This window comes from Tasmannia lanceolata, unplaced genomic scaffold (assembly GCF_043159265.1).
Source record: "Tasmannia lanceolata isolate RefF3 unplaced genomic scaffold, GAP_Taslan_0.1 ptg000005l, whole genome shotgun sequence".
Taxonomy (NCBI): domain Eukaryota; kingdom Viridiplantae; phylum Streptophyta; class Magnoliopsida; order Canellales; family Winteraceae; genus Tasmannia; species Tasmannia lanceolata.
The window spans coordinates 12,423,934-12,681,863 of record NW_027518682.1 but is presented as its reverse complement, the minus strand read 5'-3'; the positions used below and the strand labels follow the sequence as shown (position 1 = coordinate 12,681,863).

At 39.5% G+C, this 257,930-nt stretch overlaps 16 protein-coding genes and 1 pseudogene across 42 annotated transcripts; 8 read left to right on the top strand and 9 right to left on the bottom strand.

The window, feature by feature from the left end:
- Positions 1 to 9,123: 9,123 nt before the first annotated feature.
- Positions 9,124 to 10,280, bottom strand: LOC143877534 (uncharacterized). Its single transcript, XM_077379640.1, has one exon. The coding sequence runs from the start codon at positions 10,220 to 10,222 to the stop codon at positions 9,350 to 9,352; it is 873 nt and encodes a 290-aa protein (XP_077235755.1). The 5' UTR covers positions 10,223 to 10,280; the 3' UTR covers positions 9,124 to 9,349.
- Positions 10,281 to 41,088: 30,808 nt separating this feature from the next.
- LOC143876662 (uncharacterized) lies at positions 41,089 to 42,375 on the bottom strand. Its single transcript, XM_077378349.1, has one exon. The coding sequence runs from the start codon at positions 42,310 to 42,312 to the stop codon at positions 41,389 to 41,391; it is 924 nt and encodes a 307-aa protein (XP_077234464.1). The 5' UTR covers positions 42,313 to 42,375; the 3' UTR covers positions 41,089 to 41,388.
- Positions 42,376 to 52,379: 10,004 nt separating this feature from the next.
- Positions 52,380 to 54,364, top strand: LOC143876661 (Glutaredoxin family protein). Its single transcript, XM_077378348.1, has one exon. The coding sequence runs from the start codon at positions 52,449 to 52,451 to the stop codon at positions 53,781 to 53,783; it is 1,335 nt and encodes a 444-aa protein (XP_077234463.1). The 5' UTR covers positions 52,380 to 52,448; the 3' UTR covers positions 53,784 to 54,364.
- Positions 54,365 to 80,799: 26,435 nt separating this feature from the next.
- Positions 80,800 to 90,465, top strand: NF-YB11 (nuclear factor Y, subunit B11). Its single transcript, XM_077378347.1, has 3 exons — positions 80,800 to 81,079; positions 84,776 to 84,894; positions 90,026 to 90,465. Exons 1-3 carry the CDS (start codon positions 80,910 to 80,912, stop codon positions 90,220 to 90,222), a joined length of 486 nt encoding a protein of 161 aa, XP_077234462.1. The 5' UTR covers positions 80,800 to 80,909; the 3' UTR covers positions 90,223 to 90,465.
- Positions 90,466 to 93,998: 3,533 nt separating this feature from the next.
- LOC143877533 (heterogeneous nuclear ribonucleoprotein Q-like) lies at positions 93,999 to 103,811 on the bottom strand. 2 transcript variants are annotated; one of them, XM_077379638.1, is made up of 9 exons: positions 103,655 to 103,811; positions 96,714 to 97,215; positions 96,513 to 96,629; positions 95,676 to 95,816; positions 95,332 to 95,505; positions 95,048 to 95,255; positions 94,781 to 94,941; positions 94,441 to 94,529; positions 93,999 to 94,273 (listed from the first exon to the last, which is right to left on the bottom strand). In XM_077379638.1, the coding sequence occupies exons 2-9, from the start codon at positions 97,182 to 97,184 to the stop codon at positions 94,162 to 94,164; spliced, it is 1,473 nt and encodes a 490-aa protein (XP_077235753.1). In that variant the 5' UTR covers positions 97,185 to 97,215; positions 103,655 to 103,811; the 3' UTR covers positions 93,999 to 94,161. The 2 variants fall into 2 exon arrangements, with proteins under 2 accessions (XP_077235753.1, XP_077235754.1); XM_077379639.1 differs by lacking the exon at positions 103,655 to 103,811 and having other exon boundaries at positions 96,714 to 97,231.
- Positions 103,812 to 107,759: 3,948 nt separating this feature from the next.
- LOC143877532 (sec23/sec24 transport family protein) lies at positions 107,760 to 130,480 on the top strand. The gene is made up of 14 exons (XM_077379637.1): positions 107,760 to 108,206; positions 108,304 to 108,369; positions 110,802 to 110,855; positions 110,948 to 111,120; positions 111,285 to 111,471; positions 111,868 to 112,013; positions 112,094 to 112,248; positions 114,854 to 114,935; positions 115,107 to 115,222; positions 118,342 to 118,437; positions 124,974 to 125,097; positions 127,105 to 127,379; positions 129,003 to 129,217; positions 129,619 to 130,480. The coding sequence occupies exons 1-14, from the start codon at positions 107,879 to 107,881 to the stop codon at positions 129,828 to 129,830; spliced, it is 2,229 nt and encodes a 742-aa protein (XP_077235752.1). The 5' UTR covers positions 107,760 to 107,878; the 3' UTR covers positions 129,831 to 130,480.
- A 1,163-nt stretch (positions 130,481 to 131,643) lies between these two features.
- On the bottom strand, positions 131,644 to 139,798 carry ABCB29 (ABC2 homolog 12). The gene is made up of 10 exons (XM_077379636.1): positions 139,145 to 139,798; positions 137,534 to 137,620; positions 137,314 to 137,421; positions 136,911 to 137,177; positions 135,956 to 136,039; positions 133,535 to 133,751; positions 133,229 to 133,314; positions 132,639 to 132,826; positions 132,299 to 132,428; positions 131,644 to 132,066 (listed from the first exon to the last, which is right to left on the bottom strand). Exons 1-10 carry the CDS (start codon positions 139,772 to 139,774, stop codon positions 131,914 to 131,916), a joined length of 1,950 nt encoding a protein of 649 aa, XP_077235751.1. The 5' UTR covers positions 139,775 to 139,798; the 3' UTR covers positions 131,644 to 131,913.
- Positions 139,799 to 140,847: 1,049 nt separating this feature from the next.
- Positions 140,848 to 142,962, top strand: LOC143876364 (putative pentatricopeptide repeat-containing protein At3g49142 pseudogene; annotated as a pseudogene).
- An 859-nt stretch (positions 142,963 to 143,821) lies between these two features.
- LOC143877530 (small ribosomal subunit protein eS25y-like) lies at positions 143,822 to 148,264 on the bottom strand. Its single transcript, XM_077379635.1, has 4 exons — positions 148,092 to 148,264; positions 147,850 to 147,927; positions 147,513 to 147,647; positions 143,822 to 144,110 (listed from the first exon to the last, which is right to left on the bottom strand). The coding sequence occupies exons 1-4, from the start codon at positions 148,092 to 148,094 to the stop codon at positions 143,997 to 143,999; spliced, it is 330 nt and encodes a 109-aa protein (XP_077235750.1). The 5' UTR covers positions 148,095 to 148,264; the 3' UTR covers positions 143,822 to 143,996.
- A 2,455-nt stretch (positions 148,265 to 150,719) lies between these two features.
- LOC143877529 (uncharacterized) lies at positions 150,720 to 152,570 on the bottom strand. The gene is made up of 2 exons (XM_077379634.1): positions 152,354 to 152,570; positions 150,720 to 151,046 (listed from the first exon to the last, which is right to left on the bottom strand). Exons 1-2 carry the CDS (start codon positions 152,489 to 152,491, stop codon positions 150,891 to 150,893), a joined length of 294 nt encoding a protein of 97 aa, XP_077235749.1. The 5' UTR covers positions 152,492 to 152,570; the 3' UTR covers positions 150,720 to 150,890.
- A 1,128-nt stretch (positions 152,571 to 153,698) lies between these two features.
- Positions 153,699 to 166,042, bottom strand: CPSRP54 (chloroplast signal recognition particle 54 kDa subunit). Of its 3 annotated transcripts, none has more exons than XR_013250662.1 (16): positions 165,775 to 166,042; positions 165,458 to 165,590; positions 161,248 to 161,315; positions 161,057 to 161,158; positions 160,068 to 160,220; positions 159,888 to 159,965; positions 159,057 to 159,182; positions 158,528 to 158,630; positions 158,011 to 158,111; positions 157,027 to 157,164; positions 156,800 to 156,943; positions 156,466 to 156,541; positions 155,498 to 155,583; positions 155,227 to 155,352; positions 154,083 to 154,243; positions 153,699 to 153,837 (listed from the first exon to the last, which is right to left on the bottom strand). XR_013250662.1 is itself a non-coding variant. In XM_077379632.1 (15 exons), the coding sequence occupies exons 1-15, from the start codon at positions 165,949 to 165,951 to the stop codon at positions 154,136 to 154,138; spliced, it is 1,719 nt and encodes a 572-aa protein (XP_077235747.1). In that variant the 5' UTR covers positions 165,952 to 166,042; the 3' UTR covers positions 153,866 to 154,135. The 3 variants fall into 3 exon arrangements, 1 of the variants encoding a protein (XP_077235747.1); XR_013250661.1 differs by lacking the exon at positions 153,699 to 153,837 and adding an exon at positions 153,866 to 153,962; XM_077379632.1 differs by lacking the exon at positions 153,699 to 153,837 and having other exon boundaries at positions 153,866 to 154,243.
- A 2,540-nt stretch (positions 166,043 to 168,582) lies between these two features.
- On the top strand, positions 168,583 to 178,947 carry LOC143877526 (uncharacterized). Of its 4 annotated transcripts, none has more exons than XM_077379629.1 (4): positions 168,583 to 168,909; positions 169,040 to 169,120; positions 176,194 to 176,263; positions 178,323 to 178,947. In XM_077379629.1, exons 1-4 carry the CDS (start codon positions 168,769 to 168,771, stop codon positions 178,358 to 178,360), a joined length of 330 nt encoding a protein of 109 aa, XP_077235744.1. In that variant the 5' UTR covers positions 168,583 to 168,768; the 3' UTR covers positions 178,361 to 178,947. The 4 variants fall into 4 exon arrangements, with proteins under 4 accessions (XP_077235744.1, XP_077235745.1, XP_077235743.1 ...); XM_077379630.1 differs by having other exon boundaries at positions 168,584 to 168,909; positions 178,326 to 178,947; XM_077379628.1 differs by lacking the exon at positions 178,323 to 178,947 and adding an exon at positions 176,620 to 176,865 and having other exon boundaries at positions 168,584 to 168,909.
- Positions 178,948 to 180,019: 1,072 nt separating this feature from the next.
- LOC143877524 (F-box/kelch-repeat protein At1g57790-like) lies at positions 180,020 to 207,778 on the bottom strand. 17 transcript variants are annotated; one of them, XM_077379612.1, is made up of 9 exons: positions 207,719 to 207,771; positions 207,278 to 207,473; positions 201,728 to 201,768; positions 196,880 to 196,995; positions 196,126 to 196,219; positions 193,419 to 193,478; positions 193,166 to 193,273; positions 182,037 to 182,975; positions 180,020 to 180,439 (listed from the first exon to the last, which is right to left on the bottom strand). In XM_077379612.1, the coding sequence occupies exons 4-8, from the start codon at positions 196,972 to 196,974 to the stop codon at positions 182,154 to 182,156; spliced, it is 1,179 nt and encodes a 392-aa protein (XP_077235727.1). In that variant the 5' UTR covers positions 196,975 to 196,995; positions 201,728 to 201,768; positions 207,278 to 207,473; positions 207,719 to 207,771; the 3' UTR covers positions 180,020 to 180,439; positions 182,037 to 182,153. The 17 variants fall into 17 exon arrangements, 16 of the variants coding, with proteins under 16 accessions (XP_077235727.1, XP_077235728.1, XP_077235732.1 ...); XM_077379613.1 differs by lacking the exon at positions 207,719 to 207,771 and adding an exon at positions 206,367 to 206,463 and having other exon boundaries at positions 207,278 to 207,533; XM_077379617.1 differs by lacking the exon at positions 207,719 to 207,771 and adding an exon at positions 180,563 to 181,934 and having other exon boundaries at positions 207,278 to 207,533.
- Positions 207,779 to 211,295: 3,517 nt separating this feature from the next.
- Positions 211,296 to 221,018, top strand: LOC143876659 (leukocyte immunoglobulin-like receptor family A protein). Its single transcript, XM_077378345.1, has 4 exons — positions 211,296 to 211,470; positions 212,146 to 212,235; positions 216,294 to 216,573; positions 220,627 to 221,018. Exons 1-4 carry the CDS (start codon positions 211,428 to 211,430, stop codon positions 220,880 to 220,882), a joined length of 669 nt encoding a protein of 222 aa, XP_077234460.1. The 5' UTR covers positions 211,296 to 211,427; the 3' UTR covers positions 220,883 to 221,018.
- A 9,411-nt stretch (positions 221,019 to 230,429) lies between these two features.
- VAMP727 (vesicle-associated membrane protein 727) lies at positions 230,430 to 236,824 on the top strand. Of its 3 annotated transcripts, none has more exons than XM_077379607.1 (6): positions 230,430 to 230,581; positions 231,731 to 231,992; positions 232,088 to 232,283; positions 232,384 to 232,504; positions 236,344 to 236,406; positions 236,501 to 236,824. In XM_077379607.1, the coding sequence occupies exons 2-6, from the start codon at positions 231,803 to 231,805 to the stop codon at positions 236,645 to 236,647; spliced, it is 717 nt and encodes a 238-aa protein (XP_077235722.1). In that variant the 5' UTR covers positions 230,430 to 230,581; positions 231,731 to 231,802; the 3' UTR covers positions 236,648 to 236,824. The 3 variants fall into 3 exon arrangements, with proteins under 3 accessions (XP_077235722.1, XP_077235723.1, XP_077235724.1); XM_077379608.1 differs by having other exon boundaries at positions 230,449 to 230,581; positions 231,740 to 231,992; XM_077379609.1 differs by having other exon boundaries at positions 230,496 to 230,581; positions 231,753 to 231,992.
- Positions 236,825 to 237,786: 962 nt separating this feature from the next.
- LOC143877522 (CASP-like protein 2A1) lies at positions 237,787 to 242,718 on the bottom strand. The gene is made up of 3 exons (XM_077379606.1): positions 242,491 to 242,718; positions 242,268 to 242,391; positions 237,787 to 238,273 (listed from the first exon to the last, which is right to left on the bottom strand). The coding sequence occupies exons 1-3, from the start codon at positions 242,658 to 242,660 to the stop codon at positions 238,001 to 238,003; spliced, it is 567 nt and encodes a 188-aa protein (XP_077235721.1). The 5' UTR covers positions 242,661 to 242,718; the 3' UTR covers positions 237,787 to 238,000.
- Positions 242,719 to 245,174: 2,456 nt separating this feature from the next.
- On the top strand, positions 245,175 to 255,660 carry LOC143877521 (GABA transporter 1-like). 3 transcript variants are annotated; one of them, XM_077379605.1, is made up of 7 exons: positions 245,175 to 245,631; positions 250,986 to 251,216; positions 252,306 to 252,343; positions 252,842 to 253,028; positions 253,104 to 253,234; positions 254,532 to 254,765; positions 255,173 to 255,660. In XM_077379605.1, the coding sequence occupies exons 1-7, from the start codon at positions 245,502 to 245,504 to the stop codon at positions 255,551 to 255,553; spliced, it is 1,332 nt and encodes a 443-aa protein (XP_077235720.1). In that variant the 5' UTR covers positions 245,175 to 245,501; the 3' UTR covers positions 255,554 to 255,660. The 3 variants fall into 3 exon arrangements, with proteins under 3 accessions (XP_077235720.1, XP_077235718.1, XP_077235717.1); XM_077379603.1 differs by having other exon boundaries at positions 252,273 to 252,343; XM_077379602.1 differs by having other exon boundaries at positions 245,177 to 245,631; positions 252,246 to 252,343.
- The last annotated feature ends 2,270 nt before the right edge of the window (positions 255,661 to 257,930 follow it).

Here is a 257,930-nt window from a genome sequence, read left to right as displayed (position 1 = left end):
ATAGTACTGCACAGTCCACACCATAGGATGATCCAAACCGCCCATTTGATGGGTCACAATGTAAATAGGTTATGCCCAAAACTCCATTATCATAGGATGATATCCATAGAGGAGCTGCATATTATGGAAACCTTAATAGATCGGAGGTTTGGAATCCTCATATGGAGATTTTTAGGGCATAACCTACTTACTTCGTGGCCCATCAAATGGACGGTTTGGATCATCCTATGGTGAGGGCATTAGAGTACTTTTTTAAAAATACTTGACAATACGGCCTTACACCTTATAAAAAATCCTATATTCACTCACAGGTAGAAGATTAAATGGCTTTTAATCGGAATTAGAGCTAATTATGACTCTTAGGGACTTGATTAGTGGGGCCTATCCACTTGTAGGTTTGCTAGTTGTGACGGGTCATTAAATGCTAATCCAGTTAAGTCAGCCTAATGTCGACCCGAGCCGAGCCGGGAATGTGGAGTGTGTAGGGCCAAGACAAGACTCAAGAGAGCCAAGTTAAAACACGCGACGTCTGCAATTCGACGCCATACTAAAAGCGAAGCCGCCGCCGAATAGAGATAGTCACTGGCAGATAAGAATCTGTCCTACCAAACTTCGAGAACTTTTTTGTGAATTTCTTAGAAGAACAAAACCACGTCGGCGCACCTCACCCTCGTCAGTTGGATTTTAATACGAGTCCAACTACGTAGGCGATGACTCTTTAGATTAATTCTAACTATCAACACTGGTTGTTTACATACTAAAAAATTCAATGTCTTTAGTTTTTACTTCTCTTGACAGAACCCTGTTTGGATTGTAAGAATTTTCTAGAAAAAGTAATGAAAGAAAAACTTTCTAAAATTACATAATTTAAATTGAACCAATCTTATACAATTTACACTTAGAGGACCTTCAATTTATTATAAGGAATTTGCTAGCGTCCATCGCAGAAGGCATTTCAGAGTTGGTCTGTTGCATCTGACAGCATCCATCTCGTGAATGAAGACAAAATCTGATGAAATGTGAGAGCCTCTGTGGCTGTTGTCAATTGAACACAAGTACATAAGACAAAATCTGCTAAAAACTAGGGCTGCAACTCGGGTCGGGTCGGGTTTTTTCACGTTAACGCAATTTTTTAAGGAAAATTCTTGTTTGACAAGGCAACTCAACTCATAGAAGCAGAAATTACACTCACATTACACTTGAATCAAATAATGATGTAATTACACTCACATTACACTTGAATCAAACAATGCTGTAATCAAACAATGTTGTAATACAATCAAACAATGTTGAATCAAACACTTGAATCAATTCAACTCATAGAAGCATAAATTACACTCACATACAATAACAGTGGATGCGTGGGTTTTCACTTTTAACTTTTAACTAACAATAGAAAAAAATGTACATACTATACTATAACTTATGTAACTCGGGTCGGGTCGGGTCGGGCCCCTTCAAACCCGGCTCGACCCGAGATTCATGCGGGCTTTTGAATGCTCAACCCGGCTCGACCCGAAACCCATGAAACCTGAACCCAACCCAGGCTATTTTCGGGTCGGGTCGATGCAGGTCGGGTGTAACCCGGCTCGAGTTGCAGCCCTACTAAAAACACTACATAAGTTATGTACATAAGATAACTTGAACCAATCTTATTCAATTTATATTTAGAGGGACCTCCAATTTATTATAATACCCCTCTTCATGGAAAGAAAAAAAAATTTCCATAGGAAATATTTTTCTTGTGGTTGAAATCATGTGATCAAGGTGGAGCCAACGACAATGGGTAGGATTCGTGTTTGCCAACCAAATCAACGGCCTTGATGATGTCTACAGACTCTACATGGCATCTGTGGGGACCAAAAGTGATTCTTAAGAACACATCCCAACCCTCTAAGAAGATTAGAGGCGTGGTCATTTGCAGTGGTGTTTTGGTAAATGAGGTAAAACAGAGGAGAAATGACCCCTCATTATCTTCTTATATGTTGCAAGTTTCTAGAAGGCAAGTACACGTTTATATCCATATCATAGTAATACAACTAAAATTGTATAAGATATGGTTTTCTTTGTGACATGGAAAGGTCGAACTTTCTCGGACTTTCAACAAGTTTAGTCAGATGCTGCTGATGCCAAGAAATAATGTTTTTAATGGAAACACTAGAGACATTAAGTTTAGGTCATGTTTAACAGCCAGGAAAGCTTTTTCCCGTGAAATATTAAGCTATGAAGGGGCGGGAAAGGGGCCAGCAGGGTAGGAGAGGAAGAGAATTGAGAGGACGTGAGTAATGAGAGGGTAAGAAGAAGTGACTGAAAAATAACGATAAGAAAAACTCTATTCAGAATTAAGTTATTGTTTTCCTTATTTCTCTGCTAGTTCGAATTATCTCCTCACCCATGCCCTCTCATTACTCCCCCTCTTCTTTCCTCTGTCTCAGCACTTGGCACACTAATATTCCGTGGGAAATAAATTTATTGTTGCCAAATATACGGCCTTAGTCACATGGATTCTGTGTGCCCAAAAAATCAGCTCCATATGATCATTCCAACCCTTTGATTTGTGGAGGTAAAAATGGATGGGTATAAATGTTCACAAATCTGTCCATTTTTTTGCATTCACAATTCGAAGGGTTGGAATGATCCTATGAAGCTGTTTTTTTTTTGGCACACCCTATCTATGTGAGGGCCATCAAATGAATGCTTCAGATCACCCAAACAATGTGCCCTCACACTGTACTTTAAGCCTAGGGTGTAGATAACTTGTCTACACCAGGGTGTAAAAACTATTTTCTCTTCTACTTAAAGGAGGAATGATAGATACATGGGAGCCCTTGCATAAAGAGCCAAAAAAGGGCTCTTGAATGGATCCATGTCATCAAATGGTACTGATCTTACTTTTTCAACCAATTTAAAAATGTAACTGAAAATGACGTGGATCCAATGAAGAGCCCTTTTGCGGCTCTTTATGCAAGGGCTCCCTTGCATCTATCATTGCTCCTAATTATAGATATACAATATATAAGTAGTAAAAAGTAATTAGTCATTTATCAATGATTAATTAAGTATGTATTCGGGCCTCATGCTCCTGTGGGCCCAACGTAGGGCAGAGGTTCAACCCATGCTCACCAACCAAATTCTATCAATATTATTTATGATCAGAACCTTACAAAGTTCCCTCATATTAAGGAAAAGTCAAGTTTTCATTAGCTTATTGGATTTGATTTGCTTGTGCAAAATTGGAACACGACATGGAGGCATTTGATATTGATGACACACAATATTATTTATGTATACTTTCGGGGTTTTTTGGTTTTTTTGTGACACAGCTATCGATTATTATTTATTATTTAAAACAGGTAAAGATGGCATGGATTAAATTAATATCCTTAAATAAGGTTCAAGAAGATGTGATTTATATCGATAATTCATCTCTAATGCAAGATTATTTATGTATTTTAAATCAAACGATCTATTACTGTACTTGAAATGGATTTTTAGATGTATGTATTAGTCATCCATAAGCAAGAATTGGTCCAATAGTTTAACTTCTAAAAATGATCATACTAAGGCCTTATTTGGATTGTAGGAAATTTTTTGGAAAAGTTTGGAAAGGAAGAATATTTCTAAATTTTCCTTTTTTGCAAATAACAATGGATACCTTGAACCAACTCTCTTCATTTTTTACTTAGGGAGCTTCAATTTATGATAGTTGTTGAAGTATAAAATTTTAAATAACGCCAACTCAACACCCTAATATTTTGGATGATCTGATGGGGTCCGCCTAACCCCAGCTTTTTAATCTTTATTTAACTAAATATAATGCAGAACTTACCTCCGGCCATGACGATTAGAATTGAAGATCACGAATCCCTCTAGCTTTTGACAAACACGATCGTTGTTGCACTACGAACAAGAGAAGAGAGATCTTCTAACCTGTAGAAGACCTTATGACTCGATCGATGGAATCGCAGGCACAATTTTCCTCTCAGATTATGAATCCTCTTTATGATGGAACTTTAGCTATAACGTATGGGCTAGTTTGCATCAAACGACACCCATACTTATAGATTTCGGTACACACAAATTTGTGTCCTTCCACACTTCAAACACTCACGTGTTTTAGAATTTCAAAACATTTGGAATTTATCCCTAAGACTCCTTTTGTGAATAGAAAAGCCAAAGTTTTTCTCAAGTGGGTCCCGCCAATGTGGGCCATACGAAAAACGCCAACACAGCTTGTCTACCAAAAAAAGCCTAAGATTTTGTAGTAATTAGGTGTTTCACATGGTATCAGAGTTGTTGCCTCACTCCTTAATGATAAAAATCCATGTGTAAGAACAACCCAAGACAGGGACGACACTTGAGGGGCGAGTGTTGAAGTATAAATAAATAAATAACAGCAACTCTTAACATCGTAAGCTTTTGGAGTAATTGGTTGTTTCACAATAATATCCCTTTAAATTGAGCATAATCGTATCATTTCCCTCCAAATCGTGGAAAGAAAAATATTACAGTAGAAATTTTTTATGTCGGAAATGTTTTTTTCTTGCAATCCAAACAAGGCCCGGGAATAATAGGGAAATCATATATTTGCCCTATGTCAACTTTTTTGACATTTGTGTAAGTCTGATAGCATGAATCCATAAATGCTATGACCCAGGGATGGAATGAACATATCACTTCCATTCCACCAAGTCCATAAATGCTACTTATGTCAACTATTTTGACATTTGTGTAAATCTGATAGCACGAGTGGCTTGTCTGAATTTTCTTGTTTTTGTATTTATGCTGCAATCAATTTATTTTTTTTAATACAAGAAACGCCTGGGCTAAATGTTTTAGAGCAGAAAAATCATGATTTTAAAAATGTATTCTAAGGACAATTTCATATATAAAAAAAGTACCTTTTATCATTTGGGGAGTTTTGAAAATATTTTTCAAAAGGTTAGAATTTTTTATCATTTCATAATTTTCAATGACTAGTTGTGTTGAGATTTGTCAGATCATACCAAATCATGATGAGATCTCACCGTTGATCTTGGTGGCAAATGAGGGAAGTTGGTTTAGATTAGGATGTGGTAGATTAGGGAAGTTGGTTTAGATTAGGATGATCTTCTTATCTTTATCTCTCATGTTTGTCTTCAAGTGGTTATTTAAGCACTAGTCATTGTTATTTGTAAATAATCAGAGATAAATAGAAAAATCCTCAGAATTTAGCAAGGTATCATAGCAAAAAAATTCGACCTATTATTGACTACGATAAAAAGAGAGCGTTGTTCTCCGGCGGACGGCTGACCGGTCCCAATCCATTGTCATCCATGTTACTTTGAGTGTGTGTTGCTCTCTCCACAAACCCAAACAGAATCCCCTCTGCCCGGTCTTCTTCTCATATAGATCCCCTTCTCTATATACTCTGGTTTCCTTCCAAAGAGGCAAACTATATGCCGTGCTTTTCGTAGCATTTTCCAAAGATGAGTGATGACAGTTGAAATCCTTCAACAGAAGATGGGGCCTTATGGCATACTTCATTTTTCATTTGTTCAAGGGTCCCTCTGGTAATGGGGATAATGTGATTTCTCTGATATGAAGTTATATGTCATCATGTGCCAAGCATCTGTCAAAGAGTTCAGACAAGTGTGCAACAAGAAGCATCCCTCAAAGAGGAAGCAAATGTGAGAAAGGTGAAAATAGCACCCCCCTTATTTCATTCTCCAAAACACTCTATTCCTCGTCTTTTATCATTCTCTTTTGTTCAGATTGATAAAGGCACCACCGCTTTTCAAAGCATTTCTTTTTATCCAAAATCAAAATCCAATGCTTCATTTATGGCTCGGTGCTTTGGTTAGACTGAAAGCTTCTATCACCTTCTCATTTCACAAGCACGGTTGTGCTCTTTCAGATGTCTTTTGAAAATATCCACCAAATTTGATATTTGCACCCCCTTTTTATTGTACACACTATCCCAAGTTTTGTTTGACCTTTGTTGTTTTCCAATAATTGTTGTCCTTAAGCCGCTACTTGTCGTTGGTCTCTATCTTCTTTTTCTTCCAAATCGTTCTTTTTCTAATCTATTTTAGTTGAGGTGCCTCCGTTGAGGTGTGTGCCCGAAATAGAAATGTTTGCTCATCTTAGTTGAGGTGCTTCGGTCCCTCGGACCCTTGAAGTGCATGCTTGAGAGAGTTGTCTTGCCCATCGAGGCTTAATCTCGCCAATTTTAGCATTGGTCAATGGTGACTCATTTCATGTAGGCTCGCTGCATCAAGGCCTTGAGTCTATCTTCGCTGCTCATCTCGCAAGCGACTTCATTTTGACAATCGGAATCTGTGGAGATTTGGCAAGAAGCATCAGTCAGCAAATTGACCTTCTTCATCAACGTGATGTGCATTACACTAGAAGATTCAGCAGTATGGTGCTAAGTGTGTTGGGACATTTTATTGTAATCAATTTAGGAATTTTCATTGTAAGCAAATGTATATAGATTTTCAATCAATATACGTTTGAGGGGGCGTGTTGAGATTTGTCAAATCATACCGGATCATGATAAGATCTCACCGTTGATCTTGGTGGCAGATGAGGGAAGTTGGTTTAGATTAGGATGTGGTAGATTAGGGAAGTTGGTTTAGATTATGATGATCTTCTTATCTTTATCTCGTCTCTTATGTTTATCTTTATCTGTAATTGCTTATTTAAGCAATCTCTATTATTAATGAAAACACATATGGGATTAGAGAAAATCACAGAATTTAACAAGTTGGGAAATATTTTGCGGATTCGGGAATTCATAGGCCAAAATCCCTTGTAAAGAAGAAATGAAATTTACCGTATGTCTTATTGTGAGCGAGTACTAAAAGAGAGATGATATGCCCGCTCGCTTGTTTTTAAATACCTACAATCCCTTGTTTTGTTATTGTAATATACTTTAAGGGCCTCTGTGCACAGCCTTATCTACAAAAATTTTTGTTTTCATATAGTCTCATTTGCATGCAAATAATTTATGCTATATGTAAAGAGAAAATTTGGGTGATTCCTTAGGTTATTTAAAACCTTATAATTGTTTATTTTTTATATTTATTAAATATCTTAAATAAATAAATTTCTCATAACAATTAAATACCTTGTAGATATACATTTTTATAGATATTTAATAAAAAAAATTCTATCTGGTAGAAGTGCCTATTTTTTCTTGTGGTTATAATAGTTTTGCAGTTAATCTCATTAAAATCGTTCAGGGAAGGAGAGTGCAAACGTCTTTCATTGTCACAATGTGAGTGCCAAAATCAAAAGAAAAGTGCCGAAAGTCGTCACAAGTGGGACCATATTGGAATTGATAAGGTGTGCAGTCCAAAAATCTAGAAAGTGGTTGTCCTTAGACCACATTCCACCACATTCCACCACATGTCTAAGTTTTCTTCTTTTCTATTGGTCCATTTGCTTTTACCTTCTTATATATATATATATATATATGTACTGCACGATTTCATTTGAGAAGAGTGGCATGACTCTAATTTTCAAGGTGGCAATACCGACCACTAAACTAAGGGGCCACACATGGATTTTATAGTCCAGGAGTTTAAACTCCTAGATTTTACAAGCTAAAACCTGAATTTCAGTAGGGAACTGTTGGGGCAAGAACCTGGAGCTAGAAATCTAGTTTTTGGAGACTACTCAGAGCAAACAATGACAAATAGCCTCTAGCAACCGACAAAATTAGCTCAAACGAGTATATGCAACAATACAAGTTTGTAGTGAAATAAAGAAAGCAAAACCAGAGAACAAGAGACACAAGAAATTTATGCAGTTCGGCACTTGGCCTACTTCATGGGCCATCCGACAAGTAGAAATTCATTATGAACAACGGAAAATTACAAACAAGGGTTAAAAAACCCTATCTTTACTTCTCCAACAATGGTGATCCCCACCAACACCCTCTTCCTCCAACCGAAGCAAAACCCAATACCTTATTCCCAACTTCACAACCCCGAAAATACCATAAAAGAAACCCAATAACCTTTGATCAAAGCTCTTGCAAGAGTAGAAGAAGAAGAAGAAGCCATTGGAGATTTCTTGTAGAGAAAAGCTCTTAACCTCCCTTAAGAAACAAGTCCCCCCTCACCCACTTGCAAGAGTTAAGCCCTATTTAGTGGTCTTATAAAAAATTCCAAGAATACCCTTTTTAATGAGATTAATTCCAAGTGATTTTATATCACTAGTCCAGCAGGAGCAAAGAAGATTGAGAACTCCTAGGAATTGATTTTCTAACTACACTTCTACCTTATTTTACAAAACACTTCTCTAAATACCTCTAATTGGTCTTTATTGGCAAGTATATCTCCTAAAAGCTATAAACAGCCAATCAAAATGTGTCTTATAAAACGAAGTGTGTCATTATCAAAACAAATGATGCTCTCTCTCTCTCTCTCTCTCTCTCTAAACCACTTAGATCAGAAACTAACGACGCCCCTTGTTACAGACAGTAAAACCGGCCACGCCCAAAGTTTCTAGTAAAAGGGTGAAATAGTAAAAGCTTGTAAGACTCTACTATCTCTAAAGCCGGCACTTAGACTGAGACGTGTTAGAAGTTAAAACTTCCAAATTCCTCGTCTAATCCACAGTGGGCCCCACAAGAGCAACACTCTCGTGTAGATGTCACAGCACAGCACAATCAGCATCTGGGAACGATGGGACCCACATATGTTCAGTTGAAAATCCATGCAATATCCGAGTGGGTCCCATCATTTCCACAGACATGTTGGTATATTGTATTTGGAACCCAACTGGTGGGACCCACTACTATTGATGGGTCACAGTTTAAAAATTGTACCGACCGGACAATCATGATCGTTAAATCAAAGGTCTCCCACTCATTGAATCCCATCCATTGAAAATTTCTAATTTAACCATTTGTCCATGTCGGCAATTGGATGGCTAGGATTTTCACATCCAAAGTGAACCCCGCAGGATTACAGATTCTAGAGACAAAATGCCACGTGTACAGTGAAGATTGTGGCGGACAATCAAATTTGGTTGACAAGGAGGGACTACCACGGGACTGTCTCCCTAATCTTACAGTCTAAAGGGCACTATCGTCATTTGATAAAACAAAGAGAAACAAAATCGTTAACAGAATAACGCAAAACAGGTTTTGAAGCCTTTCAGTTCTTTGGAGAAAATACATAATTTCAAGAATTTGGTCCAAAACACCCCCTGTGAAATTTAAAAATTATTATAGTATTGGACATGATTCAGGGTTGTCGACGAGGAGTCTCTCAGCCCTTTGTTTGATCTACTGCTTCATTGCCCTTTACCTAAACGAGGAATCTGATTTTCAACACCTGCCACGTGTCCGCCTCATTCAACAAGAAGCGGGCCCCACAAACTTCCGGCTGCGACCGCAATCCAACTCTCTGGGACGGCCGATCGCACGGCGGCGCCAGATACCATTCCGATCCAACGTATCAGAATCCTCCACGTGGAAACCCACGTCACCCCACGACTCCGCTCGCCTCCCGGACGCGAACCGCTTCAACCCGGCCAAACAGGGCGGGTCAGACTCCGGCTCCGGCTCTTTCGCCTGGATCTTTGCGACAGCCACCGGGATTTTATTACTATTCGAACATCCCGCCGGAGATTCGTCATCGCATTCGACGGCACCTCTGTGCCGGCAGCCGAGCCGGAAAACCGCCAGGAAACTCGCCCAAAACCTCTTCTTTTCCGGTGCCGGTTTTTCTTCCGTCGCCTTTTTCTGATCTTTCCTTCGTCTTCCTTTCTTCTTCTCTTTAGGTCTGACCCTACCAATACATGAGACTTTGGGAGATGCAGGCTCCATTTCCGTCACCGCCGATTTCCCCGATTGTTTCGATAAGGATCGAATACTCGGCGGCCGGTAACTCCGCCGGAGATGTTTACATAATTGGCCGGAATCTGGAAGCTTTGGCAGACCGAAGATCGAGGCTTTGGACTTCAAATGAGAATAAAATCGCTGAGAGGCCGAACCCGAATTCGGATGAGAATTGGCATTAGAATTAGAATTACTACCCTTTGTTGATTGTTTCCGCTCAAAGACGGCGTTTCGATCTACCCAATCGATTTCTTCGTCTTTCCTTAGACGGAAAGACTCTGCCGGTAAATCGGGATTTTCCGGCAGTGGATGGCCTTCGATCATTGTTTCGCAGACGATTTTACGGTCGCCACCGCACATTAGGGTTTCGAGATCGACGTGTGGCATCGACTTTGTATCTTAGTGCGTTGGTTGGTGAAAGAGGAAGAGAGATATGAAGAGAGGGTGATATTAGATGGAGTTTTATAGGTTGGAGAAAATAAAATAAAATGGGTTTTGAGAAAATGATATATTGCGTCATTTTTCTTCCTTGGGCCCACCCCTCTTAAAACACTGTTTCACACTCTGGCAGTCTGGCTTGCGTTGCCACTGCTTTCACACGGTTTTATTTGATGGGGCGTGTGTGTGTGAGTAAGAGAGAGAGAGTGAGAGAAAGATGAAATGACGGAAAGGAAACCTTCGAGAAAGAAAGAGAGGACAAAAAGGAAAGCACGAGAGAAGGAATAGTCGATTAGAAGACCGCTTAGCATTAGACACGAGAAATCATCTCTCAGTCTCACTTATTTCTGGGCCCCACTTATTTTTTGCAAGTTTAATATTTTCCAAATTACAATCTTAGTCTTCAAAATAGTGTGTACTTTTTCTTTAGGGAAATGTTATCAGCACTACTGTATTTTGATGAGAACACTCCTCACTTTATCAAAAGTACGGTATGACCCCCACCATATGATGATCCAAACTGTCCATTAGATGGGCCACAGCCTAAATAGGTTGCGCCCCAAAAATCATTTCCATAGGTTGATCCTAACCCTCTATAGATCGGAGGGTTAGGATCAACCTATGGAAATAATTTTTGTGGCACAACCTACTTAGGCTTTGGCCCATCTAATGGACGGTTTGGATCAACTTAGGTGCGGGCCATACCATACTTTTAATAAAGTGAGAGTGCCCTCATCAAAATACAGTAGTGCTGATAACATTTCCCTTTCTTTATGCTTCATTTGTGATTAATGACCTTCCAAAATTTCAGATGCGCATAGAGAATTAGTTAATTTTAATAATGGAGAACTCATCATCTTTGTTTTTCTTCTTGTAATAATGGAGATTAAGAGAAGCAACAAGAGCATAAGCGATCGCTTTGTCTACCTAAATACAGCTAAAGCCACCTTCGCTGGAAGAAATGCTACTCATTATTATTGCTTTAATAGTTTAGGTAAACTTTGGTTTCGTGGTGCTTGGTTCTCACATGGGGTGATCCCCACCCCACCTGCTATGCACCAACTTTGGACGCAAAATCTTGACCGTTCAACAGGTGGACCCCGGGGTGACTATGACCTATTTTGAATCTGTTAAATTTCAAGATTCCACTAATTTCAAGATGTATCTTCGTTGAAGATTAAAGGGTGCTTAAATAAGCACTTACGTAAAAGGAGATAAACATGAGAGATAAAGATAAGAAGATCATCATAATCTAAACCAACTTCCCTAATCTACCACATCCTAATCTAAACCAACTTCCCACATCTTCATCCAAGATCAACAGTCAGATCTTATCATGATCCAATATGATTTGACAAATCTCAACATGCCCCCTCAAACGTATATTGATTGAAAATCTATATAAGTTTGCATACAATGAAAATTCCCAAATTGATTACAATAAAAATCCCCAAACAATTACAGTAATAACACCCCCAACACTCAAACGGAATATTGCCGAATCTTCTAGTGTAATACACACCGAGTTGATGAAGGTCTATTAACGCTGACTGATGCTTCTTGCCGATGTCCATAGATTCCGGTTGTCGAAATGAAGTCGGTTGCAAGACGAGCAACGAAGATAGACTCAAGGCCTTGATGAACGAGTCTACATGAAATGGGTTACCATGGACTAGCAAGAAAACTCTCTCAGGCACGCACCCCAAGGGTCCGAGGCATACACCTCAATGGATTGAAGCACCTCAACTGATTAGAGTAGCTACTATTTCAGGCACGCACCCCAAGGGTCCGAGGCATATACCTCAACGGACTGAAGCACCTCAACTGAAATAGTTTGAAAAAAAAATGGAAGAAAAAGAAGATAAAGAAGAACGACAACTAGCGGCTTAAGGACAACAATTAATGGCAAACATCAAAGGTCAAATGGAACTTTTTCAAAAGAAATTAGACATTGTGTACACAAAGAGGGCTACAAATATCAATAGTGGGGGATTAGAATATCGAACTGACAAATGAATGAGGTGTGTTAATAAGGTTGGGGAAGAACTTTGGGTAAAAGCAAAGGCTGTATATTAATAAGGATAAGAGATCAAAAGGCAGAATGAAATTTATTTTTTGAAGATAGAATGGAGAAGGGTGTTGAACTGTTGATATCAAATCTAGGTCTATGGAAATTACAAAGGACAAAGACCAGTTGCAAGAATCAAAGTAAAGGGGAGCTAATTCTTCCTTCTTTCACACACTAACCTTTCTAACAGCAAGCAACCAACAAGTACTTGATAAGGTGAACCAACCAAATGTGGGTTTGACGCTACAGAGATAAGGAGGTGGCCGAGATTTATGAAGGGAGAGGAGTTTTCTACCACAAAGGTTGAGCAATCAACAGGTCCGACAAAGAGGTCGTGGGCCATATTGTTGACTGAGTTATGAAGAAAGGTTCTCCACGGGACAAAAGAGAGTAGTTGAACTCCCAAGCTCAAATGGAAGCTCCCAAGCCTTGATTCCACCAAACACATGCAGTAGACGATGGCCCGGCGGACGGCAGTTCTAGCAGAATAACCATCTGCCGAAGAACAGCATTTTATGTGTTGTGCTCAATGCTGGGTGGGATCTACCCGCTCTGATACCATGTTAAATTTCAAGATTCCACTAATTTCAGGATGTATCTTCATTGAAGATTAAAGGGTGCTTAAATAAGCACTTACATAAAAGGAGATAAACATGAGAGATAAAGATAAGAAGATCATCATAATCTAAACCAACTTCCCTAATCTACCACATCCTAATCTAAACCAACTTCCAACATCTTCATCCAAGATCAACGGGCAAATCTTATCATGATCCAATATGATTTGACAAATCTCAACAGAATCAGACTCTAATTACCCAATCCATGCATGTAAATGTTTTTTTTTTTTTTTTTTTCTATAATAGGGCCAAGAATGGTTAAAAATTCTTACATGCCTCAGTACTATGTTCACCAGTTTTATACGGTGCAAGCCCGTATAGTCCAGTACTTTCCAAAAAAGTAGTGTACGCCGACACGATAGGATGATCCAAACCATTTGACGGGCCACAATGTAAATTTGTTGTGCCCAAAATTATTTCCATAAGATGCCCGTAGCCCTCTGATCCATAGAGAAACTGCACACTACGAAACCTCTACAGATTGGAGGGTTGGGAACATTCTTTGGAAATCATTTTTGGGGCATAACCTATTTACGTCGCTGGCCATCAATGGATACTTTGGATCAACCTATGGTGTGGGCATTACAGTACTTTTTGAAAAATACTAGACTGCACAGGCATACCCTTTATAAGAACTCCTATTTTCACACACAGGGAGAAGATTAAAGAGCGCTTAATTGGAGTTAGAGCTAACTATGACCTCGTGGGACTTGATTAGTGGGCCTATCCACTTCTAGGTTGCCAGTTGTGACAGGTCATTTAATGCCACATGTCAACTAAGAACATTCGCCATGTGTCATCCTGAAGAAGGATGACGAAAAGAAATACATACCTCATCCAGTTACAGACAGGTTTTAAATTCGACCGAAATTTTGGGTTTTGGTCGGAACCGAAATAAAAAGTACTCGAAACGTTAATTTATTTCAACCGAAATCTCAGTCCAAAATTTCGTTTACCCCTAAATTTCGGCCAAAAAAGTAGATATTTGATAATTATTTAATATTATACCGAAATTTTAGCAATTTCAGTCGAAATTAAAACGGAGAAAAAATAGCCGTTCTTTTGATTTCATTTAGGGCCCGGTTGGATACCTCATTCATTTGTATTTTGATTTAGATTTGAGTTTTGGATACAAAACGCATCAGTCATCTCCATGATCATGTTTTAAGAGAGAGAAAAAGAGAGGGAGGGAGGGATGTCTAGCTACTGCCGGAGCTACATTGAAGAGCAACGATGGTGAAAGAAATTGCCACAAATATTGATTTCCAAATAATGTCTCGCATAAAAGATTTGAAAATCGGAATTTTTTGAAGTACTGTTGTAGTTGATTTGGAAATTTAAGGATCTGAATATCTAATCCAGTTCAAAATATCAACTAATTACAAATCTAAATCTTGTTAGTATCCAAACGTTGCCTTAATTTCGATTGAAATTTAAGCAAAAACTTCGGTTCGGTTTCGGTGAGGACCGAAAGAGTTTCCTAAACCGAAATTTAAAACCTCAGGCTAGTCAGCTAATGGCGAGCGTTCGACTCTAGCTTCATCCATCGAGCCGAGCTGAAATGAGCCGAGCCGGGAATGGGGAGTGTAGGGCCAAGGGAAGAGAGCCAAGTCAAAGCACGCAACGTCTGCACTCCGACTCCATACTAAAAGCGAAGCCCGCCGCGCCGAATTGGAGGGAATCTGTCCTACCAAAGCTTCGAGAACTTTTTTGGGAATTTCCACGTAGGACAAAACCTCGTCGGCGCATCTTACCATCGTCGGTGGGATTTTAATATGAGTCCAACTGTCCAACTACGTAGAAGAGGACTATCAGGATAATTCTAATTATCAACATTGGTTGATTATATGCTTGAAAAAAAAAAATTAATGTCTTCACTTCTCTTGACAGAACCCTAATGCCTGTTTGGATTGCATGAATTTTCTAGAAAAGTTTTCAAAGGAAAAATAGTTTAAAATAATTTTCTGAAACAATCTTATTCAGTTTTTCTTTAGAGAGAACTTCATTTTTTTCGCTTGGGATGAATTTAATGAATAAGACAAAATCTGTTGAGAAGGGAGCCTATGTGGCAGCTCTCTCATGCAACAGTCGTTCCGTGAAATGCCTTATGCAATGGTCCCTAGCAAATCCCTTTATTGTAAGGAATTTCCCTCTTCATGGAAAGAAAAGATTTCTCAAGAAAATTTGTTTCCCTTGATGAGAAATATTTTTCTTGCAATTCAAATAAATATGGCAGAATGGATCAAGTGGTTGAAGTCATCTGATCAATGTGGGACCGATGACAATGGGTAGGACATGTGTTTACCATCCAAATTGGCCGCCTTGATGATTCCTACATGGCATCTGTGGGGCCCAAAAGTGATTATTAATAAAGCGAAGTGATTTCTGCGCCCAAGTGTTTTGATAAACATGCGCTTCACTTGTGTAGTATTTAAAGCGATATCAGGGGATATTACCGTTCTCAAAAAGCTCTTAAAAAATCCTTTAAATACTAGACGACAAATAAGTGAGCTCATGTTTATCAAAACAGTCGAGCGCTGAAATCATTTCCCTTAATAAAGCATCCTATCCATCTTAATGGTTATTTGTAGTGGTGTTGTGGTGAATGCGATGAAACAGGGGAGAAATGACATTTTTTTGTTTCTTTATGTATAGTAAGGTTTCTGGAAGGCAAGTGCGCGTTTATATTCATGTCAAATTAATACAACAACAATTATATATTATATGGTTTTCTTTGTGACAAGGAAAGGTCCAACTTTATCAGACTTTCAACAAGTTTTGTCAGATGCTCATGCCTAAAAATAATGTTTTTTAAAGGAAAAACACGAGATATTAAGTTTAGGCAGGGATTTAAATTTCGGTTTCGATACCAATTTCGGACCCAACCAAAATTTGAAATTTCAGATTTTAGTTCGAAATTTCGGCTGAAATATTGTAACAATTTTTTTTTAAATAAAATGACATTAAATCGAAATTTGTAACAATTTTTTTTAACATAAAATGACATTAAATCATACCGAAATTACCGAAATTTCAGAATTTCAGTCCGAAATTTGGTTAAGGGTGAAACCGAAATTTTGCCAAATTTCGGTTTCGGTCCCCACTGAAATTTCGGATTTCGGCAGAAATTTAAAACCATGACTTTAGGACACATTTGCCAGCCAGGAAAGTGTTTTCCGGAAAATATTGAATTGAGAGGACATGAGTGAGTGACGAGAGGGTGAGAAATGGCTGAAAAATAGAAATTAAAGATTATTCTTCCTTGATTTTCTGCTACTTCCGATCATCTCCTCACCCCCTCTCAATTCTCCCACTCTCCGTACCTTTGTCTCACCACTTGCTATGCTAATATTCCATGGAATTTTTTTTAAGGTTGGCAAACATGGGCTTAGTCACATATCGTAATTTCCAAACAAGATTCCCTCGTATTAAGGAAAAAGACAATTTTATTAGCTCATTGGCTTTGTTTTGCATGTGCAATCCGTGACGCGCCCTGGCAGCATTTGATAGTATGGACCCGTACACGTCATTGGAACCGAGCCCCACAGTTTAGCATCCTGTTTTCTTTGGAATTATGGTTTCGTATGACATAAGGATCATAACTTTAAATTAGTTAGATAATAAACCAACATTCCGTTTAGCAAAAACTACCAACAATAAACCATGTAACCATTGGGTCACCAACTCTACCCAATAGCCTACCCCATGATTATATTATTAGTAATTCTTACTAATAGGAATGTAAAAGCATACATGCATAAGATGTAAACATGGTCCAAAACAGTCATACAGACACATTCTACCTCTTATTAACAATCCATTTACAAAATGTGCACGAAATGGAGCGGTAGAAAATAATCATATATATCAGAATCATAAATTATAATGTGATCACAATAGTGTATCTCAATACCAAATGCGGACTCCCACTATCATAGGTGTAACGACCCGATTTCCGACGAGTCGATACGAGCAAAAGAAAGCAAAAATCATGTAACTATTTTTTTTTTTTATACAAGCATCAACCACGATAGAATCTTATTACAACTGAACGATGTCTTATCATAACAAAGTATTGATAGACATGGTAAATGACGCAAGGCGTCAAAATGTAAAAACTCAGGAACAAACTCTCTGATCACACAGTCCCTTATCCCATGGTTCCTTCATTTGCAAATGCTCCGCCATCTAATGCCTCAACCCCTGTGGTGGAGGAATCAACGTCAGAGCAGGGTCATCCAGAGACCGAGCAAAGTAAAAGAGACAATAATAACAGTGCATACAATATAATCCACATCCTCAATAATGTCTAGAAACAATATAATAAAGATTACAATGCCCATGGCAATATAAATAAAAGGAATGACAATAATTTCAATGTATGCTATGCATGCAATAATTATGAGACAGCACATTCCCCAGGTACATCCGGCTTTTCCCCCATTTATTTTTCTGTCAGTTCTTTTCTGACTTTTTCATTTTATTTTATTTTTTTCTGCCGGTGTCCTTGCCGCACGGCTACCCACTACCCCTGTCTGAAGGTAGTGACGTTATGGACTTGGATTACGGTCTCGCATTTGCCGAGCCGGGGATACTATCCCTCGGGGATACTTTCCCTTTTTGGTTGGTTTGCCAACGAAAGGCAGTACACGCTTCTCGCGTTGGCCTTTGGACCTTAGGTCCCAGGATGATTCCACCACACCCTTAAGTTCCCCTTCACTTTCCCCATGTATGCAACATGTATGCAATTACTTACCTTTGCCTTTCTTCCTGCATTCATTTCAATTCATTTGATTCCAGGCAAGCGAGTATAAATTCACTAAGCAGGTATTTATCAGGCAATTTATAAGCAGAGCTACATTGCATAGACAATTATATTGAATACCATTACAAGACAAGGTCTAGCTGTCACCTGCCTTTTTCATTTCTGAGTGAAGATAGTAACCGAAAAGTCCCAACAAGAATAGGAATGATTATCCTGTAAATAATTCTAAGTTTTATCAAATTCATGTCCTTTCTGTCCAGTATGCACTATTTATGTGGGCCCCGCATATTACTATGCATGTGGGCCTCGCATGTTACTATTCATGTGGGCCCCGTATATTACTATTCATGTGGGCCCCGCATGTTACTCCTTCATGTGGGCCACCATTCTTTGGCTACTATGCTCAGCAGTTCGCCTTTTTTCGCCTTTCTTTCCTTACAGTTTACTTTACGGTTACTATGCGAGCATTTCACCGTTCAAATATGATGATAAAGTTTGCATAATCGATAGCGAGTTATCGCCTCATATGCACGCTTTATCCATAGGTGGTAGAACCAACCATATCACCGATATTTCACTGTTTAAATAAATAACTATTGACCTTCGCCTTTCTTTCTTTACAGTTTACTTTACGGTTACTATGCGAGCATTTCACCGTTCAAATATGATGATAAAGTTTGCATAATCGATAGCGAGTTATCGCCTCATATGCACGCTTTATCCATAGGTGGTAGAACCAACCATATCACCGATATTTCACTGTGTAAATAAATAACTATTGACAGACTTACCTTCTCCTCTCTCAGATTTCCTTTTCCTTCTCCTCTCTCAGATTTCCTTTTCCTTCTTCTCTCTGATTTCCTTTTCCTTCTTCTCTCTCAGATTTCCTTTTTCTTTTTCTTCTTCTTCTCTTCCTCTCTCTTTCTCTTTTTTTTTTCCTCGTCTGCGAGCCTCTATTTATAGCCTTAACCTGAATTATTATATTATTATTTTATTTATTATTTTATTTGCATGAATAGTAACTTGAATTATTATATTATTAGTTTATTTGCTTGAATAGTAACTTGAATTATTGTGTGGGACTTACTTGTTGTGGGACCTACTTGTGTGGGGCCCGCTGATGTGGGGCCCGCTGATGTGGGACCTGCGGGTGTGGGGCCCGCTGATGTGGGACCTACTGATGGTGGGACCCGTTTGTAAATAGTACTCGGTGGGTCCTACTGTGAATAATACTTTTAAATAGTGTATCTCAATAGTGAACTTGCATAGTATTTCTGCATAGTAATCTCGCATAGTGACTATTGTGAATAGTGACTATTGGAAATTTTTAACATATATATATATCTATTCCGTTTTTGTTGACATCTGGGGCGGTGGCTTAGTGGTAGGAAGCCGTTCAATCTTAGCTTAGACTTGGGTTCGAATCGTGTACGCCCCATTATGCCAGATGTCCTCATGCCCGATTAACTTGGGGAAAATGAGTAATGGCCGATGATTACCCACCTATGAGGCCATTTTTATATTTATATATATATATATATATATATATCTATTTTACCGGTTCTTACATTCTACCCCCCTTAAAAAAATTTCGTCCCCGAAATTCCTCTCTATCCTATGAGGCCATTTTTATATTTATATATATATATATATATATATATATATCTATTTTACCGGTTCTTACAATAGGCTATCAAAAGTGTCAACCAATCCCATGCGCGCTACATGCTCTCTGAAGAGCTTTGGTGACAAGCCTTTAGTGAAGGGATCCGCCAACATAAGTGCGGTGCTTATGTATTCCACAGATACATGCTGATTCTGAACTCTTTCCCTCAGAACAAGATACTTTAGATCTATATGCTTCGAGCCGTCTCCAGACTTATTGTTCTTGGAAAAGAAAACCGCAGCGGAATTATCACAGAGAAGTTTCAGCGGCCTCTCAATAGAATCAATCAAATTAAGCCCTGAAAGAAAATTTCGCAGCCATAAGGCATGAGCCGAAGCCTCCGAACATGAAATAAACTCTGCCTCCATAGTGGATGAAGCCGTCATTCTCTGCTTGACGCTTCTCCAAGAAATAGGTCCTCCTGAAAGCATAAAAATATAACCAGAAGTGGACCGATGGGTGTCCCGACAACCAGCGAAGTCGGAATCAGAATAGCCAATCACCTCAAGGCTATCCGATCTCCTAAATGTGAGCATGTAATCTGAAGTCCCTCACAGGTAACGCATAACCTTTTTGGCTGCCTTCCAGTGATCCAGACCTGGGTCACTTTGGTATCTACCAAGCATGCCAACTGCAAATGAAATATCTGGACGGGTACAGACCTGAGCATACATGAGACTACCAACAGCGGAAGCATAAGGAATATGTCTCATCTCATCCCGTTCCAGTGCGTTCCTGGGACATTGTAACTGACTGAATACATCACCCTTAACTATAGGGGCAAGACTAGGGGAGCACTTCTCCATGCTGAATCTCTTAAGGACTTTTTCTATATAGGTCTTCTGAGACAATCCCAGCAATCCTCGAGTCCTATCTCGATGAATCTCTATTCCTATAACATAGGAAGCTTCACCAAGATCTTTCATATCAAAATTCCTTGAGAGGAATTGTTTTGTTTCTTTCAGCATGCCTAGGTTACTACTGGCAAGTAGTATATCATCAACATATAACACTAGGATGATGAATCGACTCCCACTAACCTTAAGATATATGCATTGATCTGCAGCATTTTCCTTGAACCCAAAACTAGACACTACCTCATGAAATTTCAGATACCACTGCCTAGAAGCCTGCTTAAGTCCGTAAATGGACTTTTTAAGCCTACAGCTTAGGTGTTCTTCGCTCTCAGCCTTAAAACCTTCAGGCTGAATCATATAGACATCTTCATGAAGATCACCATTTAAAAAAGCAGTCTTCACATCCATCTGGTGTAACTCTAAGTTATAATGAGTTACCAAAGCCATGACTATCCTCAAAGAGTCTTTCCTTGATACTGGAGAGAAAGTCTCTTTGAAGTCTATTCCCTCTTTCTGAGTGAACCCCTTAGCGACTAGTCTGGCCTTATATCTTTCAATACCGCCCTTAGAGTCTCTTTTGGTCTTGAAGACCCATTTACAGCCTACAGGCTTGACCCCTTTAGGTAACTCGGTGAGTTCCCAGACACGGTTCTTTTCCATCGAGAGCAACTCATCATTCATGGCTTCAAGCCACTGAGCTGATCGGTCGCTATTTATGGCCTGACCAAATGAAAGTGGATCATCATCCATTTCACCGTCGTAGTCACACTCGTTTAGATAGACAACATAGTCATCAGAGATGGTTGACCTCCTCTCTCTCTGTGACCTACGCACAGATTGCTCAGCGACAATCGTTGCTGGAGCATCAGGAATGTGGGGCGAAACCTCCAATGTGCCATCTGGTGCATCAATATCCTCAGGTGGAGGAATCGACACTATTCTTTCTTGGATTACCGGTATTGGAACAAATATCCGGTTCTCCTCAAAAGTAAGTGACCTAGGCACATAACTCCCACTGAGATCACCATCCTCTAAGAATACAGCGTATCTAGTCTCTACAATCCGGGTGCTATGAGTAGAACTATAGAACCTATAACCCTTAGACCGTTCAGGGTAACCTATGAAGTAACAAGAGATGGTCCTAGCGTCTAACTTTCTCAACTGTGGGTTATATATTTTGGCTTCAGCCATACAGCCCCAAACATGCAAATATCCTAGCTTAGGCTTTTTACCGGCCCATAACTCATAAGGGGTCTTAGCCACAGCTTTACTCGGTACACGGTTTAGGATATGAACGGCTGTTTTCAATGCTTCTCCCCACAAGGACTCAGGCAATGGTGAATTGCAAATCATGCTCCTCACCATATCCATAAGAGTACGGTTTCGTCTCTCAGCAACACCATTTTGCTCAGGTGTACCTGGCATCGTGTACTGAGCGACAATACCGTTCTCCTGTAGGTAAAGTGCGAACGCACCTGGACTGCGGCCCGTATCGGAATATCTGCCATAGTACTCCCCACCTCTATCGGACCTCACAACCTTAATCTTCCGGTCAAGTTGTAACTCAATCTCAGCCTTATAGATCTTAAAGGTATCCAGTGCTTCCGACTTTTCTTTGATGAGATAGACGTAGCTAAAACGAGAAAAGTCATCGATAAAGGTAATGAAATATCTCTCGCCACTTAGGGCAGGAGTAGGAAATGGCCCACAGATATCAGTGTGAATAACTTTTAACAGGCCGGTACTCCTAGTGGCGCCCTTCTTACTAGTTTTGGTTTGTTTACCCTTATGACACTGCCTACAAATCCCGAAATCAGAAAAGTCAAGAGGAGGAAGAACTCTATCCTTCACCAGTCTTTCCATACGACTAATGGAAATGTGGCCTAAACGCTTATGCCACAAACTGGAAGAGTTTTCATTAACTCGACCCCGTTTATTGCCACGGTAACTGATTTCCTCATTCACATGCATGGACAACAGAGAATGTGCAAACGAGCTATCTAAATTAATCATATATAGATTGCCCACAAGAGGACCAGAACCAACAACATTGGAATCATGGAGTAATGTAAAACCTTTATTCCCAAACTTAAATTCAAATCCAGAGGAATCAAGTCTGGATACAGATATAAGGTTTCTGCTCATGGCAGGTACATAAAATGTGTCTTCCAAATACATAATGAAGCCACTATCTAATACAAGACGAAAAGTGCCAATAGCCTTGACGTCTGCTTCTACTCCATTTCCCATCTTAATGGTTCGCTCCCCTTTCCTAAGTCTCCGTCTCTCTTGAAATCCCTGCAAGGAATTCGAGATGTGAATAGTAGAACCTGTATCTATCCACCAGGTATTTCTAGGTGCATCTACAAGGAAAGATTCATGACAAACAAAAATTGAATTATTACATTTCTTATGCAGCCACTCTTCATACTTGGAGCACTCTTTCTTTATGTGACCAAGTTTCTTACAGAAATGGCACCTAATGTGACTTTTCACCTCACCGGTCAAGCCCTGCTGAGCTGAACCACCTGCTACCTTCTTCTTGCCTTTCCCAAAGCCCTTTCCTTTGGTTTTCTTCTTGAAGTGACCCTTCGACGTTCCATCTGTGATGTAATGAGCACTTTCAGGTTGCTCGGTCTTCAACCTCTCTTCTTCTTGAACACACATGGCTATGAGTTCACTCATTTCCCACTTCTCTTTCTGCGTATTGTAATTAATTTTAAATGGAGTAAACTGCGCAGGAAGAGATGTCATGATGAAATGAACAAGGAAACCCTCAGAGATCTCCATGTTCATTTTCTTTAGCTGGGAGGCCATGTCATTCATTCGCATAATGTGCTCTCTCACACCACTACTACCATTGTACTTCATAGTGATCATCTTCATCATCAGTGTACTGGCAAGAGCCTTAGACGATCCCTTAAACTGATCCTCTACTGCCTGTAGGTACTCGCTAGCAGTAAATTCCTCATTTTCCACTGAGTCGGGAATGCCTCCTCGGATAGAGGTAGAGATCGTGCTTTTCATAATCATAAGGCTCATGCGGTTTGACCGTTCCCATTTTTCATAGGTAGCCAAATCCGCAGCAGTACTTTCATTAGAAGGCACTTCAGGTTTGTCATTCTTAAGTGCATAATCTAGGTCCAAACACCCTAAGACTATGTGAATATGATCCTTCCATTTTCCGAAATTAGTCCCACTCAAAACCTCGATCCCGGACAAATAACTAGAGATAGAACTAGGGTTCAATGCTGTAGACGAAAAAGACAGACAGTTACAATTTTGCTCACTATCTAAGACACCATTTAAATCCACCAAAGGAGTTTATTCAGTAAAATCCACGATTTAATGTAATCCAACTTTAAAATAAATGACTAAAGTAAACAGAAACACAAAATACATAAGTGTGTTCTTGATGGAACACCCGGTGTGTCACCGTGGGATGTCCGTTGGGCCATGCCACGATACACATTTGGTTCCATTTTTAAGTCAATTTATCTTTAGGGAAGTCAGTTGGATTGCCTAGAATCACAGAAACACATAAATGTGATTCTAGGGAGACACCAGCGTATCATCATGGGTCGTCCGTTGGGCCGTGCCACGACACACATTTGGCTCTCATCCATGAGACTAACTAGGGCCAAATAACTCTATACTTAAGGTACACATCACCGTTGGGCAGAAGCGTAACCCCAAATCAAGTTATCCAGACCTAGCCCTCTCACACCGCCTATTTGTGCAAAACAACAGTCATCCGTTGGGCTGAGTATTGCTCTTGGACAAATAGACGCAACTTAAAGTGGTTTTGTAGTTCATAATGTGTCACTATATGCGACACTGTTCTTTATTTAAACCACTAATCCTAAGCGATTCCGTTTCCCAGTGGGAATCACAATTCTTTGTTCATTCACAACTAAAATAATGAACAAAGTGTACAAACATGTGTACATAAAACCCGTTTTCAAGTTCCATGAAAAACAGACATCAAATTTGGGTTCAGAGGGGTGGCAATCCCCTAAATCCGGATTTACCCGGCCCAAAACTCAAAAAAAAAATTTGATTAAAATCAAACAAATAAAACCAAATTTTGTTGAATTTACACTGTAACCATATAATACAGTGCTCAAATGAAAAAACTGACTCCAAAAATGGGTTCAGGAGGGTTCCAAACCCCTAGAACCAATATTAGCCAGACCCAAAAACCCAAAAAATGGCAGAAATGGCCAAAAAATTGTCCCTGGGCCGGTTTGGGTTGGGTCTGCTGGGCCCAGACAGGTTTTATGGGCCTTATCTGTTAACTGGGCCTTTCAGAAATTCGCGGATCCTTGATGGATCCTTAACGGGCCTGCGCGGCCCATCGGCCCATCACTATTCATCATCTTCTCCAACAGCAGTTATAATTTCCAGAAAATCCCAAAAAAAACAACAAATTTCAATTTCAATTTCTGGGTTCGTTTGACATCGGATTTAGGCACCGTTTGTTGCATTGGACTCGTCTCTCGACGAAATTCACATCCATGCCGGAAAATCACCGGTCGGAGCAACCGTTTTCCGGCGGAATTCCGTTTTCCGGCGATGTCAAAAAAAATTCCCAAAAAAATAAATTTTCTCGCCGTTTTCTCGCTAAAACCGTGGCTCTGATACCACATGTAAGAGGCAACAGATCTTGGCGATTCAACATTGAGAAAATTACAGAACAATAGGGATTGAATTGAAATGAAAAATAAAACATACCGGAAGCCATGAATTGGGTTTTTCTTTCTCTCTGAGTTTCTCTTCGCTACACAACCGTCAGTGATGGGAACCGGTTTCTTTCTCTTCAAGCGTGGATTCTCAAAGATTAAAAACGAATTTATTGTGTGCAAATAGGACCCAAGAGTTCCTTTTTTATAAGCGTTTGTGGGAAGAGATGCGACTCCTCATCACGCCCATCCCTCTCCCCAAACGTCTCTTTACGTTCATACCTTTTCACATAAAGTCTTTTCATTAATGACTTTTCACAAAACCAATTAACTAACCAAATGATCTTGACCATCGATCTTGCAAAAGCCACATCCACCGTTAGGATTATTTCCTAACAAAAGCCACTGCTGATTATTTAAATAGATTATTTTAACCTTTTTGTGAAGGGTTGAGATATAGAAAACATGTTTTATATCGAGAATAATCTCAGCCGTTCACATAAATGTGAAAGGCGGATTTTTGGGCTCGTGCCAGAGTTGAAACAAGCCACTTCTTTAAAACAGGTAAAGATGGCATGGATTAAATTAATTTTCATAAATAAGGTTCCAGACATGGAGGGGGGGGGGGGGGGGGGGCGCAATTACCCCTCTAAAGTTCAGGAATTTTCCTGTTTTTCGTATAGTTGCCCACTGAGTTTCTGATTTTTCGTTATATCTCTGTCTCTGTCTCTCCTCATACGCCTAAAATTCAGGGTTTCTTTCCTTAATTATCGGTTTAGTTGTCTTAAAAGTTACCCCAGATTTATTTATTTTCACGTAAAATCACTCTCATCGAAATTCGAAATCGGGATTGTTCTCTCTCTCTCTCTCTCTCTCTCTCTCTCTCTCTCTCTCTCTCTCTCTCTCTCTCTCTCTCTCTCTACCAAACACCCAAAAAAAATCTAGATAAGAGGCCTTAGCTAAGTAATTGTTACTTGTGAGATTCTATATGGTGTGTGCACCAACTCCCAAGAGTCCAGCAACATTCAAAAGGTATTGCTCGCCACTTCATAGGATGATCCAAACCATTCATTTGTTGGGCCACAACATAAATGGGCTGCACCACAGTGAAAATCATCTCCATCGGATGATCTTAATCCTCCGATCAACAATGGGATTAACTGTTATAGAATACTCTATGGATCGGAGGGTTAGGATCATCCTATGGAAACCATTTACGTGTTGTAGCCTATTTACGTTGTGGCCCAACAAATGAATGGTTTGGATAATCCAATGAAGTGGACCACATGGTATTTTCTTGAAAAATATTAGACTTCACACGTACACAACATATAAAATCTCGGTTAAATCCATAACATTCTTGGGCCATGCTATGCATGGGTGTAAACATGGTTTGAAATTTCGCTTTCGGCATATATTACGGTCCTAGCCAAAACTGAAATTTCGACCGAAATTAGGTAAAGACCCTCGAAATGTCATTTTTTTGGGCCAAAATTTCAGTAATTTCGGCTGAAATTTTGTAAAGGAATAAAAAATTCATATTTTTTTTATGAAATTTCGGATTTCAGTCGAAATTTCAAATGATGGGTGTAAAATAGTAGGCTTCACCCATCAAAAGATGAGTTGCAAATAGTGAGCCCCGCTACATCAAAATATGAGATGTAAATTATCGGTTCACCTATCAAAAGATTTATAAAATGGTGAGCTCCGACATGCTATAAAAACCATTTTCTGCCCCCCCTTAGAACAAATTCCTGGCGCCGCCCCTGGTTCCAGATGATGTGATTTATTTGGTAATGAATAAGACAAGTCATTTACATTATTCTTATATTCTATATTGAAGCAATAGTGGCACTAATTACATTTTAAATAAAAAGGCTTTATTATTTTAACTACAATTTTTTTGAGAAACTCTTATTTTGAAAAATGGATTTTTATATATAAATTACAAGGGAATTGCTAGCTTTTGTCCCCATTCTTGAGGTGGCTGGTCTCACATGCGACAGACTGGTCGCGAAATGCCTTTTGCGATGGACCCTAGCAAATGCTAAATTAGAAACATAACAGTGCCTATTTTTCATTAATAATATGGGATAAATACATTTACACCCCCTCTAGTTTCTGACACTACCAAACGCTTTGGATTCAGGTATGGGCCCATATTATTTGGATGATCCAAACCGTTCATTTGATGGGTCCCGACATAGATAGGGTGTGCCCAAAAAATCAGCTCCATCGGATCATCCTAACCCTTCAATCTATGGACGAACCTTCAGCTGAGGGGGCAAACCTTAAACAAATTGAAACTACAGGGGTGTATTTGTTAATTTTTAATCTGTGGACGAACCTTCAGCTGAGGGGGCAAACCTTAAACAAATTGAAACTACAGGGGTGTATTTGTCAATTTTTAAACTATAGGGGTCGAAGTGGATGTGTCAGAAACTAGAGGGGGTGTAAATGTATTTATCCCTAATAATATTTGTGGCTATAAAAGTTTTGCAAATAAGAACAGAGACCCTATACGTCTCTCATTTGAAATGGAATAGGTGAGGAGAGTGATTACTGATTCGGTGAGGAGAGTGCCAACGTCTTTAGTTGTCAATGAAATCAATTAGCCAATGCGAGTGTCAATATGAAAACAAGAGTGCTGAAAGTCGTCACATGTGGGATCACACTGAAATTGATCATCTGTGGAGTCTACCACTTTGGAAAGCTATTATCCTCAATATGCATTAGACCTCAGGTCTAAGTTTGCGGTTCTCCAACCAAACACAACAAATTAATGAGATAAGAATAGAAGGGAGCTGCTTAGTGCGTACACATTTCCAAACATCAACGACTATGTTATTAGATTCATTTTTACCTTCTTAGGTGCAACACTATTTGGGAAAGGTTGTAAGCCTCTAATTTTCACAATGAGGGTGGCAATACCAACCAGTCACCACCATAAACTAAATATAATTTTGTTACAATCCTAAGTGGGGGCCCGCCTAGGTATGGGACTGGGTGGGATCAAGCCTTGTATGAGACAGGTTTAAAGGGCCTTGCCTAACGTGTTCCATCAGCTCTAGAGCTTTTGGCGTATCAGTAAGGTATCTAACATTTGGTATCATAGCAACTAACACGTCCCGTGTTCTAGTCACTGAAGGGGCGACCTGTGGAGAGGACTACCTAGTAAGGGCTACCTAGTAAAAAGAAAAGCTAGAGTGAAAGCCACCAGAGTGAAGTTGCCACAGAGCGGGCGACCTGTGGAAATGGCTACCTGGAAAAAATGCCAAAGTGAAAGTCGTCACAGAGTGGCATGGTGGTATGTTACGGTCTTAAGTGGGGGCCCGCCTAGGTATGGGACTGGGTGGGACCCAGCCTGGTATGGGACAGGTTTAAAGGGCCTTGCCTAACGCGTTCCATCAACTCTGGAGCTGTTGGCGTATTGGTAAGGTACCTAAAATTGTCACGTATGGAGTCCAAAATCTCCCAAGACGAAGCCATGGTGCAGGATCGACTGCTTTGATACCAATTGATACATGTGTAATTTTCCAAAGATCAAATATTGGATGAAGTGGCTAAATTCGAGGATAGCCTTGCCTCTTTTTGGCTAAATTCGAGGATAGCCTTGCCTCTTTTTGGCTAAATTCAAGGATAGCCTTGCCTCAACATTCCTTTTGGGATTAAACTTCTTGGATTGGCCATCCAGGATATCACTTCCATTTAAATACTTAAAATGTAGTTGCAAGTTACAATAACCACCCTCCTTTCAACTACACAAGACAGACACATCACATAGTAGTTATTCTCTACAATAACTACTAACTTTTAAACCATACACATAAAACAACTACTTACAATGACACAACATATAACTAATTAATTAACCATGTATCTAATACAATAATAACATTAACTGCCATGCCATGTTTGTCCCACACATGCACGTATCAAATTTTCTTTGCAGCGTTGAGATACGGTAAAATGTGAATTGTTTGATTTTCCAACTTGGCTTTTGCTTAAGTTTCCCATTTCTCTGACCACTTCATCCCATATCATTTGTATCCGAGAATGGGGAGTGTGTAGAGCCAAGTCAAAGCACGCAACCTCTGCGCTCCGGCTCCATTCTAAAAGTGAAGCCGCCGTCGAATAAGCCGGAATCTGTCTTACCAAGCTTCGAGAACTTTTCTGGGAATTTCCACGTAGGACAAAACTACGTCGGCGCACCTTACCCTCGTCAGTTGCATTGAGTCCAACTACGTAGACGATGATTACATACTAAAATATTCATGGTCTTTAGTCTTTACTTCTCTGGACACTACCCTCTTTGGATTGCAAGAATTTTCTAGAAAAAGTATCGAAAGGAAAATATTTCTAAAATTTCTTACAAAACACTGCATAAGATAACTTGAACCAATCTTATTCAATTCATGTTTAGAGGGATCTTCAATTTATTATAATATCCCTCTTCATGCAAAGAAAAAAAAAATTTCCTCGGAAATATTTTTCTTGTGGTTGAAATCATGTGATCAAGGTGGGGCCAATGACAATGGGTAGGACTCGTGTTTGCCAACCAAATCAACGGCCTTGATGATGTCTACAGACTCTACATTGCATCTGTGGGGACCAAAAGTGATTCTTAAGAACACATCCCAACCCTCTAAGAACATTAGAGGGGTGGTCATTTGCAGGGGTGTTCTGGTAAATGAGGTAAAACAGAGGAGAAATGACCCCTACTTATCTTTCTTTATGTTGCAAGGTTTCTAGAAGGCAAGTACACGTTTATATCCATGTTAAAGTAATACAACTAAAATTGTATATTATATGGTTTTCTTTGTGACATGGAAAGGACGAACTTCCTCGGACTTTCAACAAGTTTAGTCAGATGCTGATGCCAAAAAATAATACTTTTTAATGGAAACACTAGACATTAAGTTTAGGTCAAGTTTAGCAGCCAGGAAAGCCCATGAAATATTAAGTTATCAAGGGGCTGGAAAGGGACCAGCAGGGTAGGAGAGGAAGAGAATTGAGAGGACATGAGTAATGTGAGGGTAAGAAGAAGTGACTGAAAATTAACGATAAGAAAAACTTTATTCAGAATAAAGTTTGGGAAGTGATAACTCGACTCCCAAATATCTTAAATCGACCCCACATGTGTCTCTCTCTCTCCTGTTTCTCTTTCTAAGAGGAGAGTTAGAGAGAAAGACACATGGGGAGTTGATTTAAGATATATGGGGGTCGATTTATCACCGCCTAAAGTTTTTGTTTTCCTATTTCTCTGCTAGTTCGAATTATCTCCTCAACCATGCCCTCTTACCTCTGTCCCAGCACTTGGCACACTGATATAGCCTGGAAAATAATTTATTGTTGCCAAACATATGGCCTTATTCACGTATCCTAATGTTCCAAATTTTATTTTTAATAAAAAATAAAGATATTACCCCCCCCCCCCCACCCCCCCTGAAATCAGGCGTAGCATGCATTCTAATTAGAGAAAAGAGTTTCTACACCCTATATAATTTATCTACACCCTACGCTTAAAATACAGTAGGGGCCACATTGTTTAGGTGATCCAAACCATTCATTTGATAGGCCCTCACATAGATAGTGTGTGCCCAAAAAATCAGCTCCATATGATCATTTCAACCCTTTGATTTGTGGAGGTAAAAATGGACGGTATATACGTTCACAAATCTGTCCATTTTTTTGCCTCCACAGTTCGAAGGGTTAGAATGATCCTATGGAATTGATTTTTTGGGCACACCCTATCTATTTGAGGGCCCATCAAATGAATGCTTTGGACCACTCAAACAATCCGCCCCACTGTATTTTAAGCCTAGGGTGTAGATAAGTTATCTAGACCAGGGTGTAAAAACTCTTTTCTCTTCTAATTATAGACATACAATACATAAGTAGTAAAAAGTAATTATTCATTTATCAATGGTTAATTAAGTATATGTTCGGGTCACATGCTCCTGTGGTCCCAACGTAGAGCAGAGGTTCAACCCATGCTCACCAACCAAATTCTATCAATATTATTTATGATCAGAACCTTACAAAGTTCCCTCATATTAAGGAAAAGTCAAGTTTTCATTAGCTCATTGGATTTGATTTGCTTGTGCAATTTGAACACGACATGGAGGCATTTGATAGTGATGACACGCAAATGTGGTAGGGGCCCAGGTATACTGTGTCATCCTGTTTCTCGGGGTTTATGGTTTTGTGTGACACAGAAGACAAGGGCCAAATTAATATCCTTAAATAAGGTTCAAGAAGAAGTGATTTATATCGATAATAGAAAATAAGTTATCTCTAAGACAAGATCATTTATGTATTTTTAAGTCAAACGATCTATTACTCTACTTGATGTACAATTTATTCGAGAACCGAAATGGCTTTTTAGATGCATATATTAGCCATCCATAAGCAAGAGTTAGTACAATAATTTAACTTCTAAAAATTATCATACTAAGGCCCTATTTGGATTGCAGGAAATTATTTGGAAGAGTTTGGATTGGAAGAATATTTCTAAATTTTCCTTTTTTTGCAAATAACCAGGGATAACTTGAACCAACTCTATTCAATTTTTACTTTGAAAGGTTCAATTTATTATAATTGTTGGAGTGTAATTTTTAAAAAAATCCAAATTTAACACCCTAATATTTTGGATGAACTGATGGGGGTCTGCCTAACCCCAATTTGTTACTCTTTATTTAACTAAATTTAATACGGAACTTACCTCCGGCCATGACAATTAGAGTTGAAGATCATGAAGCCCTTGAGCTTTGGCGAATCACGAACACAAACACAATCTCCACTGCACTACGAACAAGAGAAGAGAGATCTTTTAATCTGTAGAAGGCCTTAGGGCTCGATCAATGGAATCGCAGGCACAATTTTCCTCTTAGGTTATGGACCATCTTTATGATGGAACGTTAGCTATAATGTATGGGCTTGTTTCCATCGAACGACACCCATATTTATAGATTTTGGTACACACGAATTTGTGTCCTTCCTCACTTCAACCAGTCACGTGTTTTAGAATTTCAAAACACTTGGGATTTATCCCTAGGACTCCCTTTGTGAATAGAAAACAAAGTGAAGTAAAATAAAGCCAACGTTTTTCTCTTAAAGTGGGTCCGACCAATGTGGGCCACACTGAAAACGCCAACACAGTGCCTACCAAAAAAAGCCTAAGATTTTGTAGTAATTAGTTGTTTCACATGGTATCACAGCTATTGCCCCAGTCCTTGATGATAAAAATCCATGTGTAAGAACAACCCAAGAGAGGCATGACACGTGAGGGTAGGGCTGGCAATTTCACCCGGAAAAGCAGGGATCTGCCCCGCTCCGCCCCGCTTGGGGAGGGGATTCCCCGATTTGAGTGGGGAAGGGGAAGGGGATTTAAAAAATTCTCCGGTGCGGGGAAGGGGAGGAAAAGGGGATGGAGTTGGCCTCGCCCCGCCCCGCTCCGCCCCGCCCCGCATTAATGCCATTTTTTTCTTGTATTTTTTTAAGTGTTTCTTTTTTTTTTGGGAAAACTACTAGAAACCCCTTGGATCAAAACATATCTACAAGATTCTCCCAAAATTTTCATAATTTCCATTAGTACAGTTTTGTCTCTGAAATAGCTTTTTATGTTTTCTTTTACCCATAATCCATTGGGCATTGTCCCTCATTATATTAGTATATTACCCTTAGAAATTCCTAAAATCTCTCCATCGAACCATCACTGTAAGGCAACATTAAATTCTTTGAAAATCTCCCTCCCCCAAATAAAGGTAACTTATCTCTGATGAGTGATGAGAATTTATATGGTGTGCGCTCGTATAGTCCATTATTTTTTAAAAAGTAACGTATGGGCTACACCATAGGATGATCCAAACCGTCCATTTGATAGGCTACAATTTAAAAGTACTTTACAGGCCACACCATAGATCATCCAAACCGTCCATTTGATGGGCCACAACGTAAATAGATTGTGGCCCAAAAATCATTTCCATAGGATGATTGCAACCCTCTGATCTATAGAAGGTACCATAATATGCAATTCCTCTATAGATCAGAGGGTTGGGATTATCCTATGGAAATGATTTTCGGGCCACAACCTATTTACGTTGTGGCCCATCAAATGGACAGTTTGGATTATCCTACAATGTGCCCATCAAGTGGAAGGTTTGGATCATCCTATGCCTATGGTAGTATGGTGTGCCCATGAAATGGACGGTTTGGATCTTCCTATGGTGTGGCACGTACAGTACTTTTTGGCAAGTGGGATTGGGAATTAGGGATCTGCTAGGGACTATTGATCAATTAAATGAATCTGAGAGCAACCACCTTTGTCCCCATGTTAATAAAATGAATAAGACAAAATCTTAGCCTATGTGGGTTGTGTGGCTACTCTCACATGCAACAGCCAAGCTGCGACATGCCTGAAGTGATTGTCCCTAGCAAATCTTTAGTTTTAAACCTAACATTTAGCAAAGTAAAGTGAGTGTCCCCGAAGGGTGCGGGGCGGGAAAGGGGAGGGGATGGGGATTAGATATTCCCCGTGGGAGGGGAGGGGGAGGGGGAAAATTCCCCGCAGAGGGGAAGGAGTAGGGGAGCCCAACATCCGGCCCTGACCCGCCCCGTTGCCAGCCCTACCTGAGGGGCGAGTGTTGAAGTATAAATGAATAAATAACAGCAACTCTAACATCATAAGCTTTTGGAGAAATTGGTTGTTTCACAATAATATCCCTCTAAATTAAGCATAATCCTAACATTTCCCTCCAAATCCTGGAAATTAAGAAAAAAAATTGAAGTACAAAATTTTTATGTCGGAAATGTTTTTTTCTTGCAATCCAAACAAAGCCCTTGGGGAAATAGTGAAATCATATATTTGCCCTATTTTCTTCCCTATGCCCCAGGGAAGGAATGAATATATCAATTCACTTCCACTAAGTTGATACTTATGTCAACTTTTTTGACATTTGTGTAAGTCTAACAGCATGACTGTTTTAGAGCAGAAAAATCATGATTTTAAAAGTGATATTCTAAGGACAATTTCATATAAAAAAGTTACCTTTTATCATTTGGGGACTTTTGAAAATATTTTTCAAAAGGTTAGACTTTTTGACCATTTCATAAATTTTCAATGACTAGTTGGGAAATATTTTGCGGATTCGGGAATTCTTAGGCCAAAATCCCTTGTAAAGAAGAAATGAAATTTAGTGTGTCTCTATGCGAGCTAGTACTAAAAGAGAGATGATATACCCACATGCTTGTTTTTTAATTTACTGTGCACAGCCTTTAACTACAAAAAAAATTGTATGCATACAGTCTCATTTGCATGCAAATAATTTATGCTACACGTAAAGGGAAAATTTGGGTGACTCCTTAGATTATTTAAAACCTTATAATTGTTTATTTAAATAAATAAATTTCTCATAACAATTAAATACCTTGTAGATATACATTTTTATAGCTATTTAATAATTAAAAAACAATTTCTTTCTCATAAAATTATAATCGTAGCAGTGCCTTTTTTCTTCCATGAATAACGTGGTGTGCTGTTTTCTTGTGGCTATGAAAGTTTTGCAATTAATCTCATTTAAATCGTTTAGGTGAGGACAGTTCTAACGTCTTTCATTGTCATTGAAAATCAATTAGGCAATGTGAGTGTCAATATATAAGAAAAGAGCGCTGAAAGTCGCCGCATGTGGGATCATATTGGAATTGATCAGGTGTGGAGTCCAAAAATCTTGAAAGTGGTTGTCCTCACTCCATATTCCACCACATGTCTAAGTTTTCTTCTTTTCTACAAACATGGTTATGGGATTAGAAAGGAAAGCAGCTATTTACGCATCTCTAAACATCTAAGATTATGTTGGTCTATTCGATTTTACCTTCTTATATACTGAACGATTTTATTTGAGAAGAGTAGCATGCCTCTAATTTTCCAGGTGCAACACCTACCACTGAACTAAATGGCCATTTGAATACATTGATTCTATAGTCCAGGATTTTAAAATCCTAGATTTTACAAGCTAAAACCTGAATTTTAGAAAGGAACTGTTGCAGCAAGAACCTGATGCTAGAAATCCAGGACACCACTCAAAGCAAACAATGACAAGTAGCCTCCGGCAGCCCACGGATTAACCCAAACGAGTGTATGCAACAACACAAGTATGTGGTGAAAGAAAGAATGAAACAAGAGACACAAGAGATTTATATGGTTCGGCACTTGGCCTACTCCGTGGGCAATCCGACAAGTAGAAATTCACTATGAACAGTGAAAAATTACAAACAAGGGTAAAAAAAAAACCCCAACAACACTCTCTTCCTTCCAACCTTAAGAAACAAGCCCCCCCCAACCTAAAGATAAAAGTCATCTTTTGTGATCTTATAAAACACATTCCAAGAATGACCCAACACTTCTACCTTAGTTTATGAAACATTTCTCTAATTGTTCTTTACTGGCAAGTATATCTTCAAAAATGTGTCTTATAAAACGAAGCGTCTCACAATGTAGCTATCAAAACAAATGATGCTCTCTCACTCTTAATTCTCAATCTATTTATAAACCACTTAAGACCAGAAACTAACGAGGCCCCTTGTTGGAAATAGCAAAACCGGCCGCTCCCAAAATTTCTAGCAAAAAGGGACACACAGTAAAAGCTTGTCAAACTCTACTATACGATATATCTAAAGCCAGCACTTAGACTGAGACGTGTTAAAACTTAAAACTTCCAAATTCCTCGTCTAATCCACAGTGGACTCCACAAGAGCAACACTCCCGTGTAGATGTCACAGCACAGCACACCTTCAATCAACATCTGGGAACGATGGGACCCACATATGTTCAGTTGAAAATCCATGCAATATCCGAGTAGGTCCCATCATTTCCACACACATGTTGGTACATTCTATTTGGAACCCAACTGGTGGGACCCACTACTATTGATGGGTCACATTCTAAAAATTGTCCCAACCGGACAATCATGATAGTTAAATCAAAGGTCTCCCACTCATTGAAAATTTCTAATTTAACCATTTATCCATGTCGGCAATTGGATGGCTAGGATTTTCACATCCAAAGTGAACCCCGCAGGATTACAGATTCCAGAGACAAAATGCCACGTGTACAGATTCAAGATATGACATACGGCCTTAGTCACAATCTGCGCCACTGTATTTTAAGCATAGGGTGTAGATAAGTTATCTAGACCAGGGTGTAAAAAGTAAAAACTCTTTTCTCTTCTAATTATAGATATACAATACATAAGTAGTAAATAGTAATTAGTCATTTATCAATGATTAATTAAGTATATGTTCGGGTCACATGCTCCTGTGGTCCCAACGTAGGGCACAGGTTCAACCCATGCTCACCAACCAAATTCTATCAATATTGTTTATGATCAGAACCTTACGAAGTTCCCTCAAGTCTTCATTAGCTTATTGGATTTGATTTGCTTGTGCAATTTGAACACGACATGGAGGCATTTGATAGTGATGACACACAGATGTCGTAGGGCTCACGTATACTGTGTCATCCTGTTTCTCTGGGTTTATGGTTTTGTGTGACACACCTATCGCTTAATATTTATTATGAGAAAACAGTTCCTACACATATGTGTAGAGAGTTCTCTACACACTAGCTTAAAATACAGTGGGGGCCCACATTGTTTGGGTGATCCAAGTCATCCATTTTAAATGCCCTCACATAGATAGGATGTCTACAAAAAATCAGATCCATAGGATCATCCCAACCCTACGATTTGTGGAGGTAAAATGGATGTTTTTAAACCTTCACAAATTAGTCCATTTTTTGCCTCCACAGTTCGAATGGTTAGGATGATCCTATGGATCTGATTTTTTGTGGACACCCTATCTATGTGAGGGCCTTAAAAATGAATGGTTTGGATCACCCAAATAATGTGGCCCCCACTGTATTTTAAGCTAGTGTGTAGATAACTTATCTACACATATGTGTAGGAACCGTTTTCTCATTTATTATTTAAAACAAGTAAAGATGGCATGGATTAAATTAATGTCCTTAAATAAGGTTCAAGAAGATGTGATTTATATCGATAATAGAAAATAATTTATCTCTAAGACAAGATCATTTATGTAATTCGTCAGTGAGGCAATAGTGGTGTTAATTGCATTCTAAGTCAAAACGATCTATTACTGTACTTGATCTACGATTTATTCGAGAACCGAAATGGCTTTTTAGATGCATTTATTAGTCATCCACAAGCAAGAATTGGTACAATAATTTAACTTCTAAAAATTATCATACTAAGGCCCTATTTGGATTGCAGGAAATTATTTGGAAGAGTTTGGAAAGGAAGAATATTTCTAAATTTTCCTTTTTTGCAAATAACTAGGGATAACTTGAACCAACTCTATTCAATTTTTACTTTGAAAGGTTCAATTTATGATAATTGTTGGAGTGTAATTTTTAAATAAATCCAAATTTAACACCCTAATATTATGGATGAACTGATGGGGGTCTGCTTAACCCCAATTTGTTACTCTTTATTTAACTAAATTTAATACGGAACTTACCCCCGGCCATGACAATTAGAGTTGAAGATCACGAATCCCTCGAGCTTTGGCGAACCACGAACACAAACACAATCTCCACTGCACTACGAACAAGAGAAGAGAGATCTTTTAATCTGTAGAAGGCCTTAGGGCTCGATCAATGGAATCGCAGGCACAATTTTCCTCTTAGGTTATGGACCCTCTTTATGATGGAACTTTAGCTATAATGTATGGGCTTGTTTCCATCGAACGACACCCATATTTATAGATTTTGGTACACACGAATTTATGTCCTTCCTCACTTCAACCAGTCACGTGTTTTAGAATTTCAAAGCACTTGGGATTTATCCCTAGGACTCCCTTTGTGAATAGAAAACAAAGTGAAATAAAAAAAAAAGCCAACGTTTTTCTCTTAGACTTTTGACCATTTCATAAATTTTCAATGACTAGTTGGGAAATATTTTGCGGATTTGGGAATTCATAGGCCAAAATCCCCTGTAAAGAAGAAATGAAATTTACCGTATGTCTTAATGTGAGCGAGTACTAAAAGAGAGATGATATGCCCGCTCGCTTGTTTTTAAATACCTACAATACCCTGTAGATATACATTTTTATAGCTATTTAATAATTACAAAACAATTTCTTTCTCATAAAATTATAATTGTAGAAGTGCCCTTTTTTTTCATGAATAACGTGGTGTGCTGTTTTCTTGTGGCTATGAAAGTTTTGCAATTAATCTCATTTAAATCGTTTAGGTGAGGACAGTTCTAACGTCTTTCATTGTCATTGAAAATCGATTAGGCAATGTGAGTGCCAATATTTTAAAAAAAGGGCGCTGAAATTCGTCGCATGTGGGATCATACTGGAATTGATCAGGTGTGGAGTCCAAAACTCTAGAAAGTGATTGTCCTTAATGCTCTGTTTGGTTGCTGGTAGATGTTGGGAGGATTTGGAGAAGAAGAAGTCAAAGGGAGATTAAAAGCAAATCAAAAGGCAATTAGTTAACGGGGAGATTGTGAGTAAATCTAAAAAATGGTGTTTGGTTTGGCAAAGATTTGCCACTACCTAATAAAACTAGACCTGGCAAAAAGTGACCCGGACCCGCGGTCTACCCGGCCCGCCCGTAAATTATGGGTCTGGGTCACCAATCCGTGACCCGTTTGAAATTGACCCGCGGGTTCACTCGGCCCGTTTGAAATTGTCATAATTTTGTAATTTTCTTTGCAGTTTTTTCGGTAATTGTTATATGTTTGTACATCCTTTTGGTGTTTTTTCATAATTTTCCTACTTTGCTTCTATTTTTCTGTAATTTTTCATTTAAAACTTAGTACTTCTACCACAAATCCGTATTGATTACTATTTTTTGCTATTATGTTTTTGCTAGCCACCTTTGCACCCATGTTACTTCTGTCAATCTTTGCATCAAAAGATGGACCACAAGCCGACAAGTGGCCTCGGCGAAGGTGGCTAGCAAATTCCTATACAAAAAAAAAAGATTTGCCCAAGAATTTCTCCCATTTTTTCTTCATTTTGGAGAAATGTCTTGAGGGAGTTTAGAGGGTTCCACGTCAGCAGACAAAGGCCCGACAACCCCAGTGGTCAAACTCCCCATTTTTGCTAAATTACAAACCAAATAGCTTTAAGCAAATCAGTAAAATAACATTCCCTAATATTTGTCTCAAAAAAAGGAAACCAAACAGAGCATAAGGGTGTCAATTTTGGCTTTGGCTCAGAAGCTCGCTCGAGCTCGGCTCGAATCCTTAACGAGCCGAGCCCGAGCTAGGCCTGGCTTGGCTTGTTAAGAATTTAATACACACACACACACACACACACACACACACACACACACACACACACACACTAAAAGGGTTGTCCAGGGAGTGAAAAGGAGAGGCAAAATATGTCACTTCTTTTTTGGAACCCCATTTGTTACTTGGACCACCCCTCGTAGTGTAAAAAGAGTAGTCCAATTACATTAGATAGGACTGTCTAGGGAAGATGAGGGGTGTGAACTTAATATAACCCAAGGTCGATAAGGCATGTGAGCCTGGCCGAGCCCGAGCCGAGTTTTTGAGCTTAACGAGCCGAGCCAAGCCTGGCCAATCTTGGCTCGGCTCGGCTCGGCTCGTTTACACCCCTAGTTGTCCTCAGTCCATATTCCACCACATGTCTAAGTTTTCTTCTTTTCTACAAACACGATTATGGGATTAGAAAGGAAAGCAGTTATTTACGCATCTCTAAACATCTAAGATCATGTTGGTCTATTCGATGTTACCTCCTTATATACTGCACGATTTCATTTGAGAAGAGTGGCATGCCTCTAATTTTCCAGGTGCAGCATCGATCACTAAACTAGATGACCATTTGAATACATTGATTTTATAGTCCAGGATTTTAAAATCCTAGATTTTACAAGCTAAAACCTGAATTTTAGAAACGAATTGTTGCAGCAAAAACCTGATGCTAGAAATCCATGACACTACTCAAAGCAGACAATGGCAAGTACCCTCCGACGGCCCACGGAATTAGCCCAAACAAGTGTATGCAACAACAGAAGTATGTGGTGAAATAAAGAAAGAAACAAGAGACATAAGAGATTCATATGGCTCGGCACTTGGCCTACTCCGTGGGCAATCCGACAAGTAGAAATTCACTATGAACAATAGAAAATTATAGACAAGGGTAAAAAATCTTCTTCCTTCAACCCAAGCAAGAACAAAAACCTTCTTCCCAAGGTCTTCACAACCCCCAAAACACCATAAAAGAAGCCTAATAACCTTGGATCAAAGCCCTAGCAAGATTAGAAGAAGAAAAAACCCTTGGAGAGAGAACGACCTAACACTTCTACCTTATTTTACTAAGCATTTCTCTAATTGTTCTTTACTGGCAAGTATATCTTCTAAAAAGCTATAACAGCCAATCAAAAATGTGTCTTATAAAACGAAGCGTGTCACAATGTCGCTATCAAAACAAATGATGCTCTCTCTCGCTCTCAAATCTCAATCTATTTATAAACCACTTAAGAGCAGAAGCTAACGAAGCCCCTTGTTGCAAATAGTAAAACCGGCCGCGCCCAAAATTTCTAGCAAAAAGGGACACATAGTAAAAGCCTGTAAAACTCTACTATATGATATATCTAAAGCCAGCACTTAGACTGAGACGTGTTAAAACGTAACACTTCCAAATTCCTCGTCTAATCCACAGTGGGCCCCACAAGAGCAACACTCCTGTGTAGATGTCACAGCACAGCACACCTTAAATCAACATCTAGGAACGATGGGACCCACATATGTTCAGTTGAAAATCCATGCAATATCCGAGTGGGTCCCATCATTTCCACACACATGTGGGTATATTGTATTTGGAACCCCACCTGGTGGGACCCACTACTATTGATGGGTCACAGTTTAAAAATTGTACCAACCGGACAATCATGATCGTTAAATCAGAGGTCTCCCACCCACTCATTGAATCCCATCCATTGAAAATTTCTAATTAACCATTTGTCCATGTCGGCAATTGGATGGCTAGGATTTTCACATCCAAAGGATTACATATTCCAGAGACAAAATGCCACGTGTACAGTGAAGATTGTGGCGGACAATCAAATTTTGGTTGACAAGGTGGGACTACCACGGGACTGCAGTCTAAAGGGCACTATCGTCATTTGATAAAACAAAGAGAAACAAAATCGTTAACTGCACCGAGTCCAAGTTCTTGAAGAAGATGGAATAACCCATAACAGGTTTTGAAGCCTTTCAGTTCTTTGGAGAATATACATAATTTTGTAGAACCTGATTCAAGTATTTGGTCCAAAACACCCCCCATGAATTTTAAAAATTATATTGTTGTACATGATTCAGGGTTCTCGACGAGGGTCTCAGCCCTTTAGCTGCTAGACGAGGAATCCGATATTAAACCCAGCCACGTGTCCACCGAATTCAACAAGAAGCGGGCCCCACAAACTCCCGGCCGCGATCGCAATCCAACTCTCTGGGACGGCTGATGGCACGGGGGCTCCAGATCCCATTCCGATCCAACGTATCAGAATCCTCCACGTGGAAATCCCTCTCGAATTCCACGTCATCAGAACTACGCCACGACCCCGCTCGCCTACCGGACGCGAACCGCTTCAACCCGGTCAAACCGGGCGGGTCAGACTGCGGTTCCGGTTCTTTCACCAGGATCTTTGCCCCAACCACTGGGATTTTATTACTGTTCGAATATCCCGCCGGAGATTCGTCATCACATTCCACGGCACCTCTGTGGCGGCAACCGAGCCGGAAAACCGCCAGGAAACTCGCCCAAAACGTCTTCTTTTCCGGCACCGGTTTTTCTTCCGTCGCCTTTTTCTGATCTTTCCTTCGCCTTCCTTTCTTCTTCTCCTTGGGCCTGACCCTACCAATACATGACACTTTGGGGGAGGCAGGCTCCATTTCCGTCACCACCGATTTCCCCGACTGTTTCGGGAAGATTCGAATACTCGCCGGCAGGTAACTCCGCCGGAGATGTTGACATAGTTGGCCGGAATCTGGAAGCTTCGGCAGACCGAGGATAGAGGCTTTGGACTTCGAATGAGAATAAAATCTCTGAGAGGCTGAACCCGAATTCGGACCCAAATTCGAATTCGAAATAGAATTAGAATTAGAATTCCCCCTTGTTGATTGTTTCCGCTCAAAGACGGCATTTCGATCTACCCAATCGATTTCTTCGTCTTTCCGTAGACGGAAAGACTCTGCCGGAAGGTCGGGAGCTTTGGCCGGAAAATCTGGATTTTCCGGCAGTGGCTCACCGTCGATTAGGGTTTCGCAGACGATTTTGCGGTCACCACCGCACATTAGGGTTTCGAGATCGACGTGTGGCATCGACTTTGTGTCTCAGTGCGTTCGTTGGTGAGAGAGGGAGAAAGATACGAAGAGAGGCCGATATTAGATGGCCTTTTATAGGCTGGAGAAAATAAAATAAAGTGGGTTTTGAGAATTTGGTGAAGGGAAATGATATATTCGGCCCTTTTTCTTCCTTGAGCTCACCCCCTTGCAGTGTAAAGGGCAGTCATAAATAGACTACAGGGGGCTGGCTGGGGAAGAAAAGGGGGCGCACGACCCTTTTTTGAAACACTGTTTGGCACTGACTTGCGTTGGTTTCACACGGTTTTATTTGATGGGGCGTGTGTGTGAAAATGACGGAAAGGAAACCTTCGAGAAAGAAAGAAAGGTGTGGGAAAAAAAGGACAAAAAGGAAAGCACTAGAGAAGGAATAGTCGAATGGAAGACCGCTTAGCATGAGACACGAGAAATCACCTCTCAGTCTCACTTATTTCTGGGCCCCACTTATTTTGATGTGAATGGTCAGGATTAGTCATCTAATGCTCCCTACATTTGGTTAACCAATGCTCCAAATGGGATTTTTGGTTAACCAATGCCCCAATTATTAGCAACGAGATATTCTTACGATGTCAATGCTATTTTGGCAACCAAACAAGGGGTTTAGCTGATATGGTACTCAAATCCCAAGCAAAACACCTAAGCCATCCCGAATTTTGCACAACCAAACAGACCCACCCATGTTTAGGATTCTACTTGAACGGAAACATGTCCCTGCACTTACAGCTTTAATGATTTTGGGACAAAGAGAGAGAGTTTTTTAATGGGTAATTTGAGAATGTAAAGTATCACAGAGCATGAAAAATGAGGGAAGTGAAATTGGGTAGAAAAAGTAGGGAGCATGACATAATTTAGGTGTTTTATCAGGGGTGTCATTGAAAAACCCCTTTACCAAATTAAGATTTAATTCATCAAAATTATGATTTTATGTTTGAAAATCTATACTTCAATTTGTATTTTTTGCAAGTTTAATACTTTCCAAATTACTATCTTAGTTTTCAAAATAGTGTGGACTTTTTCTTTATGCCAAAATTTTTAGATGCTCATGGAGATTAATTTATATTTAATAATGGAGAAGTCATAATCTGTGTTTTTCTTCTTGTAATAATGAAGATTAAGAAAAGCAACAAGATCACAAGCTATGGCTTTGTCTACCTAAATAAAGCTAAAGCCACCTTCGCTGGAAGAAATGCTATTTATTTATTATGGAATTGCTAGCCACCATCACAAAATGCATTTCGCGGCTGGTCTGTCGCATGTCAGACCAGCCACCCGTGAATTGAATGGAACTTTTGTCTCCATTCACGGGTGGCTGGTCTGACATGCGACAGACCAGCGGCGAAATGCATTTTCTATAGATCCATATTAGGGAATTGCTTTAGTAGTTTAGGTAAGCTGTGGTTTCGCCGTGCTTGCTTCTCACATGGGGTGATCCCACTCCACCTGCTGTGCACCAACTAACGATGCAAGATCTTGACCGTTCAACAAGTGGGCCCGGACTTGCTATGACCTATTTTGAATCAGACTCTAATTACCCCATCAATGCATGTAAATGTGAACCATCTGTTTTTTCTGTCTTGGATTATCCGTTGATATATGATACTTTTTTGTCTATAATGGGACCCACAAGAAGAATGGTTAAGAATTCTTACATGCGCCAGTACTATATCCACTAGTTTTATGTTGTGTAAGCCCGTCTGGTCCAGTATTTTCCAAAAAAAATAATGGAGGGCACACACCATAGGATGATTCAAACCGTCCATTTGATGGGCCACAATGTAAATTGGTTGTGCCCAAAAATCGTTTCCATAAGATGCTCATAGCCCTCCGATCCATAGAGGAACTTCATATTTGGGAAACCCCTACAGATCGGAGGGTCGGGATCATGCTTATGGAAATCATTTTTGGAGCATAACCTATTTATGTTGCAGCCCATCAAATGGACGGTTTGAATCATCCTATGGTGTGGGCAATACAGTACTTGTTGAGAAGGGAGCCTGTGTGGCTGCTCTCTCATGCAACACTCGTTCCGTGAAATCCCTTATGCAGTGGTCCCTAGCAAATTCCTCTATTATAAGGAATTCCCCTCTTCATGGAAAGAAAAGATTTCTCAAGAAATTTTGTTTCCCTTGATCAGAAATATAGGGCAGTGATATCCCCCCCCCCCCCCCCCCCCTCCCTAACAGATACTGTTAGGATATATGAAGGAGGGGGGGAGATGCAACCGTTAACTCCAAATGCTTTAAAAGTTAACAATTTCTGTTAAAGGAGGGGAAAATATCCATTAGAGAGGGGAAAATATCATTGCCCTAAATATAATTCTTGCAATTCAAATAGATAGGGCAGAATGGATCAAGTGGTTGAAGTCATCTGATCAATGTGGGACCGATGACAATGGGTAGGACATGTGTTTGCCATCCAAATTGGCTGCCTTGATGATGCCTGCATGGCATCTGTGGGGCCCAAAAATGACTGTTAATAAAGCATCCTATCCATCTCAATGGTTATTTGCAGTGGTGTTGTGGTGATTGAGATAAAACATGGGAGAAATGACACTTTTTTGTTTCTTTATGTACAGTAAGGTTTCTAGAAGGCAAGTACGCATTTATATTCATGTCAAATTAATACAACTACAATTATATATTATATGGTTTTCTTTGTGACAAGGAAAGGTCCAACTTTATCAGACTTTCAACTATTTTTACTCTGATGCTCATGCCTAAAAATAGTGTTTTTAAGGGAAAACAATAGATATTAAGTTCAGGACATATGATATGTGCCAGCCACAAAAGCTTTTTTCCCGAAAATATTAGTTTATCAAATGGTGGGAAAGGGGCGACGAGGGTTTGAGAGGACATAAGTGTGACGAGATGGTGAGAAGTGGCTGAAAAAATAAAGAAATTAAAGAAAAACTCTATTCAAAAATAGAGTTTTTATATTCCTTAATTTTCTGCCACTTTCAATCATCTCCTCACCCATGCTTTCTCAATTCTCCCCATCTCCCTACCTTTGTCTCAACACTTGGTATGCTAATATTCCATGGAAATTTTTTTTAAGGCCGGCAAACATGGCCTTAGCCACATATCCTAATAAAAATTCAATATATTACTCACCTCTGAAATCCAGTATGGTATCCTTTATACATATGAGGAAAATGATTGTGAGCTTGAAGCTCATATAGTTTATATGAGCTTGATGGCTCAAACACATGTGGGCCCACATTGTTAGGATGATCCAAAGCAATCATTTGAAAGGCCCTTACATAGATAGGGTGTGTGCAAAGAATCAACTCCATAGGATCATCTTAACCCATCCAAAAGTGAAGGGCAAAATCGACAGACACCATTCGCCACAAATCTGCCCATTTTTGCCCTTTGCTTTTGGAGGGGTTTGGATGATCCAATGGAGCTGATTTTTGGTAAACACCCTATCTGTGATGGAGCCTTACAAATGAATGGTTTGGATCACCACAAAAAATGTGGGACCCATGTGTTTGGCTCTCAAGCTCATATAAGCTATATGAGCTTCAAGCTCACAATAATTTTCCTCCCTCTCTCTCTCTCTCTCTCTCTCTCTCTCTATATATATATATATATATATATATATATATATATATATATATATATATAGAGAGAGAGAGAGAGAGAGGAAAGTGTTGGTGAGCTTAAGCTCACCAAACTTATGGTGAGCTTAAGCGCCAAATCACATTGGGGCTTACTTTGTTAGGATAATCCAAAGCATTCATTTGAAAGGCCCTTACATAGATGGGGTATATACCAAAAATCGGCTCCATAGGATTATCCTAACCCATCCATTTGTGAAGGTCAAAATGGACAGACATTATTTGTCCACAAATCTGCCCATTTTTGTCCTCCACAAATGAAGGGATTAGGATGATCCTATGAAGCTAATTTTTGGTACACACCCTATCTATGATAGGGCCTTGCAAATGAATGGTTTGGATCACCACAGAAAATATGGGACCCATATGATTGGTGAGCTTAACACTTTCCTTATATATATATATATATATATATAATAAATGATGAATTAAGTATAAGTTCGAGTCTCATGCTCCGTTGAGGGCACAGGTTCAACCCATACCAAACGAATTCTATCAATATTATTTAAGATAAGAAGCTTACAAAATTCCCTCGTAAAAGACAATTTTTATTAGCTCATTGGTTTTGTTTTGCATATGCAATCCGTGACGCACCCTGGCAGCATTTGATAGTGTGGACACGAACACATCATTGGAACCGCGAGCCCCACAGTTTAGCATCCTGTTTTCTTTGGAATTATGGTTTCGTATGACAAAGCCATTGCTGATTATTTAAATAGATTATTTTAACCTTTTTGTGAAGGGTTGAGATATAAAAAACATGTTTTATATGGAGAATAATCTCAGCCGTTCACATAAATGTGAAAGGCTGATTTTTGGGCTCGTGCCAGAGGTGAAACAAGCCTCTTCTTTAAAACAGGTGAAGATGTCATGCATTAAATTAATTTCCCTAAATAAGGTTCCAGATGATGTGATTTACGTGGATAGTGGAAAAATAATAAGGCAACTCATTTACATTATTATTATAGTCTATATCGAAGCGATAGTGGCACTAATTACATTTTAAATCAAAAGGCTTTATTATTTTAACTACAATTTTTTTTTTAGAAACTCTTATTTCGAAAAATGGATTATATATATAAATTAGAGACATAAAAGTGCCTATTGTTAATGAATATTATTGTGGCTATAAAAGTTTTGCAAATAAGAACAGAGACCCTATACGTCTCTCATTGAATTCGAATCAGTGAGGAGAGTGCCAATGTCTTTCATTGTCGATGAAATCAATTAGCCAATGTGAGTATCAATATCAAAACAAGAGTGCTGAAAGTCATCACATGTGGGATCACATTGAAATTGATCATCTCCGGAGTCTACCGCTCTAGAAAAAGTTATAGTCTTCAGTTTGCATTCGACCTCAGGTCTAAGTTTGATGTTCACCGACCAAACCGAACAAATTAATGAGATAAGAATAGAGGGAGCTACTTGGTTACGCATTTCTAAACATTTAAGTGTATGTTATTAGTTTTAATTTTACCATCTTACATAGAACACGATTTGGGAAGGGTGTCGAGCCTCTAATTTTCAGGGTGGCAATACCGACCACCATAAACTAAATATAATTTTCTTTGCATAGTTGAGATATGGTAAAATGTAAATTATTTGATTTTGCAAATCCCCTTTTGTTTAAGTTTCCCAATTCTTTTACCACTTCATCCCATATCCATTATAGGCTGTGCTTAGATTTCCGGAATCAGAAATCGGGATCAGGATCATACTCCGATCGCAGATCTGATTCTTCAGTAAAAGGCTGAAAAAAATTAAAATAAATATGATTTAAAATTGAGGAAGTCTAAACTGAAGGGAGCCCCTGCAAAAAAGAGGTGAAAGGGCTCTCCTATTGGCTACACATCACCATCATGCATTAATAACTGCTGAAAAGTCAAAATGATGGTGATGTGCAGCCAATGGGAGAGCCCCTTCACCTCTTTTTTGCAAGGGCTCCCTTCAGTCTAGAATTCCACTTTAAAATTTAATAGAAAAATTATTCCGACCAGGGCAGAATCAAAATGCCACCACGGTGTCAATTCCATCCTATAATCCTATTTTTGTAAGTCAAACAATGAAATCAAACAGGATCTAAATACTATAATCCTATTTTTGTAAGTCAAACATTGAAATCAAGCAGGATCTAAATAAGATTCTGATTGTGATGATTCTATTTGCAAACTTTGTTGCGTAGGTAAGCTGGGATTGAACCTTTGACCCCAAGGTTGAGATATAAAGCTTGGACCACCAAGCTACGTGCCCAACCCAACTCTATTGGCAAATTGTCAAACTAGAAGACTATTTTTCCAATTAATGCAAATTAGAGTACTTCTTTTGCAAAAACCCTAATATTTACTTACAAACCTCGTAGACCAGATATCATGAACTTTACTCTAAACCAGCAACGCCCGAATTTTCTTGTAACCAACTCTGCCATAGGGAAGCATCAAAACTTCCAACCTTGTTCATATAACTCAAGACTTTCCCCTTTCACTTTCTTCACCGTACTTTGCTTATCCCATGTGCCTTAATTGGTGACCCATTCATTTGAATGGTCCTCACAAAGATAGGGTGTCCACAAAAAATGGAGGCAAAAAATGGACTAATTTGTGAAGGTTTATACACGTCCATTTTACCTCCACTAATCGTAGGGTTGGGATGATCCTATGGATTTGATTTTTTGTGGACACCCTATCTCTGTGAGGACCATTCAAATGAATGGTTTGGATCACCCAAACAATGTGGGCCCCCACTGTATTTTAAGCTTGTGTGTAGGTAACTTATCTACACAAGTGTGTAGGAAATGTTTTCTCATATATATATATATATATATATATATATATATATATATATATATATATAGAGAGAGAGAGAGAGAGAGAGAGAGAGAGAGAATTTTTACGATAATGATGAGACATGCTCGTATTCATCATTCTGCCCTTGATATTTGATCCAACAATAAAAACTGTGCTGTTGTTGGATCAAATATCAAAGGGGCAGTACTTCCATCATACGGTGAAGACGAGCTGAATAATAGGATGTCCGCTTGTTCTTCATATAATTGAGAAAGAGAGAGGTCCCAACAGTAGGGGTGCAAGTTTGGCCCTGTCAGCCCTGACCCGCGCTGAGCCCGAACCAGGGCTGGATTTTCCAACCCTGAGGGCGGGTTAGGGTTCATTTTTTTAGACCTGACTCAGGTCAGGTCGGGTCGGGTTCTAGGTTAATGCCTCGGGTACCTTGACCCGCCCTGACCCTAAGTTTTCTATTATAGAATTGAACCATCTTTGCATGTTTCTTTTGCTAATGTTTTCTATTATCTTGGATTGATGTTTCTTTAGATTATTATTATTAATTGTCTCTGTTGCCCGTCATGTTGTTGAATTCATTTTGTCTTATTTTGTTCCCTTTCTCTGTTTATTGATCATTTTGTTCTATATGATAAGTGGTTGCTTTATTTTTGGCACTCTTAACAGGTATTTGCACTAGGGTCAATTAGGGCTGGTCCTGCCCAATCAGGATGGGACAGGGCCATCACTGAGCCTTGTAGAGCGGGCAATGGGTTGAGGTTTTTGGGCAGGGTCAGGGCCGAGATAATGGGATCCAGGGTTGGGCTAGGGTTTTGAAAAACCCAACCCTACCCAACCCGACCCTGTTGCAGCCCTACCCAACAGTCATGAGCCCAATTTCTGGCCGCCCACTAGATCAACGGTCACATACACATGTTACATGTAGGGCACACTCAGATACTTAGAAGATTATCTTAACAGTGGGGCCCAAAAGAGCAATACTCCCGTGGCCACATGGGCCCCACCCCTCCAATATAGAGATATTGCAGCACACCTGCGTTCGACATTTAGTGAGAACGATGGACCCACATATGCTCAATTGGAAAGTGGAAACATATGCAATGTACAAGCTGATCCCATCATTTTCATCAAACGTGTGGCGATTATATTGTAAGTGAAAAACACGTGGTGGGACCCACTTCTATTGATGCCGTCCGCTGCTAAAAAATATTGTACCAAGGGCACAATCATGATCATTAAATCAAGGGAAATGTTTTCAGCACTTCTATATTTTGATGATGGCACTTAGACCTGGCAAAAAGTGACCCGGACCCGCGGGTCCACCCGGCCCGCACGTAAATTTACGGGTCCGGGTCACCTGTTGGTGACCCGTTAGAAATTGACCCGCGGGTCCACCCGGCCCGTCAAAAGTGGGCCGGGTCGGGTGGACCCGCGGGTGCCCGTAAAAAAGTGCAAAAGACGGTTTTTTTACTTTTTTCCGTAGTTTTCTCGGTAATTGTCATATTTTATATGTAATTTTTTTACTTTTGACCTTTTTACGGTAATTTTTCATTTCAAACTTAGAAATTCTGAGAATATTTCAAAAATCCGTAATGATTACTTCTCTTTATTCTTTTGTTGCTAGCAACCTTTGCCCCAGACCGTACTTCACCCAATCTTTGCAGCAAAGGAGGGGCTACAAGCCGAAAAATAGCCCAGGAGAAGGTGGCTAGCAAATCCCTAAATAAAAAAAAAACTCTTAAAAAATACGTCAAAAATCCGGGTGACCCGCGGGTCGACCCGGCCCGTACGGGCCGGGTGCGGGTCCAATGTCAATGACCCGTAGAATTTTCCGGGTCACTTTGACCCGGCCCGTTTGACCCGGACCCGTACGGGCCGGGTCAAATCCGGCCCGGCCCGCCCGTTTGCCAGGTCTAATGGCACTCCGAACTTTATTAAAAGCACGGTATGGCCCGCACCATAGGATGATCCAAACCGTCCAAAAATCATTTCCACAGGCTGATCCTAACCCTCTGATATGAATGTTAGAGCGTTGATCCTAACCCTCTATAGATCGGAGGGATAGGATCAACCTATGGAAATAATTTTTGGGGCACAGCCTATTTAGGGTGTGTTTGGCGTACCGTTTGAAATAGCGTTTAAAACGCCGTTTTGCAAAACGGTGTTTTGGTTCAAAACGGTGTTTTGCCAAACGGCGTTTTCATGTTTGATTGGCCAGATCAAAACGGCATATTAAACGGCAAACGGAGGTATTGTGTGTTTGGTTGCAAATGCCACAAAACAGAGTTTTAGTGGTAAAATGACCAAAAGGGCATTGTTTAGTTGGCCTCAATGTAACTCAACTACTCTCTCATTAGGCCCAATATTAAAAGGTCATTAGGATCTCATTCAAACACTACTAAAATTAAACATCATTGCCAAAAAAATACAAAACAAAAGGTATAGGATATGCTAAAGAGGAGGTGGGGAATCATTTTCAATTCAGGAAAAAACAGACAAGTTTTCTCTTATTTCTCTTTCTTAATACCCTCTTATTTTTTTTATAAGCACACATTTTCTCTCTATTTTAAGCTTCTTTGATTGGAATTTGCAACTCATTGGGTGGTAAAATCCAATTAAAGAACTACGGTCATGTTTGTATGGCAAGAATTTTGTGGAAAAGTTAGGGAAGGAAAAATATTTCTAAAATTTCTTACTTTTTTTAGGCTTGAATAAAAGATAATCGGAACAAACCCAATTCAAATTTTGTTTAGAGAGACTTACAAGTTATGATAATATCCTTCCAAATTAACCATAATCAGAGATTTTGTATGGTGTAATGTAAGCTCTTCCAAAAAAACAAAGGTGTAAAAATGGGTTTGGTGAGGGTAAACATGTAAAAACCCAATACCCAAAAACTCCGTTCAAAACGGCATTTTGCAAACGGACCTCCCCCCCTCCGTTTGCAAAACGCCGTTTTGAGGGTTCAAAACGGTGTTTCAAACGGCGTTTCAAACGGTGGCTGCGCACCCAAACACTCCCAAACGGCCGTTTGGCCCCAAAACGGTGTTTCAAACGCCAAACGGTGTTTTAAACGGTACCCCAAACACGCACTTAGGCTCATAGGCTGTGGCCCGTCTAATGGACAGTTTGGTTCATCCTATGGTGCGGGCCATACCGTACTTTTAATAAAGTGAGGAGTGCCATCATCAAAAGACAGTAGTGCTGATAACATTTCCCTGAATGAAAGCTCCGTTATTCATTGAATCTAATCTAATTTAATCATGTAAAATGATAAATGCTCCATGTCGGACGGTTAGGATTTTGAGCCCCACAATATTAAAGATTCCAATAGAACCAAGGGGAAATGCCACGTATACAGTAAAGATTGTGGCGGACAAGCAGATTTGGCTGAAAAGGACTACCACGGGCCCTGTCTCAATTCTTACAATGTGAAGGGCACTATCGTCATCTGATATAATTGTAAGAAGGGCACTATCGGCATTTGTTAAAACAAGAGAAACAGCATCGTTAATTGGACCGAGTGCGCGCGTTAATCAAGTCTAATTCCGACCGTTGGGCCCGTATATGACCGTTGTGGATCACAATCCCTCCACAGACAACCCAAACAACCGTTTTCATATTCAAAACCTCTATAACAGACGTTTTTAAAAGATATCACAGAAAGAAAAAACAGAGGAATAATACACAACCACATATCCATGGGCTGCATTTCATCCAAAGTCACAAGAAGAGATTTCAAACAAGAAATTCTATTGGGCTGCAATGATGATTATTCCAATCACATTGTCTCCCTCACTTCAAGCACTTACGGAGTTCTGAAACTCGATGGAGAACCCATCAAAGAATCAATGAGATCTCCCCCTTATTTTCTCCTCCCTAAATCACAAAACAGGGTTTTAGTAGAACCAGAGATCATCAATGCATGGGAGTTGATGGAAGATCTTGATGATGAAATACCCAATTTCTCACCGGCGATTATTGATGGAACGAATTGCTCCAATTTCTTGAACAAGATGGAATCTCCAAATAAGTATAAGAAATTTGTGGCCAAAGAGAATAAGCATAGGAAAGGCGAGTCTAACGTCAGGAGAAGTTTGGATTACTCAAATCCCAGACAGGTTTTGATGCCTTTCAGTTCTTTGGAGAATATACATAATTTTATAGTACCTCATTCAAAAATTTGGTCCAAAACCCCTCCTGTCAATTTGAAAGATTATAGTGTTGGACATAATTCAGGGTTCTCGACGAGGAGTCTCAGCCCTTTGTTTGATCCAGAGCTTCTTGCATTTTTCGAAAGGGAACTCTATGAAGATGGTGAACAGATCAAGAAGATGCTTTCTCCAAAACGCAGAAGCCAAAAGTCCCGAAAATTGGATCAAGAAAATGCATTCTTTAAAACCCAGAAGTTCCCAATGTCGACAAGGAGTCTTAGCCCTTTGTTTGATCCAGAACTTCTTGCATTTTTTGAAAGAGAACTCTCCGATGAGGGAGAACAGATCAAGAAGATGCTTTCTCCGAAACCAAAAAGCCAAAAGTCTGAAAATTCGGATTTAATCATTGATTCGTTCGAAAAGAAGTGCCCACCTGGCGGGGAAAATGTGGTTATCCTCTATACGACGACATTGAGGGGGATCAGGAAGACATTCGAGGACTGCAATAACGTCCGTTCCACTATAGAATCATACAATGTTCGGGTGATCGAGAGAGATGTTTCAATGGATTCGGGTTTTAGGGAGGAATTGAGGGTGTTGATGGGGCAAAAGGAGGCGAGGGTTCCTCTAGTTTTTGTGAAGGGAAGGTTGATTGGTGGTGTTGATTTGGTTTTGAAGTTGGAAGAGGAGAGAAAATTGGGGGTGTTGTTTGAGGGGATTCCGCAAGCGATAGCCTGGTGCGAGGGGTGTGGAGGGTTGAGGTTTGTAATGTGTATGGATTGTAGTGGAAGTTGCAAGATTTTAGATGAAGAGAAGAAGAAGATGGTGAGATGTGTAGAATGCAATGAGAATGGATTGATTCAGTGTCCTATCTGTTGTTGATGAATTGCAGAGTTTTTTTGTCAACCCCTCCCTCCCCACCAGAAGAAATTTGAGGATTTCTTCTCTTTCGGATGATGGATTTTGTTCAGGCTTCTAGCTTTCTTGTTTGCCATTTTTGCTTAACATATATGTACCCCACGTCCGTTTATTTATTCGCCCACGCCGTTTATTTATTCGCCCACGTTTTTTAAATCTTTTCAGTAGGATTATAATGGGTGGGGAGTTCAATGAAAAATAGGTTGATTGATTCTGTCCTCTCCTCCATTCTTGATCAATTGAGTTTAATGATCTCTCCTCTGTTCTTGTGTAACCTGGATGCAGGCTTGTTAGGGATCCTGGTTCTTGTTTTTATTGCATTTTAGATTTGATATGTGGACCCTTACAACACTCATCATTTCCCCTTTTTTTTTTCTTCAACATAGGATAGGAAGATGCAAGGTTTTGAATGAAGAACTGAATGAGATGGGAGATATGGAGTGCAATGAGAATGGATTTCATTCTGTGTCTTGTCTGTTTTTGAAGATTTCTCCTCGAATGTTGGATTTTGGCGTATGAAATGTGTCGATTGATTCGCTGTCCTCCTCTCTCCTCTGTTTTTAATCAATTGGATTTGTGTTTGCTAGGGGGGGGGGGGGGGGGGGGGTGTTCTATCTTTCGATTTTTTTTTTTCTATTTATTAGGATGGGGTTGGGTGATGCAGGATTTTAAATGAAGAGCTAAAGAAATTAATTTTGAACCAGGGCATTCTGTTTCTGATGGAATGGGGAAGATCCACCAAATAGGTTTGAACATTTATATGTTTGAGCATGCACTTTTAGTGTAAAAAGATCCACCAAATAGGTTTGAACATTTATACGTTTGACTGAGCATGCACTTTTAGTGTAAAAGGGTCCACCAAATAGGATGGGGGGGGGGGGCGGGGGGGGGGGTTGTATCTTTCGATTATTTTTTTTCTATTTATTAGGATGGGGTTGGGTGATGCAGGATTTTAAATGAAGAGCTAAAGAAATTAATTTTGAACCAGGGCATTCTGTTTCTGATGGAATGGGGAAGATCCACCAAATATGTTTGAGCATGCACTTTTAGTGTAAAATGATCCACCAAATAGGTTTGAACATTTATACATTTGACTGAGCATGCACTTTTAGTGTAAAAGGATCCACCAAATAGGTTTGAACATGCACTTTTAGCGCAAAAAAGGTTGTCATAAACACACTGGAGGAATGGCATAGGGAAGAAAAGGGCATTCTGATGCAGGATTTTAAATGAAGAGCTAAAGAAATTAATTTTGAACCAGGGCATTCTGTTTCTGATGGAATGGGGAAGATCCACCAAATAGGTTTGAACATTTATATGTTTGAGCATGCGCTTTTAGTGTAAAAAGATCCACCAAATAGGTTTGAACATTTATATGTTTGAGCATGCACTTTTAGTGTAAAAGGATCCACCAAATAGGCTTGAACATGCACTTTTAGCACAAAAAAGGTTGTCATAAACACACTGGAGGGATGGTATTGGGAAGAAAAGGGCATTCTGATGCAGGATTTTAAATGAAGAGCTAAAGAAATTAATTTTGAACCAGGGCATTCTGTTTCTGATGGAATGGGGAAGATCCACCAAATAGGTTTGAACCAAGGTTGCCAGAGCGGGAATCGAAAGCGGGAATCAAAACGGGAATCGAAAGCGGGAATCGAAGCGGGAATTGAAGGCTCCCAGGGAAGAATCCTGCTTCCATGGTTTGAACATTTATATGTTTGAGCATGCGCTTTTAGTGTAAAAAGATCCACCAAATAGGTTTGAACATTTATATGTTTGAGCATGCACTTTAAGTGTCAAAGGATCCACCAAATAGGTTTGAACATGCACTTTTAGTGCAAAAAAGATTGTCATAAACACACTGGAGGGATGGCATAGGGAAGAAAAGGGCATTCTTATGTAGGATTTTAATGACGAGCTAAAGAAATTAATTTTGAACCAGGGCATTCTGTTTCTGATGGAAAGGGGAAGATCCACCAAATAGGTTTGAACATTTATATGTTTGAGCATGCGCTTTAAGTGTAAAAAGATCCACCAAATAGGTTTGAACATTTATATGTTTGAGCATGCACTTTTAGTGTAAAAGGATCCACCAAATAGGTTTGAACATGCACTTTTAGCGCAAAAAAGGTTGTCATAAACACACTGGAGGGATGGCATAGGGAAGAAAAGGGCAGATGCAGGATTTTAAATGAAGAGCTAAAGAAATTAATTTTGAACCAGGGCATTCTGTTTCTAATGGAATGGGGAAGATCCACCAAATAGGTTTGAACATTTATATGTTTGAGCATGCGCTTTTAGTGTTAAAAGATCCACCAAATAGGTTTGAACATTTATATGTTTGAGCATGCACTTTTATTGTAAAAGGATCCACCAAATAGGTTTGAACATGCACTTGTAGCGCAAAAAAGGTTGTCATAAAAACACTGGAGGGATGGCATAGGGAAGAAAAGGGCATTCTGATGCAGGATTTTAAATGAAGAGCTAAAGAAATTAATTTTGAACCAGGGCATTCTGTTTCTGATGGAATGGGGAAGATCCACCAAATAGGTTTGAACATTTATATGTTTGAGCATGCGCTCTTAGTGTAAAAAGATCCACCAAATAGGTTTGAACATTTATATGTTTGAGCATGCACTTTTAGTGTAAAAGGATCCACCAAATAGGTTTGAACATGCACTTTTAGCACAAAAAAGGTTGTCATAAACACACTGGAGGAATGGCATAGGGAAGAAAAGGGGGCAAATATATCACTTTGCTTGAAGAATTGGAGCTAGAAAATGTGGCATAGTTACATAACTCAGTGGTAGATGATTTGACTGCAGACCAAGAGGTCACCAATTTGAACCTGGTTGGGCCCATCTATTGTTGAACCCGGTTGATCCCTTAAATCTATTGTGGTTGAATCTCTCTTTTTGTTGCGGGTTGTCGGTTCGATTCCTCATGGTCTTAGTCCCATGACAAAAGGACCTCTCATGCCTAAGATAAACAACCATAAAAATCAATAATTTAGCATCTGTTTGCAACCCTTACAGTGGCTTGATGGATGGACCTAAAGATCATACAGTCAAGATGTTCTCAACGGGATTTACGTGGACTTGTAATCACTGGTGGGACCAACAGAACCGATCACAAAGACATGGCACGAGTGGGGCACAGCAAGTGTCTGTTAGGCTCCAATTCTTTCATAAAATGGGCATAAAACAAATTTTACACAAAGCTTTCACTTAAATGCGCATAAAATTTGTTTTACACCCACTTTAGAAGGAAAGAAACACAGGCATAGCCTTTTTTCTTTGCTAGTGAGTGGGCACATGCAATGCACTAGGAGGAAATATGGTTTCGAGGGCTTGAGCCTCTAGCTCAATTGGTTCAACCTTCAGGACGGAGATTCAATCACGACTTACCTATAACAAAAGGAAAAAAAATATGGTTGTGTCATTGTAAGGAGCTCTACCTCCAGTTTGGATTACAGGATTTTTTATCTTTTTTTTTCTTTGGGAAAAGTTTGAGCTCCACAGGCTTCCCACCCATTTTCCCTCTCCCACTTCCTGGCCCTTCATCTGTAGGCTCCATCCCATCGAAAATCCCTACACATACAGACCTTTTTTCCGGGCATGGAACACTTTAATGCACGAATCCAGATTCTATCCGAAATAGCAAGAGAGGGCTCTCCTTCAAGCTTGCCATACTCACTAACAAAGACAGAGAAGAACCTACAACTCCTAGCACTAACCCAGATAGAGCACAACCCCCCAAAGAGCCTAAAAGCTCCCATCAGAAACAAAGATCCAGGGTTGTAACCCGTTCAGGAAGAACTGCTGGATACTTCTCCCCATGATCAGTGGTCTAATTGGGAATGTGTGGGGAATCAGGAACAGCCCCTCCGGAAAGAGACTAAAAGCAATCTCCAAGATGTAGACTATGCTTCATTGTTTTCATGGAACCATTCCTTAACAATTAAGAAATTCAATGGGTAGCCAAGATGCTCAATTTCAAAAATACCATGACAAACCTCAATGACTACTCCAAGATCCAAGATATGACTACTATGGAGTAATGTGCCCACTATAAGACAAATATCTACCAACTTGTGAGCAATGACTGTGAAAGTAACTCATCCCTAATCCGGCATTGAAACTTTCCTCTCCCTTATCCATGCCAGCTGCTCCCTCATTGCTTGGAGAGTTCATTGGCCTATCTTTATGACTGCAGCCAAAGCTTTCCCAAACCTTGGATGGTTAGGGGGGGGTGATTTTAACACTCTTCTTAAAACATAGGAGAAGCTAGGAGGCAGGCCACCTAACCCACCTCCTGTAGAGACTTCCAACGGGCTATCAATGACGCCAGGTTAATCGACGCAAGATTCATTGGCAGCAGATTTACTAGGTGCAAGTGTGCAACAACCAAAGGAGTGGCAGTTGTGTTTTGACTAGACTTGAGAGTATCCTTCTAAATGCCAATTGGATGTTAGAATTCCACTCAACAACAATCACTCATCTGCCCAGAACCAATTCAGACCACTGTCCCCTTCTGATAAACCTTATCCTTCAAGATACACCTTTGATCAAGCCTTTCAAATTCCAAGCCATGTGGATCAAGACACCTGCAATTCCATTTTATTGTAAAAGAGGCCTGGTCTCTAGATGTTGTTGGCCTCCCGCTGGAAGCTCTCCCTCAAACTGAAAATCACTAAAAGACTCCTGAAATTTTGAATCAAAGAGTCATATGGGGATGCCTACCAGAACATCAAAAGAAAGAGGATGAGGTTCTAACAGCAGAAAATGCCCATCAATCGAACTCGGATGAAGCCAACACAGAGGCTCTTTCCAAGGCTAGGCTCAAACTGAGCGAAGCAATCCTGTATGAGGAGAGCTTTTTACTGCAGAAATCCCAAGAGAAATGGCTTAAGGGTCACCAAAATAAAGCACGAAGGCTCTTGGATTACCGACAGGAACAGAAATCAAAGATCAAGCCGAGACACTATTAAACCAGATGGAGTGGCAGCCTCCAAAGCATTCTTCGAGGGACATAAACTATCCTTGAAAGTGAGGCTTGAAGGTGGGACTACGAGCCCTCTTCTTTTCTGCCCTTGGTTGGTAAGACTTGTAAGGTTGTTTTGGTCATTTACCACATTATTATTGAAATAGTCCCACATCGCTTCATCAAAAGGAGACATGAGCGTTTCAAAATAGTGGGGAAATAGCATTTGCATGAGTCACTGAGACGAAGCGGGTTGGTCGCGTCTGACGCTAGCAATCAGGCAGTCCAAGGAAAGTCCCCGGGCAATAAGTCTGCAGAGATGCAGCCTCCTTACGGAGTGATGTTGTGCTTCGTGTTTCGTTGGCTGAGACACGTGTGGAGCCTTCTACGAAATACGTGCCAACAGACTTGGCCAACCTTGCAAATAATATCGAGTTGGATTGACCCAATCACCAAGAAAATGTGTCTTGTGTGCACTAAAATATGGTCATTTTTGTTCACCAAAACGAGATCGTCTAGGTCTGTGCAGAGCTATGGTCATTTTTGCATGGTAATCATCTTCATTTATTTACTTATCTAGAGGCAGCTCTAAATGTGAAAAAAATCTGTTGGCAGTAGGAAACTCATGGTTGGAATGCTCTCGATGGGCTAACTGTTAGCGAAGGATTAATCAAACTCTGGACAGATTTGTGGATGGGCAGCATCTCTCTGATTTTCCTTGCAGAAAACAGGGAATGTATTGATATAAACCTCAGCATAGAAGAAATGCAACTCCCATATCCTCCAAAGACGTCTTGAGTTGGTGACTTGGTGTCCTATTTCTTTAGGAAAATTCAACACCGACTCTGCATGGAACCACATCAGAACAAAAAGCCAAGAACAAAATCGGGCCAAAGCAATCTGGGAACTTATCTCAAGAACATGGACACCAGCTCTTTTCCACTAAAGGAACCCAATATGCTTGAACTTTTAGCACTTTCTCATCTCAATATCAATCCCCACCATCTGAGCTCTCAGAAGGAAAGTTGGATTATGTGGAAAAGAACCCTGAAAGGGGTGCTCAAACTCAACATCGACTGACCAACAAAAGGCAACCCCGGAGAAGTAGGTCGAGGAAGAGTTATCCATAATGAAAAGGCTAAAATTCTATTAGCCTTCTCTATGCACTACGAAGCAGTGTTTAAAAATGCGGATGTGATGCGGAATGCGGCCAAGAAAAATCGTGCGGATACGGCCAAGAACGCGGTTGACGCAGTCGTAACTAGGGAGAGTCAAAGGAATTAATTGACTCTGTAGGAGAAAACGCGGAATGCGGATGTGGTGCAACGCGGAACGCGGCCAAGCCAAAAAGGAGTCTATTCGGGCGAGTTCCTTGTCGAGTCAAGAAGTTTTTAAGCACGGCTACGAAGAGGACACAAACATTGTGGCTGAAACCCGCACCCTACGGTTTATGATGCCGCTCATCCTTCTGGTTGTAGAACCTCATAGTGGAATAGGGCAGTAGAGTACTCATCGGAAAGGGCCAATCCCTCAAGTTATCCAATAAATCTAGAAGGAGATTTCTCTCCATGCTTTCGCCCACATGCACTTCACATGCACACATCAATACAGAAAAGTTAACACATGATAAAGGGCAGGGCTCATTGCACGAGGCTCCCGTCATTGCGAGGTCTGGCGAGGGCTAGATGTACACGACCTTACACCCGCTTTGCAGAGAGGCTGTTTCCATAACTCAAACCCGTGACTACCAGGTCATCACATCAGAAAAGGTAACACATGATGCTCTTGCTAATATCCGCTGCGGTCCAAGAGCTACGACTCAGAGGCTAGGTGGCAGTTTGCCTCCAGGCTCTTCCAATTTCCTCGTTAAAAAAAGTCAGGGGTTGGGGGTTGTGCAATAAGTCATAGAAATGTATCCCCTACACAAAAATTCATTTGAGCCCAAATATGAAGGAAGCAAATACATTTGAGCCCATATATGATGGAAGCATGATCTTGACCTTTCATTCGGTGAGACATATATTTGAGAAGCAATGGTGTATAAAAATTGAGCTAATGTGATAAATCGACCCCCATATGTCTTAAATCGACCACCTATGTGTCTCTCTCTTGTCTTTCTCTCTCTAACCCAGAGGAGAGACAAAAACACATACGGGTTCGATTTAAGATATTTGGGGGTCGATTTATCAATGCCCTAATTATATTGTGTTTAATCTATTCAGTTGATGGGAGTGCAACGAGAGATTAGAATCAAGAAAACAAAACCCAACAGGAGAAGTATGCAGCCACAAGAACAAGGCCCAAAAAATCAAGCTCTTTTGCAGGTTTAAATCATTCAATCCGCTGAATTTGTAATGGGCTCCACTGCTATGTGAAAAACCCCCAAAATCGTTTCAAACCTCAACTTGGAAAGAGGGTTTGAAGTCGGTTCTCTTTTTTATTTTTTTTATTCTTTGTGGGAAGAAAGAGATATACATGTCTGTTTAGTGTATATACCTTGGAGAATGTGATTCCAATAGAACTCCAAAATTTGCTGGGTTACCCGCGGGTTTACCCGTACCTGCCCGGGTGGGGTCTGGGTACATGAAATGGCTGCTCGCAGAATCACGGGTATTTTTTACATGTACCCGCTGGGTCCGTACCCGCGCAGGTTACCCGTTTGCCAGGTCTAGTTGACGGCCTATAATAGAAAGTGATTAAAGGGAGGAGATTCACAGTCAATGGTGTGGATATCATTTTCTTTGGCTATAAAATAATTAAATAATCCCTGGAGAGCCCTACTGATTAACGTTCTAAATGGTTTGGCAAGGGTATTTTTGTCATGAAATGAAAATGATAGGGGTATTTTGGTAGAGGTGCTTTAGGAGTGGGAAATGTGCATGCGCTAGGGCCACTTAAAACCATCCTTGACATCATTTGAAATTACAGTCAGTGTTAAGAGAATTAGGGTTTCAGAGAGAGAGTTAGGGTTTCAGATAGAGAGAATTAGGGTTTCAGAGAGAGCGAGAGAGAGAGAGAGAGAGAGAGAGAGAGAGAGAGAGAGAGAGAGAGAGAGAGAGAGAGATGGCGAAAGCAGGAGCGGAGGTGGAAGATCTGCCACGGACTATGGAGGGATGTCTTAGGGAAGAAAAGGGCATTCTTATGTAGGATTTTAATGACGAGCTAAAGAAATTAATTTTGAACCAGGGCATTCTGTTTCTGATGGAATGGGGAAGATCCACCAAATAGGTTTGAACATTTATATGTTTGAGCATGCGCTTTTAGTGTAAAAAGATCCACCAAATAGGTTTGAACATTTATATGTTTGAGCATGCACTTTTAGTGTAAAAGGATCCACCAAATAGGTTTGAACATGCACTTTTAGCGCAAAAGAGGTTGTCATAAACACACTGGAGGGATGGCATAGGGAAGAAAAGGGCAGATGCAGGATTTTAAATGAAGAGCTAAAGAAATTAATTTTGAACCAGGGCATTCTGTTTCTAATGGAATGGGGAAGATCCACCAAATAGGTTTGAACATTTATATGTTTGAGCATGCGCTTTTAGTGTTAAAAGATCCACCAAATAGGTTTGAACATTTATATGTTCGAGCATGCACTTTTATTGTAAAAGGATCCACCAAATAGGTTTGTACATGCACTTGTAGCGCAAAAAAGGTTGTCATAAAAACACTGGAGGGATGGCATAGGGAAGAAAAGGGCATTCTGATGCAGGATTTTAAATGAAGAGCTAAAGAAATTAATTTTGAACCAGGGCATTCTGTTTCTGATGGAATGGGGAAGATCCACCAAATAGGTTTGAACATTTATATGTTTGAGCATGCGCTCTTAGTGCAAAAAGATCCACCAAATAGGTTTGAACATTTATATGTTTGAGCATGCACTTTTAGTGTAAAAGGATCCACCAAATAGGTTTGAACATGCACTTTTAGCACAAAAAAGGTTGTCATAAACACACTGGAGGAATGGCATAGGGAAGAAAAGGGGGCAAATATATCACTTTGCTTGAAGAATTGGAGCTAGAAAATGTGGCATAGTTACATAACTCAGTGGTAGATGATTTGACTGCAGACCAAGAGGTCACCAATTTGAACCTGGTTGGGCCCATCTATTGTTGAACCCGGTTGATCTCTTAAATCTATTGTGGTTAAATCTCTCTTTTTGTTGCGGGTTGTAGGTTCGATTCCTCATGGTCTTAGTCCCATGACAAAAGGACCTCTCATGCCTAAGATAAACAACCATAAAAATCAATAATTTAGCATCTGTTTGCAACCCTTACAGTGGCTTGATGGATGGACCTAAAGATCATACAGTCAAGATGTTCTCAACGGGATTTACGTGGACTTGTAATCACTAGTGGGACCAACAGAACTGATCACAAAGACATGGCACGAGTGGGGCACAGCAAGTGTCTGTTAAGCTCCAATTCTTTCATAAAATGGGCATAAAACAAATTTTACACAAAGCTTTCACTTAAATGCGCATAAAATTTGTTTTACACCCACTTTAGAAGGAAAGAAACACAGGCATAGCCTTTTTTCTTTGCTAGTGAGTGGGCACATGCAATGCACTAGGAGGAAATATGGTTTCGAGGGCTTGAGCCTCTACCTCAATTGGTTCAACCTTCAGGTCGGAGATTCAATCACGACTTACCTATAACAAAAGGAAAAAAAATATGGTTGTGTCATTGTAAGGAGCTCTACCTCCAGTTTGGATTACAGGATTTTTTATCTTTTTTTTTCTTTGGGAAAAGTTTGAGCTCCACAGGCTTCCCACCCATTTTCCCTCTCCCACTTCCTGGCCCTTCATCTGTAGGCTCCATCCCATCGAAAATCCCTACACCTACAGACCTTTTTTCCGGGCATGGAACACTTTAATGCACGAATCCATATTCTATCCGAAATAGCAAGAGAGGGCTCTCCTTCAAGCTTGCCATACTCACTAACAAAGACAGAGAAGAACCTACAACTCCTAGCACTAACCCAGATAGAGCACAACCCCCCAAAGAGCCTAAAAGCTCCCATCAGAAACAAAGATCCAGGGTTGTAACCCGTTCAGGAAGAACTGCTGGATACTTCTCCCCATGATCAGTGGTCTAATTGGGAATGTGTGGGGAATCAGGAACAGCCCCTCCGGAAAGAGACTAAAAGCAATCTCCAAGATGTAGATTGTGCTTCATTGTTTTCATGGAACCATTCCTTAACAATTAAGAAATTCAATGGGTAGCCAAGATGCTCAATTTCAAAAATACCATGACAAACCTCAATGACTACTCCAAGATCCAAGATATGACTACTATGGAGTAATGTGCCCACTATAAGACAAATATCTACCAACTTGTGAGCAATGACTGAAAGTAACTCATCCCTAATCCGGCATTGAAACTTTCCTCTCCCTTATCCATGCCAGCTGCTCCCTCATTGCTTGGAGAGTTCATTGGCCTATCTTTATGACTGCAGCCAAAGCTTTCCCAAACCTTGGATGGTTAGGGGGGTGATTTTAACACTCTTCTTAAAACATAGGAGAAGCTAGGAGGCAGGCCACCTAACCCACCTCCTGTAGAGACTTCCAACGGGCTATCAATGACGCCAGGTTAATCGACGCAAGATTCATTGGCAGCAGATTTACTAGGTGCAAGTGTGCAACAACCAAAGGAGTGGCAGTTGTGTTTTGACTAGACTTGAGAGTATCCTTCTAAATGCCAATTGGATGTTAGAATTCCACTCAACAACAATCACTCATCTGCCCAGAACCAATTCAGACCACTGTCCCCTTCTGATAAACCTTATCCCTCAAGATACACCTTTGATCAAGCCTTTCAAATTCCAAGCCATGTGGATCAAGACACCTGCAATTCCATTTTATTGTAAAAGAGGCCTGGTCTCTAGATGTTGTTGGCCTCCCGCTGGAAGCTCTCCCTCAAACTGAAAATCACTAAAAGACTCCTGAAATTTTGAATCAAAGAGTCATATGGGGATGCCTACCAGAACATCAAAAGAAAGAGGATGAGGTTCTAACAGCAGAAAATGCCCATCAATCGAACTCGGATGAAGCCAACACAGAGGCTCTTTCCAAGGCTAGGCTCAAACTGAGCGAAGCAATCCTGTATGAGCAGAGCTTTTTACTGCAGAAATCCAAAGAGAAATGGCTTAAGGGTCACCAAAATAAAGCACGAAGGCTCTTGGATTACCGACAGGAACAGAAATCAAAGATCAAGCCGAGACACTATTAAACCAGATGGAGTGGCAGCCTCCAAAGCATTCTTCGAGGGACATAAACTATCCTTGAAAGTGAGGCTTGAAGGTGGGACTACGAGCCCTCTTCTTTTCTGCCCTTGGTTGGTAAGACTTGTAAGGTTGTTTTGGTCATTTACCACATTATTATTGAAATAGTCCCACATCGCTTCATCAAAAGGAGACATGAGCGTTTCAAAATAGTGGGGAAATAGCATTTGCAGGAGTCACTGAGACGAAGCGGGTTGGTCGCGTTTGACGCTAGCAATCAGGCAGTCCAAGGAAAGTCCCCGGGCCATAAGTCTGCAGAGATGCAGCCTCCTTACGGAGTGATGTTGTGCTTCGTGTTTCGTTGGCTGAGACACGTGTGGAGCCTTCTACGAAATACGCGCCAACAGACTTGGCCGATACTTACAGTCATCCGCTTGATCCTGTGGATGAACAGAATGGGGCTTACGATCTCATGGCTCACCTTTTTTCGTTCAAATCTGGCCCCATCTCATCCGATGATCTAGAGGCTGACCTTTTTTGGCTCAAATCCTTTCACTTACCCTTGGCCCCATCTCTCATCAGATTATTCTAGTCCCTTGAATCAAGCATGATGAATAAACGAGCTTTAGAAAGTTTTCGAGCCCGTTGATTTTACATGGGCAACCTTGCAAATAATATCGAGTTGGATTGACCCAATCACCAAGAAAATGTGTCTTGTGTGCACTAAAATATGGTCATTTTTGTTCACCAAAACGAGATCGTCTAGGTCTGTGCAGAGCTATGGTCATTTTTGCATGGTAATCATCTTCATTTATTTACTTATCTAGAGGCAGCTCTAAATGTGAAAAAAATCTGTTGGCAGTAGGAAACTCATGGTTGGAATGCTCTCGATGGGCTAACTGTTAGCGAAGGATTAATCAAATTCTGGACAGATTTGTGGATGGGCAGCATCTCTCTGATTTTCCTTGCAGAAAACAGGGAATGTATTGATATAAACCTCAGCATAGAAGAAATGCAACTCCCATATCCTCCAAAGACGTCTTGAGTTGGTGACTTGGTGTCCTATTTCTTTAGGAAAATTCAACACCGACTCTGCATGGAACCACATCAGAACAAAAAGCCAAAAACAAAATCGGGCCAAAGCAATCTGGGAACTTATCTCAAGAACATGGACACCAGCTCTTTTCCACTAAAGGAACCCAATATGCTTGAACTTTTAGCACTTTCTCATCTCAATATCAATCCCCACAATCTGAGCTCTCAGAAGGAAAGTTGGATTATGTGGAAAAGAACCCTGAAAGGGGTACTCAAACTCAACATCGACTGACCAACAAAAGGCAACCCCGGAGAAGTAGGTCGAGGAAGAGTTATCCATAATGAAAAGGCTAAAATCCTATTAGCCTTCTCTATGCACTACGAAGCAGTGTTTAAAAATGCGGATGTGATGCGGAATGCGGCCAAGAAAAATCGTGCGGATACGGCCAAGAACGCGGTTGACGCAGTCGTAACTAGGGAGAGTCAAAGGAATTAATTGACTCTGTAGGGGAAAACGCGGAATGCGGATGTGGTGCAATGCGGAACGCGGCCAAGCCAAAAAGGAGTCTATTCGGGCGAGTTCCTTGTCGAGTCAAGAAGTTTTTAAGCACGGCTACGAAGAGGACACAAACATTGTGGCTGAAACCCGCATCCTACGGTTTATGATGCTGCTCATCCTTCTGGTTGTAGAACCTCATAGTGGAATAGGGCAGTAGAGTACTCATCGGAAAGGGCCAATCCCTCAAGTTATCCAATAAATCTAGAAGGAGATTTCTCTCCATGCTTTCGCCCACATGCACTTCACATGCACACATCAATACAGAAAAGTTAACACATGATAAAGGGCAGGGCTCATTGCACGAGTCTCCCGTCATTGCGAGGTCTGGCGAGGGCTAGATGTACACGACCTTACACCCGCTTTGCAGAGAGGCTGTTTCCATAACTCAAACCCGTGACTACCAGGTCATCACATCAGAAAAGGTAACACATGATGCTCTTGCTAATATCCGCTGCGGTCCAAGAGCTACGTGTGGACTCCGATCCGAGGACGTAGAGGCGAGGGAACGGGTCCCCACACCATCCTCTGGATCATCCACGTGTGAAGGAGAGCTCTACCAAGGAACTCTCAAAACGGATGCCACCCTCATAGCATAGCACGAGTGGCGATATAAAAAAAAGAGATATGTCTCGATCCGGAACCGAGGTTCGAAACCGAGACATACCTGAAATAAACTCAGAGTCGCCATCCATGGATATGCCATGGAACCCTAAAATCAAATCCTCTGTGCAATGGATAACCAGAAATATATATGGGTTCGTGCCTGATTACGAATGGGGAAGGTCTGAGAGCACCCCCGATTCGTCCGAGTGCAAGCACTTGGTCTCTTATGCCACTTATTATTAACTCCAAAGAAGTTTGGGTGAAAATCATGTGAAATGGGAACAATCCTCAGGAATCGTCTACCTAAACATGCATTTCCTGAGGATAAAGATAATAAGCACACATAAAATAAAATGAAAGATGTGTCACCTAAGCATAGCTAGGTTATGAGTGACATGCCTAATAGGTGTCTAAATTCTAATGTGCAAACACATGCAAGCCATAGCTAAAGATACAGGATCAGTACAAGAGAGTAAGAAAACACATCAAAACATACGATGACTACACAACAAATCCTAAGACTCTAAATTATTAGCCCGAGTCCTCGGATGGTCTGGTATTCATCCAAAGAAGCCTACGTATCCCCGCCTCCACGAGAATCAAGGCAACGTAGTTCTTCGCACCTATTCTAAGCTAGGATGCCTAAGACACCTAGACCTCTATCCTAGACACGATCTAAAAGACCGGACTAGTTATTAAAGCTTCTTGAACAATTATTTAGGTTTCAGTGAATTGTAGATTTTAGGACACCCTATATGCCATAACTAAATGCAGATTAGCCCTAAGCTAATGCAGGTGGTTCCTACAACCTATGTGTAACTAGGCTGTATTTCCTAAGGAAAGCCAAAGGTGGACTAGCGAATCCTATTCTAATCATCACTCGGCGATGTGGATCGCCGACTGACCGGACGGAGGCGCTCCTATAACTCTAGGACAAACCCCTAACTCTAAAACAATCACAAACAAGCACACAACAAAACAAAGGTCAAACCCTAACTCTAAACTCTCTATCTAGGACAAAGTCCTAACTCTAAAGAAAGAGCTTTTTGAAATCAAATGCTTATTCAAAAAGGTTTAAAACCCTATTTACAAAAGTTTGGCTGGACTTGGGATGTAAATCCCAAGCTGCACTACGTACCTCGGAAGAGGATCAAGCCAACGTAGTTCGAAACGACTCTCTACCTAACAAACACTTACAGCAAATCAACTATTTTTTATGTTTTAAGTTTCTGATGTTTTTGAGATTTTTAATGATTTCAATGTTTATAGATTTTAAAATTTCTGATGTTTTCACCCTTTTGGCCAAAGACCGGAGGGAATATACAAAATAACACCCTAGGGACAAACCCTAGGGTGAATAAGGGAAACTATGCTCTAATAAATGAGTCAAAGACTCTCTAATAAGAGCAACTGGAGGATAAATGAGTCAAAGACTCTCTAATAAGAGCAACTGATAACACTGAAAATGAGATAACGGAGTCAAAGACTCTCTAATGATACTGCAAAAGGAAAGGCGAGTCAAAGACTCTCTAATAAATCCAACTGAAAGAACAAATGAGTCAAAGACTCTCTAAGAAAACTGCGAAAGAGATAAATGAGTCAAAGACTCTCTAATAACATCACCAAAGGAATAAATGAGCCAAAGATTCTCTGAAAGAAATGGAAACACGATTCAAAGACTCTCTAAGAGAGATGAAAACACGAGTCAAAGACTCCACTGACAACAACTAAAGGATATACGAGTCAAAGACTCTCTAAGAGATGGAAACACGAGTCAAAGACTCTAAAAATACCGACTAAAGGATATACGAGTCAAAGACTCTCTAAGAGATGGAAACACGAGTCAAAGAATCCAAAAACACCGACTAAAGGATATACGAGTCAAAGACTCTCTAAGAGATGGAAACACGAGTCAAAGACTCCAAAAACACCGACTAAAGGATAAATGAGTCAAAGACTCTCTAAGAGAAAAAGAACACGAGTCAAAGACTCCACTAACACCAACTAAAGGATAAACGAATCCAAGACTCTCTAAAAGAGAAAGAAACACGAGTCAAAGACTCCACTAATGCTAATTAAAGGATAAATGAGTCAAAGACTCTCTAATAACACTACATTAAAGACAAATGAGTCAAAGACTCTCCTATAACACTACCTAAAAGGCAAATGAGTCAAAGACTCTCTAATAACACCATCTAAAGGATGAATGAGTCAAAGACTCTCTAATCAAGGGCTAACTCCTATGCGAATGAACTATCGAATAAGGAGAAGCTCACAAGTAAAAATGAATAAGAATTTGTGCACATTTGGCAGAGGTAAAACACCCAGCCGGGCCGGGCAGCTACTTAGCCCTAGGGTGCAACAAATGTGCGCCCAGTACCCCATAAGGGTAGGAGTATGAAGCCAAGCCGAGCAGGGTGTTCTCCCAAAAACCAAACGATGCACAAAGAGGAGGTTTAGCAAGAGAATGAGACCGGGCGGGTCTAAAAGGAATAAGAGACCTTGTGCACATTTGGCAAAGGTAAAACACCCAGCCGGGCCGGACAGCTACCTAGCCCTAGGGTGCAACAAATGTGCAACCCAATACCCATAAGGGTAGGGGTATGAAGCCAAGCCGAGTAGGGTGTTCTTCCAAAACCAAACGAAGCACAAAGAGGAGAACTAGCGAGAGAATGAGACCGGGCGGGTCTCCCAAACACACACAAAGATGGGCTCTAAGCAACCTTATCATTGCCCTTGCAAGGGGGAAGCAAGGCTAAGACAACTAATTGACCAAATTGGTCTCTAATTTACAGAGGTACAAATTGAGGTGCAACCTCAGAGAGGATTCTACAAATGAGGCCAAGCAGGCCTTCTAAAGGCTAATTACTTGCAAAGCCAAGACAGATGACTCTCTAATAACATCAATAGAAATCAAATGAGTCAAAGACTCCCCCGATAAAACGAATGATTCAAAAGCTCTCTAAATGAGGCAAGACATGCCTCCTATTGGTACACAATTTATCAAAATCAAAGCAACCTCCTTGAGGTTAAGCTAAAAAAGAGGCTTGCCTCCAAAGGAGGACTTCCTAATGAGACAGAATATGCCTCCTAGTACAGGTTCTAGTATCTAAAGAAGTCTAGAAGACTGCGCTAGTCTATCCAAAGAGAGAGGAAAAAGGATACCAGATAATCTCAAATTTTCAATCAATTATTATAAAAACAAATCAAATATCAGCAAAATATGATCTACAACTAAAGAGTGCACAACCTGTAGCAATTATAAAATGATAAACAACATTAATTAGTCCAGACCAGCCGCTGGATAGCCTAATAAAGCAAAAACAATATCAAACACTTCTATGCCCAAACACAAACACCACCCCAATATGGGGATGAAATCAAATGATGCTAAAGTAATCATCTGATATCATAATACACATGATAATATTTCTAATCCCGCCTTGAAATCAGACAGTACTCATGTCGATAATATCGAACAGAGTAGTCATCTGATCTCCTTCTTTCCTAAAACAATTTATTTAAATAAAATTAATTATGATAAGCTTTCAAGATAGTCTCACCTGAACAGTCCATTCATCTTCAGAACCTAACTCAAAACTTAACATAGAAGAATCTTAAATTTTCAACAAATTATACAAATGCATGCAATGATATTTCTAATTTTTATAAATTTTGGTGCATAACATGGGGCATCAACTTGTGCAGATTCAAGTGCAAAAAACGGTGAGCCACAAAACACAAAGACGGGCTCCAAGTAACCTTATCATTGCCCAGAGAAGGGTTCTTTTTTTTTTTAAATGATGGTTAAAAGAAATCCAAAAGGTTGGGTAGGCCTACTAAACAAAAGAGGGGAGCACTACTTGGATTGAGCGAGTCCCCTAAAAATGGGCTTGGGCTAACGCCTTCATCGCCCATGAACTGAAAAATTAAATTCTAAAACACCAGACAACCCTTCCCTTCTACCTCCAAGGAATTGGAGAATAAAATTACTCTGGGGAAGAAGCCTAGATAGGTACATACACAATACTAATGACAAGATTGATATCATCCCATAGACTTGGCAAGTCTCTAAACATTCGAATGCAGAACCCGCACTCCTAACTTTTAGAATATAAACACTAGAGCAAAAGATGATCATCACCAGCTTCACGCTCTGCAACAGGGATGAGGCTAGACATTTAAAATATACACAATGTAATTTCCTAAACAAATTGTGTATAGAAGTCACCCAATCCATTTTACCAATTTAAAAAAACATGATTTATCTACTCGAATTATTCAGAATATCAGCTCAAACAATTTATCAAGTTACCATCACAAAGTGAAACTTCGAACAAGCACTCATCGATGACTAGAAAATAATTTAAAGGAACCTTTTTACAGAAAATTAACCTGACCAGCCAAAATTTCTTTATAACCGAGGAAATGAAAATGGTATCAGCACAACCTAAACATATGGACCTAACACACAATCATTTAAATGATATTTTCACCAACCTGAATTTGCGACCTATAGATTCATACAAAACAAGGGAATATCAAGGCATCCAATAAAATATTTGGAGATGTTTGCCGAAATTTTGTGAATCATTCCACCTCCAGTTAGGCTGAACCGCTTTGTATCTTGCATATCGATTGAAGTTGAATTCAGTGAAAGATCACATTTTCCAATAGCAATACAAGAACCCCACAGCAATATCGGAAACATGACAGTTGACCCAGCAAGCAAGCCCATTCCAATCAAAACCTGACTTTGAGCGGTTTCAGGGCCAAGGATCTGGAGAAGGAGCTCGCTCCCGTTCGAGAGATAAGTCGCAGCTTTGAACATTAGATATCCATAGACGAGGATTAGGGAGAGATTTCCAAAAAATAGTAGTCGTATAGGGCAAGAATCCATATGTCTGATCGCAGGTATCAGTAGCAGATTGAATCCTAGACTGAGAAATGAAGATGGCCGGACATGGCTGATTCCGTCGGAAACCAGATCGGAAGTTGTCTCAGTTATGCAACGGCTTTTCGCCACTCCGGTGAGTAAAAGGATTAGTAGTAAGAGGGGAAATGTGGGTTTCGCCATTTTTCCAGCGAGCAGAGAGAATGTAGAGAGAGAGATGGTGGCTGTGATGTGATGATGGTGGATATGGGTCTTCTCTTTCCCTTCTCTGTTTTTCTAGAAAATGAGTTTTGGGTTTTTCCAGAAAATGGGTTTTGGGTTTAATGGGGTTTGAAGAAGAGGTTATGGTAGTGGTGGCGTTAATGGAGGGTACGGCGAAGGCGAGGGAAGATCGGAGGGAGAGATTTGGCCGGAGCTCCGATGGGTGGCCGGATGGGTTTCAAGGGAAGAAAACAAAAAAAGAAAAAATTGGATTTGGGGTTTGAGAAGATGGGGAACCGATGGTGATGGAGGTTGTGAAGGTGGGGGGTGGTGCCTGGCCGGTGGGTGGCTTGCCGGAGGTGGAGGCGACTCTCTCTCTCTCTCTCTCTCTCTCTCTCTCTCTCTCTCTCTCTCTCTGTTTTCCTTCTCCTCTGTTTCTGTTCTCCTCCCTTTTCTTTTTTTTTTCTTTTTCAACGAAGATGAACAAGAAAACCTTTTCAATATCTGAAAATCTCAGATCCAGATCTGAGATTTTCTCTCAAATTTTTGAAACGAAAATGGATTTTTCCTCCTCTCCAAACTTTCGTTTGATGGCTTTATAAAAAAGGAAATGATAAATTTTGACCCATCTATTCTAATCCTGGACAGCCTCCTTGTAGATGATTCACTCCCCTTGCTCTACATCCAATATATACAATACGACAATCACTTGGCTCGTTTACTAAGCAAACAAGCTCAGATTTCAACGAAAATTTATGGGGGTCTTAGTGAGACCTCAAGCTACTCCAGGGTTCAATTTGGGACCCCAGCCCAATGATTTGACGAGGTTTTGCCCAAACAATGCGAACTTGGGTCCGGTCAAAATGGGGTGTCTACACTACGACTCAGAGGCTAGGTGGCAGTTTGCCACCAGGCTCTTCCAATTTCCTCGTTAAAAAAAGTCAGGGGTTGGGGGTTGTGCAATAAGCCATAGAAATGTATCCCCTACACAAAAATTCATTTGAGCCCAAATATGAAGGAAGCAAATACATTTGAGCCCATATATGATGGAAGCATGATCTTGACCTTTCATTCGGTGAGACATATATTTGAGAAGCAATGGTGTATAAAAATTGAGCTAATGTGATAAATCGACCCCCATATGTCTTAAATCGACCACCTATGTGTCTCTCTCTAGTCTTTCCCTCTCTAACCCAGAGGAGAGAGAAAAACACATACGGGTTCGATTTAAGATATTTGGGTGTCGATTTATCAATGCCCTAATTATATTGTGTTTAATCTATTCAGTTGATGGGACTGCAACGAGAGATTAGAATCAAGAAAAGAAAACCCAACAGGAGAAGTATGCAGCCACAAGAACAAGGCCCAAAAAATCAAGCTCTTTTGCAGGTTTAAATCTTTCAATCCGCTGAATTTGTAATGGGCTCCACTGCTATGTGAAAAACCCCCAAAATCGTTTGAAACCTCAACTTGGAAAGAGGGTTTGAAGTCGGTTCTCTTTTTTATTTTTTTTATTCTTTGTGGGAAGAAAGAGATATACACGTCTGTTTGGTGTATATACCTTGGAGAATGTGATACCAATAGAACTCCAAAATTTGCTGGGTTACCCGCGGGTTTACCCGTACCTGCCCGGGTGGGGTCTGGGTACATGAAATGGCTGCTCGCAGAATCACGGGTATTTTTTACATGTACCCGCTGGGTCCGTACCCGCACGGGTCGTACCTGTACCCGCGCAGGTTACCCGTTTGCCAGGTCTAGTTGACGGCCTATAATAAAAAGTGATTAAAGGGAGGAGATTCACAGTCAATGGTGTGGATATCATTTTCTTTGGCTATAAAATAATTAAATAATCCCTGGAGAGCCCTACTGATTAACGTTCTAAATGGTTTGGCAAGGGTATTTTTGTCATGAAATGAAAATGATAGGGGTATTTTGGTAAAGGTGCTTTAGGAGCGGGAAATGTGCATGCGCTAGGGCCACTTAAAACCATCCTTGACATCATTTGAAATTACAGTCAGTGTTAAGAGAATTAGGGTTTCAGAGAGAGAGTTAGGGTTTCAGATAGAGAGAATTAGGGTTTCAGAGAGAGGGAGAGAGAGAGAGAGAGAGAGAGAGAGAGAGAGAGAGAGAGATGGCGAAAGCAGGAGCGGAGGTGGAAGATCTGCCACGGACTATGGAGGGATGGCATAGGGAAGAAAAGGGCATTCTTATGTAGGAATTTAATGACGAGCTAAAGAAATTAATTTTGAACCAGGGCATTCTGTTTCTGATGGAATGGGGAAGATCCACCAAATAGGTTTGAACATTTATATGTTTGAGCATGCGCTTTTAGTGTAAAAAGATCCACCAAATAGGTTTGAACATTTATATGTTTGAGCATGCACTTTTAGTGTAAAAGGATCCACCAAATAGGTTTGAACATGCACTTTTAGCGCAAAAAAAGGTTGTCATAAACACACTGGAGGGATGGCATAGGGAAGAAAAGGGCAGATGCAGGATTTTAAATGAAGAGCTAAAGAAATTAATTTTGAACCAGGGCATTCTGTTTCTAATGGAATGGGGAAGATCCACCAAATAGGTTTGAACATTTATATGTTTGAGCATGCGCTTTTAGTGTTAAAAGATCCACCAAATAGGTTTGAACATTTATATGTTTGAGCATGCACTTTTATTGTAAAAGGATCCACCAAATAGGTTTGAACATGCACTTGTAGCGCAAAAAAGGTTGTCATAAAAACACTGGAGGGATGGCATAGGGAAGAAAAGGGCATTCTGATGCAGGATTTTAAATGAAGAGCTAAAGAAATTAATTTTGAACCAGGGCATTCTGTTTCTGATGGAATGGGGAAGATCCACCAAATAGGTTTGAACATTTATATGTTTGAGCATGCGCTCTTAGTGTAAAAAGATCCACCAAATAGGTTTGAACATTTATATGTTTGAGCATGCACTTTTAGTGTAAAAGGATCCACCAAATAGGTTTGAACATGCACTTTTAGCACAAAAAAGGTTGTCATAAACACACTGGAGGAATGGCATAGGGAAGAAAAGGGGGCAAATATATCACTTTGCTTGAAGAATTGGAGCTAGAAAATGTGGCATAGTTACATAACTCAGTGGTAGATGATTTGACTGCAGACCAAGAGGTCACCAATTTGAACCTGGTTGGGCCCATCTATTGTTGAACCCGGTTGATCCCTTAAATCTATTGTGGTTGAATCTCTCTTTTTGTTGCGGGTTGTAGGTTCGATTCCTCATGGTCTTAGTCCCATGACAAAAGGACCTCTCATGCCTAAGATAAACAACCATAAAAATCAATAATTTAGCATCTGTTTGCAACCCTTACAGTGGCTTGATGGATGGACCTAAAGATCATACAGTCAAGATGTTCTCAACGGGATTTACGTGGACTTGTAATCACTGGTGGGACCAACAGAACCGATCACAAAGACATGGCACGAGTGGGGCACAGCAAGTGTCTGTTAGGCTCCAATTCTTTCATAAAATGGGCATAAAACAAATTTTACACAAAGCTTTCACTTAAATGCGCATAAAATTTGCTTTACACCCACTTTAGAAGGAAAGAAACACAGGCATAGCCTTTTTTCTTTGCTAGTGAGTGGGCACATGCAATGCACTAGGAGGAAATATGGTTTCGAGGGCTTGAGCCTCTAGCTCAATTGGTTCAACCTTCAGGTCGGAGATTCAATCACGACTTACCTATAACAAAAGGAAAAAAAAAAATGGTTGTGTCATTGTAAGGAGCTCTACCTCCAGTTTGGATTACAGGATTTTTTATCTTTTTTTTTCTTTGGGAAAAGTTTGAGCTCCACAGGCTTCCCACCCATTTTCCCTCTCCCACTTCCGGCCCTTCATCTGTAGGCTCCATCCCATCGAAAATCCCTACACCTACAGACCTTTTTTCCGGGCATGGAACACTTTAATGCACGAATCCAGATTCTATCCGAAATAGCAAGAGAGGGCTCTCCTTCAAGCTTGCCATACTCACTAACAAAGACAGAGAAGAACCTACAACTCCTAGCACTAACCCAGATAGAGCACAACCCCCCAAAGAGCCTAAAAGCTCCCATCAGAAACAAAGATCCAGGGTTGTAACCCGTTCAGGAAGAACTGCTGGATACTTCTCCCCATGATCAGTGGTCTAATTGGGAATGTGTGGGGAATCAGGAACAGCCCCTCCGGAAAGAGACTAAAAGCAATCTCCAAGATGTAGACTGTGCTTCATTGTTTTCATGGAACCATTCCTTAACAATTAAGAAATTCAATGGGTAGCCAAGATGCTCAATTTCAAAAATACCATGACAAACCTCAATGACTACTCCAAGATCCAAGATATGACTACTATGGAGTAATGTGCCCACTATAAGACAAATATCTACCAACTTGTGAGCAATGACTGTGAAAGTAACTCATCCCTAATCCGGCATTGAAACTTTCCTCTCCCTTATCCATGCCAGCTGCTCCCTCATTGCTTGTAGAGTTCATTGGCCTATCTTTATGACTGCAGCCAAAGCTTTCCCAAACCTTGGATGGCTAGGGGGGTGATTTTAACACTCTTCTTAAAACATAGGAGAAGCTAGGAGGCAGGCCACCTAACCCACCTCCTGTAGAGACTTCCAACGGGCTATCAATGACGCCAGGTTAATCGACGCAAGATTCATTGGCAGCAGATTTACTAGGTGCAAGTGTGCAACAACCAAAGGAGTGGCAGTTGTGTTTTGACTAGACTTGAGAGTATCCTTCTAAATGCCAATTGGATGTTAGAATTCCACTCAACAACAATCACTCATCTGCCCAGAGCCAATTCAGACCACTGTCCCCTTCTGATAAACCTTATCCCTCAAGATACACCTTTGATCAAGCCTTTCAAATTCCAAGCCATGTGGATCAAGACACCTGCAATTCCATTTTATTGTAAAAGAGGCCTGGTCTCTAGATGTTGTTGGCCTCCCGCTGGAAGCTCTCCCTCAAACTGAAAATCACTAAAAGACTCCTGAAATTTTGAATCAAAGAGTCATATGGGGATGCCTACCAGAACATCAAAAGAAAGAGGATGAGGTTCTAACAGCAGAAAATGCCCATCAATCGAACTCGGATGAAGCCAACACAGAGGCTCTTTCCAAGGCTAGGCTCAAACTGAGCGAAGCAATCCTGTATGAGCAGAGCTTTTTACTGCAGAAATCCAAAGAGAAATGGCTTAAGGGTCACCAAAATAAAGCACGAAGGCTCTTGGATTACCGACAGGAACAGAAATCAAAGATCAAGCCGAGACACTATTAAACCAGATGGAGTGGCAGCCTCCAAAGCATTCTTCGAGGGACATAAACTATCCTTGAAAGTGAGGCTTGAAGGTGGGACTACGAGCCCTCTTCTTTTCTGCCCTTGGTTGGTAAGACTTGTAAGGTTGTTTTGGTCATTTACCACATTATTATTGAAATAGTCCCACATCGCTTCATCAAAAGGAGACATGAGCGTTTCAAAATAGTGGGGAAATAGCATTTGCATGAGTCACTGAGACGAAGCGGGTTGGTCGCGTCTGACGCTAGCAATCAGGCAGTCCAAGGAAAGTCCCTGGGCCATAAGTCTGCAGAGATGCAGCCTCCTTACGGAGTGATGTTGTGCTTCGTGTTTCGTTGGCTGAGACACGTGTGGAGCCTTCTACGAAATACGCGCCAACAGACTTGGCCGATACTTACAGTCATCCGCTTGATCCTGTGGATGAACAGAATGGGGCTTACGATCTCATGGCTCACCTTTTTTCGTTCAAATCTGGCCCCATCTCATCCGATGATCTAGAGGCTGACCTTTTTTTGGCTCAAATCCTTTCACTTACCCTTGGCCCCATCTCTCATCAGATTATTCTAGTCCCTTGAATCAAGCATGATGAATAAACGAGCTTTAGAAAGTTTTCGAGCCCGTTGATTTTACATGGGCAACCTTGCAAATAATATCGAGTTGGATTGACCCAATCACCAAGAAAATGTGTCTTGTGTGCACTAAAATATGGTCATTTTTGTTCACCAAAACGAGATCGTCTAGGTCTGTGCAGAGCTATGGTCATTTTTGCATGGTAATCATCTTCATTTATTTACTTATCTAGAGGCAGCTCTAAATGTGAAAAAAAATCTGTTGGCAGTAGGAAACTCATGGTTGGAATGCTCTCGATGGGCTAACTGTTAGCGAAGGATTAATCAAATTCTGGACAGATTTGTGGATGGGCAGCATCTCTCTGATTTTCCTTGCAGAAAACAGGGAATGTATTGATATAAACCTCAGCATAGAAGAAATGCAACTCCCATATCCTCCAAAGACGTCTTGAGTTGGTGACTTGGTGTCCTATTTCTTTAGGAAAATTCAACACCGACTCTGCATGGAACCACATCAGAACAAAAAGCCAAGAACAAAATCGGGCCAAAGCAATCTGGGAACTTATCTCAAGAACATGGACACCAGCTCTTTTCCACTAAAGGAACCCAATATGCTTGAACTTTTAGCACTTTCTCATCTCAATATCAATCCCCACCATCTGAGCTCTCAGAAGGAAAGTTGGATTATGTGGAAAAGAACCCTGAAAGGGGTACTCAAACTCAACATCGACTGACCAACAAAAGGCAACCCCGGAGAAGTAGGTCGAGGAAGAGTTATCCATAATGAAAAGGCTAAAATCCTATTAGCCTTCTCTATGCACTACGAAGCAGTGTTTAAAAATACGGATGTGATGCGGAATGCGGCCAAGAAAAATCGTGCGGATACGGCCAAGAACGCGGTTGACGCAATCGTAACTAGGGAGAGTCAAAGGAATTAATTGACTCTGTAGGGGAAAACGCGGAATGCGGATGTGGTGCAATGCGGAACGCGGCCAAGCCAAAAAGGAGTCTATTCGGGCGAGTTCCTTGTCGAGTCAAGAAGTTTTTAAGCACGGCTACGAAGAGGACACAAACATTGTGGCTGAAACCCGAACCCTACGGTTTATGATGCTGCTCATCCTTCTGGTTGTAGAACCTCATAGTGGAATAGGGCCGTAGAGTACTCATCGGAAAGGGCCAATCCCTCAAGTTATCCAATAAATCTAGAAGGAGATTTCTCTCCATGCTTTCGCCCACATGCACTTCACATGCACACATCAATACAGAAAAGTTAACACATGATAAAGGGCAGGGCTCATTGCACGAGGCTCCCGTCATTGCGAGGTATGGCGAGGGCTAGATGTACACGACCTTACACCCGCTTTGCAGAGAGGTTGTTTCCATAACTCAAACCCGTGACTACCAGGTCATCACATCAGAAAAGGTAACACATGATGCTCTTGCTAATATCCGTTGCGGTCCAAGAGCTACGACTCAGAGGCTAGGTGGCAGTTTGCCTCCAGGCTCTTCCAATTTCCTCGTTAAAAAAAGTCAGGGGTTGGGGGTTGTGCAATAAGCCATAGAAATGTATCCCCTACACAAAAATTCATTTGAGCCCAAATATGAAGGAAGCAAATACATTTGAGCCCATATATGATGGAAGCATGATCTTGACCTTTCATTCGGTGAGACATATAGTTGAGAAGCAATGGTGTATAAAAATTGAGCTAATGTGATAAATCGACCCCCATATGTCTTAAATCGACCACCTATGTGTCTCTCTCTTGTCTTTCTCTCTCTAACCCAGAGGAGAGAGAAAAACACATACGGGTTCGATTTAAGATATTTGGGGGTCGATTTATCAATGCCCTAATTATATTGTGTTTAATCTATTCAGTTGATGGGACTGCAACGAGAGATTAGAATCAAGAAAAGAAAACCCAACAGGAGAAGTATGCAGCCACAAGAACAAGGCCCAAAAAATCAAGCTCTTTTGCAGGTTTAAATCTTTCAATCCGCTGAATTTGTAATGGGCTCCACTGCTATGTGAAAAACCCCCAAAATCGTTTGAAACCTCAACTTGGAAAGAGGGTTTGAAGTCGGTTCTCTTTTTTATTTTTTTTATTCTTTGTGGGAAGAAAGAGATATACACGTCTGTTTGGTGTATATACCTTGGAGAATGTGATACCAATAGAACTCCAAAATTTGCTGGGTTACCCGCGGGTTTACCCGTACCTGCCCGGGTGGGGTCTGGGTACATGAAATGGCTGCTCGCAGAATCACGGGTATTTTTTACATGTACCCGCTGGGTCCGTACCCGCACGGGTCGTACCTGTACCCGCGCAGGTTACCCGTTTGCCAGGTCTAGTTGACGGCCTATAATAGAAAGTGATTAAAGGGAGGAGATTCACAGTCAATGGTGTGGATATCATTTTCTTTGGCTATAAAATAATTAAATAATCCCTGGAGAGCCCTACTGATTAACGTTCTAAATGGTTTGGCAAGGGTATTTTTGTCGTGAAATGAAAATGATAGGGGTATTTTGGTAAAGGTGCTTTAGGAGCGGGAAATGTGCATGCGCTAGGGCCACTTAAAACCATCTTGACATCATTTGAAATTACAGTCAGTGTTAAGAGAATTAGGGTTTCAGAGAGAGAGAGAGTTAGGGTTTCAGATAGAGAGAATTAGGGTTTCAGAGAGAGCGAGAGAGAGAGAGAGAGAGAGAGATGGCGAGAGCAGGAGCGGAGGTGGAAGATCTGCCGCGGACTATCGTGCGCAGGGTGGTGAAGGAAAAGCTCTCAGAATCGTCACAGGGCCAAGACATCTCAGTTCACAAGGACGCCCTCCTCGCTTTCTCTGAGAGCGCCAGGATCTTCATCCATTATCTCTCTGCTACGTAATACTCCTTTCTCTACTTTCTTTTACTTCCATTAATTTCTCAACTCAAATTTATTCCAATTGAATTACAATCAACATAACACTTTTTCTCAGTAATTGAATTCGTTGCGTTGGAAGCAAATTAGGCTCGTATTCCTTTTATTTCATTCTAATTGTTAAATATTTTTTAATTGTCTTTTTTATTGTAATAGAAGAAATCTTGATTCCTTTTGCACTGTTATTTATTCTTTCGGTTATTTAGCTTTCGCAATTGTTTGTAGCTGTAATTGCAATGGAAGAATAGAATTACGTACATATCTTCGTATCTTCACAATGGAATGACTTTGTAATAATCACCCTGATGACTCTGTCAATGACCCAAGTCCTGTAGGATCCTTTTTTGTACTTGCAACACCTCTCCAAGGTGTGGCTTGCCTCACTTTCCACCCAAGAAAAGGCACGCATATGGTGATTGGAACTATAGTTTCAAAACTCCCCACGTCAACTCCCTTTTACCTTGGCCGCATTCTGGTCCGAGTCCGCATTTTTACGTACAAAGTCAATCAAAACTCTTCTGACTCTTCCGAGTTATGACCGCTTCAACCGAGTACTTTACCACATTGTGCCTACTCAACTAGGATTTGCTTTGGCCATGTTTTGACCCTCATTCGTGTTTTGAAACACTGATTGGAACAGGTCAAGAGGTGGACACTCCATGGCTGTTCCATGGGCCCATATGGTGCACCTACCCCATGACAACTTCAATGCCCTCTCACGAGGAATAGTAGAGCAACCTACACAGATTGGAGAAACGATAAATTCAAATCACATGATGTGTCTCCTGTCTCTTATATAATGAATGACGTAGTGAGATGATGCAATTAGAAGAGTGCCCATGTTATGTTATATAAGAGATGAGTTCATTAATTTATATAAGAAATGACTCTTCCGAGATTCAAATCACCTACACTGTCCCTCTGTGGTGTTTTGCGCATTTCTTTGATGAAATCTCTGATTTAACTGCAGGAGTGTCGATTATTTGCTTGCACGTTAGGAGATCTGCCAATAGTGTTGCAGACCGATTGGCTAGGGAAGGTGCTCTTAAGGAGAATCTAGAGCTGTTTGACTCTTCCCTTGTGAATCGGTTTTTGTTGTTTTCTTTCTCTGTATTGTTTTTGTCCTTTGCACCTGTTTGGGCGACCTCTGTCAGTCGTCCTTTATTAATGAAAATTGCTACCATTCAAAAAAAAAAAAAAAAGGTGAGAAGTATAATAGTAAACTGCTATGACATTATATACACTCAAGAGAGGCAGATATCTAAAGATAATAATATCCTACCATATGTTTTAAACTTCTATGCCATTTCAGTTAAGGTTGGGTTGCAGTTCTAGGTTTTCAAAGATGGGTGTGTTCAGATTGGATGGGTTTTGAGTTTCGAATGGAGTGGGTTTGCAGATCTAGATTTTCAAAGGAGCCTAGGCATACGAATGGGTTAGAAGAGCAAATGATGGGTTTGGGCAATATGAGGATGTAGATCTAGGTTTTCGAAGGAATATTGGGATTTGGGACAGATGGAAAGTTTCAAAGATATAAAAGAAAGGGAGGATGTGACAAGAGGAATAAAAAAAAGTAGCCTTGCTTGGATTCTTTGCTCATTCCCTAAAAGCTTCACTCGATGGAACATCCTTGTATTTCCCTATGATCTAATACCATGACAACTTCAGCATCCTTTTCACAATGAATAGAAAAGCAACCCACACAAATTCGACTATTCAAGTCACATGACTTGTCTCTTGTCTCTAATATAAGTGAGATGATACAATTACATAGTACCCTTGTTACATTGTATGAGATATGAGGGGTATAATAGTATTCCCATGATACATCAAGTATCATTATTCATCGTCGTTACATCTCTTGCCTCTATAGTTTTGTGGTTGTTTCTTGAAAATGAACTTGGTGACCACTCTCACGCTACTATAATAATAAGGGCGTTCAGGGTGTAGCGTCATGTATTCTTATGAAGCAACTGCTATACTAATAAGGGCGTTTAGGGGGGGCTTCAAAGCCCCCATATTATATGGAAAGTAGCCCTATTAGCCCTTATTAGTATAGTACCATGAGAGGGGCGTGCTGGAGTTTTTCATCACCTTACATTTAGTGGGGTCCCAATCACGTGGGTGGGAGTGTGGGGGCTAAACGTCCTATTAGGGACTTATATATGCATTACCAAATTTTGATAATGGCAATATTCACTTTGTTTTATACTATGATTTAGCCGACACTTTGAATTTATTGGCAACACACATGTTCTGCCATGTCCGACACGACACGCGTGTCCGCACTCCTCTAGACACTTTTAAGTGTACTGGTAGAAGTGTTAGTCTCGATGTGGGAGTGCGGACATGCTTTTTTGCCGTGTCAAGTGTGACATTTTGTTTTAATTTCTCAAGTGGACATGCTTTGATACCATGTTAAGAGAGAATAGAGAGAAGAGAAAAGTGAGTTAGGGCTTTCTCCCCCTCACTAGTTTATTGATGTTAACTTGCCAACTTCTCCAAAAGTTTAAGCTGTTGGAGAAAGGCATTATTTATCTTTTATACTTTAACACTCCCCCACACGTGTGGCCCGCTTGGCAAACACGTGGCACATGTGGTCCCACTTTGGGCCGACCATGGCATGTGGATTTTTGCTATCCGGGAGGTTTGAACGTTAGACCTTTGGCTCTGATACCATGTTAACTTTTTTGCTATCCGGGAGGTTTGAACTCGAGACCTTTGGCTCTGATACCATGTTAACTTACCAACTTCTCCAAAAGCTTAAGCTTTTGGAGATGAGGGAGAGAAGTGAGGGTGAGAGATTAGGGAGAGAGGTGAGAGTGAGAGATTAGGGTTAGGGTTTTTGTGTTGGGATGGAGAAGATGGAGGCTAAAGGGGATCCCTAGGGATCAGAAACCCTAGGGCTTTGATACCATGTTGAGAGAGAGGTTTAGAGAAGAAAAAGTGAGTTAGGGAAGAAACTCCCCCTCACTAATATATTTATTAAAAGAGAGATAAGCACAATTACAATACTAAAGAGAAGAGTACAATTAATAAAATACCCATGGGCTTATTCTAACAATTATAAACTCTTCTTTTAGCTCTTCTTTAACTAATATTTGGTATTATATCGCCTCCCCTAAACAAACTCTTGTCCCAATACTATATTCATTGTATGATATTTGTCTCCCCTTCTAGTTATATGTGGGTGACGGAAGAGGACTAGATTAAATAGATGAATGCATTATTATTTGATTATCTCATGTTTGTTTTGGATTATAGTTGATTAATTCTAAGATTTACTAGTTTGTTAAATGAATACCATATTTATATTGTTACAAATTATGATAGTAATCAGTAATTTTATATGTATGTACGTGTTGCCATTTCTAGATTTTTAGATGTTGCCTTGTTAGACAACTCGTATCCATGTTGAAACTGGACACACAAATCTGTATCCACAAATGATGATTATATATACCTTCTATTTTAGCCGTGGGGGCTTGCCGTGTCCGTGTCGACACGTGACACTCGTGTCCGTGTCCACAAATCATAGGTAACTGTGTCTGAAAATAGTTATTGTTTGAGAATGGATGATAGCCTATACACCGAAATTTACTTTTTAACTGTGCAATCTGTGTTGTGGACTGACTTCATAGAACAATAATTATTAACAGGGCAAATGATGTCTGCAAGGAATCGAAGAGACAGACAATCAATGCTGATGATGTTTTCAAAGCACTGGAGGAAATTGAATTTCCTGAGTTCATCGAACCTCTTAAGGCTTCTTTAGATGGTTAGTAACTTATCTTCCGTTCTGCTTCCATCTTCATTATTGACAAATATATCACAAGATTAGTCAGTATGTACCAGTTAGTCTTACTGTTACCTCATGTTTAGGGTTTTTATTCTGCATGTACATTTATTTAACCCAAGAATAAACAACTGTTATCTCGAACATACTACTTATTTACTTTCTAGGATACTTATCAAAGCTATTCCCCTGTTTTCTTATTTGGTACTAAGAAGACAATTTCTCGTGTTTTGACACTTTATGATAATAACATCCAACAATTCCCTGCGCCTTTTGGCAAGTTTATATTTACAGTTAAGGAAAAAAATGCAAAAGCATTGTTGTGCTCATAGAAGCTAGAGTTTTCTGCCTGAGCTATGTCTCACATCTAATCTTTGCTACTATTGCTTTGGAAGTTGGAACCTCTTCTTCGTAAAGTTTTACCATGAGTACCGCTACCACAATTTCTGACCACCTTTAACTCAATCAAGTTTGTACTGTTTGCAATTTCTACATTTTCAAATTTAGGTTTTCTTATTACTAATCAACAAGTTTTTATACACCATTTTATGTATGCTTCCTTTGGAGCTTTTGCGTCAAAATTTCTATAAGAATTATCCCTTCTTTGCTCCGACACCTGAATCCGTTCCTCATTTAGATACTTCATATTACTATTAGGTCATTCATGAGTACGGGATAAGATTTAGGTACAGAAGTATGACTGCCAACCCTTTTTACTAAGTTTAGGGGTATGATAATTTGGTATTAGGTAGCATGGGTTCAAAATATCAGTCAATACATATAGGTTTTTTGGTAGTGGTCGCTATGAAAAATCACAGACAACTTGATTCGATACAAGTCCTGTCTTCTTAAGCCCATATGAATGATGTAGTTCTTTTGAGCCTGTGCAAAAATACAACTAAACGTCTTTTTTCCTATCATTGACATTTTAGGGTTATTTTTATCTGGGATTGATTGTGTAACCAAATAGCCATAAAAAATATATGATAGCAAAGCATTACAAATATATTTTGAAGTGCAAATCCATAGATCTGCCTCTCAAATTCATGAATTTTGGTGATTTTCTATTTGAAGTAAAATACATAATTGTTCCTTTCTTGATATGGATTACTTGTAGGACTAGAACACCAAAAGAATTCATGATTCATTGAACATACTTATTTTTGAAAAGATTTGGCTGTTGTTGTGCTCCTTTTTTGTTCTAAATGTTCTAGCTTTACTGTATGCTTTGCCTATGTTATGTATTGTTTGATTCTTTTGTACATTTTTTGTTAGATCAACTATGTTGTGCATGTATTAATTATGACAGTGCCTAATGTGTGTGTCCGTGTGTATAGGGGAGTGATATCTGCACGACCATGTTTTGATAACGGGGCGAAGTCATCTTGTTTTACATGTTTTAACTGGCTGTCAAGGGCTATTGTAATTCCCGAAAAGCTCTCAGCAGCCAATCAGAAAGTGTAAAACAAGGTGAGTTCGCCCCTTTATCCAAACAATGTCGTGCGGGTATCAGCGGCCTATAGCAGTGGCTCAGGTGCTGTAATATTTTCCCTTTTCCCTACATATTAATTCTTCTCATCTATCTACCATTCACTATTCAATTGATTACTTCTAAAGTAAGGTCTTGTTATTCTTCTGATTGAGTAATGCTAAATCCTTATATTGTCTTGATTTTCTTAGATCATCTTTGTTACACAGTTTTCAATCTTTTGTTTTCAAATCTTTTTTAGATATTCTCTTCAAACTCCATCCCAATCCTTTGTTCTTGTCAATTCTTTCATCTAGTTATTCAATTTAATCCAACCATATTGCTTTCCATCACTGTTTCTTGATTCTTTATTGTGATTTCTTGAATATGAATCATTGTTTCAAGATTTAAATCCAGTCACATGCTATGAAATCTGTTTTTCTTTGTACTGAACCTCAGTCGTTTGGAAAGAACGCTTATTCTGATCTAATCTGATGGTTCTAATATGCCCAGATTGAATCTTTATTTCAGTTTCTTGAAATTCTTGATCACCTGTTATGCTTCTTGATTTCTTACATTTACTCCTAATTTCATTTCATTTCTTATATGAATTCTGTCCTATTCCTAAATATTTTTCATTTCTGATATCAATTCTGTCTTATTCCTATATATTCTTTTCTGAATTCTGTTTCTTTCTCTATTTTTTATTCTGAAATCTGTCCTACACTTTGTTCTTCTTTAATCTAAATCTTTTCTTGTAATTTAAACCTATTTTTCTTTTTATTGTTTTTTTTTCTTGTTTGAATATATTCTTTATTTTCTGATGTGAGACTCACACTAGGGGGGCCTTCTAAGGTTCCTTGGTAGTCCTCTTTGAGTTTCGTAATCGCATGGGCTCTGAAACTATCATTGGGTCCTTGGTGGCTTGCTATTTGCTAGTTATATATGCCAAGATGGTCTAATGAGAGAGTTGACAAACTGGTAAGGGAAGACATGGAAAGAGAACTCACTGTTGGGGGTACTTTTTCTTTGCATGATTAATGGAAATGAAGTTGTTGGGAGGTGTTTTATAGTAGCAGGGACAACTTAATGCGGCATCTACTAGATTCAGAAGAAAGGCCAGGCAGAACTCATCAAAGCAAGCAACGCCATTCACATTGAGATATGGGCTGGAGGATTTCACTTTTCATCATCCCAATACAATGTTTTTACCTCGCCACGATTCCGATAGCAGTATCGATTTCACCTCTCTCTCCCTGTCTCAGTTTCTCTTGGTTTTCCATAATGCGAGCAAAACAAGGAGGAATGCTCTTGGTCATTTAAAAAATAATAATAACTCAAATTAACTTCAAGTATCATTAAAAGATGCATTAGGGGCAATGTATGGTTAAGCTAGGAATGATGCTCTTGGTCATTTAAAAAAATATAACTCAAATTAATTTCAAATGCCATTAAAAGATGCATCAGGGGCCTTCCTATGAAATGTATGGTGAAGTTGGGATCAAACCTACGAGTTCAACATTACAATGTTTTGGCCGTTATCATTGAAGAAATACAATGGCCAATGATCTATGCTTTTCAGAAGAGTTACTGTTATTGGTTATAAACGAAAGGGTGAATGGTTTTAGGAGTTGTGCTCTCTTTACCCTTCGACAAATTCTGACATTAATTCTGTAAGTAACCATCCGATTGATCAACAAATCTATCAGAAGGCCTTGCATATCCCCCAAGTTTAGCTTTACCGGTTAAATTGCTGTTTGTTATTTTGAGGAGCATTTGTTATGCTTTCCAGAGGAGTTACTGTCATTGGGTTATAAATGAAAGGGTGAATGGTTTTAGACTTTTAGACTTGTGCTATCTTTACCCTTCGACAAATTCTGACCTTAATTCTGTAAGTAACCATCCGATTCATTAACAAATCTATCAGAAGGCCTCGCATATCCCCCAAGTTTAGCTTTACCGCTTAAATTGCTGTGTGTTATTTTGAGGAGCATTTGTTACAAAATTTTCTTATGACAAGTTATATTTTGTTGACAAGGTGGAGATATAGTATCTGGAAACCCTGCATATGAAGTTTTTTGTTTGAGTGGTAGGATTTAGCTATGCATCTAGGTCTGAAGTTGGACTATCCTGCTTCTGCCAGTCTTACATATTTGTCGCAAGATGTTATGACTTATAGCTAGATACTGAGGGATGGATTTATTTTTTTTTAATGTTAACTGCCTTCCTCAATTTGTATTCCAACAGCTTTGAATTTGAATAAGGATACTGTTTATTAATAAGAAATGGAATATCAATAAAAGTGTTAGGCTAAGATCAATTTATGGTTGGTGAATTTTGTGATTTCATTCAAGTAGCACCTTCAAAGTGGCTTTTTCAAACAAGGGATCACCTTATTGAGTTTGGGCATAGTTATTCTAGTCTCTGGTTAGTGGTGCAGTTACTTGTCAGGTTCTCTGTTCAGTTTCTCTTCATCATTTCAACATCCCTTTGGATTTTGGCTTTCACCGGTCTCCACATTCTAAGAAAGCCTCTTGGTCTCTACCGGCACTGGTGCTCCTCTGTAATACCCAATCTTTGGTTGGCTCATTCTGGATTCAGAAGTAGGGCAATGCAATTAATGCCGTTCTTACTTCTTACCGAGAAGTACATTGGAGGATCCCACATTCTAATTTCCCCCCCTCTCACTTTTTATTATTCTTGTTCACTTTATGAAAAAAATATTACTTTTTATTGGAAGATGGGTTAGAGGTGTTCCTATATAATTTATATGTTTTATTGGAAGATGGGTTAGAGGTGTTCCTATATAATTTATGAGTAAGCTGGGATTGAACCATGAGTTCAGCGCTACGAAACATGGGTCATAATCATTGAAGCAAATGTTGAAGTGGTCTGGTCAGTGATCCTTCTATGATTTTTGGAGTTGTTCAGCTGGGTAAAAACCAAAGGGAGAATGGTTTTAGGATTCGGCATGCTGCTTCTTTACCACATTGATGCCAAGCTCATGTTTCTGATATGGTGGAATACTTTGATTTCTATTCTTCCAGTTTTCTTTTCGCTTTGATAATTTCTGACCTTAATTCCGTAAGCTGCCATCCAACGTGTTAGTAAGTCTATTAAAATGGCATTGAATGTCTTTCAAATTGTGGTTTTACTTTTACCACATAAATTGCAGTGTGTTATTTTATGTCTGGGGGAGCATTCATTTCATGAATTTACAAGGCAATTTTTTTTAGTTCTAGAAACCTTCCTAAGAAGTTCTTTGGTTTGAGTGCTAGCTCTCTCTTGGCTATGCATCTCGGTCTGGGTATGGAAATACCCTGCTTATGTTAGTCTGCACATTTGTGTCGAGACTTTACTATAGTTTCTGCAATTTATATTGGTTTGTGATGCAAAATGATACAGTTCTTTTTCAACATTCCACACTCAAAAAGATTTCATCTAAAGGGAACCATCATGCCTCCATGTTTTCTATGTTGTGTGACAGTCATGCTCAAATTCAAATTCAATTCTGCACTATTTGTGATTTCCTTTTTTGAAGTACCAAAGATGGCAACTACTGGAGTTTTGTTTTAGCAGTAGCTCGTGATTCAATCAGAAACTACTGGACTGAATAGTTCTTCCTGACCATAACTTTTCTTTCAGACTTTAGGCAAAAGAATGCTGCAAAGAAATCAGGGGCAAAGGCGAAGGATTCAGAGAAGAAAAGGAAAATCGAAGAAGGACCATCTGCACTCAATGGGGAGGATGTTGGTGAAGATGCAGAGGAAGAAGGAGGTGGTGAAGAAGACGTAGAAGAAGGTGGTGGCGATGAAGATGAGAATGTTGCTTGTGATAACTAATAACCCACTATGAGTAGTTTGATTCTAACACCTGCTTGTATAATCGATGCTTTCGTAGGAAAAAATTACCTCAAACGTTTAAGCACGCCCCACCAATTGTGTCGCCCTTGAGGGTTCCCCTCTCAAGACTATTTTTCATTTTGTGAGTTGGGTGGACCCAGATAGTCCGATGGATCCAAGGTCAAAAGGATCCGAAGACTGGTATCCTAATCTATCATAGTTGCTGAGTCTAGCATTGCACGATTCAAGGGTCAGATAGTAGAGGATTTGATATTTTCTAACAATAGATGGCATTACCAAAATTGAAGTGAAGTAAGTGCATGAATCAAGCAGGCAGAGATTGTGGACAATGTATAGAAAGTGAAATTGTTGGTCGGTTTCAAATTTTGAGCTCTAGTCACCCCAAGGTGGCCTCACAAAACAACCTTCTTCATCACATTGCCATCATGTGGGCTTGGAGCTTTAATTAATGGACCAATTACCAATGGGGGACAAACATTAGGCAAAATTATCAATAGGACCCATGCTTTTCAAAAATTATCAACGGGGGACAAAAGAGGTCTTGTCAGTAAAAGTTGGATGAAAATACCCTTTGCATATACAACACGTTTTGACTTTGGAAGGGGGTTTTCAAGTCTCTACGATTGGGGTTATCAGGTATCAAAATGGGGTTACCAATTTTAGAATGGGCTTATTAAGTTCCTGAAAATTGGCCGAGGGTACTAGAGTTTTGGAAGGGGGTTTTCAAGTATTTGGGATTGGGGTTATCTAGTATCAAAATGGGCTTATCAAGTGTTTGAAAATTGGTAGAGGGTACTAAAGTTTTGGAAGAGGGTTTTCAAGTTTCTAGGATTGGAGTTATCGAGTATAAAAAATGGGGTCACCAATTTCCGAATGGGGTGATCAAGTCCCTAAAAATTGGCCAAGCGTACTAGAGTTTTGGAAGGGGGTTTTCAAGTCTCTGGGATTGGGGTTATCTAGCATAAAAATGAGGTTACCAATTTCTAAATGGGCTTATCAAGTCCTTGAAAATTGGCCGAGGGTATTGGAGTTTTGGAAGGGGGTTTTCAAGTCTCTAGGATTGGGGTTATCAGGTATCAAAATGGGGTTACCAATTTCAGAATGGGCTTATCAAGTCCCTGAAAATTGGCCGAGGGTACTAGAGTTTTGGAATGGGGTTTTCAAGTATTTTGGATTGGGGTTATCTAGTATCAAAATGGGGTTACCAATTTATGAATGGGCTTATCAAGTCCCTTAAAATTGCCCAAGGGTACTGGAGTTTTGGAAGGGGGTTTTCAAGTCTCTGGGGTTGGGGTTATCCAGTATCAAAATGGGGTTACCAAATTCCGAATGGGCTTATCAAGTCCCTTATGAACACGTTTTTACTTCCTTTTTTTTTTCACTCGTTCATTTTCACGTTTTTTTCTTTCTACCTTACAGTTCATCTTCCTCATCGTCCATTGAAAGGGAGAAGGAGAAATACAAAACCCTACAACAAATGAAAAACAAAACCTAGATATAGAGAGAGATGGGAATGAACTCACGTTTCAAGTTTTCGAGCTTTCCCTCCTCCAATTGTGGCTAAAATGATGAAGAAGATGACTGGTAATGTAGAAAAAAACAAAGTTGAAAATGAAAAAGTGAAAAAAAAAAAAAAGAGGGAAAGAAGGGAGAAGAGGGAAAAGTGGAAAAGCAAAACGTGTTGCTTAAGAAAAGGGCATTTTCGTCCAGCTTTTAATGACAAGACAGATTTTGTCCCCCGTTGATAATTTCTGAAAAGCATGGGTCATGTTGATAATTTCACCTAATTTTTGTCCCCCATTGGTAATTGATCCTTAATTAATCGGCAGCCACCATTTGGCAAAAGATGCAGAAAAAGAAGAATCGGGAAAAAAGGCTTAAAATTAAAAAAGAAAAATTGCAAATTTGGCAAAAATTGGATTGGTAAAAAAATGAGGTTTAATTGTAAAACAAATGGATTTAATCAGTAAAAAATGATTTTTTTATGAATTCAACCTATATTTTTTTATTCAAGCCGATTTCTCTCTCTCTCTCTCTCTCTCTCTCTCTCTCTCTCTCTCTCTCTCTCTCTCTCCACACGCAACAGGAACAGTTGGTGTGCCCAACAGAAACCGTTGGTGGAATGGTGGGCCCATCTTTGAACAACATAGGCCCCGCCCATACCACACCATAGGATAATCCAAACCATCCATTTGATGGGCTAAATAGGTTGCGTCCCAAAATATCATTTCCATAGGTTGATCCTAGCCCTCCGATATAAATAGAAACTACATCTTATGCAACCTCTATAGATTGTAGGGTTGTGATCATCCTATGGAAATGATTTTTGGGGCATAATCTATTTACGTTGTGGCCCATCAAATGAATGGTTTGGATCATCCTATGGAGTTGGTTGTAAAGTAACATTAAGGCCTGTCCACAACATAGGATGATCCAAGCCATCCATTGTTTGGATAATCCTATGGAGTTGGACGTAAATAGGGTGATCCAAGCCATCCATGGTTTGGATCATCCTATGGTGTGGTTCGTACAGTAACATTAAGGCCCAATTTAGGCCCCACCCATATTTTTGAAAATGAAGTGTACCGTCAAGACCATAGGATGATCCGAGCCGTCCATTTGATGGGCCATAATGTAAATGGGTTGTTCCCCCAAAATCATTTGCACATGATGATCACAACCCTCCAATCTATAGAGGTTTCCATAATAAGCAATTTCTCTTTATATCTGAGGACTAGGATCATCATATGGAAATGATTTTTTGGTACACAACCTATTTACAATGTGGCCTATCAAATGGACCGCTGGGATCATCCTATGGTCTGGACGGTACACTGTCATAGTGGGTTGGATTTGGGCACCAAGGAGGAGAATTTTGGGGGGGCCATCAATTGTTCCTGTTGTGGAGAGAGAGAGAGAGAGGTGGAAACGTGCACTAAAATGATTAAGGGGGGTGGGGACACTACGTCATCAAACAAAAAAGAAGAAACAAAAAGGGGAATAGCCGTTAAAGCCTAACGTTTAAAGTAGCCATGCAACCCGTCGGGATAGGACTACATAACAATTCCAATCAACTTAATGCATCACCCCTTTTCAATTTACGACAGGATTTCCTAGGGGAATATACATGCACCTAAAAGTATTGCCGCCCACTTGTTTGGATAATCTAATCTATTCATTTAGGCCGTGTCCACTTGAGATTTTGAGTCCAAAACTGATTATTGGACTCGATTAAATGCAATTTTGAGGCCAATAATCAGTTTTGGACTATGGATTTTCCAAAAATCCAGGGGCTAACAGGTCCTTATCGGCCTCCACCGGAGATAAGACATGCTCCAAAAAACAAAACATTCACAGTAAGCCTCTGATATTTGAGTGTAAAACGGATATCCCAAAAGTAAAAGTTAAAAAGACAAACAATTTTGTTTCGGGGTTGGGGAACAGCAAAATGAATGGTTTGGATGATCAGGTCATCCCCACTGTTCTTTTTACAAGCCCGTGCATTTCCCTAAACAAGCTTCGTCTGAAATGATCTTCATGTGGACAGTGTCTCCCTATGTACTGTATAGATCAGTAAAGCAGACCGCATCTATCGATCCTCACATGGATATGGTAAGAGTTCCAATTTTGATTTGTACATGAATATTATCATCTTCATATTAAGTGGTGGGCCTACCAAATCATTCCAAAATGGCCATAGAGATGAAGTGCCTAAGCTTATCCTTACCCTTTTGTGTACTAAAGAAGCAGGAAGATAATGCAAGTACTACCTGATCAAGCGGAGCATTTGGAGTTAAAATCCACAACATCAATAACAGTAGTTGCTACCAAACTTCCAACACAGCTATGATTGTATGATGAAGTGCATAAAAAAGGAACATGTCCCCTTTTCTGGAAAATAACGGTCATAGAAGAAAATCAATATGGGCGATACCTGCGCCCCTTATTGCTATCATTGCTTTGCCGCCCGCCTGAGCCGCTGCTCCTTTCCCTTCGTTGTGGAGGCGAAGGTGTGGATACAGGCTGTTGCCTGCAATAAAAAAGGAAAATTAAGGAGAAAGAACATAATTGATATATTAATAAATTTTCCTAATTGAAAAATATCTCTACTAGAGAATTGAATTTACTTGGACTCTGTGGAGAGAGAGAGAGAGAGGTATTAGTAGAAATCAACACTCCACAACCACGACTACTTACAGGACATATCCAAGTCGACCATCAGGCAATAGCATAGGCACCATTGCCATGCCAGCAGGGGGCGCTCCTCCTCTGCCATACATCATAGGCTGCAACACAATATGTTACAAACAGAGTTAAAATAAACCGAGCAAGTGAAATTTACAATTACAATGCTCTACATGCTTGATTGGACATGTCTACTGATTTTTCTTTCTTTTCTTTTCTTCTCTCTCTCTCTCTCTCTTGAAATGAATGTCGAATTATTCTGTTGCCTATGTTCCACTAGCATATGTGCCAGTGGTAATTTGTAATGGAAAGCAAACACAGACGAAGAATTATTGGGGCAAGCAACAAATACCTGGGCGAAGCCCGCACCATACCCAGAACCAAGAGCACCATAACCACCACCCATTACACCATAACCACGAGGTGGATAGCTAGGGAGAAGGGATGACTTTGGTCCAGTATCGGACTTCCGATCAGCCTGTGGCTTTGCAAGGGAACACTCAAGAACTTGACCTGTCATGAAGTATAAACCCAGATTCAAATGTGCCACCAATATTTTTATATAATCTACTAAATAAAAAACGCATGCAAACACAATATCATCAAAGCAAGGGCCCACCATCTATTTCATATTTCTCAGTGTTCTTGAGTGCCTTCATGGCACTTGATCTCTCTGCAAAATGAACGAAACCAAATCTGCTCCTCTCCTGTCCAGATTTCGCTGGTGGCAGTATAACATTTGTGATCTTGCCATGATGTTCAAATAGTTCTCTCAACTGATCTTGTGTTACGCCTTTCGGCAAGTTTTTTACATAAACTGCCTTCACCTGTACATGGCAATCCAATATTTGTAAGCCAAGAAGGAAATATAAAATCCGGATATGAAAGCCGTAAATCAAGCACCTGTGAGGCAGCAGAAGAGTCAGCACTTTTGGGGTCAGCCCAGCTCACTGTAGGGGCATTAGTATCCAGCTTGAACTTTGGGTTTGACATCTTCTGCCTTGAGTACTCAGCACATGCATGGTTATAATATTCAATGAACGCAAAACCACGGTTACGGCTAGAATTTTGTGGGTCCTGTAACAGCAAAATATAAACAATGACTTAAAGTGCAACAGAACAACCACTCCAACATCACAAATGATCTAACAAATAAAACAGGTTGAGAAATATCACTTATGAAGCCGGAACCTGGAAAATGCCTCTTTACCACAGTAATTTAGAACTTCAAAAACAAAAATACTTGCCTTTAGTAGTTCCACACTGGTAATTCCAGGGCCAACGTTTGTCACAATCTTCTTCAAATCTTCCTCTACCCAGTTTCTTGGGATGTTACCAATAAACAACCGGTGCTTTGCTTGAGATGATGAACACTTCACCTTTCTTCCCTGAAAACAAATGGGTGCACAGGCAGAGAGATATATGACTGACAAGAATGAGGAACCAAGAAATACAAAAGTTTCACCAGGAGAGATTTCAGAGTAGACTAGACGCTAGTATACTTTTCCAAAGCTCCAAACTACTGAAGCACCACATGTAACAACCAACAAGAAGGAATCCGGCTCTTTAAAAACATATTTTTGAAACTCCAATCACAAATAGAAATCTGACTCTTCAAGATCATATTTTAGAAACTCCAATCAAAAATAGAATCTGACTCTTTAAGAACATATTTTTGATACTCCAATCACAAATAGAAATCCCAATTATTGCAGTAACAAAAAGAAACAGCCACTGAACAGAACATAATGGCAGTACTCCTTGCAAACTTTTCCACGAAATTCTAGAGAAGACCAAAAGTTAGTCATACTAGATATCATGATGTGTTTACCAGCACCGTTGGCGCAAAAAAAGCGAAATAGTGGTAAAAAATATTGGTACAACTTCCATACTATTGTCAGAAGATTTGTGAGAAAACAATAGGTCCACACTACTCAAGTAATATAAGAGGTCCACTACTCAAGCCAAGCTGTATTTTCTTATTGTTCAAAGAAAAATGTCTGTCAGAACTTAAAATCCACTGCCAACGAGAGAAAAGAGAGGTAAAAATGGAACAGAAACAATACAAAATCCAATGGAATTACCTTGAATTCAGTATTATTCAAATCCTCAATGGCCTTTGAAGCCAATTCTTTAGTTCTGAAGGTCACAAAAGCATAGCCCTTGTTCTCTGTCGAATCCTTGCCTTTCATTATCCTGACCTGTTATAGCCAAACATGACTGTAAACATAGCTTGGGAAGAATGTAGGAAAGAGGCAATAGAAACACCAAAACCAAAAATTTACCTCAGTGACTTCTCCAACAGAACCACAGAAGGTCCTCAAATCCTCTTCAGAGGCATCGTGAGGAATTCCACCAACATAAACTTCGGAGCCATGAGGAGGAAGAGCAAGAAGCTCAGCTTGTTTTTCACTCTCATCTTCATCCTTCTCATCGGCTGATTTCATCTCTTCATCACCGCGAGGGCTTCCTTCAGCATCAGCTCCATCGGGGACCGCAGTGTCTTCGTCCTCTTCTTCTTCGTCTGCTTCTTCTTCTACCTCTTCCTCTTCTTCTTCCACTTCCACTTCTTCCTCTACTTCTTCATATTCAACCTCTTCCTCCATAGTCTCCTCAGCATCATTGTCTCCATCAAGATCCACCTGCTCTTCGGGTTCAACTGGCTTGGGTGGCTCAACTGGCTTTGGGGGTTCAACTGGCGTTGCGGGCTCAACTGGTTTTGAAGCCACTCGAGAATTTGCTTTCGCCCTCGGCATCTTATGTAACTAATACAAGCTTTCAAGTCGACTGTGAAGGAGGCGCAGAAGCCAGAAGCATTTGTACAAGGGAGTATACAAATATGGAAAGGTGGCAAAAAATGAAAGGACAACAGGAGTTGCAGAGTAAGAACCTCAACTGAATCCACGCCATGAGACATGGCTCCAAGGAGTTTCAAAGTCAAAGATTTTCTCTAAAAAGGGATGATAAAAAGTAGTAGCACTAATAGACAAAGGCAAGAGAAAGAATTCCGAATGATAATCAAGAGGAAGATGTAAACAGGTGCAAAAATGAAGCAATGAATTTCTTGCAGTTTAGATACCAGGCTCACGCCCCAAAAAAATACTCAGCCAGTTCAAGTGTCTAACTATCCAAGTTTCGGCACAAATACAATGATGAAAAAAAAAAAAAAAAAAAACCAGAAGTAGAAAATATAAGAAATAATGAGTTGGGCAATAGGTACCAAAATAAACAAGTAATAACATGTTTGTATTGCTTCAATCAAATGTAAGAAGCAAAACAGGATAAGTTTCTTTAAAGATTCCAATTTCCGAACTACATACTATCAATCTACAGACATTCGGAGAGATGAATAAAGTTGATATTCTAGGTTTCAAGCATTAATATGGGGGCCTAAAAATGTAATGAAATGAAGTAGATATAGAAGGTAAAACAGTAACAGAATATAATATGGGAAAAGATTAGTGCTGGATAACTAATCATGAAAAAAATCTCCAGAAACTAGCAAGACACACCGGATTCTCAACATTAAGTTTGAATTGTCATTCTTTATTATTTTTATGTTTTTTTGAAACTATAGTTTGAATGGTCTTAGTGGGATAGCATTAATACAACAATTCCCATAAAATTAATTAAAAACAGTTTATATTGTGCAACTTAGCAGAGTCCAAAAAAACAAGGAAAACACATGCAGATGCAATTCTGAAACAGATTTCTCTGCAGAACAATGGGATAGGAAGGCTGGAATTAGTAATAAAGCATCAGCTTCAACATTTCATAAAACTTTGGTTCGGTCTCTGTGTTTTGTCTTGTTCGTTACCATTTTAATCTTTTGCATTGTTTCTTTCTTTCTTTCTTCTTTTTTTTTTTTTTTTTTTTTGTTGGGGGGTGGGGGGGGGATAATGTTCAAAGCCTTCTGAAAGATGATAACGCACATTACCATGTCAACATGAATAATTGAAGTTCTCTCTGAGGTACTCATATAGGTATGATATAGTATACATTTTCTTCCTGGTAATATAGGTATGATAAAAATGTGAAGATTTGAGCAACTTCTTACTGGCTTATGAAATATCTATAAAAATGTTTTTATGCAATCAAAGAGATGCCTTTAAAAATAAACAGAAAATTGGTTTTCTTTTCCTAGTGCTATCTCATGCAACAGCAGGTCCGCGAAATGCCTTCCTGCAATGGTCCCCCTAGCAAATCCCCAACCCCCCCCCCCCCCCCCCCCCCACCACCCACACAGACACAGACATATATCTGTGCCTGTACTTGTTCACCCATTTTCTTTACATGGGACAGCCAGCTCCAGTGTACATGGCAATCAGGCCCGTTGAATCCTTCACACGTGAAGTACATCACCCCCCTGCGATCGCAGACGCACTGTTGCTGGCTGTCCCAAGTAAAAAAGGAGGGGGGCGGGGCGGCATATCACTTCCATATATACACATGGGTATATATATATAGTCAATTGCACAATCAACTAAACTGATGCATGAATTACAATTGTAGAAGACCAATATCAGTAGCTATGCCCATAGTTTCAAAGTTTCCCCACGTCATCGTGGACTCCCCCGAGTTGAATCCCTTTTGCCTTGGCCATGTTCCGCATTTTGACCCGCATCCGCATTTTAAAACACCGGCTATGCCAGATCTGAAGTACAGGGAAACCTATGGTATGAGAAGCAAAATGTTCATCTATTACACACCCTTATGGGGCGAGGGCGCGAGGCAGTGGAGGACTACGACATCGCGGGTCATTTTTATTGCTATCTACATTGGAAAGAGTCTCTCAATCGCCTAAAGAATCTAGATACGAAGGAAAAACTACTACAACCTAAAATTTGGACTCAAGCAAGCAATTTCAAGGGGACTCACAAAGATTTTTTCAAAGGACAGAGAGAGCGAGCGCGCGCGTGTGTGTGGTGGTGGTGGTGGTGGGGGGGGGGGGGGGGGGAGGAGGAGGCGGGGGAATGATACGGTTAGTTTGTGTGTGCCCTAAAATTTGAAGAGGAATAACTTTGCAAATTAGATATAGCCGCATGCAAAGTTTAAGTCTGCCAAATTTGCAAACGGCCTATCAATCTATTATCGGAGGGATAGATTTAGTATCTGCAATAGAAAATGAGGGTAAAACAGGCATTTACCTCTTCCATACGAATAAAAGAGATACTCAAGTGTAGAGAGTCTAGTGGTAGTTCCACATACAGCTGATAATTCTTATGATAATTTGCTATAATTAAAGATGACAGCTGATAAATCCGCCCATTTTTTAGTCCAGGGCCGCCTCCTACTAAGGGGGGCAACCGGTTTCTGCTTACCCATTCTCCTTCTCTCTTTGAACTCCACTACGATCTCATTTTATCCATGTGAACTCTCTTTCAGGGCCTCCCCCTATACAATTCGGCACTCACCCCTTCTCTCCACTTCCGCTATCTGGCTCCACACCCATCTTTTTCTCTATGAAGCCATGGCGGTAATCACAGATCTGCAAGAAGAAACACAACAACATAACCCTCCTTGTCTCGTCACCTTAAAGAGGCTCCTGGAAGCTCTGGCCGATCATCGACGGCCTAAACGCTCTCCTTGGAAATCACACTTGATTTCCTCCACCAGAAAATTGATCTGTTTAAATATGGGCTCATCAAGGGCAGAAGACAATGACTCTGAATAAAATCCCATGAATGGCTATGAAGGAGGTTCAGAAGAAGCGCATGCCGCTGACGGAGGGAAGCAAGCAGGAGAAAGAACCAATGCTGGAGACATGGAAAAGTGGGCATGAATTCCAAACTCTGTAAATGGCGTGGACTTAGGTCCTGGACGTTCTGGATTTTGAGAAGTAATTTTGAAAGAGGGGTTACCTCCAAACTCTGAAACGGCTTGGATTTAGGACATGTTCGTTCTGGATTTTTGAGAATTTGAGAGAGAGAGAGAGAGAGGTGAAATCCAAGCAATAAAATGGCTTATATTTTAGGCTTCTGGTTTTTGAGCTGATTTTGAGAGAGAGAGAGAGAGAGAGAACTCCAAGCCCCAAAACAGCTTGGATTTAGGAATTGTTTGTTCTAGATTTTGAGAGAGAGAAAGGATAGCCACTGATTACCTCCTCCATGCAGCAAGGGGTGGCCGCTGAAGATAAAGGGGAGAATTTATCAGATCCCATAATTATAACAAACTTTGGTATTTTCCTACTTCTACATTGTAGTTGCTTTAAAGACTCACAAGTGAATATAATAAAAAAGTTTTCATAGTGTGAGCTAGTAAGAAATTGGTTTTTTGTTATTTCTTCTCCAGGTTTCATTTTCCCATGATCCACTTAACATTAAGAGGTTGATTACGTAAGTTGTCAATCACTTTATGCTGAAGATAAAATATAAGGAACTGTAGCTATATATTATTTACAAGAGCTGAATTTTGTTGATGCTTGTAAACGATGAAGGAAGAAAACCATAGTGTGGTGGAACACATACCATGAGTACAAAGGTTTCTTTTTTAAATGGCAAAAATTACTCTTAATTGTCAAACTTAAAGACCAGCATTTTTTGCAAAAGTATCTTTGCTTACCTATTTTTAGAAGCTCACAGGAATACTAATGCAAAACGATTGAAGGCAGAACCAATACTTTTTTAGAAAGGTAGGAAGAACTAATACTTTGCTCAGACACCAAATCTGCTGTAGGGCAGATCTATGGAATGGACATTAGGGGTGAAAAGGATAGGTAAACATTAGGTTTTCGGGTCCTAAAATGTGTGACTAAATTGAAAAAAATATTTATTAGTTCTAGGTATCGGATAGGTTTAGAAGCGTACAAACATACACCGGGAAGGTGCATGAAAGGGTTTTGGGAAAGATTAAGGGACACATGGTTTAAGGTGAGATAGGATACGTAAAATAAGAAGAAAAATATTTTGAGGTTTTAGGCAAGGGAAAGGAATATTTTCTATTCCTGGACAGATTGTTTTGTAGATAAAACCAAAGGGGGGGGGGGGGTAGCAAGGTCGGAATCTCACCAACCAAAACCCAAGGCATCGCACTAAGGGGTTCATGGGCATCGCACGAAGATCAAGGCATCACACATTGGCAAGGAGTGGACATCACATCCACACAAAAGAAGAAGCTTTTAAAATATTTGTTAAATCACCCATTCATCCATCATTCATTTCATCATGGCTAAAAGAAAGTGCCATGAGGTTACAAATATATTAGAAAAGATGTAAACCAGAAAATTCTAAAATCTGAAGCAAAAAACTAACATTTTTGGACTAAAATACACTCTAATAACTTAAAAAATTCTTCCCCACTTAAAATTCTCGTAATGCATGTGTGGGGCCTGTTTAAAACTTAGAAGCACGAAGCGGGTGAGGGGGCGGAGGCGGGAGCGGGGAAGCGTGGAGTCTAGAAGAGTTTAAGTTTGGGAGAGCCATGGGAGCGTGTATGTAATATTTTCTTCATATATCTTTCAAAATTCAAGTATATCAAAAAATAATAGTTTCTAATCATTTTCATATGTATCTTTCAAAATTTAAGTAAATCTAAAAGCTAATTTCTAACCATCTTCACCATCTTCATTTGTGTGCACTCGTTCCTCGTGTCTTCTGAAGATGCACACGCCTTTGTGCTTGCTCCAATGAAGTACTTTGAAGAGTTGGAGGAGTTTGATGTAAGGAAGTTGGTGATGGTGGGACTTATAGAGTAATAGATGCAGGCTGAGAGCGTCATTCGAGCGGTTCCCGTCTCTCTGGGGTCGCACTCCCTGGAAGCTCCTTCCTAAGGAGCGCCGAATCGAGGTTCTGAGGTGGGAGCGGCACCCCGAGAGAAGGTTCCTGCTTCTAGGTTTAAAACACTCATAACTCAAAAAAATTAAGTGATTTTGAGGGAAAAGGACTATGGTACACCTCCTCTAACTTAAAGGACTTAAATAATACCTAATAACGCTTAAAAATCAAAATATGGGGCCTAGGATGGTCCCCATCAAATACACCAAATCGTGACAAATGCAATCAAAGTAAATATTTCTCCCAAGTATGAACTGAATTACAGGGAAACATAATCTCCACATGTTTTAACAAGAAATAAAAACCAAGATCTTTGACTTTCTTACAAACTGATTCACCGTAGAACAAGATGGTCTGCAAATTATGGCTGTTTAATTATCGCCTTTAATTAAAATATGACATTCGTAATCTGTCTTTTTAATATTTTCTCTCTTCTTTGAAAAGAAATGATCTACCATTAAGACTTTAAGAGTATCAAAGGTGAAATATAAGGAGAATACGTCCACCTTCTGCCCCTAAATAAGCAGTAACTATCCCTTCACCCTCTCCAACTGAATGTCCCCTGAGAACCTATATTTTGGGTTCCACACGATCCATTACAAAAAGGAGATCCTAGAAAATAAAAAATAAGCAACCTCGAAGCCCCTGACCTTCCCAGATTAAACTTCTTGGGACCGAAAGAACACATATATTCGAATCCTGGAAGAAAACATTACGGATTGGTCCCAAACAAAAATGAGGGTGACCGCAGCACACCCAAGAAAAAGCTCCTAAAACCCGTTACAGATCACACAAGCCTCCCCCCTATCAATGCATTGCTACGAGCTATTAAGCTGAAACCATTATTAGCTCTTCAAGGGGAAGGCATTCATATAAATGCTGCTCTGTTTTTTCCTTCATTTCCATCTCTCATTCAAATCTACAACAACCCCAACTATAAACCCAGATGTGACTAGTGAAAAGTTTTCAACTCTACAGACACCTCCTATATAGTTAAAGGGATATTCATGAAGAATCATATAACAAATTAACAAGTCATTGCTAATAAAACAAATATATGCCGAAGAAATGAAAAGAAATCTCCCATCACTTAAATTACATAAAGCAATAACAAAAAAAAAAGTTTTGAAATACCTAACAGTCGAGTGGGCTGATTCCAAACTAAGAAACCCTAATTATTTCCATCAAACAACCTATTGAAACAAAGTAGCGAATCCGATTTAAACCCCTAAATCAAGAAAGACTATAGGTCTAATGTGTTTTATTCGCGGTTAATTTGCACATCACAGAATCCGAACAACACCGAACGGTTTCCAAATTCAATATAGGTTTCGCAGAAATCTTTCACCAAAATAAATCACTAGATGCAGAAAGAAAAATGGAGAAACGCAAATGAAACTACATTCAAATGCAAGGTAAAGAAAATAGACGGAGAACAAGACGAGATTTCCTACTTCTGAAGTTCGGAAGAGCGAGCCAAACGCCGAATGAAGTTTTTCCTTAGTCCTGATGGTAAAATCCTTTTATAGAGAAACCCTAGAAAGGTCTAGGGTTACGAACGATTTTTTTTTGCCTCCGAGAAAAAAATCCCTTTATAGAGATACCAAGACATGGTCTAGGGTTTCAATTTGGTATATTACGAATGTGCCCCTACCTACTTCAATTTTTTTAATTGGGATGTTGAGGGCATTTTCGGTATGGAAAGTGAAATATTCGGCCACTTTTCTACCTTGGGCCAGCCCTACCTTACACACAGGGATTGCGTTTGGATTGTCCGGATTAAGAAACAAAATTTTTGTTTTGTAAGGTAAATTAAGAATCAAAATCAACGTCCTATTTCGATGTCAATTCTGATCATGGTTTCAAATTACGGTTTTGTAATGAGTTTAGGTCCTCACCGAAACCGAAATTTTTAGGCCGAAATCCGACAAAATCAACTAAAGTAATATTTTATCTCAGGAAAATATTGAATAATGAACAAAATCCAGATTTTGGGTGGAATTCCTTAAATTTCAGATGAATTTCTGGAGAAATTTCGGTCGAAATTTTGTAACGTTTCGAGTATATCCGATTTTGGTCGAAATTTAAAACCATGATTCTGATTACCATTTAAAGCGAGTATACATTAAAAATGTAATTCAAAAAATCTCAAAAGAAATTTCACTTTAACAGTGGCATAACCAGAATGCCATATCTTGGGGCGGAAAACATATTTGTTTTGAAGTACCCCTTTAATTCTATCATGTGTTATGCTGTTGGGAAAGAGGATGACATAGACTTATGAACTCAGCCGTGGCACCCTGATGGACCCCTCGACTACCAAATCTCAAAAGACAGCACATCCCCAATCCTTGCAGAAGCCATAAAGCTGAGTGATATTAGAAGCAATGATATCTGGCATTCGGATCTCAACAGGTCTACTCTTCGAACTGAAAAGAACATTATTTTCAAAGGTGTCTACATCAATAGCCCAAAAAACACAGTCATTTGGAAGCAAAATGTGGATGGGATCTTCTCTACTACAAGTGCCTATGATGTTCTTCATACTCACTTCCCTCTCGTTCAGTGGAATTCTTCCTGCTGGTTCTAGGGTCATATCCCAAAACAAGCAATGGTGGTGTGGAAAGCTTTGCAGAACAAACTTTTGACGAAGGATTTTTTTTATTAGATTCATACCAATCTCAGAGACAAGATGCAACCTGTGTAATTCCCATCCAGAACAGTTGATCATTTATTTTTCAAATGTGGTTATTCTTGTTGGATCTGGAGATCCATCCTTTGGCATTTTAATACAAGAAAAAGGCCTCGAAACTCCTTACTAGAAGAAGAACAATGGATTCGAGTAAACTGGCCTGGAAAGGGTCAAGCAGCTAAAGCTATTCGAATTGCTTTTGCCTCTGCAATTTTCAGAATATGGAAGGACAGAAATGGGCGACATTTCGGAAATAGGAAAAATCACAGATCTGCGGTTCTTAGGAGTGTTATTCAGGATGCCAAAGAAAGAATAAATTGGCAAGACTTCCAAGATGAAGACAATCAGGAAAGAAGTTCTATTGCCGCGTTAGTGGGGTATAAATTCAGAGCAAATCAAACCCACCCAAAGCAATGCTCCTAGGTCCCTCCGAAGCCTGGAGAATTCAAAATTAATTCGGATGCATCTTTAGACAGTGAAGGAGGAGGATTATGAGGGTTAATTCGAGATGATAATGTTATCTCTGAATGTTGACAAGAAGGAGATTTATGAGCTGGAATTAATGGCAATCCAAAATGGTATTGTTCAAGCTTCTTCTATGGGAATCAACAATATTTGGATTGAATCGGATTCGAAATTTGCAGGTCATCAATGGCAAGTCTTCAACTCCATGGAAAAGTCTCAAGATAGCAAACCAGATGAAGGACATCCTCCCCACTTTTAACTCTTGGAAAATAACTCGTACTTGGAGAGAAGCTAACTCAGCTGCTGATTTGCTTTCAAAAAGAGCTTGGCCTTGGAAGGAGTTCTTCACACACACACACCCACCCCACCCCTCTCACTCTGCTCTCAAAATCTTCTATCTTGTCTGTCTATGGATAGAGAGGGAGTTGTATCCCATAGATTGTAATCTCTTTTTCTCTTGTATTTTTCCCTGGTAGGGGTCTACCTAACCCCAACTTATCAATCAAAAAAAATAAAAAAATGTCATCTCTGCATCTGAATCCTGTTCATTTTTTGAACCAAGTGCTGAAATCAGGCCTTAGAATTGAAATCCTATTTCAATTCAATATCAATTATAGGACCCGATTTCCACTTTAAAAACACCGTTAAAGGGCCTGGGCAGGATGTGAACTCTTGAAACTCTGCTATGAGAAGACATATTTTTTGTAAAAGCTACAAACACGGGAAGGTCAATGGAGTCGGCGACCTGATGACAGGGGAGCTGGCTACAAAGCCCCAGTGAATGGCGGTCGTAACTATAACAGTCCTAAGGTAGCGAAATTCCTTTCGGGAAAGTTTTTACCCACATAAAAGGCGTAACAGTCCAGACATTGTCTTGGAGAGAGGCTCGCACCACCACCACCAAAAAAAACCAACTACTAGTATTTCCTTTGGAAACACCCTTAAACCCAAGTCACCCAAGTTTGCTTATAAATGCATGTTGCTCCTTCTAGCATAACTCAAGATATACTTAGTGTGCCTATCACTTGCAATTTTTGGTAGGGATTGTGACACCAAGGCAATGTTTGGCAGCCATGATTTTTTTTCATGATAAATTAGTGTCTTCAAGTGGTGAGAGAGGAGTGAGGTGGGTGGGAGAAAGAGAGAGATTAGAGAGGGCACAACTGAGACGAGGGTGAGAAGTGACTAAAAACGTTAAAAGTCAATCACATTTTGAGTATAGTTTTTTGTTTCCTTATTTTCCATGCTTTTCTTGCCCTATTCTCACTCGATCCCTCTAATGTCTATCCCTCCCACGGTCCCTCACCACTAGGTAAGCTGATATTCTAAGGAAAAAAATATCATAGTAGCAAAACGTGCCCTACAGGTTGTGTTTGTTACGTAGATCTTGACTATGTTGGTTGCTTAGATATGAGGAGGCCTATCACATACTACTTCTCCGCTCTTATGGGTTAAGGTAGACTTTGCAATCAACGTTTGCATTTTCTACCACGAAGCATAGTGTATGACATTGACTGAGATAGTGAATTAAGTTATATGGTTGAAGGGGCTAATTGGGACTTTGATATATGGTAATACACGTGATAATTGTATTATGATAGTGAAAAAACTACAACGTACTTAGTGAAAGCCGAGTACACCATACGAAGACCAATTAAGTTCATCATGTCTGAGGGCATTATCCATTGGGAAGCGTATCCCACCCACTCTCTCTGGTGTATTTATGACTACTCTTTTTACAGCATTACAAGGGGTGGCCCAGGGAGGAGAAGTGGGTGGATATATCATTGCCCTATCCCTTTTTAATAAGATATACAAAACAATATTCGGGGAAGATATGGATAAAGCTCGTCCTTGTGGCAAAGTTCGAGCATTACTTGAACTTGATAAATGTGTTGCACTGTTGATTTGGGTACCTTCCGGGTGCAGCGAGAAATCATGTTGTTTGACTCATCCAACATGTTCATTCTATAGGACCTAACATAGGTAGGGTGTCCTTAAGAAATCATCTTCACGTGATCATAGTATCTGTTGATTTGTGGACTTTTAGAATGGACGGCTAGAGAGTGGGTTTCTACAGATCGAGTGGTTATGATGATTGTATGGAGATGATTTGTTAGGAACACCATATTTATGTGAAGTCCTATGGAATGAATGGGTTGGACGAGTCAAACAACATGGAGATGGTGTGTTTATAGTGGCTTGCTCAGGTTGAGCTATAGCTCAGAGACCTCACCCCCAAGTTCTTTAATCTTTTTCGCAATGTCCGATAGATGGCCGATTCAGTTTTAACACTGTCCCATTGGTTCGTATGGCGGGTCCACCATTGCGGGGTCCACAAAAAGTGACGAATGAGCGCAGAGCACTTTTCTCTTAATTTATTTATATTTTGTAGTGGACCCCACGGGGCCCACAAATTGGAGCGTCTTCCTGTCCTCGCCAAAAACCTTCGAAAACCTAAAAGCCTTCGTAAAACCTAAAAACCTCTCTCTCGAGACTTCAGAACTACAGAAGCTCGTCAATGGCGGTTAGGGCAACAGTAAATAGGTTTCCGGTGGATGCCGAAATCCAGGAGGCCGGAGGTCTGCCGTGGGGAATCTCCCTCACGCCATTCTCACCGGCCGACGAGATCGGAAACGCTCCCGTCTCCGGTTCCGAAGGGCATCTCCTCCCTCGGTGCGAGAACTGCTGGGCCTATTTTAACACATACTGCGAGTTAGAACAATGGGCTTGGGGTTGCGCTCTTTGTGGAACCCTAAATGGCCTCTCTTCTCAGGCCATTGCTCGCTATTCTCACCCTCAATCATGCCCCGAGATGTGCTCATCTTTCATAGATCTCGAGCTTCCTGGTATTCAATTGTAGTTCCCTTTTTCGTAGTTCGGATCAGTTAGGGTTTTGTTTTTTTTTCCCGGTCTGTGATCTGATGAAAGTTTTTTTCTGTATAGAGGATGGATCTGCGGAAGAATCGATGCAAGCTCGTCCGGTCTATGTTGCTGCAGTCGATTTGTCATGTAAAATTTTGGATTTTATTTTGTATCACCATCGATTTTTTGTTTATTTTTGTGTTCCGTTTTAGATGATTATTGTTAACTATTTAGGCCCTGTTTTTGGACTCACAATCGGTTCTCAAAATCCAAAACAAACATGTCCTTATAAACTGATAGTTAGAAAACTATATACAGTTTATTTTCATGTCCTCTCTCTCTCTCTATCTATGATACTCATTTGAACTCCTAAATTATTTATACAGCATTAAAAAAATAGATGTATAGTTAGAATTGTGCTGTTTTGATTCAGTGGGTTTTGCAATTTTGTTCCAATTTTGATGACACTGACAGGGGATGTTTGTCTTTTTCTTTTCTTTTTTCATGAGAAATTAAAACTTATAATCATTGTTTTGAAAATCTTACAATTTACGGTTCGATTTACGATTCTTAGGCAAAACGATTTGAATCCCATGATTGAATCTTAATTTGTATGAATCTTACGATTCGATAGTGAATCGTTCGATTCATACGATTTATGCGATTTATCCAAATTAAGTTTTGTATAAAAGAAAATATGTCTTTATTTCAAAAAACCTCATTTCCTTTCTACATTACAAGAAGCCTTTGAAATCCCTCTCATCAGAAGGAAGAAGACAGAGGAGTAGGACTTCGAACGAATCGAACCAGTCGAGCAAAAAGCATTTGTTGAGGCCTGAGGGCATTACTCACATTGAGGTGGGAGTCGAGGTGGGAGACTACCACAATAAGGACAACATTGATTCCAGTCTTTTATGATTGATATTTGTCATTTGATGTTTGAGACTTTGAGAATTGATATGATCTTGTGTCTTTTTTTAAAGATTATTAACCAAGATGCATGGGTTTGGATGAGATCATGAGAATTAGATGATTAGTATGTGTCAAGTTTGTCAGCAAACAATTCATATTAAAATATTGAATGCTAATCATGGTAGTTTCTATTTGAATTAATGAATTTGGATGAAAAATGAATAATTGGCTATTTTTATTCTTTAATTTATTTATAATTTTTTATTATACATATTTTTTATATTTTGAATGAATCTTACGATTTACTATACGATTTACAATCCGTTACGATTCGACCCCGATTACGATTTACGATTCGATTACGATTTTCAAAACATTGCTTATAGTTCAAAATGCTTAGCAAGTAAGACTCTGAGAAGAAAATTTGTGATTTTGGGTGCTTTAAGTACTTGATTGAGTTAGAACTTAGAAGGTTCTTGTCAGTCTCCGAGGGACATCAAAGACTTGGAATTACATCGAAAGACAGAGCATTTTTCTTCCTCACTACCATCCTGAGAGAAGCAATCAGCTTGGGATGAATGTCATTGTTTCTTTTCCTCTCGCGAGCTTCCTTTCAGAGTCGGCGTGCTTCCTTATTAGCCCTTCTCACATATGGGGGCCTACGCGACTTGCCAACTTCCCTTACTAATACTATACTAATAGGGCGTGATAATATAGCCCCCCCCACCCACCTATTAGCCCTTATTAGTATAGATTCCCTTTGCAACGGATTCTGTCACGAACTGTATTTCCTTTTTCCTATCTGACAGTACCGAAAAGAATACAAAGCAACGGATGGGGGTCGAAGCTTTCGATTACTTCTATCGACTGTTCCTGTTGTTTCTTTCGATGGATCCATCGCACCTTGTGTGGCTCCCTTGCCAACCTCAATGCTACGTCTGATCTTGGTTCAATCCTTGTGTTCTATCAGTGTTAGTAGGAGCCAAGCCTTGCCTTACCCTGCATTCCCTAGGTGTTTGGTCGTTTGAGACCTCTTCTATTCGAATGGGTTTACTTTTTACTTCTATAATGGGAACATGTCCATGAAATTGGTACTCGGATTGGCTTCGTCGAAGCGAAGCTTCTACGATGAGTCGCTTCTACTGCTGCATTCTAGATCTAGGTTTTTGTTCATAATTTAATAGTATCTATTTTTTGAATGGCATAATTTCATAATATCTTTGTGTTATTCTTGTGATATTGACAGGGCATGTTTGTTTTTGTCTCTGCTCTTAATCACTTCACATAAACTGAAAGAAATTATCAATGTATTGGAAGCTGGAACAGCCATCACTTCGTAGTTACACTCCTTTTATGTCTGTGAAGTTCTTTATTGTTAATTATCAAATATATGCCAAGAACAATCTTCTTTAGGGACTGACGACCAGTGACTGCATCAATGCTTTTATAGCGGCTATGAATCTGAAGTAATGTTACAATGTTATTAGATGTCTTTTGTACCGTTATTTTCAAATATTTTTCTAGCTGCACAGCTTTTCTTTTTTCTTCTTTCATCAATTTGTATGACTGAATTGTATGCTCTATATAATCTAAATGCTTTCATACGTTCTTTGGTAAGTCCATAGACTGATGACTGATTTTCTGAAACCTCTTGAAATGCACTGCAGCTTCTGAGGAGTTCTTGGAGCTTATCAAAAGTTCACTTCTAGCTGCTTTAGAAGGTAAGCAATTTCTAAGCCACGATCATTTATGGCTCTCATACCATGACTTGTGTTCTCAGTAGCTCGATCTTCTCTCTTTTTGGTTTTGGCAGCTCTTGGACCGGGATCTTTGTTTGGGCTAGTTACATTCAGCCATAAGATAGGGTTGTATGATGTCCAAGGTCCTATACCGGTTGTAAAGAACTTCTTCATACCCCCGGAATCAGATGACCCGTTACCCGTTGAGCTTGAAGATGCCATGCCATTGCTTTCTTTCTTGGCTCCTGTATGTTAGTGACTGTTATCACTCAGTCAATCCTGCTTTCAAAATGATGCTGAAAATTTCCATTTACAGCTATATCAGTGATGTGGTTATGGGAAAACAACTCAATTCAGCCATGCAAAATGCATTTATATTAGCATTCTTATAGTCTATGAATTCTGAAACAGGTGGAAACTTGCAAAGATCGCATTGGAGCAGCCCTTGAAACGCTGAAGCCAACGACATCCTGGGAAAGAAGCACGGCTGCAGGGCAAGGAATGGATGGCGTGTTACTGGGTGGGCGGGGTTTTGGTGCAGCGATGGAAGCCCTTTTTAAATACCTTGGATCAGAATACGGAAATACATTTGCATTGGGTATGGTATAGTTCAAAGCATTTCTCACAGTATCTTTGTGAAAGTCTGACATAATTAGAGCCATGGTTTTAAATTTCGGCTGGAATTTCGGATTTCGGTTGGGACCGAAACTGAAATCACCAAAATCCGAAATTTTGGCCAAAGTCCCAAATTTCGGGGAAATTTTGGCCAAAATTTTGGGGAAATGTGATTGTTTAAGTGTTTTTCCAGCATTATTGAAATTTGGTTTTTTACCGAATTTCGGCCGAAATAAACAGAAACTGAAATTTAAATCCTTGATTAGAGCACATGCTTAAAAGATTACTTTGTTGTGTTATTCATTATTTTCCTTGAACATGTACCCTAAACAATTTTGTATTCAAGTGAAATGATTGTTGTGGTTGAAAACAAATGCAGCTAGGGTTTTCGCCTTCCTTTCTGGTCCTCCGGATTATGGAGCTGGACAATTAGATACAAGACGGTATGGTGAGCAATATGCTAGCAAGGGAGAGGATGCGGACCTTGCATTGCTTCCTGAGCAGACACCATTTTACAAACAGCTGGTAATGTTGGTTCCAAGACTGGCTAAAGATTTTAGGAATTACTTGATTAGGAAATATAAACACTGACCGACGTTTCACAGGCTACTGTGGCTGTTCAATCAGGTGTTTGTGTGGACATATTTGCTGTCACCAACGAGTATACAGACTTGGCATCTCTAAAGTTTCTGAGCATTGAGAGTGGTGGCTCATTGTTTCTGTATTCAAGTACTGATGATTCAACCCTTCCTCAGGACATGTAAGTTTCAATCTATGTCACAAATATCTCCGATAATTTCAAAATATCGAGTTTTTAAAGGTGCATTTTGATAAAACGACAAAATCCTGAAATAATCCCGAGATTTTAATATTTAAAAAAAATAAAATAAAATCCTGAGATTATAAAAATAGCGATATTTTCATTTTTATCACAAAATATCGCGATAATATCACGATATTATCCTGATATTTTCACGATATTTTTTTCTTAAATTTTATATATTTTTAAATAATTTTATTTTTATCGTTTTTCCCGATATAAACCTGAAAAAAATAAAAAATTTAATATATCCCGAAATTTTCTCTTGCTGAGAAATTCCCGAGAATGATATTTGTGACATAGGTTTCAATTTTATTTTAATGTTTGCATACTAACTTGTTTTGAGCTAAAAGAGAAATACCACTACTACAAATTGAAAAAAAGGAGTCCACAAGACTATGCCTGGCTTGATAGTGATACTGATTTTGATGTCACGTGCCACTTTTCCTAAAGTCTAGACGAAAGGAAATCTGAAACACCTCCGTAATCTCTTTAGATATATTGAAGGTTTTCAGATAAATAGTCATCAACAATCTTTCAGACATTTATAACGAATGCAAAAAAGGATCTGCATATGCGTAGAGGTATCAGTTGTGGTTTTCAAGGAGCATTGTAAACTTATTGATCCAATGGAATCTTTACTTTTTAGGGCTACATGGTGCTAGCTAGATATTTCTGAGTTTTCTGCCTAGTAGCTGGCTGAGGATTTTATGAGCATATTAAGACCGACAGATCGATGGGAGTAGTCATTGAAGAGTGCCTTGCATTAAATTTTGGTGGTGGTGTTTTTGAAAATCCAAGTGCCAGTGTACTGGAAGTTTGATCAGAGATGATTGAGGTCTGATGAAAGTAGGCTATGCTGGTCCTCTTGGGGATTATGAAATTTTAGAAATCTTGAGACTTTCGGAGGTTTTTCTTTTTTTGGTCCTCTAAGTAAAGAAGGTGAATAGAATGGATGAATTTTTATTAGATGGGCCTGTCATGAAGTCTATCACACTATTGTCCCCATGGCATTAACAAATATTCTATATGACTTGAGATTCTTTGTATCTTCTCTCTGTAATGTTTGTTATTTTCTTTCGTCACATTCAGCTGGAGGCAAAAACCACAGCTGGAGTCATTACATAAAAGATAGAGTAGCAAGGTTTTCTTTGAGCATTTGGAATACTATCCAATTTGTCCAGCTCCATTTCTTGGCGTTGCAAGCTTTGCAATTTTTTGTGTATTTTGCTTCTTGTAATCAATAAAACGTTTCTTACAAAAAAAAAAAAAGGTTCTTTTTAGAAAGATAACTTTATTAAAGGAGACTAAAAGAAACAGAAATGGGAGTTCCGAGGTGTCTTGTTGCAAGAGAAGAGAAGAGAAGCCCCCTAACTAATTCTTGGGAGCAATACTTGATACAGTTAGGGATTCCCTTCCCGTGACACTTTTAAGGCAAGCTTATTCCCAACCTTGCTAGTGGTGCGGGGAATGTGGGAAAAGGATATGGAAGTGTGGTTCCATAAGTCTCCAATATGCAAAATGAATTGGCTAATCACCATTGCCGAAAACACCTACTCGAGGCCCAAACAATGGCCTTCCACCCAATGCTGTCTATCCTGTTCAAAACATTAAGATCTTTTTCATCATATGTTCTAAAGCTCAAGATCCCAAATGGACATTCAACGCCTCTGACACCCTTAGAATGTGGAAAGAAATTGCTTGGGGCAGATGCAGTCCTCTGAAGAAGAATGTGGATGGAACCCTCGTTCCAATTATTTGTGATTTAATTTTGAAGGAAGCTCGAGGCAATCAAGGAGTGTCGCCATTAGGTGAATCCTTCCAAATGATACATGAGATATCATCATTTTGTTCTATGGTTATATTGGGACAATAGATTCTAACTTGGCTGAAGTGACGGCCCTTCTTGAAGGTTTAAAGTTTGTATATGATAATTTGGGAAGGCGGATTTGGGTGGAGGGCGATTCCACCGATGCCATATCATGGGCATGGGCCTAAGAGAAAAGTAACAATCCGCGGTGACTTGGCCAATTGCATCATGCATATCCAAGACATTATATCTAGATTGGATACCAACATTGATGTAATGGTAGTTTCTAAGTTCTAACGTCTTCCCAATGGCATAAGATTGTATCCTTTCTGTTTTCGCTTTCTTCCGTTTTTTTGAATGGTTCTTCCGTTGTCAGATTGTGGTTTGGGACTATTCGTTCCAATTGTTCTTGTTCTTTTAATAATTTTTCCTTCTTTAAAAAGAGTAGGCCACCTTGATGGGAATAGAGTAGGACATGCTAATCACACCAGACTCATCTCTCAGAACTCCACCAGTGATGGCGGGACTAGAATTGCCACAAGAAATGCCATCGAAGTTAAACTTCATTCAGAGAACTGGGCCTGATTTGTCTTTATAGAATAAGGACAATCAATTGTACTAAATAACAATATGTTTTTTAAATGCATTTTCTTCTTCAGTGCCATTCTTTAGTTTTTTTTTATTCATAATTTTTTTATAATTTTATGAAAGATTTTAAGAGGATTCATGTTACAGGTATCGAATGTTGAGTCGTCCATATGCCTTCGGATGTATATTGAGATTGAGGACATCTACTGAGTTTAAACTTGGTAATTCGGTATGTCATCAACCTAGATGGTTTTTAAATTTCACGATTTCCATTTTGTTGTGTAAAATTTCTAACTTTATTATTATTACCTTTTAATTTTGATTTAAACTTGGTCATTTGGTATGTCATCAACCTAGATGGTGTTTAATTTTACCTTTTTAATTTTGATTTATTTTGCAGTATGGTCATTTCTTCCCAGATCCTCAGTATGAAAATGTTCAGCACATCATTTGTTGTGATGCTTATGCGACGTATGCTTATGATTTTGAGTTTGCAAATACTGTTGGATTTTCCAGGTATAGTTATTCTATATGCAGAGAAATATATGGGCATGATCAGATGCTACATTGTTGATCAATTTCTGCTTTATTTGTGTACATTAATAATTGTATTATACACTTTCTGTTTTATTGTTGATGTAGCCTAGGAGGGAGTTATTTAGATTGACAAGAGCCTAATCTGTGTTTTATTTCTTGACTTCTTACGGTTACTAGAATGATTAATTTAAAATCATAGTGGAGTAAATAATGTAAATTCACAGTTGAGTCCAATAATGGGACTGTTAGGCATGAAAGCAATTTTCAAAGCATAGGCATGTGATTTTTCATACAAAACTGTGATAAATTTTTATTTGGGTTCATTTGATAAAAGACCCTAGGGAAGTATGATTAGCCATCTTTATTTATTTTTGAATGGTAAGGATCAATTCATTAAAACACAAAGACCGAGGAGGTCTCGAATGGATACATAGAAAGGCCAAATAAATAAGAAAAGTACAGAGGGAAAACAGGCAAAGACGCTAGCAACTATGGAGGGAGAAAGTTGAAGAGCTCCACTCTTTGCCTATGTACCCCCTCTCTGGCAAGCTTATCCGCCTCACCATTAGCCGTCTGCCTTATATGATTGAAAGGTATCGAAGAGGATCCCACGCTGTCCTGAATCTCATCAAATTGAGCTGCGAATCTCCATGGCCATCTTATGACATTGAGAGTGTCACCTTTGACCATGGTTTTAAATTTCGACCGAAATCCGAAATTTCGATTAAATGCCATTATTTTTTTTTTAAAAAGTGTTACAAAATTTTGGCCGAAATTTCGAACTAAATTACGAAATTTCGGAAATTTCGGTCTTCGGTGGGGTCCGAAACGGTTACTGAAACCGAAATTTTAAACCATGCCTTTGACCACCACCCTGTTTATGACTTCACTTTGCAGAAACTTTAACTCCTTGGTGTATGGCTCGAACTTCCACCTCATTTGAGTCTGCCACTCTAATTGGCCCACTAAACACCCAAATGACATCCCCTTTCTCGTTCCTTTATAGCCCACCAATACCTACAGGCCCTGGATTCCCCAAACTGGAACCATCGAAGTTCAATTTGAGGGTCCGCTAGGCGGAGGGGACCAAGCTTGTGCTGCTTTTGGCCTGTTAGACGAGGCAATACTTATATCTCTCCACCCATTCCACAAGTCATAAGCTGATACATATCTGAAATCTTCTAGTGTTTTGACCCATGAAATAAACAAAGCAATCACTTTATTGAATATGTAACAGGCTCCCTTAGAATAACCCTTAAATATTCTTGCATTACTTTCCTTCCACAATGCCCAAATAGTAGCTAAAAAGGAAACATATTTAGATAGACTTTATAGAAGACCCTGAGGAAGTGTGGTTAGCCATCTTTAGCTAGACTATTTCAATGTATAGTAGTAAAATTATGATCTAGGCAATCGTTTGGTTAGATTATAGCATGCCTCTATCTGAATCTGAAAAAGGCAAATCAGTGGTTGCTGATCACTGTCTTTAGAAGGGTAGACTTCTTGTTTTTTTTTTTTTTGAATGGCAGTAGGTATTATTTTAGGAAGAAAAGGGATAGCCCCAAAGTCCGAGATGGTCAATACATAAGGAAACATAAAAAATCAACTCATATAAAACATGGATACAAGGAGAGAAATACAAATTCCGCAAAACCTGGGGGGGGGGGGGGGAATCGAAAAGCTCCAAGCGAAGCCTACTGACTCCTGATCTGGCCAACCTGTCAGCATCACTATTGGTAGACCTCCACACATGCTGAAACCGAAATCTATGCCTCCCAATGTGCTCCTGGATTTCTTCTATTGCATCTGCAATTCTCCAAGGATATAGAGTACTATTGCTCATCCATCTGATAATGTGGAGTGAATGTCCTTCAACAATGAAATCATTGGGAGTACTAAGATCAATCAATCGAATGCCGTGCAGAATTGCTTGCAACTCCTCTTCGTTTGAAACCTTATATTCGATAGGACTTGAGAAGGCCCACTGTTTATCTCTAAGGACTCCTACTCATGCTGGACCTGAATTCCCTTTGCTTGAACCATCAAAATTAAGTTTGAACTCTCCAGCACTCAGAGGGATCCATGGTGGGCAGGCTTAGAGGGGATCTGCTGGTTGCAACAAATCACACGCCAACATTTCCTTAAGGCATATGAAGAGGTTCCCTTGAAGCATATGAGCATATTCCCAACTCTGATCAACTCCCTTTTACCTTGGCCGTGTTCTTGTTCGAGTCCGCATTTTGTCCTACAAAGTTGGTCAAAACTCATTTGACTCCCGAGTTATGAGCATCACCACATCAACTTGGTATTCAGCCGCATCAAACGAGTGCTCGATCGCATCAAATGAGTACTTGATCGCGCCACATCAAGTCGACTAGGATTTGCTTTGGCCACAATTTGGCACACATCTACATTCTGAAACATTGATGACAACATTGGACTTAGGGATATATTATATCCTTCAGATAGTTCCATCTTGTAACAATTGTAGATAATCCAACGTAGAACGCGATAATTACATATTTTCTTTTGTTAGAGCTTGTTTTAGGTCCCCACCAAACTTCTCTCTCATTGTCGTTGAAAATATACCAATAACCCTGACCTAGCCCCTATGTTGAAGACTTGTGGTCTTCAATGTTGATTAGGCGTCGCTAGGTACTTTTTGCTTGCTTCAACCTTCTTTCACATTCGAGCCTGGTTGTTGTGAATATACTCAACAAAGGACCGACTTGCTCACTATAAATGGCTTGTAGTGGGAGAGGAACCAAGTCTAAAACTTGCTTGGGATTCTTTCATGGAGGAATTCAAATGAAGACTTGCTGGTAGTCTGAATTGTTGAACCATTGTAGGCAAATTCTGCTTGGAAAGTGCCAAGTTTCATTACCTTCCCTCCTATAATTGGCTAATTCCAGTTTTTAACTGAAACTTCTAATACCAACCTGCTTGCTTTTTGTTGCTTTTATGTGAATTGATTTTCTCTTAGTTAATTGCTCATCATCATTGTGATGCAAATTTACCATTTATTTGCTGCCAAGTGAACTACTAATTCTAATTCTCGTATAGTAAATGCTACAAATTCTGATTTTACTCTTTTGCAGACACACAGAACCTCCCGTGCTACAGATTGCATTTCAATATACTGTTGTTGTGCCGCATGAGGAAACTTCAAATTCGGGATCGATTTCTGCAAATAAGTATGTTTAGCCTAACTTGGTCATAATTGTACATATGTTATGAATCTATTATACCATTTCAAAAAAAAAATGTTATGAATCTATTATTTTCTTTGATAAACTTATGCCTTGTACGAAGGATTTTTTTAAAGTTGAACTGTAATATAATTGGTATGCCATCTATTTTGTTGTATCTTGGAAATAAATTTAGTTACATCTGGTGCTTCATTTATTCGTTAGCATCTTGGTATCTGCCATGTACACTCAAACTTTTTCGTCTCTGGTTTATATTGTCTTCATAAAAGCTTTTCAACTCTGGTAGGTAATGGAAGTTACAGCGTACTCCATCTTAGATTAATATGAATGCTCTTCTTTTTTTACTATTTAATCTTTTTTGAGGATATCTTGTGAGGTGACCTATATTACAGGCTTCCTCCAAGCTATTGGATATCAAAGAGATGGATAACTTGTGAGGTGACCTATATTACAGACTTCCTCCAAGCTATTGGGCATCAAAGAGACTTTATAGGTTTATATTACCGCTTGTTACAAAAGTGACCCCAAAGTGAAACACTAATTCATCAGTTGCTCATTTAAATCCTTTTTCAGTGATTGGAGTTACCGTGAATATTATAGATCCAACTATCCTTGGGATATGCTGATACTAGGTTATTGAGCTGCCCAAAAGTGTGTTCGTATCGTGTAGCCTAGGAAAGTGGTCATGAGATAGTTTGATTGGAGGGATCATAGGTTTATATTACCGCTTGCTATAATAGTGATCATAAAGTGAATATTATAGATTCAAAGCATCTGTGACACCATACTCTGGGGCCCAGTTTGAGAACTGAAAATCCTGTCCGTTTGATATATCCTTACATTTAGACATTTGCTGCGTCTTTTTCCTAGTTCCAAACATAGACTTTCCAGTGGGTTCCAAGGACTTTCAAGCCATCCCACCCTCCTTGCTCCTAAATGCAATAATATTTTAATTTCTTACTGAGTTGGGAGAATGTTAACAGCCTCCGCAATGGAACTTGATGCAAAGGAACCAGGAAAGAAGTAGATGAGCAATTTAGGCCTGGTGTTGGCTTGAATCTTCCAAAGATCTTTGCGTAGTTTATGACCATTATAACTCGTGCGATCAAGGAGATGTTTTCTATCACTTTCAAGTCTATGTAGAAACTGAAGAACAAAAGGCAAAACAGATGACAAAGAGGCAATCCTGTCACTCAAGGAAGAAGCATCAACGACAATCTTAAAAGTTAAAATTTTCTCCCTCTTGAGGTGTTTAGTAGTTTTGGCAACTTTTTATTTTGCTCTTTTTCATAATGGTCATCTGTTATTTCGGTCGATGTTATTTATTTATTTATTTGAATGGCATCGGTCAGTGTCATTTATAGTTTCTAAACTCATTCAATCTCTGCAATATCATTCTTCCATTTCTTTGATTTCCATGGATTGTTTTCAACAATATTCATTAGTGCTCTGTTTGGTTGCCTTTTGTTGAGAAAAATAGCAGGGAATGTAATTCTACTGATTCGCTGAAGGGTGTTTGGTAGAGAATTTAGCGAAATTGGGGAGTTTGCCCACCGGGGATGTGAGGCGCTTGTCAGTGACGTGGAACCCTCAAAATTCGTTTGATGAATTTCTCCAAATCGAAGAAAAAGGGGAGAGATTCTCGGGCAAATCTTATCTTTTGAGTTTTATTAGGAAATGGCAAATCTTGGCCAAACCAAACAACGTCTTTTAGATTTGCTCTCAATCTCCCCGTTGACTGATTTCCTTTTGATTTGCTTTTAATCTCCCTTTGATTTCTTCTTCTCCAAATCCTCCCAACATCTACCAGCATCCAAACACAACATAGGGGTGTTGCAAATCCTAATTAGGTTTGGCCCCAGGTTGATGCTGAGATTTCATGTGCCAAGTCTTTTAATCCTTAAAAAGTAACAACTAGCGCGTGTAGTTTTAAAAATTGTTAACTTACCAACTTCTCCAATAGCTTAAGCTGTTAGAGAAAGGCGTTATTTATCTTTTATACTTTAACACTCCCCCGCACGTGTGGCCCACTTGGCAAACACGTGGCACATGTAGTCCCACTTTGGGCCGACCATCGCATGTGGATTTTTGCTATCCGGGAGGTTTGAACTCGAGACCTTTAGCTCTGATACCATGTTAACTTACCAACTTCTCCAATAGCTTAAGCTGTTAGAGAAAGGCGTTATTTATCTTTTATACTTTTAACAAAAATATTACATCGAATGCCTCTCTCTCTCTCTCTCTCTCTCTCTCTCTCTCTCTTAAACTTAAAATCCCATTGGATTTCATGTCTTGGTCAAATCACTCATGGTTTTAGTCAAGTTACCAAGTTGACCGTCATTATTGAGACTCGACTAAGACCATTGTCTTACTTTTGACTGCTTGAAATTCAATCAAGTTGAATCCACTTCATTGTTTCAAATGATTAGACACAGCCTTCGCATTTTTGGGTCGATTGATGGAATGATTCTACTGAAGTAAAATCTATGGCACTGATCATCGGGCTGAGACTTCGCTCGTGAGTTGCAAGGAAACCTTAAAGTGGAATGGGATTCTAAGAATGTGATAAAAGAATCTGCCACCTGCTCCTGTTCTCTCCAAGCATAGGGAACCCCAGACCTGAAGGAGTTGGAGGCCTTCTCAGAGACGAGAATGATGCGATGAAGTGGGCCTTCTCTGGTCCTATAGGGAGAACAGATTCAAATTAAGTGGACATTAGAGCGATTCTCCAAGAGATCAGGATAATTGACAGGAACCTCCTTGATTGTACGAGGGTAGAGGGAGATTCCCTCAATGTCATCTTGAGATAGTTTGATCAGAGCGATAGGATTTGATCCTAGAGAAAGTCATCTTAAATTTGAAAGAAGTGTAATGTGGATAAACTGGCCTCTAGAAGGTTATTGTTAAAGTTTCATCATAGTAACATGTATAAAATTCCACATTTCAAAAAAAAAAAAAATGAATATATTACCATATTGTTTAAATAATTATATATTTCTATGTTTGGAGAGGTATCAGGCAACTCTATTGCAGATACGCATTTGTTCTAGTTTGCATTATTATTTTTGAGTTTTTTTTTTTTTTTTTGAATGGTATTATTTTTGGGATAAACTGGCTTCTAGAAGGTTATTGTTATAGTTTCATCATAGTAACATGTATAAAATTCCACATTCCAAAAAAAAAAAAAAAACATGTATATATTTCCATATGTTTAAATAATTATATATTTCTATGTTTGGAGAGGTATCTGGCAACTCTATTGCGGATATGCATTTGTTGTAGTTTGCATTATTATTTTTGAATTTTTTTTTTTGAATGGTATTATTTTTAGTTTCTCTTAGGCAAGAGGTTTCAGGCCGTCCTGCTTTGATTGTGATAATTAGCCCTTAATAACCTTTTTTCTGTTGCTCGACGGTGACAATTTTATGGTATAGTTTTCAAGGGCCCTGGGTGTATCTGGCTTCGTTGGTTGATATCTTTTTGTGTTGGTCAAAATGGTTGTTTGGAGAAAAAGAACCAATTATATGGAAATTTTTTCCATATGCGGTATTTTGCAGTACTGGAACCATGAATAAAAGAATTTTCTGAGATAAATCATCTCTACATGGAAATAACAATAGACATCAAGCTCTCTGTCGTTTTTGGGGCCTAGTGCTTACTCTTAATCGATGGTGGCTAGGTGGAGTGGCGGAGCCCTCCTCTCTTGGGAGTTTTTAACAGAGGAGCCCCTTCCATGTAAATGGTAATATACATAAAGCTCTTCTGGGCCCGTTTCACTCGGAGTTGATGGTGGCCATAGTTGTGAAATTCGTTTTGTTTTGTCTGAAACAAACGAAACATCTCGTACCTTTTGGAAAACTGGTACACAAGACGAGACCCGTCCAGGTTTACCATTCTCAAAAAAAGGAAAAAAGAAAAAAAGAAAAGAATGGACCCGTCCAAAAAATTGTTACGTACCAGTCCATTTCGTTCCAGATGACATCGGACGTAACACCATGTTTCATCTGAAATCACATATTCTTTTGAAATTTACAGAAAGCCCTCATGCCTAACTTTTTGTTTTTACCATTTTGACTTTATTTCTTACCCGCTTTTGACTGTTTATAGATATTTGAAGCAAGGATTGAAATTTCAGTTTCGGCCTCAACCGAAATTGAAATTGAAATTCGAAATTTCGGCTGAAATGGCCAAATTTCGGCAAAATTTAAGCCGAAATCCGAAATTTAAAACCTTGATTAGAAGTGTAATTTGCATCCTTTTACCTCCAACAAATGAGGGCTGTTTAAACCTATCAAATCCCCATTTTCTTCTCGTATTCAACACATCTATCTTTCTCAAATCCTTATATTCATCTATTTTCCATATATTTGATTTATTTGCAATTTTTCTGTTCTACTTCCAATGGCGGTTTTCTAATTCCAAAGGGCTCAATATATCTGAGAGACATCCGTGGGGATTTGAGATGTATGATTGGGTGAAGGCTTCTCCTATGATCTTCAACCATGTGTGCCGCTCAGTAAATTCGGTAGCGGATGGTTTAGCTCGGGAGGGTGTTTCAAAGGAATCTTTGGCCTTATTTGACGTTCTCCCTCCTTGATTGCCCCTATTTTATTTTTTGTATCTCATTTCTCAAGAATGAATCTCACTTTAAGTTTAAACTTTAAAGTTAAACTCTTTAGAAATTATTAAATTTGTAATAGGGATTTATGAAGAAAGCCATTAACTACAGACAACACCATCAGCCTAGACAACCTTGATGTCTTGATGGGTTGGTTAGAAGGGGATGATACCTGCTATTTTCACCACAGTGGATTTAGATTGGCGACAAGTGGAAGAACCTACTGATGTTGCTATTGGGGATGACAAAGATTAGGATGTCAATCTGATGATTATATACATGGAGCTATTGGCTGTGTTGACGAGGGTACCATTCTGTTGCATCTGATGATCTGACCTATGAGAACTCTTTGGAGACGGTTTATGTTTGAGAGATGTTCTTTGTGAGAAATTTGAATAATATTTATAATTAGTAATTGGCATTTTATATGATTAAAGTTTCTTAGTTCGATTGATGCATTGCAACAAATTTGATGTTTTAAGGAATAAAATAGTCTTTTTGTTAAATTTAGCTGGTAAAAATGGTTTCTTATATTTTTCTAACAAATTTGCATTTTTTTTTAGTTTTTCAAAATTTAATATTAAAACAAAATTCTCTGTTATAGCGCTTTTTCTGAAATGAAAAACCGAAACGGACGCAACACCAAAATGTCCCGTCCTTCTGACCAAATTGAAATGCCGAACAAAATGAAATCGACAACTCTGGTGGTGGTTGGGTGAAGAATTGAACCCTCCTCTCCTAAAATGTTTAACCTTAATATTGAATGTAGCTCTTACAGCAACTGATGCCTAGCTAGAGTTCATGGTTTTCCTCTCTCTCTCTCTCTCTCTGTATGTGTGTTTTTTTTTTTTTTTTTAATTTAAGGGAATTGTGTGTGTGTGGGGGGGGGGGGGGGGGGGGTTGGCTGAAAATATTCAAATGAGCTGAAAGCTTTTGCTCTTCTTATTGGGCTTTGGTCTGCGAAGTTCAAGTACATGGCATCTCACATCAACAATGAAATCCTCTTCTTATCTATAGGAGTTTTTTCATGTTCCTAGAGAAGCTAATGAAGTGGCTGATGTGTTAGCTAAAGGTGTAAATAGGGATATTATTAGCATGGAGCCATATTATTAGCATGGAGCCTTATCTTCCCCTGTTGTAATGATGTTCATTTCTTTAATATATTATTATATTTCTGTTATGGACCAAGTTGGTATTAGCTAAACGTGTAAATAGCGATGCAATTAGTGTGGAGCAATATCTTCCCCTGTTGTAATGCTGTTCATTTCTTTAATATATTTCTATTAAGGCCCAGAAAATAAAATTCCATCTCCACAGTTTTCAAAATGCTATTTGTTTTTGGAGAAATGATATATTTTTTTGAATGGCAGAAATGATAGCATTACAACCATGTTTTGATATTTTCACTAACACATCTTGTCTTTTAGTATTTAAAGAGCTGTCAAAAGATTATTACAGTTCCCTAAGAGCTCTCAAAAGGCAATTTAAAAAGAAAAGACAAGCTGGGTCTGTGCAATGATTAAGACATGGTTGTGGTGATATCATTTCCCTTATTTTTTCATGCATTGCACTCTGTTTTTCCTCAAATCTCTAAGATCTTTTGCATTCTCCTACTCATATTTTTTTCTGCACACTCCTAGTGTGTTTCCCTCAGTTTTTTTAACTGTGCGTCATTGCGTTTTTTTTTTCAAATGAAATTATCATTTCTTCAAATTTGCTCTATTGAATGTAAGATCTCCTGCACATCTTTTCCCACTTCCGGCCTTAGTGAACTTTCATAGTATGTGTCAGTTTTCAATTGATCATTCAAGCATGCTAACTATGGTTTAAATCATGGTCTCAGACTGCTAAATATTGTGGTCCAACTTTTATGGCTTAGTATGATATAATGTATGTTATGCAGATTCAGGCATTCTCTCAAGCGGCGACTTAGGATACGGACTTTGCAATATGGAACTGCTGGAAACATCAATGAACTCTATGACGGTGTTGATTCTGAAGTTATTTTGTCCATCCTTGTTCACAAGGTTATTTCAACGACTTTTGCTTAATTTATTATGTGATAAAACTTTATTTTATAATCATTCTAAATATATAGGGGACTGATAGCCAAACTATTATATTTTGATAATGGCACTATATAGGGGACTGATACCCAAACTACTATATTTTGATAATGGCACTACTTATAGTTGTCAACCTGTGACTTGACTCATGACTCGATTTCTTAATTTTATGACCCGTGAATCGACTCAACTCGTGACTCGTAAGAGTTTTTGACAAGAACAGAAATTAGTTGAAAAAATATAATTATATATCAAAAGATGAAGCATGTAAAAAAAAATATAACCAAATAGCACATAGATAAAGCACTAAGCCAAAAATATAAATAACTACATGCTTATAACTTGCATGCATACAAATAATTTAGTTCTAAGTTCCAACTTCCAAGTTTTCAACCATCAAAACAAGAAAGCCCATGCCCAACGACTCTCGTAAGAGTCTTATTTTTTCGAGTCGACTCCCAACGACTTGGATGGGTCTTCAACAGAGGCGAGTCACCCATGCGACTTGCCTTGAAAGCCTAACAACTTGACTCGACTCAGGAGTTGACTCATACGAGTCATAAGGGTTTGACAACTATGGGCCTAGGTAAATGGTACTTTTGGCAGATTTTGGAAGAGGGCGTCGATATAAATTTTTTCATCTATGAATAATTGGTCGATTCTTCTAATGTGGTCACTTGGGTTTCCAGATGGAACCGGGTTGGGCATTAACTATATATCTTTGAGATTCTTGATTTAAGAAGAGATCTAAATCGTCTTTACAAGCATATCCCCGGTAGTGTTTTTGATATAGTGGATTCCTTTGATATCTCCTATTATAAGCCAATGGAGAACCCCGATGACAGTTATTCAGTCAGGTCTGCATAGGCAACTGGTGGGAAGAGTAATTATTGTGACTGATTATTTGAAAAAAGTAAAGGTTAGCTGTTATCCAATGGAGTTAAGTAAATAATTGATAGTTATCCAGTTATTCCAATATGGTGCTTAGTACTAAACCTATGCTAGAGCCTTTTATGCTGTTGTGGCAACCCTCTTTTCTCCATGGTCAGTGATTAGTAGCCTTAATTTGATATATTTATGAGCACATCTCATTACACTATCTTTGATCGTAGTTGCCTGTCCTTGTGGTTATTTAAACCAACAGTCTCTCCATATTTCTGCTTGTATATTCCCTACTCAAAGTCTGCATAAATTTATCTTACTGCATATACTGAAGAATAAAGAAACTATTTCAAGTCGTCAAGGGGTTCTCTTGGGTCAATTTTATCCATCGCGATTGATTACCAAATACCACTGACATGGGGCTATATAGTTGGGATATCTGAACTATTCATATAGTGGGCCCCCAAAGATGATCCGTGATACAAAAACCACACAGATTAGATGATCCTACCCATCTGCTTAATGGACTTCTACTTATTGAATGCTGACCTTTGACCATTTCTGTTTCTAACAATCCATTTAAAGGTCATCAATCAGACAGACAGGATGATCAGATAAGTGTAATGATTGTACTGACCTCATCCATGGCAAGGCCCACTTATAAGGACAGTCTGGATCACTTGCCATACGACCATATGTTTTTTTTTGAAGAGAGAGGGAGGAGGGGTAATCTCCATTGGTTTAATCGATATTGACCTGGACTGTTTTTTTGTTCAGTGGTTGCTATTTTTTTTATTATTAAATCTCGTTTCTCTACCAAACTTGTTTTTTACCAGTAATATTTTCAAATGTTGGATTTATTGTATTTTCTTAGTAGTATTAATTTGTGAAAATGTGTTTTGATAGCCATTGGAGAAAATATAATGTATGCAAACCTGATGGGATCATGCAAATATTTGTTGAGGCATCTTAAAACAACAGAAAAATTTGAAGATATCTCATTCATGTTCAATGATTTTCCTTTCTATTTTTTTCCCAACTGTTTGTTAGTTATTTGCTGATTTTCCTTTAGATGTCACTCTTCAGGTTATTTTAGCTTCTTTGGAACAAGGAGTGAGGGAAGGCAGGATGTTACTCCATGATTGGCTAGTTATTCTCACAGCCCAGTATAATGAAGCCTATAAACTCATTCACTATGAAAATGGAAGTTCAATTTCTCGTGTTGATGTGGCCTTCTCCCAATGTCCACAGTTGCAGCCTTTACCTCGTCTTGTATTTGCTTTGCTCAGAAATCCTCTTCTCCGCTTTCATGAAGAAGGTGTTCATCCTGATTATCGTATATACTTGCAATGCCTTTTCAGGTATTTGATACTCTTCTTTTTTCTTTTCTTTTTTGTATTTTTGTTTTTGAATGGTGGTATTTGATACTCATCTCAGCACTGCAGTACCCTTTTACATGCTAATGTTCATCTCGTATATCATGAGTTGGTGTCATTGGATGAATAAGATTGTCAATTAAAGCAAATAATCGACTTTGTGGATGTTTCATTTTAGTGAGTGTTGACACCCATAAATTTTGGCATGTTGCACCCTGTCAGTTTATTTTATTTGATTGACTTCTACTCTTTTACCAGCCATGTACATTTTTAAATATGGATTTAGATCTATTCACATCAGCTCCTTAACCTGTTTTGTTACTTTACATTAGATTTTATACTGAGGAGGGATTTAGTACCAGAGAGGACACCCAAATTGTGGCCTGCTCATCACCAACATACACATGGCACTCTGGGCCATTTATTTGCACAGTCCTTCCACTGATCCTTCTACGTGGGCTGTAATGCAAAAAATTGCACCAATCATAAGATACCAATTATTTGATTGGGTAGCTGTCCACCTTCCATAGGAAAAAAGTTGGTGTGGAAGGTGGACAGCTAAAACTGAATTTTCCTTTTCCTTTATTGTTTCAACTCTATTCACAGTGAGGAAAGACTTGATGGCTTGGTACATAACATAGAACATGACCTTGGATAGGAGAGAATGGAAGAAAATGATTCATGTAGACGAACCTAGCTAGTGTCAAGATTAGACTTAGTCAATTGGAGCCGGGTAGATCCTTTCACCTTCTTCATGAAAATTTTCTATAGGATTCATTAGCTGACTCCATTTGGTTTGGGACAAAGGCTTAGTTGAGTTGAGTTTTATTGTTTCGACTCTATTCACAGAAGCATTGGACACTTGGGAATTGGCAGGCAACAATTTGGGCTACCCACGTTGGACTTGTTTGTTTTCCCCCTGCTGATTTCATTTTCATATGCAATAATAAGTGGTTCTCTGTGACCTCAAGGTTTACTATGTTCATCTACTCTCGTAACTCTCTTTTAACTTATTTCTTGAGAGGTCAATTGGATAAGCTAACCCAACAGCTAGAGAGGGTATTGTTAGCCAGGAGTGAGCTGTTGTGTCAAGCTCTGCTCCTTGTAATGTTTGTTTCTTTTGGTATTTTCTTTTTCAGTGCAAGTTTCACTTGCCTAAAAAGAAAAAAAAAGAATACAAAGGAAATACAACCACATTGCTGACCTTTTTCTACTTTCTACCAGATACTTGTGGAAGACTTTATTTTTCACATGGTTTTTTTTTTTCATATGGAATTTTCATCCATTGGGGTTACAAAGCTTTTGATGTAGGTTAGAAGATCAGCTAATAGTGAAGCGGATAGGTTTGCAAGGGATGGTGTTAGGAAATCGGGATCTGAGTGGTTTGATTTTCTCCCGCCGTGACCAGATTAGATATTCTATTGATTGCATTTTTATTTTTATTTTTTGAACGGTTTGATTGTATATTTTTCTTTTTCTTTGTATCTTATGGTCGACCACCTCAGTCTTCCATTCTTTTTATATGAAATTTGCAACCATTCAAAAAAAAAAAAAGCTTTTGATGTAGGTTACATCTGTACAATTTTATTTATTCAATGTTTTGTGCAGTGCACTGGAGCCAAGTTACCTTCACCGTGCCATATATCCTGTACTGACATCATATACTACCCCTGACAAACAAGCATATCCACGCCACTCGCTGAGCCGTGCTGCTCTGATAACCAGTGGAAGTCCAATATTCTTTCTGGATGCATTCACGATCCTCATTGTGTATTATTCTTCAACGGCCGATCCTTCTCTTCCATTTCCGCCTCCACATGATTGTAAGTAGTCCTCTGCATCCTTTAGTTTGCTTCAGTCATGTATTAGGGGTTGTAATTTTTCTTCTTGTAAATAGTCTTTGTTATATCTTTAAAAAAAAAGTGAATTCTTAATAACTGTTTTTTTTTTTTCGTTTTGTTTGTTGCCTGCATGCTAGCATAATCAAGAGTCGGATTGAGTTAAAGGGTTGCTCTGTTTTTCTTACCACAAAATTGAAGTTGAAAAAAAATAAAATGAGAGCACATAAGGTTTATAATCTTGAAGTGGTTTGATCTGAGTAGTTGTCTATGTTCTGGTTCAAGTATAGCTTGTGTTTTCAGTTTTTCAACCTGACTTAAGAGAGAGCTATGTTGTTTTATTCCACATTTTCTGCTGTGCCCTAAGACAAAATTTTCTGCGTCAGGCCTATTGCGGACAGCCATTAACAAACTAAAGCAAGAGAGAAGTATCACTCCAAAGCTAATATTTATTCGTGGAGGGAAGGACGATTCCACAGCTTTTGAGAACTATCTCATTGAAGAGCAGGATGTTGATGGAACTGCACTCTCAAATACGATGGGTTTTGTTTCCTTCCTTGAAGAGATCACTCAGCATGTGTTGGAGTACATCAAATGAAGCAGTGTAACTCCAAACAAAAAAAAGAAAAGAAACGCAAATCAGTTTGAGGCCCGACATAATAGTACCTACATCATAGTTCTAGTGAATCAGCCACCTACCTTTTACTTCTCATTTGCCAATTCTGAAGAAAGGCTAGCCACTTACAATAATGGTTTCCCCAATGTCATGGGGAGATACCTTCAAACCCCTAAACACTGCCCCTTAAGACTTACAACCATTTTTTTTTTCCATTTTAGGGTTTCAGAGAACTGAGTTGGATATTGTGATTGGCCAAAAAGCTTGAGGTTTTTAAGCAGCAACTGCTTTGGGTTTGGTTTAAATCTGAGCACTGTACACATTGGGTTACATAAGCTGAGATGGGCAGTGTGTTGAGAGTTCTGGACTGGGTTCTTTGATGCAGCCTCTTTACTAAAATTTAACTTGGGTATTACAGATCTCGCAGATTACAATAGCAGTTGAATGTAGTTTGCTGGATGTTTTATAGTTGTATGATTGATGAATGGTTCAGATTGATGGGCATGCGAACTAATTTTGAAAGTGATGGTGTAGAATCTCAAATTGTGTAACCTTTTTTTCTTTCTTTCTTTAGATACAACTGTATTACGCCTCAGCAATTGAGCCAGGGACACTGGTTGCAGGTTATTCTTCATGTTTTCTCCCATACGCCACACAGTTTCAAACATGTTAACCCTTTCACTCGGCAGCTCCCTCCGTTCTGATGTTGGGTCCCATAGCTTGTCATTTGTGTTACATATTTGCGGCAGCATGTTAGGATGTTGATATGTTTGAGACCAGACCAATGCATATATATATGCTGAGATCTTCTAATAGATGGAGCAATGAGGCAGTGACATCTACCTTAAGGTCATGTCTGGCAGCCAGGATTATTTTTTCATTATAAATTAGCGCCAGCGGGTGGGAAAAGGAGAGAGGTGTGAGACGATTGATCGATGAGGGTGTGGAAAGTAGCTAAAAATCAGGAAAAAATCAATCAGATTTTGAGTAGAGTTTTTCCCATGATAAATTACCCCTCACACTCACACCACATGAAGACACCAATTTATCATTAAAAAAAAAAAATCTTGGTAGCCAAGCATGCCCTTATATTTTATTTTATTCACAGAAAGATTTAGAAACACATATATGAGATTTATGCTCATTTATTTGGGATAAAATAAAGGTGTATATATATATATTCTATTAAAATCAATTTTGATAAGAATTAAATGTGATATAAGTATAAGAAAATTATGTTTAATTTACTATAAATTTTTGCTATTCAATAATAATTTATTATAAATATTTGCTATTTAAAATTAATTTACTACAAAATTTCCCATCATGGATATGAGCATGTTGTTACTTTTGATAAAGTTTGACTTAGGTATTACCGATCTAATAGATTACAATAGATCATATAAACATTGTTTTAACTATGTTTAATGTTTGTTTGATTGATGCGCATTTAAAATCAAATTAAATGTAGTGAAAAATGGGCTATATCAATTGGCAGTGCCATATTTTGATAATTGAGCTAACTCAGCTTGTCTTTTATTATTTAAACAGTTGCCAAAAGGTTATTTACATTACCCAAAAAGCTCTCAAAAGCCACTTAAAAAAGAGAAGACATGCCGAGGTTTGCAATTATTAAAACATGAAGTGCCAAAATCAATATCCTAAAAATATAGGAAAACAAGCCTAGGGGTTTATTAACATTGTTTTGGAAGACATGCTGAGGTTTGCAATTTTTTCCATCATAGATATGACGATTTGTATGTTGTAATTTTTGAAATAATTTTAATTTTGTAAGGATTTAAATAGTATGGTATTGTGGCATTCAAAATAAAATAAAATGGAGGCATGTTATTGTACACTTGAGGTCCTTGCACTGAGCGAGCAGCTCAACCTGCTAAACAAGAGGGATAATGATATATGCACTCCTTAGCCCCCTACGGTCCTACCTGTGGTTTTGTGGGAACTTTTTGTTTCCTTCACCCACAGAAATAGTAAGGTGTTGGAAGTAACCAAATGGGATGCATACATTTGATCTCCAAACAACAAAGCTGGATGCTCCATATAATCATTTGATGAGCCCATTTGACAAGAGTGGGCCATACTGTCCATCTTTGGCAAGAAGGGATGAGCGACTCACTTCTTCCACCTTTCCACCATCTAAGAGGACGACTCGATCTGCCATTAGAACTGTTTCCAAGCGGTGGGCGACCACAAGTACCTACAATTTTTCTTTCATTTCAGCCACAACACACTCAACTTTAAAGAAAAAATAATAATAGTAAATTTGGGCCATGTTTGGCAACCGTGATTTTTTTTTTCAGGGAATATTAGTTCGCCAAGTGATGAGCAAGGTGGTAGAAAGGTTGGGAGAGGGAGAAAATTGGGAGGGTAAGGGTGAGGAGAGGGAGAAAATTGGAAGGGCAAGGGTGAAAATCGTTGGTTAGACTCACAGTATGGCTATCCAGCAAATGCTCCATGGCTTGTCTCACCAATAGCTCAGATCTACTATCTAGAGCAGAAGTTGCTTCATCCAGAATCAATATTGAGGAATTTTGATATAATGCCCTTGCAATAGCTAGCCTGTAATAGAGAAAAAAATATTAAGAGGGATAGAACAGATCATTAATTGGAACAGATGGTGAATTGAATTTATTTGTTTGATTACAGAACCATCATCGGTTTTTTTTTCCAATCAGATTACAGACAAAGTTGCACATGGCTGGGCACAGTAAACACTTTAAAACACAATGATATGGTTTGGATTTGGATTTGAATTTTTTGAAACTTCACCTCTGCTTTTGACCTCCGCTTAGAAGTGAGCCCCTCTGTCCAACATTGGTTTCATAACCGTGTGGAAGTGCCATAATGAACTCATCTGCATTTGCAATCTTTGCCGAATGCTCAACTTGCTCCATATTAATTTTGCCCATCAGATCCTCATAGCCAATGTTCTCAGCAACTGTTCCTGAAAAAAGTGTCTGATAAATGGAAAATATTAAGAAAACATTCAACTAAATGCCAATGGAAGATACATAGAGTGTGATGGGGTGGCACCAACTATGTTTCTAGCATATCAGGATACAGAACAAATAGAGCACAATATTGAGTACAGAAAGAAGAGACATCAAATAACAGGATGACATTGCTTTTCTTTTTTGAACGTTAGCAGGATGAGATTGCTAAGTTGAATTTTTATCAGACTAGCTCACAACCAGATTATAATCATGTCCTACCTTGTTCGTTCTCTGAAGCATGCCCAACTAAAGTTTATTTTAACAGCTAATATTTGAGGTTTCTCTTTCAAAGTAAATGCACACGAAAATCCTTAAGAGAAGATGGGGGTGCTGAATAAAGAAAGATGAACAATTTTGCCTACTCACAATATCTTGTGAAACTAGAGCAATGTGTCGTCTGAGACTTTCCAGTCGTAAGTTCCGAATATCATGATCATCCAGAAGTACATTCCCTGTCAACATAAAATTGAAAGAAATGAGGGCAAACATAGACTTCACATTAATGAGAAAGAAATGCCATCAGGTCAAGGACCAGATAAAAATCAACTCTATTTAGGACATTTTGATGTTTAGTTTTCAAGAAAATAGGCATCTATTGATTGAGATATGACATAGAAAAGTTAGCTAATATTTTCAAGTTATAATAGAAGATAAATTTGTGAGACGGTTCACCATGTAGGGGATCATAAAGTCGAAGAAGCAGTTTTGTGAGGGTCGTCTTTCCTCCCCCAGAAGGTCCAATGAGAGCAACTGTCTCTCCTGATTTGATATGGAGATTCAATCCGTTTAGAACAAGATGCATACTGTCTCGGTATTTGAATGTGATGCCACAGAATTTCACATCTCCTGTAACAGAGTCTAAATCAACTGCATCTGGTTTCTCAATCACCTATATTCAGGAGCGATAAGCAGCCAAGTTGTGTAAACATAAGCTTAATGACATAAACAGCACTGAATAAACCTTGTTTCTTCATGAAGAGAAATTATATAATGGGTGGCCGTGGAAAGTTAATCAGAATAGCTAGACAGTGCACTTAAAAAATAACTGTTCAAACTGCGCTCCCACAATTAAAAAACTAAAGGCATGTTGACGTTATGCTTGATCTTAGTACCAGAAGAAAGGCTTTGGTTAGCCAAATGAAGATAGTATGACATCCCACAAAATCATACTAGTGAAATCATGGAAATGTTTAAAAAGTATAATAAAAGGAACAGACACTTAACCTTTTCAAAAAGTATTCTGGTAATGTTGATTTATTACTTTATTTTTGGGTAGTTAATGTTGATTTATTACTAGTTTATCAAAACCATAGTTTTAAAACTTCGCCACGTTATTGTGGACTCCCTCGAGTCAACTCCCTTTCCCCTTGGCTGTGTTCCGTGTTTTGCCCTATGGAGTCAATAAAAACTTCGACTCTCCCAAGTTATGACCGTGTCAATTGAGTACTTAACCGCATCGTGCCGAGCCAAATAGGATTTTCTTCGGCCACGTTTTGACCTGCATCCGTGTTTTGAAAGTTGAAACACTGATCGAAACCTTTTGGTCTCATCCTTTTACTCTTCAGTAACAACCAGTGCTGCTATGCAATTCAATGCTTTAAAACTTGATCAGCTACCTGAAAAGAACCAATGAGTTGTCGACTGGGTCCAGCAAAACCTAGAAAACTTGATTAACTGGAGTTGCTGTATGACAGAGCCTCAATTTGACCTGGACTTCGCCAAGGAGTCACAATTTTTATAGGAAGTGATATATTGGCCGCCTTTTATCACTTGGGACACCCTCCGCCGGAGGCCTCCTCTAGTGTAAAAGAGTAGCCATAAATACACTAGAGGGGCTGTCCCAGGTAAAAAAAGCGGCGAATGTATCATTTCCCTTTTCTATCAGCAAACAAAGTCAAGATTGGGCATCATATGGACATGTAGATGGATGCCATAAACATATATAGATATAACCCTTTCTAAAGCTAGAAGAATCCATACAGTGACATTTACAACACACTTGTGATAAGCACACAATGCACAATAAACCTTTCTGATTGATCCCAAGTTCCAGCTTGAGGAATATTTGTGTGATGCAGCATTGTTCTTATTATAAGAGTTTATTTTCTTTATCATCAAATGCATGCCATCCTTGGGGCCAATTTTTTCATAAAATTGGCAGCCATTTGCACATGAGCTCACCTTCACTTTTTGACATTACAGAATTTAAGACTATTCCCTCCTTTCTCTGACATAACAAATGCATCCAGAAAGGTCTTTAAACAAGACATTCTAGTCAGAGCAGTTATAACCTGTAGAGAAATCAATGTAACTTCTCCATAAATTTTTTTTATTAAAAAATGTCAGCTCCACAAAAAAATTTTAAGCAAAGGTAGGGTCATCATTGTTTGATGAGTAAAAAACAGAGGAATAGCATTCCTTTAATCTTCTATCAGGATGAATACGTAGTACCAAATGGAGTGACAGTATGGTTTGATGAAGTTAAACCGTAATGTCTAGCAACAGAAAATGAACATGGATTTTGTACAAAATGGCCAGAAACTAGTCCAGCTAAGGTAAAGCTAGTGCCTTGCCGATTTAGTTTGTATTTGTTTTTTCTTTTCTTTTTATCATTGTAGTTATGTGAGTGATCAGTTCGGCATTGGCTCCAGGTTATTATGTACTCATGGTCCTTTAAGCCACGAAACTGAACCTATGCCAACTTCCTGCCCAATGAAATATTTTAATTGAAAAATCTTAATCTTTAGCGCAACTTATGGCAGTGGGTAGTCATCTAAACCTAGTTAAATTATAAAAGTAATTAATTACAAGCTCAGAAAGATGGACGTAAGTCATGAAAAGTTAATAAACCATTCAATTTTTCCACTATATAAGAACATGGTAAAAATAACCAGCTATCCAAGGATGTAACAAATGCAGCTTCCTTCAGAAATTAACAATTGCTTTAACTTGGGTGATTACCATGGGAATTAAAAGGAAACCTACTCTAGACTTAGCATATATGGTTTAATGGTAAGAAAATACAGAATTATGAAGTTCAAAGATAGCCATACACTAGCATTGACAACTACAAATGCTGATAAAGCTAAATACCTCAGAGTTGAACCTAGTTAAATCAAACAGACGTTCTATAGCTGGCTCTCCTTGCTTCCACTCATTGTATGCCTTTCCAACACCCTGTAAGATTTTTGAATTCAGATTTACGAACCGGTGCAACAAACATAATTAATATAATCAGTTTCAAAAATTGTTAAGAATAGCCTTTGCCTACAAAAAAAAAAACAGCAATTTTTGAAGCCTACAGAGTAAGCAATTTGGTCAAAGTTGCCTATGTTCCACTCATTGTATAAAAGTAAACTCAGTCAACCTAAAGAACACCATTTTACGATGTAAGTCGCCTATGTTCCACAATACCAATGTGATCTTAGTGAGTTAGTGTTGGACGCTCTCCATTCAAAATCTTCTCACTACATCTCAAGTTGTCCTATTTGTTGTGAAATTTCAAACCTGAAATAAAAAGTTCAATCAAGAAATTTCATGACTCAACTCTAAGGCAGCATAAAACTATGTTTTTTTACCAACCGATCATGTGACACCAGTTATGTTTTTTATCCACAAATCATGCAACCTAATCTTTCCTCTAGGGTACAATATACATATCCTATCATGCGTCTCATAATGGAACAGCCATATAACAATTGATAAAATCTTTAATCGGCACAGATATGGGTTTTAGTAAAACAAATTATTTCAAATCCTTGAATGGTGGTTGAGCTTAACTATGATCAGTAGTTACAATGGGGGTATATCATAATAATTAGGGAGGTTAAGAAGCATCACTATCATTATCAATATGTCACCCCAAAATCCTACGCACATATGACCTGGTATGCAAGAAGATGAAAATCCAATACAGGAATATTAGGATAAATTAGAAAATGGCGCTCTAAGCTTATTAAAGTGGCGGTACTGGTAAGCTCATTTTTTTAAATTCTAATTGGAGGAATAAACACAGATTTTTGTCAACTCATAAAGATAAGAAGATTACCCGGACAGGTTCAATCAAGAGAACCAATGACGTTATAAAAGAAACCATACTAGAACCATCAAAAAAACCTCCAGAAACCACCAATGAACCAGCGCAAAAAATCAACAATGCTCCTATGCATATAACTTGTATAATCTGAGGGATGAGTGCCTTCATCTTTTTCTTTTTCAAATGCTCAGCTAGGTCATTATGGGCAAGCCTTTGAAACCTTGCACTTTCACCAAGCTCTGAATTGTTAGCCTTTACAAAAAGCATTGATGGGAGGACCTGAAACAATGAAACTATATAGTACCTCGTAAATACTCATTTGGTATTTCAGTGACCAATATCATAACTGTAGAGGTTGGGCACATTATAAAAGAAAAGGGATCTGGCTTTCGATAGGTTAAGAAACTAAACATACCTCATTCAGGTAGGTTGACAGCCTAGCAACACTAAGATGTGCATTCCTAGATATCTTACGAAGCTTTTCGCCAAAATGGGCAATGATAACAGATATGCACGGAATGACCTGCAAATCCACAAAGCAGATTACATTGCTTGGGTCAACTACATGAAAAAAGAGAGAGACAGCAATAAGAAATAGTGATTGAAAATGAAGGAGTTTATGTCTTTCAGCTCACCAAGGCTGAAATCATTGAAAGAACAGGGCTGATCACCAACATCTGGTATGCCATTGCAGCTAGCTGCAGTGTATTCGGCACGATAGTCTACAATCCAAAAAGAATTTACGTGAGCAATTCATAGAAGATAGATAGGCTACAATCCAAAATTTTGGCACAACCAAAAAGCCTAAATTACATAACTGAAAATTTATATGATCCGTTCAAAGGATAATAAAGTCCTGAAGAACGAAATAGCAAAACTCCATGCATATCAAGTTTAGTCCATAGAGGGAGGTTTGGTACAAAACCTGAATTCTCTGAGGAGCATAGAGGAATTTTGACAAGGCTTGAAACATCAGACAATTTTGTAATTGTTTTGAGAAAAATGCATGAGATCCACCATTGAATTTTGTATCACTTCTTGTTTTCCAATTCTCCCAGAAAAAAAGAACAAAAGTAACTAGAGCAAAGATTTGCCTGAACCTTTAGGCCCTGCTTGGATTGCAGGAAAAACATTTCTGGTAGACTTTTTTTCCTATCTACGATTTAGAGGTAAATGACATGGGTTTTTTTTTATGACTTATTTAGATGGATATTAAATTGAAGGTCCCACTAAATAACACTTGAACTGCAGGGTTTTTTTTTTCATGTGTAAGGAAACAGTGGAAAAGAAGGAAATTCTGAAAAAAAAAAAAAAAATCTTTTTTCAAACTTATCCAGAGAATTCCGACAATTTAAATAGTGCGTCAAGGAAATGCATATTCTTCAAAACTTGAAAGCCTCCTTGAAAGAATGACCAGAGTCACATATTCACATGGAGACTGAAACCAAAATGCTACCCTCTTCAAATAAAGAAGAGGAAAGGAGGTTCTCCAATTTCCTTATAGTATTGTAGATGGTCTGGGCATATCCAACATAGGCCTTTGGATGCTCTAGTGAGAAGAAGTGACTCGTGCCAAGTTGATGGAGTAAAAAGAGGTAGGGGCAGATCGAAAACAACTTGACAACTTGGGTAGAAACAGTGGGGAAAGACTCGAGGGCTAGGAACATAACAGAGAACATGACCCTGGATAGGATAGAATGGAAGAAAATGATCCATGTAGACGAACCCAACTAGTGTCAGGATTAGACTTAGTCAATTTGAGCCGGGTAGATCGAATATTTTCTAAAGGATTCATTAACTGACCCCAACTAGTTTGGGACAAAGGCTTAGTTGAATTGAGTTGAGTTGAGTTGTATTGTATATTTAGCATCTAGAAAGGAAGTGATCCCTAAACGAAGCCACCCTTGCAGGAAGAGAGGCATGTGAAAGTATCTTGAACCAGATGACAAGATTTCAATAATTTCTAACCAAATATCATGCCGGCTCAACTCTAATTCATCCAAAGCAAGGGTTCAATGAGGCTGATCAGGTTAATGAGTAAGAACAAGGTGAGCAAAATAAGTATTAGCAAAGGAAAATAAAAAGCTTATCTAACGCATCATACTTGATGCCATAAAAGATTCACAAAAACACAAATACGTTAAATAACTATACAACCAACACATTCATCTACATCTCTAAAGCAAAATATCAAGGATCAATCCACAAAAGCATCTTAATTTAATATTTTACAAGAAAACACTCACATTCAAAAGAGCATACACAGTATCTGCGACATCCGAAGCTTCCGCCGTGATTCTATAAGAAATATCTCCAGCCGAAACCCCGCCACTCCCTTCAAAAAACCCTAAATCCCTCTGCAAAACCCTTTCGAACACATAAACCCTAATTTTATACGCAGAATTCAATGCCGCTTCCCAGAGAAACGCCTGCTGCCAGTAATTTGCCGCCGATCTGACCAGAACCAAAACTCCGAGCACCAAACCCTCTTCAAAAAACCGATTTACATCAATCCTTGTTAGGATCGTGGAGAATTTCCCGATCGTGGGAACAGACCTAGAAAGACAGTATACAGAAATGACGCTGCAGATCCAGCCCTTGAGAATCGGATTCCATTCGGATCTAACGTAGGGTTTGATTGGATCTAGGGAAGAGAAAGAGAAGGAAAACGCATCGGATCGATGTTTATTGTTGCGAGGGAGAGAATTTGAAGTGACAGAGAGAGGAAATTGGAAGGATTTGGTTGAATTACAGTATTTGAAAGAGGATTCTGAAAATTTTCTGAGGGGGAGATGAGAACGATTTGGTTTTTGGGGGTTTTTGAGGAAGGCGGGAGAAATGGACATTGATGCAGCTGCAAGACGAAGTACCGGCATTTTTTAGAGGAAGAGGGGAAGCTACGGCACATGACATATTTAACTGAAAAGGGTATTTTCGTCATTACAGAAATAAAGGGTATTTTAGTCACCTGAATTTGGATTGACTAATATTTAACCCAGTTCTTTAGGACGGTATGCGTAAGCAAAATGCGTTGCCAATAAGCAGAGGGATTTCTGGGGTTATATGTGTGTCTGAAAGATGAAAACATTGTAAAAAGATCAAAATACCCATGATGAGATTATGGACATTTTTGGGTGGACGAAAGCGGGGACAGTTATGAGACTTAGGGCCGTTCGGATACGCGGATTTTCGAATTTAGGTTTTAGTTTGAAAATAGTGTAAAAGAGGGTTCACGAATGTTGTCCTGACAATGTTTCTTGGATTTTTAGTAAGAAATCTAGGTTTTAGAAATCTCTCCTGCATCCTGAGACTTCTAAAACCTGGAGATATGGGAAGATTGCCTGCTCTCGTGCTGTCGGAAAGAAGGGCAAGAAATCCGAAAACGATGGATGGTCTCTTTCTTCTCCCATCTCCTATCTACGATTTTGAGGAAATCCAAGATTTTAAATCCGCGAATCCAAACTGTCCCTTTAGAATTTTAGAATTGCTCGACTAGAAAACAGGAATGGAAGGTGGAAGGAGAGAATGTCCAGGCCAGCTGGGGGAGAGAACTAAGTACAAAATTCGCCAAAAAGAAGGAACAAATCACCTAATTTCTATCTTAAGTAATGATCTTAGCCCCTTGTTGCATCAGGTCTCATCTAATAAGATTCAGGAAATTAGAACAACCGATTACCCCCGAGAATCTGTACGAGTATTCCAGTCTTTTTTTCATTGGAAAGTAATTTCGTCATTTCTGTTTTATCTCCGGCGAGATGATTTTTTTCGCCCCGTGTAGGATAATGCGCCCCCTTGTAGCGTGAATTGACTCTTTTTGAATGTCAAAATCAAGTAAAGAGTGGGGCGCATTATCCTACATGAGTGAAAAAATCATCGCCCTCATCTCCCTCTCTGTATATAGAGCCGTTGAGTTTAAACCTCACCACGTAACTCGTTCTAAATCATTCACATGGCATCTGCCGCTCTCCATCTCCTACCCATTCCCACCTCCCCATCCCAAGCCTCAAACCCATCAACTTCCAAAACCTCATCTCTCTCATCCCAAAACTCTCTTCAAGATCTTCTCCAAACAGTCCCAGACCTCAAATCTCTCAAACAAATCCATGCTCAAATCATCAAATCCCAAACCCCACAAACCCTCCAACTCACCAACAACCTCATCAGTCTCTACTCCCTCTTCAACCAATTAGACTTTGCAGAGCTTAGCTTCCAAAGAATCCCAATAAAACATTCCTTCACATGGAACATGATGATTAGAGGCTTCTCAACTCATGGATTCCCTAAAAAATCTCTACAATTCTACTCTCAAATGCTAAACTCCCAAACCCCACTAGACAAATTCACCTTCCCTTTTATCCTCAAATCATGCTCTGCAATCTCTGCATTTTCCGAAGCTCGCGAGGCGCATGGAAGGATCATTCGGATGGGGCTCGCCTATGATGTGTACATTGCAACCGCGCTTGTTGATTTGTATTTGAAAATGGGTGAGGTCAATGTTGCTCTCCAACTGTTTGAAAGTATTCCTCTGAAGAATGTTGTTACTTGGAACGCTATGATCGCAGGTTGTGCACATAATGGATTGGATAATGATGCACTGGGGTATTTTTGGCAGATGATGGAATTGGGTCTAGAGCCAAATTCATCTACTGTGGTTGCAATCCTTCCCGCCATTGCTCGGCTTGGTGCCATCAAGGAAGGGAAATTCATACATGAATGGATTGTAAACAAGGGTTTGGCAGTGAATGAATTGGTTGGTAATTCTTTGATTGCTATGTATGGTAAATGTGGTGAATTGGAGTATGCGCGAAAACTGTTCAATGAAATGATTGCAAAAACAGATGTATCTTGGAATGCGATTATCTCGGCTTATGCCCAAAAGGGGGTTGTTAGTGAAGCTTTGGAGCTCTTTCAACATATGCAAATTGAGGGAGTTCAACCTACTGCGATTACTGTAGCGAGTGTTTTACCAGCCTGTGCTGATCTTGTAGATCTTAAGTTAGGAATGAAGATTCATGGGTATAGTATTAGAAATGGGTTTGAATTTGATTTGGTTGTGAACACAGCTCTTGTGGATATGTATGCAAAATGTGGTTGCTTAGATGAGGCACAAAGGGTATTTAACGCGATGCCTGAGAGAAATGTGATTTCTTGGAATGCAATGATTAGTGCTTACGGGTTGCACGGTCGCGGAGAGGATGCGTTAGACCTATTTTTACGCATGCGACAAGAAGGGATTAAACCCAATCAGAGCACATTTGTGTCAACCATTTCTGCTTGTAACCATGCCGGTATGGTAACAGAAGGATTGAAATGTTTTGAGTTGATAAGCGAAGTGTATAACATTGTTCCCGAGATGAAGCACTATGCGTGTGTTGTAGATCTACTTGGACGGGCAGGACGTCTAAAAGAAGCGTATGATTTCATAGAAAAAATGCCTTTAGAGCCCGACGATGTGGTATGGGGCGCCCTCCTTGGAGCGTGTAGAATTCATAAGAATGTTAAGCTTGGGGAGATGGTGGCAAAACGAGTCTTTGAGCTCAACCCGGAGGAACCCGGGTATTATGTTCTTTTGGCCAACATATATGCAGCCGAGGGCAGATGGGATGATACACAAAAGCTTAGGGAAGTGATGAGGGATAAGAAGATAAAGAAGAAAGCCGGGCGCAGTTGCATAGAGGAGGGTGGCACTGTGCATTCCTTTATAGTGGGTGATTTTAGGCATCCTGAGTGGGAGAAGATTCATAAGAAGATGGAGGAGATAGGAGAGAGGTTGAGGGAAGAAGGGTATGTGCCTGATAGAAGCTATGTGTTGCATGAGGTGGAAGAGGTGGTGAAGGATGAAAGATTGGGTGTACATAGTGAGAGAATAGCCCTGGCTTTTGGGCTTTTAAAGATGGGCAATGGAGTCCCTATAAGGATAACTAAGAACTTGAGAATATGTGGGGATTGTCATTCTGCTTTTAAGCTGGTGTCTAGGATATATGGAAGTGACATTATTGTGAGGGACTCAAATCGATTCCATAGGTTTAAAGGAGGGCTGTGTTCGTGTAAAGATTATTGGTAAGCTTCAGAACTTGAAAGAGACAATACAACACGAGATGAGCCACATACGGCAGAGGGATGTAAAAAGCAATTGTTTTCTCCAATACTCTCAGAGATTCAATTTACCTTACCAAAGCTATCAGCACGAATTTGCCTATTCCTTCTATAGGCTAAGAGTCGCTCTAATCAAACAATTGTAATGAAGTTCATTCAGCAGCTTACAAATGTAAGACACAAGAGAAAATTGAGCATGAAACAACTCGACCCCAAGGAAACGTTAATGCTTACCCAGCGAAAAAAGTGTTAATGCTATATAGCCTAAATCTTACCTCGATTGGGCATCCATAAAGATATCAATCAGTGGCCTACAATAAAGATATCAATTCAATGGGCGTACTAGCTTGTTTAATTCAATGGGCGTACTAGCTTGTTTTTTTCTTTTTTAATTGCATACTGAAGACAAGATAGATTAGAGCATATATCAAAACATGGTTGCGTTGACATCATTTCCCTATAAAGAAGTGAACTTGTGTTGAGAGTAACATGGTCAATTTTTCAAATCAGATGAGTCAAAGAAGCTTTAAGGGAGACGATATTTTCACCCCCTCTGAAGTACGCATTCACCCCCTAGTAAAGTGCAAAACTTGGGCTTGACGAGAACTAGACCAAGGTAAAAAGGAGTCAACTCGAGTGAGTCCACATTGACTGTCGATTTAAGATATTTGGGAGTCGATTTATCACTCCCCAAACATTTTCCTTCCATACTTGCATAGAACAGGACTTTTGAGGTATAAAAACTCAGAAACCCAGCAACTCAATTGAGAAATCCTTAGCTACTTCCATGTTAAAAAGTTGTAACTAGCTGAATGGAAACATCAATCTATTTGAAACTGAAATGCCTACTTCATTGCAGCCACAAACAGACATAATCAGTGCCAATACATCCAAAACTGAAAAGTGCTCTCCAGTAACTGAGAATTAAAGCCATCAGCGGACACTAGGAACAGAACAGAACAAGTTTGGCTCTCCAGCCTATGAAATAAGGAAATAAGACTTCTAGGTATTGGTGGCTCTAGTGTAAATCTGCTGGCTGGAGCGAGCAGAAATCATCCTGATCGAACCTCTTGCCATTAGATCTTTGATTGCTCTCCGAGCGAGCGATCCGTTAACCTGAAAATGACATGCCAAACAGCTTTCCATTACTCAGTCATTGCCAAAACATGGTTATTTCAAAGTATCACATTAATGCAAAAAAATATATTGAAAATACTTGCTCTTCTAAATACTTGCTCTTCTAAATTCTAATACCAACCTTTGGAACAGCTTTTCAAAAAAAAAAAAAAAAAAATACCTACCTTGGAAACATCTGCTTAATTGACAGGCAATATACTGGAATAGCAACGGATATCCAAGACATAATTCCCGGATACATATTATTAAAACATACACTTGAAAGAAACCATTGAAGCATTCAGCAATATATCTCAAGAAAGCTTCAAGAGACAGCCCTACTGGGATGGATCTTTACTGGATCGAAACCGAAATTTAAACCTTGATTGCAGCAGCAATGAAACTCCAGGTCACCTCGCATTTGCTTTGACTTAACTAGCTAATTCTGGATTGAACTAAATTGTGAATAACATGACAAGTTTCAGTTTCTGGAATTGGAACCGGTGAAAACTCAGATCAGTAAATTCAGTTCAATACTGATTGGGTTCGGACTAAATCGAATCTTGTTTCCACTTCTACTCCACATTCAAAAGTAGAATGATAAAAGGTAGGAACTGAGAACCTTACATCGAATTTAAAGCAGATTCATGGAGGAAAGCTTCCTCAGCTCCTCAGAGCTCTCACAACCCTCAATTTCTTACAACATCAAGGAATGCTGAAAATTGCAGCATGGCTAGAACCTTGTCAACCATGAGCCACTTATCATGGTAATTAATGATAGCTCATGGGTAGTTTATGTGGAAGTTACAGCACACAGGTAGTTAAAATATAGTTACCGTGATAGCTAATGACAGGTCATGAGTGTTTACATGGTAATTAAATGACAATTAATTACACACCATCAAAGGTAGTTACATGGTATTAAATCCCAACTAAGGGACAGCTCGTCAATAGTTGATGTCGTAAGACTTTGCAACAATCTCTTCACATGTGACTATAATGTGCCTGTCACTTTTTCAAGGCCTTTTACTTCTTCCCTCTTGAAAGTTTTATAGCACACTTAGAGCACTTTTATTTCTTTCACCCTCTTTTATTAAAACATACTAGCTGACCTTGCCCTTTGACTCCTCAGCTGAATCCCAAGTCTACATCTCGTACTCCTCAAGGTTAAGTTCTAAGAAAGTGACTTCGGTGTTTTCCTACCAAGCTACTAAAACGATATGATTTTGAACTAAAATCTGACAATCCAATGAGATTCCTGCATATATTGATTTATGGATACAACATGTCACACTATACAAGATTTTATGACAAAATCAATAATGTGCCATCGTAAATATGTAGTTTTGAAGTTGATATAATCTTTTGAATTGAAGGAAGCCAAAATGGAATGTCAGTTATGAAAAGGTCAAATTCTTTCGATATAATGAATATTTTGAAACCTTACAAAGGCTATCCATCACGACATGGAAAAGCCAAGGAATTTTATAGGTGACTAGGATTTGATCTGGGGGATCACAATTCTATTGAGTTGCCCATATCTTTACTAATTCTCTTTCATTATTTTATAGTTCTTATAGATTTACAAAACGATACAATTAGGATTAACATCACAAAATTTTACCAGATTACAATATGATGTTGCAACTTGAATTCATGACACACAGCAAATACACAAGGAATCCTCCATGAACTAATTCTTTTTTTTTATTGACGATTCAAGTAATGATTGTTAACCATCAAATTGTGCAGAACTCTAGACAATGAATGTGGTTGATATATAAACTAGACCCACATCATAGAACCAATTTCTCTTTCTTACTAGTCAAGGATCACGGAGAAATGATATAAGTACTATGTGAACGCCATCAAAAGTTCTCCATTGATATAACTCCTAACAAACCTAACAAATAAATGCAAAAACCAGAATTTTTACACCCATCTTGACAGGTTACCTCTTACATGAACCCATATGTTCCCAAGAGCACCTTGACTCAACCATATGCAATCCTACAGATGATCTTCATCAAGAAGTGGTATTCAACACAAGAAGCACTACTAAAGGCCCTTTTCAGATCATAAATCAAAGAAACTAATCTAGAACACAAACGAAAATCCCCAATTCTTCTATTCAAAAGTGGAAAAGTGGACCATCACAAGGCCATTCTTCTATTCAAAATATTCCCAATTGTGAGCCCAATTTCCTAATCTAGACAGGGTATGAAAAATCAAATAGGGAACCTCTCCTAAAAGTGGCATTTACCCTTATCAGCTAAACAAACCAAACACAATTCTACGCGCACAAACACATGCACATCCAGATTGATATATATATATATATATGTGAGGAAAGTTTTTCTAGTCGGCCGACTAGAGACGCTTCTCTAGTCCGCCGACCAAAAACACAGTGGGCCCATGTTGTTTGGATGATCCAAAGCATTCATTTGATGGCCCCTATCATAGATAAGGTGTGCCCAAAAAATCAACTCCATAGGATCATCCTAGCCCTTCGATTTGTGGAGGTTAAAAATGGACAGTGGAAGTTAAAAACACAGTGACCCCACGTTGTTTTGATGATCCAAAGCATTCATTTGATGGGCCCTGACATAGATAAGATGTGCCTAAAAAATCATCTCCATAGGATCATCCTAACCCTTTGATTTATGGAGGTTAAAATGGACGCGTATAAACTCCACAAATCTTTCCATTTATAACCTCCACAAATCAAAGGTTTAGGATGATCCTATGTATCTGATTTTTTGGGCACACCCGATCTATGCCAGGGCCTATCAAATGAATGTTTTGGATTATCCAAATAATGTGGGCAAACTGTGTTTTTGGGTCGGCGGACTAGAGAAGCTTCTCTAGTCGGCCGACTATATATATATATATGAGGAAAATGATTGTGAGCTTGAAGCTTATATAGCTTATATGAGCTTGAGGGCCAAAACACATGGGTCCCACATTTTTTGTGGTGATCCAAACCATTCATTTGCAAGGCCCCATCATAGATAGGGTGTGTACCAAAAATCAGCTCCATTGGATCATCCTAACCCCTCCAAAAGCGGAGGGCAAAAATGGGCAGATTTGTGGCAAACGGTGTCTGTCCATTTTGCCCTCCACTTTTGGATGGGTTAGGATGATCCTATGGAGCTGATTTTTTGTACACACCCTATCTATGTAAGGGTCTTTTAAATGAATGCTTTGGATCATCCTAACAATGTGGGCCCACGTGTTTGGGCCTCAAGCTCATATAAGCTATATGAGCTTCAAGCTCACAATCATTTTCCTCATATATATATATATATATATATATATATATATATATATATATATATATATATATATATATATATATATATATATATATATATAGAGAGAGAGAGAGAGAGAGAGAGATACCCTCAATCTATCGGACAATATTGAAGGAGTGATGAGCTTGTATTTGGGAACTTCTATAAGAAGCTTGTCATAACTACCCTGATCGAATAGAACCATATTATTCACCTTCTCCTTCTGCTTCCCTTTGCTCCATTTCTGCAAATGAAACCCCCAAAAAACTCAGAACAATCAAATGACTTCCAGCATCAGTACAAAAAGCTAATTTATAACCAAAACAATCATCTAATACATTACAATCTGAAAAATAAAACTCAAAATCATCACTTGGAATAACTTCCTTCCAAAAAAAACCCAAATATCTACAGGCATGGTGAAAACCCTAACCCTAACCCATTACCTTCTTTTTCTGTTTTCCGCCACCGCCAGATTTAGCAGGCTTGGAAGATGGAGGCGGAGCCTTTTCCTTCTTAGGCGCCTGATCCAAAATAGGAGGAAAAGAAAAAACGATAAACCGCCATTAAAGTGAAAGAAAAAGCTGTGACGAAAAAAAGAAGAAGCAGAAATCGAAGCAGAAGGAGCGAAATAGAGGATACAATGTCATTTAAGCGTAGCGTATGATTTAGAGAAGGTTTTGACTACCATTATGCCGAGGCTATTCCTAGGGCTTCAGATCGGACGGAGCCTCTCGCAACGGTGGAGCTGCTAGGGTCTCGCGACGAAGAGAAGCTTTTATTCCAAGGAACAAATCTAGGGTTTTGATGCGCACTAGGCTAGGCCACATTGAAAGTCTACAATGAATAATGTTTATTTTCCCCCTTTTTTTCCTTGAGACAGCCCTCTTTTAGTGTAGATCATTTAAAATGTGGTCCTTACTCATCAAAACAAAACAAAACAAAAAACTCCTTTACGACACCCATTTGGTCGTGGCCACCTCTGACAACTTTGGCATCTTCGCATTTTATGTCCTCGAGATCACCCCCTTTCCCTAGAAGACAGTATATTCTGTTGGCTGATTGAAACTTCACTCCTAGGATGACACTGTCAAGGCCGGCACCATAAATCGCCCTGCCACCATTCAAACCATCAAAAGAACATGCCTCATGCATTTACATTTTCGTCTGGAACCCCCCATTACACCTTCTGCTTCTACTCCGCTCGTCTAGAGGTTGTGGCTTCCTTTCATCAACTGGATCAATCATATGACTGAGTTACTCCTGTTTATCTCGAAAATGTAGACACTTTACCACAACCTACAACCACTAGCATTGGTCCGAAATAGCTTTGCCATGAAAAAATTTATTCAGATATGACATTGTGCATCCACTATGGATAGCTGAGGTCAAGCAGAGAGGTAGACCGATCAATTTCGTCCACTATGAATAGTTGACGACAAGGAGAGAGGTGGAACGGTCAATTTCCATTGTACATCCCTTCATCCCATAGCGACGGGGTTTGAGCCTCTACCTCAATTGGTTAAGGCTTTGGTTTTCAACCTTTAGGTCGAGGTTCAACCCTAACTTACCTATAAACAAACAAGCAAACACAACGTTATCGTTGGATGGGACTGGTGTTATGAAGACACAAACTATTTTGCACACGACGGTTGCCCCCACCTTGTTTTGCATACCAAATTGAGCCTTGATGATGGGCTCCATCATCTTCTTCATATGATATATCTGCACCCACAGAGGTCAAGATCAGGGGACAAAAGAAGTTCACAAAAAATTTGTGAACTTCTTTTTCGGTGCAGTAATTGATTGGGGACTCTCCACAATCGGCTGTCATAATCTAAAACAAACAAGCACTAGTGTAGCATTGACTGTAGAGGGGCGGGAAGGATTGAAGGGGCCTGATTGCCGACTAAGCTGACCCATGCAAAGAAAAGAAGCGAATTTATCATTTCCCAAAATTTAAGGGATTTGGAAACATTCGGGCCCGCACACAATGGAGGATGACCTTAAACAGTTAAACCATCAAAAGTGGAGGGGCCCTTACCAAGGATAAATGGACAACGTTGGAAGGGAGCAGAAAGTTAGCAGTAGTCTAGCGGATAGCAAAAGGAGTAGTTTATTACATGGGATTTGCTAGGGACCATCTTAGAAGACACACTTCAGGGACGGGCTGTTGAATGAGAGCAGCCAGATAGGCTTACTTTTTGTCTTATTCATTTAATTAATCGGCTGCTGCTCTCTCATGCAACAGCTGGAAATGCTTTCTCCTATGGTCCCTAGCAAATCCTATATTACTACCACGCCAATTGATAATGAAATTGAAATATCCACCCCCATTTTCTTCCCATACCACCCCCATACGTGTTACCGGATAATAGAGTGTAGAGAAGGGTGGGGTGGCCTTGGGGAAGAAAAAGGACAAATATATCACTTTCCAAAAGAGTAGTCATAAATACACTTAGAAAGTGGCGGCCCGATGAACAAAAGGGGGCTAATATATCAATTCCCTAGTTTTATTAATTTATTAGAAGTTTAGAACCTTAGGGATGCAAGTTTGGCCCTGTCAGCCCTGACCCACCCTTAGCCCGAACAGGGTCAGGGCTGGATTTTCCAACCCTGATGGTGGGTCAAGATTCATTTTTTTAGACCCTGACTCAGGTCGGGTCGGATTCTGTGTTAATGCCTCGGGTACCCTGACCCGGCCCGACCCTAAGTTTTTTATTATAGAATTGAACCATCTGTGCATGTTTCTTTTGCTAATGTTTTCTATTATCTTGGATTGATGTTTCTTTAGATTATTATTATTAATTGTCTCTGTTGCCATCATATTGTTGAATTCATATTGTCTTATTTTGTTCCCTTTCTCTGTTTATTGATCATTTTGTTCTATATGATAAGTGATTGCTTTATTTTTGGCACTCTTAACGGGTATTTGCACTAGGGTCAATTAGGGCCGGCCCTGCCCAATCAGGGTGGGCCAGGGCCAGCACTGAGCTCTGTAGGGCGAGCAATGGGTTGAGGTTTTTCGGCCCTGACTCAGGGCGGGTCAGGGTCAAGATAATGGGTTCCAGAGTTAGGCTAGTCTAGGGTTTTGAAAAACCCGACCCTATTGCAGCCCTACTGCAGACCAAAGAGAATGTATTAAAGAAAAAGAAAAAAATGCCAATATCAGCTCCCTAATTAATATTCCCCGATTGATTGATTTCCAAATTAAATCGCAACCTCTGTATCCAAAGAGGAACTTTTGCTAAGCCCCCGAGATAATTTATCGTCAAAGAGAACACATGGCAATAAATTGCAGTTCATGAAACCAATAGAGAGTTTTAAAATAAATAAATAAATTCCAATTTAGGATACTTAAATTCACATTTTAAAATAAAAAAAAAGCTGTGGGACAAAATTACTATTGATCAAAATTCAAAGCTCTGAAGCTTTTTTAAAAACATGGACATAGTTTAGGTATGCGTAGGATTGCCGGATTCATGATTTATGTCTCTTTCAACTTCTTTGTTACGGCGAAGATGGTTGCAGCAACGACCACGATTACACTGGAAATTATAATCACCGATTTTAGCGTCTGAGCTGCATCTTTCATCTCGGCCTCTTTCTTCTCGACCTCTTTCTTCTCGACCTCGGCTTTTTCCTTCAAATTCAAATAAAGCACATTTTAGCACCTAATAAGGGGATTAACTGAGAAGAAAGGATTGATGGGAACTTCAACAAGAGAATGGTGGTAGTGGTGGTGATGTAGGATTGGGAAAGAGAAACTTAAACAAACTCTAATACATAAAGTCTATACATTTAGGCAAATAGATTCCTTGAAAAATAAAAATCCTAAAACTAAAAATATGAAAATAAAATCCTAGAAACTAAATAACATGGAAATAAATCATCATGGGCAAATACGCCTCTTGTTGGACCTACAATCTAGGGCTGCACAAAAAACCGGCCAAACCGATAAACCGGACCGAACCGGGCCTTTTGGTTCGGTTTTTCTCGGCATTAGTTCGGTCACGGTTTAGAATTTTACCAAAACGGTTTTATAGTTTTAATCCGAAAATTAACCGAATCGAGAAAGTGAGGGATCTTCATTTTTGTCTCATGAGAGAGAGAGAGAGAGACGGGGAGAAACATATTTAAATCTTCTTCTTCTTTTTTACAGATAAACGTATTTAACTACTTGATTTGTGTTTAACTACTTGATTTGGATTTGTATTGGATAAACCGTGAACGAACCGGTCCAAATCGGTTTGGTTTGGTTCAGTTATACCCCGGATCAGTTTGATTACGGTTTGGATTTTCTCCAAACCGATGTGATTGGTTTGGTTAAAAAAAAAACTCCCTAAACCGAACCGGACCGGACCGTGTGCAGCCCTACTACGATCTACATTAGGTGGTAGTACAATACTTGTCTATGGAGGACCATCGTCACTTTGCTATAATGCATTTCTTTCCCCCATAAAATCGTGACAATCAGTCGATAAAGGTAATTGTTTCTCTTCGTTTCCTTCATTTTCTCACCACTTGAGGTTTGAGCGAATAGACTGAGACCATCCGATCAAGATCATGTGGGGTGTCTTAGAATCCTCTTTAAGATCAACGGTAACCGTTCCGATTTCATGTCAAAAAATGTTATGCTAATGATCATTAAGGTGTGCCTAGAAAAATGGTATGCTAATCATCAATGTTAGGATTTTTCCCTGTAATGATCATCCTTAGGCACCCACATGTATCCGATCTGCCCGTTGATCTAATTAATCAGGGTTTCTAAGGCTATGACTCATCCATGTGCTGACCCCAGCAGATCAACTGTTCAGATCGATCAAGAGTGGGACCCACCATGCCATAGTGAGTGTGCCACAATGTATCAATATGATATGGCATGCGTCGAACAAGAATTGCAGATTTTCCTCTTCCAGATAAAATTAATCGTTCAAGGAATTGAGTTACCTTGAGCTCCTTGGATGAAGCCACGTCATCGGACACAGGATCCACCGGAAAGTTTTTGGGCTTTCCGGTATGTAATTCTCCTTCAGCATCAGCCACCGGAAAAGTAAAATCTACTTCTATTCCTTCTGAGAACGCCATTTTCTCGCCTGAAACTCACCGGAAATTTTTTAATCAAGTGGTCTTCGTTCCTTTCTTTTTCTTTCCTTCTTTCTTGAGAGAGAGAAGAGAGAGAGAGCGGGGGGTCTTTGTTGTTATGGGTGCAATGGGGGGCATCGACACGTGGATCAAACGTGGCAGTATTGAGGACACGCGTCCGCCGCGTAGCCATTAGAAAAATGACACGATAAAGTGGTAAAACGAATTTTTTCTGTTTTTGATAGCGTCGGTTAAATCTGTTGGAACCAATTATGTGTGCAATTACGAAACTACCCATTATTATGGCATGAAGGGTGAGATTTAGGGGGAGAAGATGGTCCTATGATTATTGTATGTCCATGATCCGAACCGTTCATCCGTTGAGATTCCTACAACGTGGAAGTCACAATGAACCGTTTGAATGGTGGCTTACAAATGGAGATAACTAGAATAACTGTCAACTGATTGGGCCCAAAAGATGAACGGCTCAGATCGTATCCAATGCATTGTGCATCAGACAGATTTCTGATTTCCGCACCATCTTAATGGTTTTAGAACCATTTATCCTATGGATGGGTCATGGTCTGAAAATCGTACTCAATGGACAATCCTGCCCTTCTGATCAATGTGATTTTTGCTTGCTATGATCTACTACTATTGCCTGCTAAATCTAGTAAATGAACGGTTCAGAAACCAATAGGATCGGATGATCTTAGACATCCGATTAAATTTGGAGCACTGTTCAATCTTTAGTGAGTCCAACTACACAGTCAAATGATCACCATTGAGATCAATCCTAACAATCAAAATCAGGTCCTGCACGTGTAATCTTGACTGTTGATCTGATGGATTATATTGAGGGGACCCACATGGTTCAGTCCGAGGCCGAGCAAGAGAACCCATCTATAAGTTTAAGGCATACAAGAATTAAAGCTTTAGATTCTCATGGAGGAACCATAAAAAAGGACAAACAGATCGAGGGGCTAGGATCATCAGAGGTGAGGACAAAGAGCAATGGACTGGATTTAGTCTTTTGCTGGGACTCGATCACATCCACACGTCACACAGGGGTCCAGTGAGCCTCTCTTCTACATTTCCACTTTTAATTGTTCATTCATTTAGGCTGTGAGAGAGAGAGGGAAGGAGAGAGGGAGAGAGAAGGGGAAGGGGGAGATACTTAATATGAAAAAACGAAGTGACCCTACGTTACCACATTTCTGGGCTGTAGAAGATCCAAAGTAAGGTTGCCAAGTAGACGGTTCAGATCAATCACCCATTACACTGTAGAGTAAAGCAAACTCCTATGCATTTTGCATCAGCTGTTGATCACTAACTCCAATCCTGACCATCTACTCTTGAAATGACATCAAAACAATGTGCAGACAATGCAATGCTTTAATAAATACACAGTTCAGTTAAGATCACACAAGGCATGATAAAGTTGGGTACATCAGCTTCAGGATGGTTCAATTTTCTGGATAGAGGCATTTGTATCAACTGAGAGAGATTTCTTGCAGAGAAAAAGGCTTTTGGTGACCCTACCCCTTGTAATCAGAACAGATATACAAACAGAATGAAGAAACCGAAAACTGACCTGCAGTGATAAGCCGAGCATTCTCGGAGGCTGTGTTAATCAGAAGCTGGCTTTCAATTCTTGGCACCAAAACCACGAGGACCCGGCCTTGTCGGTGCTGAATCTGCAAACTGCCTCCTAGATTCTGATCTCCTTCTCCTTCTTGCAGTTCCAGGAGGGGCCTGAAAAAAAGTTTAGAATAGAGGGAACATAATAGCACTATGTTAGAACATATTCAGCTATTATACTATATACAATATGGTAATGCAACTTATAATTAGCTAAAAATTATGTATAAAAAAATCCTGGCAATTTCAGAAATACCGTTAATTCAGTTGCGCGTACATGATTAAATAGAGAAGTTCCCACTATTACAAAATAACCGAAAAACACTTCTTTTTGTCATGACCAAAGCACCCGCACACTGACTATGTAAACATGAGGACATAACTTCCTGGAAATGATAAATGAAGATGCAGTGTACACTGCAGCAAGCTCTGGTTTTCGCTCATGTGGAGCCGGGCTCATGGATGACATCAACTGCTTTGATTGATTCTACACGAGCACCGCTACATAGGGCCGATCAGAGTGCTGCTTTTTTTTTATATTAATTTATACTTCCATGCAGCCTTTCCTATATCATCCGGCATGATGTGCAATTTTTCTAATTTGTTGGGCATTATTGCCTTTTAATCTGAAATTCTTGGCTAACGTTATGGTGCTGTTCACTGTTAAAAAACTTCCCAAGTTAATCATCACGACACCTGAGTCAACTTGGTTTTGCCATGGCCTAGTTCTCGTCTGAGTCTAAGATATGGCTCGTCTGAGTCTAAGATATGGCCTACCAAGGTCATAAAAAAACTCCTTTGACTCGCTCGATTTAAAGAAAAATGACTGTGTCAGTCATTGACTTGCCCAAGTCGACCCCTTTTTACCTTGGCCGAGTTCTTGTCAAATCCAAGTTTCTAACACTCATGCTGTTAATATGGAAATCTCAAGATACAGTAACCTTTTCTTTTCGAGTGAGATTGTCTGACATATGTGCATCTGGGTTTCTACAGGGTGCACGTGCCATACGCATGCGATAATGCAGCTGTGGACATAGGTGTTGCATGATCGCATACGATCATGCATACATTACTGCATTAGAAGGAAATAAAGGAACCTTTTGTTCAGCTTTAAGGGCCTCCTCAAGATTGCTCAATGCAGGGATTGATCCTCCTTCCATCGCCCCCATTAAGTTCTTCATACGCACACGCATTTGGAAGAGTTGTGCCACAAGTTGACTCACCTGAAACAATTTAGTAGCTGACATTTTATCATGTGTAATGGAATCATATTTGGTTTGTTGGGACATGCTAAGATGAGCCCGAGGTTATCTAAGATTTATACTAGTCTAGTTCATCAAAAAGCATAGAAGCTAAGACGAAATGTACCTGCTGCTCAGTTTTCCCAGAATCCATAGCAATTCTCTTCCTCCTCACAGGTGATTCTGCTAACAATTCAGGTTTTTCTCTTTCCTCTGCAAATAAGAGCAAATATATGACTGATTCCAGATGAAAGAAATGCACGCACAGTCACCCTCATCGAAATCAATGGACTAGGTACATAGTTCATTCCTCATGAATCAACTCCATGTCATACAAGCATTCTGCAGAAGCAAGACATCCTAACATGTAATGCATAAGCAAGCGATTGATACACATACGCCTACTCAAATGCTTTCTTGACAAATAAAATTGTCTTGCTCGCATGCTAGGGAATTGAAATGGTTAGATACAACCACTCAAAAACTACCTTTATCAAGCACAAAAGAGTACCATTAGAAAAGCAAATGCTACTTAGAAAGAAGCCAACACCTTATAGAAAAAAAAGCAGAAAAGAGATGAGTATGAATGATTAATGGTTACATGACTTCGCGTCCTAAATCAGATCTCAATCTATGCGGCGGAAAAGAGATGGGTTATACTTCTGATTTAAAAGGACCATGTTGATAAAGGTTCCTAGTTTATGAGTTGCATTGATTATACACTTCTTTCTTTGGCTAATCCTCAGTCGAAAATTATTATATGCTTCTATTTTAATACTGAACACATCTTATTCAAGTGAATGTATGGAATCAATTTAGCCATAAAACAAGAAAGAAAAACACGCTGCATGAAGCACACCAACAATTTCCAGACTGAACTGTTTGAACTAAAATTTTATCTGGCACAGAAAAAATAGACAACAAGTTTTAAGTATGTCTTCAAGATAACATCATTTTCAGAGACAACAGAGAGGTACTACATACCGGGAGTCATTACCTTGATCATTGCTCCCATTATCTTTAAGCTTTTCTCAAGTTTTAAGTGAATCTTCAAGATAACAACATTTTTAGAGACAGAAGAGAGATGTTACATACCAGGAGTCATTACTTCAATCATTGCTTCCATTATCTTCAAGCTTTTCTCGGCTTCACGAATCTGTGCAGGAGTCACCTGCTCACATAAAAAATTATTGAAAATTTAGTAGTAATTTATGTTTACTACTCTAATCAATAATTATTTATAGCAAACCAGATGTTCGGAGTTTCAGTCTTTTCGCCATTTCAAAGTCACAACTGACAGTGAAGGAATGGGTCATCCTTTCCCCATTTATATGCTTTCAATGTAAAAAAATAAGGAAAACATGCCAACACAATCAGCAACCAATGATATTGAAGTTCAAGAACAAAGAGGAAACTAAGGAACATATACCTTTCCCATTCCTGGGATCATTCCAAGTACACGGGTCATAGAACCCATCCGTGCAACAGCACGGGTTTGTTTTAGGAAGTCATTGAAGTCAAATTTCGCACTCATTATTTTCTTCTGCAATTCTTCAGCATCTTCTTGCCGCATCTACTTACATAAATCAGTTTAGATTTTAGAATCATATCCTATAATCACCCTTTTACGGAAAATATAAATTGACCATCACTCACAACTTCTTGTGCCTTCTCCACAAAAGAAAGAACATCTCCCATTCCCAAGACTCGTCCAGCCATGCGATCGGGGTAGAAAGGTTCAAGGTCTTCCATGCGCTCTCCACGCCCAACAAGCTTGATTGGCTTTCCTGACACCTGATCATTGACATTACATAAGAAAAAAGGATTGCAAAATGTTATCATAAGTAAAATGAGTGTTAGTCTGTTCTGAATTGATGAAATAAACATGCAATTAAGATGGTAAACAGTGGATAGTGAGACATAATGCTGATTAACAACAACAATAGTGATGCTATTTTATGACAGCTAGAGCTAGTTTCCAACAACCATCCCCATGCATGTGAGACACAGCCAAAGATCACCTGGAAAATTTCTACCTATAAATTGTGTGAGGATATAGTAATTCCACTAGGAAGAAGGGAAATGGTTGTTGTAGTAGAAGGAATAGTTCAGTGGAGCATGAATGAAAAGGATAAATAATCTCACAGGGTATGATAGCTTCCCATAAGAATATATGATGCAGGTTCTCACTCAATTTTATTTATTTTTATTTTTTTTTGAAAGTTTATGATTCTAAAACATGCCAAGAAATAGTTGGGTGGCAAATATAACTTTAGAATACTTGAAACGAGCGAAGCTTCAATTATGCATGATGTATAAGAACAGATTATAAGGTTCTGGTGGTATTAGAAATGAACGTGCATACAATAAAGAGAACACAACCAGCAGATTATAAAAATAGAGGTGTTTCTAAACAACGGAAAATTGCTGAACTAAGAAATTCCTTACTAGTGAATCTGGAATCTAGAATTTCCTTTCAGAGAGACAGTAATAGTCAATGTGATCAGTTCCACATTTCCATATTACCTAAGTACAGTTGCATGGCAATATAGATGAGATCAATTACTATGCCAGTGAAATACAATTATAGAATAAAAAGATATAATAGGGGAATTTCCTAATGTAATGGAAAAGCCAAACCTCTCTGACACTTAAAGCTGCTCCACCTCTAGAGTCTCCATCCAGTTTAGTCAGTATGGCACCAGTAATCCCAATCTCAATATTGAATGCTGTGACCAAGGCTGCAAAAGAGACCCCAAGAGAGAACAAAATGAGAAGAGGAAATTTGGTACATTGTAATTGGTGCAAAAAACTATCTTTCAAGAACTTCATCAAGAATGTAGTGATTTAATATGTTTTATCTAAGACAAAATCAAGATTTGGCACATGGAACTTTATAGATGGTCCGAGCATTTGACAAACCCAAAGGGATACCAGGTCAAGTATGCAAATAGGCTTATACATCTTGAAACACAGACAAGATAAACCAATTCATGCCTTTGCTGCTACCAAACCCAAGAATGAATCCTATCACCCTAGGAGAAAACAACAATGGACATCCAACTTTTTCAGTTAACCATGTATAGGTGAAACTGTATGTTCTTCATAGATCTAAATATTATTTCATTTTCAGTTCTTAAAATGAAACTAAAAATACCTGCAGCTTCTTGGCCAGTCATAGCATCGACCACAAGCAGAACTTCTGTGGGATTTACTGCCTTCTTTACTTCCTTCAACTCATCCATCATTGCTTTGTCTATCTGATAAAGAAAACGCCAAATCAGCTCACATCAGGCAGTCAAGAACATATTACATTTCAAAACCCAATCGGCTTGATCGAGTAATCAACCAAGTCTATTGAGTCCAACTTGAGAACTCATCAAGTCAGAGTCGAGATTTGAACTCATTACATGGATAAGTCATTCAATCATGGGATCAATCCCAGTAATAGTACTTTGACCTTCATACGTTACAAGCATTTCCATACAATGCACCTTCGTAGCAATCCAGACTACATCCCTGGTTTCTAGAAAGCTAATTTTTTATAGCTTATTTAGAATTTTGAATTTGTATTAGAGTTGGTCGTTCATGATATCTTCATTAAAAGGACAGAACAAACCTCAACAAAAGCAATCAATCTAAGTCAACATAAACAAGTAAACGGAAAGTAAAATCTTTCATAGAACCTGAAGTCTTCCTGCAGTGTCCACTATGACCACATCAGCCTTCTTCTTTTTGGCCTCTTCCACACCCCTTCTCGCTATTTCTGAAGGCTTTATGTCAGTTCCTTCCATATAAACGGGCACATCCACCTGTCACAAGCTTTCACTGAATATCAGCATCGATTGGATGATTTACAGGTCAAATTGACAAGAGAACAAGAAAGGTACATCATTATTAATGCCATGAAAAGAACAAATTCATAAATTAAGGAAGATCGATTCCATATGCAGATATTGATGAAATAAATGGTTAAAAATAAAACGATACTCAGCGGTACATCCCATTTTTTCTATAAACTAATCCAATAGAGTTGGACATGTATCATTTAATCGAAATTTTTAGGACTGGGAAGTGAGCTGTTTCTGGGACTGGGAAGTATCAAGATTCATTTCAATGTCTGGAAAACTTGTTCCGGGAGTTACTCGGCCAAATAATTTCTTTCGAGCACTATTTTTGAAATAGTTCAGTATTCAATGTTGCCTGACAACTGAGGAAAAGAGCTGTACTGCTGCCGCACACTTGTATTGAGTCTATGGACTATGAAATCCCTCAGAAAACCAACATTTTAATCACGTGGAAAGAACTATTGAATTAAAAAGATATTTCATAAGTGGACAAATTGAGCAAGAACTCTTTCAAAAGCCTAAGCTTCAAGATCCCTGGCATATGATGCCTAACCACTGATTATGAACAAGATCTGCCAAAATACACAATTTCATCATTCAAAATGGTTTAATGCCTTGCAAGAAAAATCTGAAAAAGACACATAAAGAAGCGGTAAAGATCCGATATACCTGTTTGCCCAAAATTACAAGTTGGTCAATTGCTGCAGGTCTATATACATCTCCTGCAATCAGCATGCAACTCTTTCCCTGTACTATGTGTTATATCAATCAGTGTCAATAGGGTACTAGGATACATGGAGATATAGAGGATTAATAATAATAAAATTTCAAAGGGCCTTTGGAGCACACCTGTTTCTTAAGATATAATGCCAACTTTGCACAAACAGTAGTTTTTCCAACCCCTTGAAGTCCTGCCAGTAATATAACTGTAGGACCAGACTTCGCAGAAACCAGTTCAGATACTTCTCCACCCATCAGCTTCACCAGTTCTTCGTGTACAATCTGCACAGTTCCGGAATCGCACTACTTGTTAGTCACTTTTCAGCATGTGGTGCTATGTTACTAATGAATGATACTGTCCTCGGAAAAATACATAGCACCACCATTGCTTAAACTTCTGCACAAACACCACTTGTTGAATGTGATGACACTAACGATCAGAAATATATAAAATTATCCAATATGAGGGTTCAAAACCCCTAACTTGGACCCATAATTAGACCTTGCTGAGTCAGATTTGGACTTAAAAATGACTTGGCAATCAGGAACATGCTGACTACTTGTGGTTGTTACTTGCAGTTGGCTGGGTACCTTGAACTTGGAAATAGTTATCTCAGACCAGGTTAGACCAAGTTTGCTAAAACTTTACTGAAGTTGAATATCTCAGGTTCAGACGACTCAAGGACAACAAACCAACCCAGATTAAGCACCTATATGTAGGTAGTGTGATATTAATGACATTATGGATATAATGTCACTTCTAATGATACTTCTGATATCATAAAATAAAATTATCAAATAACACATCATAAAGTTAATCAAAATTAGCTCAATTTGAGATTGGAAACTGAATCTTGTCAAAAGACTTGGCCTGTGCCACCATCTTTGCCATGTTTAGCAGATTGGACTAGACTGCATGGTGCATTTTTTTTAATCAGACTCGTGACTGATAGATTGAAATGATTGTAATAGGAAAGCTTCCTGATGCTTATTAAGAATTATGGGAGGAAGAACCTTTCATTTGGTTTAATTGATTCACTCTGTTTAATTGAATTTTCTGTTTCATGCAAGCATTAAAAAAAGACAAAGAACATCAACTAGACATTAGATATGCCCACCTTCACTAATTGCTGATCAGGTCTCACGCCTCGAATCAAGCCAACACCAACAGCCTGTTCACTTACTGCCTGCACGAACCTTCTCACAACTGGCAGGCTCACCTGTACCCAAAATGAGCATTATCTGTTTATCTTTTGGTAGCAGAAAATAAAGACAACAAAATAAAACTGAACACTTCAGATGAACTTACATCTGCTTCGAGAAGAGCTCTCCTGATCTCTCGCATAGGCTCAACAATGTTCTCCTTGGTTAAAACATCTGTAAGATGAAACATCATAAATTACAAAAGAGACACCTAGTACCAATTCAAACACTTGGCATGGACTCGATAGAGGCCTGACTTTGAGAGTTCGAACAGCTTAGTACTAGATTTAGTTTTTTTCTGCGTAAAATGCTTCTGCAGTTTGACTTTTCAAGTACCCAATTAGGCTTCTTTGAGGGTTATGAAAGCTGAATTCTCCGATTAATGCGACCAGTGCAAATTGAGTTGAGCTTGCTTGGAAATTCGAGTTCATGAGCACTCAATTGAGTGTTTTAAATCTAAAAGGGCCTATGTAGCAAGATGCTTAAATTTTCAAGTATTCATCAAGGTTCTTTTTTTTTCAACCTTTCCTCCAACTTTCCATGCTTAAAATACTTATATGAAATCTCATCTTTGAGCACACAACCATGTTTTTATTCATTCATTTATTTTTAAAAGCCAAGTTACCCCTTTAACTCAACCTAAGCTTGGCTAGGTCGAGCTAGCTCATCGGTTCTTTCAAATACTCCATCGAACTTTAAACACACCAAATCCAAAATATGAACCACAGAAATATCTCAATGAAAGGAGGCACCTCATACCAATTCAAACAAGGTTTAAGAACTCAAAACTTGACTTGGAGTTGATGGTGGCCTGCGTTTGATAGCTCGAACTTAGTTGAGTACTAGATTTAGTTTTTTTTTTCCAAGTGTAAAATGCTTCTGCAGTTTGACTGTTCAAGTACCCAATTGAGCTTCTTTGAGTTTTAGGTTTAAGAAAACTGAGTTATCACATTAAGGCGACAGTGCAAATTGAGTTGAGCTGGCTTGGAAGTTCTTGAGTACTCAATTGAGTGTTTTTAAATCTAAAAAGGCCCATGTATCAAGATGTTTAAGTTTTCAAGTATTCATTAAGGTTCTTTTTTTACTTCAACAAAATAAGTTCCCCTCTCCTACCATTCAAAAAAAAAAAACCTTTCCTCCAACTTTCGACCCTTAGAATACTTATGTATTCTAATCTTTGAGCAAACAACCATGTTTTTATTTATTTATTTCTCAAAACCAAGTTACCCTTTTAACTCAACCTAGGTCTTGAATAAGTCAAGCCAGCTCGTTGTTTCTTTTAAGTACTCCATCGAACTTTAAACACACCAAATCCAAAATAAGAACCACAGAAATATCTCAATGAAAATCAAAAGAGCGAGAAAGAAAACAAAGAACAATAGATGAAACATATCCCACCATAACTTGTGTGCTCGTGAGTTTATGCAGAAAGAAATTTCGTTGGAGAAAAAAAAGGAGTTCGTGGCGCTCCCTCCCTAGGTTGATGGAAACCCTAGGCAGGGAGGCGGCTCTCTCTCTCTCTCTCTCTCTCTCTCTCTCTCTCTCTCTCTCGTCTCCTCTTTCTTTGATTTTTGAGCCTCGCCCTCTCTTTCTTGTCTCTCCCCATTGCTGGCCCCTTCCCGTCTCCCTCTCTTCCTTTGTTTGTTTTAGTCTCTCCCTCTCTTTCTCGTTTCTCCCCATTGCTGGCAAAAGTTGAGCCATGGAGGCCGGATCTGGAACCATGGAGGCCAGATCTGGAGTATGGCTTTTCCGTGGTGACTAAATCTGGGGCCGTGGAGGCCAGATCTTGGGTCGTGGAGGCCGGATCTGGAGCTGTGGAGGCCATGATGCTGGATCTGGAGCCGAGGAAAACCGCGAAGGTTGCCGGAGGCCTTGAAAGGCCGTGGGTTCCTGGATCCAGAGTTATGGAAGGCCGGCTATAGGCGAAGCAATCTTATTTTTCAGGCCGAGGATTACCGGAGGATGTGGATTGCCGGATTAGCAATGGGGTTGATGGGTTTGGCTGTAGGAGGCTGTGGTATCCGGAATCAAGATCATGGGTGGTGGCCTGAGGACGGGCATGGTGGCCAGTGGCAGTGGTGGTTGTCGGATCTTGATGGTGGTGGTGGTGGCTGAGACTCCCCTGGAGGAGATGTTTTTGTGGACAAAACGGAGGTGGGACTGGAGGTGGTGACCGTGGTGATTGGTGGTGGTTCAAGGTGGAGGCCGTCGGAGATCCGATGTTGCTCGGTGGTTGGCTATCGTGCACGGTGAGGGCGCACGATAGCTCTTGATTTTTTAGCGGGATTTTTTTAAATCGAATTCGGGATGTGGTGGAGAAGTCGGTGTGACGTGGCAGGTCACGATCTTGACTTGGGAGCCCCACAATATGGCATTTTTGTTGGATTCGATACAATTAAGGCTATTGGGTATTGTAAAGGGTAATGGGTTTTCTTTTGGGCCAAGGAGAATGCTCCTGGGCAATTCATACTATGTAAATCTGGTGGGACTACCGGTCCCCATTGTAAAATTTGCTGGTACGAATATATTTGTCAATTTTTAAAAAAAAATTAAAAATAGATGAAACATATATGGAGTGAAGGGCTATAACGACTACATTGGCAACATGCAGGACTTCTGTTATATTTGAGAATACTACCAATATCCCACTCAATAAATCAAAGTATTTCAACAATTACACCAATTGCAACATTGAATTCTTTGGATTTAAGCACCTAGAAAAATATAACCATTGTCAGAGATTTGTTTACTCTTAGTTTTCAATTCCATTTCAGACGCCATTCTGTTTTTGCTCCATGGTTGGAAGGTTCCGGTGTTCCTTTTTGGAAAAAAAAACAAACGTTCCTAATGTGAAAAATAATGTGGTAGAGCAAAACTTTGAGAGAAAACACAAAAAATGATGCAAAAAGGTCCTCTTCAACCTCCATTTAAGGTTTTTAGAAAACAAAATACATTCTAAATGCAACTAAAAGAGGGCTTTTGATGAATTTAAACCCTCCAATTCAATTAGAAGGGGTAAAATACCTTAAATATCCCCATTTTCGTTGAAAAATCTAACAAAAAAGGGCAGCCCAGTGCACGAGGCTCTCGCCATTGCGGGGTTGGGGGAGGGCTAGATGTACACAGCCTTGCCCCTGCTTTGCAGAAAGGTTGTTTCCATGACTCGAACCCGTGACCACCAGGTCACAATGGAGCAACCTAACCGTTGCGCCAAGGCTCGCCCTCTATTGAAAAATCTAACAAAAGGGGGCAAAATTAAAAAAAGATATGATGTGAGAAATTTCACTACATTTTTTTGTTGGTTCCAGAAAGAATATCTGATACATCCAGTCGGAATTTTTGTAATTCTGACCATAGTGTTCCGTGCAGATTTCAGTTCCGGATTCCATTCCTGATCAGATTTTTTCGTAAATCCTCTCCAGAGAAGAATGAAATTGGCAAATAAGGACCTACTTGATCCTATAGTTCCTATTCTCATCATTCTTGTTTCTCTCAGTAACTTCATTGTTGGCAAGTAAGCATTTTTAACAAAGCTTTCTTTGGACTTGTTTCAAAATAGTCTAGAGGAAAAAACATTCTCCTATTGCCTTTTTGAACTGTTTTGGATGCCCAAAATTTATTCCCACATTGCTTAGGAAGACTAAGCTGCAAGGGCTTATAGGATGAGGTTATTTTCCTACAGGTAATAATCCATGAAATAAGCCAAGTTGGGATGTAGTCATTGTATACCTGCTTGTGTTGTGTGCTCAATTCAGATTAAAATTGTATACATAATTGAGAATTCTTATCTCTGAGATTTATCTGTTTGACAGTTAGCAAACATAACTGAACTTACATTAATCGTGAATTGGTCACATAATGCCATTTTCCAACTACATTGAATAAACTATACAATAATGCAGCTGGGTTTGATCAACAAGCCTCATATTTCACGAGTTAAATCCATGCTTATCTATTTAATAAAAATAAAATAAAATATAAAATAAAGAGAATCTGATAGAACACCGTTCTATCATAAAAGAAAATAAGGAAGAAGATGATAGAAAAAGGGAAAGAATGAGCTAATTCGAGGAAACTTGGGTCTCCAATGAGTTAATTCGAGGAAACTCAACCTCCAATATGCAAATTGCACTTGCCCAAAAGCCATACGGCATCTACATTATATAGAAATTAGGGAAAGCAGAATAAGGAAATAGAAATCATCAGAATAGGTAAAAGGAAATAAAGAAACCTAATATAAGATAGCAATAACATAAATAAGGAAAGCATCTAATTAAGGAAATATATTCCTATAAGAATAAAAATAAAAAACTAACCTTCTCCTTTGAGTTTGCTCCAAGCAGCTTCAAGGCCGCTTGTTAACTGCCCGAACATTTCCGCCTTTACGGTCAAACATATTTCTCTCTTAACACTCTGACTCTTGTAATTAATCAAACTCCATACCTGTCTCTGTATTCAAAAAGGAAAAAAAGAAAAAGAAGAGAAACCCTAGTCAGAAGTCGAGAAATTTGTAAATTTGAGATTTCAAGAAGAAACTACGAGAGAGTGATGAATCGCAAACATGATGCTATAAAATCAAATGTTTTTTAGGTGAATCGAATTCGAACAGAAATTATTTTTTCCTTGGACTTACTGTAAATCGATTTTCCACTGAGAGGGTAGAACCCTTCCAGGAAGAGGATAATTTCGCTGAAAATCGAGGTTTTGAGGCGCTTTTCTGATACTGGAAACCTCCTCCATTTGCAGGTAGAGAAGTAGAAGTGTTGTGGAAATGGCGGGAGGCAACTGCTGAGAATGGGGCGGTTTCCATTTTTTCGCGCTCGCGAGAGAGATTAAGGATGAGAAGGGAGAGAAAAGGCTCTCTGCAACTCTGGTTTTTATGTTATCGCTCCAGCACCCAAACGCAATCACGATATATTCGACCCCATTTGTTTGTAGAGCCACCCCCTCTGGTTTAAAGAGAGTAGTAAAAAATTCTCGAAGTGGTTGTCCAGGGAAAAAAATGGATAAAATGTGTCGCTTCCTTTATCCGTTCCCAAAAAATTGCATTAATCAAACAATCTTGAAATGATTTATTCGCCCTCTTTTCTTCCCTTAGACACCCACTTCCAGTAGGGGTGTTCATTATTCGGTTAGAACCAAATAACCGAATTGGTTCGGTTCGGTTTCGGTTTTTTTTTTTTTTAATTAGTCTATTCGGTTACGGTTTCGGTTATCTAAAAAAAAAAAAAAAATTGGTTAACCGAAATTATGATAAAAACCATTATTTTTTCAAAAAAAAATGCTATATGGGCACTCCGTAGGATGATCAAAACCGTCCATTTGATTGATCACAACTTAATTAGGTTGTGCTCAAAAAATTCGGTTTTGATTCAGTTTTTCAAAATTTCGGTTCGGTTTCGATTACCGAAATTATTTCGGTTATCAAATTTTGGTTATTTCGGTTCGATTATAACCGAATAACCACCCCTAACTTCCAGTATAAAAAGAAGAGCCATGAAGTCATAAACACATTGTAGATGAGTGGCCCGGGAAAGAACAGAGGGCAATACATCACTTTGGAATCCCAGTTTAATTTTAGGGAAAAGATATGAGCCCAACCACGTTTTAATAATTGCACTATCTACTCTTGTCGTTTGAAGACTAACACGATGTCTGATGAGTGGAGGAAGAGTACATTAGTACCTATTTATAAGAATAAAGTGGATATTCAGAGTTGCACCAATTACCGGGGAATTAAGCTAACGAGTCACACCATGAAGCTTTGGGAGAGGGTAATTGAGCATAGACTAAAAAAAAGACTAAGGTGTCAGAGAATCAGTTTTGGCTTCATGCCTGGACGATCGACTATGGAAGCTAACTTTTTATTAGGCTGTTTATGGATAGATCTAGAGAAAAAAAATGACCTTTATATGATTTGGAGAAAGCGTATGATAGGGTTCCTAGGAGTGTTACGTGGTGGGTCCTTGAAAGCAAAAAAGTGCCTATTAAATATGTTGATGTGATTAGAGATATGTATGATGGAGCAGTAACTAGTGTTAAAATCACGGATGGCACGTCTTGTGAGTTTCCAATTACAATAGGAATGCGCCAAGGATCAGCTCTAAGCCCTTATCCTTTTACGCTAGTTATGGATGAGCTTACAAAGGGTATCCAGGATGAGGTGCCGTGGTGTATGTTATTTGCAGATGACATAGTATTAATCTACGAAACCAAAGCAGGAGTAACTATTGTATTATAGTTATGGAGAAATACTTTAGAATCCAAAGGTTTTAGACTGAGTAGGACTAAGACAGAATATATGAAATGCGGCTTTAGTAATGTAAGGAGGCTGGACGATGATGTAGTAAATATGACTGGACAGAAGGTACCTAAGAGGGATATCTTTCGCTATCTCGGTTCAATTCTACATAAGGAAGGAGAGATTGAAGAGGATGTTAACCATATAATAAGAGCAGGTTGGTTGAAGTGGAAGTTTGCCTCAAGAGTTCCATGCAACCGTAAAATCCCTACCAAGCTGAAGGGAAAGTTTTATAAAACAGCTCTGAGGCCAGTTATGTTATACGGCTCAGAATGTTGAGCCACCAAGAAGTAGCATGTGCATAAAATGAGTGTAGCAGAGATGTGATTGCTTAGATGGATGTGGCCACACAAATGTTAGATAGAATTAAAAATGAAGACATTCGTAAAAAGGTAGGGTGACACCAGTTGAGGAGAAGATGAGAGAGCACCGCTTAAGATGGTTTGGATATATCCAACCTAGGCCTTTGGATGCTCCGGTGAGAAGAGGCGACTCGTGCCAAATTGATGGAGTAAAAAGTGGCAGGGGCAGACCGAAAACAGCTTGGGTAGAAACAGTGAGGAAAGACTTGATTACTAGGAACATAATAGATAACATGACCCTGGATAGGATAGGATGGAAGAAAATGATCCATGTACAAGAACCCAACTAGAACTAGGATTAGAGCCGGGCAGATTCCTTTTATATTCTTCATCAATTTTTTTCTAAAGGATTCATTGAGGCAACTAGTTTGGGACAAAGGCTTTGTTGAGATGAGTTGAATTGAGTACTATCTACTTTTGTCTTTTATTGTTTAAGGAGCTGTGAAAGGTTATTACTTAAACGAGTGTTTTTTTTTTTTTTAATGAGTAAATTAAACGAGTGCTGCTAGGCCAGAGTGGAAACGAACAAATTCCTTCACGACACGTGGCATGGGAGGGAGTTTTGACATTAAGGAAAAACAAAAGCCCAAAAAAAGAAGGGAGATGAATTTTTCACCCCCTGTAGGACGGATACACCCCCCCTTTATCGTGATTTGACGTCAAAATGCGATGCCCACAATTCACGTGAAAGGAGGTGTCCATCGGCTAAAAACATCATCTCCCAAAAAGAACCCAACCTTATTAACGTTCCACCGTGGTTCCTTAAGTCGTCTACCATATCATTATTAAAGTTCTCACAAGCCAATTAGAAAAGAAAAATAAAAGACAACCTGAGTTTGTGCGGTTATTAAAACCTGGTTATGCTAATATCATTTCCTTTTCCTTTATTGGGAAATCCCCTCTTCCCTTGTACCAAAGCTAGGGCTCGTCTGGTTCGAGTTCGCGTTCTCGAGGAAAACCAGCAATGGCGATGAGATCTGCGATCAGCCGAATTTCTATGTCTCGTTCAGTTGGAGGAATTCCAAAGGCTTCTCGCTATTTCAGCGATGGAAATGGTAGGATTTTCAGCGAGGAAGAAAAAGCAGCTGAAAACATCTACATACAGGTTTCTTCTTTTATTTTCTTCACTCTCTCTTCCTTACACTCTCATTTTCGCTATCATTTCTTCTTTCTCTCTCGATCTTTGGATTTTGATTTTTTCGTCTCATATTTTTTGTTCGGATTTTGTTTTGAAGAAAATGGAGAGGGAGAGGTTGGAGAAACTGAAGCTGAAAGCGGAGAAGGAGAAAAAACCTGCGGAGAAAGAGAAATCGGAGGTGTGTGGATTATTAGGGTTTATTTTTTCTTCCGAACTTTCTATTTTGATCCGAAGATTGTTGTTATTGTTGTTCTTTTCATGTTTCTCTTTCTGTTTGGTTGCTAGGGTTTCTATTTCCGTTCGGCTATTTTGAAAACAGTTCATTTATTTTTCCTCTTGAACTGATTTTATGCTTTTTCCTTTTCTTTTTTTGTGGAAATTCCTTTGGTTATTTGGATTGATTATTCATTTTATCCGGTAAGTTATATTTCTGGATGTGAGATTTATTATATGTTTTTATGACTGATGTTCTATGATGAGACGGTGGTGATGATTCCATTAGGAATGTTAGCATATAGTGGTAAGAGAAATAAATCTTGAGAAAGAAAACTAAGTACATGTGTAGTACTAGTTCGATCCAAAATATTGTTACTAGGGATTTTGAGAAAGTATGGAGGTGGTAATGTTCAGGTAGTTAGGATGAGAAAGTTTCCTTTTGTAGTAATTTTTGCAAGTTACTAGAGAATAAATGTAAAGATGTACAGAAAAATTCACAGTTTCTTTGATGTGTATAACTTAGTTTTCTGGAAGGTATGTTCACATTTAACCAGTGCCCTCAATGTCAGTATTTTTAAGTCCTAAAAAAGCTAAAATCTCATTACATACTGCTCGTATCCTTAGCGTGTCAGTTCATTGTGTTAGTTTAACTAAGGGAGCAAGTAAATGATTAAAGGGTTGTTTTGCTCAAATAGGCTTCAGGTATTTTACATGTACAAATCTGGCTGTGTGATTAATAGGAATTTCAGATTGATAAATGTTATAATAAGCATAGTGTGCTGCTTTGTGTATTGAAGATTTTTACAAGGTATAATATAATACACACTATCTTACCATTTAAAATATTATCTTATAACCTCACGTTTTGTTATATTATGTGTTGTTTCAATGTGCTGTCTAGGGAGAACCAAACCTACAGAAGATGGCAGTTCAGACATAGGTCAAAGGAAACAAGATCGTATTTAGCATAAACCCAAAAGGCCAAAATGAGTGGGGACTAAAATAGATGGACAATCTCAACCACCTTTTCACTAATCAAGTTAGTCAGCTACATTGAACTGTTACTTGACTTGGAACTCTCCTGGTGGACTGAGATAGTCTTGTCATAGAGCATTTCATTGGGCTGGCAAGTCCAAGTAACCTTTTATTGATCTTGTCATCTTCTTCATTAACATGACTGGAGATGAAACCAAATTGATTAGGGACTTGAAACATTGGTCGGATAAATCACTCGTTACCATTGGACACAAGTGACACAATGATATCTAGTCCCCTATATATTCGAAATCTTTTCACAGGCCTCCACATCCCTCAAGGAATAATTCTTGAGTACTTAAACAATGGTATTGTGAAACATAATTAGGGAGAAGAATTGTGAGTGATCTCTCCCAACTCACATTTAGTTTTAGTAAACTCTGATCAATTTACACAATCATACCTAATTGCTCTCCCATTTCCTGTAATTAAGGAATAAGGTAAGTACATCGTAAAGTGAAAATGACTCTTGTATCTAGGGGTGCAACTTGGGCGGGCTCAACCCGAACCCAACTGGTTCAACCAGGGAAAAAGTCGGGTTGAGTTCGGGTTCGGGTTGGGTTTTCTCAACCCGGGTTGAGGGCTTGGGCAACCCGACCCGAGTGAACCCGACATTTTTAATAATTTTTTAAGCTAAAAATCTCGAGTTGGGTCGGTTTCGGGTTGGCAAAAAGGGTTCCTCGGGTCGGGTCGGGCTGAACCTTGTCGGGTTGGAACTCGGGTTGGGTTCGGGTTGACCAAATGGTTGCTCGGGTCGGGTTCGGGTTGGCCTCAACTTGACCCAACCCGAGTTGCACCCCTACTTGTATCCATGGTTTTAAATTTCGACCGAAATCCGAAATTTCGGATTTTTGTGTTGACCGAAACCGGTATTCGGCGAAATTAAATATTTCGCCATTCGGAATTTCGGTCCGAATTTTCGCAAAAATGCAATTTTTATTTAAAAAAGAAAACTTTACAAAATTTCGGTCCGGAATTTCGAACGGGAGTACCAAATTTCAACCGAAATTCCGAAATTTCGGTTTTCCAAATGTCCGAAACGGTTACCGAAACCGAAATTTTAAACCATGCTTGTATCCCTCCTCTAACACTGTCAGAGACACAGGAGGAAGTTCCATCTACGAGAGTCACACTCTGAGTAGGAAAAGAAGTATGAGACTAGAAAACACCCCTTGAACCCCAATAATACAATCGGATGCTCCAGGATCAACGATCAAAGGATAGGAGAATTGAAGACAGCACAAGCAGTGGAGTTACCTGTCTGAGCAAGTGAAACAGTGCAAGTAGATGATTGAGCCGATTCCTCCTTAGAAATAGACATCATCTCATCAGGGACAGGCTTAGTTGATAACCTGAAAGGTGGAGAAGTGAAAGCATCATTTGTATAAACTACATGATTGGCAAGCCCAGATGGTTTGCCATATATATATATATATATATATATCCCAACAGAAATACATGGTATGACCATCACATCTACAATTAGAACAAGTCTGGCTAGCCACGACCTTTCCCTGACTTTACAAGACCACCTTGCCACAACTATGGCCACGACAACCAGCTCCTCCACCGACTGCTGAAGAAAGTCAATCGCCCATAATAAATAGGCGAGACTCAAAATCAAAGTTTAAAATACATCAAGTAAAGATGGAAGTTTCAGACTGCTACGAATTTGTGCACGAACGGGCTCATAGTCAAACTTCAAACAAGAGAGAAATTGAGTGACATAAAAATTATCTTTCCAGTGATGAATCATCTCCACATCTGAAGTAATAGGCCGATAAATATTTAACTCTTCACAAAAGGCTTGCCGTCTAAGAACAGTAATCCTCTAGACTTGTCTCTCGATTGTTGGTCTATTGTTGGCTGAAATACTGTTGTGAATGCTGATAGATCCGGGTGATATTATTAGAACAGAAATATATCTTTGAACATGATCCCAAATGTGCTTGGCAATTTCACACAAAATCAGATTACTACTGATCTTTTGTTCCATACTATTCCATAGCCAAAATTTAATTTGACCATCCTCATGTATCCACTTCGAAAAATTAGAGGCATCAGACTTTGGCTTGTCTTTTGTAAGACACTTCACTTTTCTTTGACCATAATAAAAACTTCATCAGACCCGGCCCATTGAACACAATTAATTGCATTAAGTTTTATGGAAGTAACCTGAACATGAGATGATCAAAAGAAAGTAACATTCCAGAATTTGTCTTCTTGATGGCTCATCAAAGAACACCAACAACACCTATGATACACCTCTATCTGGTGTTGCAGAATCAAAATCATTCAGTCACAATAACAACTTTAGCAGCTGCTGGATAAAAAAATAATATGCAAGAGCAACTTAATTGGAAGCCTTTAAACACTCAGGTCCCTTGCCGCCATCCTTCAAGCTAGCAACACAAAAAGGCAAACTTATACCTGTATTTGTTGCAGCCACACACAAAACAACATATAGTGGCTGCTTCTAGGTAACACTCAAAACAGCAGATTGCCAGATAGGGGGAGTCACAAGCCATCAATCAACCTTCAAGATCAATCGCAAGTCGGAAAATAACATGAGACATGCAATCTTCTCTAAAAAACATCTGGACCTGTCTCTAGGTCCAAATACTCCAACCAGGCCTGTCGCCCAACCTTGGAACATTGCCAGGTCAGATCGCCTGGTGTTAAGACACTTGTGAAGGCTTTGAACAAGCTTCGCAGCGGTCTTAAGACACTGTATAAGGATACTCTTGCAATTTTACTTTTTTTATTTGTTTCGACATAGTCCGTCTCACATGTAAGCCAGTAAATAAATTTTAATGCTCTCCATAATGCACTTTTCTCTATTTTTAGCAAAAGCATCTCTCTCTCTCTCTCACACACACACACACACACTACTACTACTCGAGATTGGTATCGTGGGAGGGCTGAGTTATGTTGTCCAATTTGTGGATAACTGGCTACCAACAATGATCTCACTGGTGAGTCCTGACAAAAACCATTAGGCATCAAGGTCTTGACACCACTATATCATGTCCCTTTGAGAAAAGAACCTACAACTACAAAGAACCAGAGCATGTGATAATCATTGATGAGAGAGGGAGTACTTAAAATTCTATAGTTATTTATAAACATAACAAGATTTCTGTCAGATTTTTTCATATGGTAGCTATTTTTGTGTCTTTAAAGTCTCACCAATGCTCGAAAGACTGCTTGTTCCCAAGGCTCTACTTTCCAGCCCCTCCCAAAATCGCTGTTTCCAACTGCATCTAGTTTTGCAGTGGTTTGGAGGCTTTACTTGAAAAAAACCAACCCTTTTCAAAACTGCTTGTGCAGCAACCCCATTGTGTTGCGGAGTACAAGAACATGTGGTAAGAAATCAATTCAATGCTCTTTAAAATTACACTGAAGAGAATTAGAGGGAGAATCTCCTCCAATGTATGAATTCATTGGGAACCGCAAATAGAACAATTTTTAGAGGCTTGGAACTTCATCTCTAGTCTTATCATGTAATCTAAGTCATTTGACCAGCATCATCTATTAAAGAAAGACAGAGCCTAGGTTTTGGAGACCCTTTTGTTCAATTTAGTTTCATTTCTCCTTGCCTTCACAAGTCTCTATATGGGTTAGTTTGGTGCACTGCATTGAAAGAGTTAGGTGAATAGAAGCTTCCCAAACTGCACGGCCTTCTCTGTCCCAAGGAACTCAAAGAAGAAGAATCTGGCAATGCCTCCCCCCCCCGCTCTCTATAGCTTGAGAGCATGGAAACTTTCAAATACGGCTCTTGGGGGGTTTGGAGTGTTTTTGGTGTTCTCCAATCTTCATAATCTTCTTCTCTTGAAGAGGAAATGTTTTCATCTATGAAACCAGAATCGCTAATTATAGTTGAGGTACCCGACTCAATAGGATACATGAGGGTTAGGGTGTGACATACTTATCGGATCTTTTTTTCCTTTTTTGTTTTGCATCATTATTAGATAGATGATTGGTATTTCATACATAGAGAAAAGAAAGATGATCTTTTGGGGATAAATCTTCTTTATTATTTTTATATTTCTCTTTATAGATGGAATAAGAATCCTAAGTTATAAATGCTTCTTTATTCTTTTTTTTATTCCGAAGTAATTGAGAATCTTGAGCTAGAGAGAGGGAGGTCTAAAAGATGTGTTGATTTGTGTAGGAGTGTTATTTTTGCGCATTTCAAAAAAAATAAAATCTAAACCATTTGCCACACTGTATGTCCAAAGGAACGGTGATGTTCATGCTGTAGGTCTTAAATTTTGAATTCTTCTATGTTTTCTCCGTTTTATCAGCAGAAGAAAAGTAGTGACAGTAATATTTTTGGCATGTATTTTTCCCTTGAACTTTATTATTTGCTTTTAGCTCTTCATAGTAGTGAACCTTAACCATTTGCCGCTATCAATTTCTACTGCATCTGCATTAGAAGAGCTGTTTTTGGCCTTGACTTCAAAAGATCACCTTCAGGACATCAAATTAATATTCTGGTTGAGCCATGCTAAATATAAACTTAGCAGCCTTCAATTATCATTTTTACATTTTATTTAGGGCAGTGATAAATCGACTCCCAAATATCTTAAATCGACCCCCGATGTGTTTATCTCTCTCCTCTTTCTCTCTCTAACCCAGAAGAGAGAGAAAGACACATGGGGGGTCGATTTAAGATATTTGGGAGTCGATTTATCACTCCCCTTTATTTAATACGACTTGCTTATTTCTATCAATTGTTCTTAGAAAGCTGGAGACGAAGAAGCTCACAAAGGCTAATGCACCTGGGAGTAGATGACAAATAATGGCTTCACCTGGTCTGAACCCTTGTTTTTGTACATAGGATATGGTGCTTAGAGATTTTTGCTTCTCTTTAATCATGAGTAGTTTTGCTGTTTCTAGTGATAATTTTGTTCTTACTATGCTAATATTTTGAATGACTGCCAATAAGATTCTCATTATACATTAAATGGGCACATTTCATTTATGAAATTTTATTTCCACCCAACTTTTGTCTGTCCTTTCCTGGTTCTGACTTTATTTTCAGTTAGTCATTTAAAGTTAATGAGAGGTCATCGTAACTATGAAACAAACCAAAAACATTGTTTCAAGTTAATCTAATCTTTATTTACAAATAGGACATTAAGTTACTTTGGAAGTCATTAACTAAAATATATTACTATTATAACCGTTATTTGCAAATAGGATTGATTATATACAAAAAATTATAACTATTATTGGGATTGAGCCGCTCATTCCTCTAGGCTTGGTTCTTCAATACGGAGGTCGGAGGTTCAATACCAGCTTAACTACCCAAAAAAAAAAAACAACTTATGATAGAAAATCGCTTGTGTAAAAAAAAAAGCGTATTAATTTTTCATTTGTTTCTTCATCAGCAACATCGATTCTTTCTTAGGGAGCCTCTTAGCTCAATGGTCAAGGTTTTTTTCCTCTTCAGGTTTATTATCAAAATCTGTCCGTGCATATATCATTCAACATATAAAGAAATGATTTTTTTAGGGAAGTGATATTTACGCCCCTTATGATCTCCAGGGACACCCAGCGTCAGTGTACGTGGCGATCAAACCACTGGATTCTTCTGACGTCAAGTACAATAGCCCCCCTTTTGCTCATTGATACACTGGCTCTGGGTGTCCCAGGTGATCAAAAGGGGCGTAAATATCACTTCCTTTTTTCTTTTTTTTTTAAAAGGCGTAGGTAATCCGGGGTTGAACCCATTGTCACATATGTTTTAGCCAGCTGCCACAGATTATCAAAAACAAGTTCGTGTCAGTTCTAAACGACTACCAAAACCAGTTCGTGCTGATATCAGTGGCCTGCCCTTTGTACGAAGGAGGAGAAGCACAAGTTCAACACATTGCAGCTGGTCCCCACATGGTTGAATGATCCTAAAATCTTGATAAATAAGGCATTTAATTTTTTGTCCAATAATTAGTTTTGTTCTCAAAATCACAACAAACATGGCCTGGATTTTTGCAGGTCTCGACCGCACATGTGATATGTGGGATCAAAGACTTGAGTGTTGGGTCCTCAATTTTTGGCTTCACAGGTTAGCTTTAAATCCATGCCTTCAGTGATGCATGCTATTTAGTTTTGTTATTTGAATAGGTGGCGGCGATTAGGTTTCACGGTCTATCAATTTAAAGGTTAGGAAACTCATTTTAGGCATATGCTCACTATATTGAAATTCAAGGTTTAGTGTTTATAACTTTTGGTTTTGAAAATTTAAATTTTGTACCGTGGTTCATTCGCTTTTCTAGTGTTAAGAGTATAGATGATTAGATTCTGAGGTGAGTTTTGCTGGTGTTATGTTTGAGGATGTTACTTTTTTGGGATTAAGGTGTTTGGGTTTAGTAGAGTCGAAGTCCCTACTGTGACACTTCCTCTGTCTCTGTTGATATGTAGTGATTGGATCAACAGCAACTCCTTTCTCACTATTTTGAAAAGCTGATGGCTGACGTTACCTAGAGTTTGGATCCAAAGAACAGAGACAAATTCACCCAAAACTTTACAATCTTCATGAATGAATTCCGCGTCAGAACCTGACAATCTTCAGAAGTGTATTCCACCATGTGGGGAAAGTTTACCGAAATAGGACCCACCACCAACTAATCTATGATTTAAGAGTTTGAAAACATTTATTTAGATGTCTCAGATGTCCCCTGAATTTTCAGAACCCAGCTCCCTCAAGAGGATCGAAAACGAGGCAATACGAGTGATATTCGGTTTTCGGCTCTGGTCGCAGGCTGTGACTAGATTGGTCTCACCATGCGACCACAGCAAAAACTGGCTTTAGGCCAAGGTACTTGTCGCACCATGTGACCATCTGGTCGCACCGTGCGACCCTGCGACCGACTAGTACCCGACTTTCCTTTTGGGGTTTCACTCCGAACACATTCATAAGAGTTCAATTCATATAGGAGTGAATTTTTCAGATATAGAAAACTCAATTCTGGGCCCGGAAATTCCCCTAAAATCTTGTCATTTTGGTAATTTTATGCAATCGGCTACCGTTATAGCTAATGCAACCAAAATATCGCACCCGGCATTAACAGTGGCTAATAATGAGCGTATCTCAAGCCCATTTCACATCCAAAACACATAGGGGTTGCAATTGAGAGGGATGACAAGGCCTTCTCATTTTCCATGGAATTTGGAGGATTTATCCCCTAAGGTCCATGAGAGGTGAACCTCATTCCCAGCCCTCCTCATTCTCAGCCCTCTCTAGCTGAGACATGAATACGTAAAACATACACTTTTGAAGAGAGAATAAAGTGGTGGGATTTTGGAGAATGTTCCCCATTTTTAATGCAAATCCGGTGTGTTTTTGGTGGTCTTAGAGACCTACGAGAAACACGGGAAGGGCAATGTGAATTGATTTGCCGTTGGGTTGTTGCATGTGAGACAGCCACACGGTCTAAGATTTTGTATTATTCATTTAATTATCTGATGTGGCTGCTCTCACATATGCCTTCTGCAATGGTACCGAGCAAATCCTTTATTTTCGTGTAATTAGCCAACGATGGATTTTTGCTTGTTGAATGTGAACAGGAGTTCATGAGTAGTAATTTGTTGGGAAAGCTGCCTTATTTCCCAAGGCTCAAGTGGGAGAGCAAAAAAGTAAATAAGGGACTGATTTGGGTTTTTTGGAGAGCTTATGTATAAAAGCTTTTCTTCACGTATAAAAACTGTGGGAGGTAAGAACCAGCTCTTGTAAAAAGAGAGGCCTTTCTCTATTGCAGTTATGGCAGGAGGAGGTGGGCGGCTCACGGCTTAGTGTGCGGCTACATGAAGAGCTAAGGAGAAAATGGGAAGATAAAGGGAGAAGGGAAAAGGGAGAGAAGGAGAAAGAGAAAGTTTCTTCTCGAATTTTTCTAGGGTTTTCTTCTTGGGATTTCTCTAGGGTTCAGAGAAGAAAGGAAAGGGTTGCAGGTTTGTGCGCTTCTGTTGTAATACTTGTATATTGTTTTTCTCATAGTGGAAAATCGTGTTTCTCGCCGTTGGATGTATGCTTGGCCGAACCGCGTAAAATCTTGGTATTCATATCCGACTTGTTTTGTTTTCTACTTTTCCATAAATTTGTGCCTGATCAGTTCGGCTTTGCTCAGCAGATTTTCTCAAGAAGTGCTCAAAAGTGGTATTATAGTTGTGGTTCAAGCGATCGTCGAGGAAGGGTGGAGTGATCGTGGATGTTGAGGTTGGATCACGGCTAGAGCGATCTTTGGGAGTTGAAAGATTGTCTAAGAAAGATTATCGTTCCAGCTAGGGAGCTACACCGAGACGTGTGAAGTAATCTGAGACGGTGGTAAAATCAAGTTCTACGCAATCTAACATCGAGAAGTTTGATGGAAATGGTAGCTTCAGTATCTGGAGGATGAAGATGCATGCTCTATTGGTAGATGAAGAGAAAGATGATTTGATGGATAGGACTTTTGGGTATATCCATATGTAATTATGAGATGAGGTCTTGCGAGAAGTTGCAGAAGAGACTAGGGTTATTGGATTATGGAACAAGCTGATGGCTATGTATATGCGCAAGTCTCTCATGAATCGCCTGTTTCTTAAGAAGAAACTCTACGCATTGCGTATGAGGGAAGGTGCACCTATTTTTGAAAACCTTGAGTTTAATAAAATCATTATAAACTTGAAGAATGTTGATGTTAAAATTAAAGATGAGGATCAAACTCTTATTTTACTGTGTTCTTTACCCTCCTCGTATGAACATCTTGTTGACATATTATTGTATGGAAATAATACTATCTTCATGGAGGATATTAAGGCATCCACACGTTCGGCCCGACCTGTTTTTAAGTGAGTTAGGCTCGATAAGAGTAAGTTTTGGCCCACTTATATATTAAGGGGTTTTAGGGCTTATTTTCGTTTTCTTGTCTAAGAAGAGGGTTGAGAGCTCAAAAGGGGGACAAAGGGTGTACTAGGGTTCTTGGGGTTTTGTAAGGGATATTGATCTTCTCTTGTAATCACTTGTTCTTATAATGGGTTGTCTCGTTGCCTCTGTTGTGGATGTAGGCTTTGTCGAACCGTAAATTTTTGTGTCTTTGTGCGATTGCTTGTATTAGGTTGTTTCGTTTTACTTTGCCATTGAAATCGCATATTGCTATTGAGGGGTTTTAAAAAACAATTGAATGGTTAGGATCTTTTAATAGGATTTTTCAATTCCGATACATCTGCAGTGGGCTCGCTAGATAACGAGATCAAGGGTAGCTTAAACTTGACGTATAAGACATCTCTACCGTCTAATTATCAATGCCTAAGTGCATTGTGGATTGTCCAATCTATCGGTAACCATTTACCCAAATCCACTAAAATTTAAGATCATGGCCGTCAAATCTGCATACTTGTTGGTCCAAGCTTTTGTGAACTTTCAAAATCTTACTTTTTGCTTTGGATTGATGGGCATACAAGCCAAAATTGTACATGGATATGAATTGTACAACTAGTTTTTATACATGGGCTTTTCCTCCATTCTGGTGTAAAATTAAATTTGGGTATTAGTATTGGAAAATCTCACATGGTTTTTGAAGGTTTGTATTATTGGACTTTTGTAAGGGATCTGATAATGGCACTCATATCTTTATTAAATTTAGGGGGTACAACTCGTGTCGGATTTTTAGGAATTCGGGTTGAGGTTTTGCCTTTAAAATCTGGTTGGGTTGGGCCATTCGGGTTGATTCATATTCATATTTTAGTAAAAGCTCAACCCAACCCTTATAGGTTATAGTAAAACTTGGAGTTTCTGCGTCTCTGTTGAGACAATAGCAACCAACCATCTTTAGAGCAATACACGGTAGCAGCAGCAGCTAAGATTGGGAAATTGTGATTATGGTGAGATATCTTGTCAATGGGATTGAAGAAATGGCATGCATTGCTTGCGGGATGAATGGACACGAGCAATGGCCTGTTATCCATAGAACGAACAGGAAAGGTGACCTCTCGCAATATTCTGCACACAGGGGAAAGACGGATAAGACCCATACGGAGAAAATGTGATCCAATGAACTCTAGAAGATCGAACGAAAGATCCAATATTGAGATTCTTGGAATCTTTTCTTCGATAGTTCTCGGAGCCCTTTCCTCGGCCTTGTCATCTAGGACTAATTTGTATGGAAAAAGTTCAAGACACTCCTCTTCCTTCTCGTTCACCTCTCTTTGTTCTGCCTTCCCTTTTTCGCCAAATACTATTTGAAGAGTGTGTCCGCACTCAGCACTACAAAAACAATGGCAAAAACACAAATCAAGAAGCATTCAATAACTTTAGACGAAAGAGCAGAATAAAGTAAAGAATCTTTCGATTTTTTTAGTGAGAGAGCGAGACAGAGGCAGAGGTAACCTCCAGAGAAATATGCGACAGAAGTCCTAATGGCAGCAAAACTCATAATTGCAACAAAAAATAAAATGTATGGGTAGAATCCAACTGAAGTTTATGCGAATAATACGATTTTTTCCAGCCTAAGAACTCTGCAGAAATAGACTCTCATTTATCTTTTCGCAGTCATTTTTCCTGAGACTTGTATCTTGAATCTGCAACAAATGGAAGGAAAAATCGACCATATCTATGATATTAATTGCAAAAAAAAAGAGAGGCTTGATTGCCTTCGAAATAAACCCATATCATACTCTTAAAAAGGGAAATGATATTTGTCATTCGTTGTTTTGATAATGTTACTCATAACTTTATTAGAAGAATTTTATGATTTGTTGATAGCTTTATGGGATTTGAAGTGAAGTGTAAATGAAGAGAGGGACGCCATTATGAAAAGGATATAGATATAAATTCCTTCTTAAAATTGACTAAGCATAGAGAGAAAGGTGTTCTGGTTTTTATTTTTTGGTTGCTTGGATTCTTTGACATCTTTTTTTTCATTTCCTATGTGGAAGATCCTTGCAGCATATGGTCCATCCATAAAGGGGCCTAGTAGATGAATGGTTTAGATCATCGAATAGATAGGCCAAGCTTTGGTCTAAGTTCAGTTTTTCACTGTCCAGCCTGAATCTGGCCTAGATTGCATTGGACCTAGCTGACGTGTCTGGGTCTAACCTACAAATGTGAGCAAAAGCCCATCTAAACTCCAAGTTAGGCTGAAAAGGTCCACCATAGAGATCAAATGGCCTTACATAATCAAAGTGTTGATAAAGTTCAACCCATTGCATGTCACTATGCTAGATGAAGGGAATCTACATATTATCATAAATTAAACTATAGTGTGATCTAAGTTCATGCAAATTAAAAAGAAAAAGGAAAGGTGGCTTTTTATGAGAGGACGTATATGTAATGCTTCAAAAAACAGAAAAATCATATTCTATGAGGCTCACAAGGCTCCGTTTCTTTGGACGTAAAATGGGCATAAAACATTGAAAGAAACAGAGCTTCCAAAAAATTACAGTAAATTTTTTTCAAATATCAAATCAGCTCATAAGTATCTCTAAATCTATCCTGGACTAACTAGGAAGCACAAATAACACTCCCACAGTTTTTAGCAGCCATACTATATGCTTTCTTTCCTAATTCTATTAGGACTATTCTCTTTCTTAATTCAAAGAGTCCCCTCCCATGAAACAAAATGAGGTCACCAAAAGAAAAAGCGTTTCATTTCAGAGATTTACAATAATGGCACCCAATTTGGATATCCATCAAAAGTGATTTCAAAATCCCATACTCTGGAGATGAATTGAATGGGCCGCTGAAATAAGAGGAGTTCTCTCTACAAAAAGAATTCAAATGCAAGAATTGGAAGAGCATCTAACAGAAAAACAACACTTAACTCCAAAAAATGAAATAACTTGAGTAAGATAAAAATGCTTACACAGCCGGGAGTATCCAACAAGAATGAGATGAAGAGTCTTGTACATCCGGGCAAGGCAAATCAACTGACAGACTTCCATCCTCCAAGTTGAATACATACAACCCTTCATCATCATATTCAATGAAATAAATACAATTTCATTTTAAGTCCTGTTTCAATTGCAGAGTATGATGTGGACCAATTCTTAGCACCTAAGAAAATTACGCAATCACCCAAACTTTTAACCTTCTCCCAACGGTGTGTAGAAAGATCCATCTTGTAAACTTCAATAGTGTAGAATTCTTCAGTTTGTCCAATGTAAATCTTTTTGACAAGAAAGACCTCGCGGCAAGATTCCAGTAGATAACTTTGAGCGTACATTGTCGCTAGTGGCATTTCAGGTTTCTCTGCTGCTAATATTCTCAACGTAAGAGGAGCATTGGCATCAAGAACTCCGAGTCCTTTTTGAAATGTAAGAGCATATAACTTTCCACTACAATTGATGACATTGGTAATGTGGTTGTTTTCCTCATGTTCATATACTTGTCTGATCCATTTCGGGTTATCAATTTGACAAAATAGCAAGAGATTGCTAGCCACAACAATAACTATACTATCAGGATCAGTTGGTGGTGATGATAAAATCCAAAAAGTGATTTGATCTGATTCTATTGAGGGGAGTTGGATTTTTTGCATTGTGATCGGATTTAAAAGAAAAGATTCATCAGAATTTTCATCTAACATCAGCAACCAGCCATGAGAAGAGCCAAAACACAATTTTCGATGCATCTCAGGTATGTTTCTCATATAACAGATCCCTTTGGATATACTGTAGAAGTATTGGTTAACCTCTTTTTTGTGAAAGAAGACAAGCCAAGGTGCCGATTGTGGAGCAGGCACACGGGAACATTCTTCGTTTTCTGCCTCCATCTCTTTGTAACCTGGTACTATATTGGAATACTGTCTGCAATAAAAAAAATAATGGGAAGAACCTAAATAACAAGAGAAAGCTTCTATTTTATCTTATAAGAGAGCAATAACACAACATTTTTATAGTGTTAGGCTTTCGCCTCACTTTTTGCTATCACAAGAGCATGTAATATCAACTTTTTATAATTTACACCTAAGTTCCACACACTCTTCTTCCTTCCTTTGCTCTTGCTCAATACTTTATGGATATGATATGAGTGCAGGAAAAAACAATGGAAGAAACATAAATAGATAAGTTTTGTATTCTATCAAAAGAAAACACTGAAAATAACAAAATAAAGAAACCATCCTATTGCCATTCAGGAAAAAAATAAAGAAGAAACCATCATATTCTATCACAAGAAAGAACTAACACAGTAGGTTTATATAACATAGGTCTCTTTAATCGGTAGATCCACTATGTATATTTTGCCTAGTTTTGACACAGACTTCCTTTGTGAATATGTTTCAAAAAAAAAAATTTATTACCACTGAAGCTTATAGAAGAAGCCAACCATTTTCCATGACGAAAGCAGAAAACTTTTCCTAATAATTGCAACAACCATTTCCATTTCAATTCAGAAAATAGCAACTGCCTGAGATTTTTTTAGAAGTAGAACACCCAGAAAATCACTCATAAAAACACAAGTACACCAAAAAGCAGAAGACAGAGAAATCCTCTGTTTCTCAGGCTACCAACGCCCTTTGGGCGGTTCATCAGGTGCTTCTTATTTGGGTGGCTTGCAGGTCACCTCCTAGAGGTATGGTGGTTCACCACCTACCCCCTTCCATCGTCCCAAAACTGACGGGATAAGGCGATTCTATCGGAGATTTGGACAAAACCTAGGTAGAGGGGATGGTTGCCAATCACGGAAATGGTAAGTATGAAGAGGCTTGTGGCTGATTCTCAATGGGATTCAAGGGGCAAAGGTTTCAGAACGTGGATGTAAAATCAAATATGGCTTGAAAAGTTCAGGTAGTATGAGCAGAGGAGGGATGTTTTACAATAAAAAGTGATTGTGAGTGATGGTAGATAATGATTTAGGGAGATTATTAGTGGGATTTAGGTGTAGAGAAGAGAGCAATACCATGCATGAAACAGATTGCTACAAATATGGTAGAGTTCTATGGAATAACAGATCTAAAAAGAAAAAAATCAAAATTCTAGAGTTCTATGGTACAATAGATAAAAATAAAATTACATCAAATAACAGAGTTAGTCATAAAATACTATGATCCAAATTGAAATACTAATCAATTTTAATAATCAATCTTTAGAGTTACATGAATTTGAAGTCCTAGAGCTTTAATAATCAATTTTTACCATGATCCAAATTTAGGTCGAGATTTCGGAAATTTCTATAAAATACTAATTTTTCTACAAAATTTCGGTAATTTCTATAAAATACTAATCATGCAAATTAGATTATCATTGCAATTCTGCTTGGTTTTTATTTCTCTAAGGCACAACAACAACACTGGTTGTTATTTTCCCATCCATAGATCAAATAGCTTGGAGTTTCTGTTATAAGGAGCTTTCTTCTTTCGATTTCTCAAAACCCAGATGTGAGAAACACATTTTTTGGCAGCAAGTACGCGATTCAGCACCTTGCTGCCAATGGGTATATCAAAACTAATTAAAACAACCAACTAAAAGAGAGAAAAGCTTTACTCACAGCATAAAAAGAAAAAAGAAAAAAAAGCAGAGGAGAAAAAAGGCACCAAGTTAGAGGTAAAATACAAAATTAATTTCTTGATCAAATAATCAGACTTCAATGTAGAATAAAGATGCCCTAAACTTGAAGGTCACTCCAATGCAATCCCCATTCAAGAGCCATGAGAAGAAAAGGAAGATGCCCTAAAATTACCAAAGAGGTATTTGTGGTTTTCTCAATTGACAGAGTCAGAGAGAATGTCTGTGAGAGGGTTTTTTTTTTCAAGCTCTAACCAAGGGGATTTTCCTCCTGGATGATTCCTGGTTTCTCGCTGAGCTCAACCCAATCAACAGAAGCCGAGATCCTTGGAGAAATGGCAAGGGTGAGAGACCTCTGGCAGTTGATCAAGAATGGTGAGGGAGAGCAACCGGAACCTTTGATTATATGATTTTCCAAGAGAAGAGGTATTTTAGTAATTTCTCATTAGATAGGCTATTTTTGTTGTTTTTTAGGTATATTTTTATAATTTGTTTATGTGAAAGGTGTGGATTATGTGGAAGGATATCATTAAAAATTCAAAATCCCTCTAAATAAAACTTGAAATGCAGTGGTTCGAGTTACTTTTTTTTCATTTGTAATCAAACAATGAAAAGTAAGAAAGTTTTTATGAAACTTTCTTTTCCAAACACTTTTCTTTTGAATTCCTGCAATCATAGTTGTTGGGAGTAAAAACTGACACCTAATGACATCCAATAGAAGGCCAACACGTGGCACCAATCTATTCATAGTTGTTGCTAATCGTTGTGACAAACACAACTCATATAAATAAATAGACACACAACCTCGAAGGTAAGGGACTTATACCATTTTTACATTCAGTCATTTATAGAATTCTTATAGAGAGCTCATATTATGGTTCCCTCTGACTTAAGCATCGGAGAGCCTCCCCGGAGTCCAAAACTCCAGGTGGCTTTCTCCCTGTTTGTTCGTGAGCGCAAGTCATCTCCTTATATTTCAGCAGCAACAATAGTAAAATTGCATATCCAGATACAAAAGCTATCTTATGAATCTTACAAAAGGCTATTATTCCTTTTACCCTATTCATTGCTCTGACTAAAGGAAGTTCTCCGGATCTTCAGATCATTTCCGTAAAGGTCGAGGCTCATTAAGATGGGGAAGACTTTAGATCTTCAAATCTTCTACGTAAAGAAGTGCTCCTTAAAGTACAGGGGACAAGGTTTGTTAGATCCTTCCTAATGTTATCATCAATCATTGGCTAGAGATTCATTCTCTTAATTAGGCTATGTTTCTTGCCGCGTAAAATGGGCTTAAAACAATTTTTTCAAAAAATAGGGGAAATTTTTTTTTTACTATGGTTCAAATTCTAAGGAGCCTATTTCTCAACAACAGTATTAAACAACTTTTTGTGCCATTTAACATAACTAAATTTATCTCCCAAGGATTTTAGGGAAGCATCAATACCGTCATTTGTTTCTTCATATGCAACATAATTTCTTGCTTTGTCATCATCAGGTTCAATAGCAATTCCTCCAGAACAAGACATACACAAGACGTACAGTCACTAAATATCAAATATGAAACTTTCTTTTTCAACAGCAAAAAAAATTATTCAATTTAACTAAACATGCATCCTTCACAGAACCTATATCAATCAAATTAGTTACCAGTGGAGCTCTTCATCTGAATGTTTAACCCATCTGGGTTCAAGCCAGGTACAATGGACATACCCCCGAGACTTTATAAAAATTATTGTTGGGATAAAATCTGCTGTCATCGAGAGAGTAGAAGAGGGAACAATCTTCACCGCAAAGTCGAGGGAAAATGATCTTATTCTTCATTCCTTCAATCGCTACGGAAAAAGATGTTCTACGACTAAGGAACAATGTTTTATCCTCCAATGTGTTGAGTTTTTCCCACATCATCTGTGGATGATTCAAGCAGAAAACATCAACTGATCTTCCTAAGCGACCGATAGACACATACACGAGCTTTCCATTTGACTCCACCAAGAAATTGAAACCGGAAATGCCTTCTTTTAAGAACTCTTTCCAGGAGTCTTCTGTTACTTCTTCCTCTGCAGTGGGCTTTGGAAGAACTGACCAAACAGTCCTCTTTGGATTAAAAACTGCTAACCTACCGTCCATTCCGAGCACGTATAAAACCTCATCATAGAAAACTGGGTTACAATAAGATGCACAAAACCATGGATTGTTATTATCCAACTTATAATAAGTCCAAGTCTTATCTCCACAACAACATATATAGATATCAATGTCAGAAAGAAACGTAGCAGACATGAGCAAAACTTTGCAGTCTAAAGAAGTGGGAGAAGATGAGACTGCAACGTCTTCGAAGGAGACATGATCATTCAAATTTGGAAGTTGCATTATACACTTAGTGAAGGGATTAAAGAAGAAGAAAGTGGAGTTTCTTAAGTAGGAATTGGAGTTTCTGCTCTCTTGAGACATTAGCAACCAACTGTCTTTAGAGCAATACACAGTAGCAGCAGCTAAGTTTGGGACATTTGGTCTATGATGAGATGTATTGCCAATGGGATTGAAGAAACTACATGCATTGCCTACGAGATGAATGGGCATGAGCAACGGGCATGAGCAACGGCCTTTTATCCATAGAACGGATAGGAAGGGTGACCTCTTCGAAATATTCTAGAGACAGGGGAAAGATGGATAAGATCCAGACGGTGAAAAAGTGACCCAATCAACTCTAGAAGATCAAACGAAAGATCCAACAGTAAGATTTTTGGGGTCTTTTCCTCAATAGATCTCATAGCCCTTTCTTCGGCCTTGTCATCTAAGACTAATTTGCATGGAAAAAGTTCAAGACACTCCTCTTCCTTCTCGTTCACCTCTCTTTGTTCTTTCTTCCCTTTTTCGCCGAATACGGTTTGAAGATTGTGTCTGCACTCTACACTACAAAAACAATGGTAAAACACACAAAACAGGAAGCATTCAATAACTTAAGAAGAAAGAGCAGAATAAAGTAAAGAATCTTCCTATTTTATTAGAGAGAGAGGCAGAGGTAACCTCCAAGGAAATATGCGACAAAAGTCCTAATTGCACCAAAAACAAAATATAGGGGGTAGAATCCAACTAAAGTTTATTTGAATAATACAATTTTTTTTCAACCTAAGAATTCTGCAGAAATAGACTCCCATTTATCTTATGTATTCATTATTCCTGAGACTTGTATCTTGAAGCTGCAACAAATGGAATGAAAAATCAACCACATCTATGACATTAATTGGAAAAATAGTCTTGATTGCCTTCAAAATAAACCCATATAATGCTCTTAAAAAGGGAAATGATATTTGTCAATCCTTGTTTTGATAATGAAACTCAAGACTTTATTAGAAGAATTTTCTGATTTGTTGTTAACAGCTTTATGGGATTTGTAGATAACTGGTAAATGAAGAGAGGGGTGCCATTACAAAAAGGATATAGATATAATTTCCCTCTTAAAATTCACTAGGGATAGAGAGAAGGGTGTTCTGGTTTTTTTGTTTTTTTGGTTGCTTGGATTCTGACATCTTTTTTTCATTTTCTATGGGGGAGATCCTTGCAGCATGAACCATCTATAATGGGGCCTAGCAGATGAATGGTTTGGATCATCAAACAGAGAAGCCCACCTTTGGTCTAAGTTCAGTTCCTCAGTGTCCAGCCCGAATCTGGCTCTTTAAGCTTTCTTTTTAAATTAAAAAAAAAAAAAAAAGATAAAATGGTTGTGGCTTTTAGGTTCTTTCTTAACAATCAGTTTTGGGGCCAATGTGATCAGGTTTGTTGATTCGACCACAGACCACAAGTCCAACACATTTTCTTTGACCCCACCCAAATCGGATGATCCAACCCACTTGATCCATCCAGTCTCGTTTAGGGTTCTATCTGAAAAGCCTAAGTCGTTGATTTTTCTGGCGCTCTGGACTAAGGGATGAGATTTCTGTTTGGGACAGAACTAGGACTATGTAGGCGGCCTCCTGATGGCCCACCAGTTCAACAGTCTCAATTATCAATGCATGTCCTTGGCGGTCATGACTCAACCCAAGTAGCAAGTGATCTATTGAATACCCGATTAAGATTGTCCAATGGCAAGGATTTTTAGGGGCCGTTTGGATAGGCGGGCTTTAGAATCCGGGATTTCTTCAAAATCGTAGCTAAGAGACAAGATAAGAAGCGGACCAGCCGTCGTTTTTGACTTCTCACCTTTCTTTCCGTCAGCAAGAGAATAGCTTATCCTCCCATATTTCCAGGTTTTAGAAATCTCAGGATGCGGGAGAGATTTTTAAAACCTGAATTTCTCACTTAAAATCCAACCTTGAACATGAACCTCTTTTACACTGTTTTCAAACTAAAAACCTGGATTCCAAAATCCGCATATCCAAACGGCCCCTTAGTTATTGAGATCTTTCTTTCGAATTAGATTTGGATCCATTGTATCCCATGATCCATGGTACCGATTATTCTGATCACTGTGTGCCACATGTACATTGAGTTAAAGCCAGGGGTGTGTTCAGCAAGGCTTCTCATTCTGGTCCGACTAAATGGGGCAAACCAGCTTAATGAGAATTTTTGGAAGCTACTTCAAGTCATGGAGTGGACAGTCCTCGTATGAAGATTTTTTATTACCTTCAGCATTGAAGTATTTTTTTTTTGATTTAATAGTAGTTTGCTTGTGTTTTTTTCTTTTTATCGGTAATGGCCCCCCTTCTTTCAATTAATAAGATTTTCCATCATTAAAAAAATAAAGATAATGGATTTATTAGCTATACCGAGTATTCCCTCATCCGCACCATGTTGTAGCACTTGAACAGGACACCAAACCCAATTTTATTTTGTTAAAAATTACCTGCAGATAATTTCGGGTCAAATGAACTCAAGAATAGAAGCTCTTCCTCTCTCTTTTCTAAACATAAGGGATAGAATCATCGAAGTAGTGATTTTTTTTATGCCGGTTTCTTAGATCCCAAATGTTCTATTCCCTATAAACCATGCATAATTGCAAGGTAGCTGATCTTAGAACAAAAGAAAAGACAAATAGGTTGGGGTCTATTATTTTGAGACCTCATCCGGTGTGAGATGTACCATGTATGGGTCCTACAAGAGACCCTTATCTGGTGGCTGGTTCCTAAATTATGTATCTCAATTCCAAGTCTACTTTAGTCTAGGATCCTTTATTTTGGCACCACCTTATGTATGGATATGTACTATGTATGTATCCATAATAAATGTTTGGAAGGCTTTATGTTAGGCCTTAATTGCATATGCGGTATGCCAATTGTGGGCCCACATTAGGTTGAGGGTTCCTACAGTCCCGTGCATCTTTCCCCGCGTTTTGATATCCGAACTTCTCGATAACATGCAAAGAGAGAACTATGACAACGGTAGTTTGTTTGTTTTCCCTGAGATAGGGGTATTTAGTGCATTTATAATGGCATGTAAAAACATAAAATTTCATGAATAATATGAACCAATGAGGGCCCCCTTCTATCGATTTTATCCAAGGGCACCCTTCAATTTAGCATTTCTCTTTTTTATAAGATATGGGCATCTTGGTCAATATCATTAGATATGAGTGTCTGGATCACTTGTCATTACCACGTGATATGGTGTTTGTCATTTTCTATGAGCTAGATTTTGATAGTTGTCCATGAGAAATGTAGTTTGGTCATTTTCTATGAGCTATGCATGTTTTTTTATCGGATCCCACGACGGTTGCTTTGTTGATTTTTCATTTGACAGGGTTGGTACGCCAAATCACCCAACATCCCCCAAAAAGTCCTGATGCTTTACCTGTGGAATTCCAGAGCTTTTGGCAACCAAGCCAAGCATTTAGCTTACATGGAGGCCCATCTTTCATAAACAATAAGCGGCCGGGATTTTGGCATCCAAACAGACCCTAATAAAGGTCTTACGGAAAGAAAATACAGTCTTCCTCTCCTCGGCTTCCCAAATAAAGGTCTCTCTCTAGTGGCTTGCAATTTTCCTTTAGGCCCTCTTTTGATTGCAAGAAAAACCTTTCTCGTGAAAATATTTGCTAGGTATTTTATTTTATTTTTTTGTCTCTTGAATTTAGAGGGAACTGGTTCGGTATGGATTATTTAGAAGGATGTCATTATGAATTAAAAATCCCTCTAAATAAAATCCCCTCCTTAACAGGGGTGAACTTATCCTCAAGCGGTGAACCATTCTCACTGGGGGGATGTCATTTCCCTTTGAACTGCTGTGGTTCAAGCTACTTTTTTCATCTGTAAGATAAGTAAGAAATTTTTTACAAAACTTTCTTTTCCAAACTTCTCCCAAGAATTCCTGCAATCACAGTTGTTGGGAGTAAAAACTGACACCCAATAGAAGGCCAACACATGGCACCAATCAAGAGAGGACACTTGACGGACACCCAACCAATAGCAAGTAAGGACTCTAATTCTTCTTTTAAATAGACACACGGAAGGAACTTTCATCATTTTTTACATTCGGTCATTTCTAGAATTCTTAGCAGCTCATATTACGGTCGCCAGACTTAAGCATCGGAGAGCCTCCTCAGAGTTCAAAACTAGGGATGGTTTTCTGACCGTTTGTTCGTTAGCGCAGGTCATCTCCTCAAGTGCGCTACCCAACCGAGAGTCTAGGTCCCATTCAACTTTAGGTAAGATTTCAGCGTCAACAATATTAGAATTGCATATCCAGATACAAAAGGTACCTTAAGAATCCTTAAAAAAAATTCCATGATTTTTGCGTTGTTTTTTTACTCGTAGCGACTTGACGGAATCGGGTCGTTACACAGTTCATAGCTTACTTCCTGGCAATGATAGACTCCACACAAGCTCAAGGACAAACCTCCAGAGCCACTTGCTTGTTAAAGTCGAGTTCATTGTTTGAGGTTATGGATAGATAAAGATCTTCACCCCCCTTTTGAGAGGCAAATTGTACTTCAGTCCACCAAGTGATACTTCCAAGAAAATTCTTTTGAAGATAATCAAGACTCTGTATGACACCAGCTAGGCAATGGAAGTAGACCAAAAAATTGGCCAATGTGGACTTCACTAAAGTGATCCTCCCGCTAAGAGAAAGGACATACATCTTCAAAGTAGACAAATCTTTTGATGATCAGGTAGCCAAGGCCTTGCAAGGGGGCCAAAGCAGAAAGGGGGATCGCGGCATGAAGAAGGAAGATCATCTACCCTACATCAGATGATGGAAGCAAATATACCAAGAATCTACTACTCCCACAACAACGAACTTACAAAAAATGATCCATTTTCCACAACCACCTCAAAGCACTAAGGGACTACCATCAAGTTGCAAGCCTGAAACTCTGAAGTTGCAGAGAAAATGAGTCTATCATCTACACATAGCAGGTGAAATATCTAAAGATGACAAGAGTCCACTTTGAAGCCCTAAAGATGACAAGAGTCCACTTTGAAGCCCTCCAACAAGCCTTTAGCCAGCAACTGGCTAGGCACCTTCGACACCAAAGTGAAGAAGAAAGGGGAAAGAGGATCCCCTGAACAAAGCAGCCCACGAGAGCTTGCTAAAGAAGCCCTTTGCAACCCATTAACAATCCCAAATACGAGTTGAGGAGACTCACAAGATGATCGACCCTCTCCACGGAGCAACAAAGCCCATATAGTGCAACAAGTAATCAAGGAAGCCCCTACTCAACTTGGTCGTATTATTTTTTTTTTTATCAATAATGCTAAAGATACATTGTCACGCCATTCCACTACGAGCCGATGCACTCAAGCAATCAAGGACCGAACCAAAATCTGGTATGGCTATAAAGGCGCTCTGGAGTTGAAATAAGCCCTTCAAGAACCATTCTGAGTCTTGACTAGAGAACCTTGGCAAAAATCTCGTAGATAATCCCCACAAAGCTAATAATCCAGAAATCCCTGAGAGAATTTGTGCATCCTTCTTCAGGACCGACGTGATAAAGGAGGCAAGAAATCAATTGATCAACAATTAATTTGTGCATGTATTATTTTATTTGTTCGAAGCACCATTTCACACTCAAGTGTGCAACTTATATAAAAGAGGACGTTGTAGCATGGCCATGGAAGGAAATGAAAAAAAACTTAAACAATTTGAAGCAACAATTTACACTCAAGTGTGCTACTTATATAAAAGAGGACAGTGTAACCTGGCGGCCATGGAAGGAAATGAAAATCAAGTAAATAGCTAAAAGGTTCAATATAGCTTCTAAAACGCTGAATAAATAAACACTTAAAACTGATAGGGATTGTGACAAAATTCTAATCATCACATCAAGTAGCAGAAATATTAACAGCTCCCGAAAGACAGATTGGAGAGAATTAAAAAGGAGAAAATTTATATCGCATCCACATTGTGCACAAAACGAAGAAAGCAACCATCGAGAAACTTTTTTTCCCAAATCATATGAGAAAGAAAGTTGGAAAATAATAACTTTCCTAACACTCGGGAGTAAGCAATGTACAATAAAAATAAGGGAACTTTGAGCTTCACATATGCTAACCTCCTTTGAGAGAGGAGGCTTAGTTATTTCATAGTGATCAAAATAGATTTGCAAGGTAGTACAATCTTCCAGAACTGGTCTCCAAGAACCCGGAATCTGAGAGAAAACCTGAAGATATGAATATTCAAAATTACAGGGGAGCAAGAGATTTTAATGTGACCAGAATTACCTCCATTAAAAAAATCTTAACAAATAAAATGTGTTTATTAGTACCATTCAAAAAAAAAAGATGTGGTTATTAGTAGATAGCTACCTCCACAGTAACACGTTCTTCCCGAACTGGTATCCTAGAACCCGGAATCAGGTAGATATCCTGGAGATATTAATATTCAAATTATAGGGGAGCAAGACTTCAAATTAGAATGTTGGTTAGTTTTTGTTTTGTAGGCAGTTGCTTGGATGGGTAGGATTATCATGCATGTGACTTTTAGGCTATTGTCTTCCATAGTAAATCCAAATGGATCAACCATCAAATCTTGTTGAAAAAACTATGACGGACAAACCAAAAGGGTGTGAATACTGGGTAATTCCCACAATAATGATGATTAAGGACCACTCAAGACGCCATGAAAAACTATTTGTGTATGGTCTTACACACGAGTGATTTTCAGTGAAATATGATTGTTTCATTGTTTTTACAAACGTTTTGAGATTGTATTGGGATTTTTTATCAGCAATTTAAGAATTTTTCCTTGGAAAGAAATGTGCAAACACATTCCCAATGCACCTTAACGAGTGCGCTAACAAAACTCAAAGAATATTATGTTAGCCTTTCCATAAACAACCGCCTGCTCCGACTCCTAGAGCATGAAGATGAACCTTGTGTATTACCTTGATTATCCATTCCTGCTTGGTTGAGGATTAGGACAGATCGCACAATATACAAAATAATCCAATAAACTCTCCTTTGTGCTTCTTATTTCCCTTCAGGATACTGTACTAATGATGCCCTCTAATTCCAATCCCAAACCTTTACAACTTCCCGCTTCTAGGTAAAGGAGCTAAATAAAGAGAAATGAGCTCAACACGCGGAAACGAGACAAGAAGGGATTGTGGCCCATTCCCCAACATCCAAGAAATAATAAAATAAAAAAACTTCGGCAGTACGCTTTAGCCTTGAGTCTAGTGAAAGTACTATAAGATGGAGCCCCCACACCCAAAAAAAACAAAAATCTTCTAGCAACTAAGGGGAGTCTACTGATAGCTTATCTATAAGCAAAGCCTACCCTAGGCAAATGGGAAAATGGTTTGAGCGATTTTGGAAGCCGGCTACAATCTTTCTCCTTTAACCCTACTGAGGTAGCTCCCGAAAAATTGTCCAACTTGCTTTTAAGAAACAATTCTTTTGACCTTGTCACCCTGGTCTTGAGTTTTAAGCCAAGATGACTCTCATCGGAAACTCAAGGTTTGAGGGATTCGCATGTGTTCCTTACTTTTGGATAAAGGCCATATTTTTTACCCCTCTTAGTGGGATGATCCAGCCAAACAGCTTTACTTCTAGGGGAAGGAAAGGAATTTGACATAGACACGGGTCCCGCCAAAGACCGGTGAGTTTGACCAAAGCTCTTTTTTCGAGGTCTCACCACACCTTTCTCAAGACCTTTCTCATATCCCTCCTTGGAAAGCGCGCCATTACAATGTGGTTGGTTAGATTTGAAGTTTGAATTCAGCGAGGGTTCCAAGGATTCACCAGAGAGCCCACCCTAATCGTACGTGGGGCCTTCGACCGGTGGCAATGTCAAATTGCCCAAACCAGCAGGGATCGAGGGGATTCAACCAAAGAATCGCCTTTTTTTGCTTGAATTTCAATCCCGATGGTGTAGACGTAGTCTAGGATCCTTGTTTTAACAAAGGGGCCTGAAAAATTCCATCGAGGAGCTAAGATTTTGGCAGAAACAAAGCTCATACAATGCTGGTGGTTTCCTTCCATCCTTTTTTCCAGAACCTTACCAAAGAGACTCCCTATAGCCTCCACTGTTGATGTGGCCTAGGCATTTAATGGGATACCATAGAAATTGACCCAGAGAGCTTCCTCACCTTGAAGAAAATCCAAAGAGAGAGAGAGAGCAATTGATTCCCCAGAGCCTCAGGTCCCTTAGTGAGGATCTGTGCGGCTTGCTTTTCTGATTCGAACATAAAATGGAGCCCGTCCTTCACCATGATGCAGGGACATTGTAAAGATGGAATATCCCATGACTTTTGTGCCCAAAACCAGATATCCTCTAAAGTCCCATTGAGGTCACTCTTTTTCCCTATCATACAGGCTTTTAGGGTATCCATTCGAATTTCCACTTCCCTAACCGAGATGGATAAAGTCAAGTTCCCTCCATCCTCGTGTGGGGAAATTTTACCAGTGTCAGGCCACCGCTCGCCCTCACTAAAATCAACCTCCAGAAGGGGTGCTAGGCTTACCTCATTTGGAGGTGTCTAGTCTGTCGACACCGCCGGCATTAATCCCGCCATTTGAAGTTAAGGTACTTACAGGGGGGGAAAGCCAGTCCACAGGGCTTCTGTCTACCCTTAGCTTAACTCCCCCTTTGAGGTCCCCCTCCCCCACATGTAACGAAACAGATGGAAAGTTCGATTTCGCTTTGTCTTGCTTGCAGCATCTGCATCTTTTCCGCCAACTGAAATTATGGTAGATGCAGTAGAGGCACTGCCAATCCCCCGGCCATCTGCTCGACTTATCCCTACAGTCTTTTCCACATACTTGCCATTTTGAATCTCGACTGATCTCTTTTGAGCTGAGGCCCTCGCCAATCCCCCGGCCATCTGAGAAATCTCTTTTTTCTTCCCAAAACTTTATTTTCATTGTGTAGTAGATTTCTCTTGTCGGATTTCAGGAAATCCTTAATTTTATGCATTCAGGAAAGAAGAAATTCTCGTATCCGTGAAATGAGAAACAAGAAATGCATACGAATTGCTTCAACAAACTAAAAAAAACTATTAAATTGCCTCACATCTGGTGTGCCACTAAAATATGAAATGGCTCTTAACAGTAGAGGCGTGTGGGTGGGAAATATCCGATCAGAGAGCAGCTCATGCATTCTAGGACTGGATGAATGAATAAAAAAGAAAACATAGGTTATTTTTTTCAATAGAAAACAAACAATAAAGTATTGCATGCAAACTTGCTTAGCAAAGAAAATGTATAAAAAGCAGGAATGCTAGATCCACATGCACCCTTGCAAAAAAAGGAACAAAGGGCACCGCTATTGGTCAGCACTAAGGTTTTAAATTTCGACCAAAATTTTGGGTTTCGGTCGAGACCGAAATCGAAATCTGATGAAATTGAAACGTTACAAAAAAATTTATTTCCCCAAAATTTCAGGCATTTAAGGGATATCACCAAAAAATTTGCTTTTTATTCATTATTAAATATTATCCCGAAATTTCAGCCGAAATTACCTGCCGAAATTTCTGGGATTTCAGGCGAAATTTTCTACGTAATAAAATATGCCTAATCTTGTTTCGTGGATTTTGCCCGAAATTTAGGGATTTCGGTTTCGGTGAAGACCGAAACGCTCTCCGAAACCGAAATTTAAAACCTTGGTCAAAACCCAGTAAAGACAGTTATAATCTTAATTTTTTGTGCTATCTTAAATGGGATTTGACCAAATGGTGTGTGTGTGTGGTGGGGGGTGGGGGGGCTTTGCCCCCATTTTTGCAACAGCGGCTGTGAGTCTAGCATTCCTCTAAAATAAAATAACTAACCACCAGTCTGTTGCTAATGCAACTCCTCGGAGATCCCTCATCAACTCAATGAATGCATAGTTAAAAGCATCAGTCCAGGTTTCAGCATAAGGCATTGATTGCAATCTGATTAATTCCTGGAATGACAAAAAATATTATTCCAATAGAAAAAACGCAAAGCCCATAGTAACAGTCACAAATTAAAATGTATTAGACACAAGAAAAAACAAAGGCAGCAAGGAATCATGCTATTCACTGGATCTTCATTTAGGCTGAAACTTTGTTGGTGTCATCTTTATGACTTTTAGAGATTTTTGTGATTATTAACAGAGTTTTAGATTATGCATATAAAAGTTTACATGGCCCTGCCAAGGGAAAATGTGAATAGCAGATTAGGGCTGAAACTGGGAGTCTTTAAATAGAGTTGTAGGAAGGTTTGGAGTTTCTTTTCATGTTGAATTGAGACTTCTACAGTACCTAAATAAATTCTCCTCAAACTAGGGTTTCAGGGACTTATGGGCTCGTACACAATGTCCTCGGGCTGGAAACTGCATTAGCATTTGACTGCTTGGTAATGTGATGTTTCCTACCCGAATACTGTGACGCTGTTCAAGAAATTAATCAAGCAATTTTTCTTGAAGTTAATGCAACTTTCAGAATTAAATAGTAAATCCATACAGTAAGATTGAAGTAAAATTAGTGATACCAGATGGAAAAACATGCTTGCTAATGTGAAGTTATACACCCAAGTGGTGTGATGCTGTTAATTCTGTTAATCAAACAACTTTTCTGGAACCTGCTTTGATTTTAAGATTTAAATATTCAATCCTTAGTTCGAAGTAAAATCAGTAATATTATATAGGGCAAAAGTTGCTGCCTTTTATTTTCTAGTTTTTTATTTATATTTTGCTGGAATTTCTTCCCTGCATCAATAAATACAATTACAGGTGCCAAAGACAAAAGATAGTAAACTTCTCGTAGAAGAATACAGCTAGCAAAGATTCAGGAAAGCCAATAAACTGAAATAGTATCGTCTCACCAAAGATTTTAGTGGAGAGAAAGGCATTTTGAGGTAAAATAGAAGCTTATTTATAAAGAATGAACATAAAAACTGAACTCCTTTTTCGAATAGTAAATCAAGTTTCTTTTGATTGCAGTGTAAGATACAATGCACGAAATGTAGCGCCATATCCAACATGCCAAAATGTCATAGAAATGAAGAGTGTAACTTAGTTCAAAACCCAAAGAAAAGTTTCACTAAGCCTGAATTTAAGCCACGGTATTTTTTATCTAGAAGAGCAGATAAATGCATCACATTTGATTTTTTTATTCAGTGACAAAACATCAAAACAATAGAGGTCATAGAAGATATAAAACCCTTGAGGAAAAGTTTCACTAAGCCTGAATTTAAGCCATCATATTTTTCTTTCTAGAAGAGCCGATAAATGCATGATATTTGATTTTTTGAGTCAGTGAGTCAGTGACAAAACATCAGAACAATAGAGGACATAGAGGATAGAACACCCTTGAGTCCAAACTCCAAACTCCAAATAATTGATGTTGGGGAATAGACTTCACTATAAGCATGTTAGGCCTATCTAATTTTCAAATCCTCCATCTGTCCTTTCTTTTCTTTCAACATCTTCGAAGTACTAATATAGTAAAACATTACCCAAAAAAAAAAAAAACTAATGCAATAAAACACCAAGATGAGATTTCCTTCCTTTTATGTTCACTGCAGGCAGGAATTGTGCAAAACTGCATATCTAGTAATGAGATGAAATGCACTACCCCCACACAACCCACAAAATAAGTAAATAAATATATAAAATTCACAAGAACTGGCTAGAGGCTAAAATAAAATGGACGAATAAATCAAATGGAGGAGATTTGAGCACTCTACAGCTGCTCTATCATCATTTAGTAAATCATAATGATTGAAAGTTTCATCAAGAACACTGAAAAAAAAGTGAGAATAAAGAATAATAAATGAGGATTGACAGAGAAAAGAGCGTATCATTAAGGCAATTTTTGAGGTTGATTGAAAAAATGGGCGATCTTACATAATAAATCCTGTTTGAGAATTTCTCCGTTGGCATCTAGGAAAAAAGGCTTCGGATTCGGAAGGAGGAAGTAAACAGAGCCAGTGAAGACAAATGAATGGTACACTCCCTATCTATGATGGGGTCTTGCAAATGAATGGTTTGGATCACCACAAAAAATGTGGGACCCATGTGTTTGGGCACTCAAGCTTATATGAGCTCAAGCTCACGAACAATTTTCCTATATATATATATATATATATATATAGAGAGAGAGAGAGAGAGAGAGAGATGGTTTGAATCATTATTTGGATCCACCCTCTGCATTGAAAGGTCTCGAGTACTTAAGTGTCCATATGGCTTTACTTCAAATTCGAATGTTGGTTAGTTTTTGTTTTGTAGGCAGTTGCTTGGATGGCTAGGATTATCATGGATGTGACTTTTAGGCTATTTGTCATCCATAGTAAATCCAAATGGATCAACGATCCAGATCTTGTTGAAAAAACTAAGATGGATTAACCAAAAGGGTATGAATACTATGTAATTCCCACAATAATGATGATTAAGGATCACTCAAGACGCCAGTAAAAATTATGTGTATGGTCTTACACACAAGTAATTTTCAGTGAAATATGATTGTTTCAGTGTTTGCAAATAATGGTTATAATAGTTTTAGCAATGCCATATTTAATGGCTTCTTTGGTTTCCAAAGAAGCCGTAATGTCCTATTTAGAAATAAGATTAAACTGAAAGAATATGGGTCATTGGGAACGTGTTTTTACAAACGTTTTGAGATTGTTTTGGGGTTTTTTATCAACCATTTAAGAATTTTTCCTTGGAAAGAAGTGTGAAAACACATTCCCAATGCACCTTAACGAGTGCGCTAACAAAACCCAAAGAATATTATGTTAGCCTTTCAAAAAAAAGAGAAAAAAGAATACTATGTTAGTATATCAAATCTAGTAAAATCTGACAATTGGATCTAGGGTGTTAGATGTTGTAGATTAGACAATTGGATCTAGTGTGTTAGATGTTGTGGATTAGACAATTGGATCTAGGGTGTTAGATGTTGTAGATTAGCCAATTAAGCATTTAAGTGTTATATTAGGATTATCTTTCGTAAGCTTTTCCGTCAATGCCTATCTTTTAAGGGATTTACTTAAGGACAGATTATAGTTAAGAATAATGATATGGTAATCGAGTTGGGCACCGAGAGTGGAATATTGGCTTATCAAGTGGTGGGAGAGGGGAAAGGAGGGTGGGAGAGGGAGAGACTTGGGCGGGCATGCATTAATGAGGAAAGGGTGAAAAGTGACTAAAAAAAGGGAAAAGAAGAAATTCTACTCGGAAGAGATTTTTGTTTTCCTTATTTTTCAGACACTTTGCATCATCTCCTCACTCATACCTTGTGAACTCTCTCTTTCTCCTACTGTCCTTGCTCCTTTTTCAACACTTGGTAAGCTAATATTCCCTGAAAAAATTTCATGGTTGCCAAACATGGCCTAAGGGCCACTTTTGGATCTCCATCAAAGTTATTTGTATAAAATGTTATATGCAAAAGGTCTTGAAGTTAAAAATGATTATTTGCAAAAAATGGCTATAAGAATCTGAGAAATGATATAGTTAATGGCTTCCAAAGAGGCCTCCATATCCCATTTGCAAATAAGATTAGAATAAAATAAACTTATTTGCAAATAGGAAACTGGATTCCAAAGATGCTACTTAAGACCTACTGAATATTTTTAAAAGCTTACCAATTGTTGGAGACATTATTGACAACTATAGCCCATGTGACTAGCTTAGAAAACAGCCTTCGGATAGATTGAAGCTTGTTGTGGTCCGGTTGAGTTTCGGATTTCCCATCTTAAATTAGCAGTGGCTCAAGTGTGACTACGGGTGCAACTTGGGTCGAGCTCAGCCCCGCTGACAGGTTCAACCCGATTTCGGCTTGGGTTGGGAAAAGACAACCCAATTGGGTTGTGACTAAGGTATTGGGCAACCCGATCCAACTATTTCCACCTAATTTTTAACCCCTGGATCCGCTGATTTGTGTTTGTCTTATTCGTCTTTAATGTGATTTTTTTAAATCTTAAGGTTATTTGTTTGTATTTTCTGTGAGTCTTCGCCATCGGCAAATCCGAAACTAACCTCGATTTCAAAGATCGGGTTAGATGGGTTGGAATAGGGTTGAGAGATTTAGAGGCAGGTTGGGTCAGGTTGACCCTTCCCAACCCGAGGTTCAGAATAGGCCGGATTAGGATCGAGATAATTCTACCATGGGTTAGGCTCAGATTTAGGCAAGTGCTTATTATTGCTGATAGTAAAAGTGTTTTTTGCGGATTAGGATTGAGATACTTCTCATTTCAAAAAAAAAAAAATTTACCATTTCAAAAAAAAGGATTGAGATACTTCTACATTGGATTAGGCTAGGGTTTAGGTAATTGCTTATTATTGCTGATAGTAAAAATGGATTTTGTGAGCAAGTCCTCTTTCAAAAATCGGGTGAGATGGGTTGCCTTTTATTGTTTATAGAGCATTAATTACTAGAGCTCGAACTAAACTCAAAATTAGAAAATTGAAATACAAGATTTTTAGAAGGCATGCATGATATCTAGTTAATAATGAACTCCTAAATAATGGCTATATTTACAAATAAGATTAAACTAAAATAATCTTATTGAAACCAATGCAGTGTATCCAAAGAGGCCCTAATATTCTTAGCATTTGTATTGATGAACATTTGTTTAAAGGTTTTATTTAAAAATGAAAGAAATCTATCTACTCCATCCACATATAAAAAAAAGAGCAAAGAAGTTTAGACTCGTACCTCTTTTTCCTATATCACCTGTTCCATTCAACATGTTAATCCTGTCAATTGGAATTTACATATAAGCATTAGGAAAGATTAAAAAAAGACAATAAAAAAGACAATTATATTTTCATCTCTTGTTTTGGTTACTTCTACCATTTCTCTTTTACTCAAGCTCGTTTGTTAGAACTTCAATTAACTAGTTAGAATGAATGAAAGAATTTTCAGAGAGCAGCGAAAGGATAAAAAAAATGTCTGGCAATTGTCTTTATACTATAATTATGAAAGGAAAGAGATATTACAGAGATTTTATATTGCGAATGAGTATGGAGATCGGTATTGGTGGTACCGCCCACTTTGTAAGGTGCTTTTGGAGGATCAAATATCAAGAGTGGTACTTTTGTTGTACCACCAATACCGATCAACATGCGTGTTTACCACATAATTTCTCCATATTTCCACACTCTTCATTTTCATTCTTTCTGTTAGAGAAAGAAAATGGGAGGTGATAGGATTTCCACTCATGTAACCTTGCTTAGAATGAAAAGTATTGGGGGGTCATTCGAGCATATCGGCGTGTATTCTGATGTAAGGTAACCGTGTGGAGTGTGATGTGATATCATTTAAGCTAAAGTCTGAATCTATGTTTTAATGCGATGCGCCTGGCACAACTATGTTTCAAAACCTATGACATTCACACAATTCCAACGTCTAAAAATGTATGTTTCTTTGTGGTTGAACATGAAGGGCTACGAACTACAAACTCAAGTGCATTACACTTTACCCTGAAGCAAAAGGTAGTCTTTGTTGTGATCCGTTTTTCTAACTTGATTTCTTCCCCATTCTCATGAGGTAAGTTATTTGTTATCTAACCCGATAAAAGTATTTCTGCATGCATAAATATGCAAATGATGATTCACAAAGGTCCTGTTTGGAATTTGGATTGCAGGATATATTTCTAGTGAAAAACTTTTCCTAAGAAAATTACTTGAACTACTGTGGTTCAAGTTACTTTTTTTCAGTATTAATCAACCAAATGACAGATAAGAAATTTTGGATGAAAAATTCTTTTCCAAACTTTTTCAAAAAATTACTGCAATCTAAACAGTGCCAAAAGGCTATAATTTTTTGAGAAGATTACATCATTAACAGGAGAATATGTTTGTGCACTTTCTAGAGACTCTCACAAGCCCAATTCCAAAATGAATAATTTGGCCTAAACCAATGAGCTACACATAATTATTCATTCACACGTGAATAAGAAAGTTCCAATACAAAGTAAAACGAAAGAATCATACAACAGATTAGAGAAAAACAGATTAGAAAATTGAATACCAAAAACCCTAGATCTATCACTCGGAATAAAGGAGAACCCAATTGGAAAGAATAAAACCCTATCTCAAATGGTAAATTGACACACTCACACTCAGTTGACTAGGTATCGAAGAAAATGAAAATTCTCACCTTTTCAAGATCTCTTTTTCTAATTCATCTTCTCAACTTTTCCCTCTCTTCTCTCTCAGCCCTAATGTGGATTGTGGATAGACCTGGCAAACAGGTAACCCGCGCGGGTACGGGTACGACCCTACGTAACCTGCGGGTATGGGTAAAAAATACCCGCGATTCTACAGGTAGCTTTTTCATGAACCCAGACCCAACCCGCGGGTAACCCAGCAAATTTATATTTATTTATTTTTGTAAAAAAAACCTTTTGCGGCAACGATGATTTCATTCATTTCGCGGCCTAAATTGCTGTAAGTTTACCAACCATTCTTTGCAAATTTCAGCACCCAATTAAAGTTAATTCCAGCAGCGTTAGGGTCATACAAATTCCAGCACCCAATTAAACAAACAGGGTCTTATTCCCCAAATTGAAATGCCAGGAATCAAGGGCATGAGTTATATACTTATAACCATGAGAAAATCCATAGAAATGCCAAGAAAATACTTCATCTTAATCACAACAGAACAAACAAAACACCATAGAAATGAAAAACTTTAAAGAAAGAAGAAGATTACCCTAGAAACTCTTCGAGACGAAGCATAGATAAAACGAGGGTGAGATAAGACGAAACAAAACCCTAGAAAAGATGATCCACTACGTGACTTGGATGTGGTAATCAACAGCCAATTATGGCGGAGATGAAAGGAGGTGAAAGGTTTGTGAAATCTGGATCAGTTTACAAGATCTGGGCGGGGTTTGATGGTGGTGGTGGTAACTGTTGAATGGGATGAGGTCAGTAAAAAATAGGGCCTGTGAAATTGGGTCAAAAAAAAAGGAGATGGAAAATGGGTTTCAGAATGGTGTAGATAATGAAAATGGAGAAATAAAAGTAGGTTTAAAGGGGAAGATGGATCTTGCAATGAAGGAATTGGTAGTAGGGTTTTATGAGAAATAGAAGCTGGAAGTGATGGAGCTAGTAAGGAACGATGGGGATGGCCGGAAAAAATGGAGGGTTGGCGGAATGGGGATTATGGATGCTGTTGGAGTGGGGAAAATGAAAATGGGGTTTGTAGGTTATTTGGGTTGGGAATATCATAACCGATGGTGGATTGTATGGAGGGTTTTGGAGATGGGTTGAGAGGAGATGGAGGTTTAGCTTGGATTCTGGCCAAATTGCCGAAGATGGGAGGCAAGGTTTTGGGTATATGGGAATAGGTAAGGGAGAGAATGAATCAACTCTTCTCTTTTCCGATCGAAACTCCTCGAGACGAAGCAGAGATAAAACGAAACAAAACCCTAGAAAAGAAAAACAAAACTCAGTTGAAAGAGGGGAGAAGAGATAGCAAAGGTGATAGGTACCTCCGAGATAAAGCAAGGAAGAAGAAAATATGGTTCGTTTGGGAAACCGGTCCCTCATACAAAGCACGGTCCCTCATACAAAGCACGAAAATTAGGCCAAAATACTTATCATATTTCATAAAAAAACTTAAGGCTAAAGACTCTAATACAAGTCCTAAAGCTAGGACTCTCCCATCCAACCAATAACAAGAGATAAACACAATCAATAACAGTCAGCAACAAATATGGCTTATTCACTATCCCTAATCTACGCAACAATAAAAATGGTTATAGAAATCCCTAAAATCCAGGGATTCAACATTCCCTTCCCCTTGAAAATTGCCTTGTCCTCAAGGCGGTTGATTTTCTTAGTCTTCTTCTTCATTATCCCTGTCAAGAACTTGAATTAACTGGAATTGAGGAAACTTGCATTTGTGACCAGGAACAAATCGCTCGTCACAGTTGTAGCACAACCCTTCAGAACGTCTCTCCTTCATCTCGCCCATTGTAAGCCTTCGAGGAACCTTCGGATATGATGTTGGTTACTCATGCTCAATCATTGTACCATTTTGAAATATCTGGCTATGTTGAATTTTCTCTTCCATCATCCGCGCCAACCTAATAGCATCATTCAATGTCTTCGGATGGAAGACTTGAACTTCTACTGTCAACTCGTCCTTGAGACCTCCCACAAAAGTCCCAATTAGGGCCCTCTCAGTCCATCTTTCCACCATATTTGATAATTTTTCGAACCCCTTCTAATATTCTCTAACCGTACTTGTCTGTCGCAGCTTACTAAGGGCTTTAGTCGAAATCATCAAACTCAGTAGGCCCAAACCGAACACATAATGCTATCTTCAAGTCATTCCACTCCATATTTTTGTGAACTTTCTCGTACCATTGGAACCATTGTAGCACTTCACTCTCCAGATGAAACGATGAAAGAGGTACCTTCATATCTTCTGCAGTTTGATGGAAGCGAAAAAACTGTTCTGCGCGATATACCCATCCGGTAGGATCTTCTAAACCATCAAAGCGAGGAAACTCGAGTCTTGCGAACCTCGTTTGGACAGATCCTCCCATTGTTGCAAACTTTGAAGCGTCATTTCCTCCTAATTCCATATTGGAAGAGGTAGTCTTACCACGGGAAACCTCATCCTCAACAGATTTCTGATTTTGACTTTCCATAAACTTGGAAAACATCTCTGTCAGATTGTTAACGATCTCTTCTAACTTCTTCACTCTCTCTTCCATGGCTGATTTGTTCTTGAGTTGACTCCTTTTTGTCATGCCAAGATCAACCAGCTCTGATTCCAGTTGATAGGTACCTGCAAGATAAAGCAAGGAAGAAGAAAATATGGTTCGTTTGGGAAACCAGTCCCTCGTACAAAGCACGAAAATTAGGCCAAAGTACTTATCATATTTCATAAAAGATTAAGGCTAAATACTCTACTACAAGTCCTAAACAGCAAGTCCTAAACAGCTAGGACTCTCCCATCCAACCAATAACAAGAGATAAACACAATCAATAACAGCCAGCAACAAATCTGGCTTATTCACTATCCCTAATCTACGTAGCTGCAGCAATAAAAATAGTTATAGAAATTCCTAAAATCCAGGGATTCAACAAAAGGTGGTGGGAGACTTGGTGGTCGGCGGTGGAAGAGGGAATGTTATCCAGAGGTTGGTTGCGCTAGGGTTTCGTGAGTTCCTCTTTCATGCTGCATTTGGATTGCTGGAATGAGGAATCGGAATCGACATCATATTCCGATTCCTATTTGTATTTCTCAAATGGAATGGGAAAAAAACTAAACTAAACATTTTAAGTCCAGAAAATTCTAACAAAAATCACAAATGGTGGAAGCAGAATACCACCTATTGGGGCAGGAAACAGGTTCCAGCATTTTCCAATCTAATTCCTTCTCGGTGTCAATTCTTCTTCCTCATTATTCTTCCATTTTTTAACCAAACGCTGGAATAAGGCGGAATTAGAATCAAATCTCACTTCAATGCCGATTCCGGCAACCCAAACGCACCCTTAGTGTTTAGCAGTTTAGGGAATGAAACGTTGAAAAATAAAAACCGAAGAAAACACCTAACCCTAGTTTTGACGGGTAACCTGCACCAGGGCCCGACACAGACCCACCCGCTGGTCACGGGTATGGGCCGGGTGGGGGTATTTTTTTTGCGGGTAACGAAATTGGTACCCGACTACCCGTACCCGCAAATCTTGCCACGGGCCGGGTGTACCCCACGGGTACGGGTCCCATTTTGCCGGGTCTAAGTGTAGAACAAGAGAAGAAGAGGTGTCCATTTATAACATTCCTTAGGGTAGTGATATCTCCACCCCTTTCTTCATTTTCAAGATTCTTACTTAAGGGGTGGATATATAATTTTGCAAAAGAAGTCTTATACAGAGATTTTATATGGTGTAAGCCCTTAACAGTCCCTTATTTTTCAAAAAGTACTGTACAGACCACATCATAAGATGATCCAAACCGTCCAAAAGATGGAACACAACGAAAATAGGTTGTTGCCCAAAAATCATTTTCATAGGATGATCTCAACCCTCCGATCTATAGAGGAACTGCATATTATGAAATCTCTATAGATAGGAGGATTAAGATTATCCTATGGAACTGATTTTTTGGGAACTACCTATTCTCGTTGTGTTCCATCTTCGGACGGTTTGGATCATACTTTTTGAAAAATAAGGGAGTATAAGAGGCTACACAATTTGTATATGGTGAGATATGTTGCGAATGGGATCGAAAAAAGATACATACATTATCGTCTGAACGAATGGTCATGAGTTAAGGAGTGTTGTCCTTAGTACGGGCTCCAAGGGCCATCTCATCTGGTGGAAGAGCCAAAGACGAGGTTCTTCTTGGAGTTTTCCTTGCGCAGTTCTTAAAGCAACACAATCGTCTTCTTTCTCAGTTCATCTCTCTTTCTTCTTCCTACTCCTTGTTTTGCCAAATACTATATAGAGATAGTGAGTGAAGTATAAAAACAATAAGGCGTCTAAAACCCTTATAACCCTAGACTATGCGAAACCAAATTTGGTTGATTTGGGTGTGGAGGTAGACCTAGCTTGGGCAATGAGTAACTTGGGATTCAATCAACGAACCGAAAGAAAACAATCAACCAACGATCATAGACAAAACAGAGCTATAGAGCTATGCAAAACCAAATTCATAAAAATAAAAGAGAGAAAAAATGAAAACCTGAACCAGCCCATCCATCGCACTTGTTTACGGTGTCCATCTACAATAATGCCCATCCTTGGCCTCTACATAAGAGCTTTATAGTACAAGATTCCCCTCTCTCTCTCTCTCTCTCTCTCTCTCTTGTCAGAGGCATGTTTCTCGTGGGAGGCTCACGAGAAACACGTGAAGATGAATGGGCTGCTAGGAAAACGGAAATCCCGTTTGGGCAAAAACGAGAGCCTCTCTTGTGACACGTACGTGCGTAAGAAGACAAAGAAGAGTCACGAATCTCTCCACAAAAGCCAAAAATCAATTTAAAATTAGTAACCAAATCATCCGTAATCTTTGGATCAGGATTTTTTTTGGAAAAGTTTGAAAAGGAAAAATATTTTAAAATTTCTTACTTTTTGGTACACACAAATAGAAATGACTCGAACAAATTCAATTCAATTTTCACCCAGAGGTGTTAAAGTATAAAAGATAAATAACACATTTCTCCAACAGCTTAAGCTTTTGGAGAAGTTGGTAAGTTAACATGGTATCAGAGCCAAAGGTCTCAAGTTCAAACCTCCCGGATAGCAAAAATTCACATGCAATGGTCGGTCCAAAGTGGGACTACATGTGCCACATGTTTGCCAAGTGGGCCACACGTACGGGAGAGTGTTAAAGTATAAAAGATAAATAATACCTTTCTCCAACAACTTAAACTTTTGAGAAAGTTGGTAAGTTAACAGAGGGGCCTTCGATTTATGATAATATTCCTCTAAATTGACTATAATCATATCATTTCCCTCTAAATTGCAGAAAGAAAAAAATTTCTGAAGTTTTCCATTAGAAAATGTTTTTCTTGCAGCCCAAGCATTTATGTGATTAATTATCCAACTATGGATTTTTGCTCGTTGAATGTCAATCTGAGTTCATGGAACCACTGGATGATGGAAAGAAAATTTATCATCTCCCTAATTGTTTTGGAAAAAGTTAAGAAAGGAAAAGTATTTCTAAAAGTTATTACTTTTTTATACAAAATAACTTGAGGTAATCCTTTTCAATTTTTACACTCTCAATAATGGAAAGAAAATCTATGATAATATTTAACCGCAATCATATCATTACCCTCTCAATTAATTTGGGGATGAGCCTCTAGCTCACTTGGTCAAGGACTTTATCCCTTGACCTTGAGGTCGGAGGTTCAATCCCAGCTTACCTACCAAAAAATGGAGATTAATTTCCGCATTCCCCTGCTTTAGTAATGGGACTCCTCTATTTTAGACTTTGCCAATTACTTCTTAAATGATGTTATAAGTTATAATTCCCCCAAAAAATATCAACAGCCAATCGCAAAATTGTTAGGGACCATCGCAGAAAGGCATTTCGCGGCTGGCTGCTGCATGAGAGAGCAGCCACACAGCTCACTTTTCAGCAGATTTGTCTTATTCATCTAAGGTGGCTGCTCTCACGTCTAACAGCCAGCTGTGAAATGCCTTTATGCGATGGTCCCTAGCAAATCCCGACAAATGCACACAAGACATTCCAATACCAAGCCCCAAATAAAATTGTGGTTAATATATTGGCACTACCATGTTTTAATAATTGCACTAACTTATCCTGTCTTTTATTGTTTAAACAACCGTAAAACAATTTCCCAAAGGCTCTCATAAGCCAATTAAAACATAAAAGACAAATTGAGTTTGTGCAATTATTAAAACATGGAAGTGCCGAAATCATGAGCCTAAATTTTATAAAATAACGAATGAATTGGCCACTGATATGATGTATGTCTGGTCAAGATTCATAACTTGAAACTCTAGATAATTTTGAATGACATTTAGGATGGAATTAATCAATTGAATCTATTTTCCTAGATCAACTAATTTTGACTGCAATGCATGGATCCAGCCCAAAACTGTATTTGTATTGAAAACCAAGCACATATATATCATGGCTAAAACTGTCGAAATTTATGAACGAGGGTCCATATTTAAGTGTAGGATTTATCAATTGCACTAGCCGCTGGACTTGGCTTATTAGTTGAACCGTTTCTGAACGAGAGAGCCTTTAGCTGGTCATGATCGTGAAGATTGATGGGTTTATTATCTCGCGTTGTCCTCTCAAAAGGATGGAGTCCCATGATATTTATACTCAGACGATGGCGGTTGCTATTTTCCATTGACTTCCCTGAAAAGGCTTTTCCATCTCCTCAATTGGGATAAACTTTTTCATTTTCAGTCATGGCCTATATTAAGTCCATTCACAATCGATGAAGGGTCGAGATCATTCTCTACGGAGAGACTTCTCATCCCCACTGTGACCCACCATCACCAAGCATACATGCTCACCATGTTAACCTGTTTATAAAGGATTGCACTAAATAAAGTCTTCAGTAAAGAAAAGCAATATCACCGTGATATATGGAAGGGAATGCTCTCTTTAGGGTAATTACCGCCATGCTTCACGCACTTGAGATTCTTTATATGAACTAGGGTAAAATCCTTCAAGAATCTGGACTGGGAGTTAGTTTTTGAAATCCATAGTCATACATCAAGTTTTAAAAATGCCTAAAATTCGAGCCTTTTTAAAACCTAAGCTTGCTGCCAATATGGATCGAGTTGGAGATTTGGAAATGTGTTTCCATCAAGATGGCCCACTTTTAAAGCAAGCCAACTAGGAAAGTCTTAAACGTTTTCTAAAAGTGGGTTTTTGGGCCAACCAATAATAACTCTCGTCTAGAGTCCCATATTAGTAGTGTCTAGTGCAATTGGAAAACCGACCTTAATCCCTGACACTATGAAGTGTGGTTGCTTGATGGGAGCATCAAACATTAAGAGAAAGCAAGACTTTTATGATTCTCTCCAGGTGGTCCTTGATCTACCAAGAATGATATAGTGATTCTATTGGCCCAAGCACAAGGCTTAGATAGATCCAAAGACTACTTCAGACTCTGATCGTCGTGTTCGCCGGGGAGCATCTCCGGTTGGATCACACGCATCGGCAACATATTCTATCCGACCACCATGGCTGAAGGTAACGATCGATTTCGCTCAAGTTCAATTAGAATTCTGGCATATATGACACATGGTCTCTCTAGAAGGTAGCTGTATAAAATCTAACAAATTCCCTCTTTTACCCTGTATGTTAGACAAAGTGACCAATGGCGCTTATTGTAGATTTTTGGGCAATTACAAGATAGGGTTTTTTTGCGTTTTTACTCCCCTTGATTATACTTCCTCTTGGTCATTTATAGAAGAATTTTCTTTGCCATTATTCGGTCATGGATGTTTCCCAAATTCCGTGTTTTATCGCATTAAAAAGCTTATGTTTCTTGTCATTATTCATATTTACTTTAATTTTTTATAATTGTTAATGATTTAGAATTTTACCTTGCATATACAATTGGTTTGGTCATAAACAATTGGGATAATTTGAACTATGATCACATACCATAGGCTTTATTTAAAGGGAGCAAGCCACTAAAAGTAAATACACCATCTCCCATGTTTTTGAAATAACATAGAACCTCTACAAATGGGGAGACTGCCTATATATTACGAGGATCAACAAATCGACGGTTTAGATCATACACCTGCCATATAAAATCTCTTTATCAAAGTTTGAGATATCCCTTCGAAACCGTTTCGTAACACGAACGTCTTGTTCTTTTAAAAGGCAGAATTTTCTCCGTCCCCAAAACTCCGAATCGGCGAAAAACCCTTCTTCATTTTCCGGCGAGATGTATCATCCTTCGAGAGGAGGCGTTCGTGGCGGCCGAGATCGTGAGCTTTCTTCTATCTTCTCTTTTGTTTCCCCTATTTCTAGGGTTTGATTTTGTTCTTAATTGCTGAATTTGATCGAACCTAATTCGTTTGCCTTTTTGTTTCATTTGAGATCATTTGATGCATCGATAGAATTAGAGTCTAGAATCAGTATCGTAACACTTGGATTATGTATGATTCTCATCGGTTTAATTTTTTTCTTTTATGTTTGAATTTAATCTAACCTAATTCGGTTTGCTTTTCTTTTTTCGCCCTATTGTTTTATTTGATATCATTTGATGCATCCATATAATTAGAGTCTAGAAGGTTTGTGTGGCTATGAGCTTATGAGGATACTGTTTTAGAATGCATCTACTGTGCTTGCATTGATAATTCTGGAACAATATATATTGGGCGATGGTAAATTCACACCCCCTGTAGGATGATTCGCTCCCCTTTTCACGTGAATTGCGGCAGACTTTAATGCTTATCATTTCCCTATACATTTTTTTTACAGGTTTATTGAGCACACATTACTGTTACAAAGCAATTATATATTTAGTGCTGATGGGGCCTTCTTGAATAACATTCCCTGTAACCATGAATTCTCTAATTTGATTTCAACTGAATAAATTGCAGCTATAAGGAATATGCTGACTTGGTTATTTTATTTTTAATCTTAATTATGTCATTCAGAATTTACGTGGGATGATGTGAAGGTTGATAAGCATCGAGAAAACTATCTCGGCCATAGTATCAAAGCCCCAGTTGGAAGATGGCAGAAAGGTATTATTCTCTTTGTTCTTTTACTCATTGTTGACAATTATTGACTAGGTCCTAATTTCCATAAGCGTGAGTTGCATTGCAAGAATTTTTCTCTTCCCAGAAAAACTTATAGGTCGTTTGGATGCACATAATTTGATTGCAAGCGTAAATTGATTTTAGTTGAAATATATTTAAAGTTAAATAGTCTTACACTGGTTGGGTTGTCGACCTTCATTTTCTTAGAAGTATAATGACACTTTTTTAGAGCATACTTTTAATTTCTCTGAAAACTGAGTAAGTGCTGTTTGGATAAATAATAATTTCATGAACATTATTTATTATAAAATGATTTAGCTAATTTAATTGATACTCTATATTAAATTTAACTTTTTAAAAATTATGTACGAAATAATGAGCTCGACTATTATAATGTTGTAGAGGGGTGCTATAAAAATACAATCCCATTTTCATTATCAACTTGGTTCATAGACACACGCCACGTGTTTAGGAAAAGAGGAAAAAAACAATCAAACAGTAGGGCAAAAAAATCATCCAATTACATGATAAAAATGCCCTTCATTAGTTATTTTTTAATAGTTGAAAAGTCATCTCCAGCGGCAACACCAACACTGACCACCAATGCTGACTGTAGTCTTGTTGCTAAGCTAATATAATGCTACAGGAAAATCTGTCCAACGAAAGGATGGCCTCCTTCCACCAACGCTGACCGTAGTCTTGGTACTGACTTACTGATGGCTGGCAACAATCTTTTGCAGGCCAGACCCTCTTTTGGCATTGTATTAGCGAGGAAGCAAGGTTTTGATTGCAATTGATGTTGTCTGATCACCGGAGATGGTGGGGATTTTTTTTTCTTCATTTTTGCATGAGATAGGGTATATAGGCACATTTCTTTTTCATTTTCCATGATATAGTGGCATTTTTGTCATTTCCACTGTCGTATTCCTTATGTAAATGGGGTCCCATTTTCAAAGACGCCTCTAATATTATATTTTAGGAAATAATATGGTGCTAGGTTTTCAGTTTTCAAGATAGAGAACTCAATAACGCAACAATCCTATTTCCGTTGAAACTGAATTCAGTTCGTCACGGGCAGGCTCCTCTTATCCTAACGCTAATGAAATGGATTACACCCTGAAATAGATTTTCACGGAATTCGTCCATTCCAAACCACATAAAACTAATTTGTTGAAACCCATTTCACTCGGATGATTTATCTTTCAGGAAAAAAAACCACTGGGAAGAGTTTTTTTTTTGAATGGATCAATAGAAATAGCTGAGACTGGATATGCCAAAAAAAAAGAAGAAGAACATTTTCTCCTCTCGCTCGAAAAAAAAAAAAAACACTGGGAAGAATTTTACACGCTTCAAAATGCTATCTTAATGTTAGTAATTGCTCGAGATTATGTATCGGATAACATGACATATGATGACTAGCACAAAACAATTACTTAAACAGTTAAACCAGTGTTAGAAAATTGATGATAGACTCCAAAATTGGATGGGGCCCAAGTAGGGGAGGCAGGCTCAAATATTATAAATTGAGTTGATCAGTAAGTTGGCTGAGTTTTTGTAACATTGGAAAGTTTCTATGCAAAATAACGCAAACATTCCCATAGCACAATGTCAGATCTTGCTTCTGATCTCTCCACGATCCTTCCGAGTTCCGAGTGTTCTCATCGTTTCTAGATGAACCGTTTGCAAGATCAAGTTTGCCTTCCGAATCTTCAATCCAAAAACATGAAAAAAAATAAATCAAATCTTCACTCTCCTCTCTGTTTTTCCTTCCAAATCTTCAGAGAATACCATATGGGTTTGGTTTTGCTCTCTTAGTTACAGAGATGTCAATACCAATCTTCTAAATTTGTGGGATTGGGTTTTTTTAGTATTTGCTTACCGATTCCTCCTTTTCCCTGCTTACCCAAACACTATCATTGGAATTTACATTCCCTTTCCCAGTTCAATTGGAATGGGAATGGAATCTCATATCCATACCTATTCTTGATTCCCGTGATCCAATTCCAAACGCACCCTAAAGGTACTCAACCATTTAAGTAGCAAACACTTACCAGGGTCAATAGTAGGTGTCGGCTAAATCAAAAGAGGCATTAAAATTAGCTCATCTCAAGAATCATCATCTAAGGAAGAAAACAATTGAGTAAAACCAGATCCCATCCATTGGATTTTGGGTCTTAAGGATCAACAAAGATGAAGTTCTCAAATGGACTCTTAGGTATGGTCTGAAGCCAGCAAGTTCCAGTTCGTGTTCAACTTAAAATCTGGGATGGAAAGAGCTTCTGATTTGAGCTATTCAATTCTCGGAAATCCTTCAAGGCCTTTGATGTCTTATAAATTGAGATATCCTAGTGAAGGATATTGGTGCACAAGTTTCACATCCTTGTGGATTAACACCTCCATACCCCAAAGAGCTGATGCCATAAGATGTTAGGGATGGTTTATTATCAGGTTGCCTAAATTTCAATTCTTTAGTAAGAGCAGTTCAATTAAATTGTATGGATTTTTCCATAACAATTATCACAAGGCTTCTGTGATGAAATGAAACAAAAAGAATCTGATTTCTTTATTTTATGGATGTGGAGTTGGAATAAAGCTCCAAAAGTGTCAACAATTCCACTATGCTTCACCAAAACTGAATAAGGACACAATTGTCCTGATCTGATCGTTCTCTTTAGATCAGCTTGTAACGTGATATACCATGAGCATAGATCGAGTAGGATTTTTTTTTTTCAATACTACTTTAGGATAGCAGACAACTTACAAGATTAGGAGAGAGCAATGAGTAATTTTTTAAGGAAATTTCCTGGAGATCCACTCATAAACAGGATGGAATTCACGAGCAGCATCTGTGTAAGACAATCTCCAGATGAAAGACTCTTTGCAAGGACCAGGCTCTCTACAATATAAACTGATGGCTTTCCTCAAATCCTGAACCAAATTTCTGCTTTAAAGACTTGGATCAGAAGGCAAAGCTGCAATCTCAGCTTCTAAATCTCTCAATCTCCTTGGAAAATATCTCCTCCTTGCTAGGGAAAGAATTTCCCTCCAAAAGAGCTCTAAGCTCTAGATCTAGTTCTAGGTCTAAAATTCAAATTCCAAATTTTTAGCAAAGTTTCAAATTACAAATTGTAAGACCTAAAATGAAAAATGAAAGGGAAAGGGCTTTATATAGCTAGTCCATACAATGTGAAATGACAACTTTATCCCTACTAATGCCAAATGCCTAAAAAGCCACTAGAACTAGCAAAATAACCAAAATGGTACTACAGAAGGGAAATGACATAAATGGGCACAAGAAAGACTAAAATGACCAAGTTTCCTTACTAACACAACTAGACTAAAGAAAAGAAATGACCCTACACTAATGGAGCAACGTTGGATGCCGATGGGACAAGGGATGGTCATGAATCAATCCCCTATGGGTGTTTAAGGGGGACTTGGACTGAGCATTAATATAATCGTCATCGGTAAGTTTCTTCTTGGAAGTTTGTAAACAAGATCAGTAATATGACCTCTAATTGGGTCGCAAGAATAGAATTACAATAGTAGCATGGTGAGATCTCTCCTCTTCATAGAAGGGTGGAAGGAGGCTATCAATAATCGACAATACTCAAGTGGGAGAATGGCTAATTGGGTGGCTCTGCTGGCTAATATCCTCAAGCTCAACTTTGATTGTAGTTTGTTGGACAACTTAAGGCCTATTATTAGAGAAGCATTGAATCTGTATAGAGCTTGAATCTGTATAGAGCTTAGAGGGTAGGATGTTACTTCCCCACTTATCCCTAGGGTAGTAAATGCTTTAGGATGCCCTTTAGTGCGGAGGGAGTTCCGGATTTGGGTTGTTATTCAAGCACGCTTTGCTCTTATTGTAAATTTTTATGTATTATTATTATTGTTATCATTATTTGCACTCCTTTCACATCTTCTTAATTTTAGTTTTGATCCTGTCGCTTGTCAGTAAAAGAAAAAAACAATGTAACAAAGTGAGAAGTTACTCCTTTCCAAGAGAGGATCTCTTATATGTTTTTTCCTTCATTTATCAGGGAAGGACCTACATTGGTACACTAGGGATAAGAATTCCCGTGCTTCAGATGTGGAGGCCGCACAAGCAGAGATGAAATCAGAGATTCAAAGGATCAAAGAAGAGGAAGAGCAGGCAATGTGTGAAGCTCTTGGCTTAGCTCCTAAGCGTTCTGGTCGACCCCAGGGCAATCGACTAGATAAGCACGAATTCTCAGAACTTGTGAAGAGAGGATCCACTGCGGAAGACTTGGGCGCAGGCCATGCCGAAGCAGCACGAGTTGATGGTCTTGGCTTTTCAAGGTAAGTTCAGTAACACAAATAGTTACTTCATTATCTGTTTGAAATGGACCAAATTGCATTGGCCCCATGCATATGAGAGTACTTCCCTTTCTTTTTTCAGAACTGTCTACCTTTTTAGAGAAACTATATGGTGCCCAAGCTTAAAGTTCCGTGCAGGGGTTACGGCAGAAGTTACCTCCTGTTGGATCAAATATCAAGGGTGGTGCCCCCTGCACTGGACTTCATGCTCGGGCACCATACAAATCTCACTTTTTATATGCTTTGTGTGTAACTTGTTTTTTGAATGAGTTATAGGAAAGGATTTATAAAAATTGTCATAATTCGTTACAATTTAAGGGCCTCTTTGGATACCACCAAAATGGGGTCTAATATGCAAAGTAGATTACTTTAAGTTGATCTCATTTGCAAGTGGTACATTAGGCCTCCTTGGAAGCTAGTAACTGTATCATGTAAAGATAAGTATAAAGCTATTGTATGCATTATTTGTAAATGAGATTATTTTTTCTCAAGGAAGAAATAATTTCATTTGCAAATAACAATTAATAAACTTATGCACATAATTTTTAGAGGGCATTTAAAGAGGCCCCAGGTTTCCAAATATATAAAAAATTCAACCCAGCTTACCTATCAAAAAAAGGAAAAAAAAGGTATAACTAGGTTAAAATAGCTTACATGATAGAGTTACTGGCTTCTAAATAGGCCTAATCTTCCACTACCCATGTATATTGGTCGATAGGGATAGCCTTGTTAATTTTGATTTCCTGCCTCCTTAAGGGTTGTACATTTTCATGGTCCTGTTTTCTCTTGTTTCATCTGTTTCTTTTTTCTGTCTTGCTCTGTTTTTTTGTATTGGCCGTCTCGGCCGCCACTTTTACATTTACACCCCCTCTAGTTTCTGACACATCCACTTCGACCCCTATAGTTTAAAACGTGACAAATACACCCCTGTAGTTTCAATTTGTTTAAGGTTTACCCCTCAGCTGAAGGTTCATTCATAGATTGAAGGGTTAGGATGATCCGATGGAGCTGATTTTTTGGGCACACCCTATCTATGTCAGGACCCATCAAATGAACGCTTTGGATCATCCAAATAATGTGGGCCCATACCCGAATCCAAAGCGGCCCAAAAAATCAGCTCCATCGGATCATCCTAACCCTTCAATCTATGGACGAACCTTCAGCTGAGGGGGCAAACCTTAAACAAATTGAAACTACAGGGGTGTATTTGTCACGTTTTAAACTATAGGGGTGGAAGTGGATGTGTCAGAAACAAGAGGGGGTGTAAATGTAATTATCCCTTTTTAAAAAAAAATAATTTACATTAATATTTATAAATCATACTTATAATTACATGAGAAAGGAACCAAGAGTCCCCCATGATTACAAGCATGAAGGCATCGGAACGTGCTCCAATGCCCAGAAAGATAACTTAAAAAAAGTCAAAGATGCTAACTGTCCAAACTCCTGGCCATTATTCCTAAACAAGATCAACACAGAACTCCTTTGCGATCTCCAACAGAGATCTTGAATACCTCTCCATTCCAAAGCCAACCAAATCAATCCACTTTACCCCAACTTTCCAAAAATAAAAAAAACCACTTTACCCCATGTATCACAATCGCCATCAACTTCTCCCAAATAGAGGAGACAAAGCTTCAACTCAACAAAGCCTTTGTCCCAAACTAGTTGGGGTCGGCTAAAATGAATCCTTTACAAAAATTTCATGAAGAAGGTGAAAGGCTAGGAAGCACGGGTACTCTCCCGGGGCTCCCGTACTCGTACCGGACACGTAAGGGGTGCAGGTACGCCCCTTGTACGTCCTGGGTACGTACCCCTATTTAAAAAGAAAAAAAACCCAATTTTGGTTGTCGGGTGTGTGGGGTGCCTTTAAGGTGCGCACCCACGTGTACCCGACACGTCCTGCTTCTCTTATCTGGTGTAAATCCTTGATGCTTCTTCTCTCTAATCTCCTGTACTTAGTATTTACATGTAAATCTTAAGTAAATGACATTTACTTAAGATTTACATGTAAATAACGGAATACCCCCCATTTGGATCTATTAAAAATAGTTCCAAGACCCAAATCGAAAAGGAAAAAAAGTCAACTCGCTTGTTCTAGTACAAAATTCGAAGAAAAAGGGCCGGGTCAAAATTTTAACTTTCTTAACTTCCAAATAGTGGGGTATTTTTCAAATTTTAAAAATTCATAAAATCAATAATGTCCAAACATTATTAAATTCCAAAAGTCCGGTATAAAAAATCTTATAATTTGGTCTCTAAAAACTATTCATCTTGTCAGGCACTGGTCAACACACTGGTGACAAACTTTTTTTCTAATGAATGATGTATTGATGCCTCATGTTATGAAATATGAAACTTAATCACTTATGAAATGAAGAGTAGTATTAGAATTTTTCATTTTGGTGATGTTATTGTTATTTGATTGATATTTAATTATTATTTTTAATTTTTATAAATATATAATAAAATATTAAAATATATTATTATATTCGGCGTACCTGGACGTACCCGCACCCGGCTTTTTTTTGGAAAATCACGTACTCATGTACCCGCACCCAGCACCCGTACCCGTGCTTCATAGGTGAAAGGAATCTACCCGGCTCTAATCTTGGCTCTAGTTGGGTTCTTCTACGTGGATCATTTTCTTCCATTCTATCCTATCCAAGGTCATGTTCTCTGTTATGTTCCTAGCTATCAAGTCTTTCCTCACTGTTTCTGCCCAAGTTGTTTTCGGTCTGCCCCTACCTCCTTTTACTCTATCAATTGGCACAAGTCTCCTCTTCTCACCGGAGCATCCAAAGGCCTACGTTGGAGACAAAGCTTACTATACGAAAAAGGGCTCCCTTCAACAGTGGCAAGCTAATAAGTGACTCGAGACAAGTCGAGCATCTGCATCGTTTCATATCTACTATTAAAAAACAAGGGAATAACTATGTAACAAATCAAGTTTTTTTTATAATATGAAGGATAATTCGTAGTTTCCATTATCAAAAGAAAGAAAGAAAAAAGAATAGTTCCTAGTTTCCTACTTTTGTGGCAACCAACATACATGTAGTTAGACAAAAGATAGAGGAAAAAAATCTCTGTTTAGAATAGGTATTTCCTTTTCCCTGTTTTCCAGCCCCTTTTCATGCTCTCCACTCGTTACCCCCTCAAATCTCTCTCCCTCTATCCTCTACGCCCCTTTCTCACACTAACTAAACAGAGATTACATGATTTTTTTTGGTCGCCAAACATGCCCTATAATTTGTGGTATTATATGCTATATAAGCTGTAGAATCACATCTCCACTATACACATGGCTATGTTTGAAATAATCTGGATAGTCAGCTAGTGGACCCTGCTCTGGATGGGTCAGGGTCCAAAATTTGAAACTATCAGACAATCTTCATATAACGAATGTGGGCAATGCCATTCAATATTAGGAGGTTCAACCATCTAATTAGTGCATTTTTTTGGCTGTGTGGTGACAACTTGGGTGAGAGATCTGGATTGTTGCATATGGCCACATTAGGGGCTCAGTTTGAGCGCGACATCATATCATCTCTTTTATTGTGCCCCACACAAACAGTTGAGATTCTCCGACGTTGCTTATCTAACTTCAAAATTTCTAGCAAAAGGTGTTTTTGAGTGATACAAGTAATAGCTAGCTACTGAACCAACTAAAAACTGATATTTTGGGCTCGAGCCTTCGACCCAATTAGAAGGGCATTGTGGCTCAACCACGAGGTTGTGGGGTTCTTTCCCAGCGCTTTCCTATGAGATAAGATTAATTATTGTTTAGATTTGTTCACTCAAAATCTCAGAACCTTTCCTCCATATGGCTCTAAGAAACAAAAAAAATGCGGGTAGCTGACAATGTAGTTGTGAACTTGTGATCACTCTCTCTGGTTATAATTCGCTTCTGTCTCAATATTGTGACAAAGTGGCTTGAAATATTTGTTGTGTACTAGTGATCACTCTCTCTAGTTATAAGTCTTTCTGTTTCAATATTATGACAAAGTGGCTTGAAATATTTTCATTTGATTGCAGAGCACCTCGCAATTGGGCAGAATCAAACTCTCTTCCACCCACAGATGAGGTTTATCCTGAGACGGCAAACGAAGTTCTGCCCAAAGTGACAGAGAGAAGCACAGAAGAAGAAAGCAGGAAAAAAAGGAAGCGTGAAGAGAGGAAACACGAGAAGCGCGATGAGAAGAGGCATGAAAAACGTGATAAAAGGAGGTCTGGTGATTCAGACGACAAGAGAAAGAGGGAGAAGGGAAAGAGGAGGCACGATTCCGATTGATATGATAACTTTCCTAGCTAGTAGCTATCCCCTGCCTTGTGTTATTATTCATCACATTGACCCTCTTTTGACTGTTTAAGCCATGTGGAGGTATTTGTATGCTGTTGTTAGTCTAAATGAAACCAGGATTTGTATATTTCTTGATCTAGACTGATCATCTATAGGGCCCAACGAATTTGAATTGTGGCCAGCTTTCCCATGGGCCACATCCAAATACATCACTCCTCCGAAGGTTGTATTTGGTCAGGCGAGATTATTGAGATGGGTCGTCTACCGGGCCATCTCCACCAAACATATAGGCTAGCAGCGCCTCTACCATGGCATGGTGGTCCCATCTTTGATCGACTTGAATCAGCCATTTGATGCGTTTTGCTCTGAATCTCATGTGGCCCAAAATTCATCCTAATCACACAATCATAACATCTAATATGAAATTGGGTGCATGTAGTGTAGCAAACCAAAATACAGTGGGGCCCACAAATTTTGGTAATGTAAACTGATGGGGTCCGGACTCAGCACTGAGGGAATCCGGACTCACCACTGAGGGAATCCGGACTCAGCACTGAGGGGTCCGAACTCAGCTCTGAGGGGTCCGAACTCAGCATCCAATTGGCTGCTGGCACGTGGCCCTCACAAGGACCGTTGGAAGGCCAACACCTGTCCCCACTAGGTGTGGCACCTGGACCAATCAGGGACTTCCACCTGCCCTTCTTAGGTATGAGACCTGGTCCATACAGAGCCCACCACCTGTCTTGGACAGGTGGCTCAGAATTACCACCTGTCCTAGACAGGTGGCTCAGAATCACTATAAATAGCCTTCACTTGTGCTAAGGTGAGGGTTCTAAGATCTGAAATCCAAAATCCTAAGCTCCTCAGTTCGGAATTGCTCTGCACTCCTGCTCATACTGACTTGAGTGTCGAAGCGCCCGTCCGGAGCACCACTCCGGGCTGGTCTTCTGACCCTTTGTCTTCTTGTCAGGCCCTAACAGCGCAGGACTCCATCAGCCCTTCAGGCCCAGATCAGCCCTTCAGGTCCAGATCAGCCCTTCAGGTCCAGATCAGTCCTTCAGGCCCAGATCAGCCCTTCAGGCCCAGATGAGTCCTTCAGGCCCAGATCAGCCCTTCAGGCCCAGATCAGCCCTTCAGGCCCAGATGAGTCCTTCAGGCCCAGATCAGCCCTTCAGGCCCAGATGAGTCCTTCAGGCCCAGATCAGCCCTTCAGGTCCAGATGAGTCCTTCAGGTCCAGATCAGCCCTTCAGATCCAGATGAGCCCTTCAGGCCCAGATGAGTCCTTCAGGCCCAGATCAGCCCTTCAGGTCCAGATGAGTCCTTCAGGCCCAGATCAGCCCTTCAGGTCCAGATGAGTCCTTCAGGCCCAGATCAGCCCTTCAGGCCCAGATCAGTCCTTCAGGCCCAGATCAGCCCTTCAAGCCCAGATCAGTCCTTCAGGCCCAGATCAGTCCTTCAGGCCCAGATCAGCCCTTCAGGCCCAGATGAGTCCTTCAGGCCCAGATCAACCCTTCAGGCCCAGATGAGTCCTTCAGGCCCAGATCAGTCCTTCAGGCCCAGATCAGCCCTTCAGGTCCAGATCAGTCCTTCAGGCCCAGATCAGCCCTTCAGGCCCAGATGAGTCCTTCAGGCCCAGATCAGCCCTTCAGGCCCAGATCAGCCCTTCAGGCCCAGATGAGTCCTTCAGGCCCAGATCAGCCCTTCAGGTCCAGATGAGTCCTTCAGGTCCAGATCAGCCCTTCAGATCCAGATGAGCCCTTCAGGCCCAGATCAGTCCTTCAGGCCCAGATCAGCCCTTCAGGTCCAGATGAGTCCTTCAGGCCCAGATCAGCCCTTCAGGCCCAGATCAGTCCTTCAGGCCCAGATCAGCCCTTCAGGCCCAGATCAGTCATTCAGGCCCAGATCAGTCCTTCAGGCCCAGATCAGCCCTTCAGGCCCAGATGAGTCCTTCAGGCCCAGATCAGCCCTTCAGGCCCAGATCAGCCCTTCAGGCCCAGATCAGCCCTTCAGGCCCAGATCAGTCCTTCAGGCCCAGATGAGTCCTTCAGGCCTAGATCAGCCCTTCAGGTCCAGATGAGTCCTTCAGGCCCAGATCAGCCCTTCAGGCCCAGATCAGTCCTTCAGGCCCAGATCAGCCCTTCAGGCCCAGATGAGTCCTTCAGGCCCAGATCAGCCCTTCAGGCCCAGATGAGTCCTTCAGGCCCAGATGAGTCCTTCAGGCCCAGATCAGCCCTTCAGGTCCAGATGAGTCCTTCAGGTCCAGATCAGCCCTTCAGATCCAGATGAGTCCTTCAGGCCCAGATGAGCCCTTCAGGTCCAGATCAGCCCTTCAGGCACAGATCAGTCCTTCAGGCCCAGATCAGTCCTTCAGGCCCAGATCAGCCCTTCAGGTCCAGATCAGTCCTTCAGGCCCAGATCAGCCGTCCTTCGGCCCAGATCAGTCCTTAAGGTCCAGATCAGCCCTTAAGGTCCAGATCAGCCTTTCCGGCCCTACCATAACCTGTTACCAATTTTAGACCTAACAGATTTGGCGCCATCCGTGAGACCCCGCAACAAGAAGCTGTTCGAAATCTCACTCAGACAAAAATGGTAGGAAGGATTGGCGCCGAGAACACACGCCCCCATACCGGAATCAGACTCGTCATTTCACAAGACGAGACAACAGCCTCCGGGACAGGCATGTGCGTCCTGAGTCTAAGTGTTTGCAGTGCTTGCAGACTTAGACCTCAGCAGCGGTGCAGAGGTTCACTCCGTAGAACCTGTTTGAAGCGCAGACTCAGCGGTGGTGCACTCCGGCTCATCCTAGTGGCTTGGAGATCAGTTCCAGCCGAGGACGCCAGCAGTGAATATCAGTTCCAGTCGAGGACGCCAGTAGTGTGGCCCACTCCGGCTCATCCTAGTGGCTTGGAGATCAGTTCCAGTCGAGGACGCCAGTAGTGTGGCCCACTCCGGCTCATCCTAGTGGCTCGGAGATCAGTTCCAGTCGAGGACGCCAGTAGTGTGGCCCACTCCGGCTCATCCTAGTGGCTTGGAGATCAGTTCCAGCCGAGGACGCCAGCAGTGAATACCACCTTCGAAGACTCTAAGTGTTTGCATACTTAGCTCTCAGCTCGGTGCTTGCAGACTTAGAAGCCCCGCAGTGGTGCACTGCGGCTCATCCTGTTGGCTTGGAAATCAGTTCCAGCCGAGGACGCCAGCAGTGAATACCACCTTCGAAGACTCTAAGTGTTTGCATACTTAGCTCACAGCTAGGTGGTTGCAGACTTAGAAGCCCAGCAGTGGCTCACTCCGGCTCATCCTGGTGGCTTGGAGATCAGTTCCAGCCGAGGACGCCAGCAGTGAAGACCACCTTGAAGCAGCGGTGGCTCACTCCGGCTCATCCTGGTGGCTTGGAGATCAGTTCCAGCCGAGGACGCCAGCAGTGAAGACCACCTTGAAGCAGCAGTGGCTCACTCCGGCTCATCCTGGTGGCTTGGAGATCAGTTCCAGCCAAGGACGCCAGCAGTGCCCACTCCGGCTCATCCCGGTGGCTTGGAGATCAGTTCCAGCCGAGGACGCCAGCAGTGGAGATCACCTCAGGCCGACCAGAAAATGAGGTCATCTCAGGCCGACCAGAGAAAATGAGGTCATCTCAGGCCGACCAGAAAATCTGGTCATCTGAAGAAGACAAAATTCTGCCCGGCCGAGCCGCCCAGAAGGGCTCGGGCCGACCAGAGAAAATGAGGTCATCTCAGGCCGACCAGAAAATCTGGTCATCTGAAGAAGACAAAAGTCTGCCCGGCCGAGCCGCCCAGAAGGGCTCGGGCCGACCAGAAAATTAGGTCATCTCAGGCCGACCAGAAAATCTGGTCATCTGAAGAAGACAAAATTCTGCCCGGCCGAGCCGCCCAGAAGGGCTCGGGCCGACCAGATCAGGCCGACCAGAAAATCTGGTCATCTGAAGAAGACAAAAAGTCTGCCCGGCCGAGCCGCCCAGAAGGGCTCGGGCCGACCAGAAAATTAGGTCATCTCAGGCCGACCAGAAAATCTGGTCATCTGAAGAAGACAAAATTCTGCCCGGCCGAGCCACCCAGAAGGGCTCGGGCCGACCAAAAAATTAGGTCATCTCAGGCCGACCAGAAAATCTGGTCATCTGAAGAAGACAAAAAGTTTGCCCGGCCGAGCCGCCCAGAAGGGCTCGGGCCGACCAGAAAATGAGGCCATCTCAGGCCGACCAGAAAATCTGGTCATCTGAAGAAGAAGCCAAAAGTCTGCCCGGCCGAGCCGCCCAGAAGGGCTCGGGCCGACCAGAAAATGAGGCCATCTCAGGCCGACCAGAAAATCTGGTCATCTGAAGAAGACGCCAAAAGTCCTGTTCGGCTGTCCGGACAGGATATGGCGCAAGCGCTAGAAGACAAAAGACCTGCCCGGCCGAGCCGCCCAGAAGGCTTAGCCGGACAGGATATGACGCGTTCGCTGACGAAGACAAAATTCTGCCCGGCCGAGCCGCCCAGAAGGGCTCGGGCCGACCAGAGAATTAGGTCATCTCAGGCCGACCAGAAAATCTGGTCATCTGAAGAAGACGCCAAAAGTCCTGTCCGGCTGTCCGGACAGGATATGGCGCAAGCGCTAGAAGACAAAAGACCTACCCGGCCGAGCCGCCCAGAAGGCTTAGCCGGACAGGATATGACGCGTTCGCTGACGAAGTTAAAATTCTGCCCGGCCGAGCCGCCCAGAAGGGCTCGGGCCGACCAGAGAATTAGGTCATCTCAGGCCGACCAGAAAATCTAGTCATCTGAAGAAGACGCCAAAAGTCTGCCCGGCCGAGCCGCCCAGAAGGGCTCGGGCTGACCAGAAAATGAGGTCATCTCAGGCCGACCAGAAAATCTGGTCATCTGAAGAAAACAAAAAGCCTGTCCGGCTGTCCGGACAGGATATGGCGCATTCGCTAGACGACAAAAGCGCTAGAAGACAAAAGACCTGTCCGGCTGTCCGGACAGGATATGGCGCATTCGCTAGACGACAAAAGCGCTAAAAGACAAAAGACCTGTCCGGCTGTCCGGACAGGATATGGCGCATTCGCTAGAAGACAAAAGACCTGCCCGGCCGAGCCGCCCAGAAGGTTTAGCCGGACAGGATATGACGCGTTCGCTAGAAGACAAAGACCTGCCCGGCCGAGCCGCCCAGAAGGGCTCGGCCGGACAGGATATGACGCGTTCGCTAGAAGACAAAGACCTGCCCGGCCGAGCCGCCCAGAAGGACTCGGCCGGCCAGAGCTCCAGTGCAGATTCTGTCCGGCCGAGCCGCCCAGAAGGCTTCGACGGACAGACCTCCAGTGTAAATTCGGCCCGGCCGAGCCGCCCAGAAGGCTTAGACGGACAGACCTCCAGCGCAGTTTCTGCCCTTTCAGGCCGCCCAGAAGGGCTTGGCCGGCCAGACTTCTGTTCCAAAATTTGGCCGTACTGGATAGCTCAGAGGCTCCTATCCGGCCGTGCTCCTTTAGGCCAAACTTCAAGGCCAGACCAGAGCGCCCGGAGGCCCCCTGTCCGGCCGCAGTTTCTTCAGGCCCAGTCTGAGGCCGGCCTGAGCTGCCCAGAGGCCTTAAGGCCGGCCAGATGCTGTTTTTAACCCTCTCTTTGCTTCTCCCAGCCACTCTCATGGCTCGAAGAACCAGGGGGCAACTGATGGGGTCCGGACTCAGCACTGAGGGAATCCGGACTCAGCACTGAGGGGTCCGAACTCAGCTCTGAGGGGTCCGAACTCAGCATCCAATTGGCTGCTGGCACGTGGCCCTCACAAGGACCGTTGGAAGGCCAACACCTGTCCCCACTAGGTGTGGCACCTGGACCAATCAGGGACTTCCACCTGCCCTTCTTAGGTATGAGACCTGGTCCATACAGAGCCCACCACCTGTCTTGGACAGGTGGCTCAGAATCACTATAAATAGCCTTCACTTGTGCTAAGGTGAGGGTTCTAAGATCTGAAATCCAAAATCCTAAGCTCCTCAGTTCGGAATTGCTCTGCACTCCTGCTCATACTGACTTGAGTGTCGAAGCGCCCGTCCGGAGCACCACTCCGGGCTGGTCTTCTGACCCTTTGTCTTCTTGTCAGGCCCTAACAGCGCAGGACTCCATCAGCCCTTCAGGCCCAGATCAGCCCTTCAGGTCCAGATCAGTCCTTCAGGCCCAGATCAGCCCTTCAGGCCCAGATGAGTCCTTCAGGCCCAGATCAGCCCTTCAGGCCCAGATCAGCCCTTCAGGCCCAGATGAGTCCTTCAGGCCCAGATGAGTCCTTCAGGCCCAGATCAGCCCTTCAGGCCCAGATGAGTCCTTCAGGCCCAGATCAGCCCTTCAGGTCCAGATGAGTCCTTCAGGTCCAGATCAGCCCTTCAGATCCAGATGAGCCCTTCAGGCCCAGATCAGTCCTTCAGGCCCAGATCAGCCCTTCAGGTCCAGATGAGTCCTTCAGGCCCAGATCAGCCCTTCAGGTCCAGATGAGTCCTTCAGGCCCAGATCAGCCCTTCAGGCCCAGATCAGTCCTTCAGGCCCAGATCAGCCCTTCAAGCCCAGATCAGTCCTTCAGGCCCAGATCAGTCCTTCAGGCCCAGATCAGCCCTTCAGGCCCAGATGAGTCCTTCAGGCCCAGATCAGCCCTTCAGGCCCAGATCAACCCTTCAGGCCCAGATGAGTCCTTCAGGCCCAGATCAGTCCTTCAGGCCCAGATCAGCCCTTCAGGTCCAGATCAGTCCTTCAGGCCCAGATCAGCCCTTCAGGCCCAGATGAGTCCTTCAGGCCCAGATCAGCCCTTCAGGCCCAGATCAGCCCTTCAGGCCCAGATGAGTCCTTCAGGCCCAGATCAGCCCTTCAGGTCCAGATGAGTCCTTCAGGTCCAGATCAGCCCTTCAGATCCAGATGAGCCCTTCAGGCCCAGATCAGTCCTTCAGGCCCAGATCAGCCCTTCAGGTCCAGATGAGTCCTTCAGGCCCAGATCAGCCCTTCAGGCCCAGATCAGCCCTTCAGGCCCAGATCAGTCCTTCAGGCCCAGATCAGTCCTTCAGGCCCAGATCAGCCCTTCAGGCCCAGATGAGTCCTTCAGGCCCAGATCAGCCCTTCAGGCCCAGATGAGTCCTTCAGGCCCAGATCACTCCTTCAGGCCCAGATCAGTCCTTCAGGCCTAGATCAGCCCTTCAGGTCCAGATGAGTCCTTCAGGCCCAGATCAGCCCTTTAGGCCCAGATCAGCCCTTCAGGCCCAGATCAGCCCTTCAGGCCCAGATCAGTCCTTCAGGCCCAGATCAGCCCTTCAGGCCCAGATGAGTCCTTCAGGCCCAGATCAGCCCTTCAGGTCTAGATCAGCCCTTCAGGCCCAGATGAGTCCTTCAGGCCCAGATCAGCCCTTCAGGTCCAGATGAATCCTTCAGGTCCAGATCAGCCCTTCAGATCCAGATGAGTCCTTCAGGCCCAGATGAGCCCTTCAGGCACAGATGAGTCCTTCAGGCCCAGATCAGCCCTTCAGGTCCAGATCACTCCTTCAGGCCCAGATCAGCCCTTCAGGTCCAGATGAGTCCTTCAGGCCCAGATCAGCCCTTCAGGCCCAGATCAGTCCTTCAGGCCCAGATCAGCCCTTCAGGCCCAGATCAGTCCTTCAGGCCCAGATCAGTCCTTCAGGCCCAGATCAGCCCTTCAGGCCCAGATCAGTCCTTCAGGCCCAGATCAGCCCTTCAGGCCCAGATCAGCCCTTCAGGCCCAGATCAGCCCTTCAGGCCCAGATCACTCCTTCAGGCCCAGATCACTCCTTCAGGTCTAGATCAGCCCTTCAGGTCCAGATGAGTCCTTCAGGCCCAGATCAGCCCTTCAGGCCCAGATCAGTCCTTCAGGCCCAGATCAGCCCTTCAGGCCAAGATCAGTCCTTCAGGCCCAGATCAGCCCTTCAGGCCCAGATGAGTCCTTCAGGCCCAGATCAGCCCTTCAGGCCCAGATCAGCCCTTCAGGCCCAGATGAGTCCTTCAGGCCCAGATCAGCCCTTCAGGTCCAGATGAGTCCTTCAGGTCCAGATCAGCCCTTCAGATCCAGATGAGTCCTTCAGGCCCAGATGAGCCCTTCAGGTCCAGATCAGCCCTTCAGGCACAGATCAGTCCTTCAGGCCCAGATCAGTCCTTCAGGCCCAGATCAGCCCTTCAGGTCCAGATCAGTCCTTCAGGCCCAGATCAGCCGTCCTTCGGCCCAGATCAGTCCTTAAGGTCCAGATCAGCCCTTAAGGTCCAGATCAGCCTTTCCGGCCCTACCATAACCTGTTACCAATTTTAGACCTAACATAAACCATTCATTTATTGGGCACCGATGCAGGAGTTTTTGGTCTAGGCCGGTACTTCTGACGTAGGACTTGACGGTAGGCACCATATAATTTCTCTCGATGCAATAGGCCGTGACCCAAAAATCTTAACCCTCCGAGCTGTGGAGATTTCTATATGGCAACTTTCATAGATTGGATGGTTAGGATCATCTTGTGCAGAAGGTTTTTGGGCATGGCCTATCTATATTGATGCATGCATTTTAAACTTTCATAGATTGGATGGTTAGGATCATCTTGTGCAAAAGGTTTTTGGGCATGGCCTATCTATGTTGATGCATTATAGAAATCTACAGAGAAATCTACACAGATCGGAGGGAAGAAGATTTGGGGGGCATGGTCTATCTAAGTTTGGGCCCAGAAAATGAACGGTTTAGATCAACTAATATGTGGGCTCCATTGTATATATATATATATATATATATTTTTTTTTCACTATTATCCACGAGTTCACTGGATTATTGGTCTGAGTTATTTGTCAGTGACGAGTCAAAAGTAGGGCTGCAACCCGGGTCGGGCGGGTCGGGTTTTGGAGAACCCAACCCTACCCGAGAAATATCTCGGGTCGGGTCGGGTTTTTTCACGTTGATGCAATTTTTTAAGGAAAATTCTTATTTGGCAAGACAACTCAACTCATAGACGCAGAAATTACAGTCACATTACACTTGAATCAAACAATGATGTAATTACACTCACATTACACTTGAATCAAACGATGTTGTAATCAAACAATGTCGTAATTACAATCAAACAATGCTGAATCAAACACTTGAATCAGCTCAATTCATAGAAGCAGAAATTACAGTCACATACAATAACAGTGGGTGCGTGGGTTTTCTAACTAACAATAGAAAAAAATGTACATACTATAACTTATGTAACTCGGGTCGGGCCGGGCCCCTTCAAACCCGGTTGACCCGAGATTCATGCGGGCTATTGAATTCTCAACCCGGCTCGACCCGAAACCCATGAAACCTGAACCCAACCCAGGCTATTTTCGGGTCGGGTCGGGTAAAACCCGGCTCGAGTTGCAGCCCTAGTCAAAAGCAAGGCCTATTCTAAGTCTAACTAATGGTTAGAAGATCGTGAATATTCCCACGATTAGTATGAACCGCTGCCCCGTTTTGTTTCTCATCACCACTCTCTACTCATCGATCCAATGGCCAAGATCATCCCTTAAAATAGCACAGGTGTAGGATAGGTTATTGTTGTAAATCTGAAGTGAATTTTGGTTATTTTGTGACGAAGTACAATTTGGTCATTTTGAATCCACCGTGTTGTTAAAACTGCGAAAGGTTTGATTCTCGAACAGACTCGTCGAGAAAGATGTGGTGAAGGCGAAGCAACTGAATTAGGATTTCAGGTTCGATCTCTTAGTTCCCTTTATCTCTTCCTCTAATCGATTATCCGTTAGGGTTCTCTCCTTAATTGAAAAATCGTTTTTGTTCTACATGTTGTTGCTAATTAGGGCTTTTTTATTCTTCAATGCAAGGCTTTTAGAAAGCCTAGTCTGCTCATGAAACCCCTGAATTTTAGGTTAGGAGATTCCTTCAGAACTAGACTGTTGTGAATTTCTGGGTCAAAATGTTTTAATTTGCAGTCGCTCATAACTTGCAAGACTTGACTTTATTTGGAAGGGGAAATGCCTAAATCGGTCTGATTTTTGCACTGGCATGTTCCAAATTGGCCAAATTGCATTCACCGTTGTGGACAGTAACATGTGATTTAGCTTTGAGATTTTGAATTGCATAGCATTTATATGTTTATGCATCCATTTATCATTCGGGTCGAGGTTATCGGATCGATGTCATTATTGTTTCTTATGATAGTGGTTTTCTGAGTACTGGGCCACTTTAATTTGATAAATTTATTTTGGAAGGTGCTTATTCTTTAGTTAATATTGGATTTTTCCATGTGTAGCTTCTGATCGGATAAGTTTCCATTTTCTGGATAATTTTTTATATGAAGAAGCTTTTTATCTTTATGGTGGAGCTCTTCAGTATGGAATGGCCACATTGTAATTCAATGTGGCGCTCCCTCTACGGCATACTGGTCCTGTCTTTGATTGATCTGAGCTGTCCACTTGGATGACCTTGTTTTGGATCTCTTATTTGCTAAAAGTAATGTCAATCATATAATCCTAACTTCCAATAATGGCTCTTTTTTATTTTTTTCGTTGGACATGGATGGCCAAAAACTACATATAGCAACACCTTAGGATTTTATGATGGGCGTGAATTTTCCGCCATAGGTGATCCAAAGCGAGGCGTATCAAATGGGTGGTTCCAATCAATCAAAGTGGAGACCCACTATACCTTGGCGGGCACCACATTGTTTACAATGAGCTCGTGCCCTACTTTATCATTCTTCTTTCTTTATGATTATCTTGAATTTAAAAAGTTTATCTATCATTACTCATTAGCATAAATTATCCATACATATTGGATGTCTGTAGACTTATGCACTCGCTACTAATTTGAATTTGAACTTCTACAATGTGAAATGTTTACAGTTTTTGTAGGTATATCACATAGTTCTTGGGTGTTGGATCACTCTTGATACACTTGTGGTTCATACAAGAGCCATGAGTCAGCAAGGATTGATATATAGTTTTATCGCGAGGGGCACAGTTGTCCTTGCAGAGCATACATCATTTTCCGGTAACTTCAGTACTATTGCCGTCCAGTGCTTACAAAAGCTGCCTTCAAATAGTAACAAGTTCACCTACTCGTGTGATGGCCACACGTTTAACTTCCTTGCAGACAATGGATTTGGTATGGGTATTAGTTTCGAGTTTGTGCATGCTTTTAGTTTGTTCTTTAGCTAGTAGCTACTTTCTTGTTTGATTATGTAGTCCTTTCTTGTGCAGTTTTCCTTGTTGTTGCTGATGAAGCAGTTGGGAGGAGTGTACCTTTTCTTTTTCTAGAGCGAGTGAAGGATGATTTCATGAAGTGTTATGGAGCAAGTATCGGGGCTGGGGGTCCTCACCCCCTTGCTGATGAAGAAGATGATGATTTGTTTGAAGATAGATTTAGTATTGCATACAATCTTGATAGAGAATTTGGGTATGTATTATGGTTTTTATATGGGGGCAAAATCGTTGAATTTTATTCATTGCCTTTACTAATGTACTGAGACTTTGAGACTTGTGCCTGGTTGAAACAGACCGAGGCTTAAAGAACACATGCAATACTGTATGAGCCACCCTGAAGAGATGAGTAAGCTATCCAAACTGAGGGCTCAGATAACAGAGGTCAAAGGAATAATGATGGACAGCATTGAGAAGGTGCATGATTTCTTTACAACAATATCTATAGTATAGCTTATTTAGTTATCATTGACAACATGGCATGGCAATTATTTATACATGTGCTTTTGAACCTGTTCTGATTTTATATATGGCTATTTCCCATCATGATATGCATGTATTTAGTGTGTTTGTCACTTTTAGAAAAGCACCACGTCAGTCGAAGCTCTTTGTAATTTTATATTCAAAACAGGCTATCTCACAATATCTCTTTGGGATCTTGTCCCTTCTTTTGGTCTGGATGTACCCTTTTTGTGGGGAGCTCAGGTTAAGTTATTGACTAAAGTCTAAAATATTTGTGCGTATTCCAATTAGACTTATGTACCAATTCAAAATTTGTATAAATTAGAGATGTTTGAGTTCAATCGGTGGATATGGTTTGCAATCTAATTGCACGTAGAAATTAGACTTTGATCTCCAACACCAAGATTGTAGTTCTATGTATTATGAATTTTTTTTATTGAAAAACATGTGAATTTGTAGGTAATAGTGGGGCCTCTTGCTATATATTATTGCATACTTCCATTTGTGTTTGGGGATTTCATTTTCGGATGCCTTTTCTAAAGTGCACATGCATTTATCCAGAATTCTAGGGATCCTTGTTACACATGGATAAACAAAATAAAATGCGCGTAGAACTTCTAAAGTGTTTGTAAACGTATAGGAATTTAACGATAGCATATATAATGTGATACCTTGGGTGGCTTTACGCCTTCACCAGTCACAGCACACGATTTCAAGTGATACTTTTGGCATTTGCATGGATATGAATAATATAATATGCTCTATATGTTCCTTACGAAGTTCTTGAAATCTTCTTACATTTTTAATGAACGATTTAAATATCTTATAATATAGACGGGCCAAATTAAGAATGTTCCATATTTTGAAAGAATTGACTACAAATAAACATTTATGTCGAAACTGAGTAGAGCATATGAGGATAACCATATCTGTTGTTGATTGATGAAATTAATGAGCTCCCAACATTTTTAATAGAATAACAAAAATACCCTTGGTTCGAAACTGAGTAAAACATATGAGGATAACCAAATCACTTCCAAAATGTTAAAAAATGGCCTTCCAACTCACACAAGTACCTCGACATTGTACACCCCCTCAGCCCCAACAACAACTCTCCCTCTTTCCCTCCCTCCCTCCCTCTTCTCTTCCTCTATTATGCATCTCACATGCCTACTAATAGCCAAAACCTTGAGTAATATGAAAATGAATAGCCAACACCTTGAGTAAGAAAGCTGAAGAAACTATTGAACCTGACTAACGAGTTGGATCGAGTTGAGCTGTGCTAGACAGTCAATATGTACTAAGCCAACATGTACTGACGTATCCTTGGGCAACATGAGGATTCTCTAGTTAGTTATGGCTGTGCATGAATTACATCTGCGTATTTGTCTTCAAATCTTTAGCATACGTGTGCTAATTACTGCTGGCAGATGCTCAGTGAAGGGGGGAAAGTATATAACGTATATTGTTGTAGGCATGGTTTTAAATTTCGAAATTGCGGGTTACGGTCAACCCCGAAATCAAAATTGGGGATACCCGAAGCATTACCTTATTTTGACAGAAATTTCGTGACTTTTGTCCGAAATTTAAGGAAATTCGCAAAAAATCTTGATTTTATAATTATTTAATATTTTCCCGAAATTTCAACCGAAATTACAAAATTTCGGTAATTTGGTGTGGAATGAAATATTAATTTTAATGGTTTCGTTGGATTTCGGCCGAAATGTTTCCACTAAAGTTTGTCACTTTGTTGGTATGGTTCCACTTATGTTTGTCGGTACCTGAAGTGTGTTTATGAACCCATTCCATCAAGTCAGTCTTTGGTTTGTAATTTATCTGGAATAACTCAAGCCAGTTTCAAGGTCTTTTGACTCTTAGGGCCCGTTTGGATACACGGATTTTAGAATCTTGGATTTCCTCCAAATCGTAGATGGGAGACGAGAGAAGGAGACCAGCTGTCATTTTCTGCTTTCTCGCCCTTCTTTCTGTCAGCAAGAAAGCAGGAGATCATCCCATGTTTCCAGGTTTTAGAAATCTCAGGATGTGGGAGGGATTTCTAAAACCTGGATTTCTTAATTAAAATCCAAGATTCTATAGAGAAGTGAAGCAGTCGGTCTCCTTCTCTCGTCTCCCAACTACGATTTTGAGGAAATCCAAGATTCTAAAATCCACTTATCCAAACGGCCCTTAATGTATTAGGAACCATTTCGGTAGTAGTAGTAGAGAAGGATCGAGCTTGGGTTTCTAAAATTGAAGAACGATTAGACTGTCAATCAGAAAGAACACTCTATTATCCAGTCTCAGATTATTGTTTCAGGAAGGAGAGCTGTAGGTAGAGATGCCCAATCATTCCTCTGAATGGGAAAAGGCTATTGAAGTAAACACCATTACCTAGCAAAAGAGAAGTAGATGCCATAGAAGAAAACTAATATTCTTGCAGCAAAAGAAAGAAAACTCCCAACATGGTCATGTGAGATGTTGAAGGAAGTTATCTTATGGCTGACTCTGGCTTTTTACAGATTCCCATGGCTTTTGTGCTGCCATTGATGATACATATGAAACAGTGTTGCCATTGATGATAGATATGAACCAGTGTTTAAAAATGTGGACAAGGGTCAGAACACAGCCAAAGCGAATCTGTCGACTTGGCACAGCATGGTTGGGTACTCTGTTGACGTAGCTGAGTACTTAGTTGACACGGTCAAACTTCGGAGAGGCAAGGGCTTTTTGATTCACTTTGTAGGGCAAGCAAGGACTTGGACAAGGACGTGGCCAGAGTAAAAGGGAGTTGACTCGGAGGAGTCTACGATGACGCGGAGGAGTTCTGAAATTATGATATGAACCATTTAAAAAAATTAGATATGCCGACATCCTTGTCAAGTATAGTGGGACCAGGCTTGTGGATTTGGTTATGGGGAAAACTGACCAGGATATTCTTTTGGGCATCTATAATATTACTTGACAGGGATGCTTTGGCATGGAAGAATATACATTAACATTAAGCACTCAAAGTAAATTAAAAAAGTGTGCATTGTGGACTCTAGATTTTGTTGTGACTCGAAAACATGACCATTATGCTGACTGACTGATGAAACATGACCCAGCACCATCTATGTAGTGGTCTTTTATTCTATTTGTTCTCCACTGAACCTTTGTAAACTCTGAGAACCTTGTGGCCTCTTTGAATGCCACCATAATTGGTCTTAAAGATTATTTTAGTTTCATTTTGTTTGGACGTTAAGGCCTCTTTGGTATTCATTACTTAATCATTTCTAAAACTACTATCACGGTATCACCATTATTTGCAAAGAATCACATTCAACTTCAGAACTGCATAGAAAGATTGCAACTAATCTTTTGAGGCATCTGAAGTGGCCCTTGATCTATGTCTGTACCCATATAAAAAACTCCGAATAAAAGCTGTGCAAACCAGCTTTGAGATAGGCTAAGTTCTAAAGCTGAAAGATCTACAGAAAACGTCTCATCAGTCCTTCTGTTCTCTTTATTCTCCAACCAAAAAATATCTGGGGAACTCCGATGCCATTGAATCTCTGTGTTCTATTCTGTCATATAAGGCTACCTACAAAAGCTCTGCTAAAACAGCTTTTATGATCTCCTAAAGTCCTAATGTTGAAAGACAGACGATGGTTTAAATGGCCGATCCATATAAAGAGGTTATCTGAAAACCTGCAAGTTTCAATCTTTCTATTTTTACTTACTACTCTCTGCCAATTTCCTTACTGATTAACCAATCCATTACATGGTCTATTCTAATTACAGCTCATTTTTCTTAGGTTCTGGATCGTGGGGAGAGGATTGAACTTCTAGTTGATAAAACAGAAAACTTACAGTTTCAGGTAAATTCCACTTATGCCTTGTTTGTTTTCAAACTGTGTTTGTGAGATTCTGGTAAGTGATCTGCATTGTGCACTTGGGCTCTGTTTATTTCAGGCGGATAGCTTCCAAAGGCAGGGAAGGCAATTACGGCGAAAGATGTGGCTCCAAAACCTCAGATTTAAGTTGATGGTAGCAGGGGCCGCACTTGCCCTTGTAATCATACTATGGCTGATGGTTTGCAGAGGGTTCAAGTGTAAATAGAAGGAAAACGTGACTTATATTCATTATATATGTCTTTGTGTATATGGAGATTGATAGGATATAGCAATCCAAAAACCATGCACTATAACTGTTGAAATGTCTGTTTATGCATCTTGCAGTGAAAGAGAAAAGGTATACTGAAAATTTCTTTAATGATAATATGGGTATTATATAAAATTATCACTCTTTGTTAGGGAAGGAAACTCAAATGAACTTTTAGGGGCCGATTGGATACGCGGATTTTAGAATCCAGGTTTTTAGTTTGAAAGTAGTGTAAAAGAGGGTTCATGATGAAGCTGCTGCCGCTGTCCCGGCAGCGTTTCTTGGATTTTAAGTAAGAAAATTAGGTTTTAGAAATCTCATGATGTGGGAGACTTAAGTTCGGTCATCTCTTAAAACATCGGAATTTAGGAGACTTTTTTCGCAGAAGGCATTTAACATCACATGTCTTCAGGGTATGATTTCTTGCAAGAAACTTTCTATGTGCTTTCTTCCAAGTTCACAAAAAAGCACATACAAGACCATGCCATAAGATGTACAAATATGCCGAGGACCCATTTCTGAGAGACCGTTGCCTTTTTCAGCTGTCCCATGCTGGAGCTTATGTTTTGATCCTTCAATTCTGGAGCATTTTTTGTTGGTTTGGTTAGGGAATGCAAAGGGTAAACTTCCTCCAAAAGAGAAGGGTGACATGCACAATAATGTACACAATCGGAATCACTGGGGACCCTGAGGATGTTATACTGAATGACGAGGGTATTATCTTGGAACCATTTGGGTTGAGGAAGGTTTTGGTGCTGATTTTTTCCCAATCCATCAGGCAAAGGGTCAAAGTTTCTACTAGGCCAAGGATCAAAGATAGGTAAATCCTAAGCCAACACGTTTTTACATCTAATGTGATAATATCTTAGCTACATTCATGTTGGTTTGTGAGCAGCTGCGCATACCTTTTGTTGTTGCTAGAAGGCTTTCAAACAAGGTGGGACCCATCGATTATATCACATAAAATAGGAGATACTAGATGACGTTCGTGATCCTTGTTCGAAGATCTAAATCATGTCTATCAGATGATCCTGGCCCTTCAACTGCTTCAGCCAATCATCCACTCCATATATCCTTTCCATGGAATCAAGTAAAAATTATTTGGAAATGAAAGTTGATAACTAGAAGCGATCAGATTTGATTACACGTACAACAGTTACAGTAGGGAAGCTGGCCAAAAACCATTTTATTGATCGCCAGCTCTTACATGGGTGTTGTTCCTTCCCTTCGATAGTTAGGGATGTGGTTTATGGGAGGGGATATATAATCTAGTAGAAAGGAGTGGGGGGAGGGAGTGTGAATATGAATTAGCTAGCCAGGGAAGGCTGCGACTTCGAGGCCCTTGGTAGAGAAGCAGATGGGGGCGTCGTAGGTGGTGAAGAGGCGATAGGAGGAGATGAAGGAGAGGGGGATGTAGCATGCAACTGCTCCGAAAGTGATGGCAACGGAGACACTGGCCTTTCTGCAGAAGCCACCAAAGACTTGGCATGCTTGGCTCCAGGTGGTGGCGCTGTCCCCCTTGTATGCTAGATACACCACCTCCGCTGACACCGTCGCACCCGCCAGTATCACATATGTCACAACCTACACCATAAAACTATAACATACTCATTTACATAGTAAGCGAACAGTAGCTAAGAACAATGCCATTTATGCATGGTGTTTGGGTCCATCTCTGGACCATTTCCCTTAATTGGTATACTCTTATTAGCTAATCCTAGCCCCTTATCAAGAGTGATGAAATAGAAGTTTATTTAAGGAGCAATGATAGAATGGAAGGGCGCCTTGCAAAAACCACCTTCAAGAGCGCCCCTATTGGTTGATTTTCTACAGAGTGCATTTATGGTTGCCCCGAAAAAAAGTGGATGGCGGCGCATAAAAAAGTGGAATCGTGTTGAATTTGTAGAAATCAACCAAGAGGGGAGCCCTTAAAGCTGATTTCTTGCAAGGGCACCATCCATTCTATATTCCTCTTATTTAAGCTGTCTCCAAGCCATTAATTCTTTTGAATGGGATCCCCACTTAAGGCTTGAGCCCACATAGATATATATTAGTGTCCAAGGCAATCTTGTAAAATCCTATTTTGCAGCCCCCAATGGCACTTAAGCTGGATAATGATTAATTTTCACACCGAAATTGTCTAAATATATATCATCAAGTGCATACATTTAAGAAGGAAAGTACTTTTTCATATCTGAAAACAATTATATCAATATATTAGAAAATAATTTGCAATGTTATTCAATAGTATTGAGAAAATCCGCAGGGTAAAACAATCCGATTGCGCACAAATTAAATGGAAAAGAAAAGTAATAAATCAAGCAAGCCACGAGATAAACACCAAGATTTACGTGGTTCGGCCAAGCCTACTCCACGGGCGAGAAACACTATCTTCCACTATGAGAAAAAACAATATAAAATAGATTTAAACCAAAACCCACAACCCGCAACCCTTTCCTTGCTTCTCAAACCCAAGACCGTACACCGAGAGGAAACCCGAAAAAGAACCTAAGAGAAAACCTCGAGAAGAAAAACTTCTTCTCCCTTTCTCTTTCTCCCTTTCTCTCTTTTTCTCACTCTCCCTCTTATTTTTTTTTCTTTCTACCCTTTCCTAAAGGCAACCGACACACCCGCTAGAAAAAACCTACTTAGGTTTTTCAAAACCCAAATAGAAAGACTTTCTATTTTGCCTTTTGCCTTTCCCACCCAAGCCACTTCCGGTGGGTGGAAAATAAGGCAACTTTCCAACAATCTCCACCTTGGATTATTTCCCAGCCACATGAAGATTTTCCTTTGATGTCTCTACCGGTTCACTATTACCGCAAACCACCATTGGCCTTCTAAAGTACCAGCTACACACCCTCGAATCACCTTGGTTCTGACTCCTCTCGATTTGATCAACACGGCCAATGCACGTGTGTAGCTGCCAACCCGTTGACTCACCTAGTCAACCATGGAGAGGGATCTCGATCCATCCTCCCCAACGCAGGTCCTATCATCCTCTCACCATCGTCTGCAATCCGAAAACTTGTCTCTGCACCAACTGCGAAAGAGACCCTACGTGTGCGCACACCATTACCCTGTTTCCATCTAGCCATCGAGATCTTAGGAACACTAGTCATCGTGTCCACGACCAGACTATATAACTCCTCACACTTCTCTCCTTTCATCAGAACCATACAGCAGCGTGTGATTTTTATGGCTCCACCTGCAGCTGAAAAGCTGCAACCCCTGGAGTCCAACCGGCCAAGCGATACTAGATTCTTCCGTATCTTTGGGACATACACCACACCACCGAAAGTACGAACAACTCCATCAAACATCTTGATATACACTGTTCCAACTCCCGTGACGTTACAAGTGGACCCATCACCCAAGGACACTACACCCGTCCTTGTCTCATGGAACGTATCAATATATTCATTCATAGAGCATGCATGAACAGAGCAACCTGAATCTAGAATCCACTCATTATGAGAAGTGTGATTACCTGAGGAGACTGTGAGGACATCTCCAAACTTTTCATCCTGTTCATCCGTTACTGCTACCGCCATATTTGTAGCACCATTGTTTACCTGGTCAGCTCGCTTTGGACAATCCTGCTTGATATGACCATATTCCTTGCAACGGTAACATTGCACGCCCTTTCCGCCGACCCTGGATCATGACTTGCCTTTTCCAGATCCCCTGTCAGGCAACTTTCCTCTTTGATTCCCACCATGAACAATCAACCCTTGTTCTTCACTTACACCAAGAACATGTTTCTTCCGCATCTCATTCGATAAGAGCGACACCGTGACTTCCTCTAACTTTATTGTATATTTACCAAACAATAACGTTGTTATCAGGTTGTCATGCGAATCAGAAAGAGAAGTAAGAAGCAAATGGGCCTTGTCTTCTTCCTTCAACTTTTTGTCAACCTTGTGGAGTTGATCCACAAGCCTGTTGAACATCGTGATGTGTTCCAGAAGATCTCCGCCTTCCTGCATCTTCAGCCCGAACAATTGCTTCTTCAAATACAACCGGTTGGCCAAACTTTTTGACATATAAAGCTTTTCCAACTTCTCCCATAATTTAGGCGCGTCTTCCTCTTCCATAACGTTAAACATAACGCTATCTGCCAGACAAAGTCGAATTGTGATGACTGCCTTCGACTCGATATTTTCCCATTCGGCACCTTTCAACGCCTTAGCCAAGTCCTGTTGAACTAGGATGTCCTTCACCCTCATCTGCCATAGGGTGAAATTGCCCTTTCCGTCAAATCTGTCGATGTTGAACTTGATTTTACCTCCATCTCAGATTACTTTGCACTTCTCGATGTAGCGCTCCACCTCAAATACGAATCTTTCTTGGACAATTCTTCTAACTAAAAAATCGCTCTAGCCGCGATCCAACCACAACACCTACGATCACTCCACCCAGCCTCGACGTTCATTCCACCAGAGCTCTGATACCACTTGTTGAGAAAATCCGCCGGGTAAAACAATTCGATCGCGCACAAATTAAACGAAAAAGAAAAGTAATAAACCAAGCAAGCCACAAGATAAACACCAAGATTTACGTGGTTCGGCCAAGCCTACTCCACGGGCGAGAACCACGATCTTCCACTATAAGAAAAAACAAATATACAAGGATTACAATGGATTTAAACCAAAACCCACAATCCGCAACTCTTTCCTTGCTTCTCAAACCCAAGACCATACACCGAGAGAAATCCAAGAGAAAACCCAAAAACGAACCCAAGAGAAAACCCCGAGAAGAAAAGCCTCTTCTCCCTTTCTCTTTCTCCTTTCTCTCTCTTTTTCTCACTCTCCCTCTCTTTTTTTTTTTCTTTCTCCCTTTCCTAAAGGCAGCCGGCACACCCCCTAGAAAAAACCCACTTAGGTTTTCTAAAACCCAAATAGAAAGATTTTCTATTTTGCCTTCTGCCTTTCCCACCGGAAATAAGGCAACTTTCCAACAAATAGATATTTAAGTAAGTCATAGGACACCTATAAGAGTCCGATTGGGTTTCGAATTTATGGTGTTTTTTCTTTAAACCAGACTAGACCCATAATTGGTCGGGTTTCTCAATCTAAAACCATACCCGACCCGTGTTATTTTCGGGTCGGGTCGGGTCGATGTGGGTGGGTAAAACCTTTACCCAACCCAACTTGCGACCCCACTTATGCGTTGTCCTTAAATTTTCTCTTGTAAAAAAGGCAACCTCCATCTGGGCCTCTGGGGCCCCTCTTTTTCAAGAGGGAGAGACAGGGGAGCAATCTCATATCTGAACTTGTTTAGCCAACTTCGCAATTTTTTCCTGAAAAAAAGGGATAACTGCAAAATAGGTTTTGATAAAGGGAAATGATAATTTGCCCCTCTTAAACGGATAAAATCCCCCCCTTTAACGGTTTCTGTGAGAATGGTTCACAGCTTGAGGATAAATTCACCCCCTTTAACGTCTTTATTTGCCTTTAAAACTTAATGGATGAGGTTAAAGGGGGAGGAAACTATCATTCTCCTATGATAAATCGCCTAAAAACTCTCATGAAATCGATTTTGATAACCCATAGACAGTGGAAAGTGGGAGACTGGCCTGGTCGAAAAAGAATACGGTCCACGCCCGACGCAGAGACATGTTGTTTGAGCGAGGCACGGCTGTGTAAAAAGCAGAGAGAAGAGAATAGCCAGCACAGATCCCATTGGCGTAGAGGAGGTACCTGCATGGAGTTAGTGAAATGCAATAGGGGGATCAGATTGATGGCTCAGAAGGTATGACAGAGAAAGAGAGAGATGGGGAATAAAAAGGCGTTTGTTACTTGAATCCGCCTAAGTTGTTGTATGAGACGGATCCGAAGTCATTGTCCTCCACATTCTTTATCATCAAAGCAAGAGCTGCGATGCAGAGTGCAATTGGGAGGAAGCGGAGTAAGGTCTCGGCAGCGTACATGCTGCACATTAGGGAAGATGTTTTCTCCTTCTTCTCCATCCTAATTCAATATTTTCTCTTCTTTTTTTCTTTGGTTGGTTTTTGGAGTGTGGGTAGGTCATTTATATAGTTGGGTCTCATTTATTAAGTGGGACTGTGGGTAGCTCATTATTAAGAGGGGTGTGGGTGGCTCAATTAATCCTAATAGAAACCACACATCCCCAAGTGCCACGAATTGACTAGAGTAATGGTGGATCATAAATTATTCTAACTACCAACACCCTTCAATTTACTCTCCCTATCGATCATCTTTTGTCCTCCCAATTCAATTCGAAAGACCATTTTGTCTTCCTCATCGCTTTCTCTATTTCTTCTATTTTTTAATCTCCACCTTCAACAATTGTATCCGATCACCACCCAGTCAACATTGAAGATGATGAACAACAAGAAGAAGATTTTAGAAAAAAACAGTATGATTAACTTCACATCGGCAAAAAACACTAAAAAAGGGTCCAATTGACAAAAATGAGATCAAATTAAAGTTCAAATCGAATCTAATTGGCAAAAGTATGGTCAAATCGGCGAAAATTAGTTCAAATCGATAAAAAAAAAAAGAAGAGTTCAAACTGATAAAAGTCAAGTCAAATCGACATAAATAGGATCAAAACAGTAAAAATTGAATCAAATTGGCAAAAAATTGGGTGAAAATAAAAAATATATTGTAAAATTGGCAAAAATCATGACAAATAGACAAAAATAGTTAGATTAGCACAAAAATCAAGTCAAATCAACAAAAAACAGGTTAAAGAAATAGAAATTAGGTAAAATGAATTCAAATTGAATTAAATCGACACCAAAAGGGAAATGATAAATGCGCCCCTTTTTATCACCTGGGACACCCAGCTGCAGTGTACGTGGCAATCAGGTCACTTCATTTCTTCAAATGTGAAGTACATCAGTTAACAGATCGGAGGGTTAGGAGCATCCTATGGAGATTATTTTTTGAGAAATGCGCTCATTTACATCGGGGCTCAACAAATGAGCGGTTTAGATCTTCAAAAAAGGTGACCCTCAATGAATTTTCTTATAATAGATTTTATACGATGTCCGACCGTCAAAGTAACAAGGGGGTCAACAAATGAACTGTTTGGGCATCATATAAAAACTCTTCTTATAAATCTCACGGTCGGGCATCATATAAAAACTCTTCTTATAAATACATCTTATACTGGGGCTCAACAAATGAACTGTTTGGATCTTCAAAAAAGGTGACCCTCAATGGATTTTCTTATAAACACATGTTATGTGAGGTCTGTACATATGTGCATGTAGTTGGTTACGATTGTCCAATAGAGATTACTTTTGGGGCATGACTTACTCACATTGGAGCCGAACATATGAATGGATTGGAAATCCCAACAAAGTAGGGTCCACTATATTTTTAAAAAATTATACGCACTACTTGCGGATGCAAATGCCATATACAATGGGGCCTACCTATTATGTGTAGCCAAAAGAAGAGAAACTGATTTTTGGGATGGCCTATTTACATTGAGCCACACCACTACACCAGTTAACTAAATGATTTAAATCTTTGAACAAGGTAGGTCCCACTCTATTTTCTAAACAAGTATGTGCACCCACGTACAGACCATATAACATTTATTTATTTTAAAAACTCATTGGGACCCACCTTGTTTGAAAATCCAAACCGTTCATTTATTTGGTCTCAGTGTAAATAGGCCTTTCCAAAAAAATCATTGGGACCCACCATGTTAAAAAACTCATTGGGACCCACCATGTTCATCCTAAACATGGCTAGAAAGATCACGTGCTTCGGATAAGCCAATCTCATTGGCCTCGCATCATCTTATGACAAACACAAGCGGCCAAGGCATTCCTTAATGGCATTTGGCTGGACTTACGATTGCGTATTGGATCAATGTATCCAAGCACACATACGAGACAAAAGTGGGCCCCAATCTATTCCAAATAGGGAAGTGTTATCAGCACTACTGTATTTTGATGATCGCACTCCTCACTTTATTAAAAGTACCGTATGACCCTCACCGTAGGATGATCCAAACCGTCCTTTAGATAGGCCACAGACTAAATAAGTTTTGCCCCAAAAATTATTTCTATAGTTTGATCCTAACCCTCCGATTATGGAAATGATTTCCGGGGCACAACCTATTTAGGGTGTGGCTCATCTAATGTACAGTTTGGATCATCCTATGGTGCGGACCATACCGTACTTTTAATAAAGTGAGGTGCGCGATCATCTTTCCCTTCTAAATATAGTTTTTTCTAGGTGTCTTTCATCTGTTCTTTCTTTTACGAATGCCCGTTTCTTTCTTTGTAAAATGGGCCTAAAACAAATTTTACATCCATTTTTTCACTTCAAAATAGTCTCGTAAAATTTGTTTTACACTCATTTTACCTGGAAAGCAACATAGCAAAGTCCACTGGAGGGATAAAAAATACTAAGGGCATGCTTGGCAGCCATGAAAAAATATTCTATGAAATATTAGTGGGGCTATTTGTGAGAAATGCAAGGAGAGGGAGGAGAAAGAAAAGCCTCTGAAAAAACAGGGAATACTCGAGTCCACCTGTGTCCTCCCAACTCTCAAGTCTATCCCCCTCCCTCTTTCTATTTCACAATTGGGCCCCTCATGGAATAATTTTTCATGGTTGCCAAACTTGACTTAAAGTCAATGCAGTGTGATTTTGGGGATTCAAAACAATTTTGGAGGGTTTTAGCTTAGAAAAGTTCTAGTAATCTTTTACAACAATTATTATGTGGTCGTTATCAAATGGATGGAAAAGTCTACAGTTGGTGTTTAAAATCGCATCATCTTTGTCATAGATTGGTTTTTTCTCTCTCTCTCTCTCTTCTAAGAGATGAGTATTCAGCGTCCAAACACCATGACACAGGAACACAGAGTTGAGGAAGAGGAAGCAAAATTGGAGCCATCTCCTTTGGCCACTGAAAAGCTCGATGCTGGAGCTTCCTTTGTTCTCAAGTCTAAAGGTACTTATTATTATTTATTTATTTATTTATTTATTATCATCATCATCACCCACTTCTTTTTTTACCACTTGTTTATAATCTCAATATGCTTATTATTTTTATATTATTTTCCAAGTAAAATACAGATTGTTTAAAGGGAAATGATATCTGCGCCGAGTGTTTTTATAAACATGCGCTCCACTTGTTTGGCGTGTAGTATTTAAAGGGTTGTCAGCGGTTCTCAAAAAGCGCTTAAAATCCTTTCGTTCGGAGTGTTTTTCAAGGAATTTAATCGGTGCCTTTGTATATTAACAATACCATACATAGCAGGTTTCAACAGTTTATTTGGCTAAAATACAGGTATTAATCCCAAGGACACCAAAGATTTTGTTTTAATATCAGAAACCAGAGCGGAAACCTCATTTACAACAACAAAGTGAACTCGGAATCATTGAAGCAAAAAATAAAAAAGTGAACCCGGAATCAATGAAGCAAAAAAAACAACGAGAGAACAGAAAATATTTTTTCCCTACTTCGTTGTTAAATTATTTAATTTTTCATTGCGGCAGAGCAAAGAATGCGTTCGGTGATGTAGAAAGTATTGAATACATGGCCCTCTTTGGATGGCTGGAAAAACATTTCCGATGGAAGTTTTATCCTTGGGAATTTGTTTCTTTTCATGATTTTGAGGGAAAAAGAATATAATAATATTTAATTTAGAGGGATATGATCATAAATTGAATGTCCCTGTAAATAAAGATTAAATAGGATTGGTACAAATTATCTTTTTTTGTGTGTTAAAAAGGGGCGCTGATATACTCCCCCCCCCCCCCCCCCCCTCTCGACGGCTGGCTAACGTTAAACGTTAGGATATGTCACTTTCCCACCATTTGACCGGTCTCTCTCTCTCCACACACAACAGGAACAATTGGTTGGCCCAACAGAAACCGTTGGTGGAATGATGAGCCCATCTTTAAACAACGTTGGCCCCTCCCATACCACCGTAGGATAATCCAAACCGTCCATTTGACGGGCCATAAACGTAAATAGGTTGCGTCCCAAAATATCATTTCCATAGGCTGATCCTAGCCTTCCGATCTAAATAGAAACTACATCTTATGCAACCTCTATAGATTGTAGGGTTGTGATCATCCTATGGAAATGATTTTTGGGGCACAACCTATTTACATTGTGGCCCATCAAATGAATGGTTTGGATCATTCTTTGGAGTTGGTCGTAAAGTAACATTAAGGCCCGTCCACAACATAGGACGATCCAAGCCGTCCATGGTTTGGATAATCCTATTGAGTTGGTCGTACAGTAACATTAAGGCCCAATCGTAGGCCCTATCAATTTTTTTCAAATTGAAGCGTACCGTCCACAACATAGGATGATCCAAGTTGTCCATGGTTTGGATCCTCCTATGGTGTGGTTCGTACAGTAACATTAAGGCCCAATTTAGGCCCCACCCATATTTTTGAAAATGAAGTGTACCGTCCAGACCATAGGATGATCCGAGCCGTCCATTTGATGGGCCATAACGTAAATGGATTGTGCCCCCAAAAGGGTTGGCCCATCAAATGAATGGTTTGGATCATCCTGTGGTCGTACGGTAACATTAAGGCTCGTCCACAACATAGGATGATCCAAGCCGTCCATGGTTTGGATAATCCTACGGAGTTGGTCGTACACTAACATTAAGGCCCAATCGCCCCACTGATATTTTTTAAATTGAAGCATACCGTCCACAACATAGGATGATCCGAGCCGTCCATGGTTTGGATCATCCTATGGTGTGGTTCGTACCAATTTAGGCCCCACCCATAATTTTGAAAATGAAATGTACCGTCCATACCATAGGATGATCCGAGCCGTCCATTTGATGGGCCACAATGTAAATAGGTTGTGCTCCAAAAATCATTTCCGTAGGATGATCACAACCCTACAATCTATAGAGGTTGCATAAGATGTAGTTTCTATTTAGATCGGAGGGCCTATGGAAAAATATTTTGGGACACAACCTATTTACGTTTATGGCCCATCAAATGGACGGTTTGGAATATCCTATGGTCTGGTATGGGCGGGTTGTGTGTGTGTGGAGAGAGAGAGACCGGTCAAATGGTGGGAATACGTTAGCCAGCCGTCAAGGAGGAGGGGCGGGGGGCAGGGAGAATATCAGCGCCCGTAAAAAAGTATCTAATTTTACAAATATTTCTTTCCTTTCCAAACTTTTCCAGCAAATTTACTGAAAGGGTGTATAACACACACACACAAATTGGCATTCCAAACAATGATTAAAACTGGATGGCATGTACAGGAAGAGTTCATTCTATGGAAATGATTTTTGGGGCACAACCTATATGTGTTGTGGCCCATTAAATGAACCGTTTGGATCATCTTGTGCTGTGGGCTGGACCTCCATTTTTTTTTATTTTTAAAAGGGGGTGAATTCATCATAGAAGGGGATGAATTTATCACCGTGGATGGCATGTACAGGATGAGATCATCCTACAGATGTTTTTTGGGAACAACCTGTATACATTCTGGCCCATTAATGGACGGTTTGGATCATCCTACGGTGTGGTATGTACCTGCATTATAAAAATAAAAAAGAGGTGAATTTATCACTGCTCTACTTTTAATCTCTCTACAATAACAGAGCATCAACGAACCTAACACTCTTACCTCTATTAAAAAACCCTAAATAAGAAAGTCACTCTACACTCATTTTGGCCTTATCTGCGGCTATTTTAACGGAAATTGCCTTTTACGAAAGATAATTACTAAACAATCATACTCTATCTCAATCGAAACGCAGAGAACTTATTTTTTAGTCATTCTCTTAAAAACCAATCCAAACCTCCAAATTTTCATTATTCTGTGCGAAACCTAAAATAAGAAACAGCACCCATCCTTGTTTTCACCCAAATACGAATAATTTTTCACCTAAATAGTAATAGCACTCATCCATTGGCTTTTCTTACCTGTCTTTTAGTGGAGGTGGAAGATTGAGAGACAAAAAGTCCGCATTACAGATTAAACTTGTAAAGAAGAAGAAATTAGTAAGTAAAGTAACCTGTAAAGAGAAGCAAAAGAATGGAATGGAATGAAAATGGAGAAAACCACAAACCCAAAATTACAAAGGAGAAAGAGTTCTATGAAAAATAGGAACTGCAGAAGTACGTATTGTATATTGATTAGAACTGGAATGTATGGCTTTTGGGTGTGTTTGGAATTCCAAAAAAGCTACCGTTTCAAATGGTGGAGAGAGACGAAAAGCCATGCGTTTTGAGAGAGTGAGACTTTGAGAGAGAGGTAGAGATTTTCAGAGGATTTATTTGCTAAATTAAAGGGATGTTACAGGCTAATTAAAGAACACGTGGAGGTGAATAGATACAAAGGGATTATTTGGTGGATTTACCTGCTAACTTAAAGGGATATTATTGGCAATGTGATGTGATTGAATGGAAACGTGGAGGTGATGGTAATTATATACATAGGATTAGGGACTAATCGTGAACTTGATCTTTTGAAAACTTGTTTTATAAAAAACGGGATAAAGGAGGGGCTGACACGTGGCACGGGACGAAGAAAAATTAGTATTCTAAAAAACTATCTATAACCCTCTCTCTTTCTACGGAATTGCAATTTTTTTTTATAATTTCGTGTGTATATTCATAAAAGTCCAATAGGCTACTCTTTATAAATATAGCGTGTATCTAATCTATACACGCAACTTCTATGTATCGTCTCTTTTAAGAGACAGAAAAATATACAAGCCAGTTCTGCGTATAGACCCTTAATTTAAGGTAATATTTCAATTCCTTGATTTTAGCCTTAATCAATCCTTGATTTTTGGCCATTTTTCCATTCCTTGATTTTAGGCATTTTAAATTCCGGGTGCCACATCCCCTTAACAGGTTTTTAAATTTCGTTATTAAGGTTACGTGTGAAACGGTGTGCCACATCCCCCTTAATGCGTTATTAAATTTCGGAATGTAGTGGGGGTGACACGTGGCGCAGCCTCAGCTTCTCACATTCAGCTAAGTAAAGCTGAATGTAGGAAGCTGAATGTGGGAAGCTGAGACTGCGCCACGTGTCACCCCCACTGCATTCCGAAATTTAATAACGCATTAAGGAGATGTGGCACACCGTTTCACCCGTATTTCTCTATCACACGTAACCTTAATAACGAAATTTAAAAACGTGTTAAGGGGATGTGGCACCCAGAATTTAAAACGCCTAAAATCAAGGAATGGAAATATCGCCAAAAATCAAGGATTGATTAAAATAATATATGTCCAGATTAAATCTCCTAAAATAGTAAAATACGCTTCTTATTTTGGATTTGAAAAAAAGATGCTAAAATCTAGGAATGATAATTTCGCTTAAAATTAAAGGTCTATACACAAAACTGTCGTGTATATTTTTCTCTCTCTTAAAAGAGACGATACATAGAAGTTGTGTGTATAGATTAGATACACGATATATTTATGGAGAGTAATGCCTATTGGACTTCTGTGAATAGATACACACAAATTTTTTTTTTTTTTTTTTGCAAGTCTGTAGGTAGAGAGAGGGTTATAGATAGTTTTTTAGAATACTAATTTTTCTTCGATGCACGAGACTGCAACTGGTTTAAATTGATAGGCATGGAAACGTGCTAAAGCCAGTGAAGTTGGAAGTTGACTTTGTGGGCATAAATATGTTAAGGGTGAACCCGTGAAATCAAAACTTAAAGTTATGAAAATATACTTTTGGTATGGTAAAATTGATAATAATTGAGCATACAGTGTTCGGGCTAATATATTTTATTAGCCATCACAAGATCGTCCACTATCTGATCCCGCTGTAATCACTTGAATCTAGTCCCTTGATAAATGGGTGATGAATAAGAGATCCTTTGGTAAGTGCTATATTCGCCCCCTTTTATTCCTTGGGCCACCCCTTTGAGTGTGTATGGTTGCACGATAGCCAGGAGGACTAACAGGTTTTGTTTGGCATTTGGCACCACATCATCAAAGCTCTTTTTGGTTGCCAGTATAGCATTGAAATCCCTGGAGACTCCGATAGATATCTCATGGGCTGGCTACTCATTGCATGTCTGATGATGTGTCACTCTTGTCTCCTTATCATATCTAAGCCCAAAACCATAAAAGAGGTGGAATTTTGCTTGGATTTCTTGGGGAGGATGCCTCTCTCTTTCTCTCTCTCCCTCTCTCTCTAGGGAACAGTGTGTACATAGTCGGCCCCACCATCGATTGATCTTAACCATCCATTTGATAGGCATTGCTTTTGATCTCTTATGGCCTAAAAAATCATGCCAATCATTCAATCATAGCATCTCATAATGTGAATCTATGTCTGCTTTGCAGGTTCATGGCTACACTGCAGTTATCACTTGACAACTTCAATTGCTGGCCCACCAATTTTGAGCCTGCCCTTTGCATTTGCATTTCTGGGTTGGGTGGCCGGAGTTGTGTGCCTGACTTTGGGAGCACTTGTAACCTTCTATTCTTACAATCTCATCTCTCTCGTCCTCGAACACCATGCCAAGCTTGGCCATCGCCATCTTCGCTTCAAGGACATGGCCCATGATATTTTAGGTAATTAGGAAAGGATCCTATGTAGCTAAATGATTGTGACTGTTTTCTACGTGGAGAGTGTTGGGACCTGGGCAAAACTCACCCTTAAAAGCTAACAGTTAAGGGGAGGGTGCCAAGTTCTTATAAGCTCTTCCACATCCATTACTTTTCTAATGTGGGATATGTTGCTTTCGCGTAGAACACCCAACAGATATCATGCTATAGGACTTATTTTATCCTTGGATAGGCTTTCTAAGGTATATACCATATAAACAGGGTAGCCAGGAGGGTGCAACTCTGTTCAATTTTTGGGAAATTGGGTTGAGCTTTTACCATAGAATCAGGTCAGGTTTCGGTTGATTCTAATTCATTTGTTAGCCACAGCTCAACCTGACCAAGCTCAAGTTGCACTGCTAGTAGCCAATCCCAAGTATTATTTAAGAAAAAATTACCCAGTAGCCGATCCAAAAACCAACTTATCCAAGGATATCTATCCCCATGGGGAACAGCCCCATTTTATGATGTTTGTGTGAATCAACGAATTACTCCTTAGCTTAAGCTGTTGGAGTTGGTATTATTTGACACTCCCCCTCACTTGTGGCCCCTTTTTTTTGGGTTGGCCTTACACATGGGCTTTTAATATCTAGGAGTTGAAATAAACATGTTTTTCCTTTTTTGATATAAGGTAGGATGGGAACATAGATCAAAGTTGAATTAAAAAAAAAAAAAGGGATGGGCCATTCAGTGAGAGTCTTGAACCCAGAACCTGTAGCTCTGATATTATGTGAAACAACCAATGACTCCAATAGGTTAAGCTGTTGGAGTTGGTGTTATTTAATCATTTATACTTCAACAGATTGGCCTGTGGAAGAGGGCGTTTATCCTTAAGCCAGCAAGCAGTTATACATATGTCCCAATACCTAGTGATTTAGATCATTAATCGAGTGGGTGAACTCACCGTAGATGGGCCAATATCCACAAACCCTCCACGTTTGGGTGATTTAAACATGTATAATGTGGATTAAACTAATGATGTTTGTGGATTGGAAGGACCCAAATGGGGCCGTTATTTTGTAGGTCCAATTCAATTTGCAGTATGCTATGCTGCAGTTGTCATTTGCACTCTTTTAGGAGGACAAAGCATGAAGGTTAGTGACTTATTCTTGTGTTGGATTAGAAAGCTAAATACAAGAAAACTTCTGCAAAGTAAAATGTAAGTAAGGAAATAAATTGTCGAAAAATTAAGAAACAATGGAAGTATTAATATCTTTGAAAAACTATATAAAAATATTTTTGTTTAAATTAATGTTTAAAATCTTTGAATGATTATCATTAAAAGACTATAGAAAAACTGAAAAAAATCAGTATAAACTAGACATATTCTAATCTATCTTAGAAAACATGTTGTGCCTCATCTATTTATGGGAAATGAAATTTCCAATATTTCCACCCTCTTTAGTTTGTCTTTTCCTAAAGTGATAATATTCCAGTCTCTTTTCTCTGACTTTTTCCTGAAAATAGTCATTTTTAGCAAAAGAAAAACCGAAGGGGGTGGGAAAAATACATATTGGCAAATATTTCAAACATTAGTTCAACTCATGGTTAACGGTGATTGAGGAGGAAGATGATAATGATCTATCTTGTAGGCCATTTACTTACTCTCAAACCCAAATGGAGCCATGAAGCTTTACGAATTCGTTGCCATCTTAGGAGTTCTGATGCTGGTTTTGGCTCAAATCCCATCTTTTCACTCCCTAAGGCACATCAACCTCGTCTCTTTGCTTCTCTCTCTAGCTTACAGTGCTTGTGCCACAGCTGGTTCCATTTACGTAGGTAAAGAAATAAATTGCAAGGTTCCATTTTGTTTTTGTAATTTATTAGCCTTTTCATGGAATAATGTTCTCACAGGGAGCTCTTCAAAGGCATCACCAAAGGACTATTCCATAAAAGGTGACCCAACAGATCGCTTGTTTGGTATCTTCAATGCTCTTGCCATCATTGCTACAGCATTTGGGAGTGGGATCATTCCAGAAATACAGGTTTTTTTAACATCTTTCCCTTTTAAAATTCCTCATATCGGTGAGAAATGATCCATTGTGAGACACCCACAATAAATTCTTGGGACAATATATATGGTGTGAGAGATGAAAAGAAACAGAAACAGATGATCAAGTTATTTCTGTTGGAGAATGTGGATGGAGATTGTGGGAAAAAAGAAATGGAATGAGATGCTGCAAGGCGATATTTGCCCCCGCCAATAGTGTGCAAGAGGAACTACGAATTCACCTCCAAGATACAGTGAAGCCCTGTGAATCCTTCACCAGATGTTTGCTGACGTTTTTTTACTAAACGGAGTCCCGAATCATCTTTGGAATAAACAATTATGTGAGTCTGCAGTGACTGTTTTTGCAGAAGAACAATATACGAGGATTTTTCTGTATAAACGGAGACAAGTCCCGAATCATCTTTGGAATAGACAAGTATGTGAGTCTGCAGTGACTGTTTTTGCAAAATAACAATATACGAGAATGAATCTTGAGGAAAAACGTAAAGAATGATTTTTCAAAGGCTTTCAAGAGAGTGAACTTGCTTTGGAGGATTTTCGTATGTTATAGTAAATGGCATGTTTATGCTCTATTCATGGAGCTTCCGGTGGCTTTTCTGTTTGAATTGCACCTTTTCAAGGCACCTTATCAGAGCGGGATGAAATCTGAACATTAGATCGCGCCCATCCGTGATTCTACGGCCGAGATCGATCCCGGACTGACTGTTGGTTTATGTAAAACCTCCGTGCTCCAATCGCTCCTTGCAACGTGTATCAAAAAACGCCGCAGCGTGGGTCCACCGTTTCAAAACCCATCGTACAAAAAAGCAATAGTGAGAAGTAGGAGAAACTTTATATACCCCTCTCCAACTTTTGTAGTTTCCAATGTGGGACTATTCTCACAAAGCATTGTCCCCTCTTTTCAAAAGCACCCACTTTACAAATGAAACACTCTCATTAGAAAACCTTTTCAAAACCATTTTATTTTGAAAATACTCTTAACTGTTTCATAACTTCAAGTATCAAAAATAAATAAAATTTGAATCAAAAACAAAAAAACTAATAAAATTACTAGTAGTTGGTGATCTAATTTAAGCAGATAAGAGAACTCAATTTCTAACAACTAAATATTCATTAATTTACTGGAAACTATTGGGCTATGTTGTTCACACGGGAGTGCCCTTTAAGAGGCTTCTCCATCACAATGTATGATCTGCTTCTTCTTTTTTCAATGTATGCTCTGTTTCTGTTGGTAATTTATAAAGGATAGCACTGACCCATTTCTTTTGCAGGCTACTCTAGCACCTCCAACCAAGGGGAAGATGTTCAGGGGACTTTGTGTCTGTTATGTGGTGATAACAGTAACTTTCTTCAGTGTCGCCATCGCGGGCTACTGGGCGTTTGGTAATCTGGCAGATGGAACCATTCTCGGCAACTTACTGATTGATGGGAAGCCTCTGGTACCTATATGGTTTCTTTTCATGACCAATGTCTTCACTCTACTGCAAGTGGCAATTGTGGGTGTGGTAAGTAGACAAAATAACCCACATTGAGCGCCTTTTATGGAGAACATGGTTTCACATGTTCCATTCTTTTCTGGCTCCTCTCCCACAAAAAACTAAGTTAGAATAAATACTATTTAACTTCTACTAACCACCAATTAACCCAATGTGGCCAACTACACCCAAGAGTGGGTGAAAATGCAAAACATCTGATTGATTAGAAGTACTGAATTGTCTAACAATCCTGCAACTGAAAGAAAAAACAATGGTTCATATACAAGGGGGCAAAAGCCCACTATTCAGGCAGTTAGAAACATCCAATCAATACAATTTTTTTGTTCCGTGGCCTATACGGACTGACCTCCTTCAATTAGCAATTAATCTCAATAATTCCTGAAGCTAATTTTCACCAATTCCATTGCTTGATTCAGGTTTACTTGCAACCAACAAACGTGGTGTTTGAACGGAAGTTCGCCGACCCAAAGAAGAGTGAGTTCTCTATTCGCAATGTCGTTCCTAGGTTGATTTCCCGATCATTTTCAGTTGTTGTAGCCACAATTCTCGCTGCAATGTTTCCTTTCTTTGGAGACATAAGTGCTGTGATTGGAGCTTTTGGTATCATGCCTCTTGACTTTGTTTTGCCTGTGGTGTTCTATAATGTGACCTTCAAGCCATCGAAACGGAGTCTAATTTTCTGGGTTAACATCACAATTGCTTCAGTGTTTTCAGTTGTAGGTGTAATTGGAGCAGTTTCTTCAGTTCGACAAGTAATTCTAGATGCGAAAACATATCGCCTCTTTGCTAATGTATAAGAACAATTGACAATCAACACAATAATCCAAATGTTGGTATGTTGGTGTGTGAGTGTGTTCTGTTTCGGGTATGGATTAGATAGTAATGCAATCTTAATTATGATTTACATAGCTTCTTCAAGGAGACTTTTGCCTACTCCATTCATAGTCCTCAATCAACCAATCCGTCTTTTTTCAAAGGTAACATATATTAAAAAAAGGAACAATTACCAATGAGAGACAAAGATTAGACGGAATTATCAACAGGACCCATGCTTTTCAGAAATTACCAAAGAGGGACAAAAGAGGTCTCGTCAGTAAAAACTTGACGAAAATGCCCTTTGGCATTTACAACACATTTTCACCTTGTTTTTTCATTCTTCCCTCTTCTTTTACTTTTTCATTTTCACCTTTTTTTTTATTTTTTACCCTACTAGTTATCTTCCTCCTTGTTCAGCCACCATTGTTGCTGGCAAGTCCTGAACTTGAAAGTTGAGTTCTTACCATCTATCTCTCTGTATCTAGGCTTTGTTTTTTTTTTTTTTTTAAGGTTTTGCACTATTTTACATTCCTCTGTTTCTGATTTATCTTGTTTAGGATTTAAGTGGTTTATATTTTAGGGTGTGTTCTGGAGATAATGCATGGATGGCTTCACTCACTTTTTGGAAGACAAGTGGTTGTATAAGAAAATTTTGAGGTAATACATGAATGGATGGCTACAAATTTTTTGATGTATTTAGTTTTTTTTTGTAATTCACGAATTGGGATGTAATACATGAAGCACATTTAATGAATACAAAATCCATTTCTTTTATTATTTCTATCATGAGCAGAATTGTAATGTCATTAGAAGAGTTGCTATAGGAAAGGGGTTTCGTAGCAGAAGGGGTTTATCAACTCTCTAGAAGAGGGTTAGCAACTCTCAAAAGTAGGGTTACCAATTTCCGAATGGGCCTATCAAGTGCCTGAAAATTGGCCGAGGGTACTGGAGTTTTAGAAGGGGGTTTTCAAGTCTCTGGGATTGGGGTTATCTAGTATCAAAAATGGGGTTACCAATTTCCGAATGGGCTTATCAAGTCCCTGAAAATTGGCCGAGGGTACTGGAGTTTTGGAAGGGGGTTTTCAAGTCTTTGTGATTGGGGTTATCTAGTATAAAAATGGGGTTACCAATTTCCGAATGGGCTTATCAAGTCCCTGAAAATTGGCCATGGGTACTGGAGTTTTGGAAGGGGGTTTTAAGTCTTTGGGATTGGGGTTATCTAATATCAAAATGGGGTTACTAATTTCCGAATGGCTTATTAAGTCCCAAAAAATTGGCTAAGGGTGCTGGAGTTTTGGAAGGGGGTTTTCAAGTCTTTGGGATTGAGATTATCTAGTATCAATATGGGATTACTAATTTCCGAATGGGCTTATCAAGTCCCAGAAAATTGACCAAAGGTAATGGAGTTTTGGAAGGGGGTTTTCAAGTCTCTGGAATTGGGGTTATCCAGTGTCAAAATGAGGTTACCAATTTCCGAGTGCGCTTATCAAGTCCCTTATGAACACGTTTTTGCTTAATGTTTTTTTCACTGGTTCATTTTCACTGTTTTTTCTTTCTACCCTATGAATCATCTTCCTCATCCGCCATTGAAAGGGAGAAGGAGAAAAGCAAACCCTAAAACAAATGAAAAACAAACCTAGATACAGAGAGATAGATGGCAATGAACTCACGTTTTAAGTATTCGAGACTTGCCAGCAACAATGGTGGTTGAACGATGAGGAAGATGACTAGTTGGGTAAAAAATAAAGTTGAAAATGGAAAAGTTAAAAAAAAAAAAAAAAGGAGGAAATAAGAGGGAAAAGTGGAAAAGCAAAACGTGTTGCTTAAGAAAAAGGCATTTCCGTCCAACTTTTACTGACAATACCTTTTTTGTCCCTCATTGATAATTTCAGAAAAGCATGGGTCCTATTGATAATTCTGCCTAATTTTTGTTCCCCATTGGTAATTGCTCGTTAAAAAAAAATGCATCCTTTGTACAGTTTAATTCCTCTAACCAATTACACAACAATAAAGAAAGTAAAGTCACTCACGTATATAAAATCCCTACAAAAGTTATGGGCTTCTAGCATACTTGTAGCATCCATGCCTAGAATGATACCAGCTAGCTGATAAGGGACAGGGTTAATTTGATCGCATTTTATGAATGAAACAACTAAATAAATTTCATAAAAACTAAATACTTTTGTAGGGATTTATATAATTATTTTAGAAAATGTATTATTATTTTAGAAATGAAAAATATTCTAAAAACTCCTACTATTTTTACACACGGAACACTCTATAGGATGATCCAAACGGTCGTAAATAGGCTGTGGCCCAAAAATCATTTCTATAGGATGATCCTAGCCCTCCGATATG

Bases quoted from the DNA above. Each gene is read 5' to 3' on its own strand.
- LOC143877530 (XM_077379635.1), bottom strand. The intron at 147,648-147,849 runs GTAATGGGTTAG...TTTCATTTGCAG, and splicing joins GCGGAAAACAGAAAAAGAAG to AAATGGAGCAAAGGGAAGCA. The intron at 144,111-147,512 runs GTATCTCTCTCT...TGTCATTTTCAG, and splicing joins TATTGTCCGATAGATTGAGG to GTTAACGGATCGCTCGCTCG.
- LOC143877529 (XM_077379634.1), bottom strand. From the start codon at position 152,491: ATGGCGTTCTCAGAAGGAATAGAAGTAGATTTTACTTTTCCGGTGGCT. The intron at 151,047-152,353 runs GTAACTCAATTC...TTGAATTTGAAG, and splicing joins CTTCATCCAAGGAGCTCAAG to GAAAAAGCCGAGGTCGAGAA.
- NF-YB11 (XM_077378347.1), top strand. From the start codon at position 80,910: ATGGCGAGAGCAGGAGCGGAGGTGGAAGATCTGCCGCGGACTATCGTG. The intron at 81,080-84,775 runs GTAATACTCCTT...AATTATTAACAG, and splicing joins ATCCATTATCTCTCTGCTAC to GGCAAATGATGTCTGCAAGG. The intron at 84,895-90,025 runs GTTAGTAACTTA...CTTTTCTTTCAG, and splicing joins TCTTAAGGCTTCTTTAGATG to ACTTTAGGCAAAAGAATGCT.
- LOC143876661 (XM_077378348.1), top strand. From the start codon at position 52,449: ATGGGCTGCATTTCATCCAAAGTCACAAGAAGAGATTTCAAACAAGAA.
- VAMP727 (XM_077379607.1), top strand. From the start codon at position 231,803: ATGAGTCAGCAAGGATTGATATATAGTTTTATCGCGAGGGGCACAGTT. The intron at 232,284-232,383 runs GTATGTATTATG...TGGTTGAAACAG, and splicing joins AATCTTGATAGAGAATTTGG to ACCGAGGCTTAAAGAACACA. The intron at 232,505-236,343 runs GTGCATGATTTC...CATTTTTCTTAG, and splicing joins TGATGGACAGCATTGAGAAG to GTTCTGGATCGTGGGGAGAG.
- LOC143877533 (XM_077379638.1), bottom strand. From the start codon at position 97,184: ATGCCGAGGGCGAAAGCAAATTCTCGAGTGGCTTCAAAACCAGTTGAG. The intron at 95,506-95,675 runs GCAAGTATTTTT...TTGCTGTTACAG, and splicing joins CCAGTGTGGAACTACTAAAG to GACCCACAAAATTCTAGCCG. The intron at 94,530-94,780 runs GTATTTGTTGCT...ATTGTGTTGCAG, and splicing joins ATGGTGCGGGCTTCGCCCAG to CCTATGATGTATGGCAGAGG.
- CPSRP54 (XM_077379632.1), bottom strand. From the start codon at position 165,951: ATGGAAACCGCCCCATTCTCAGCAGTTGCCTCCCGCCATTTCCACAAC. The intron at 156,944-157,026 runs GTGAGTGATGGT...TTATGTAAGTAG, and splicing joins TGGAGAAGGCACAAGAAGTT to ATGCGGCAAGAAGATGCTGA. The intron at 155,584-156,465 runs GTATGTAACATC...TCTTATTTGCAG, and splicing joins GATTGAAGTAATGACTCCTG to AGGAAAGAGAAAAACCTGAA.
- LOC143877524 (XM_077379616.1), bottom strand. From the start codon at position 196,974: ATGCCTTATGCTGAAACCTGGACTGATGCTTTTAACTATGCATTCATT. The intron at 193,479-196,125 runs GTGAGGCAATTT...TAATATCTCCAG, and splicing joins ATTTTAGTGGCACACCAGAT to GATATCTACCTGATTCCGGG. The intron at 193,274-193,418 runs GTAGCTATCTAC...TCATATCTTCAG, and splicing joins AAGAACGTGTTACTGTGGAG to GTTTTCTCTCAGATTCCGGG.
- LOC143877526 (XM_077379629.1), top strand. From the start codon at position 168,769: ATGGCGATGAGATCTGCGATCAGCCGAATTTCTATGTCTCGTTCAGTT. The intron at 168,910-169,039 runs GTTTCTTCTTTT...TTTGTTTTGAAG, and splicing joins CTGAAAACATCTACATACAG to AAAATGGAGAGGGAGAGGTT. The intron at 169,121-176,193 runs GTGTGTGGATTA...GGATTTTTGCAG, and splicing joins CGGAGAAAGAGAAATCGGAG to GTCTCGACCGCACATGTGAT.
- LOC143877521 (XM_077379602.1), top strand. From the start codon at position 245,502: ATGAGTATTCAGCGTCCAAACACCATGACACAGGAACACAGAGTTGAG. The intron at 245,632-250,985 runs GTACTTATTATT...TCTGCTTTGCAG, and splicing joins CTTTGTTCTCAAGTCTAAAG to GTTCATGGCTACACTGCAGT. The intron at 254,766-255,172 runs GTAAGTAGACAA...TGCTTGATTCAG, and splicing joins AAGTGGCAATTGTGGGTGTG to GTTTACTTGCAACCAACAAA.
- ABCB29 (XM_077379636.1), bottom strand. From the start codon at position 139,774: ATGCCGGTACTTCGTCTTGCAGCTGCATCAATGTCCATTTCTCCCGCC. The intron at 137,178-137,313 runs GTATGTTTAGTT...TCATTGTTTCAG, and splicing joins TGTCAACCTACCTGAATGAG to GTCCTCCCATCAATGCTTTT. The intron at 133,752-135,955 runs GTATTTAGCTTT...TCCTGAATATAG, and splicing joins TAACTAGGTTCAACTCTGAG to GTGATTGAGAAACCAGATGC.
- LOC143876662 (XM_077378349.1), bottom strand. From the start codon at position 42,312: ATGCCACACGTCGATCTCGAAACCCTAATGTGCGGTGGTGACCGCAAA.
- LOC143877534 (XM_077379640.1), bottom strand. From the start codon at position 10,222: ATGCCACACGTCGATCTCGAAACCCTAATGTGCGGTGGCGACCGTAAA.
- LOC143877532 (XM_077379637.1), top strand. From the start codon at position 107,879: ATGGCGGTTAGGGCAACAGTAAATAGGTTTCCGGTGGATGCCGAAATC. The intron at 108,370-110,801 runs GTAAAATTTTGG...AATGCACTGCAG, and splicing joins TGCTGCAGTCGATTTGTCAT to CTTCTGAGGAGTTCTTGGAG. The intron at 110,856-110,947 runs GTAAGCAATTTC...TGGTTTTGGCAG, and splicing joins ACTTCTAGCTGCTTTAGAAG to CTCTTGGACCGGGATCTTTG.
- LOC143877522 (XM_077379606.1), bottom strand. From the start codon at position 242,660: ATGGAGAAGAAGGAGAAAACATCTTCCCTAATGTGCAGCATGTACGCT. The intron at 242,392-242,490 runs GTAACAAACGCC...AACTCCATGCAG, and splicing joins AACAACTTAGGCGGATTCAA to GTACCTCCTCTACGCCAATG. The intron at 238,274-242,267 runs GCCAGTCTCCCA...TTTATGGTGTAG, and splicing joins CCGTATTCTTTTTCGACCAG to GTTGTGACATATGTGATACT.
- LOC143876659 (XM_077378345.1), top strand. From the start codon at position 211,428: ATGTATCATCCTTCGAGAGGAGGCGTTCGTGGCGGCCGAGATC. The intron at 212,236-216,293 runs GTATTATTCTCT...TTCATTTATCAG, and splicing joins AGTTGGAAGATGGCAGAAAG to GGAAGGACCTACATTGGTAC. The intron at 216,574-220,626 runs GTAAGTTCAGTA...ATTTGATTGCAG, and splicing joins GATGGTCTTGGCTTTTCAAG to AGCACCTCGCAATTGGGCAG.